Source organism: Pan paniscus, chromosome 2 (assembly GCF_029289425.2).
Source record: "Pan paniscus chromosome 2, NHGRI_mPanPan1-v2.0_pri, whole genome shotgun sequence".
Lineage (NCBI taxonomy): Eukaryota > Metazoa > Chordata > Mammalia > Primates > Hominidae > Pan > Pan paniscus.
This window is the reverse complement of record NC_085926.1, coordinates 68,666,508-68,928,000: the sequence shown is the minus strand read 5'-3', so window position 1 is coordinate 68,928,000 and position 261,493 is coordinate 68,666,508. Positions and strand designations below refer to the sequence as shown.

Sequence of the window (261,493 nt, the reverse complement as noted above, 5' to 3'; positions counted from 1 at the left end):
AAACAGTCCTGGAGTTGGGCCTTTTCTTGCCGTTAAAAAACGAATTTTTTGTTTTGTTTTTTAGTTTGTTTTCCGACAGGTCTCTCTCTGTCACCCAGTTTGGAGAGCAGCAGCGCAATCATAGGTCACCGTAGCCTCAAACTCTCGGGCTCAAGTGATCTTCCTGCATCAGCTTCCTAACTAGCTGGGACTACAGGCGTGCACCACCAGGCCCGGATAATTTTTCATATTTTGTTGAGATAGAGTCTCACTATGTTGCCCAAGCTGGTCTCAAACTCTGAGCTTAAGAGATCCTCTGGTCTCAGCCTCCCAAAATGCTTGGATTACAGGTGTGAGCCACCACTCTTGGCCCAAAATAGTTCTTTTTTGAAACCTAGTCAGTAGAGAGAAAATATGGAAAATAACTTGCTTTTTCTAAACTAGGAGCATATACACAAATCAACTCAGGTATGATTGCCCTGGGGAAAGCAATTGTTTAAAATAACCTACTCCCAAGCAAGGGCTGTTGCCAGAATACTTTAATACCTTGTTCTCTTTCAGCTTACTGGGGCATGTCAAAAGATGTTAAAACCATTCTTGTCAAAACAGAAGAAGTGGGTTAGAGCAGTTTGCTCACTGTTTGTTTCTCCCTGGCTGTGTGCCCTCGCCTTGGCTGGTAGTGCACAGGACCACAAGGTGGCAGTCAAGCCCTTCCAAATGGCCTCTTGGGTGGTCTGAAGCCCGTGTCTGAATCTCATTGTAGATTCCAGGCACCCGAGTGTTAGGAGTAAGGCCTTGCTTCTGAGTGTGATGGATTTTGTTATTCCTGATTTGAGGGAAGGTGGGAAAATGATAACGGACCGTTTTCAGGTTTAAGTGTGGAATTGCTTAGCTGCCGCCAATAGCTGGATCCTGTATAGTATCTCCTGATCATCTTGTGGGAAGAGCACTTGGTCCCCAGAAGATTATTTCTAGTGACAGAAGCTGCTTAGGGGAATGCATTCTTTTTGACTTGGTAGAGAATTTGATGAAGACTCTAGCTCTATTTAGGATCTATAGATGGCACATGAACTCTTCAGTTCTTCTTCAGAGCAAATTTCTTTATGTTGGTCTTCTAGGTTATATTTTCTTACTTGTAGATTGGTGGTAATATACATTAGGCAGCGTTCATATAAGGATAAAATAAAAGAATAATGTCACACTTATTTAGTGCCTGGCACAAAACATGTTTAGTAAATGCTATTATTGTACTATAACATATAGAGTTATCATTTAAAGGTCTAATACCTGGGGAGCATTTAAATTCTGATCTCCAGACCTCTCCTCAGACCAAGTAAATCAGAATACCTAGCGGCACAGTCTGGCTGATTATATTTTGTTAAATGTCCCCAGGTGGTTCTGATGTACAGGGGTTGGGAACTGCTGTTCTGGAGACACTGATGAAGCTGGTGGCAATAGACAGTTCATGAGGTCTAAGCCAGAATTTGCCAAAGTATCTTCCACTGAGTGTCCATAAGATGTTCCACAAAAAATGGGTTACAGCTGGGCGTGGTGGCTCATGCCTGTAATCCCAGCAGTTTGGGAGGCTGAGGCAGGCTGATCACGAGGTCAAGAGATCGAGACCATCCTGGCCAATATGGTGAAACCCCGTCTCTACTAAAAATACAAAAATTAGCTGGGCATGGTGGCATGCACCTGTAGTCCCAACCGCTTGGGAGGCTGAGGCAGGAAAATCGCTTGAACTTGGGAGGCAGAGGTTGCAGTGAGCTGAGATCCCGCCACTGCACTGCAGCCTGGCAACAGAGCGAGACTCGGTCTCTAAATAAATAAATAGTTATTTGATAAATGCTTCCTTAAGTCAATTTAAAGCAAGTTTATTGCAGGACTTCTCAGCACATTTGATGTATGTGCATTGTGAATCTCTAAACAGTAAGATGTCATATGCACTGTATGCAAGTTTATTTGACCATGGAATCTTTTCTTCAAGAGGTATGGGGATTGGTGTTGCAAGAATCCCACTGCAGGCAGGCTACCCTAAGCATTTGCCATGGCTAAAGCCGCCTTCTGGGGAAAGGGGGACCAGGCAGTGCCTTCACCATGCAGTTGTTCTGGTCAGTTGCATCTTATTTGTTGAGTTAAATCAACTGTGATACCTGGTTCTTGTTAATTGGACCAGGAATCAACAGCTGAGCTAAAGTCTATTCAATCAAGAGGCTGCGAGATAAACGGTAAATAAATGACCCATCCAGAGCCATTCTGCTGGGGACATTTGAAGGTGAGGTGCAAAGAGAATGCCAAAGTTCCTGGGACAAAGACACCAGATCTGAGCTACTGGGGCTCCTCCTCTATGGGGTACAATTATGAGTCACTTTCCAGTTATCCATGAAGCCACTAGTACATTTAGGTTATGGATTGGATTAGCTCATCCTTACAATCTGGAAGAACTTCACTGCTACAGCAATGCCAACACTGCAGGTATTATTCTCCCCATACTACACCATGGAGATGCAAGCAAACTAAGGTTGAGGGATTTGGACCTTTGTTGTCTTACTCCAAGTTGAATGCCAGCCAGTTACATCACTGTGTTGTTGCCTCTCAAGGTGAGGTCATTCAATCAGCAGGACAAGAGTAGGTAAAAAGTAATTGTAGTTTCCAGAGAAATCTGGAGAGTAAATGGCAAGGACACAATTCAGCTGAAGTGTCTCCTGTCTTGGGTGGAAATCCAAGTTGGGTACAGTGTTAAGTAAAGGTGCCAGCAAAATCAGGCCAGTTTGATATAAGGCCATTGGATGAGGAATCAGCAGGTAGGGGATGAAGTTTAAGGTGACTGTTGCAAGTCCCAGAAGAAAACCCGAAGTTAAAGTGGTATAGACATGTGACTAGTGAAGCAGGTGACTAGTGAAATGAGAGTAGTACTAGGGACACAATGAACAGACCTAAGGCAAGGCAGGGAAAGGCCAGGATTAACATTTGAAAGCCAGCTAAAATAAGGCAGGATAAGGAGGAAAATGGAAAAACTAAGGAAACAAGTAAACATCGTCCATAGCAACCCTTCAAACACTTAAGGCACGTGGAAAATGGGGAGAAAAGAAAGCAAGTACTTATTCACAGCAAGGGCAATTCTACATTGATGGGAAAATGTAAATCCTCTAGAAAAATATCTTTGTCTACATATCGTTTTTCAAATATTCAAGTGATACTCAGCAATGTGCTGGGAGAGAGTTTACACACGAGGCTTTTAGAAGTGTTTATGGTTCACCCTGCAGAAATGAGACTGAGAGGTTTTCTTCCAGTTGCTACAACTGCTTTTCTGTAAAATTAGAAGTAAGATGTGATGATGGAGCATCTCATAGTACATTATTACCGGATTCTGAGATGGAATTTTGGTTTTCCCTCTCAGGTATCTCTATGCAAATAAATCGCCTTCAGAAATCGCTTTGTTATTCTATCATATTTACTTTTTACTAGATTATATGTTACTGGAGAGTCTTGCTCTTGCTATTCAGATAGCAGTCTATTGGAAAGAAGAGTTTTATGGTGGAAGCTACGTGGTGCAAGCAATAAATCTAGAGGACAAGGGGATAAAAGTCATACCCATAGAAAGGTGCCCATTCTTTGATGGTTTTGCTTTTAAAGTAGTGAAAAGGGCCATAGCTGGGAAATATGCTCTCCTTCTCTTGGTCTTTCTTCTTCTTCTTCCTTTCTTCCTCCTCCTTCTTTTTAATTCTAATAGCATTTAAAAGTCTGTGGTGTAAAAGTCTGCTTTCCTGTTGGAACTTGATAGCACCCATCAGCCAGGAATCCTGCAGAAATGACTTGACTAGTTGCTTCTTAGGTAACAGCATCTTGTCCAAGTGAAGACCCCTGTGGTAAGACATCGTAGCAGAATTTGGATTTGCTCTGTTGGGATCTGCACCTGACCCTTGGAAGAGAACCCAAGTTAGCCTGAAGATAACACCCGCTTCACCCACTGAGACTTCTTGACATCCACCGAGAGTCTTCCATACGGTAGTGATGTTTGGCAAGTGCATGCAGATGACATCTTGACAGAAATTAGAGGGGTTTTGCAGACTCATGAGGAGTGGCAGTGTGGGAGACGGGTGAAAGTATAGGCTCTGGCCTCAAATGCACCCCGTGCTGCTACTTTTTGCATGTACACCTAAGGCAAACCTCATAAGTTCACTGAGCCTCAGCTTTCTCATCTGTAAATGGAGGGTATTAAGGGACCCAACCTCATCAGGTGGTTGTGAGGAGCTATTTGTTCATTCCAGGTATGAGGCACTCTGCTGAGAACACAATGGTAAGGAATAGGGGAGACTGATATTAGTCAGGTAATCACGCAAGTGAGAGTATGTAAGGATAAAAGGAGAGAAGTACCCTGAAGGGAAAGAACATGTTGCTAAAAGGAAAACCTTAGCCACATTAAATTTAACAGAGTTTAATTGAGCAAAGGATGTTTGGGAATCAGGCAGTCTCCGGAGCCAGAGTAGGCTCAGAGAGACTCCAGTGCAGCCACATGGGGGAAGATTTATGGACAGAAAAAGGAAAGTGATAGACAGAAAGCCAAAGTGAGGTAAAGAAACAACCAGATTAGTTACAGCCTGGTGTTTGCCTTGTTTTAACATGGTTTGAACAGTTGGCCCCCTTCGATTGCCCCTGTGATTGGCACAAGAGTAGGCTACAATTTGTTTACACCTCCATCTAGGATACAGTTTCCCATCTACGTAGAAACCTTTAGGCTGAACTTTAAATATGTGAGAAGGCAGCTTTAGACTAAACTTTTTTTTTGAGACAGGGTCTCCCTGTGTCACCCAGGCTGGAGTACAGTGGCACAATCACTGCTCACTGAAGCCTCTACCTCCTGGGCTCATGTGATCTCCCATCTCAGTCTCCCAAGTAGCTGGTACTACAGGCATGTGCCACCAAGCCCGGCTAATTTATTTTCTGTTATTGGTGGAGATGTGGTTTCACCATGTCGCCCAGGCTGGTCTTGAACTTCTGGACTCAAGCCATCTGCCTGCCTCGACCTCCCAAAGTGCTGGGATTACAGGTGTGAGCCATCATGCCCAGTCTAGGCTAAACTCAACAATGTTCCTGACCAGGAGAAACACTTTAGACTGAGGGGTAGAGTAGTCAGGGGAGCTTCTTCCCAGGGAAATGTAAGAAAGCACAATTAATGCCTGGCATCTGGCAAGGCCTCAATAAACAGTAAGGCAGCAGGGAGAGGAGGAAGAGCAGGAAGAAGATGCAGACATATAGGAAGCCAAGGCCATGTGCCCATGTACCCCAGAGAAACCTTTGTGTAGGTGCCAAACTTTAATCTGAGATGCCATGATGCCAATGGCCACTGAGGTCTACAACCCCAGAATGTTTGGCCCTGTGATGGGTTGACAGTCTGAGAGGTAGACCCTCAGTGAGAAGGGTGAGACCAGATGGCAAATGATGCCCCCCTGGGAAAACTGGCAGATGCTCCAGGGCTGCAGGACTGGAACTTTTGCCTTGTGGTAGTTTTATCAACATCATCTGAGAACTTCACTAACTAAAAAGGCTCTGGTCTGCCAACCTTCCTCCCCAGGCCTCAGCATTCTCAGCTTTTCAGTGAGGAGTTTGGACACGTTATCTGAGCTCTAACTATCTTGTCTAGACTTCTGCTCATCAAGTCTATGATGAAATGACAAATTAAATGTGGATATATACAAATATATGCACACGTGTGAACTCATGTTATATAAAATAGCCACTTCCTGGCTCTGATGGAAAAATGGTTCTTCTGTGCCTTATGCTAAAGTCTTTATATAAAATGCATGTGTTCTTAACCCCGTGTTAGTGGGGGGATTATTCATCTACTTGTATTTAGAGATGGGCTGAGACAGAAAGAAATACTCACATAATCCAGTGTTTTCAATTATAGTAGGAAAATGACTACCAAGAGAGGGGAAACGAAAACTGCCCTTTTTTTTTTTTGAAATAACAAAATTAAGAAAATTAATTGCTGTTTAGTGGAGGGGGAGGGGAACTCCTGAAGCAGGTGTTATTACTATAATACTCACTACTCAGGTGAATGTGGTAGAGAAAGCCCCTACCTGGAAACCAGAGAAGGCCCTACCTGGAAACCAGAGTTTTGTTTTTTTTTTTTTGTAATTATATTTTAAGTTCTAGGGTACATGTGGACAACGTGCAGGTTTGTTACATAGGTATACATGTGCCATGTTGGTTTGCTGCACCCATTAACTCGTCATTTACTTTAGGTATTTCTCCTAATGCTATCCCTTCCCCTGCCCCCCACCCCATGACAGGCCCCAGCGTGTGATGTTCCCCACCCTGTGTCCAAGTGTTCTCATTGTTCAATTCCCATCTATAAGTGAGAACATGCGGTGTTTGGTTTTCTGTCCTTGTGATACTTTGCTCAGAATGATGGTTTCCAGCTGTGTCCATGTCCCTGCAAAGGACATGAACTCATCCTTTTTTATGGCTGCATAGTATTCCATAGTGTATATGTGCCACATTTTCTTAATCCAGTCTATCATTGATGGACATTTGGGTTAGTTCCAAGTCTTTGCTATTGTGAATAGTGCCACAATAAACATACATGTGCCTGTGTCTTTATAGCAGCAGGATTTATAATCCTTTGGGTATATACCCAGTAATGGGATGGCTGGGTCAAATGGTATTTCTAGTTCTAGATCCCTGAGGAATCGCCACACTGACTTCCACAATGGTTGCACTAGTTTACACTCCCACCAACAGTGTAAAAGCGTTTCCATTTCTCCATATCCTCTCCAGCATCTGTTGTTTCCTGACTTTAATGATCGCCATTCTACCTGGTGTGAGATGGTATCTCATTGTGGTTTTGATTTGCATTTCTCTGATGATCAGTGATGATTAGCATTTTTTCATGTGTCTGTTGGCTGCATAAATGTCTTTTTTTGAGAAGTGTCTGTTCACATCCTTTGCCCACTTTCTGATGGGGTTGTTTGATTTTTCCTTGTACATTTGTTTAAGTTCTTTGTAGATTCTGGATATTAGCCCTTTGTCAGATGGGTAGATTGCAAAAATTTTCTCCCGTTCTGTAGGTTGCCTGTTCACTCTGATGGTAGTTTCTTTTGCTGTGCAGAAGCTTTTTAGTTTAATTAGATCCCATTTGTCTATTTTGGCTTTTGTTGCCATTGCTTCTGGTGTTTTAGTTATGAAGTCCTTGCCTATGCCTATGTCCTGAATGGTATTGCCTAGAGGAAACCAGAGTCTTAATGAAGGTCCAAGACTGCCTTTTAAATGCAGGAAAAAAAGTTATTTACACAAATGGTAAGTGCCTAATGCATTAATGCCTAGCTCTGTGGATTGTGACTTCTGTCAGTATTAAGCATTTTGTAGCTCTAGTTCTTAATGTTACTAGGGGCTCTGGACAAGTTTGCTCAGTGGGTCTTACAGCCTTCAGGAGACATTCCCTTGGCTACAATGGTTCAGATTTGGCCTACCCTGGAGATGCAGAGAAGGATGATCATGCTTTAGGAGCAGAGTATAACTTGGGTGTGTGTATATGACCCATTCTAAGGGAAATGGCCCCATGGCTTTGATATGAGTACCTTCTTTTTGTCTTTCTTATCTCTGAGCCAGGGGAGCTGAGCTTCTGAGTTGAGTGCAGTAGCAGCAAATAGCTTCCAAGCCAGAAAAAAAATCAAACCCCAAACCTTTCCCAAGTAAAAAGGCAGAATCCTTGGATGGTGTTTTGTTGCAATTATGTCGAAATGTGAATGTGGAATTGTATGTTTTCTTGTTTTTCTTTTTTAAGATGGGGTCTCATTCTGTTGCCCAGGCTGGAGTGCAGTGGCATGATCTTGGCTCACTGCAACCTCTGCCTCCTGGGCTGAAGCCATTCTTCCACCTCACCAGCTGGGAATACAACAGGCACACGCCACCATGTGCAGCTAATTTTTTGTATTTTTGGTAGAGATGGGATTTCACCACAGCCCAGGCCAGTCTTGAACTCCTGAGCTCAAGTGATCCACCTGCTTTGGCCTCCCAAAGCGCTGGGATTATAGGCATGAGCCACCAGCGCCCAGTTGGAATGATACGTTTTTAATTATGAGGTGTTATCACATGCACCACAGTCGTGTCTGACCTTAATGATACCTCTGACCTTGCCTCCATTCTTCCCTCCATCCCTAAACCACCATCCTCCTCTTCAGCAGTCCCTGAGCCTGCCCTCATCCTCCTAGCTTTACACACCATGGAAAGAACATTGATGTTATTCATCACCCCTGAAAAATGCTGCATGGAGCGCAAGAGTTACGTGCGATGGTGATGTCAATGGGAACAATTCATTATTCTATCAAGCACTTGGCATGTCAGACAATGAAAAAATATGTGCTTTAGAACTGACAGCTCCAAGTAGTCTTTTCAGCTATCAGCATGCCAAGATCTTGATGGTATAATGAATTTTTCTTTAAACCTATCATTTCATCCTATCAATTTAGTCCTATAGTCTTTTTTTGGGGGGAGGAAGAGGGGGGAAACTAAATTATAGAACTTATCTCAACTAGCAAGCAAAATAACTTTGCACCTGGGAAGAAAAGACTAGAGGTGTGAGAAGTAGAATTAGAAAGAATATTCCTCAGGGATGACATTGAGGTAAATATATATTACAATTCACAGAAGTATGGGAAAAGTCCCTGATTTTTATTTGACTCTTGGGCGTAAAACATAGTTTATTCTCATTGACCACCTGTAGAATTTTCATCCTCATTTTCCATAACAATGCACTGGAAAAATCAGAGACAATTTATTATTCTGTTTACATTGTTATGCAAGCTTGCTGAGCAATATAGTTCCTGATTATTTAGGACATGCAGGTGTTTAGAGTAGTCTTGGATTGGACTTTGAGTTTCGTTGGAAGATCAATTTTTCCCAGTTAATCTCCATATGTAGATAACTTTTCCCACACTTGATGTATGGTTTCCTTACTCTCATGTGGCTAATTACTTCTGTTCATTCTCAAATCTGACCTCTTCAAAGATCTGCACCCATCTCTTCTCCCCTGAGTGTTTTGAGACCAGAGTGAGAAATTCCACAGCTTGCTGGCTTTATGGGGAGTGTTTAGCACGTTGGCATGCATTTCGGGTGACTTCTGAACACGGCACAAAGCGTGTTTAGGTTTCAGCTGGTTGCTTTCATCCGAAAATGTCAGCTTTATTTCTAGGAACAGCAGCTGCCACATTTTTTTTTTCCAGAATATCTCTGCTGAAATGCTTGATGTAAATGGTTATTTTCATTCCTGTTAAATAATACCTTGTTGCTACAGCAATGGTCATTTTAAATACCATCACAAAATAACAGCGACACCAATTTGTTCTCAGGATTGGGTCCTAATTGTTCATCTATTGTTTGAAAATAGAGAACTGCCTCATTAATCCACTGCAGAATATTAAGCGTTTCATTAAAATATTGCCCAGAAAGGAGAGTTACTTCAAATCCCCTTCATGTGTCCTTCATAGCCAGCAATATTATCTATTCTGCATTTTTAACTATCAACCTGAAGAAAAATCTGGGCATCCAAGACCTTTTAATTTGTGCTTCAAAGAAAATATTTCTTAATGTTATATAATAAATCAATCATTACTTGCTTAATAATCTTAATGCATGTCTTTGAAGTCAGCAATCCACAAGAGAGGCTGGGATTTTTAAAAACTGACAACTCTCTGGTCATTTGATGTAAACTGTGTTTCATTGATTTGCTGTGGAACTGTACTTGATATTAGCTGCATGTAAAGGCATGAGATCATGAAGAACAATGAAAAATGAAGAGAGATACACACATACACACATATACACATTTTCATATAATTTCTGTAATGCATAGGAAATATGATGTTTTAGTACTTAAGTATTTGAAATGTGTCAGATAATACTAACTCCACTTTAAGTCCAACTTATTTTTGTAACTACTATGTATATAAAATGTATAAAATGGTTTGTATAATCTTGAAATGGCAATTTGCAACTGTATTTTCTATGATTCTATAGATGCATTATTTAAGATGCAAATTTATCCAACTTCTTTAAATCATCTTTTGTTTATTTGCCTTGATTTCTTTTATCTGAAGGCATTTTCAATTTAGACATATTTCATCCTAGGAAGAATATCCTAGTTGCTTGTTATTAATGCTCTGTTTATTAGACCAAAAAAAGAAGCCCTGGATTTTTATTTTATTTTTTAGAAGGGCTTCAGATAACACAGTTGCAGATCCACTGCTACTTTAATGACTAACTGCTGAATTATAGGTTTCCTGATTTGACATGTATTTAGAAAAAGCAACAAAATGCAATTAATCTGATAGTAATAGGAACGGAAGTTAATATTGGCCTGAAGCTAAATTGCTCATTGTAAATATCTAGCCTGAATAATTTACAATCACAAATGCTTACTTCTGGTTCCTAAAAATGTCCCTCAGTTGCTGCCTGTACAACTCAGCTTGTCCCCATTTTTCAGAGAATTCTATCCAGACATTACCAAGGTGTTGTCTTGTTCACTGTAACAGTGACAATGACTTTCTTTGCACTTTCCTGGGTCCTTCTTCTCTTTGCAAATGGAGAGCCCCGAACGGCATCTCAGGGCATGCCGTTGGTGAAGGGCATCTCAGCTCACAGATTGCCTGCTATATGACCTTGGGCAAGACATTGAACCCCCCACTCCCTGGGCCATAGTTTAGGAAGACCTACCTTAAAATAATTGCTGTTAAGGATCAGCAAATAAAACCTGGTCTGTTACAGGAACTCCAAAAAACTCTGGCACTCCGAAAAAGGGAGAGAAAAATGTGCTATAATATTTCACTGGTTTGGTTGGTGAGGGGAGCACATCTCACTTATAACTCCCAGGCTCAGCTTGGGAAATTATCACCAATTGCAGGGTGACTCTTCACTCCTCTCTGCTTCTTTCCCCATTACCTTTTCCATCATTTCTACTCAATAATTAATATGGAAAGGCTTTTCTTTATTGAAACAATGCTCCCAAAAGGTTTTTTACATCTTCTCTAGGTTGTTTCACTTGCCTTTTATCTGAACACTTGAAACACATTTAGACAGAATAGGTTTTATCTGTTATTTTTGTTCCTTTTTATTTCGTGTGTAGCTACTACGTGTAGTAGTATTCCATTATAGAAATATATAAAAATACTGCTAGAAAAAAAATCACCTAAAGGATACCATATTTCTCCATCCAGACTTAAGCTGTGCACACACACCCCTCCACAACACTCCCTTAAACACATACATTTACACAAATTTTACACACATATATGTATGTAGAGGTAACTTCTTTCATGTGAGGCTATATATATGTGGGTGTGTCTTTGTGTATATGTATAATAATATATTCATTAAATGCATATTGTGGATAACCTGTTTACTAACAGGATTTAATGAATACCTCTCCACTACCATACAATTATTTGCATCAACATTTTAAATTTCTGTGGATAATTTCATTAAGCCAATCCCATATTGTTGGACAGTTAGACTCTTTCTATTTACTATTAAAAAAACAACTGCCCTCAATATCCTTGCATAAAAACCTTTGTGCATCTGTCCAGTTACTTCCTTAGGATAAATTCCTAGATATGGCACTACTGGGTTCCAGGGCATGCACACTCTTAGGGATTTGATCACATATTGATAAATTTAAATTTCCATCAAGAAATGTGGCACTTTTTTTTTTTTTTTGAGAGATAGAGTCTCAGTCTGTCACTTAGGTTGGAGTGCAGTGGTGTGATCTCAGCTTACTGCAACCTCTACTTCCCGGGTCCAAGTAATTCTCCTGCCTCAGCCTCCTGAGTAGCTGAGACTACAGGCATGCACCACCATGCCTGGCTAATTTTGATATTTTTAGTAGAGATGGGGTTTCACCATGTCGGTCAGACTGCTCTCGACCTCCTGATGTCAGGTGTTCCTCCCGCCTTGGCCTCCCAAAATGTTGGGATTACAGGCGTGAGCCACTACACCCAGCCAATGTGGCACTTTTAATCTAACCCCTCAGCAGATATGTGAGCATCCAATTACCCCCCCTTATTCACTGGATATTCTAAGTTGATGGACGCAGAGTAGCAGAATAGCTTTTACACAAAATATTGTGTGAAATATGGAAAAGATTTCACATATGGGATCAATCTGGTTTCCTATATTGAAACAATTCTAAATACTCTGGTTAGCAAGGCAAGTTTCAACGCTGATGTACAAGACAAGGATCATGACTGAATAGAAAGTATATCTAGCTCTACAGGGCTGGACCACACACCAGGAACTATTGTTTTTGATTGAATAGATCAAATAAAAGAGCAGTGACGTACATTATTTAGACAGCTCAGTGGCTGTCACTTCTCAAACTAGGTTAAGTAAAAAGGGCTACACAGGTTAATTAAAAGATAACACCATGCAGTTGGACACAGTGCTTGGGTAATTGTTTCTTCCACTAAGATAAGTACGCAATGCATATCACAGAGGTTTAGAACAACAACAACAAAAAACTTGTGTGACAAAAATGGGACCTTTGTATTTAAAGCTGAAGTGCTCTTCTTATGTTAGATATTTATAACCTAGACACATAATGAAACATTTTCAAAATTATCTACAAACATTGAATAGCAATACTGATCAGTGGACTTAGATTGTTTGTAATTGCATAAAAAAGATGACATTAAAAACCTTTTTAGGGGCCAGGCACAGTGGATTGCTCTCGTAATCCCAACACTTTGAGAGGCCAAAGTGAGCAGATTGCTTGAGCCCGGGAGTTCGAGACCAGCCTGGGAAACGTGGCAAAACCCCATCTCTACAAAAAATATGAAAAAATTAGCCGGGCATGTTGGCATGACTATAGTCCCAGCTACTCAGGAGGCTGAGCAGGGAGGATCCATGGGCCCAAGAAGTCAAGGCTGCACTGAGCCATGATTGCACCACTGCACTCCAGCCTGGGTGATAGAATGAGATTCTGTCTCAAAACAAAACAAAACAAAAAAATCCCAAAACCTTTTTGTATGGTTAGCTTCCAAGATACGCAAAAGTAGAGTGAATAGTACAATGGGCGCCCACATACCCATCACTCACTCACAAGTCATCAATATATGGTCACTCTTCTTTTATCTATACTCCACTCCTTCCTGCACTGGATTATTTTGAAGGAAAATCTCAATGACATATCATTTTATTCATAAATATTTTAGTGTGTACGAAAAGGTGATTTTGACAGATTGATCCCAGTTTAGTTTTCTGATCCAGCTTTATCAGAATATCTTTGGAAAACATGATTAATTATAGAACCTCAGAAAAATCATTTGACTTCTCTAAGTCTCAGTTTCCTGTTCTGTAAATGAGATACTTAGACATCATAGTGGTGATACAAGGATTATAGGAGATAGTTCAAGATAACATAACATCAAAGTGATGAAAAAATTTAAATAATCTAAATAATCATCATTGCCATTATCATCATTGGAATTCAGATTTTATAGGTAAATGACACAGGAGCATTGGAAAGTGGAGTAATAAGATGTAGGGACTTAACCATAAAAATGAACAATATAATGGCATTCACAGAAACCTGGTTGGAGTTGGAGACCATTATTCTAAGTGAAGTAACTCAGAAATGGAAAACCAAACATCGTATGTTCTTGCTTATAAGTAGGAGCTAAGCTATGAGGATGCAAAGGCATAAGGATGATACAGTGGACTTTGGGGACTCAGGGGGAAGGGCAGGAGGGGGGTGAGGGATAAAAGACTACACTTTAGGTACAGTGTACACTGCTTGGGTGACAGATGCACCAACATCGCAGAAATCACCACTAAAGAACTTTTCCATGCAACCAAACATCACTTGTTCTTCAAGAACTATTGAAATTAAAAAAAAAACAAAATATCAAAAATTTCAAGCCTGAAAAAAAAAGATGTGGGGGCTTAAGAAGCTGCTGGGAGAGATGAAGATGGAAAATGTGGCAGATGTATTTGAAAAAGATGGGTGAAGTAAGATATACATGATGAAGGAGCATCAGCGCAGACAGCCAACGTTCAGGCATGGGGGAGAGTAAGGACGTGAGTGTCTGATGGTGGTGGTCACTTGTCAGTGCTCTGCTTCTAGGCAATAGGATAAGAACTTGGGGAAGTGAAACATTGGTGGAAGATTGACGAGGAAGAGACAGAACTTGAGTTTCACAAATGTTAAATTCTATTAAAGGTCAAATTCTATCATAGTAATAAATACTACTATAATGGAGAAGTTGAGCTATATATGGAAACAATTTTTAAGTCTTGCCTGATGGATCCCCTATTTCCAGAAATGATTGATATCACAAATTTATATGTGACCGATATATTTAAGTCATCTCTTGGAATTTAGTTTTGGGGGGATTTAATTGGTGCTCTATTATGCTAATCTTATCAAATGAAACTGGCTAAATTATTTTGAAATTTTGGATCCTAAATGGCTATTTACACTGGCCACTGGCCACCTCCTTCTTCTTCTTTTTTCTTTTTTACTGATATCAATAACTTTTTAATTCTTCATCAAAAAAATGGCATGCAGAATAATTTCACAATACAGAATGTTTCCAGATGCTTGTATATTTTATGTTCACCAGCAAATTATTTTTATTTGAATATATCAGAAATGGCTCCAGACACTAACTTAGACAACCCTTGCCTTTTTTGAAAACCTATCTATCCTATGACCAGTTTCAAAAGGACTGAATAGCCACAGAGGATACTTTCATGAATGGCATAAAGGAGTTAATGGCTGCTAACGGGTTAACTGGGGCCATGCCTCTCAGATACCATTTGCAACTAACAAGGACTTCAGGTGCCTTAACTAGAAGGAATGGATAATATGGACATTTTATTGGAAATGCTAGGGAGAGAAATGTGTGGGGCAGGAGGGCATTTGGTGTCTTTAAATCAAATCACACAAGAACAACACTTATAAATCACATTAAGGAGTTTAGATTTTATCCTCAACAGTATGCCTTCCAACTAAAATGGGAAGCAACATAATCATATTTGGACTTTAGAAATGTCACTCTGGACTGTAGGGGAAATAGTAAGGAGAAGAGTGACAGCGAGGACAGAATAACATGGTAGATAATAGCAGTTAGAATTGATAGGCCTTTGTTATCAGTTGGCTGCAGAGGGTGAGGGAGAAGTAGGAGATAAGGATGCTACTCAGGGTACAGATTTGGAAAACATGGTGGATGGTTGCATAGCTTGCTGAGATAGCAAAGGCAAAAGACAGGCAGGTTTGGAAGGAAAGATGGCAAGTTCCATTTGTGATGTGCTGAATTTGAGGTGCCTGTGAGGTATCCAAATGAATATTTCTGGTGAACTCAGTCTTGGAGCTCAGGAGAATGGATGTCATGGGCATAGAAATGGTAGCTGAAGCCACAGGAATGGATAAGATCAAAGACAGCAGTAAATCAACAAAGAATACAGGTGAACACACAGGTGCTGAGCACTGCTTACATCAGCCCTCTCTGGTTTGGACTTTCCCCTGGTATAAGCTTTTTTTTTTTTTTTTTGAGAAGAATCACGCCCAAGGTCAGGGAAGAAATCAGTGTCATTGGGCTATCATTCGATATTTGAGTTGGAAGAGATTCTTAAGGTCAAGTGGCAGATTAAACATAGCCATAAATTTCTTGACATTCTTTCCACCTACAGGTGGAGTGTATTTCTTGCCCTCCCACCTCTTAATTCTTGGAGGGCTCCACGGATGCTTTCGCCAATTCAGTATGGCAGAAGTGACCCCGGGCCAGTACCCAGGCTCAGGCATCAAAAGACTGGCAGCTTCCCATTCCTGTTGTTTGGAATATTTGCTGTTGGTGCCTGAACCGCCATTGAGAAATCTGACTACCCTGCTGGAGGGACTATGTGGCCCTTGGACCCATGTAGACAGAGAGAGACCCAACCGAGCCTAGCCTTCCAGCTGGCTCACCAGGGCACCAGATGTGTGAGTAAAGCTGTCATGACCCTCCAAACCAGCTACCAGCTGAACACCACAGAGCAATTCCTGTGGTCCCAGTCAACAGTCGCCATATGGAGCACAAGAATTGCTTATCGGAGCTCTGCCTAAATTCATGCCCCACTAAGTTGTGAAACACAACAAAATGTTTGTTGTTTTAAATCACTGAGTGTCGGGTTGTTTACTCAGCAATAGAGAAGAGAAACAGTTGTTTGTACCATATTCCCTCGTAATCCAATTTTGTAAAACATTATAGCATCAGTAGAGTCCTCTGTTAAGCCAAAAAGACCTATATGATGTATTCAAACCCGTGTTTCCATCTGTAAATCAAGGATAATAATACGTGTCATCCCTGCTTCTCAGAATTATTTTAGGGCTCAAGTGAGATAATATATGTGAATGCACTTCATAAATTATAAAGCACTCTACAAATATAGATGAATTTAAATAGAATTGTAAAGCACTCTACATTTTAAGTTTAAATATTTAAGTTTAATTTAAATAGAATAAATAGAATTTCATTATAAAACGAAAGTTTTAAAATGACAAAGTTTTAAAACAGTGTTAAATATACAAAATTAATTAGCGTACTTGTAATTTTAAGTTAAGATTAATCAGAATTATTTTAACTCTCCATAAGTTGATTCAGAAGCTTTTCATTAGTTTTTTCTGCTTATTTAGTATTTTGATTCTTTGCAAAAGAATGGAAGTTCATTTTCACCTCTTCTTTCACCTTGTGTTGGTCTAAAGAGCTTTATTTACTTAAGGAAATTGAACAGATTCATTTTGGTCAAGAACAAGGAGATTTGTATCCAAATACACAGCAGGTACGAACTTCCTTGGATGACTTGGTTCTAGCTACAGATGACTAGCTTTTAAACATTTGTCACATTACCTCATTAGTAAATTGAATTATAAAATTAGCATCAGTTGCTCAGCAATCTGGTGATCTGGTACTAGTTTTCTTCAGGGTAATTGAATTAATTTGTGTAGTTTAAATGAACACCAATCTTGCAATTTTTCCATCATGATGCCTTTGAAAAAGTGGGTGGATGGAGAGTTCAAATTGAATTGTGATCCTTCAGAGGAACATAGTGAGGGATGCTTTCTATTGTTTATCTTTAGTTGTTTGACACATGCCTGTAATAGCAAATTCGAAGTAACAGCAAAATAAAGTCAGGTGTGAGGTGGGGGTCAACTGTGGTAGTTCCTGAGTCTATAAGATTTTTCTATTTTGGCACTATTGACCATTTTGGGCCAGATAATTCCCTCTTGTGGAGGCTGTGCTGTGCATTGCCAGTTGTTTAGCAGCATCTCTGACCTCTAACCACTAGATGCCAGCAGTAACCCCTGACAATCAAAAATGTCTACAGACATTGCCAAATGTCTCCTAGGGCCCCAAATTGCCCTCTATTGAGAACCATTGCTGTGGACAGTCGAGTGTGTTTCTCATTCTAAAGAGCAAACAAATTTTGCCCCAAACTCCTCCTCACTTCCCATCCCTACCTCCCTAATCCACAGCTTTACACATTACGTACATTTCTGTTTGATCAGCCCATCTCTGGTGGTATTTTTGTGGGCAATGATCTCTTGTTTATCCCCTTGATATTTGACAATAGGCTGCTCTTCCTTAGCCCCACTTGGAAACTGACATCCACATTTGAAGGTGATTTTTTAAAGAAGCCATCCTTTAAAAGGTCATAAAACACTTGGCATTAGGTTCTTAGAGTGTGTGATGAATATTTCAATAGTTAAAAATGTAGCCAGGCAGCACAAAGAAATGATTTAATGTTGTAAATAAATCTCTTTGTGGGATTTAATGTGCAAAAATGGACAGCAATGGCTTTAAAAAATCATTCCCCAAATGATGAGATCTATACAATGGCACACTCTGTATGTTGGATCCATATCTGGGGAGAGTGTTCACTATATCTTTCTTAGATATTGGAGGAGGACACTAAGATCATTTTCTCTCTTAGGACCTCCATCTCTTTTTCTCAAAACTAGAAGCCCATAAGATTGACTTTCTGGGAAATAATACTGATACCAGATCTCTGGAGAGTGTAGCATTCATCATGGTCCGCTAGATAATAATAATAAATAACAACATGGAAGTGGTCCTTATGTTGCGTCAGGCACTTATCTAAGAGCCTTACATGTGTTATACTCAAACTTGCGGACTACATCAGGAGTTGACCAGCTTGATATGGCCCAATGGCCAAATGTGGCTACTACTTGTTTTTGTACAGCCTGCGAGCTAAGAATATTGTTTACATTTTTAAGTGGTTGAAAAAAAGGTCAAAACAAGGATATTTCTTTTTTTTTTTTTTCTCATTTCATTTATTTTTATTTTTTAAATTGTTACGTAATAGTTGTGCATATTTTGGGGGTTATTCTGAAATTTTGATACGTGCTTACAATGTGTAATGATCAAGTCATGGTAATTGGGATATTTGTCACTGTAAACATTTTTCTTTTTTATTTATTTATTTATTTATTTATTTATTTATTATACTTTAAGTTTTAGGGTACATGTGCACATTGTGCAGGTTAGTTACATATGTATACATGTGCCATGCTGGTGCACTGCACCCACTAACTCGTCATCTCGCATTAGGTATATCTCCCAATGCTATCCCTCCCCCCTCCCCCCTCCCCACCACAGTCCCCAGAGTATGATATTCCCCTTCCTGTGTCCATGTGATCTCATTGTTCAATTCCCACCTATGAGTGAGAATATGCGGTGTTTGGTTTTTTGTTCTTGCGATAGTTTACTGAGAATGATGGTTTCCAATTTCATCCATGTCCCTACAAAGGATATGAACTCATCATTTTTTATGGCTGCATAGTATTCCATGGTGTATATGTGCCACATTTTCTTAATCCAGTCTATCATTGTTGGACATTTGGGTTGGTTCCAAGTCTTTGCTATTGTGAATAATGCCGCAATAAACATACGTGTGCATGTGTCTTTATAGCAGCATGATTTATAGTCATATTTCTTGACAAGTGAATATGATATGAGATTCAAATGTCAGAGTCTATTCAGCAAGTTTGATTGGGACATGTCCACACCCATTGGCTTACATATTGCCTGTGGCTGCTTCATGCTACGAGATGGAGCTGAGCAGTTGCTGCTGAGCCCATGGCCTGCAAAGCCTAAGGTATTTCGTGTCTGGCGTTTTACAGAATAAGTTCATTGACCCTTGAGCTAGGTATTATTACTGTCCACATTACAGAAGTGAAAAGAAAATCACAGAAAAATAAATAGTTTGTTCCAAGTCATGTATCAGAGGTGTGGCAGGGTCAGGACTTGAACCCAAATAGCCTGGCTTCAGAGATCCTTCAGTCCACTGTGGTATCACAATACAGTGACGATAAAACTTGCCAGTACAGAACTCTTGCTAAAAAACAAAAACAACTCCCTGTAATTCAGCTCCCTTTATTATACTTTCCAGCCAGTTCATCTTTATTTTTGTACTTAGAGTCCCTGAGCAGTGATAGCTGAATGAAGTGCAGAGCCTTTTGCACTCCTTAGGCTGTATATATATTCCCTTCCAAATTTCTAAGGATGAGTGTTTATAATTTTCCTTTTATCTAGGGGGATCCTGCCGTAAAAGGAAGCACCCCTGAGGTGCAGTGAACAGAGAGCTAGGAACTAAGGCAAATAGCTGGCTTCCTGTTGCAAAGGAACAAGTGAGGAAGGAGGAAATGTCAAGGACAGAAGGACAATTTCTAGGTCTGCTGTAATGGACGTTTTAATGTCTATGTAGAACAGTTAGGAACTTAAAAAAAAAAATCTCATCCAACAGCTTGGCCCAGAATTGGCCTTGCTTCATTCAATTTATCCATTTTAGAAGATGAAAGGCTGCGTTGTCTGCCAAGATTTAGTGTCCAGTCCCAGGGAATCATTGTGTTTCTAATCTGATGTTTGGGCCATGACGCCAACCCCTTTGCCTGCTGGTCAAGATCAGTTCCTCTTTTTGTTATGTTGTTAAAAGGCCCATGACACAGATTGGTTTCAAACAGCATTTGGCTCCGTAGGGGACCAACTCACAGTCCTTCGGTTTTATTTTATTTTTTTTCTGGTATTTAGAGAGGAGTTCATTCCTACTAGCAGAGGACTGTAATAATACTCATTTTTAAAAACAGCTCCCCCAAAATTGAGTACGGAATGTTCTAGATCCTGACTGGGGTGTGGTTGCATGGGTGTATACATTTGTCAATGCTCATCTGAGCATTTTACCTCAATTATAAGGGCATGAGAGGAGAAAAAAGCATGAAAACTAGATAGAAAAAAAGAAGAAGAATGAGAATAGTTAATTACAGCACCTGTCTGAGGCTGGGTAAACCTAGAATTACTCTCTAGTAATCACTTCTAATTCTTAAGATTTCTTCAATCCCAGATCAAGGTATCCCCTTGTGGGAGGCTTACATTCATTCCCCCTAATTGTGTTCTCCATTCCTTTGAAAGCAGTCATTCTAAGGCCACATAAGGATAACCGATATTTATCCCTATAAATAGTTAGTGTCAGAAAGGTAATCTTTCTCTGCATGTCTCTTTATTATGTCACACTGGACTTAGAATTAAATAAAGGTAGAAAATCTATCTACCTGAGGTGGGGGGCAGTGAATGAATTTGGCATTTATTTCCTCAAACTTGTAAGGAAAGTGAAAGTGTAAAGATAAGAAATACGACTTTAAAATAAAAAAGTCTTTGGTTGTAATCATTCGTCATGCCTCTGATACAGATTTCCAGTCTTAGATATAAATATTTCAGGATAGAGACGCTTTCATCTTTCTCTGCCTTGCAAGAAGGGAAGATTGGAAACAATCTTCCTTAAAGTAAGCAGCTTTAATCATTGTTTCTAAATCAACTGAACTGTGTAGGGAAAAAAAGAAGATGTAAGAATCCTATAATCCCTGGTTTAGTTGTAATGAAAATGTCCAGGCTGAGAAGGGAACAGATGGATTTTGATTAATTTCTACTAAGACCAGCAAGTATCAACCTCAATATTCTTTATAAACTTGTCAGGGTAAATGTTATGTAGTCATAAGAGAATGAAGAAAAAAAGATTTATAACTGGGTTATGAAGAGTTAAAGAGGATATACTTAAAAACACGATCCTTAGCAACATGTCAAAAATGCAGATTCATTGAATCACGGCAATTTTTTTCAGAGACTGTTTCAGATTTGTTCCTTTAAAAAGAAGTTGATATTTTTAAGAAGAGGACCTGTACCCATTGCCTTGGGTATCCAGTGCAGTGGGCCACAACATACCCACTACATAGGCTTAACGCTAAGAAGAATGCAAACAAGACTCAAAGAGCTGAGAAGCTGCACCCTGGATTCGACATTTATGATTCCAGGATGATAACTGAAAACAAAGATGAACTTTACCAAGACATAATTTGGAATGAACTTAGACAATTCAGTTGCCACAGTTCATTAGTTTTATGGTTGATATTTAGGGTGCTGAGGGGCAAACTCTCAGCTTCCCTTGTCCTTTGCAGAACCTCCTCATTCCTCCAGTCAATCAGAGAACCAACTGGGAAGAAGTGCAGAAAAATTCAGGGGCTTAGAGATTTAAATTCGGCATTAACTTGCAATTAGAAATGGAGTTTCTAAAAAGGCAAAGAAACAATCTGAAGTAGCATCAGTCCCACATTTGGGTAGAGTATGAGATGTTTACCTCCAACAGAAAATCAATAACTGCTGATTTTAGATTTAAAAGTACTTCTGCTGTCTAGCTTTGTCTTCTTCCCAGTGTAATTTCACATTTTCCTTTACTTTCTGCTTGGTCTATGAGACGGCCGCAGACTGAGGGCCGGGTGAACAAATAGAATCTTAAATATAACCTTCAGTATTATCGATACTTAACAAATTGCCAATTAAAGGCAGTATTCGTCATTCAAAAACTTCTCAGATCTCGTTTAAAAACAAAACAAATTTCAACTGGGAGCAAAAATGTGATCTTTCTTAAAAAAAAAAAAAGGATCTTTCTGAGCAGAGAACATATGGAAAATGTTCTCTCCTTCCCAGGTATAGAGTGATATATTTACATAGAGGAAATGGAGAATTATTAATGAACTATGTGATCGTTGTGCCTCCCATCACTGGAATGTGGTGAGTAGTAAATGAATTAGGCATTAATTCAACAGTAGATACACCATTTTTTTCTATTATCTTGTCATCATAGTTGTGACTTGGAAATACGATCTACTTAGGGACAAGGATGCTGAGCTCACTGTAATGGAAACAGGCTGTTTGGGAAATTTGATCCAAGGATCATGATTTTAACTTGATAGTAGCCCACCTTCCAGGGAGCTCCTGTTCATTTTCTGTCAGTTAGGCCTGTGGGTTGAAGACGATGCTTCCATTAGAATGGCCTCCTGTAGAAAATAACTGGAGCCAACTTCTTCATTAGGCACAGTAGGCGCAGTGCCTAGGGCCCATGGAATATTTTAATTTCTTTTGAAACTGGAAAAAAAAAATGATTATAATCCAGTCTGGATGACATGTCTTTATATCAACAGAATCATAAAATATAATTTTCAATAGCTTTAAAAAGTTCTTTTTTTATTTTTTATTTTCAATAGCTTTTTTATAGAGGAAGGAAGTCATGTAAGTAGGAGTGCCAAGGGCCCACAACAGCCATAATGTAGGCCTGGAAACTGATGGCAAACTCTAAGATTTTAGTGGAAGAGAATGATGCAAAGGGGCTCTTTGCAAAGGCATGGCTTGAGTGAAGAAAACCAGGAAGGGGCGGTGAAGCCCTTAGGGGTTAGAAATCATGGGAAGCTATCACCACCTGTGGGCCTGAAGCCACAAAAGAAGACACCTCCTTGGCCAAACCCAATTAGAAACCAGGGGTGAGGGAATCTAGAGGTTCATTCCATCAGCTCCAGAGGACAGAGAGCCAAGCAGAAGCACAGGCAAGAGCAGAAAATAGATTAGAGTTGGGAGATGGAGTTGTCAACGAAGAATAACCAATTCAAGGACCCATATTCCAATTACTTCCTGTCTCTGGATTTTTTTTCTTTTTTTTTTCCCTTGAGACGGAGTTTTTGCTCTGTCACCCAGGCTGGAGTGTAATGGCACGATCTCAGCTCACTACAACCTCCGCCTTCTGGATTCAAGTGATTCTCCTGCCTCAGCCTCCTGAGTAGCTGGGATTACAGGTGCCTGCCACCACACCCAGCTAATTTTTGTATTTTTAGTAGAGATGAGGTTTCACCATGTTGGCCAGGCTGCTCTGGAACTCTTGACCTCAAGTGATCCACCCGCCTCGGCCTCCCAAAGGATTACAGGTGTGAGCCACCATGCCCGGCCCTGTCTCTGGAATTTTTGAGGGGGTAAAACTGCCTTTGTGAAGGATTAATAGGATTCATGCATGAATTGTAAAAGTAGAAACTTATTTTCACTTTCAAAAAGAAAAAAAAAACGGATTTGAGAGGATGGTACCTGCCCTTCAGGGTGCAAAGGGCCCAGGCGTTCTTGCTTGAATGCTTTCCTTTTAAACAATCTGTCCTTTAGGGGTTGTGTTTCCTAGCCCTTTCCAATCAAGGCTCAACCTCCCTTTCTAGCCCAGTGAGGAGATGTTTGGAGAATTGGTCAAGAAAAGCCTTCTGAATCAGACTGCCTGACCCAGCTCCATTACTGAATAGCTGTATCACCTCAGTTTCTGTATCTGTAAAAATAGAATAATAACAGTACATGCTTCATAGGATGGTGGGGAGGATTAAATGAAATAATAGTAGCAAATATTTATAGAGTGCTTATTATGAGCTAAGCACTATTCTAAGCATGTTATGTATGTTAACTCATTTTAACCACACAGAAAAACAAAGATTAAAACCTGAAGAGAGACCAGTTTGTGATGGTATTATTTAGGTAACAGGATATGGCTGTGCTTGAAACTAAACTGCCCTGGGTTTTCATATATGTGAATCAATAAATATTCTCTTATTTTTGGGAGAGTCTCTAAGCCAGTAACATTGAATTTCTGTTATTTGCAACCAAGACAATTCTAACAAAAGAGATAACATATATATATAGTTATGTATGTTGATATGGCTTGGCTCTATGTCCTCACCCAAATCTCATGTCCTGTTGTACTTCTCAGTGTTGGGGGAGGGATCAGATGGGAGGTGTCTAAATCATGAGGGCAGATTTACTCCTTGCTGTTCTCATGATAGTGAGTGAGTTCTCACTAGATCTGGTTTAAAAGTATATAACACCTCCCCCTTCACACACTCTCCCTTTCCTCCTCTGCCATGGGAAGAGGTAATTGCTTCACCTTCATCTTCCACCATGATTTTAAGTTTCCTGAGGCCTTCCAGCCATGCTTCCTGTACAGCTTGCAGAACTGTGAGTTAATTAAACCCTTTTTCTTTATGAATTACCCAGTCTCAGGTAGTTCTCTATAGCAGTGTGAGAATGGACTAATATATATATACACACACATATATGTATATATTTATGTATATTGTATATATGTACACAAATATATATTCATTAGCTAAATAAGGAAGAAAAGTGATAGAATTCATCGGTAATGTTGTTAAACTTGTGTAGACATTGCTATAGGAAGTCTCTCATTAGAAAAACTAATAAGGCCGGGCGCGATGGCTCACGTCTGTAATCCCAGCACTTTGGGAGGCTGAGGTGGGTGGATCATGAGCTCAAGAGATTGAGACCATCCTGGCCAACATGGTGAAACCCTGTCTCTACTAAAAATACAAAAATTAGCTGGGTGTGGTGGCACACACCTGCAGTCCCAACTACTCAGGAGGCTGAGGCAGGAGAATTGCTTGAGCCCGGGAGGTGGATGTTGTGGTGAGCCAAGATCGTGCCACTACACTTCAGCCTGATGACAGACTGAGACTCCATCTCACACATACACACACAAAAAAAACCCCAAAAAACTGATAAAAGTGACTTTAAATTTGTTCAGTACCTTTGGTGCCAGGTGATTGTATGTATATTTTTCATCCACCCTATGAGGGAAGTTTTAATACTATTCCCACTTTATAGAGGAAAACAGGAAGCACCAGAGAGCTGGAATAACTTTCCCAAAGCCAGTTAGCTGCTGAGTCAATTGAGCCAGGATTCAAATCCTGATGCCTAACTCCAAAACCTGTGCTATGTTGTCATAGTAGACTTCCTCCCTGTGACATACTCAGAATGTATGAGGGGATGGCCCATGGGTTTGAGCCAGTGTAGTTTTTGCCATCTTCTTTTGTTCCATCAGAGAAGGCTGGGATAACCACAAGAACTGCAAAGGAGGATGGGATCAGAGCTGCCGTGATGAACACAGCTCACCGTGAAAAATGAACTCTGCATCAGCTTTGGAAAGGTGACCCTCTCTCCTTCAGAGTAATTGAACTGACAGAGGCTTTTCTCTACCTGTTGGTCACATGCTGTGTGGGCATTAATAGTAAAGCCCCTGACACTAACTTCTGCAGCGATAGAGCAATTGTCCTGCCATATTATGTGCTTTGGCAACAATAAGAGTCTGAAGTGGTACCCACTGGCCCAAACCCAGAAGTGAACTCCTTCCTAATGACTTTTTATTTGTTACCAGTCTTCCTGCCCTTACTGAAGCAAAAGGGAGGCCCTGATCATGGGTGGAGGCCACAGAGAAGGGAAGACATTTCCCTGGACCTGAGCATGCAGCTGCAGCCTCTCAGTTCCCTGGAGAGGGGCTGGGGTCAGGGTTGGGGCTTGAAGGATGGAGGAACATCCTCAGTCCTTTTCAAGCCTATGATTCCCATCTCTTGGGGTTAATATCAAATAATTGCCTGTCAGGCTTTCTCTGACCTTCCTTCCTCAGGCCCAACTTCTTTCTCCTTCCTGTGTGCTTTCATAGAGCATTTATTATATCACACTGTAATACTTTTTCCTTTAAAAATGTATTTCCTCTTCTTTATAATACAAAAGTCATTATATTCTAGACTACTGGAAAAAAATACTCATAATTTCATCACTTAAAAAACTCATTCTTAGTATGTGTACTTCCTTTCTTTCAAAAAATATTCTAGGTTTTTTTTTTCTGAGACAGAATCTCACTCTGTTGCACAGGCTGGAGCTCACTGGTATGATCACAGCTCACTGTAGCCTAGACCTCCTGGACTCGAGTGATTCTCCCTCTATGCATAATTTTAAAATTTTTTCTAGAGGCAGGATCTCATTATGTTGCCCAGGCTGGTCTCAAACTCCTGGGTTCGACTGATCCTCCCACCTTGGCCTCCCGAAGTGCTGGGATTACAGGCATGATCCACTGTGCCCAGCCAAAAATATTTTACTTTTTAGTTAAAAGCTTATCACTCCAAAAGGGCCATGATCTCTTCATATTTTAGGTGGCTAGTGCATAGTAGATGCCTGGACAATATTTGCTGAATCTGGCTGGCACAAGCCAAATGTTGATTTTAACTTGCTTTTTAAAAAATTTCCAATTAGTCACATCAAAGTTGTCTGGAAACCTCATTAGCCAACTTAAACCAGTGATAAAAAAGCTTCTTCTAATGATGGAATCCTATGTCTATCTCAGGCTCTTGGTTCTTTTATTCTAACTTTTTAATTCTGTCTCTGCCTTTTTTTTAAAACAACTTTACTGAGATATAATTCACATACCATAAAATTCACCCCCTTTAAAGTGTACAGTTCAGTGGCTTCAATATATTGACAGAGTTGTGCAGCCATCATCTCTACTTAATTTTAGAAAATTGTCTTCACACCAAAAAGAAACCCTACGTATATTAAGAAACTGTAATAAGCAGTCACTCTTCAGTCTCCTTTCCCCATCTGCTGGCTACTAGTGTCTTTCCTCTCTCTGTAGATTTGCTTATTCTGGATATTTCGTAGAAATGAAATCACACAATATGTAGTCCTTTGTGATTGGCTTATTTCATTGAGCAAAACGTTTTCAAGACTCATCTATGTTGGAGAATGTATCTTTTTTTTTGAGACGGAGTCTCACTCTTTCGCCCAGGCTGGAGTGCAGTGGTGTGGTCTTGGCTCACTGCAGCCTCTGTCTCCCAGGTTCAAGCGATTCTCCTGCCTCAGCCTCCTGAGTAGCTGGAACCACAGGCGCCCACCCCCAAGCCCAGCTAATTTTTTGTATTTTTTCTTTTTTTCAGTAGAGCTGAGGTTTCTTCCTGTTGGCCAGCGTGGTCTAGAACTCCTGACCTCAAGTGATCTGCCCACCTCAGCCTCCCAAAGTGCTGGGATTACAGGCATGAGCTGCCATGCCTGTTCCATCTACGAGTTTTTTTAAAACAACTTTTTACTGTTGCTCTGCATGTTTTTTTCTGTCTACTTGTCCTTCACATTCTTTGAGAGCTCCCTAACTGCTTATGTGTTCAGATGGCCTCTGTTATCTGATATTTGCCTTCTTTGTCCAAGCAGTGTGACATCTCCTGTATCCCATTGCTCAAGACTCCAAAGATCAAATAACAACCCTATTGGAATTTGCCAGACTCTAAAAAACACTGTTTATTTCAGCTTTATGTAATATACACTTCTATAATTGGATGTCTAATGACTAGAAAGCAAGTCTATTTGAAAGTAACAATCTTACACACACACACACACACACACACACACACAGACACACACAGACATACAGAACCATTCCAAAGACTACATAGGCAACTGGGAAAAGAAAAATAAAATTTCCAGAAGAGTATGTTGAACAATTCATTTTTAAAAAGTATATCCCTGCAAAAGAATTTTAATTAACTGAAAGAAGGATTGGCAACAACTAGGTTCTAGGAAATAGAAAATTTATATGATGTTCTAAATTTTCCAAGTTTTATTATAACTGAGAGGAATTGGTTCAAGGTTTATCTGGAGCTTTAAAATCTAAACCTCAAATCAGTGTCAATTACCTCAGCATACACTGCCAAGAAGATCACTTATTATTAATGGGTGGTGAAATGGATCACTAGGAAGTTAAAATAATTCTTTGTCATGAGTTTTGTCTCTGAGTACAATTGAGTTGTTTTTCTAACTATATTTCAGAGGTCTAGAATATGTCTGTATCTAATCAACTCATCACATTTTCCTCTGTGTGTTATTAAGGCATTCATTAGCCTTCAATAGCACTGCAGAAGCTGGCTTTGGTTTAAAATTGTGCCCATGGTAGGAATATTTCCATAAACCACTTAAAACATTAGTAAGCTGTACTCTTCTCCCCCCTCCCCAGAATTTATTTAATCTCATTAAACTTAAAAAATAGTCGAAGCAGTGGGTAGCATTTTCTTTCTTTCTTTCTTTTTTGGTGAATCAAAACGTGAAAAAAGAATGCAAGCATTAAGAGGTAATGAACATTGGATGCACTCTATTCTAACTGTTCAGACTTAAAGCAATATAAAATACTTAGATGTCATTATCTAAAATACTTATGATGGGATTGTTTTTCCTCGATAAGAAATTAATTGGTAATAAATCTGTATTAGAGGGAGGCTGGAAGTAAAAACAGACTGTGCCAACTTAATTTGGCTTTAGGGATAAGAAAGAAGCAGATGTTGGAATTAGCACTTTAGATAGTAACCCTCCAAATCAGCATTTGGAGACAAGATTGGTTGTGGAATTTTTCCTGGGAACTGGTAGATTCACCCATCTGAGATCCATAGCTTTGATTACATTTTGGGGCCTCTGAAATTTATAGAAAATTGTACTTAGAAATAGGACTCATAATTTAAAATTTTCTTAACACCACAGTGCTCACAAATTTGCATGTCATTTGTGAGTAGGGGGCATACTATACTAATCTTCTTTCTCTGGATTATGTCAATTTTGGTGGTATACATGCTACCAAAGTAAGCACTAATAGCAAAAAGCCCAGGACTCAAGCAAGATGGGTTTTAGCGTTCTTGTAAAATAATTATGTTGCCATAGGCAAGTCGTCTAACTTCTATGACATCAGTTTTCTCATCAGTAAAATGGGAACAATTGGTAGCTGCCCTGCATGTTTGGTAAGGTGGAAAGTACTGTGGAAAGTTAAAAGCACTAGAGAAATAAAATGTGTATGTTAAGTCAGAAAACTATGACTTACACCACTGAGGTAGTAAATATTACAGATCCAAACCCCAACATTAGAAATTTTTTGTAATAAAACAATCAAAGAAATATATGAAGATATTCATCAAAACATTACCAGTGATGGTGCAATGTTGGGAGTAATCTAAATATCCAACAATAACAGATTGGCAAAATAGATTATGTTATGGCTATAGTAAGGAAGACTATACCTCTATGAAGTTTCACGACATGTAATCTGCAAAAAATTGCAGAATATGAAACAGTATTTTATTATATAACCCCAACTTTTAGTTTGTTGAAATACAATGTATAGGAAAAAATGGAAATAGATAAAACATTAATGATTAGCTCTGAGTGGATGAAGCATGGTTGACTTTTTATTTTGAGGGGAATTTTCTGTATTTTTGAAGTTTTCTGTATAAAGCACATATAACTTTTTTATTAGAAAGATATACATGTATGTGTGTAATATATATCTATGTATCACTGATTCCCAACTGGGGCTAGTTTTGAGCCCCATCCCCACCCCCAGCGAATGTTTGGCAATGTTTGGAGCTATTTTTGCTTGTCCCAACTGTGAAATGCTATTGGTGTCTAGTGGGAAGAGACCAGGGATACTGCTAAACACCCTACAGTGCACAGGGAAGCCTCCCACAGTAAAGAATTATCTGGCCAAAATGTCAATAGTGCTGAGGTTGAGAACCCTGAGCATTTCTTCCTAGGTCAGACCTCTGTTGTTGGTCTCATGAACAAGGGCTGAAGGCTAAGGGAGATTTGTCCACAGTGGTCTCCCAGGTAATGCTCACCCCTACCTGACTTTCTTCTCTTCAAACTGTCTTCTCTTGCACTCAGCCCATGGAGTCTGTACCTAGTCTAAAGCTAGAGGGAGGCTATTTTCCCCAATCTATTGTTCAGGGTATGCTGTGGCTTTTTGATATTCAAAAGCCTGGCTTCTGGGGCTCAGAAACCCTTTCAAAACTATTATCTCTGGTGTGGGTTTCAGCAGCCTATTTTGAAACTCATAAGCCATGGCTTTGTCTCTTTGTTCTCAGAGTTTTGCTTTGGTATTTTTTTCCCTAGGGCTGTAAGCATACTGTTTAGCTGCTGCAATTTGTTGAGTGCAAGAAGGAAAGAAGGGGCATGGAGTAAAAGGAAGTACAAGGGAATATTTAAAAAATCATCTCAGTGCATTTATTTATTATTTAAAATGTATGTCAGTGTGTTCTAATAACCTTAAAAAATAAAATGCTGACATAATGAATCACACATTACTTTTTTGTTTTTGTTAAGAATCTTATGAAAATGTTAGAATGTTTTGAATTTGCTAGGGGCAAAATTAACTCAATTTGGAACCTTGTTTATCAAGACTGGGTGGGAGTGTCACTTTGGGGTGTCGCCATATTCAACCTGATACCCACTTTTTTTTTTTTTTTTTTTAAAGAGATAAGGTCTCACTCTGTCATCCAGGCTAGACTACAGTTGCCCAATCATAGCTCACGGCAGCCTCAAACTCCTGGGCTAAACTTATCCTCCTGCTTTAGCCTCCTGAGTAGCTGGAACTACAGGTGCCTGCCATGACGCCTGGCTAATTTTTAAATTTCTTGTAAAGACAAGGTCTCATTATTTTTCCCAGGCTGGTCTTCTCAATTACTGGCCTCAAGTGATCCTCTTGCCTTGGCCTCCCAAAATGTTGAGAATACAGGCATGAGCTATGGTGCCCAGCTGATACCTGCTTTTTGATATTCTCCAGGTCCCGTCTTGTTCTCTTCAGCCTGGTCCTTCAGACTTGTATTAATTTGCAAGGTTTGTTTAGAGATTAAAATGGTTAAGGCAGATTGAATTTTTCAGACCAGGCATACTACGAGGGTAATGGAACATGAGCATGGCAGGAAAATGACCAAATCCTAGAACACAAACTGCTTGAGGTTCCTTCCATCTCATGACACCTAGAAGCATGGTCACTGTGAACCTCTGTAAACTCTACCTCAATCTTGCTTCTGTTGATAGAATACTATAGTAGTCAGCGTTCTTCAGAGAAACAGAACCAATAGGATATATATAGAAATAAATATGAATATAAATTGTATATATAAATTATAAGTATAGCTTATATAAATAAATATAAATTATACAAAAATAAATTTAAATACAAATTATATAAAAGTAAATATAAATATACATTATATATAAATATGCATTATTTATATATATTATATATAAATATACATTATACATATATAATATATAAATATACATTATAAATATATATTATATATAAATATACATTATTTATATATATAACAAACATGAGATTTTTTGTAAGGTAATTGGCTCATGCAATTACAGAAGCTGAGACTCCATGATCTGCCATCTGCAAGCTGGAGACTCAGGAAAGCCAGGGGCGTAGCTCAAAACCCTGAGAGCTCTACAGCTGCTGGTGTAAATTCCAATCAAAATCTAAAAACCTGAGAACCACGAGTGCTGAAGGCAGGAGAATATCAATGTCCCAGCTCAAACAGTCAGCCAGAGAGTGAATTCAAACTTTTTCTGCCTTTTTGTTCTATTCAGGGCCTCAATGAATTGGGTAATGCCCTCTCTCGTTGGGGAGGGCCGTCTGTTTTTTACTTAGTTTACCTATTCAGATATCAATCTCTTTCAGAAATACCTTCACAGACATACCCAGACATTGTGTTTAACCAGATATCTGGGCATGCTGTGGCCCAGTTAATTCAACACATACAATTAGTCATTACTAGTATATAATGTGTAGAGCCTTGCACAGAGTGAGTGCCCAATAGATGAGGCTATCACACTAATTCCCTAACTGTGTACTTTCACTTGACAGCCTCATTCCCCTCTGTGGCTGCAATGAGTACCTCTAAGCATCTAAGCAGATGATTTCCAAATCCACGTCTCCAGCCCAGATCTCTACCACTCAAGGTTCTGAGGCAACTTGGAGTAGGGGAAAATCATTCTTGACTTAGAGACTTTCTAGCTTGAAACAAGTCACACTAGGAAACATCAAATATGTTCTCTAAGCCTCAGTTTATTCATTGGTAAAAATGGAGAAAATAAATACCTCTAATGGAGTAATACCTTTTCTTACCTAGATATTCTACTCAAACACAAAATTTTCAAGCACTGAAGCTCCCAGTAAACCGAGTCAGCTACTTCCTGAATATCTCTTTTAGAGTTGCTGTGGTCTCAGATCTCCAACTCTGTAGACTGGCTTCTTCATAGCTTCAATTGCACATCGTCCATAATTGTCTGTCATGTCTTCTACTTTATTATGACATTTAGTTCAACTGCCCCAACCAAATGACTCAGTCTCTAGGGCTCCCATTTTCAAATTCCAGGAAGAAAAGTCTGTTTGGCTCATGCCACTTTTCCAGCCAGGTCACACAAATCAGAGGCACTGGATAGATGAATTGTACCTGGCTTAGGACCTCAAACATAATTTATTTAGCTGTTGCCACGTGGGTTGGGTAATACGGAACATGGTTAGTTGTTCAGTCAGGGCAGTGGGTAGGGCAGATTCCCGCAATGGACACTAGTGAGCAGTGTCCAACGTTCCTTCTTTTCTAGGAATTTATAACCATGTAATGATAGTGGGGCTGCCATTCACCACCGCCTCCCCCTTGCCCAACCTGGGCATGGACATAGACTTGTGAAACAAGCTGGGCTAGATTTTTAAAAAACTGAAGTCAGAGGAGAATTCTTGTTGCCTTTAGGGTCACATGGCTGGAAGGGAATAGCTTGGGATTATTGAATAACATTTCCTCTGCTTTTTGGATGTAGCCTCTTCTTGATAAGAGAATGAGGCCAACAATAAAAAAAGAAAAAAAAAAGCCAAGAGATGGGGAAATTATACATACACATACATTCCTTCCCTGAGTACTAATATCCAACCACACTTCTGGAACGTCTCAGTTATGTGAGCAGATAGCTGTCCCTTTTTGCCTATGCCAGTTGTGTTGGGTTTCTGTCACCTGCAATCAAGGGTTTTGGCTAGGACGCTTTCTCGGGAGATGCTTGGCAGGCAGGCAAATGTCTAGTACTGCATCCAGCTTGAAATCCATGGGATTTGAGGTCTATGGATAGATTTAGCTTCCCTGATGAGAAAGTCCCTGATTGAGAGTATTTCAAATGTCAGATGTCCAAGTGAAGCCTCTTAAGTCCTACTTTAACGTTCATGACCTTTTACAAAATAATGTTCCAAGGTAGAGGCAAAAAACTCAAGTCCAAAAATAAAAGTCAAATGGCATGTGGTTTTTGTTGCATGTGTTAGAATATGATAGATAGAAAAAAAAACTGGAATAAAACCCAACTCTTATTTTTCTGTTTTCTCCAAAACTTTGCACTAGAATTCTAGGAGATTAGATAGGACAGGTAATGACCATCAGCATGGTTTCTCTTTCCACCTTTATTTTGTCACAATATCAACTTGCAAGACACAAACTCAGCATGCTCAGAACCCAAGTTCCAAAGATATTTAACTGTCAGCCCATCTTTGCCACCATCCTCACTAGATTGAGTCGTTTCAGGGGAAGCTGAGTTGGTGAACGGGGAAGGAAGAAATTCTCAGTATACATCATCATTCAGTGTGAGGCAGAGTGGCTGCCCCTTAGGGTTGCAGAGCCAGAGAGAGAAGAGAACATTAAGGATGGAATCAGGCTAGGCCCATGGTGGAATATGAAGGCACTGCAAATCCTGTGTTTCTTTAGAATAGCATTCTCATCGGCCATTTCTGCCAATGGAGTCACTCCTATTTTCATAAATCTCAGCCCCCTTCTGATTGTGTTATGCCCCACCTTTCCAATTTTGCCATTTACTTAAATTATTATCCATATATTTTTCTTTAATTGGAATCACCTTTGAATTTAGCCTCATTCCAAATAGCAATATCCATGAAACCACAGGTTTGATATTCTCACTTAACTTTTTCCTGATGTACATTAAAACAATGAAAACTATTAAAAAATTCTTTTGCATTTCAGGTAAAGTCATTTTGCAACCCATCTGTGGAATAAAAACCATATTTTGGAGAATAATGGGTTAATATATTGTTTCTTGTGTTACCACACAGACATGCTACAAATGTGGGAGGTATAACAGTTAGAAACTTTATTTATATCTGGAAATGATTAGCAGATTTGATACGGTCACCTGTTACAGTCTATAAGGTGAAGGTACAGAGAATCAGTAAATTTTGATGGAGCAGATAGGGGTTAGAGAAAAAATAATTTCTTTCTTTCTTTCTTTCTTTTTTTTTTTCTTGAGATGGAGTCTCACTCTGTTGCCCAGGCTGGAATGCAGTGGCTCAATCTTGACTCACTGCAACCTCTGCTTCCTGGGTTCAAGGGATTCTCCTGCCTCAGCCTGCTGAGTAACTGGGACTACAGGCACGCACCACCATGCCTGGCTAATTTTTGTATTTTTAAAATAGAGATGGGGTTTCATCATGTTGGCCAGGCTAGTCTCAAACTCCTGACCTCAAGTGATCTGCCCGCCTCGGCCTCCCATATTGCTGGGATTACAGGCGTAGGCCACCACACCCTGGCCTAGGGAAACAATAATTTTTTGTTTATTATCTTTTTTCCTTGCTAGACTGGCAGTCCTGTGAGAGTGCAATCTGTATCTACCTTGTTCACTAATGTGGGCTCGTAGGTAGCAGAGAGACTGGCACATAGTTGGCACTCATTAAATATTTGTTGGAGGAGGAAGGTATGAGCTGAATAAAGAGTCTCATCCAGGTCATTGTGGTATATATTTGTAAGTTCTTTGAGGTCTAGGATTATGGATTTTTCTTTTACAACTGCATCTCAAGTACCTCATACAATATCTAGCACATGCAAATAAAATTAAAAAATTTTTTTGACCAAAATATGTTTAGTCTAAGTTTGGTAATTTGTGATACAAATTGAATCACATCTCCATTTTCAGCTTTAAAAATTTGATATTTTGGACATTTACAAGAACTTCCATTAGTTTTTAAAAGTTATTTTAAATTGTGGTGAAATGCACTTTGTAATAAAATGTACCAACTTAATGATTTTTAAGTGTACATTTCAGTGCCATTAAGTACATTCAAACTATTGGGTTACCATCACTTCATCCATCCCTGAACTCTTCATCTTGCAAAATGGAAACTATACCCATTAAACACTAACTTTCCATTCTTCCCTTCCTCTAATCCAAACTCATCCAACCCGTGGCCTGTGGGCCGCATATGGCCCAGGATGGCTTTGAATGTGGCCCAACACAAATTTGTTAACTTTCTTAAAACATTATGAGATGTTTCTGTGATTTTTAAAAAAGTCCATCAGCTATCATTAGTGTTAGTGTATTTTATGGGTGGCCCAAGACAATTCTTCTTTTTCCAATGTGGCCCAGGGAAGCCAAGATTGGACACCCCTGCTCTAGCCCCTGGCAACCACCATTATACTTTCTTTTTTCTTTTTTGAGACAAGGTCTCACTGTCACCCAGGCTGTAGTACTACAGTAGCATGATCATGGCTCACTGCAGCCTCGACCTCCTGGGCTCAAACAATACTCCCACCTCAGCCTCCCAAGTAGCTGGAACTATAGATGAGCACCGCCATGCCTGGCTAAGTTTTTAAATTGTTTTCTGTAGAGATGGGGTCCCACTATGTTACCCAGGCTAGTTTAGAACTCCAGGGCTCAAGCGATCCTCCTGCATTGGCTTCCTGAAGTGCTGGGATTATAGGCATGAGTCACATGATTCCACTTTCTGTCTTTATACATTTGACTAGTCTCAGTACCTCACATAAATGAAATCACACAGTATTTGTCTTTTTGTGAATGGCATATCTCACTTAGCATGATGTCTCCAAGGTTCATCCATTTTGCATCATGTGTCAGAATAGCCCTCCTTTTAAAGGTTGAATTACATTCCATTGCATGTATGTATATATCACATTTTATTTGTTCATCTATTGATGGACACTTGGGTTGCTTCTTTCCAAAAAGTAATGTTGCTATAATGTGGGTGTACAAATATCTCTTTAACAAACATAATGTTTAAACAAATTAGCAAAAGAATCAATGAAAATAAAGTAATGAATGACATCACCAGCCTTCTGTGTAGCTGAGTGCTATACGACCATATTGGGAGATGCTGGAGTGGAAGGGATGGACAGAAGAGAGGGTACCAAAAGGAGCATTATTTCTTTGATGATTCTATCTGTGGTTGTCCCTGCTTGGAACCTAGCTTGTATTGCTCTGTGCAACAGCTCTTGTATGATTTCTAAAAGTGACCTCCCACTGTGGTTTCATAAATCCTTCTTATGCTAATTTGCCCTGAAGTGCTGATCTTTTCCAGGGTGTAAATTATTGAAGCAGTTGTGGTCAGCAAAGGGAATGATAGTGAAACCCACCTGAGCCTTCCAAAGCAAATATCCAGACACCTTGTCTGAGTTCCAGAAGTCTAAAACAAGTCTGACCAAGCCATCCAAGGCAGGAAGTCATTTAACGGCTAAAACGGCTACCCACTTCCTGGGCAAGGTGAGGGAATCCAGGATGCAACAAGAGAAGCCTCACATCATTTCACTGTTGCAAGTTCTCTGGGCATTTTCCCCTGATCAGGACTGTGGGGAAGCCACGAGAATAGAAAGTTATTCACAAAGACTGGCCGAAGCCATTTTTAGATGTTCACTCTCAGGCAGGAGGATCTATTAGTATCTGTGTAAAGCGGGCCAGAGCTGGTATTGCAAAATTGTTTATAGCATTTGGTCTGGCAAGGGACGTGATGTTCTTTACTATTGGAATAAGGGGAGGGACCCCTTAGTGTTGGGACACTGTCAATGTATGAGATAGGATGTCTGTCAAAGTAGGCTGAGCGCTAAGAAGCTGGACTTACATTTCCTTAGAGGGTGTTGAACAACAGACAGGCTGAAAACAACAACAAAAAATTATATGTATCAGTTATTTCATTTATAAAGTCCCTGCAGTTCCTAGTTTGAAGCAAGGGAAAACAAAGCAAATATCCTGCTAGAAAAGTGTACTAGAAAGCTAGAAGGCTGGGGTAAATAAAAAAAAGTTAGAAAATGGTGCTTTGAAAATTTCAAAGACAAATGTAAAGGAATAGACAGATGCTTTAAAAACATTTAAATTTATTTTTATATATTTAGGAGGCACGAGGGCAGGTTTCTTACATGGACATGTTGCATGGTGGTGAAGTCTGGGCTTGTCGTGTACCCATCACTTGAATAGTGAACACTGTACCCAACGGGGAATTTTTTAGCCCTCACCCCGCTCCCACCCTCCCACATTTTGTAGTCTTCAATGCCTATTATTCTACATAGTATGTCCATGTGTACCCAGACAGAGGCTTTTTGCTTTTTCTCTGTTCTTTCTTCACCTGTTTCATTGTTCAACCACTCGAACACAGAGCTGACAGTAAGCGAGACTGTTTCAAGGCATAAGTCGGCCATTTAAAGGTGGTTTCAACCATGGGCATATTAGCCTTTTTGGAGTGTCAGTTTTCTCATCTGTAACATGCAGATTATAATAAGAGAATTTACCTTGTATTTACCTTTACTTATATTTACATGGATTATAAAGATGATAATCTGTGTGAAGTACTTAGTATAGTGAGCCACACACAAGCCTCCAATTAAGTTAGCTATCATTCTTATTAGTCTCCTCAGAAAAATTACTAAGTGCAAAATTCTGTTGCAAATTTTTAAAACTGAAGCTTCGCTAGAAACAAGAGGATTTTTTAAACAGGCCCAGGAGAGTCAGGACGTTCCTTTCAGGCATAGTCAGTCATCAGCACGTATTGATTAAGCACCAGGACATGCCAGTAGTGTTCTGGATGTTATACAAATGAGGAAAGTAAACACAATGTCCAAGTCACGTGGTGTCACTACCTACAAATACAGAGGCACATCCAGGGGTGTTTTGTGAATGTGTGGTGTGTGCAAAATACTGTTGGCGTGACCTTCACAGGTTCTTACATAAGAAAATAAATCATTTGACCCCATTTTTAGGAAACAGATGTTGATTGATTTTACACAACCTCAAAGGATGCAAAATGGGTCGCAAAGAGAGAGAGAAAGAATGTTACTGAATGAATGACAGGAATGTTTTCTTATAAGAGGAACTACTGTCTCTGCCTGGAACAATTTTTGCCCAGATATTCGCTTGGATGGCTTTTTGTCAGTTAGGTCTTGACTCAAATGTCACTACCTCATAGGGACCTTCTCTAGGCAGCCAATCTAAATTAAACGCATCCTCATATCCTTCTAACGCTCTAGCCTTCTTTTATTTTCTTTTAGCACTTATTCTGCTCTGAAATTACCTTATTCATATATTTGTTGAATTATTTACTGTCCAACCTTCCCCACAAGAATACACGCAACTCACATGTGCCTTGTTTGTCACCATATCCTAGAGCCTGGCTCACAGCGGGCACTTGATAAATAGCTGAATGAGGAAACAATTGGATAATTAGGGCTTAGTGGCTATTTCTTTTTTTTTTTTTTTTAATATAGCTTGCCTTTTTTGTGGTGATTTGGTTAGTAAATCTCAATTTATCAGATCATTCTGGCTTCTTGCTACTGCACAAGAGACATCAGGTCATTGGAAACTTACAGATGAGTCCCTTAACTGTACTATCTTACTTTAGAAACAAACACACTTTTATGCTTCTATGAATTTGCTAGGGCTGCCACACAAATACCACAAACTAGGTGGCTTAAACAACAGAAATTTCTTGTCTTACAGTTCTGGAGGCTAGAAGTCCAAGGTTAAGGTGTTAGCAGGGCTGGTTCCTTCTGAGGGCTGCAAAGAATTTGTTCCATGCCTCTCTTCTCCCTAGGTGGTTTGCTGGCAATCTTTGGCATTCCTTAGCTTGTGGAAGTATCACTCCATCTCTGCCCTATTTTTACATGGTGTTCTTCCTGTGTGCATGTCTGTCTCCGAATTTCCCCATTTTATAAGGACACAGTCATACTGGATTCGGGCTCATTCTAAAGAACTCATTTAATTTAATTCCATAAAGACCATATCTCCAAATAATGTCACATTCTGTGGTACTGGGGGTTATGACTTAAACATATAAATTTTAGGGAGACAAAGTTGAACCCCTAACAGTATTGAACATCCAGGATGGAAGAACATGGTATTAGGTTGAGCCAAACACAGTTGCTTACGTTTTGGTTTTCCTCACCAGGACAAGAAACCCCCAGTGCAGGAAAATTGGAGACATGAAAAACAGGGCTTCAGTAAACACGCAGATCTTTGCCAGAACCATGTTTGTCACACAGTATGGAAGCAACAAATATTTGGTGAACAAATGAATGTGGACTTGTTCTTCTAAATGACTTGCTCCCTCACTTCTTCCAAGTCTTGGTTCAGATATTACCTTCTCAGTGGGAACTAGCCTAACTACTATTCTTAAAACCACCATCTCCCCAGTACTCACCTTCTTTTCTGTTACTTTCTTTCTCTCTATAACACTGACCACTTTCTATCAAACTCTGTAATTCACTTATTTGTCATGTTAATTGCCCATCTCTCCCTACTAGAAGATAAGTTCCATGAACTCAGGAACTTTTCACTGTTGCGTTTCCTTCTCTATGTACCAGCACTTGTTACAGCGCCTGACACAGAGTAGGCCCTCAGTTTTGCTGAGTGAATGAATGAATGAATGAATGCTGTTGAGAAAGAGCTCTGGAATCTCCTGGCATGCTATTTCAGGTTTTGCTTGGATCTCCCCTTGGCCGTCACAGAACTTCAATGCTAGTCTTTAAAGGAAATCTCAAAGATCAAGCCCCTATCTCCAAAGCTTGAATTCTCTCTTAAACTGGTGACATCTTGATAACAAATTGCCTTTGAATGTAGAACCCCCATTTTAATAATAAGAGAGTAAGAGATTGAAACTGTTTAACAAGTAAAATGTGCTATGGTATGTGTGGTACGGGGAACAGAAGCAGAAGGCCTGCCATAGGTTAGTTCAAGGGGTAGAGTCAGAGAAGGGTGAACATACTTTGGAGTGCAGCAGGGCCAGGATGGCACATAACTGTATGTCAATGCACAGTAAAAGGACCAGAAGATGATAAGACAAGCCAATGACAGTGAGCAGCATAGTGGTACAGAGCAACGTTTTCTAACTTTATGCATGCACCAGCCACTTGGGCATCTTGTTAAAATGAAGATTCTAGATCTGGGGTGGGGCCTGAAAGTCTGCAGTTCTAAAGTGTTCTCAAGGGACTGCTCTACGACGCCATGCTTTGCATACTAAAGAGCATGGATTTACTAGTTACCTGTGTAATCTTCAGTAAACGATTTAACTTCTCTGTGCTTCAGTTATCTCATCTATAAAATAGAGATCAGATGAAGTAATCCCAGTAAAATGAATACCATTAAGTGACACTGATTATCAGTTACTTCACTTGCGGAAGAGTGGAGGGCATGACTAGGGATGGAGTGGGAGGAGGGAGTTCAAAGAAGTCTTAGCCGTAATTTTTTTTTTTTTTTTTTTTTTTTTTTGAGACGAAGTCTCGCTCTGTCGCCCAGGCTGGAGTGCAGTGGTGCTATCTCGGCTCACTGCAAGCTCCACCTCCCCGGTTCACGCCATTCTCCTGCCTCAGCCTCCCGAGTAGCTGGGACTACAAGCACCCGCCACCACGCCTGGCTAATTTTTGTATTTTTAGTAGAGACGGGGTTTCACCGTGTTAGCCAGGATGGTCTCGATCTCCCGACCTCATGATCCACCCGCCTCAGCCTCCCAAAGTGCTGGGATTACAGGCGTGAGCCACCGCGCCCGGCCCCAGCTGTATTTTATACATTAAAAAAGAAAAGTATTTAGGTATTGATACGTGGGCCGAGTTTTCTCCTCTCTCATACAAGCACATTACACGCGAAGCCAGATTAGTTCATGAATGTGCTACTGCAAAGGGTGGCTAAGAAATCCTGCTTGCAAACCGCTTTGGGTCCTGCGTGGAGAATGGTTTCGACTGAGAGCCGAACCCTAAATCCCTCTTCCTTTTGTGGAGCTCAACGCGACTCTCAGCTATTTAGGAAGAATACCTTTTGCTCAGCACCTGCGGAGTGGTGGCCACAGCGAGGCGCTCGGGAGAGGCGCCTGGAGGCCGGCAGTGGGGGCGCGCCGCCTGAGCAGGGGTGCGGGGCGGGGAGAAGGCCGGCCCACGTGGACCGCGGGGCCAGGCAGGGACAGGAGCAGCCGGGCGGCCCGGCCAATCAGCGCGTTCCGCGGCGGGCCCGGCCCCTCCTGGTCAGCGCGCTAGCTGGGCTCGGCCCCGCACTGCTAGCTGCGCGCCGCCCTGGACGGGGCGCACCGACTGCGCGCGCGGGGCTGCGTGCAAACATCGGGAGTCCTGCCTCAGCTGCCGCTTCTCCAGCAGCAGCTTCAGTCTTCTCCCGCAGGAGCTTCGGGCTTCTCCTGGTAGAGACGTGGGAACTTTTCTTCTCCTGGCGAGGCTGCAGAGGTGATGGGCCGCTCCCGGGGCTCCCGCGGGGAGGCGGCACGGTGAGGGTCCTCGGGCTCCGGTGCGGCGATCAGTGCCTAGTTCCGGACGCGCCGGTCCGACTTGGATGCCGGCTCTAGTCGAGTAAGAAGGGTTGGAAGGGATAAGGAGGGGCGAGAGGATGGGGTGGGGGTGGATTTGGACCCTGTATTTAGGTGCTGTCTCGTGGGCAGCCGCTGCCTCTCGGCTGGTTCCGAGTTAACTCAGCTCGGTGCAGCTCCCCTCATCCCGGCTCTCTGGGGCGCTGGGGAGAGTGCCTGTGCTGAGGTCGGCGTGCAACCCGAAGTTGGAAGGGGCACTCCGAAGTAAGGATGTGTGGCTGGAGAGAGGCAGCGGCCGCTTCCAGTTTCGGGGTTCATGTCTGACAGAATCCCCGGGGGTGCTCTGCTGATGCGGAGGAGGCCACTCGATGAATTGGTATAGGGGGTGGTGAACTCACCGTGAGCTCTTTTCTGGACAAGTCGACCTTAGCTCTTCATCCCTTTAATCTGAGCTAGGATCTTTCTAGGAGCAAGCAGGTGGGAGCCGGTCAGCGTCCCCCCGCCCCCGCCCCCACCCCCACCCTGAAGCTCTGGTTGCTAGGATCTTGCTTGAGGGGCGCAACGAGCGCTCGGGAGGCGTCTTCCAGCTGGGAGCGCAAAGCTTCCCGCCCAAGTGGAGAACTGGAGCGGGTCTGGAAGTTGCGTCTCTTTCCTCGGGAGGCATCTCAGATTTGCCCACCAAGGTGGCATCTCTACATTTCTTTCGCTCGTTTTCCCTCTTTGCCCTGTTAATCCGCTCCTAGAAGAGAGGGCATCCTTGACCCTACGCAAGGAGCTCGGGGGAGGATTGGAACTGGAATGCTTGATCTCCTGCACCTGGTGAGGCTGCCCAAGCCAGACACAGTGCCGCTGGTGCGTTTTCTTCTCGAATCAGCATCATTTAACGTTTAGGGGCTCCACGGAGCCTTAGTAAAGCTGTGAATCAGCTCCTAAGCAGTATGTACATGCACGGGTTCACGGACTCGCCGAGACCTAGCCTGGTGCCCATCCCCCGTCACCGAGATTCAGGGACCCCCCTTTGGTTTAACGTCTTTATCCCTGAACTCTTTTCCCTTTTAACTTTTCAATGGTCTTCCCTCTGAGACAAGCAAGGTTGATGTGATGTGACAGGCGATCCCCGTGTGTGGGGATGGGCGCCTTCGAAGCTTTGGTCTGTTTCTGTCTCTTAATATCCTTGGCATAAAGCTTGTCCACCATAACTCGTAGCTGCCACCTGCAGACTCGGTCACGCAAACTTGTGCACATTGATGGCCTAGCTTCCTAATCACACGCATCTTCGTTTGGCCCCCTCTAGAACACTCGCTGAGGAGGGAAGAGGTGGGGGCAGTTTGTGTCAGAGCCCAGTTCAGGAAGGCCTTGGATTTTTTTAAAGGCTAAAATAATTTAGGAACAGCCATTTTGCAATATAATTAGTGTTTCCACTCAGTCACTGAGAACAAATGTATGACTTGAAGAATTCTTCAATAGCTCGCGTGGGTTTTATAGTGAGAAGAATTTCTGCTAAGTTTATAGTCATATCAGTGTGAAAGCCCAACACTTCCTCTAGATGGGAAATACAGGCCTTAATAAGGTAGTGTGAGAGCAGTTTTCAGAATCATTATGACTAATGATGACTTGTGTCCTCCCAAAATGACCGAGTGAGTTGGCATGGCTCATTTGTGGAAGAAGCTTTCTTCATATGCACGGACATTTCTTAATCAATATTCTCATAGCAGAAAGCCGTATTTCAAGGTTCCCTTCCTAAGTTCTTCTGTCTCATTGTTCTGCTTTGCGTGACTTCGCTTTCATCCCTCAGTACCATCTTAACTGCCCTTTGACACTTTAAAATTTATTATAAGGCTTCAAGTCACAATTTGACTTGGCCACTTTTCCCTGCTAAAGATAAGTAAGTTGTCCTGTCCAGAAAAGCAGTGGCTGCCAATTTCTCTATCTTTGAATGACTTTAATTGTATTACTTGTTCCCTTAGCACATACAAAAACCCTTACAAATATCTCTGCTTGATTATTGGATATTTTTCATTGAAGGCAACCATTTTTATATTTCTAGTACTAGAATGTTCTAGGTCACTTGAATTTCAATATTCATTTTCTGATCTTTTTAGACATGTGTATTGTTTGATGACCTAGTTCCATTTAGTAATTAAAAAAGAAAAAGAAGAAACTCCTTTGCTCCCCGCTACCACCTCCTTTTCAGTGGTACATAGCCTTTTCCTAATAGCTGCTTTTTTCTGCACCACTCATTTATTGTTACACTTAATATAATACTTTGCTATGTAAATGGCATGTTGATGCATGTGATATTAAAACTGCATTCACTGGGGATTAACCATTGGATATGACATCATCAGCAGCCAATCCTTGATCTGATTTGAACATGCATTGACAAAAGTCACGTTATCATATCGAGCAAGTGATTCTATATTGCCTGTGATGAATAAGGGAAAGAAGGAAGTCTTTTTGGCACTTTCTAACTCTCCATTAGCTGCCCAGTTTGAGAGTTTGGGGTATTTCTATACTAAGAGGCTTAGCTTAATAATAAAATTCTCAGATGGCAGTTTTATAGATCTCTTTAGAATTTGCGTAAGTAGATTTTCCCCCTTATGCTTTCTTCCTCTTTGGGAGTTTTTCACCCTGTGTTCTGGCTCTGTTTCTTTACAAATATGTAAAGACATCATAGTAAATGGACTAATCTTTTGCTTTTATTTTTTGTCCTAGAGATAGCCATGTAGGTGATGGGCTAATTTGAGTACATGAGTTCATTTCTTCAGGTGTTGGCTATTAAATCACTCAGGATTAGCAAGATGACTTAAAGTCCTGAAGCCAATCAATCATAAATGATTGGGAGGCCATACAGTGTATTTATCCTAATTTGTCAAGATTCAGGATTGAGGGTGGGGGATTGAGGCAATAGGAAACAAGATTCAGGATTCAGGCAATAGGAAACAAAGATATCCACAAAGGTATTGGTGAAGTGATCTTGGCCACATTAATCACTTCATAATTATTTGTTTTGAAAATGTTATTTCTAAAAGCCATGTCAGAACCTAGACAGCCCTGACTTCGAGACTTAAGTATGGTATGGCAGCCCTGACTTAGAGACTTAAGCTGTAGTATGGCACTGCACTTTGTAATGCCTCACTCAATTTGTGATCTCCTGTAACCCACCTCTCATAAGATAAAATTGACCTTGACTTCCCATCTATTTGATATCTGCTGAAAAATAAGAGAAATTCTTCCTGTTGTACAGTTGCTATTCAATTCATTTCCCTTCAGTCAGTCAAAAGGGCTCTTTTTTTTTTTTAAATAAACTTAATTGTAAAATCTGGTTTAAGGAAACGCTCAGAGAATTTTAAATCTAGAAAGTACCTCAGATTTCACCTTTCTAGAAGATAAGGGGTAGGAGGTGTTGTCGTACCTTGGATCTAGTATGTTATTTAAAAAACCTGGGATTAGAATCCCGGAGTCCTAATTCCTAGCCCAGTGCACTTTTCAATGAAGACTGGGAGAGAATGACTCCTGTGATGTGGTGGGACCCCTTCCCTTGGCTGTCTCTGCGGAGGAGGGCCACATTGGCTTCTTGCACCATCAGTTTGCTGGACTACCATGCTAGTTGAGCCCACCTCAAGGATTGGACAGCTGTATACACCAGCTAGCTTGGGTTACTTCCTAGTAGCTGCGACAGTATCCACAGTTATAAACAAAAGGTTTAAAGGGGAGCTGGCGATGGAAGAGGATTGGGCAGGGTGACTCAATTTGAACCTAACTGAACACATGGAAAGACATGGATGTTAAAATGATGGTCAGGCAGTTTAAGATAATGATTTATGGTTTATTTGTGAAATAACTCAGAATATCAATCTATTAAGTGATAGGCTGCCCTTTCATACTTAGTGCCTTTTAGTTGCTATAAAAGCCAGTACTAGCCAATAATTTGGTACAACATTATTTTCTGGCATGGTTGTGAATAATGATAATGGGACCTCACATTTGTTGAACACTCAGTATGTGCCAGCTGTAGAGTGTTGATGTTATGGAAACATTCTGGTTACTAGATGGCTTTCTTTATATGGATGAACTACTGATTTTCAGAGTTATGAATCTAAGGCAACAGTGAATCTTTTTTAGTCATTCTTTTTAATTCAAAAGGCTGTCAGGATCTTAGAGTAGCAAATCATTAACACAAGCGTAAATAATTTTAATTCAGAAGTATGGTAGCATCAAATATTAGGGAGTTCTTGTTAATAAAATGACAAGACACCAATTAGAAAGATAATAAAGACATGGGTAATTTGTTTCCTTTTATGAGATTGTGGTATTGTTAGTCCAGAAGAGTAAAATATCCTTTTTGAAAGAATAGGAAGATATCATTGTATTTCTTTTTTCTTTTTCTTTTTTTTTTTTTTTTTTTTGAGATGGTGTCTCTGTTACCCAGGCTGGAGTGCAGTGGTGTGATCACAGCTCTCTGCAAACTTGACCTCCTGGGCTAAAGCAATCCTTCTGCCTCAGCCTCCTGAGTAGCTAGAACTACAGGTGTGCACCATCACGCCCAGCTAATTTGTTATTTTTTCTAGAGACAGAGTCTCAGCATGTTCCCCAGGCTGGTGTCGAACTCCTGGGCTAAAGCAACCCTCTTGTCTCAGCCTCTCAAAGTGGTGACACTACAGGCATGAGCTACTGTGCCTGGCTATACTTGTATTTCTTATGAAGCAAAGAGAAAACACTAAGCTTTTTTAAAAAAGATAAAAATATGGCAGTACACACAAACGACTCTGTTGGCTTTGCTAGTGCTATAAGTTCATTTTAAACTAGAAAGCAATAGAACATTCTACAGTATTTCAGTTACGTTAACAAAAGGCGGAGCTGTCAAAAGCTAGAGTTATTATTTATTCATTTTTTTAATGACCCCTGTGTCTGTTTGGATTCTTTTAGTTTTACATCTGTGCCATGTGTTCTAAAGTTTTCTCTGAAAATTAGTAGTTTTATTTCTTGATTTTCTTCATTTCCATTTCATCTTTTTCTCTAGTGTGATGAAAATATTGATAAGTCTGCGGTACACTGTAGTTACTAACCTGGGAATCATTGGGGCTAAAACCACAGACTTTAAATACAGCTTCTAAAAATTAACAAAGGTTTTCAGCAAGGAAGAAACTTACAGACCACGAAGTGGAGGGGGAACTTAAAATTGCTCCAATGGGGGGCAATTTTGCTCCCCAGAGGAGTTTTGGCAATGTCTGGAGACATTTTTTTGATTGTTAAAATTTGGGGCAGGATGGTATGGGAGAGCAGTCTCTCATGGGTAGAGGGCAGGAATACTGGCTAAATAAACATCCTGTTGTGCACAGGGCAGCTCCCACAGCAAAGAATTACTATTTTTTATTTATTTATTTTTTTGAGACAGATTCTTGCTCTGTCACCCAGGCTGGAGTGCAATGGCGGAATCTGGGCTCACTGCAACCTCCACCTTACAGGTTCAAGCGATTCTCTCACCTCAGACTCCTTAGTAGCTGGGATTACAGGCACCTGCCACCATGCCTGGCTAATCTTTGTATTTTTATAGAGACGGGTTTCATCACGTTGGCCAGGCTAGTTTCAAACTTCTGACCTCAGGTGATCTGCCCGCTTCAGCCTCCCAAAGTGCTGGGATTACAGGCCTGAGCCACCACGCCTGGCCGCAAAGAATTATTTGATTCAAAATGTCAGGAATGCTGCAGTTGAGAAACTCTGCTCTAATGGCAACTTTTAAGGTCCAGAGTAGTGAAAAGTGTCTTATCCAATGTCCGCAGCTCTTTATTTCTGTCGGGGAACCCAAGTATCTTGATGCATAGGCCACAGTTCTTTTCATCACCCTAGGCTTCTGTTTTGAAAATTTCTTTTCTTAATTTAGAAAAATAGTACATACCTGGGGTAGAAAAATTCAAACATTGCAGAAAAATATAAAAGGAAAGTTAAAAAAAAGAAACCCACCCAATTTTGCCACCCAGAGACAATTCCTTTTTAAACTTTGGTAAACCTATTTCCAATTCCCTCCTGCTGCTTTTATTCACATATATTTAGACCTGATTTTTTTTTTTTTGGAGACAGAGTCTCTGTTGCCCAGGCTGGAGTGCAGTGGCATGATCTCAGCTCACTGCAACCTCCCCCTCTTGGGTTCAAGCAATTCTGCCTCAGCCTCCTGAGTAGCTGGGAGTACAGGCGTGCGCCACCATGCCTGCCTAATTTTTGTATTTTTAGTAGAGACGGGGTTTCACCATGTTGACCAGGCTGGTCTGGAACTCCTGACCTCAAGTAATCTGGCTGCCTCCGCCTCCTGAAGTACTGGGATTACAGGCATGAGCCACTGTGCCCGGCTTAGACCTGACAATTTTGAATAACGGGGTTCATACATCATATGATCTGTGTCCTGCTTTGTTTACTCAGCAAAGGCCCATTAGAGGGCTTTTGATGAACCTGTGGCTAGGGAAGGAGGCCGACATTCCTTGCCTGTAGAGACCTCCTACGTTGTGGTGATCATTTTACATGAGACCCAGATGTGCTCTGGAGTGATTCCAGGAAAGATAACAAATCAGTGAAGAGAGCTATATGTCATTCTTTTTCATGGCTATATGTTATTCTACCTAAAAATTTATCTTAATATTAGTCATAAAACATCCAAAAGTTAAAAGGGATTTTGAGTTTCTTTGTAATGCATCCTGTTTACCAGACATCAAGTTTCATATGTCAGTAATGGAGTAAGTCCTTCAATTCTACCTTTTAAAGTGGTGTCTAGTTAAAGATTTTAAGTAGTCTGAAAGCCATAAATATTTTGTACAGTGCGATGTTTAATTAAGGCCATCCAAAGAAAAAATTACTGGGGTGAATTCTTCTCTGTATGTATAGTTGGGGGCAACAAATCACTGCAATAGTAATCTTTGTTACTATTTAAATCACTTGGCAGCTCTTCCAGTAGGAGCCAGATTGTAATGTAAACATCTGTTACCTTTTCTCTGCCTTCAGAACTGATTATGCAACTCGGCTTCACATCAGAGTCGCAGCTTTCTTCATCTATATTTTTGGATTAATTCCTTCTCAACACACACTCACACACAGAGATATCCATGGACACAAATCAAAAGAGCCATAAAATTGGTTACCATGGGCTCAGTCATCCCAGGATAAAAACCTCACATCTTCTTTGCGCTCTGTGCTGCTCTTTGCAGACTCTAGGTCTGCTTAGAAGCACAGAACTCCATTAAGCAAGCCAGAGGATGGCTGTGAGTCTGCCCCTTGGTACCAATCTCATTCTCCTTGTATGTGGAATTTCCCCCACCTCAAAGCTTAGGTGCTGATATGCAGCTGAGGAGATTTAGAAAACTCATTGGTTAACATTTAAACATCCCCATTAAGGTCAAGGAGTACCTACCAGTGGGGGTTAGAGAGGCATTGTGGGGAGTGGGTAAGGAGATGTTTAAATGGAATTAAATCTTACTTAGCAAGTGTCTCTTTCATCAGAGCTTTCTCTGGATGCTGGCCATTTTTGCGTTGGAGAATGTTTGTTAATATTTGCCTTGTTGAGCTTTAAAAAAATTATAATAGTAACAATAGTTATCATTTGTTGAGTAAGGATGTTGCTGGGTGTTATACTAAGCATTTTTGTTTCAGTTTGGGTAAAAAAGATAAAATTTATCATTTTAACCGTTTTCAAGTGTACATTTCAGTGGCGTTTTAAGTACATTCACATTGTTAAGCTACCATTGCCCATTCCATCCACAGAACCCTTTTCATGGTGCAAAACTGAACTCTGTACCCATGAAACATGAATTTCCCATTTCCCCCTTCTAGTTCCTGACAACCACCTTTCTACTTCCTGTCTGAGTTTCACTCCTCTAGGTACCTTATATAAATGGAGACATACATTATTCGTTCTTTTGTGTCTGTCTTATCTCACTTAGCATAATGTCTTCAAGGTTCATCCATGTTGTAGCATGTGTCAGAATTTCCTTTTTAAGGCTGAATAGCATTAAAAGCCATTGCATGTATAGCCCACACTTTATTTTTTATTTGTCCTTCAATGGACATTTGTTTTTTTCCACCTTTTGGCTATTGCACGTCATGCTGCTATGAACATAGGTATACAAACATCTGTTCAAGATGCTTTTAGTTCTGCCTTTAGTGCTTTTGAGTCTCTACCCAGAAGTGGAGTTGCTGGATTGGATGATAATTCTGTGTTTAATTTTTTGAGGAACCACCATGCTGTTTTTCTATGGTAGCTGTGCCATTTTATTGTACTAAGAATATTTTTGTGCTCTCTGATTTAATTCTCCTGAAGTCCTACAAGGTAGACACAATCAATCATCTCCCTTCTTTGCATTAGAAAAATGAAGCACTCAGGGTGGAAGCCACACTGGTAGTTTGTGGCAAAGGCGCAGTATGAACCCAAGCATTGTGGTCCAGAGACACAACTCTTAGTAGATTATTCATTCTTTGAACTCAAGAAAGGTCGGAGAAACTCCTCATGCATATGGCCCAGGCGTGGTTGGGAAGAAGAGGTAAATAACAAGTGTGTTTACCCTAAGGAGAAGCTCTAACAGTCCTCCTCCTGCCACACAAAGGAATTTCACCGAGATCTGGAGTTCCTGTAGGTCAGATGTTCATTGTGAAATTGGTATTTTATCAAAATAGTAACAGGCAATAAATACACACTGTGGCTATTGAGGCTGTTAATATTAGTGCTGCCTCAAATCCTTTGTCAATTAATAATCATGCAGCCCATGGTTTTTTAAATGCCATGACAATTTTTGCTTCTCGTTGGAGTTGTGGGGGAGAGGTGGGTTGAGACAATATGAGGAAATAATCAAGATTAAGATAAGCCTTAGGTAGGATCTGACTGATGATTGCATTTTTGTTTTACAGAGACAGTAGGCAGAGGACGTGGGCATCCTTCCCACCCAAAACACAGCTTGATGGAGTTATTACAAAGGAAGGCACGTTTAGTCACTTTATAGAATTAACAATTGATCAGTTTTGTGGTGCCTCGGTCCTTTCTAAGCACCCCATGTTTATTCATTATTGTGATTACACAGTGGAAGCAGCTCTGCTTGATGTGATGAGCAATAGCAAGATGTGAAGACATTTAAATATACTTGAAATTAACGTTTGCACAAATAGGTGTCTGACAGGGTGTTCTAATTTGATTCTAAAGACCCAGAAATAAGCCTGTATGGGGAAGGGGAGTGGGAGAGCTGGGCCTCATGGAATCCTGAGTCAGATGTGTGTAGTTTATTTGCCAGGTTTCTTTGCTATTTTAAAGGAAAATGGCAATGTTTAGAACCATGTTCCTCATGGGTGAGTTGGGGGAGCAGACAGTGCCAGTAAGCTCTGCCATTGATACTGGCCTAGCATGTTAGTTAATCCTTTTACAATGGAGCACCAAGCTCTGGTGTTCTTGGTAGTAGGGGAAAAGTCATGAGCCAGCTTGTCCTGATGTACACATGTACAAAATATACTAATCATCCTATGAAGTATTAATCAGGAAAGGAAAAAATTCCTCAAGACTGAAAGTTAAGGTCATCCTGAGAAAAAGGACTGGCAGGATTCCTAGAAAACTGTTTCTTTAAGACATTTTGATTCCAAGTTTACTCTTTTCACATTTACAAAAGACTCAGGATCCCAAGTGTAAACTCAGATTCTGGTTTGATGTGCAAATATTTCTGAACCACAGCATAAATAGACATGAACTTACAAGCAATTGACTATATCCATATGTAAGTTTCATGATCCTCATTTACTTAGAAGTAAGGGAGGAAGGGAGATGAATATAGGGTTTATGCTGATTGCAATTGTTTTTTGGTCCTCTGAAAATTCTGAATTTTGTTGGATTTTAAAAATTGATTTTACATGATCGATCTTGTTTGGTATACCGGTCCCCAAATTCCAGTATTCTTGACATTCCTAATATTATCCTTTAGACCAATGCTGGAGCACCTGGAAGGCTTGTTAAAACAGATTCCCTGGCGTCACCTCAAGAGTTTGTGATTCAATAAGTCCGGGATGAGGCCTGTGAATTTCTGTTTCCAGCAGGCTCCCATGAGGTGCTGATGCTTCCAAGCTTTGGACCACACTTTGTATAACACTTTCTTCCACAATACATTTTTCAGAGTTTAAAAATTTTAATACAGAGATTTTTATAAAAATAAGGTTGTTTTGATTAGGTTGAGAGTTTCTCATTTTGTCATATGTTGGTCAGCTTGTCTAAATAGTATGATTCAGAAGGTTGATTTAAATTACTGAACCAAAAGTACAAATTAAATGTTCGTTGGATCAGTGTTGTGCCTGAGAAACTGATTTTGATAATGTCTTGACGTTTCTTTTAGAGCATAAGATGTGTTTTCTGTAGTTGAGGCCTTTTAAAATAAGAATTGCATAGTTGTTTAAATGGATGTTGAGGCAGGTTTGCTGTACGTAGCATGTAACCAGCCTATTGCCAACTTCCGTCATCTGACTGATGTCTACATTGGACTAGGAAAAAACAAGGCTTCGATTTCCATATACTTTTGAGTCTGATTTAAATTGTAATCCTATCGGCAGGTGACATACAGGAATTCCGTTTTTGTTCCTGTATAGTTAAGACTCAGCAGATGTTAAAAGCTGTTGTGGATTTAAGATTTCATCCGTTCTGGGAATAATCGAAGATTTAGTCAGGACCAGAAGATGGAGTTGTAGACAGAGTTATAGGACTTGAGGGGGTATGGAAAGTTTTGCACAGATGCCTGGCTTATTGCTTTCTCCTGCCACTTGGAGGAATAAATTATCTTCTGCGTTTGTTTAAATGAAAAGCCTTCAGTGGATTTCACTTTGTCTTGCACTGTCTAAAAAAATTAAAAGTTTGCAAACTGAAGTCTCTTTTGAATAAGAAAACACATGTAAAGAGCTTGCTTTTTTTCTTCACTTGTTTAAAAAAATTGGAAGTTTGTGAAATATTTTGGAGATAATCTGAGTTATAGAAATGTGTGGGTGTCGGCAGGAAGGTTAGAATTGGCAACCAACAAGCAGAGCGGATGGACTGGGTCAGAGTCATTTAACCTCCTTCTTCTCCAGAGCTGTGTTTTAATTACATAGCTGGTTTGTGGAACTGTGATCCCCTCTTGCGGGCAGCAGGGTGTTGCGTGTGACTAGGTTTGTACTAATACTTCCTTAGGACCCATCAGTCACTGTTGTCCCCTCGGCAGGTTTTCACGTTGGTCATCTCTGCCCAACTGTCAAGATGCTACAGTTCTCCTCCCTGGCTGCCGACCCTTTCGGCCTTTGTCCCCCCAGCACTCAACCCCAGACAGTTAGAAGATGAGGTTTCCAAGTTGAGTGGCAGATGAAGCCCCTGCTGGAGATGGCTTCTATGGAAGACTAAACAGCAGAAGCATCCAAACAACAAAATTGTCCTAATTTTTTTTAAGAACAATATCTACTTTTAGAAAACCATGGTCTTTGATTTACTGTAGAACATGGCATGTGTGGGTGGTACTGTCTACTGGCTGGGAATGGCTGCTTAGTGTTATTACAGCCACTTAGGCTGCATTGTAGGGGATAGTGGTGCCACTGGTCATAATACAGGGTCACAGTGACTTTGTAGAACCCCTGCAGGGAATACACAAGTGGTAAAAAAAAAAAAAAATTAGAGAAAAAGTAAAAATCACTTCTAACTCTCTCTACAACCCATTTCTATCTCTCCCTTCTCAGATACTATGAAGAGTTTGGGCTTCTGCACATATTTAAAATATTTAGTATACATTATGTTTCAAAGAAATCCAAACATGAGCAGGAAGAATGGACTGATGAAGACCTGGTAGAGTCTCTCTTATCATTTGAAGTTGATTTGTATCAATGCCAACTAATCAACAGAAATAGGAAGCATATTTGGCATTTAACTTTATTTAAAAAGTATAATGTGAAAATATCAAAATATATTAAACTTTGCTATTTATGTTAGTTATGTATGGTTACTAAATATACAGTCTTGTGTGTGAATTTTTTCACTTAAGTAGTGTCATTTTATACATCTGATTCTATAGTTTGTATTTTTTTGCTTACTGGTGTCTTGGAGATTATCCACGTTTATACATACACAGGTCTCACTCATTCCTTTAACTACCATATAGTGTTCCACTATGAATGTACTGTATTTTATTTAGCTGTTTCCCTACAGATGGGCATTCAGATTTTTCCCAGTTTTTTCTACTACAGAGAGTATGATGATACCATTCTTGAACAAAGTCATATATGGTGTTAACTGAGATGTGGTGTTTACTGTTTAAAGCCTTCTCATAATTACAGTCTCTTGGTACCCATGTGTTTGCATTTTTCTAGGGTAGAAGTGTAATTGCCTGGTCAGAGGGTGTGTTTTAGAGCATTAAAAACACCAATGCACTAGTGGCTTGGGAATGTGTCTGGAAAACGTGGGGACTGCAGAAAGTCTCTTATCATTATGTTCTCTTGGAATTAAGATATGTTAACTCCAGAACAGGTCAAGTCCTAGACATTATCAATAAAATCTGTAAGTAGAATCTTACAAATTCCTGTATGTTTCAATAGACCTTCCCTGTGATGGTGGAAATGTTCCAAACTTCTTGCTGTTCACCGTGAGAGCCACTAAGCAACATGTCACTTTTGAGTACTTGAAATGTGGTTAATGTGACTCAAGAAGCAAATTTTGAATTTTCTTTAATTTTAATTAAATTAGGTTTAAACTTAAATAGCCATGTATGTGTAGTGGCTGCCCGATCGGACAGCGCTGGTGCAAGGTATGCATCATCATAAAAGGTAAGGCCATTGTAATTTACTACAGTCCCAAAAAGTTTTAGAGAGTGACTCATGGAGAAATGGAAGTGTAGTCTATTTTGTTCAATCAGGGGCTCAAGACTCTTGAGCTGAAAATAAGGTGATAAGTAAGTGAATGAAAACAAGACGATGTCATTAAGATTTATCAGGCATTTTCCTCCTTGTTTAGAGACTCCTGTCTGCTCTGTCCTGACGGGGGCTGCCTGCTGGAGCTGCACAGTCCTACTGGGGCAGTTCTTTGTAAAGTGAATTGATGGCTATGTAAATACAGCCATTAACCTTAAGCACCTCAGACAGCTCCTTGGGCGCTGCTGTTTTCTTGCCCTTGAAAATGCTGGTTGATGGATGCCAAGATGTTTTTTAAAAATTGTTTTTCCTAACTGGTTGAAGCAGTGGACTTGGGAAGCTGCAGGGAAGCTGACAGAATTGAAGGCCTACTAAGTGTGAATCCTATGGCAGTGGTTTGGAATTTCGTTCTTACAGAGGGATATTTTGAAGGTTTACTCTTGGTATACAGGAAATAGGATGCTGTATATGTCTGTGTATATGGTATTTTTAAGAAACACACAAAGTGAATTGCAATTTGAAAGTGCTGGTTACAGAAAGTTTATAAAAATCTGGTTTTAAAGCAAATGGAAGAGGCTGGGCATGGTGGCTCACACCTGTGATCCCAGCACTTTGGGAGGCCAAAGTGGGCAGATTTCTTGAGCCCAGGAGTTCGAGACCAATCTGGGCAACATGGTGAAACCCTGTCTGTACAAAAAAATACAAAAATTAAGCAGGCATGGTTAGATGCATGCATGTAGTGCCAGCTACTTAGGTGGCTGAAATGGGAGGATTGCTTGAACCAAGGAGGTCAAGGCTGCAGTGACCCGTGACTGCACCAGTGCATTCCCGCTTGGGTGACAGAGCAAGACCCTGTCTGGAGCAAATAAAAATCAAACGAAGTTTTATAATTTAGGAATTTTGTATATATTTTAAAATTAGACATAGCTTGCAATGAAAACAACGGCTTCTTTTTCGTTTCTTGAAAGACATTTTTAGAAGTAGATTGAGTGAGGATGACAGAGGCAGAAGATGGATAAGATTCCCATGTTGAAAATCTATCTGGAGGTAGGACAAGCAAAAGTTATATTAGAAGTAGGGTCAGAGGATGACGGTTGACAGTGCACTGATTTTTTCTCCAGTGTCATTTGCGACCTCTCCCCCTTCCTCTGAGGTAACCACACTGACCATCTCTCATTTCTTACCATACAGTGAATGTGTTCCTTCCTTGTTCGGTGGCTGTGTACCTGATTTCCTTTCCCTGGAATGTGAAATGTGTTTGTGTGTGTGTGTGTGTGTGTATGTGTGTCTGGCTTCCTCTCATTATTTAAGTCTCAAATGTTGTCTCATGAGAGAAAACCTTAAGCAATAAATCCCTAACCTACTCAAAGCTACAACGATCTGGCCTGCTATAAAGTACTGATGGGAGTTTCCAACTGATGACTATGTGAAAATGCTTCGAAAACTACAGCTCATTGTATAAACGCACATTATCATAATTCCTAAAGATCTGCCAGAAGCCACGTTGCCATCTACCAGCTTGTCCTGATCGTCCATAAGCTGGGTGTCAGAGTGAAAACTCAGAAGTGTTGAATTCAGAGCTTAGGTTTCTACCTTCCCACTTGGTTCTAGGTAAATACCATTGTTCCTGGGAACTTTCTTTTTTTTTTTTTTTTTTTGAGACAGAGTCTCGCTCTGTCGCCCAGGCTGGAGTGCAGTGGCGCGATCTCAGCTCACTGCAACCTCTGCCTCTCGAGTTCAAGTGATTCTCCTGCCTCAGCCTCCCGAGTAGCTGGGATTACAGGAATGTGCCACCACGCCCAGCTAATTTTTCGTATTTGTAGTAGAGATGGGGTTTCACCATATTGGTCAGGCTGGTCTCGAACTCCTGACCTCGTGATCTGCCTGCCTCGGCCTCCCAAAGTGCTGGGATTACAGGTGTGAGCCACCATGCCCAGTTGTTCCTGGGAACTTTCAATCTGTTCCACACTGACATACAGGGGCGGAGGTCTCTGATTCTGCTTTGGGCTTGGATGATGTAGAAACACCTGTGAGATTTTAAAGCCCTAAAAACTCAAACCATAGAACCACCACAGTCTCATAGTAAGTGCAGTTGAGGTGCTGTTTATATCTGAAATCTGTCATTATGTTACCCTGATGAGGAAATATGCAATACACCCCCATGTCCAATCTGAGAAGTACATCAGTGTTTCCTCACTAGGGGTGAAAATTGCCCTCCAAGAGATTGGGGTGGAATCTTCTGGAAGGTTCCCTTAGGTGATGAAAGGGCCCATGCTGGAGACATTTCTACATTTCTTTCAATTATTTAATTGTTGGTGGTCCATCTATACAAAATGGATATATGCAATACAGGGTGGAAGAGATGCTAGCTACGTACATCACATCTATTCTTCCCCCTTCCTTAGTAATTGGAACCCTGATTTCTAGTAAGACACAAGCTGTACAGAATCAGGACTATGTTTTACAGACTCTCTTGCACCAGGGTAGCCATAGGAGATATATGTAGAAGTTTTGGGTGGTTATTTCTAGTGAGTCTTCTAAAATCCAGGGGTAGAGCCCTTTCTGGATCTTCCTCCTTTCTAAGTCCTGGAATGTGATGTAATAGTTGGTTCTCCAACAGCTATTTTGGGCTATGAAGTGACCTTGAGGATAAGAGGCAGAAGGGAAAAAGGCAGAACAGAAAGACAGAAGCTGCCTGAGGCCCTGGTGATTCTGTGGTGCTGAAGTACCTGCCTTGACCGTTCTACCACTAGGCTTAATTTTTGCAAAAAGAACAACATTTTTGTATCAAAGCTTTTATTTTCTAGGGCATTGTTACATGTGGGGTGAAATGATACAGGCAGAATGCAGTCATAAATGAAGTTGGGACCTAGTTTTAATGAGGTAATAATCTGTAAATCCAGAATACTTCGAGTTACTTGTAGATCTAACTTGAGTTCTGTAAAATCCGAGTGATGGGAAAGGAAACCACACAACGGATTTGGAATTGGAGGGATGGATACTACGAAGATAGATACTGAGGGCCATTTCTAGGAAGGATCAAATGGAGAGATACTCAGTGGTTTGGGGGCAAGAAGAAGAAAACTGTCAAGGCTATTAAAAGCCATCAGAGAATCCTCCAAATTGCCAATATTGAAGTGAGTTACAACTTATTCTCAAATAAATTGAAGTCTTATCCGTTTGATATGTTTTGACAGGAAACGTATATTTACTGCCTGAAATGACTTCAATTGCTGAGCTCTGAACCACAGTATTTCATAAATGATTAACATTAGATGGAGTCAGTGGGAACCTCACAACTTTTCTTAAACAGCATTCCACAAGAAAGAATTTCTCACAATTGTAAGGTATTTACCCTATTTCCAAAAGTACACATTCACACTGGTAGGTTTTGAACTTGTCTGTCAAAAATAGTTATTGCCTTTGCAGATAGAAAAATAGTCACTTAAAGTCTAAGGAGATGAGCAGATAAATTCAGCATATCTTGGTCAATTCCATATTTATTGAATGGAGATAGAAATTTCTCTTATAAATTTTTCTTCACTTCATATGTATCTTAAGTGCCTGTTTTGCACAAAGTGGTGGGCTGGGTATGATTATTAATTCTAATATGGATTTCATATTCATTGAACTATCAGTTTAGTTAGGGAGATTTAGCTACAATGGAGACAGGAGGAAGGATATTCCCATCTGGAGGAAAAAATGCAGTCCCATAAAGTCACCTCCCTGTTCTAATTCTTTCTTACTAAGAGGCTATTGTCAAATACCCACCATGATTAACTTCTTGGCTCCAAATTCTGAAGCCTATTGAAAGTTCAGAGGTGGGAAAATTCATCTTCCATCACCATTTTGAGAGTTAAATTTTCTTATCACCTAATTAGCAGCCCAATTATTTTCTGTCTGTACATTTCCAACAATGACCCTAAATATTTCTACTTTAAAGATGCAGTAATGACTTGAAAACATAGAAGAGGACTCTACAGTTGGTTGGTTTTAAAGCAAGAACTAACTTGAGAGCACAGTAAAAATTCCAGAAAAAAAGGACACTTTTTCAATGTGGTACAATAGACTAACTCATAATGTTTGCTTGTGATAGTTTGTAATTGTATTGTCTTTTTTGGCAAAGATCTTGTAATAGTGTTCTAGTTGCCATTGGGCCAGAGCTTGTCCTAAGAACTCAGAGCTTGGACACTCACTGGGCTTCAGAATTTGGAGCCAAGGAGTTAATCATGGTGGGTATTTGAGAATGGCCTCTTAGTACGAAAGAATTAGAACAGGGAGGTGACTTCATGGGACCGCATCACTGACAATGATGAAAGGTATCCACTTGAGCAGCAGGGGTTGACAAACTTTTTCTATAAATGGCTATGTAGTAAATATTTATACTTTGTGGCCCTGTGAACTCTGTTATAGCTACTGTTATAGTGGCAAAAAGCCTGGGATGGTATGTAAATGAATGTTGCATGACCATGTTCTAATACATTTTATGAATACTGAAATATGAATTTTATTTAACTTTCATGTATCAATAAATACTATTCTTTTTTTCCCCCAACCATTTGGGAAGGTCAACACGATTCTCAGTTTACAGGGTGTACAAAACCATGCAGTGGGCTGGATTTGGCCCATGGACAAAGTTTGTTGATCCCTGCTGTAATAAAGGACTGTGTGCCCACTTCTCCATAGTCTAGTGAAGTCCAAACGTCACTAATTTGCACACCGCTTCCATGGTTTTTTTACTGCGTTATTTATTAAATACGCTAATTGAAGTAGACATATTTGGTCTCATCTTAATAACGAGTTTGATGTTGTGGCTTAATTGATGAAATGCATCACGAATGCATCACAATTTAAATAAACTTTAAAACTCTTAGTTACTAACTTTACACATAAGGTCACATCACATATACTGATTTAATACCTTTTGCTAATTAAAAAACTTGAGGTGCAATTTACAATAAAGTGTCCAAATCTTAATTACTAGAGCTTAGTGAATGTTCACATAGGTACATAGTCATGAAACCACAACTCACATAGCATGCAGAATTTCCAGCACCCAGATGGGTCCTTTGTAACCCTCCTAGTCATACACACCACTACCAGTAGAACTTACTTTTTTCCCTTTGACAGCTTCTTATAAATGGAAATATATAGTTTATATTGTTCCCTAAGTTTTTTGCCCAACTCTATGTCTGCTGTTACCTGTAACAGTAGTTTTTCTTCATTGTTGCATAGTATTTCATTGTAAGAATAGGCTACTTTATTCTAGTGTTGAACATCTATTTTTTTCCCCTAGGTTTTGGCTAGGGAGATAAAGCTTCTGTGAACATTCTCATACATGTTTTTGGCAGATGTAAGCACTCATTTTTGTTGCACTTCCTTGTTTTTTTCAGACTGTTGGAGTCAGGACTACTTCTTGCCAGAATTGATAATTAAAAGAAAACATAGCTACCACATATATAGCACTTATTTTATGCCAAGCACTATTTAAAATCCTTTAGATGTATTAACACACTTAATTGGAATGGGTAGGATTATTGTCTTCATTTTATAGGTGAGGAAACTGAGGTATAGAATGATGAGGTATTTTGCCAGGGTCACACCTAGTGAGTTCTAGAGCTCGAATTTCTTTCTCTTTCTGTCTCTAATTGAGACTGTCTTTCAGACATTGATCAGATTAGTAACAGATAATTTCTCCAAATGGTTCTCATTCTGTAGGACTTGCATGCTGGAGAGAGGGCAAGCAAGGAACAAACAGCACTGTAAATTGAATACCAGCAGCTCACGACTCGAACTGCCATTGGAACCCAGGTGGTCCAGCTTCAAAGGCTCTGCTTTTAACCATTCTGCTAAATAAAACACATTTTGTCTTTGGCAGCCTTTCCCTGCCCCTTCCATCACATCTTTCCCCTTCTTCTTGGGCACTTTGCTGCCCTAGCTGGCGGTACCACCTCCTCCATGCCCTCCTTTCTGTTCCCTGATGGCCAGCTTTATTTTGCAACTCCGCCCAGCCACCGGGTATACAAGGAGGTGGAACTGGGTGGCCTTTAGAAAACTGGCTCTGGAGTCACTCTCCTGGATTTAAATCTTGGCTTGAGTCCTATCTGTGCAACCCTGGGCAAAAAATGTTAGCTCTTTCAGGTATCCTCTGTAAAAGGAAGAAAATAACAGGTGAGGTTTAGATGGAAGATGCATGTACAGCACACAGCACAGTGTTTTGACACAGGAAGTTTTCATTAGGTAGAAGCAGCCATTGCATTCATTATTTATTTTGGTGGTTATTCATATAAGTAATTAGGGCAGTTTAAATGAATTAGCAGCTGAAAGTCTTTTCGTGTTAATTCCTCTAGGACAGGCATTTCCTAAATAACCCCAAAGAATTGATCTCTAATAGTATAACCCAGTTGGGGAAATATTTTGGGGCAGAATTCCTACCCCCACATCACCTTCAGTAACACTTCTTCCAGCAGCCATGCTCTATTCAGGAACCTGGGTAAATACCTTGAGCCTTAGAGTAAAATCTATATCTTACTTTTTATTAACATCCACCTAGAGGAAAATACTAGAAAACTCAGTTTTTTCCTTTTGAATTTGTTGCTCTGCAGTGGTTTTCTGAAGCCCCAGAGAGGGTATTCTTGGGGCTTTGCAATTTTCAAGCTATCACAGAAGTAAAACTGAGTTTGATCTCTTGGGGCTTAAAAGAACAGCCATGAATCTGGGAGCACTTGCATAGGAGCCAGCAGCACCTTGGTCCTCCCGATTTTCAGCTAAGCCCGTTATTAATTCTCTTTGAATGCAGCGGCACACACAGATGAGTAAGACTTGATTAACGGCATGCCGCTCGCTCGCTCATCTGGTCCCCAACACTGTGAAAACACGGCAGGATCGGGGAGCGAGCCAAAGGGGGGCTCATTTTGCAGCAAAAAATAAAAACCCAATGTAGTGCGGCTCATCCCATTTCAAATTAATGTTCCTGTTTTGCATTTAATTAGCGGCCAGTAGTGAAGTCAGGCATCTAACACTTTGGTTCTGTCCTTGAGCTGCAGCAGTCTTTTAATCATGGCTATTTCCCCCTTCTCCCCAATCTTTCTTTTGATGTACTATTCTGCAAGCAAATAAAAAGACCCAGATTAGATGAGACTGGTAAAAGTGGAAGGGGGATTTTGGTTTTCAGGTCTTCCTTGTGGTTTCATGATTAAAGGGGCCCCGGCGGGTGTAGAAAAGCAAAACTGGCTCCTATTCCCCTTTAGGAGTGGGCTCCTCTTTCGTGGGATACAGACAATGGGGAAAATAACAGAATGACTCTCCCAGTGAGTTGGGGGGTGGTGTCAGGTGAAAAACAGAACGAAAGTACAGGAAATATTCTGTGAGCTCGGACCCAAAGAATGGAGAAGGATCAGTGATTCACTGGAATGCAGAGGATGAAGCATTGATCCAAGGGGGCTTATGAGGGGAGTGATGCTTCGGAGGTGAGGTGTGGAGAATTGAAATGATTTCCCAGCGCTTGGGCTGATGATCTGGGCACTAGAGCCCTCCGTGTGGGTCGGAAACATATTACCACTAATAAGAGCTTTGAGCCCTGGCAGCCCCACTGGCTGACGCACACCCAAACATATGCACACCCTTCCTAGGAAGGTTCGTGGCATTTTATTTTTGTTTGACCGTTTCTGACTTACCGACTTAAATTAAGCCGTTTTCCCTCCTTATCCCCTCCCTGCTAACTCAAGGTTACAGGTGAACTTGTATTTTTGTGTCTCCCTTCCTGATTTGTTCTCTGATTTAGGTATAAGCCATGCAGTGGCTGGTGGTGTCCAGCCCATAGAAGACTCAAATATTTTTTGAACTAATGATTGGTTTGGGCGATTTGTGTGGCCTTGAGCAAATCATTTAACCTCTCTCACAGCTTCTGTTTCTCTATCTGAGTTGATCATACCCATCACCTGGGGTGTGTGAGGTGTAAATGAGCTAGCATGGGACCTTGTTGAGCACAGCGCTTGACACATAAGTCTTTGTTAGTGTCCTTTCCATCAAAATACACGGGGAATGTAAATCTCTTGGAAAAGAACATTTGATTCTAATTGGACAGCACCTTTCTGTGGTTGATGTTTTGTCTTTGCCTTATGAGAAGATGATAGAAACATGGGGGAAAGCTGTTAAGTCTCCAAATGCAGTCTTTTATAGGAAAAAAATGGATCATGGAGGATTCATCTTTACAGTTCATTTTATCGATTGGCTTGGCATAATTGCTCTCCTCCCAAACGTCAGCAGTGTCTTTGCTTTCAGCAGCGAGCTGTTTGAATGTGAACCGTGCCCTTAACATGTTTTGGGGCTACAGTTATTGAAATGTAAATTCAGCAGAAGAGAAAAATTCAAAGTTTGACCCTCTTTTGGAGAATGCAAAATTAAAATGAACTAATATTTCAGGCAAAATCTGTCATATCTTTTTTACATGCTTTGTAGTTTAATAGGAGGTAAGAGTTGATATTTATCAAGCACTTAATTAAGTACCAAGCATTGTGTTAACCTTTTATTGATGTTTTATTAGAACAAACCTATGAGGTTGGTACAATGGAATCTGATTGCACATGAGATTTGGTGCTGAACTATGCAAAGAAAAATCATATATAGTCAGAATAACTCCCTGCAAAATCCCATAAAATATTTTTGTGTACAACCCTGCAGAACAATTCTTAGCCCTAAAGTTTGAGAATTGCTGAGCTAGTCCACAGGAAGGAACAAAAGGAATGTCTACGTGCAGAAGTCTGGGCATTCAAATTTGTTGAATAAATGAATGTTGAATGAATTCTGCTTCTATCAAAGTTCTATAGAGTGGATGATGGCTTGAGAATTCTTAAGTATATCTCTGGCTTAAAGGGTTGGCTTGCCTCTCTTTTAATCTTAAGCCTCTTTAACCTAAATCTATCTTACTATATTTGTTGTTGTGAGGTTTCAATGCTATTGTGGAGACAGACCTGACTCTGGTTACATCCTAAAGTGAGTTTGCATATTTAGAGTGCCTATCATGATTCCACTGTACTATTAGTTGCCTCATTTTTATAGATGAGAAGCTGGAGTGTGTTAAGTGACTTGCTAAGGTCACTGTCACAGACAGATACCAGGGTGGGCCCCTATGATCCCCACATCTGAGTGTTCTCACATTTGTATAATCACCTCCCCTTGAGATGGGTGGAACCTGACTTGCTTCTAACCAATAGAATACAGCAAAGGTGACAGGATGTCACTTCTATGATTATGTTATATAAAACTCTGCCTTGCTAGCTGTTATATAAAACTCTGCCTTGCTAGCTGCCTAGCTCTAGAGACTCTATGATGGCTTGAAGAAGTGAATGTGTGTGTTGGGGATGCCCATGTGGTAAAGGACTGCAGGTGACCTTTAGGAGCAGCTTAACCTCTGGCTTAGAGCCAGCAAAAACCCCTGAAGCTCTCAGTCCTGCAGTCACAAGGATGAAGGACTGAATACTGCCAACAACCCTATGAGTATGGAAGTCTTCCTCCCCCAAGCCTCCAGGTGAGAAAGCAGGCCTTCCCAGTGCCTTGAGTGCAGCTTCTTGAGACCCTAAACAAAGCATCTAGATAAGCCACACGCAGACTTCCGACCCAAAGAAACTGTGAGATAACAAATGTGTATTACTTGAAGTCACTAAGTGCATATAATCCATTATGCAGCATTAGATAAGTAACACAGTCATGTGAATTACGTGTCAGGATTTGAACCCAGTCCCATCTGATAGTAGAGGCAAAAGGCTTTTAGCAGATCTGGAAAGCACTTAAAGGCCATTTAGTCCAGCTACCTTTTGGTGGAGCCTGGATCTTCCATAGTATCCCTAGCAAGTTGTCAGCCAGCTCCTTGGGGCTCCTCCAGATTGGGGAGGTGGGGAATTCATAGTCTTTTGAGGTGTTTATGTTCCATTTGGACAGTTTCCTATTTCATGGGTTGATTGAGCCATTCACTCATTCAGTAGATATATTTACTGAGGGACTACTTGGTGCCAGGCACTGTGTTAGGTGCTAGGTGGTGAGTATGGTGACGACAGGTCCTGCCCTCATAGAACTGATATTGTTGTAACTGTTAAGCTGTTACTTCTTCAGCGCCATGGATATTCTCTTACTGTAATTTCTCTAAGTCCTAATTCTGCCCGGTGGGTTGCAAACAATATTTCTAATTCCTCTTCCACAAGACAGAACTTCAGATACTAAATTCTGTTGTCATTTTGTCCCCAAATCCTTTTTTTTTTTTTTGGGTTTGCCATCCTTTGAGTTACTTCCACCATTTGGCATATGGCGTTGTCTAGAGCTGTGCAGCCCGACTTGGTAGCCCCAAGCTACAAGCAGATACATAAATTTAAATGAATTAGAATTAAACAAAACTAAAAATTCAGTTCCTCAGCTACAGTAGTTACATATCAGGAGCTCAGTAGCTACATGTGGGTAGTGACTACTGCATTGGAGATAGAGAATGTTTCATTGTGGTGGGAAGCGCTGTCAGATGGGGCTGGTCTGGCTTTTTGACCATCTGGGCCATGGATGCTAAATGAACCCTGGATTGTTGTCATGCTTATTAAATGGAACTGAAAAATAGGATATTGTTGATTCTGGTCTAGCTACTTCGGAGTATAACTGAACTAGCCCTTCTGTAGTTTTGAGTAGTATACTTTTGTTAATGAAACATAAGATGAATGTTTTTACCCACCATATTGTATGACTTACTCATCTTGAATTTACCATCAAGACATTTTATGTGCAGTCCTTTTCCATGCGGAGAGCAGTGTTTCTTCTCTCCACTGTTTGTCCACTTAGAGTTTTAAACTCATGCTTAATGTTTTGCACTTACCTCTGGAGAATTCCATCTTACTTTCAGTGAATTGGGCACCTTGATGGATATTTTTTTTTTTTCAGTTTTGCTTCTGATTTTTTAGAGTGGCTGTTTCCCTTCTTAGCTTCAGGTCATTCCCAAATTTAGTGGAATGATGGCAGTATCGCCATCTGAGTTATTGATAAGAATGTGAATAGGACAGGCTCTGGATAGAGCCTCGTGGCTTCCCACTAGAGATTAGGGCTGATTTAACAAAGCCCTAGAGCTGTTGTTAAGAGAAGGACTCTGGAGGCAGACCCTCACAGGTTTAAATCCCAGCTTCCCTACTTATCAGCTTTGTAACCTTTCCCAAAATATTAACCTCTCTGTCTCTTAGGGAGTCTCTAAGAGGGACATTCTAAATTGATGTAGATATGGTTAATCAGTACTTTTAGAGGGTTATTTAGTCTACCTATTTTCATTACGTCCAGCCTACATTTTAAAATATTTTTGCATTGGAGTCAGTTATATGAAAAACCTAGTCAGAATGCCTTGCTGAATTCCAGATTTTATAACCATAGTAATCTCTTGATCACCAGCTTCAGTGAGTATGAAAAAATGGAATGAGCATTGACTGGTATGAATTATTTTTAGCGAATCCATGCTGATTCCAAGTAATCGTTGCTGCATTGAGTGTTCACCCTGTCCCCCTTGTTAATAATGCATTACAGCAGTCTGTCTGGGATTGGCATGATGCTTACTGATATGTGATTGGCACAACTTGTATTTTTATTCCTTTTTATTCGCTGGTACATCTCCTATTCTCCTGGATTCTTTAGAGTTTACCATCGATGTTGTGGCTACTTCAGACTTCATGCCATGAGTAGCCTGGGCTTTAATTCATCAGGGCCAGGAGACTCAGACTTATTTAGAGAGGGCAGGCACTCTGACAATCGTGGTACCTTATTTTGGATCTCACTTCCCTGAAACAGTGTCCCCTCTCCCCTCTATGGAAAGCATCTCCTCTATCTTGAGGGAACACAGATGCAGACTGGAGGCTGAGTAATTGCACTTGCTCTCACTGTTAGTATCACAACACCCTCTCCAGGCGTCAGACCTATGTCGTCTTGTTGTTCTCCTTGCCCTGAGCATAACAAAAATAGCCCTTTTGTAGCTCTTTGCATTTTCTGCTGGGCTCAGCTCATTCTAGCCTTTTGCCTGCCTGACACTTGTATCAGCAGCTGAAGAGTTTTCATATGAGGATCCAGGCATTCTCCAAAGCAGGGGACTTTAAAGAGCTGGCTAGAAACAAAGCTATTCTACTGAGAATGACAATTGGTGCATATCTTTGCCTCCACCTTCTCTTTGGACAGCAAGCATTAATTTCTTTGGCTACTTTGGATATTAGCAGAGAATCAATTTCTCTAAATCTTCTCTCCCTTGCTTTTTTGCTTCCCCCCCTCTTGGCTAAAATCACGTTATTGAAACCTTTTCATGATGGGTGTAATGTACCATGGAAACTGGTTTTTAGACAGCAATGAGTTCTTTCTCCCCTTCCACCCCCGGCTTTTTTTTTTTTTTTTTTTGAGACGGGCTCTCACTTTTGTCACCCAGGTTGCAGTGCAGTGGTGCAATCTTGGCTCACTGCAGCCTCCACCTCCCGGGCTCAAGTGATCTTCCCTCCTCGGCCTCCCAAGTAACTGAGACCACAGGTATGCGCCACCATGCCCAGCCGATATTTTGTATTTTTGGAAGAGATAGGGTTTCTCCATGTTGCCCAGGCTGCTCTCAAACTTCCACACTCAGGTGATCCACCCGCCTCGGCCTCCCAAAGTGCTGAGATTACAGGAGTGAGCCACCATGCCCGGCCCAGATGACAGTGAGTTCTGTACAAGATAAAGGGTGCTGTCTACATACAGGCAAGTTTTAAAGGCAGCACCTTTAAAACACCAGCGCCATGGAAAGTCCACTCTCTGGTTGACACTGATTTAACAAAGTCCTAGAGCTGTTGATAAGAGAAGGACTCTGGAGCCAGACCCTCACAGGTTTAAATCCCAGCTTACCTACCTATCAGTTTTGCAACCTTTCCCAAATTATTAACCTCTCTGTCTCTTAGGGAGTCCCTGTCTCAGAAGGCTGTTGCAAGATTCAAATGAACTAATGTAAACAAGTTTTCAACATAGTATTTGGTACATCGTTAGTGCTAAATAAAAGCTGTCTCATAGTAGCTATTATTATTTGCATACTGAGTCCCTCAAGATTAAAAGACCCCGCATAATTGAAATTAAAAAGCAGTCAACTGGCAGGATCTTCAATTCTAATGCCCAGGGAGGGACATGTGTAATCAATACCTGATTTTCTGTTATGCCAATCAATGTATCATTGCCCAGGACATGAACAAGAGACAGAGAGGCAGTGCCAGCTTTGCCATTTTGAGGAACGACACTTGTTCCTTTGAAGAATGTCTACTCCACATCCTACTTCCACATCTGACCTGCTGTGTACATACAACATTATTTCACTTCATGTCTATGCATTCCCACTTGCTCCTTTTCTTCCTCAGATGGGAATTTACTTTATTGTTTACTTTTGCTTTTACCTTTCCCAAATGCCCTGGGACTCAGGCAGTTTGGGATTTTCACTTCGGTTTAGGCCCAGTTAACACAGTGAAACTTCACGTTCAGTGATCCGTGGGTGGCAGTTTAGCAAGAAACAAAGAAAGCAACAAAAGCTTTGGCTTGCTTGGAAGCCTGCTCCAGGAGAGGACCCTGTTTCTTGTACAGATCTTATCACCATCTGAAAATAAATTTCCATGGTACGTTTACCCCCTGACCAATGAGAACTCCTGATTATAACAGATGTTCCCTTCTCCCTACCTTGTGGGAGATTGCGCTGACTAGTGATCTTTACACCTCAGGGCCTTTGAACATGCTGTTCCCACTGCTTAAATGCTTTTCTTCCACATGTCCCTGGTCTGTCTCCTCCTTGTCATTCAGGCTCCAACTGAAAATGACAATCCCTGACTCCCCTTGCTAAATTATCTTCTCTGTGTGTTTCCCTTTCCTCATCACTCTTTCTTTGATCTAATTTTAAAATCAATATCTGACATATTAATTTTTTATGAATTTAAGGAGTATGAAAGCAGAGACCGGCCGGGCGCAGTGGCTCACACCTGTAATCCAAATACTTTGGGAGGCCGAGGCGGGCGGATCATGAGGTCAGGAGATCGATACCATCCTGGCCAACGTGGTGAAACCCCATCTCTACTAAAATACAAAAACTTAGCTAGGTGTAGTGGCAAGCGCCAGTAGTTCCAACTACTTGGGAAGCTGAGGCAGGAGAATTGCTTTAACCTGGGAGGCGGGAGGCAGAGGTTGCAGTGAGCCGAGATCGCACCACTTGCACTCTAGCCTGGCGACAGAGCAAGACTGTCTCACCAAAAAAAAAAAAAAAGGCAGAAATCTTGCCTGGCTTGGTCATTGTGGTGTCCCAGTGTCTGGAGGTAGTGTGTAGCACATAGTTGGGGCTCAAAAATATTTGGAGAGTGGATGGATTTTAAAATTTAATGCAGGGGGAGCTGCTATAGAGGAAAAAAAGCTTACATTCTGCATTTGGTTATGGGTAGCAGCCACCTGTGTTACCTCATGTTACATCTCCTCAGCCTCCACTGATTTTGGCCACAGCTGCAAGGCCAGTTCCCATCCCTAGCATTCACCAATTCTCTTGCCACCTTCCTCACTGGGCATTCCCCAGGGCACTGGTGGACCAGCAAAAGTAGCCCATGAGTTAACTGCCATTAACCTAGAAGTTAATGCCCCTGAGTCAGCAGAAGTGAGGAGTTGATAAATAAATGGCCTCACCTCCTGTCCTTTGGTGGATGATTCTGGGAGCATCTCTATGCTTCTTGGGAGCCCCTGGTGGCATCCAGCTTCCGTTGCTCATATCAGCAGTCTTGATCATGCATTCTTGTGTTAAGTCCTTGTCCCAGGCTCTGCTTTGGGGAAAACCTACCCTAAGACCCCATTCATATTGATAATTTCACTTCATTGTTGCCTGTCCTTTGTCATAGCCTGCGTAGACACTTGCAATATAAATTGGGAAACTTTTATGAACCTCTTTACTATTATTTGCCTGCTTACGCATTTTATCTTTCATAATGACAAAGATCTCTTTGTCTGTGGACTTCTGACACCTGTCATCCTAAATATCTTAGAAACGTCATCTCCTTTTTCTCACAGCTGTTTACTGAGCAACTCGCTAGCCTATGGCTCTCCCGGTTTCCTTCTTAAAGATGCAATCATGGAATCAAGCTTGCTGTTGCTTTCCTAGGGCATGCGTATTTATAGCACAGGCTTTTAGATTGTGGGCTAACTTTCAGAGGTGCTTGCTTTGAAATAGGCTTTCTGAAGGACCTCTGTGGGGATAATGAGGCCATTTCTACAGTAGCAAGTTGGAATACATTATAGGATAGTGGTTGCAAGAGGCACTTGAAACGATGGAGCTTTCTATACATGGCAAATTGTTTTTTTTTTTTTAACTTTCTAAAAACCATTCTGCAACAGTTTTCTGGTGCTTTTGTGACTGGTGTATGCCTTATACAGAAGTCATTGCATCATCTGTCAGTTTTCTTTCCAACTTCTGGAAGGATTAATGGGTTATAGGTTAGGCTCACATGGGATGGAAAGGAGGAAAGAGGGAGGAGGCAGCTGTGATATTGCACATCAAAGGTATAGTTTTGTCACCTCCAAGGATGGAGAGTCCTGAACCTTTTCTGTGCCATCGGTCCCTTTGGGAGTTTGATGAAGCCAGTGGATCCTGTCTCATAATAATGTTTTAAAAACACATAAAACAGGGTGATGAAATAATCTGTACACCAAACCCCTGTGACACACAATCCACTTATATAACAAACCTGTGCATACACCTCTGAACCTAAAATGAAAGTTTAAAAAACCCACATTAAACAAAATTCATTGGATTTCAAAGGAAGCCATTATATGGAAATGTAGTGATCAAAACATTAAAACATTTTATGATATAGAATATGTGTGCTTCTGTATTCATTTAACAACATGATCTTCAAGCAAGCCTGTTAACTACATATAATTATGAGGTTGTTGATGGACACACATTTTGAGGTCTTGCTGATAAACTTTAATGAGATTTGAAAGTACCTATGATTTCTATTTGCGGCCAAGTCATAGGAACTGCTAAATGGTTTGTTGCTGACATTTATAATTGAAGGAACAGATGAATTTCAAATAGAGGCTCATAAATATTAAGATGTCATTTTTTTTTCTCATCCCAGTTTATGGACCCCTGATTCTGTGCAAGGACCTCAGGTTCAGAATCCCATTCTCGAGGCTGGCAGTTGCTTTATAGCCTATGCTGAAGCTCCTGTTTTCTAGGTGGGTGGGCAAACCTTTGCTCCAGCTTCTGACTACCAAGAGATGCTATGAAGGAAGACATTGGTTGAGTAAAAGCATTGGCTAGCACTGTGCCTGCCATTGTTACAGGACAGATAAATGTTAACAAGACGAGGGAGGGTGCTGGGATGCTCTCCAGAGTCCTGTCCCTGATTTTTTTTTATTTTTTCAGTTCCTTTCATCTATTATAGAAATGGCCATTGATTGGGAGAATCAATGATGTCTGAAATTACTTATTAGATTGAAAATACTTTGGAAAGTGATTTTACTAACTTGGGTTGTCAGGTTTTCTCAAGCAGGATCTGTTTGCTGATTGCTACTTTGCATAATATTGTAGGATGAACAGGTCTGCTTCTTGTTTGGATGTCAAGTGTTTTCATGTCTGATAAGGTTCTGGTTGTTTCTCATACCCATGTACAAAAATATATACATATAAGGGAAACATGTTAAAAGAGGAAGACCAAAAGACAAGGTTGTAACTAGAGTGTGCATACAAAATATGAATGAGGCTGGACACAGTGGCTCATGTCTGTAATCCTAGCACTTTGGGAGCCTGTGGTAGGTGGATTGCTTGAGCCCAGGAATTCGAGACCAGCCTGGGAAACATGGTGAAACCATGTCTTTACAAAAAATGCAAAAGTTTTTCAGGCATGCTAGCATGTGCCTGTAGTCTCAGCTATTCTGGAGGCTGAGATGGGAGGATCACTTGGTCCTGGGAGTTCAAGGCTGCAGTGAGCCATGATCATGCCACTGCACTCCAGCCTGAACAACAGAACAAGACCCTGTCTCCAAAAAAAAAAGTGAATGATATAGGTATTATCTGAAAGAAAATGGTGGTATGGGTAAAAGAGAGGGAGGAGTGAATGCATTGATTGTGGAATACCTGCTTTGAGATCTTAGAAAGACAGAGTTGCCCGATGGTTAAGAGGGCAGACTTGGGAACCTGGGTTCATATTCTAGCTTTGCCACTTGGTAGCTGACCTTGGACAAATCACATCACCTCTCTGCCTCCACATATCCTTCTTTGTAAAATGGGGATACTGATAGCAACTGCCTCAAAATACATTAGAGGGGATTAAATGAGTTAATGCATTGAAAATTCTTACAGCAGAGTTCTTATATAGGCTCTAGAAATGATTTTAACTGCTGCTGTTATTAATGATGACAACTATTGTTAGTACAGGTGCAATTTACAGAGCCCTTCACTATACCATGCCTCATTTGAACATTGGACTGACCCAGGTAGTTATTTCCAAATCTATTTTCAGATAAAGAGCTTGAGGTTCAGAGAGGTCTAATGATTTGCCCACTGAAAGGATGTAAACCGTGAGGACAAGAACCCAAGCCTTGGGTTGGCAAGATCTGCCCTCCTTCCAGTGTGTTCTACTGTGTTTGGTATCAGCCAAAGTCAGCTTTTGCAGTTTGTTTCAGATTTTACAAATAGAGAGGGCTTATCCTTCAAGGATCTAGTGCTATTCAATATAACTTTCTGCAATAGTAGAAATAAATGTTCTAGAACGGTACTGTCCAATATGACAATATTACCATATGGAGCTGTTGAGCACTTGATATATCGTTCCTGGAACTGATGAACTTGATTTTAAATTTTACCTAGTTAAATTTAAATTTAAATGGTCATGTGTGGTTAGTAGCTACTAATTGGGTAGCGTAGACAGAGTTTCCCTTGTCACAGAAGGCTTGGATATAAAGCCCAGCTCTATAACTAATTAGCTTTGTAACTTTGGGAAGGTAATTTCTGGGGGCTCATTTCTTCCTATCTATGAAATGGGCTAATTCTATTTAGATCAATACAGAACTCCAGCGAGGCCAAGCAAAGATAAGAATTTTTTTTTTTTTAAGTGAAATAGCTGTAGGAGTTCTTGAGGAATTCAAGGGAAGGCAAAAAGGCAGGCAAAGGAAAGTCTTGGAACTAAAAATAGAATGACCTTCAGGGACCTGGATCATCCTCTTCTAGTCTTATTTCTGTTTTGTGTGCATCTGTGTCACTCTTGTCTCTGTGAAGTCTGGCTTTCTTTGTACCCCCTGCATGGATGAGGGAAAGCTGGCCACCTCATACCTCCTAAATTTATATATTTCTCCCTTGACAGCTAATTCTGGAATTATTAGCTGTTTCTCATTCTCAATTCTAAGTTGCAGGAAGAGGAAACTTCCCTTGGCTTGGCTTGAATTAGCCATGGGTGGCTGAACTACATAGCAAACCATGCTGCCCTGCCCTTTCTTAGAAGGTTTGATGGGGGCTGGGGATGTTCCTTAGTGAAAGCAGTAGTTGTGAATTGGGTCAATGTCTAGGAAAGTATCTTTGGTTAAAAATTTCACGGCAAGGTGGAAACTGTGATTGCAAAACCAAATTTATTAGGTAAAGGAAATGGGATAGCCTGATTAAGTTTAGGTGTTCAAATTCATTCATTGATTCAGCAAGTATTTGTTGAGTGCTTTGAACTTGCTCTGTGAAGGGCTAGAGATGAGAAACAATACTGAGAGAAGAGGCCTGATCTTTGCCCTCACGGAGCTCCAGTCTGATAGGGAATTCTCACGTGAGTATAAAAAGGCAGTTCTAGAGAGTACCAAGAAGAAAAGACTAAAATTTGGGATTTTAGCTAGTGAGTAGAGAGTGCTTCTCTGAGGCAGTAATATTTGCCCTGAGATATGAAGGATGAGTAGGAGTTAACTTAGTGGAGGACAGAAGAATGTGTTTGCCTCTGAACAGAAGGACTGCCATGTGCAAAGACCCTGTGGCAGGAAGGCTGGAAAAAGCTGGATACTATTGGAATTATATTGCTTCTGTTCCTTCTGGCCCCAGTTACCAAAGTTACTTTGGAATTAATGGTTTCCAGGCAGCTTTATTATTATTATTATTGTTATTATTATTATTATTAAGAGAGAGTCTCGCTCTGTCACCCAAGCTGAAGTACAGTGGTGCAATCTCGGCTTACTGCAACCTGTGCTTCCCAGGTTCAAGTGATTCTCATGTCTTAGCCTCCCCAGTACCTGGGATCACCACAGCCAGCTAATTTTTGTGTTTTTTTGTGTGTATGTGTGTAGAGACAGGGTTTTGCCATGTTGCCCAGGCTGGTCTTGAACTCCTGAGCTCAGGCAGTCCCCTGCCTCAGCCTCTAAAAGTGCTGGGATTACAGGTGTGAGCTACCATGCCAGGCCTATTATTTTAATTAAAGGTTAAATGTCTTTTAGGTGGTGAAAATAAATTTGCTTTCCAGATATTAATTTTTATGTTACACTGCATATTATGGTGATCTGAGTTTTTATATGCATTTCTTCTTTTGGGGATGAATAGTACATTTAATACCTTGAAGGCATAAACTAGGAAGAGAGGTCATTCTCCCTAGTCTCTTGTGTTTTTCTGCTTTGGAAGTCTCCTAAAGTGTGTGGTGCATCTCTTGTGTGTTGGAGTTATGGGATCATGACCTAATATTTCCTTATATAGGTATACTTGCTGCCAGGATGTTTCCCTGATGCCTGAAGAAAGCCTTGATGAGTGAATTTGTGTTTGAAACTGTGGACTCGACATAGAAATTTCTTAGGCCTCAAGTTCTGGTTGTAATGCGTTATAAATGTGAGCTGCTGCTTTTTTAGATCCTGAATAGGAGGAATGGCTTCCTAGGCCTTTATCTGAGTCAATGATGTCAAACCATGGAAGAAGTTTAAGAAGCCTTCCGTAAATGCCAAAACTTTTTTTGAAATGAAGAAAAAAAAAAAAACCAGGGTATATTATTGTCTGTGGAAAACCACTTTTGGTTATACCAGTGTGCCTGAATTTTATGTTTAATTTTCATATTATATTTTATTTAGCTGGCTATGTCTAAAATAATATTTCTACATGGAATATTAAAAATTATTAATGAGGTAGTTCTTTTTTCTACTAAGGCTTTAAGATTTGGTGTGTATTTTACACTTAGTATCTCAGTTTGGATGCTAAATTTTCATTGTAAATATTTTAAAGGTATTTCATTTATTTCATAAAGTTTACACATGAAAAAGTAGATATGTGGCTGAAATTTATGTGATGTATTTCCTACGCAACTATGGCCAGTGTTGGGAAGACTCCATCTTTAACAACTGCATCCTCAACCTGAGAAATACTCTGAGTTGGGCTTTCTGTAGTGTCCAAACTTCAGTCTTCGGAAGGTCTTGGCTGACCACTTACTACCCTACTTCAATTCCCCTTCTTGTTTTCTCAAGCTTTTTTTCTGGTCGACACTCCCTTTTCTTCCCAGGTAGTGGAATCTCCCAGCCTAGTTTGGAATCCTGAGTCTACCACTAATATTGTATACTTGGGTAAGTAAACGGGTTTACTTATTTTCTCCCCTGTTAAACAGAGATGTAAACAAAACAAAACAGACTTCCTTACAGGGTTATTCTAAGGATTCAACAAGATGAGCGATAAAGTGCTTGATTGGTCCGATATTTGACCCAGAGTACACATCTGCTAAATTATTATTTTTTATTTTTTTGAGATGGAATCTCATTCTGTCACCCAGGTTTGAGTGCAGTGGCACGATCTTGGCTCACTGCAACCTCTGCCTCCCAGGTTCAAGCCATTCTCCTGCCTTGGCTTCCCTAGTAGCTGGGAGTATAGGCGCATGCCACTATGCCTGGCTAATTTTGTATTTTTAGTAGAGATGGGTTTTCACTATGTTGGCCGGGCTGGTCTCCTGACCTCAGGTGATCCGCCCACCTTGGCCTCCCAAAGTGCTGGGATTACAGGCATGAGCCACAGGGCCTGGCCCACATATGCTAAATCATTATCATTATAACAGATTATTTGATTCTCTTCTCTTGACTTAAACACGAGGGCAAAACAATCAGATACGTCTTTCAATATTTTCTAGGGCCTGTGAAAACTTTTCCGGATTCTTGGATCATACATAACAAGTTGATTTTAATCTCAGATGAAGCGACTGGTTCTGAATCACTGCTGGTCAAGACTGACCTTTGCTCAAGCTATAAAATGTATCTCCTTGGGGTCCCTTCCCATCTCACCCCCTTTTCACCTTGTCCTTCTCCAGCTCTCCTGATTGCACTCACTTCCCTGTGCCACATGTCCTGGACCTTGTTCCTCCCATTTGTATTTACCTTAAACCAAACCTGACCAGTCCTTTGTCTCATTCCCTTACAACCTTGCTGTCTACCAGGAATTTGGTCAATGAATCCCAATGTGATCTGTTGTCTGTGACTTCCTGTGATGTACAGTCTGGGTAACATTTTTCATTTGGAAAGAATGCTTTCACCTGAGGTAACCATGTCAAGGGGGAAGTTTTGAGTTTTGTTCTGGCAAGTAGGATGGGTAAAGAAAAGGAGAGTCAATGAAGAGACTCTTAGGACAATTTGAACTTTGGACCGGTTAGTGTGTGGTGTCTTGTTGATATATTCATTTATTTGTGTATGTCTTCATCAAAACAGATTTGAGAGCGACTTTAAGAATAATCATTGAAATGAGAGATAAAGGGAAAAAAAAGTTTTTTTTTTTTTGAGATGGAGTTTCGCTTTTGTTGCCCAGAATGGAGTGCAATGGCATGATCTCAGCTCACTGCAACCTCTGCCTCCTGGGTTCAAGCAATTCTTCTGCCTCAGCCTCCCAAGTAGCTGGGATTACAGGCATGTACCACCATGCCCGGCTAATTTTTGTATTTTTAGTAGAGATGGGGTTTCACCATGTTTGTCAGACTGGTCTCAACCTCCTGATCTCAGGTGATCTGCCCTCCTTGGCCTCCCAAAGTGCTAGGATTATAGGCATGAGCCACTGTACCTGGCCAAAAATAAGCATATGCAAAATTAAGCATAAGATTAGCATATAAAAGGCATGGTGAAAGGTCCTGTTCACTTACTGAAGATGAACTATAAATTTGGCTGTCAGCTTCCTAGTAGCCAAAGTGAAGAGTAAAAAACAATAGACTAGGCCAGGTGTGGTGGTTCACACCTATAATCCCAGCACTTTGGGAGGTCGAGGTGGGCGGATCACTTGACGTCATGAGTTCGAGACCAGCCTGGCCAACATGGCAAAACCCCATCTCTACTAAAATACATAAGTTAGCCAGGCATGGTGGCGTGTGCCTGTAGTCCCAGCTACTTGGGAGGCTGAGGCAGGAGAATCACTTAAACCCGGAGGCAGAGGTTGCAGGGAGCCAAGATCGCGCCACTGTATTCCAGCCTGGGTGACAGACTGAGACTTCATCTCAATAAAAACAAAACTAAACAAAAACAACAGATTGTATGAAGTACAGTGTCCATAAGATAAAAATGAGTATTATTGAAACTTGGACCTTATAGTTAGTTCGGTAGTTTTCTCCCATATGGTAGTTTGCTTCCACATGGAGTGTCTGAGATACCCAGCAGGGATGTGAGAGGACCCCATTTAGAGGCCTGGGCTTCACAGGTACACTACTCTCCAGATAGCTGGCCAAATTCATTCTCTTGTACTTCTCGTCACAACCTTAGTCTGCGAACAAGCAGTCAATAAGGTGTTTTGCCAGTTTTTCTTCTCTTGAGGCCATCTATGTCAGTATTTGTTGTGTTTGCCCATGAGACAGACACCAGCTCTAGAGAGAGGTTAAAAAACCAATGGCATATTGCAAGACTGGTAATAACATTTTGCTCACTTACTCAAGCATTCACTCATTCACAGATTTATTGAGAACCCGTTGTGTGCTCGGTGCTACTTTTGGCCTTGGAAGATCAGTTTTTCTTGGGCTGTGTTGTCACCATCCTGCTCCAAGCCATCACCATCTCTTGCTTGGATGGCTGCAGTAGACTCCCTGTTTCTGATCCTGCCCCCACATCAGGCCATTCTCTACCCAGCAGCTGGAGAGCTCTTGTGAAAACCTAAACCATCTCCTGTTTCTCTCCTGCTTAAAACTCTTATACCACATTTGGAATAAAATTCTAACAGCACACTATGGCCTACAAGCTTCTGCCTGGTCTGTCCCTGGATACCTCTCTGCCATCACCTGCTACCTAACATTACCTCCTACCTCTCTTTGCCTTGCTTACTCCCCTCTGGCCGCCCTAGCTACCTCTCCGCTCCTGAACACACCAAGCTTATTTTAGCTTCAGGCCCTTTGTGCTGTCTATTTACCTGGAATATGCTTCCCTTGGAAGGTCACATTATGTAATTCACCATGATGTCACAGTCACCTTCTCAGTGAGGCCAGGCCATCCCTGAACACCCACTCCAAGTAGCTAACCTCTTTTCCTCCAAGCTCAGCTAGTCTCCATCACATTGTTCACTTTTGTTTTCTCTGTAATGCTTCTCTCAGTCCACAGTTAACCTTATTTATGCTTGTTTACCTGTTTGTCCCCCATGCTATAATGCAAGCTCCAGGACACTGGAGATCTTGTCTACCCTCTGTGTCCAGTACTCAGCACAGGCTCTGGCACAGAGAGTTGATTAAAAAAAAAATCCTTGTTGAATTAATCATGCAGAGGTGACCCATTGAACACAGAAATAGAGCATGGAGGCTGTGCTAGCTCTTCTGTCTAACTTCCCTGTGCATAGCTAATTCCCCCTACCCACTGTATCTCCCCTTCTCTTTTCTCTACATGAGTTCTGTGGTTTCCTTTAGTGGCTCTTCCACTTCCCCCACCTAATCAAATCAAAACAAAACAAACCCATGCACATATACACACCTTTTCTGTCCTAAAGAACAACAAACAAAACCAAAAACAGCTGGGCACGGTGGCTCACACTTGTAATCCCAGCACTTTGGGAGGCCAAGGTGGGTGGATCACCTGAGGTCAGGAGTTCATGACCAGCCTGGCCAACACGGTGAAACCTCATCTCTACTGAAAATACAAAAATTAAGGCTGGGCGCGGTGGCTGACGCCTGTAATCCCAGCACTTTTGGAGGCTGAGGCAGGCGGATCACCTGAGGTCAGAAGTTTGAGACCAGCTTGGCCAACATGGTGAAACGCCATCTCTACTAAAAATACAAAAATTAGCTGGGCATAGTGGCGGGCACCTGTAATCCCAGCTACTCAGGAGGCTGAGGCAGGAGAATTCCTTGAACCCAGGAGGCAGAGGTTGCAGTAAGCCGAGCCTGGGCAATAGAGTGAGACTCCATCTAAAAGAAAAAAAAAAATTAGCCCAGCATGGTGGTATGCACCTGTAATCCCAGCTACTTGGGAGAGGAGGCAGGAGAATTGCTTGAACCTGGGAGGTGGATGTTGCAGTGAGCGGAGACCACGCCATTGCACTCCAGGCTGGGCAACAAGAGTGAAACTCCGTTACAAAAAAAAAAAAAAAAAAACAACAACAACAAAACAAAACCAAAAACACCCTCAAACTTCTTTTACTCCTTTCCATCTTTACTTTTACTGTTCTGTGCTGTTGCCTCTTCCAGGAAGTTTTCCTGGATTACAGCAGTCCCCAGTGATCTTACCCTTTTTCACATGGTTAAAGTCTTTGTTTTCATTATGCTAAAACACACTGCCAAATATTGAATGGCCTACTCTGTTGGCTGCTCCTTGTGTGTTTTTGTCTTTTCCAGTTAGATTTGTCTTGAATTGACAAGAATCAGTCTTCTTAATTTCCCCCAGCATGTCCCAGTATAATGCCAGCGCTGAGTCTGCTTTCAGTACACACAGGCTGGATGTTTGAACATCTTTAAATAGCTTAGGACCTTTGATAGTTTGTAGCATAGACTTGTGTTATAGAAGTAACATGGCCAGGCGTGGTGGCTCACGCCAGTACTTTGGGAGCCCAAGGCAGGAGGATCGCTTGAGCCCAGGAGTTCGAGACCAGCCTGGGCAACATGGCAAAACCCTGTCTCTACTAAAAATACAAAAAATGAGCCAGGCATGGGGATGCGTGCCTATCATCCCAGCTACCCGGGAAGCTGAGGTGGGAGGATCACATGAGTCCCGGAGATGAAGGACGCAGTGACCCCTGATTGTGCCACTGCACTCCAACCTGGGTGACAGAGTGAGACTCTGTCTCCAAAAAAAAAAAAAAAAAGTAACAAGTAACAGGAAGAACCAACAAATACTGAATCCCATTAAGCCTGCATTTATTATGTGTAGTATTCCATAGAAATAATTACCATTTTATTTAGAAGCTGTTAGTATATTTTGATTTAACTTTTTCTTTTGGTAATACTATTTAGTGTGATAGTGTTAATTAAATTATATCTTTTGTTTATTTAAGGATAGTTTGCATTCTATTTATAAATATGGCTTTATTAAAAATTTAAAGGTGTAATTTTTATAATAAAAACATACATATTATAAACCAGTTAAAAATGTTAGCATAGTCAAAAGATTTCCTTGTTTTGTCCACAGGAGGGCACCATTGTCAAACAAAAGATGATTTTAAGGTTGAAATGTAATACAGGTTTAGATTAAGCTTTTAAGAAGCCTTTATCCCACTAATAGATTAGAAAGGCCAATATTGTCTGCGACGGGCTTTGTCTTGCCATGTAATCCACTCATGGCTGAATTTACTGTGTATATATGTCCATGAGCTGTTTGTTAACAGTAGCTAAATCACACTGTACTTTTCCTAAAATGCTCTGCGAGTTATTGTTACAGCTGGAAGGCACCTTGGAGGTCATCCGGTTAAACTGTATTTGTTTACAGATGAGGAATTTGGGAAGCATAGAGACTAAATGACCATTCATTTGGGAGTGAAACTGGGGGCTTACATTTATTCATTTATTAACAAAACATATTTAACTTCCACGGTATGCAAGATATTATACTAGCAGTTGGGGTAGAAGAGAAATAAGACATTATTCTCCCCTCAAGAACTTTACATTCTGGTTATAAGTAAATAGACTCCCACTTGCCCATAGTAATGATGATAGTATTAGAAGACCCATTATTTAATGTTTACAAATATTTTTTATGTAGAAGTTAGATCCTATCATGTAAAAACTTTTCAGATAAAATTCAAGTACTTGGCAACTTGTAGATAATCTCCAAAATTTATGTTGGCTATTGATTATGTTAAATAAAATCCTTAGACATTCTGTTCTGAATATTTGAAAAATGAGAAATGAGAGGAAAATTTCCAATTAAAAAGTGGTCTAATTAAAAGAAATAAACCCTCTGCAGTAAGGATAATTGGGCCTTGAGAGATTTATGGCTAAATTGTCATTACCGTTAACATTTGTTCAGCCCCAGACCTGGGCAATTTCACTTGGACAACAAGCTGTGGAGCCATGCTGGGTGCTGCTGATTTTGGTGAGCGCATTTTATTTTATGTAACTTGCCAGCTAAGTTTTCAGTTTTATGTATACTGGATCTCAGTTATCCATTATTACTTAGCAATGATTGCTTTTGTACTTTTTACTTCACGGTCACTTGAAGGCTAGAGTTTTTCTTCATTAACGAAATGCGTGGTTTGACCATATATCCATTAAGAAGGAATTTATCAGTGCACTTAAATGAAGATGCTGTGTGGTTTTAAGGAATTTCTCAGTTCTTAAAGTGACAGAGTGTAAACCATATATAAACATAGCATGTCTATTTATTTAAATCATCTCTGACTAGAAGAGCATTTTTTAAAAATGGGAGAAGAATCTTATTTCTTTCTTTGTACATATTTATGGGCATATGTACAGTTTTGTTACATGTATAGATTGTGTAGTGGTCAAGGCAGGGCTTTTAGTGTATCCATCACCTGATTAATGTACATCGTACGCATTAACTGATTTGTCATCATCCACCCCCCTCAAACCTTCTCACTCTGCTAAAACAACTCTCTACCACCTAATTTAGATGAGATGGTATTGGTAACACTTGAAATTAAAATGCCATTTATAAAATTCTTTAATATTTAATAGACAGTTATTGTCTTTAATGGCTCATTTACAACATACTTTAGCATGTTGTAAAATGGTTCAGTAGTAAATTCTTCACTGATGTTTTTAAGGAAGCAATAAAAAGCAATTTATGACAGGTATATACCACATTGGTGGAAAAACATGTCTGCTTTAACATGTAACAATGAATATTCTCTAAATTACAAAAGTAATTCCACATATGTGATAATTATAAATGATGGCTCAGCGGAGGTTCTGCCGTGTATCAGTGCTTGAAATATATTCACATAAACGTTGGTAACCTGTTAAGCACATTTACTTTCATCAGCACAATCTTTAATATAAGAAGATCATTAATACCTGCCTTATTTCAGGATATATTTGTCAAGAGAGAAGTTACATTTCATTGTGCATGCTTTGGTGGAAAAGCTGTTTGCAGATTTCTAAAGACAATTCAATGTGATTGTGTTATTTAAGCAACTGGAAATGGAAACATCTTACCTCATTTCTGTCTAGAGAAATGATGAATGGTTTTATGTAGCCAAGTTCTGCTTCAAGATTTCTATTGATTATCCCAGAATGGAAAGACATCACTTAGTGGGATAGTCTCCCCCCATCCCTACCCTTCCACTCATAAAACCCTCTAGTTACTCCCCAAACCCAGATTGCTGCTTTCTGAAACATTTCTCACTTCCATCATCTTCTGTCTGGGTGGAAATTAGTGTGGAAAAATGATTTACCACAATGTCTAAACTCTTTAGGGTGTCACCTCTTACATCATTAGCTGAAAAAATTATTCCTACTTGTGCCCTAGTACCCGAGAGGCTGAGTACAGAAGGCACCAGGCTATCCCGGTAGATCGCAGCCCGGGAGGTCAGAGATGAACTGATGGTGAGTCTGGAAATAGCTAATTATCCAAACCTCCTCACTCTGGAGGTGATGCAAGATGCACTTGGAGGTTTCCCTGGTGAGTGGGCAGGCGGGAAAGGGCAGTGTGGTTTAGTAGCACTTGGGCTATTTGTTTGTTATTAAGCAGATTCTGTTTTGCTGTGTACTGTTGCAAAAATGCTTTTGAATTCAAATGTGTTAGGAGATGAGTTTGAGTGGATGCACAGACAAAAATCCATTTTTAATGTTTTGGTGCTGAATTCCTTCATAGAAATCAACCGAAGTAATTTAGCCTTCATGTATGATGTTCTGGCTCTGGTATATCTTCACTGAAACGTTTTAGAGAGTTCTATTCAGAAGTGCAGCTGTTTTCCATCTGTTTAAAAAAATGGTGGTGAAGGCGCTCAAGCTGTATATAATTCTTGCATACTTGGTCTTAATTTGGGAAATGACATTAGTTAACCTTTAATAAATCTGTAGCAAATGAGAAGCCTGTGCCACTGTTTTTCACTAGCTTTTCAGAGATGAGGCAATATTTATTTAGGCATTAATGTAAACCATCATAGGCACAATCCGAACATCTGCTAACAAATTCAGTCCAATTGTCTACACAAATTCAGCCACAGACAGAATTTTTAATGTCAGATTGATGACCAATGTCTTCAAGTCCTGAAGAAAGACAGATTTATTTTCCTCCTGTTTACTAAAGCATGAAAAGGGACTGGTATTTTTTGGAAATACTTTTACTAGAACTGAAACTGTAGGTACCTTGGTACCAGACAGCATAAATTAGAATCTTGGCTCAGCCACTTACTAGCTAAGTGAGCTTGGACAAGCCACTTCTACCTATGCCATATCGTGATGTAAATAAATCCTTCTTTTAAAGTGAGTTTATATTTTAAAATGACTAACAAGTGCATGGTTCCTAGCAGGCGCTATGTCAGTGTTTTTAAAATAAAAACAAATAAACCTTCTCTGGAGGCTTGGATGAATGCTCAGAGAGTTGAATTAACCAGAACATTCAAACTTTCACTCCCCTTATTGCTTAGAATTGGCAATAAGCTCTCAATCATTTTAGTATATTTTATAAACTGAAGACTTTTAAGTACGTATGTAATGTCTTAATTTGGTATAATTTCCAACTTAATGAAAAGTTCATAGAAGAGTACAAAGAATTCCCATATACCTTGTGCCCTGATTCACCAATTGCTTACCTTTTGCTTATTAGTTTTTGCATTCATTAATTCCCTCTCTCTTCTTCGTTCCCTCTATCCTGCTCTTCTCTCTCTCTCTTTCCTCTTGACTTCTTCCCTCTCATGTTTTCTTAAAGTCATTTGAAAATAAATGGGAGGCATTTGCCTCTTTATTCTTAAATATTTCAGGATGTTTTAATAACAAGCGCATTTTCTTTCTTAACTACAGTATGAGGATCAAAATGAGGAAACTTAATGTTGATAGAACACTGTAATGGAATCTACAGGCTATATTCAGTTACTGTTGATTTTCTCAGTAATGTCCTTTATGGCTACGTATATGTGTCCTTGTTTTTGTGTGGGTGTACAGTTCATTCTGAGAATGACTATTTTTTCCTGGTCCAAGATCCAATGTAAGATCACAGTTGCATTTGGTTGCCATGTTTCTTGCCTTTATTTGAGACAATTCTCATGGTTATTTTAATTTTTTTTGTCTTTCATGACCTTGATATTATTTAGGAATGCAGAGAAATTATGTTGCAGGATGTTGCTCAAATTTGAGTTCATCTCATTTTCCTCATAGTTAGATCCAGGTTTAAGGTCAGTGTGTCTTTCAATTTTAAGAGGAACTGGTATTTCATCATCGTAGAGTTTTAGAGTGAAAAGATGGGGGAAATGTGATGCCCTGCAGATTCACATGTGGAGTGAGGTGGGTGTAGCAGACCGAAGAGGTATTCTGAAGGTGCTCATCTACAAGTGAATGACTGTGTTCTGAAAGAATAGTTCTCTGAGGGAATTCACCTCACCAATAATGGAGGCAAGTAGATCAACAGACGAGGAAGGCACAGCCTCTCTATTTTCCTTGATAAGAAATCAAGTGTAGGTAGAATTCTTTCTTGTGTAACATGGAAATAAATTAAACATTTGAAGAATGGGCTCTTCTGCCTGGGAACCTCAAAGTTTCTTGGTACCGGGAGACATAAATAGGCTTTCTGCTCTTTTGTAGTAAATCAGTAACTGTCTCCACATAATACCCACACATCAGGCAGAAGATGAAAAATGCAGCCCAGCATCCACCATCTTTTTAGTTCATTCCGAGAATGACCAGACATGTTCTAAAAAAATTCTCTTAGTCTAGATATGGGCAATGTCTTTCATCATTGAAAACACTGAGACTCTTTAAAAACAAATGACTTTTGAAGCAGACTGATAGAAAGGACTGTGTTATAGTTGGGAACAACAGAGGAATAAAATGATTGCAAGTAAATGCTTTCTTTTGGTGCCATGCACAAAGTTATCGATCTTGAATGTACTGAAGTTAGAAGTGACACAGTTTGGTTTAAATGTGCCTTCCAAAACTTATGTTGAAATTTAATTGTCATTGTGATGGTATTAAGAGGTAGGATTATGAAGAGGTGGATTAGGTCATAAGGCCTCCACCCTCATGAATGGATTAATGTCATTATCTCGAGGGCTGTGTTCCTTATTGTGAGAGTGGATTGTTATACAAGCAAGTTCAGCCCTTTCTCGCTCTCTTGAGCACTCTTTCCCTTCCATCTTCTGCCATGGGATAATGTAGCAAGAAGGCCCTCACCAGATGCTGGCACCTTGATATTAGACTTCCCAGTTCTGGAACTATGAGAAATAGATTTTTTTAAAGGTATTCTGTTTCAGTTTCAGGTATTCTGTTACAGCAGCAGAAAACAGACTAAGGCAAAAAATTGGTACAGAGAATGGCGTTATTGCTATAACAAATACTTGAAAATGTGGAAGCAGCTTTGGCGTTGGGTAATGGGTAGAGGCTGGAACAGTTTTGAAGTAAATGCTGAAAAACTATATTGCTGTGAATGGAGTGTTAAGGGTGGCTCTGGTGAGGGCTCAGAAGAGAATAGCTGTAGGGAAAGTCTGAGACTTCTTAGAGATCACTTAAGAGGTTGTGATCAGAATGTTGTTAGAAATGTGGACGGTAAGGGCCATTCTGATGAAGTCTCAAGCAGAAATGAGAAACATGTATTGGAAACCAGAGTAAAGGCAATCCTTGTTTTAACATGGTAAAGAATTTGGCTGAATTGCGTTCATGCACTAAGGTTTTAGAAGATGGAAGTGTTTTATAAGATTCCATTAGAAGATGGAATTTAAGAGCAATGATCTAGGATATGTGGCAGGAGAGTGTTCAAGGTGCTGCATGGCTTCTTTTGGGTGCTTACAGTAAAATGAGTGAATAGAGAAATTATTTAAAGGCAGAATTTACAATTAAAGGGGAAGCAGAACAGAAAGATTTGGAAGACTCTCTGCCTGGCCATGTGAAGAATAAAACAGCATATTTGGGAGAGAATACTAAGGGTGTGGTCAGGCAAAAGAGATTGCTAAAATGATTGATACAGCTGGAATGGAGCCAGGTGCTTGCTGTTCAAGACAATGAGAAAATTACCCTGATGATATTTCAGAGATCTTTCAGGAAAGCTAGCACCTTGAGGGCAAGATTTCAAGAGGGGTACCTGTGGGACCTCAGCATTCAATGCCCTATGCAGCCTTGGGATTCTCCCCAAATTCCAATGCAGCCCCCCTCAAGCAGGCCCAGGTACAGCTAGTGCCAGAGCTTCAGAGGGCACAAGTGGTATGCCTTGATGGTGTCCACATGGTACTGATCCTGTGGAAGTTCAGAGTTCATGAGCCTTGGGGCCATAGTCACCTCCACATAGATTCCAAAGGATGTATCAGACAGTCTGGGGTCCTGGCAGAAAGTTGTTACAAGGGAGGAGCCACCACAGAGAGCATGTACTAGGGGGCAGTCATGGGAGCGAGGCTACCTCAGAGACTCCCGAAATGTAGAGCTGCCGGTGTACAACTCCAGCCTGGGAGAGCTGCAGGCATAGGACTCCAACCCAAGAGAGCTGCTGAGTGGATTGGGTCCAGCAAAACCACAGGGGCAGGGCTGCCCGTGGCATTGGCCACCTAATTCCTGCTGTAGCATGTCCAGGATGCAGGACATACAGAGCCAAAGGACATTATTCTCCAGCTTTAAGACTTGATGTTGTTTTACCTGTTGGGTTTTGGACATACTGAGAACCAGTTACTTCTTTTCTTTTTCTATTTCTCCCTTTTGGAATGGGAATGTCTGTTTTATGCCTGTTCCATCACTGTGTTTTGGAAGTAGATAACTTGTTTTGATTTTATAGGCTCACAGCTGGAGGACATTTGAGGTGGGATGAATCTTGAGTCTCATATCTGATTTAGATGGAACTCTGGACACTGGGCTTTTGAATTGGTGCTTTTGGGCTATTGAGATGGAATGAATATATTTTGTATGTAAGAAGAACATGAGTTTTGGGAGGCCAGAGGTGGAATGTTATGGCTTGAATGTCTCCTCCAAAACTCATGTTGAAATTTAATTGCCTTTGTGCTATTGGACTTCCTAGCCCCTAGAACTGTGAGAAATAAATTTCTTGGTAAATTACTCAATTTCTGTTCTGTTACAGCAGCAGAAAACAGACTAAGACATGACAAGAAAGAGTTAATTCTTTCAAGTAAGTGCCTCAGGTACACTCTGGGAAAATATGACTGAATGAGTTACTGCTCAGCCTAAAATTAAACTCCTGGCTTCTTGTCTGGCGTATGAACTATTAGATCACATTACTTTCCACTGATGGATCTATTTCTTTAATGAATTGAAAAAAGAATACCCAGTGGTTCCTTTTGTGTGAAGAAAATAAGATAAATATTAGCCAGGAAAGGTCATTTTGGTTTCCAGTATGTGGGGAGTTCATTATGATGAGTTCTGATAAATTATATTGTGTAGTTCTTTCTGATAGCAGAAGGTCACATCATGCCGTTGGGTGGACGTAAAGACAAACACACTTAATAAAGTTGGAGGATCTGGGAGATGAACATTTTCAAGTTGTTTTTTCTGAGCAACTCATGTTTATACAGCTATTTAAAGCCATTTCTCTCTTGTTGAACTAATTACTCAAGGCCCATACTCTCTTACATGCAGCCCCAAAGTGGTGAGTCTTCAAATTTATCACCGAAAGTGTTCTCTAATCAAACTTGTGGAATTATCTTTGGGTTATCTAAGAGAAAAATCTCAGTTGTGCTTGGTGGTCAATTCTTAATTGGTTCTACAGGATTCTAAAGTAATTAGACTTCATTTCAAAAATCATTTTTATGTTATATTTGAAACTTGAATATTTATTAACACATATCATAATTTTTCTCTGATCTTTACCACTGGGAGGGATGTATTTAACTTAGCATCGTTACAAATGGTATAGTTTCATGTTCTGTTTTTTTCTTAAGATGTCTTTGCTTTAGGGTCATCTGAGTCCTTTTATAAATGTGTTCACTAAGTAGAAAAATCCTTTTAGGTTTATGCATTGAGGGAGTGTCAACTACAGTATTCACAAGTGTTCTTTATATTTTGGTATGGTGGATTATATTGGAAACACTTTTTCTCTTGGTGTCCTATTAATATTTTTTCAAAAAGCAACCTCATAGATTGTCTAGCATCATCTTCAGGCTTATGTCACACAAATCCAGGAATTCAGATCTTCGTGCTGGCTTTTCCACTGCTCCATGGGCTTGGGCAAATTGCATGTCTTGGGAATGCATTACCTCTAACTTCCATTTTTCCTGATGGTCAATGAAATGGGAGAGTGAAATTTGTGCATTTCAAATGATTTGGGACCCTCTGTTAAATTTTGAATACCCTTCCTGCTGCAGAAAGTTCTTTACAACTATGTGGTGTTAACTAATATGTGGCTAATTAATGACTGTAGAATTCTTTATCTTTTCCTCCCTAATAGTAGGACACCTTACAACTATGGATATGTTTGGCTGTCTGCCACTTGCCTGAAACTGCAGGTGTCATGGTTAAAAACCATTGTTTTGCTACTGGAAATTAGTTTCATTTTAACATTAAAATGCTAATTGATTCCTTTATTTTTTTTGGCCTTTTTAACATAGGTCTTCTGAGCTACGATAATTTTTTGGAATGGCAGAAATGATTGGTTCTAGCAACAGATGGAAATTTGGAGTCACTCTGAAATATATCCTGGAATAAGTGTGTTTGACTAGAACCACATCTTATGAGGTCCCCAAGGTAAGATTATTTTAACATTCACCTGGACATGATATCTTTACAAAGTATTGGGAATTTAGCAAAAGTGAGTATCCTGGAGTTGATGATCCATTTTAGAAGCCTGCTTTTACACTTTTTGGGAATTTGGGGAAATGTTGATTTTTTCATTTTAGCTTTCATCTGTGAAATGAAAATTATTTCAGTTTGCAAAATAGTACTTTGGTTTATTCAATAGGGGAAAAAATGAGGAAATACAAATCTATTGCTGAAGAGCTTTCTGGCCCCAACCCTACCACTCTGCCCTGGCATTTCTCTGGCGGAATGGTTGTTGAGCTATTGTTAAGTGAATACTTGTTTTAGAGACAGGGAACTTATTGCTACTAACCCAGCAACTTGTTACATAGAATTGTCCACGTAAGAAGAAGATAGATGAGGGATCATTGCCCAGGATTTGGAATGTGTGCCCTTGAGACTTTTGATTTAATGCATTTGTTGTTGGAATCCAACCAGGAAAACAGAAACCATTCTGCTGGCTTTTTCACTGCTCTGTGAGCTTGGGTAAATTGCATGTCTTGGGAATGAATTATCTCCAACTTCCATTTTTGTCCAGTGGGAAGTGAATTCAGGAGACTGGTTATACATATGATGGGAGAGTCAGAGAAACTGAGCGGAAGATACACAGGAAGCCACTGCCATCCCCTGGCTGGGAACCATGGAAGCAGTTAGACCGTGGGGAGGCAGTGCCTAGAAGAAGGAAACTAGGGTGGAAACTAGAACCACAGTGGGCCCTTCTGGCAGGAACTGGAGCCATGGTGGAGAGATGGCCACCCCACAGATCCTGCCAAAGACAGAGAAGGCAGGGAGAAATGTCCTGGCCTATCCCTTTTCCTATTCTCCAGGCTCCAGCTGTTGCCTTTCCTTGACTGAACCCAGCCAGTAACCAGCTGACCTGGGAGCCTGGGAAATGCAGCCTAGAGGGCCCTCCAGCCCTCAATATAGGGGAAGCGGGAGGAATGGATCTGAAGGCAAAACAGGCCCAGGCTGTCATATAATTCATATATTTAAAATAAACTTTTGTTTCTTTTTAATAAACTTGTTTATTTTCATTTTATAATATCACTTTCATTACTGAAGAACATCCCATCTTGTGGCTGTGTCATAATTTGTTTAACCAGTCTCATACTGTTAAACATTTGGATCATCATTTTTTTTGTCTTTCCCTCCCTGCCTCCCTGCCTTCTTTTTTTGAGACAGGGTCTCACTCTTTGCTCAGGCTAGAGTGTGGTGGTATAATCATAGCTCACTCCTGCCTTGAATTCCTGGCCTCAAGCATTCCTTCCACCTCGGTCTCCCAGTGTGCTGGGATTACAGGCATGAGCCACCATGCATGGTCAGATCATTTTCAATAGTATAAACAATAAAAAAAGTCCCATACATTGCTGGTTATTTCTTTAGGGTTAAATCCTATAAGTGATCTGCTGGATTGTAAACGTTTGACACACATGATCAAATTATCGATCAATTTATGGTTTTATCAAGTTAAACTCTTTCTCTTTGTATTAGAGATATTTCATTCAATTATTGCCAACAGTGGGGCATTATTTTAAATATTTTAATTGCTTTCCTTTGAGTGTGGGTGGCATTGTGGTTTTGATGAGTTTCACATCTTTGATTATATTACACCTGTAAGGCATAGATGAAGGGATTTCACAGGTGTTTTTAAGGTTTCACATACACTGAATTTAGTTAATCAAAAGAGAGACTATCCTGGGTGGGGCTGACCTAATCAGATAAGCCCTAAAAGGGGACTGAGCCTTTCCTGGAGGAAGAGATTCAAACCATGAAGGAGCACGTGCAGGGGCCATGTGGCAAAGACATGAACGGCTTGAGAGCAGTTCCTGGTCGATAGCAAGAATACGGGGAATACAAAGAGTCCCAAGAAAATGGCTTTTGCCAACAACCTGAGAGCACTTGGAAGTGATCCTTCCCCAGTTGAGCCTCCAGATGAGGACACACCCAGCTGACACCTTGATTTTAGCCTGTGAGTTTCTGAGCAGAAGACCCAGCCAGAACATGCCAGACTCCTGACTTACAGAAACTGTGAGATAATATATTGGTGTTGTTTCACACTGCTCCTGTCCAAGCTCTAACTAGGCCCGACCCTGCTTAGCTTCTGAGATCAGGTGGGTTGAGGGTAGTATGGCTATAGATTGTTGTTTTAAACTTCTAAGTTTGGTAATTTGCTTCAGACATTGCTAACATTCTAAACTTACACAGAAACATGGAGCCTCTCTGCTTTGAGGGGCCTTTCGTTTCTCAAAGCATGCCTTCCATCTCCACCTCAGTGTACACACATGAAGAGGACAGAAACTCTAGAAACAGCTTGAAAGGTGGCAAAGAAAATAATACATGGATCTTACCTGAGTTCTAGATGGTATTATCAATCACATAATTTGGGGGAAGTCCAGAGGCTCAAATTCCGGTATTGGATGATTTTTTTTTGTTAATGTAACACTCTGTCTCACACATAATGTTTTAAAATTCCAGTTATTACCCCAGTATCAGCTATCAATCTATTTGTTACAAAGGCTTATTCCTCTTACCCAAGGATCAGAAGTTCAAATGGCCACATGTAAATGAGTTGGGCTGGTTGGGCCCAAGGTACTGACTAGTGGGAGGGACTGTGGAGACCCTTCTAGGGGCAGTTGCGACCATGGCAGCCTGTTACTCCCATGTGGAAATGTGAGCCCAGGGATGCCAGGAATAATTTTTCAAGAGAATCTGGATTCTGATTTGCAATCTGGACATTGTATGTGTTGGCAACCAATTCAATTTATTTCTTTTTTTTTTTTTAAAGCACAGATCAAACAAAACACATTTGCAGGCTGGATCAGATACCCTGGCTTCCAGTTTGTCATAATTAGTGGCCCCAAAAGGGACAATTTCAAGGCATCACATAAATGAAAGATTAATTTTCTATTGCTGCATTGCAAATTACCCAACATAGCCGTTTAAAACCATTTTGAAACAGTTTAAAAGGGCAAAAAGAAGCCAGTGCTTTTTGTTACCTTTAACACCAAGTTCTTCAAACATGATTGGCCTGGCTACTTAAAAAGCAGACCAAATCTCAAATCAATGAGCAATACACCCTTTAACAAGATCTATTTGACAGAATTGTGAGAGGTCACGGAGAGAGAATGTTGGCAGCAGAACATGTGTGTGCCTCAGCGTATGGTGTGGGCATTCAATTCCCCTGAGGCTTTGATGTGTTTTCGTGGAGTAGGGGACTGGGACTTTGGTAGAGGCACTGCTAGGTTGCTGGGAGCTGGAGATACTTCCTTATAGGACTTCCTTAGGGGTCTTGCCTATAGTGTGACTCAGGCAAGAAGCCAAACTCAGGTACCATGTTTTTATTGTCGGCCCATAAGTGTGTATACATTTGCATATATTAAACAGGGGTTTCTTTGATCCATTGTGGTAATAATAGATGCCATGAGGCATGTGTAAGGAAGAACCTATTAGCACCGGAATTTCAGATGCCAAATGCCGTGAGTTTTGCTTCAAAAGTTAATATAAAAAAAGCAAACAAAAAAAAGTTACTCGAGTTCTATCTACTTAATTCCCTTCTGATGTTATAAAATGGCAGAAAATTAGGCAGCTGGGAATAATGTTTTTGATATCTTCCTTTTTTTACTCTTTTGTTTTAGAATAGACCATGCAACTGAATTGTCATGTGAACTGAACTGTTTTTGAGCAACTGTTTTGATACTGTCCATCATACGAAGTTAAATTTATTTTATATTCACCTGTATTTGCCCATACTCCTTCCCAAAGGAGGAGTTGAGATTGGTTTAATCAACTATGAACCTAGTCTTCCAGACCAGAAAGCCTTAGGGTACAGTCAGAGAAACCAGCAGAAAGTTCTTGGACCACATGTGCAAAATCTCCATGGATTCTTTCAGATCCAGAAACCATATATATTTTATTTGGATCTGGCTCTAAGTGTGTTGCTTTTACATCTCATGGTATAAAATAGAATAAAATCCCCATGCTCTATTAGGGTAACTCAGGCAACAACTTGCAGATTCATAAATAAGCTTCTCACTGATGCATAGTGCTAACTTGGAAAACTCTTAATTATCAAAGGTTTTTATTGAAAATTTAGTTAATGCTAAGTGCAAATAAGGTTTGATTGGTCTTCTGTTTTCTTGGGAGAAAGGAATTCCAGCTCCAGGGATCTGCCCCTGCTTTCTCCCGCCTTCCTAGAATGGTGCTTGCCAGGGAGTCTGGCCTTCCTCAGCCCTCACTGACTCCAGCCCTGCTTTTCCTCCAGGATGAGAGTCTGTGCTAAGTCAGTGTTGCTGTCGCACTGGCTCTTTCTAGCCTACGTGTTAATGGTGTGCTGTAAGCTGATGTCCGCCTCAAGCCAGCACCTCCGGGGACATGCAGGTAAGCCCTTTAAGCTCATTATGCACTGCTGAGATAATAAAACCCCTCCAAATGTCAGAGTCCACATTTTAGACACAGATAACTGATGTGAGCTTCTGATGGTGTGTACATAACTAGAGGAAGCATGAAATATGGCGGAGTAACACAGTTTAATGGTTTAGTGCTTTAAGAGTCCTTTAAAAATATTTTTCAGGCTTTTAAAAACTTTTGTTTTCTTGGGCACACTTTTATTTTTATAGCAGTTTTTCTCAAGGAATCCCAGAAAACCATCAGCAATTTGTGTGGTTGGCGTGTGTGTGTGTGCATACATGTCAGTCCATCTGCCCATCCATCCATCCACTCCTGCAGCTTCCTTAGAAGTAGAACATCTTTATGATAAACTTAAACTAACACTTACAGGGCTTTAGTGAAGGGAATAGTCAGATAATTTAAGATCTTTTTGAGAGATGTGGAGAAAATATGCTACATGATTTTTTTAAAAAAAGAAAAGAGAAAAAGCTGTGGTAACTTTCATAAGGGACTTGAAATGGGTGTTGTCTAAAGATTTAGAGGCAGTCATTCGGATAACTTCTAGTGAAACTCATATCTCTGCATTGCTGATTTTTAAAGGCAAGATCAAAACCATCAGCTACCGATCAGTTTGTGTGTTTTTTGTGTGTGTGTGTGTTTCTGTCCTTTCTTTCTTACATCAACATTTAAAGTGACACAGTGGAAACTCCCCAGTAAATTGTGTTTTCCTGAATAATTCATATGTGTCAATGGACTTGTCAATTAATTTACTCTCTCAGCTTTGGTAATCTGAGGCATGGCAGTGCCAGAAATGTTTTGACTTCTTTGGGAAAGAGTGATGCCTGAACCCTAAATCACGTATGGGTCAGAATTATAAATTCTGTCTCCAAAGGTCTTGTGTATAGAAACATCATGAGATATTGTTACCACCAAATATATAACATGTCATACTTCCCACTTCGTTATTCTGATATTTTAAGGTTAGTCATAATTTAAGGCTCAAGATAATTTTTAAAATCTCACACAACTCAATTTTCTCTCCTCAAGTGACAGTTCCAAGAAGATGAGAAAAATGATTGAAGTTTCAGCAAATCAGCATAAAATCAATACCATTTGGCTGCTGTGAAGTGCCCACAGCTAGTTGGTTATTGTGCTGTGCTTATTTTTATGAGTTTGTTCACGAGGATAGTGTTTGAGGTGCTCAATCTTATCTCTCTTCTTGAGTGGAGTTTAAGAGTCAGATTAGTTGACAGGTGAAGCATTTCAGTGGGATTACCACCCACTCCCATTCATGCTATAAATTTTCTCTAATGATCTTCAGGGAATAAAAGTCCATGATCCTTGCAATGTCCATGTGGCATTTTTTGTCCCAGTTTAGTGCTCAGCTGATAGAGAACTCAGGATCACCAGAATTAATTGGGGCAGTGCACCGAGATCCTGAGAAACTCTGATCAGATTTTCACTCTCCTGTGGGTATATTATAGGAAGTCTGACAGCGGAAGCAAGTTGCAGAGTGTTACCTGCAGACGGCTGTGTCTGAGTGTCCAGAGAGGCTCCTGGCACTGTCCCATGGGCTTCATGGTTAGTGCTGGCCAATTAAAGAAATGGTGGCACTAGGAAACCCTAGTTAGAAGTTGGATGCTTTTTATGGCTTGGATTAGAAGAGTGGATGTTGATTGCTGTGTGTAAACAAGGAGGTATTTTACAACCCTATCTCCACCTACCTGGCTAAGAGACACAGAAGAAAGGTGGGAATCTCCCCCCAGTTTTGGGAGATGGGTGTTATGGTAGGTGTGTATCAGAGATTTAATTTTAGTTTAAGCATTAAAAAAACCAAAATGAAAACCCACCTTATTTTCACAGGTTGGGTGGTGAGACTCTTTCTTGAAGACAAATGACATTAATACATTTCCACAGAATCCAGAGGTAGTATTTTTAAGCAACTAAAGAACACAAAAGACGGCTTTTGTTGTTTTTAAAGTCTATTTTCCATCATAATTGAGCAGGAGATCACGTACACATATAGGACTGTGTAGCTTCAAGCTGTAGAAAAGGTGAAGGGGCCAAATGGCAGGTTCGTTTCTTTTAAAAGGAGGCCAGGGCTAACTCTTGTTATTTCTTCAACTAGCAATTTGTCGTTTTGTTCCTTTTTTTTTTTTTTTTGGCTGTAAGCAGTGCATCATTTCCCCACAAGAGGGTAGCAAATAAGTTTTGTGCAGTGGAAAGATGCCTTCTGGAAGGAAGTTTCGGAAACTCAACTCCTGTGGAATTAAAGATTTAGGAATCTTCCTAGAAATTTCATCTGGTATAGACACGAGTAGTTGGGACACAAAGCATCTTACAACTTTAAGATTTATTCCTGTGAATACTAGGAGACTTCAAAAATTCAGATTTTTGTCCTTTAAAGATGGAGTCATAGCTAGTTTTCTGATGGAGCTGAGAAAGTTGAGAACTTGGGTGCTATTGATTTATACGTTCACTTTAATAGTTCCATTTCCCTAGAGAACTTTGAATATAACCTGGACTGCACTATTTCAATTCCACAAAATGCTGTGGTGCTTGGTGACTATTTAATAAAATCTGTTGGCATAAAGTCCCTGGAAAAACTGGGGCACACCTGGAAATGAGGCAGGAAAGGAAATCAAATGTTGGGGGGTCTAAAGTCAAACCTAATTCTGGTTCTGGTACATCCTGGCTGTGTGGCCTTATCCAGGCCACTTAACCTCTCTGAACCTGTTTTATCATCTGTAAAAATGGAATGATATCCACGCCTATTTTATTTGGAGTTATTGGGATAACTAATAAGGAAAAGTAGGTGAAGGGATTAGCACATAGTAAACATTCCATAAATGGCAGCTGTTTTCACATTTGGAGGCATCTAGAATGAGCGTGGAAAGGTTCGCATTCCAGGAACGGCTGAAGACTGTGAGCATGGGTAGGTAGATGTGGTCAGAGCCTTCAGGGTTTGAAGATTTCTCATGTATAAGAGAAAAAGGCTTGTTTTTTCATTGTTCTAGTAAGCTGACTGTGGCGAAGAAAGTTGCTCTATGAAGACTGAGGTTTCACCTCAACCTTAAGGAGAGAAAGGCTTCAACAAGCTGGGGAACAGAGTGACCCAGAAGGGTGTTGACAGCCCTTTTATTTGCTGGCCTTGACCTAAATCTGCTGTAGAGAGGATGTCTCAGTGATTGGGAAGTAGTTAGATGTCAAGAATTGTGAAGGGTCTGAGCTTTTACCCTCCTTGCAAGCTAACAGGTTAGCTGGTCATAGTTTCGTGGATGCTGGGCAGAAGGCATGAGATGCTTGGGTCAGAGACAAAAGATTTTATTTTATTTTAATTAATCAATTAATTTTTTGAGATGGAGTCTCCCTCTGTCACTTATGCTGGAGTGCAGTGGCGCAGTCTCGGCTCACTGCAACCTCTGCCTCCCAAGTTCAAGTGATTCTCCTGCCTCAGCCTCCTGAGTAGCTGGGGTTATAGGCGCCTACCACAGCGCCCAGCTAATTTTTGTATTTTTAGTAGAGGTGGGCTTTCACCATGTTATCCAGGCTGGTCTCGAACTCCTGACCTCAAGTGATCCACCCACCTCGGCCTCCCAAAGTGCTGGGATTACAGGCCTGAGACACTGCGCCCGGCCCGAGACAAAAGATTTTATTACTCATGGCAGAGGAAGCAGCATGAGCTTCAGTTTTGCTTCAGTTCTTCTTTCATTCTTGGGCAAGTTATGAAACCTCTTCGGGACTCAGCCTCTTTCTATGTAAAATGAGAATAATAAAAATAATAAAAAATAAGTCTCACGGTTATAATAAGGAATCAATTAATACCTGGGAAATGCTGAGAACTGTGTTTGCTTAGTGAGTGCTCAAATGCTAGTTATCCTTATTTAGACCTGTCTTCTTCTTTTGAATGTTATCTGTTTTGTAGAGGTTCTGTACTGTTCAAATTTATGGAAATTTAGGTTTTCTGTTTTTTTTTTCTGTTATAAATGATTATGCAAAATATGCATGTTGTGATTGTGTGTTTTGGTGGTTTATGTTATTTTTAACTTAGGGTAAATTTTTTGAAGAGCAGTTGTTGCATCCAAGTTTGATCCCATGTTTTCTGTCCCCTATGATGGCTGAAATTTATAGGAACCCTGCAAATACTCTTGACTAAATAGCATATGCTGTTTTAGTTCTAATTTTCTACAATAAACCTGGTAATTTCAAAAATACTAACTGAGTGGGGCATATAACATCTACTACAGGAGTCTCTCTGAGGCTTAAATTTGAGATAACATTTGTGAAAATGATAAAATTGTATGTACAGGCGGCTATTTGTACTTTGCTGGCAGAAATGAATTGTACTTAACACAGATGAGTTTGAAAAATGATTTGCCTGCATTGCCTAAGTTCTGACACTAGGGGGTAGGCAAGGCTTATCATAGCTAAATAGAGCCACATGTAATTTTGCATGTTATAAAGCTGCGCTGAAAAAAGTAAAAGGCAACAGAGGAAATTAATTTTACTAACACATTTTATTTAACCCAATATATTCAAAATATTATCATTTTAACATGTGACCCTAGCCATGTTTCAAGTGCTCAATAGCCGCATGTGGTTAGAGCCTACTATGATAAGTACCATGAACTAATAATGAGTTAGGTCTTAATGTTGCTTTTTTAAAGATTGGAATTATGGGTTATTTTAATTTTCATGGGTCAGTCATAGAGCACATTGTTTTATGTCTCTTTATTTCACTTAATTTCTTTTATGTTTTATTTAGTTATTTAGTTCTCTCTCTCTTTTTTTTTTTTTTAAACAAATGACTACTAAATTTAGAAAAAGTACCAGGTAAGTGGGATTCGTAACCTCAAGTAATAAAGAATGGGGAAGAGTTCTGTTTCCTGATGAATAGCTTATGCTGTTATTCTCTGCAAGAGCATATTTTTAGGGAGAGGGAAGTGGCAAAAGTAATTTGACAGTGTGTGTGTGTTTATGCATGTGATATCAACCATTAAGTCTTAAAGTTACCGACTAGCAAACTTATTTTGATCAATAATGAGCACTTACCCACTGGGGTAAGTGAAACCTGATGATACTGTTTTAATATGGTTTCTCCTGTACTTTTCTCCATCTTCCTTCTTCCTGTCCCACTTCCAGTGAATGGTTATTTCAGTAAATCTATGGATGTATTGCTATGCAGGCAACTCCACAATAGCATACGCTATTTTATGAGCAAGAAAAAGAAAAGACTGTGGAATGGTTTAAAGGGCCTATGTTTTGGTAGCAATGGAAAAAGGCATCCATAAGATAGTGGTTACTTTATTCTCTCCCTGGGGAGTTTTTGCACGAAAAACACAGAGAGGGCCCACTGTAGCGAGATTCCATCTGAACCTTACAAAGTAGAGAGCAGGCACCTGTATTATTTAACAACCGTACTATTGATTACTCAGACCTGCAGCCAAAGATGAGAACAAATGATTCAGAAGTTAAAAAAAAAAAAAAAACTGGAAGTTTGACTCTAGCTCCTATCAAGGTACAGTTTGATGTGAGTGGTGATGAGTCTCCATTTCAGTCTTGCTATGACACGGTTAGGCTGAGGAGAGTTGTCACCCTGTCAAGGTGACCTCCATTTCCACCTCTTGGGAAGGACTGTGAAAATACTTACTCATTTTGTACCAGCTCAGCTTTTTGAATGCTAAAAGCTTCCATCGTGAGGGATTCCACTAGCCTCCCTTGTACCCCATATTATATTTCTTCAGTGCCATCTTGATGGGCTCAGCTTTTAATAAGAAGGGAAAGGAACACATTATATGCAGTGTTCATATTCGGCTTCTTCTCACCTCCTCAGCTGCAAGTTCAAGTCCCAGTGCCACTGACAAGTTCAGCTTTGTGAAATGTCTGACAAATGAGCATGCTTTACATCCTTTGTGTGTGTGTGTGTGTGTGTGTGTGTGTGTGTAAAGAAAGGGTTGTATTACTGACAGGAGTAAAGAATTTCAGTTCCTCAAATGAGCTTGTGAGCCATCCTACTTGGCAGAGTAGGCTTTTTCACCCTTCCCTCTTTGAGTCTTTAGGGCAGAACAGGCAACTGTCTTTGAAGAGTTCCTCTGGTAGTTTGGGAAAAGATTCTCCTTACCCTTGAGAAGAAATTTCCCTTTTTCTTCTTTCAAGCCACGGCCTTAGACTCATCTAAACAAAGCCTACAATTTGGGGTTTAAAAAGCTACAGGTCAATACCTCATTTGTATGCCAGTGCTATACGAGGAAATTGGAATCATTTGTTCCATATAAGGAAAATAAAATCATTGGTAAAAAGAAACAGCAGGGGTAGAGATGGGGCAGGAAGAAAAATGACGTTTTGTGTTTTCCTAGGTGTTGCTTGGATGCTTGAAATATTTTGGTCCATATGGTAGTCTCAGAATAGAACACTGGAAATAATATTTTTGAAGGGACATTTAAAAACCCATTACAAAGGATTGTTTGTGAGATGACTGTGTGTGCAAGAGTTAAAAACAGTTTGACTACTAAGGCCAAGTACCATCAATGCTTATATTTTAGGGTATGTCTGAAATCAGATAAGAACTATAACTAAGTCCGACAGGGTTAGAAGGGCCTGAGGTTGTTGGGTGTCTCCACCTGGGCTCTGTTTTTTTCTTAGCTGTTGGGGATTGAGTAATGGGATCCTAGAAGCAGAGAGGGAACAATAGAGAAATTTGTTTCAGGAAAAATATAATATAGGCATGAAATGAAAGAAGTGAATAGCAACAGTGTTGTTAGCAGCAGGCAATTTTTCAGTAGCTCATCACTGACATTGCACAGCTACCTGGGAAAGGGTTGGGAATAAATACCAGCCATCCAAGGGTGTGGGAGATTTCAGCAATCCAAACTTGGTTGTGCATAAAGGAGTCAAGAGGTGTGTCTTCTTCCCCAAAGTCAAACAGTTACAGATTTTGGAAAAGTCTCCTTTGCTCTGGAAATTCTTATTTGTTGTTTAGAAAGCATTTGCAAGAAATAGTGGGAGGCTTGTCTTTCAAGTGGCACTTTCAAAGGCTGGTTGGATTTGAGCTAGAGAAATGAACAGGTGAACATGTTGCTGTTTTCTGCCCTCCCTGCAAGTGTCCTGTGGTCATTTTACAGGCTTTTCAAGTAAGTGTTGCCCCGTGGAGGACAGTGATTTCTAACTATGCATAGTCTATGTGTTTGAGCTGTTGCCGGCTAAATATATCCAATAGGAAATAATACCCACATTGAAAGGGAGAGAGCAGCTATTAATATGTATTACTTGTCTAGTTAGTTGCTTTCAGGATACCACCTAGAAATTGGAAACATTCACAGAATGGCTAGGTCAGCATTTTTCTGGCCCAGGGTGTGTGTGTGTGTGTGTGTGTGTGTGTGTGTGTGTGTGTATGTATGTATGTCTGCGTGTGTCTGTCTGTTGTGTGTGTGTCTGTGTCTGTTTCTATTTGTCTTCTCCTGGAAAACAAGTATGACATTGTTTGATCTCTCCAGGTGAGAGCTGATCTGGAATTTGTTTTCTAATGAGCCTGATTCATGCCTCATAGGTGTGTGACACATCAGAACCTGGATTGTTTCTATAAGTCACTGAGACCTGAGTTTGAACCCTACTAATTTTAGAATTTGTAATGGAATGTGTGATGAAAGATCAGCCTTGAGATGATACGGCTGATATTTACCCATGCTGTCTATGAAAAGGGATTTGCTAAGCAAATAAATGGTGTAAATATATTTACCAAGGAGCTGTTCACGTTATCTTAAAAAATCGTCAAGTGCTTTGGGAAGCATTTATTTAACATGAAGTCAAAATGCTTGTGTCTTCTCTCTGCAAAGTCCTACCTATGTGACCCTGGGCAAAGTTATTTAATCTCTCTGAGCCTCAGTTTCTTCTTCCTGGAAGTGAGTATTACAACATCCCCTACCTAAAAGTATTTTTGTGACATGAAATGAGACAATTTATCTAAAGAGCTTGGTATTATGTCTGGAATTTAATGCATTTTCTTATTTATTATTGCTACATAATAGTTGTGCATATCTTTGGGGTACATGTGATATTTTGATACATATATACAATGTGTAATGATCAAACCAGGACAGTTGCAACATCGATCACCCCAAACGTTCACCCTTTCTTTATGTTGGGAATATTGTGATTCCTCTTCTCTAGCTATTTTGAACTAAAACTAAATTATTGTTAACTATAGTTACCGTACCATACTATTGAACACTACCTCATATTTCTTCTAACTGCATTTTTTTAACTATTAACCTCTGTTCATCTCTCCCTCCTCCCAACCCTTCCTAGCCCCTGGTAACCACCAATCAACTTTCTACCAGTATGAAATCTACTTATGTAAGCTCTCACATATGAATGAGAGCATGCAGTATTTATTCTGTGCCTGGCTTATGTCAGTTAACATAATGACCTTCAGTTACATCCATATTGCTGCAAATGACAGGATTTTATTCTTTTTCATGACTGAATAATATTCCATTATATATATGTACCACATTTGCTTTATCCATTCCTCCAGTGATGGACACTTAGGTTGTTCCCGTATCTTGGCTGCTGTAAATATGGCTGCAATAAACATGGGAGTATAGTTATCTCCTTGATATTTTGGTTTCCTTTCTTTTGGATAGATATCCAGCAGTGGGATTGCTGGATCATTTGGTCCTTTTATTTTTAGTTTTTGAAGGACCACTATACTGTTTTCCATAGTGGCTGTACTAATCTACATTCCCCCAATGATGTATGAGTATTCTCCTTTCTCCACATTCTTGCCAGCATCTGTTATTTTTTGTCTTTTTGATAAAAACCATTTTGACTGGGGTGAGATGATATCTCATTGTGGTTTTGACTTGCATGTCCCTGTTGATTAGTGATGCTGAGCATTTTTTCATATACCTGTTGGTCATTTGTATGTCTTCTTTTGAGAAATGTTTATTCAACTCTTTTGCCCATTTTAAAACTGGATCGTTTTTATTTTTTGCTGTTAAGTTGTTTGAGTTCCTTATATATGCTGCTTATTAATTGATTGTTGGGTGGATAGTTTGCAAATATTTTTGGCCTTTTCATAGGTTATCTTTTCACTTTGCCGATTGCTTCCTTTGCAATGCAGAAAATTTTTGCTTTTGTGACCTGTGCTTTCGAAGTCTTACTAAAAAAATTTTTGCCCAGACCAATGTCTTGAAGCATTTCCCCAGTTTTTGCTTCTAATAGTTTCATAGTTTCAGGTGTTAGACTTAAGTCTTTACTCCATTTTGATTTGATTTTTGTATATAGTGAGAGATAGGGGTCTAGCTTTGTTCTTCTGCATATGGTTTTTCAGTTTTCCCAGCACCATTTTTTGAAGAGACTGTCCTTTCCCCAATATAGGTTCTTGGTGTCTTTGTCAAAAATGAGTTGGTATTGTAAATAGTGCTGCAATAAACATTCGTGTGCATGTGTCTTTATAGTAGAATGATTTATAATCATTTGGGTATATACTCAGTAATGGGATTGCTGGGTCAAATGGTATTTCTGGTTCTAGATCCTTGAGGAATTGCCACACTGTCTTCCACAATAGTTGAACTAATTTACACTCCCACCAACAGTGTAAAAGCATTCCTATTTCTCCACATCCTCTACCGCATCTGTTGTTTCCTGACTTTTTAATGATCGCCATTCTAACTGGCATGAGATTTTGGAACCAACCCAAATACCCATCAGTGATAGACTGGATAAAGAAAATGTGGCATGTATACACCATGGAATACTATGCAGCCATAAAAAAGAATGAGTTCATGTCCTTTGCAGGGACATGGATGAAGCTGGAAACCATCATTCTCAGCAAACTAACACAGGAACAGAAAACCAAACACCGCATGTTCTCACTCATAAGTGGGAGTTGAACAATGAGAACACATTGATACAGGAAGGGAAACATCACACATCAGGGCCTGTCGGGTGGGGAGCAAGGGGAGGGAGAGTATTAGGACAAATACCTAATGCATGCAGGGCTTAAAACCTAGATGGTTGGCTGATAGATGCAGCAAACCACCATGGCACATATATACCTATGTAACAAACCTGCACATTCTGCACATGTATCCCAGAACTTTAAAGTAAAATAAAAATAAAATGAGTTGGCTGTAAATGTGTGGATTTATTTCTGGGTTCTGTATTCTGTTCCACTGCTCTACGTGTCTGTTTTTATGCTAGTACCATGCTGTTTTAATTACTATGGCTTTGTAGTATATTTTGAAGTCAAGTAGTGTGACGCCTCCAGCTTTGTTCTTTTTGTCCAATTCGGATTGTTTTGGTTATTTTGGGTCTTTTATGGCTCCACATGAATTTTAGCATTGTTTTTTCAAGTTTTATGAAGAATGTTACTGGTTTTTGATAGAGATTGCATTGAATCTATAGACCACTTTGGGTAGTATTGACATTTTAACAATATTAATTCTTCTAACCCATGAGTATAGGCATGTTTCTTTTTTTGTCTGTCTTCTTCATTGACTTTCATCAATGTTTAATAGTTTTCTTTGTAGAGATTTTTTGCATCTCTGGTTTAATTTGTTTCTAGGTATTTTATATTCTTTGTGTCTATTGTAAATGATATTGATGCCTTGATTACTTTTTCAGATTGTTTGCATATAAATGCTATGGATTTTTGTATGTTAATTTTGTATCCTGCAACTTTACTGAATTCACTTATCAGTTCTAAGTGTTTTTTGCTAGAATCTTTAGGCTTTTCTAAATGTAATGTCATGTCATCTATGAACAAGAATGATTTGTCTTCTTCCTTTCCAATTTGGATGCCCTTTATTTCTTTCTCTTGTCTAATTGCTGTGGCTAGAACTTCAAATGTTAGGTTGAAAAAAAGTGGTAAATTTGTGCATCCTTGTCTTATTCCAGATCTTAGAGAAATATCTTTCAATTTTCCCCCAAGCAGTATGTTAGCTGTGGGTTTGTTACGTATGGCTGTTTTTGTTTTGAGGTATGTTCCTTCTGTACCCAATTTGTTGAGAGTTTTTATCATAAAAGAATGTTGAATTGTGTTGAATGCTTTTAAAACATCTGTTGAAATGATCGTATGGTTTTTGTCCTTGATTCTGTTAATCTGATGTATCATGTTTATTGATTTGCATATGTTGAACCATCTTTGCATCCCTGGGATGACATTGATTATTTGATCATGGTGAATGATCTTTTTATTGTGTCATTGAATTTGTTTTCCAGTGTTTTATTGAGGACGTTTACATCTGTGTTCATCAGGGATATTGGCTTGTAGTTTTCTTTTCATTGTGTCCTTACCTGGTTTTGGTGTAAGGGCAATACTGGCCTTGTAGAGTGAATTTGCACATATTACCTCTTCTTCATTTTTTTGAATAGTTTGAGTATAATTGGTGTTATAAGTAGTTCTTTAAATATTTGGTGGAATTCAGCAGTGAAGCCATCATGTCCTGGGCTTTTCTTTGATGGGAGATGCTTTATGACTGCCTTAATCTCATTATTTGTTATCGATCTGTTTGAGTTTTCTATTTCTTCCTGGTTTAATCTTGGCAGGTTGTATGTGTCCAGGAATTTATTCATTTCTTTTAGCTTTTCCAATTTGTTGGCGTATAGCTGTTGATGATCCATTGAATTTCTGTGGTATCAGTTGTTATGTCTTCTTTTTTTTCTTTCTGATTATATTTATTTGGGTCTTCCCTCTTTTTATTCTTAGTCTCTAGCTAAAGGTTTTTCAATTTTTTTATCTTTTCAAAAAAACAACTTTTTGTTAATCTTTTGTATTTTTAAAAGTTTCAATTTCATTATTTCTGCTCTGGTATTACTTCATTCCTTCTACTAATTTTGGATTTGGTTGGTTCTCTTCTAGTTTCCTGAGATGTATCATTGTTTATTTGAAATTGTTCTACTCTTTTGAAGTAGGCATTTATTGCTATAATCTTCACTTTTAATGCTGCTTTTTCTGTATCCCATAGATTTTGGGATGTTTGTTTACATTTTCATTCCTTTCATGAATTTTTAAATTTCCTTCTTAATTGCTTCATTTTCCCATTGATCATTTAAGAACATGTTGTTTAATTTCCATGTGCTTGTATAGTTTCCAAAGTTCTTATTACTGATTTCTACTTTTATTCCAATGTGGTCAGAAAAAAATACTTGATATCATTTTTAGTTTTTTGAATTTGTTGAGACTTGTTTTGTCACCCAACATGTGACCTGTCCTGGAGAATGTTCCATATGCTGATGAGAAGAAGGTGTATTTTGCAGCAGCTGGATGAAATGTTCTGTAAATGTCAGGTCCATTTTGTCTAGAGTGTAGTTTAACTCTGATGTTTCTTTGTTGATTTTTCTGTCTGGATGATCTGTACATTACTGAGCGGGGGTGTTGAAGTCCTCTACTATTATTAGTCTCTCTCTCTTTAGATCTGTTAATGTTTGCTTTATGTGTTTGGGTTCTATGGTGTTGCGTGCATATATATTTACAGTTGTTATATCCTCTTGCTGAATTCACCCCTTTATCGTTATATAGTGAACTTCTTTGTCTCTTTTACAGCCTTTGACTTGAAGCCTATAACTGGTATAAGGTTAGCTACTCCTGCTCTTTTCTCATTTCCATTTGCATGGAATAGCTTTCCTTCCTTTCACTTTCAGTCTATGTGTGTCTTTATAGGTGAAGTGAATTTCTTGTAGGCAGCTTATAGTTGGGTTGTGTTTTTAAAAAATCTACTCAGCCACTCTATGTCTTTTAATTGGAGAATTCAGTCAATTTACATTCAAGGTTGTTATTGGATATGTAAGTACTTACCACTGTCATATTGTTATTTTCTGGTTGTTTTGTAACTCCTCTCTTTCTTCCTTTGTTACTGTCTTCTTCCTCTGTGGCTATGTGATTTTTTTCTCTGGTAATATGTTTTAATTTGTTGCTTTTCATTGTTATTGTATCTATTATGGGTTTTTGCCTCGCAGGGGTTACCATGAGGCTTACAGAAAACTTCTTATAGATATAACAAGTTATTTTAAATAAACGATAAGCGATTACAAAGAAAAGAAACCAACAAATGAAAAACAAAAACCCTGCACTTTAACTTCATCCCTTCCACATTTTGACTGTTTGTTGTCTCAATTTTCATCTTTTAATATTGCCTATCCCTAATAAGTTGCTGTTGTCATTGTTATTTTTGATAGATTTGTCTTTTAGTTTTCATATTAGTGACATGAGTGGGTTACACACTGTAATTACAGTATTAGGATATTTTGAATTTATCTGTGTACTTACTTTAGCAGTTAGTTTGTTACCTTCAAATGCTTTCTTTTTGCACATTACTGTTATTTTCTTTCAGATTGAAGAACTCCATTTAGCATTTCTTGTAAGACAAGTCTAGTAGTGCTGAATTCCCCCAGCTCTTGTTTGTCTGGGAAAGACTTTATCTGTCCTTCATGTTTGAAAGAAAGCTTTTCTGGGTGCAGTATTCTTGGCTTATGGTTTTTTTCTTTAGTAGTTTGAATATGTTGTCCCATCTTTCCTGGCCTGTGTGGTTTCCTTTGAGAAGTCTGTTGCCAGACAATTCAGAGCTCCTCAAAATGTTATTAGCTGCTTTCCTCATGTTGCTTTTAGGATCCTCTCTTTTTCCTTGACCTTTGAGAGTTTGATTATTATATGCTTTTTTGGTAGTCTTATTCGGGTTGGTTATATTTGGTGATCTCTGACATCCTTGTACCTGGATATTTATATCTTGCTCTAGGTTTGGAAAATTTTCTGTTATTATCTCTCTGAATAAGGTTTCTACTACCCCTTGCTCTTTCTCAATTCCCTCTTAGACACCAGTGATTCTTAGATTTGTTCTTTTGAGGTAATTCCCCATATTCTGTAGGTGTCCTTTGTTCCTTTTCATTCTTTTTTTATTTTTTCTATTCTGATTGTATATTTTCAAATAGCCTGCTTTTGAGCTCACAGACTTTTTTCTGGTTTTATTCATTCTGCTATTGAGAACTTCTAATGCATTTTGCAGTCCAACACATGTATTTCTCAGTTCCAGGAGTTGTTTGTTGTTGTTGTTCATCTGATACATTTCTGAGTTTTTTTTTTGTGAGTTTGCAGAGTTTTTTTTTTTTTTTTTTTAGAACTGCTATTTTGAATCCTTGATCTGAGAGCTCACACATCACCATCTCATTAGGGTTCATCCCTGGCTGCTTGTTTTGTCTGCTTAGGGAGTTCATGGTTCCTTGTTTGCTGTTATTTCTTGTGAATATATGTCTATTGCTTTGTATGGAAGAGTTAATTATTTATTTCTGTCTTTGCTCCCTGGCTTGTTTTGGTCTTTCTGGGGTATGTTTGCTTAGAGGTTCTTTGCAGTTGCCTGTTGAGTTCCCTTAATCCTAGATTGCTGCTTCCTTTTTGGCACTAGATGGTGCCTTAAGCCCAGATTTGCCTCTACTCTCACTAAGGTTCAGAGCTCTGCCAGTCTTGAAATGGGAGTGTGGGTCCCAATGGGGATATCCTGCCATGTGAGAAGTATAGCTAGGGGTTCATGCCCAGAAGAACTGTGGAATGTGCCTTCTACAGTGTGGTGCTGCTGAACAACCACTCTAGTTTGGCATCTTTTTTGGCTAAGATAAAGGGCTGAGTTTTGTGAGCTGAGGTTGCTAGTCTTACATCCTCTATTTGTTTCTAGCACCCTCAGGGGATTTTCTCCCTACCGGCACTTGCTGTGTTTCCTGTGGGTTGAAGCAGGAATGGTTTCCCTGAACAAGAACCCAAGATGGTTTGGAAGCTGGCTGTCCACCTCAGTCTCACTTTTTTCCAGTGTAGAAATCATAAATCTAGGTGAATTTTTTTGCACATGGTGCTTGGCAGATTTGAGGGAGGTGCATTGCAGATAGAAAAGTCCATTTCTCTTACCATCTGTCTGGAGTTTTTCACCTGTCTGTGGTTTCAGGGAACATCTCAGCCTCAAATTTGAGCTCTAGCTGGTGTGGTATGTGCCTATAGTTCCAGCTACTTTGGAAGCTGAGGCAGGAGGATCACTTGAGGACCGGAGTTTGAAGCAGCAGCACACTATGATTATGTCTATGTATAGCCACTGCATTCCAGACTGAGTGTATTCATCCATTTTCATACTGCTATGAAGAAATGCCCAAGACAGGGTAATTTATAAAGAAAAAGAGGTTTAATCGACTCACAGTTCCACATGACTGGGGAGGCCTCACAATCATGGCAGAAGGCAAAGGAGGAGAAAAGGCATGTTTTACATGGTGGCAGGCAAAAGAGATGTGCCATGAAACTGCCCTTTATAAAACCATCAGATCTCGTGAGACTTACTCACTATTGTGAAAACAGTACAGGGAAAAACCTGGCCCCATGATTCAATTGCCTTCCTTCAGGTCCTCCCCATGACACATGGGGATTATGGGAGCTACAATTCAGGATGAGATTTGGGTGGGGACAAAGCCAAACCGTATCACTGGGCAACATGGAGAAAGCCAGTGTTTAAAGAAAAATTAAAAAAAAATAAGTGTGGGATATTACTGGTGATAATCTGAGTGCTGAATATTTGTTTTTGGTTTCTTGTGGAGTAGAATGAAGCCAGATTGCTTCTGCCATTGTCAATGCACATATTTCATTTTTGTTTTTTAACAGCTATATTAAGGTATAACTGACATAAAATAAACTGCACAAATTTGAAAGCGTACGATTTGTTAAATTTTAACCTATTTACACCCATGAAACCATCTTAATAATAAAAGTAATGAATAAACCCTTCACCCCAAAAGTTTCCTTATACTCTTTTGTAATCAGCTCCTCTTTCCTTCCCACCATCCCTAGGCAACCACAGATTTTTTTTTTTTTTTTTTTTTTGGTCACTGTAGATGAGTTTGCATTTTCTAGAATTTTGTTTGTGGGATCATCTTCTCTTTCATCTGGTTTCTTTCTGCATAATTGTTCTATGATTCTTCCATGTTGCTGCATATATATGGGTTCTTTTTTTAACTAAAACATTTTAAGTTGACACACAAGCTCATTTCTTTTTATTGCTGAGTAGTATTCCATTATATGCCACACATTGTTTATCCATTCACTTGTTGATAGACACTTGGAGTTTTTCAAACTTTGGCTATTACAAATAAAGCTGCTGTGAACATTTTGTACAAGTGTTACACAGACATATGGTTTCATTTTTCTTTGGTAACTACCTTGGCAGAAGAATGGCTGGTTCATATGGTAGGTGTATGTTTGACTTTTAAGAAACTGTTAAACATTTTTAAAGTGATGTACTGATGCGTGCTCACCAGCAGTGAATGACAGTTTCAGTTCCTTCATATTCTTGCCAGCACTAAGTATTGTCTGTATCTTTAATTTTAGCCATTTTTAATAGGTGTGAGGTGATATCATATTGCAGATTTAATTTGCATGAACCTAATGGCTAATAATGTTGCACATCTTTCATTTGCTTGTCACCTGTCTATCTTCTTTGGTGAAGTGTGTTCAAAATTATTTGGCCACTTTTTAAAGTCACATTGTTTGTTTTCTTAGTATTGAGTTTGAGAGATCTTTTTATATTGTTGATATAATTCCTTTATCAAATAACCAAATTGCAAATATTTTCTCCCAGTATGTGGCTTATCTTTTCACTCTCTTAACAATGTTTTTTGAGGAGCAGAAGTTTTTATTTTGATAAAGTCCAATATACTAGTTTGTTCTTTTATGTATTTTACTTTCGGTGTCTTAGAAATATTTGTCCCAATCCAAGATCACACAGGTTGTTTTCTATTTTCTTTGAGACAGTTTTTAGTTTTTGGCTTTATATTTAGGACTGTGATCCATTTTGAGTTAATTTTTGTATATAAAACATGTAATGCATTTATAGTAGGTAAAAATTGCTCATTATACATTGTTCTCTTGTTACTTAGGTGAAGTTGCTGAGAATACTTGAAAGTAATAGATTTATTTTAAAATGCCTTAGGCATTTTAATAAGTCAGATTGGTATTCCCAGACTAATTAGTTTGAATTAGTGAATTAAAATAAAGGGTGTAATAATTTCAGCCATAGAGCTTTTCAGATAAGAATATTTTAAACAGATCACATCTGTGCAGCTCTGAATAATAAGAATATCAACCCAGAAGCTGGAAGACTGGCACTTCTTCTACAATAGTTGTGTAGACTATGAAAAATTACTACAACAAATTGTTTACTCTCTTGGTCTCAGTTTTTACAGCTGTTAGATGAAGTTTTAAGTTCACAGCATGTAGACTTTGGACTATTAGGGATGGGGCAGATTCTTAAGAGTCCTCATGTCCATCTTGGGATGAATAATTGACTGGATTGGATAAAGTGTCTCTTGTCTATACATTTCTCATTTTCCAAGCATGTGTTGATGGCATTTTGATGGAAAAAATACAAATAGACTTAAAAGGACTTATGACTTCCTATCAATGCTGTATCATTTATGCATTTTTGAAATCGGTGTTTAAGAATGCAACTACTTTCTTACTGGAAATATACTGTGAGCTTTATCTTATTTTTCTATCTTTTTTTTGAGACAGGGTCTCACTCTGTCACCTAGGAGGCTGGAGTGCAGTGGTATGATCATAGCTCACTGCAACCCCCACCTTCCCGGGCTCAAGTGATCCTCCCACCTGAGCCTGTTGTGTAGCTAGCTGGGACTATGGGCACGTACCACCATGTCTGGCTAATTTTTTTTTTTTTTTTTTTTTTTGTAGAGATGGGGTTTTGCTATGTTCCCCAGTCTGGTTTTGAACTCCTGCTCTCAAGCGATTGGTCAGCCTTGGACTCCCACAGTGCTGGGATTACAGGCATGAGCCACTGCGCCTGGCTCTTGAACTTTATTCTTACTAGCAAAATGTATTCTTATTCATTTTAGCTGGGGAACCTCCAGCAAAATGATTGTGTGTGTGTGTGTGTGTGTGTGTGTGTGAAAATTCTTTTAAGCTTGGAGGCTGAATGAGACCATGATGTAACAAATTGCTCAGCAGTTGTGGCTAGTGGTGGTTTTAGTAGCACTGAGATAGATGTCAGTTTCCAAACATCTCAGACGGTACCAGCCCAAGGGGGTTTAAATGACTTGACTCTGCTCCCAGGCCCTTGACAGTGGTCCTCACCCTGCTCAATCATGCTGTTGATAGCTCAGAAGGTGGCAAGGGTGGTAGAGTGGTGCACATCACTATTGGAAATACATTTGTAGTTCAGGCCTTCCTGAAGGGGTAGAAGAGGAATCTCTGTCTATGACTATCCTATGTTATGTGCTAAACTGGAAATGCTCAGGAACATGTTAATAAGCAGGTTAATTAGGCTAAAAAGAGACATCCTCGTGAGAACCATTATGTGGTATGCTGCTAAATGCTTGTTGGCACGAACAGCAACACATCTGTCTACCCGCAATCACCCTGTAAGTGGCATTTATAAATTGCTTAGATTCCTAACTTGGAGTGTTTTAATGTAACCAATTTCCTTTTCAGTCCTATGAATTTTGTTTTAGGCACTTACAATATGTGTTTGGAGAAGAAGTTCATAGGTTTCACCATGGCATAAAAAAATGAAGAATTGCTGTGAGCGTTTGCAGGAAATCTTAGCCTACCTGCCTTTAGCAAGTCCCCTAACTTGTTAAGTGTCGGTGGTGCCCAGACATCTAGTGGCATCATCGGAAAACTATTTCCCCACAGGGAAAGCATGTGGTGGTCACTTGGGAAGCTGTCCTGTCATGACCTCAAGTTCACCAGCTTACCTGTGTGGCTGGAAAAAAAGGAGAAGAGGAAAATATGGTCAGCAGGAGGCAGATGTGGAACAAATTGCATAATATTGCAGTGTGGGGACCTGGAGCTTGCACGTGAATGATGTGGGGATATGTTATTGAAGGTTTGGTGGCAATATCCCCTCTCCCCAACACTATGTCTAGTAAATCACATGTCCATTACCCACATTCGTCTTCTCAGCGTGCATTTCCAGCCAGTGAGAATCCAATGACGGGTCACAGGAGGCTTGATTTTCCACTGCCTTCTACTGCCCTTTTCTCCCTGCTTGTGGAGTGAGAAGTAAGTGAATGTTTGAAGTCTTCAAGGCTGTGGTATTTTTCTCTGAGGGTGTTGAGCTGGGCTGGGGGGGTTGGCTTACTCTGCTCTGGGGTGCATTCAACCATGTCGTCCTTTCTCTGTGTCCTCTGGCACAGGCAGCACCGTGGGTGCTTTGACTACATGGGTCCATGCATCTTTTGTGGTCTTTATTATAATATTATGTGAAGAAAATAATTTGTGTCCGTCTCCCTTCCTGGACAAGAGTTTCTAAAGGTTAGGGGCAGGTGTCTTAGTTTTGTTTCATAAGATGCCTGGCAAAAGAAGATTAAAAAACGAAAACTAACTGAATGAGAGAATATTGAATCAAACAGGACATTTTTCTTTCCTAAAGTAATTTTTCCTGCAGCCTGTCATCTCAGCTTTTCATATACAAGTGGGAAGGTTTTTCCAAGTTAGTTTTTGGTAGTGAAGGATGTACTAAGATTCCAGTTGCTGCAGAATACTTCACAGTGAACACTCATCGCGGGTAACTTCTGGATTCCCTTAGCAGCGGACACTTAGGTTGCTTCAGCTCCCCACTGCCCCTGAGAGAAAGACAAATGGAAACAATGGCAACAACAAAAATGCTTTGGTGATCGTTCATGTAAGTGTCCCTTTAGGAAACTGTTCAGGAATTTTCCTGGGATGTACAGATGGGAAGGATTGCTGAGTCCTGGGGGCGGTGTGGGGGGTGCATATTTAACATCACGAAATGCTAACAGATGGCTGACCACAGTGACCATTCCACTTTAGAGTCCCAGAAACTGTGTGTGAGATTTCTTCTCTGAAAGGAAGAAATTTAAAGGCAAGAATTTTAGAAAATAATTTCTCTGCTTCACTTAGTTTTAGGGTCACAGCCCAATGATGATGTGATTTAGCTTATTGGGTTAGGGACATAAGTGTTAAAGAAGTAATGGGGACTTGAACTATCGTTTATTTGTATTTTAAAATCTTCATTTAATTTTATTTTTAGCTTTGAAATGCATTTGTTTTTGATTCTTGGAATTCATCTTTCATGAAATTTTTGAGTAGTGTATTTTAAATTAAGCTCAAAAACATAACTGCAACCCAGTAGCAATACATGTAAGAGGTTTTCCATTCAAATTTACAAAAGCATTATTTGTTAGTAACAAAAATATAGAAGGGATTCAGTTTTCCTTTAATCCAAAGTTTTTATTTTTAAAAGACCATTTACCAACATCCTACTGTAGATAGTTCAACAGAGAGAGAGAGGAAAAGGAGCACTACCTAACAAAGATTATTATAGCTGCATCATCCAAGTTACCCAGTAGCTTGGTGGGTGGATATTTCGGAGTCCACTGTGGTTTTAAATGTTTTCTTAGCAAATACATTCATTTGTATGCTAGATTTTTAATGTTTTATAGGTGAAAACCTAAAGAGTGACAATATTGCACTTGATATTCATAACTAATAATTAAGTGAATAAACCCTTCTGTTCATTAGGTAGGTGCCATGTGGAACAAGCTTTCGCCTCATCAGTTTACTTTGTTTTCAGAGAAATTGATACACTAATGACACAGTAATGGGAACATTTCAGCAGGTTACCAGGAACTATTTCAAGGGAAAAGGAAATCGATAAACAATTACAAATTGACTCTGTCAAATTGTAATTTGACAGTTATAATTAACAATATCTTAGGTTAAAAAGCTCCAACACTAAGTTGGGACCTTAGGTCCTAAGGCCAACTCCCCAGTCTAAGATGTTCAGGAAAGGTCCCACTTCCTAAAAGTCACAGGTACAATGGAGTACATGTTACTGAGAGTTGAACTATCTTGCAGAAAATTCTTTAAAACCACAGGATTCAAGGATCTTACCTAATTATGAGCCATACAATTTTAATTTTGTAGTATTCTAAGAGAACCTCTTGCTAGGCATGCAATTGGTGGATATTCATTATTTGTGTTTGAAACACTGGATCCTCCTTTTATTAGCATTCTGGGTGTCCATACTGGTTGGTGAGCTCTCCTTGCCAAACCCGGGCCACAGCCTTAGTGCTGCTTTCCCTGCATGGCATTCAGTTCAAGGTTGATGCATGGCTGAGAAGTTCTCAGCCTAAATTATTTCCATTATTTCCCAAGTCTCAGTCCATTAACCAACTTGGTCAAAAGGCCAGAAGAGAAATGGCATTCTCGAAATATTATTAGCATTTTGCGGTGAATGCTAACTACTGTACATTTACAGCTGATTAAGTTTTACCCTCTCTATTTTATTATGGATTATGACAGGGATTTTGAGACTGAGTTCTGTTAAACAATAAACAGAACTAGCGAGGTCATTTTCTACCTGACCAAAGGAAAACTTCGCAGCAAGAAGACATGAATTAAGAAACAGGTTAAGTGTCTCAGGGGGAGGAAGGGATTCAAGTTTTTCAGAGCTGCTCAAGCAGATATTTGCAATGAAATGTGAATATTACCAATTATTTATTGTCAGTGATACATAATTTTTCCACAGAAAATTTGTTCAAGGCCTGGGTTGAAGCAAAGCTCTCAAAGTGGTGGCTGATAGGTAATGTAGGCCCACAGATATGTTTTGTTTGGCTCAGATTATGTTTAATAACTGTTTTTTGAATTGGTTGCATTGTGTGAAAATCACAAGATTTGACATAATAATCCTAAATTGGCACAACACTGAAATAATAACAGATTATTTCTTTTTTTTTTGTAGCAGTCCACTGCAGCTGGCTTCTGGCTGCCCCCCAGCTCCCCACCCCAACTCTTGCAGATGGGACATTTTTCATTCTCTATGTCACCCTCAGGCCTGTCTCTCTCATTTACATTGACCCCTTGAAACTGCAAGTGAATTTGAGACCTTTGACTCAGATATGCCAGAATGAAGATAAAAATAATTAGATTATATTTCAAATTTCAAGTTTCTTTGTCACCTTAGAACACAGTGGTTAAGAGTTTGGGCTCTAGGGTCAAAACAGCCAGGGATCAAGTGCTGGTTCTGCACAGACTAGCTGTGTGACCTTACACAGGTTACTTAACCTCTCTGAACACTAGTTTCCTCAGTTAAAAGGGGACAACAGTGTACCTACATTTTTATGTGGTTGCTGTGAGAATTCCACTTGCATCTATGTGAATGCATATGCTTTAAACACACACACACACACACACACACACACACACACACATCACTTGGAATAGTACCTAGTACATGCTAACCTGTCAAATATTTTTATATTTGGTTGAAAAAAAATTTTCAATTGGTCAAAAAGGAAAATTGGTAAGTAAAGTGATGATTTCTCTTCCTTTTCCCATCAATTGGGAAAAGCAAGTAACATTTTGCTTTACATAGACATTCATTAAAATAGGAGGTACACTGCGTTAACGGTGTTATTAATCTGCGTTCCAGCATTAATAACTACAAAAGAGAAGTTGTGTAAGCTGATGGATACTATTCTGTTCTTGATGTTTTGCATAGCAGAGAGACTTGAGGGGATGGTGCATGTAGAAAGGATGCCATGAATTTCCACGATGCATTTTCTCATGAGTGAGCCTTCTTTATTACGAGTGAATCACATGACTTCACTTGATCTTAGCCAAAAGGTGGAGAAGCGATGAATCAGATGACTTAAGTGCTGGCTCCCTGGCTCCACCTGGAAAGATGGCGACACTGCCATACTGATTGCTGAAGTGAGTGGCATCTGACAGTCCACAGAGGGGAGGAAAAGCAGGGCCACTCTCCTTGGAGACTTGATGTTTGATAAGCAGATGGAGAACCAGAAATCAGATTTAAATTACTGAATGGTGGGATGAGATGGAGGTCAATTGGCCTGCTCTAGGCATTACAACCTCTCTTAACTAGAATCAGAGCTTAATATGTTGTATTTCTTCAGGTAATATGGCTTTCTCCCATCTCCTCTTTTCTTTGTTTTTTTTTCTTTTTGTTTTTTTGTTTTGAATGATGTTAGTTTCCAATGCTATTGAGTGCTAAAGCCATGTGCAGTGAAATCTGCTTACATTCATTGGTCAGAACAGTCTTGAACACTTTGGAACAAATTATGTTTGTGATGGCCAGTACTATGTCAGAGTGGTCTTCATCTCAGAACTTGTAACATTCAAGGAAAATTAATAACACTTTAATATATGTATATGTATTTACATTTCACAATGTATTTCTACATGTATCTTTAGATAATGATAAATTAGTAAAGTATTCATGGTTTTAAAAAGCTGATTGTAATTTCAATGATTTGTAATCATTTTGATGGCAATTAAGAGCATTTTCTGGGTGATCAAAAGTTGCCATCCGTTGGTCCTCATTACCTAACACCTAACATTATTTCCTGTTTATCTTCTTTTCAAATTATGTCCATCCTCTATGGTACAGGCATTGTTTTTCTATGTTTGCAGTGCTCCATGTGTGCTTAATGTACTTAGCAAATCAACAGGCCATGATAGTCCTTTATTAAGAGGAACTATTGTCCTTTAGACATGCTGCAGTATTTAACATTTGTGCCACCCAGATAGCTGCATGTTTTCAGAAAGCCTACATGACAACATTTGGCAGTTTGCACAAATTGGGAGAAATTGTTAAATGCTGTTTTGAAAGGGAATCTGATTGCCACATTTCGAACATATAAGGATAACAAGAATGCTCAGGAAATTTAATTCAAGAAAAGTGTTTTAAACATGACAAGTTTAATAGTAATTATTATTTTAGTATTACTAACAGGCACTGGGTCAAATCCTCTACCCTGCGTGTTGTCCCATTTGACTTTATCCTTGATACTGGAGGTCTGTTCTATTATCCTGTTATGTTTATGTTGAGGCTCAGACCCATTCTGTGTGTAACTCAAGGTCACCCAGCCAGCAGATGGTGGAGCTTGGATTCCAGGTGTACCCATTTTCTTCCAAAGCTTTATCCTTCCCCTCCATACAACAGTGCTGCTCCAGCGGTAGGTTTTGTTTCTGTGTTGTGGTTCCTACCTGCATGTCCCTGAGTAGGAGTGAGGTATAATTCTTGTTGTTATTCCTTCCATATGAATGTGGAAGCTATAACTTGGGTTGAGCAACTTTCCATGTAATCATTAGTGCTAGAAGTGAAAGTGGAACCTGTAATATCTGCTTTTTATCTCAAGGTTCCTGCCTCATTATCACTATTATGGAGCTAATTTAAAGATCACGTGAAGGTTGTTGTACATATGGAGCCTGCTGAAGTTACCCCAAGAGGCTGCCTAATGGGTTAAAAATATAGGCCAAGATGAAGACTGGAAGACTCTGGAAGTCTTTTCTAAGAGGGAATAGGTAAAATGTTTGGGAATATAATCTTTGGAGAGTAATGTTGTATAAGCAACTGTGGTGCCTATCTTACACTTTTGTGCCATTTAGACGTGGAATTTCAGAATGGCATGCCTACTTTATTAATTTAAAAATGACACAAATAATAAAGCATTCTTATTTTAAAACATTTTAGAAAGTAGATAAAGCTGCCTTAGACCTCTCAATCTTCCTCTCCCGCCATGCTCCTACCTAGTTTTCTCCTCAGGGGTAACCACTACCCTGTTTGGATTGTTAATCAATTAGGGTTGTGTTCATCTGCATGGAATCAACTGAGTAGTTTAACCAAATCAGCATGGTTTTTCCTTACACCACGGAGTCTCGGTGAGGGTAGTTGTACCAGCTCTGGATGGGTAGTCCAGAACTGGTACAAATATTAAGGATCCACACTCAATCTTCTTTTCTGCCTCACCATCTTAGTTTGGGACTTTTGTTCTCATGGTGGGAAGGCAGCTCTCTAGTTTTAAATATCGTGTCTGCATTCCAGGAAGAAAGATAGGAAAGGGCAAAGGAAAACAGGTACACGGCAGTGAGCTTGGCCCTTTCTGTCAGGAGAATGGTAGCTTTGTGGAAGTCATGCCCAGTGAAAGCTGACGGCATTCGGTGGTCAGAACAGGGTTACTTGACCACTTTGGAATGAATCATGTTTCTGCTTGCAGGGAAGATGGGGAGAAGGGATGTTGGGTTGGCATTTACCTGTGTCTGTTTATCTACTCAGTCATTTTCAGTGAATTTATATACACGTATATACACATATAGAGGTCTCTCTGTCTTTTAAGATACATGACGTCTACTCTAGATATTGTTCTACAACTTTTTTCCCCCCTACTTATCAGTTTGTCTTAGGGATCAAACGCTATGTCAGTACATGTTTATCAGTTTCATTCTTTTCAGCAGCGGCTGTTTTTCCATAGTATGTGTGTACTGTAGTGCATTTAACCCTTATTCTCTTGATGGGCATTTTGGGTTTGCTAAATTTTTACTATTATACAGAATGTTTGAAAGTACATTCTTATAACAGTTGTGGAGTTAAATGAAAAGTTGACTCCCTGACATATGTTCTATGTTAGCAATTTATCTGGCTTCATTATTGAAACCAAATTGTCTTCCCATTATGTATAAAGTACAAGAATAAATCAAGGTGTTCTTACTATATACCAAAACTTTGCTGATTTTAACCACTTTGCATAGAAGTAATCTAGATTGTATTTTTTCTTTTTTGTAAATTAGAAGATACAGAACATAATTGAACTCTTTGGTGTTGGTTTAGAAACATTTAGTTTTGAGTTGAGTTGTATAAGCCAGCATAGTTCTGTTGTGACTTACATTTTTTATTTCTTACTTAGCTTTCATACAGTCATTTGTTATTTATCATTGTCATTGTTCTGGCCCCTAAGAGTTCCACTGTCCCCTATTATGATTTTTACTCTGCTATAGGTTTGGAACCAAGGGTGTTAGAATTATATGTTAACTAAGAGTGAACTGCTGTGTATCTAGACAGGTACAAGTGAAATATAGAGGCTTTGTGTTGGGAAGTTGTGATTGATTTTTGGAGAGCTCAGTAAAATATTTCTTTTCTGTTTTTCAAGTCTGTTTTCCAGAAGCGTAAGGTTGTTGGAAAGCACACCTCTGTGAAGGTAGAATTACTGTTCAACTGTCTTTGCAAATTGGTTAGGTAAAGAAACAAACAAATTAAAAAAACTAATAAAATACACAACCAGAGAGAAGAATGTATTAGAGGGTGCTTGGTGATTAAAAAAAAAATAACAAAAACAAAACCAAGTCAAATGAGAGGCTAAGGCCACTCATCCAATTGGTAAGGCTTTAACCATATATTTGTTCTTTATTCTGTGGAACTGTATGACATTTCAAGACTCCTAAGACTTGGTGCTTGCCCAGAAAGGAGCTCAGATAACTCACAAGAGCAGCTGTGAACACACGGCCTTTTGACCATTAGTGAAAATGTATATGAATCTAGAACATTTTCCACATAGCTGATCATGTCACCTCCCCTGCTTGCAATCCTCTAGTGGCTCCCATAGTCCTTAGAATAAAGTCTGTAGTCATTTTCATGACCTCCAAGGCCCTGTGCAGCCTGAGTCCTGGCTCTATCCCTGATGTCGTCTACCATTCTCTTCTTGTTCACCTTGTTTCAGCCACACGAGCCTTCTTGCTGTCAGAGAACATTCTCGTCTCAGGCCTGTGTTCCCTCCACCTGGAGCCCTCTTTCGTGGTCATTCCTCCATTGCATCGAGAACTTGGCTTAAATGTAAATGTCATCTCTTTAGGTGTCTCCTCTTCCACCAAGTCACTCTCCCATACTCCTGCTTTATAATTCTTGATATAAATCATAATTATATGACATCCTATTATATTTTCATTTATTTTTCCAATGAAAATAATTATATTTTCATTTATTAGTTTCTCATTGAAAGAGGATTTTCCTAATTATATTCCCTGTGCTTCATACATAATAGGTGCTCAGTAAATATTTGCTAAATCACTGAATGAGTTTGAAAATATGACAGGCATCATGCCCTGTTTATTTCTGTATGCTCTGAGCCCAGGAATATGCTTAGCAATAATAATAACAGTAACAACTGAGACACAGCAGTTGAACAGCTAGCCGAAAGTCACACAGATAGTAAGTGGAGGATCCAGAATGCCTCCAACTTGGGGCCTTCTTACCTACCCTTAGCTACCTTGTTGTGCCTTTCTTTGCCTCTAGCAGACAATCAGTAAATATTTATTACATTGAAATGAATAATTAATAAAGGGGGCATATTATGGAAAACAGATGGTAAGACCCTGGAGGAAAATGTAGAAGGGTGCTAACTGTATTGTATAAATGAGAAGTAGGATAGGGATTAGCAAAGAGAGTGACCCAGGGAAGGGAGAGACCCATCCTCTCCTCCTTCCCAGACCTTCTTCAAAAGAGACATGGGACTTGCCTGGGTTTTAAGAACAAGTCTCTACCAGTAGGCAGAGAGGAGGAAAGGTAGGCATTTCAGGGAAAATTAATCAAAAATGATAAACCATGCATTTAAAATATTACTTAAAATAGATTTGAAGGTAAGGGAAGGAAGATAGATATTACGGAGTCACACTTTCCCATATTCAAAACACAACTGACTCATGTCTATTAACACTTGAAGATTTATTTTTAGAATACTAGCAGAGAAAAAAAAGTTTTTTTCCTTAACTCTATAGTAGATAATAATAGTAATTAAAGCTAATAAAGATATAAACATTGTGACACTCTAAGTTTATATCTATCTGACATCATAAAGTATAATTTACTTATTCAGGAACCATTGCTTTGTACTTTATTAGTCTGTTCTTGCAAATGATTCAAGTGAATCACAATTGAACCTTTGCATTTCTTGTTTAAGAACCCTCAGTTTTCCTGAGAAGAGAGAAGAGTTTATTAAGGAGGAATTACTTCAGAACACTATTGGGAAACATGTAGGATTTTAAATCCAAAAGGATTAACTAGTCTGATCTTGAATATGAGATGAGGTAGATGAGGTAGATTTTCATTTTCTTTTCTTTTTTCTTTTTCCAGTGCTCACAGGATCCCAGGGTTTCAGTCTCATTGGTTTGCTTTATTTATGTATTATTTTATTTTATTTTTAGTAGGTGACAATGCTAAGATAAGGGTGACATAATAATGTTTGGGAACTTTGTTAGTGAATTTCAATGACTAAGGATTTAAGGCTAGTAAATTGGAAAAGAAATTGATCATGGGTGTGTATTGACTTTTATGCTGAAGCTAAACTTGGCCAATTCAACTCAAAACTTTTAATTGGGGTTTTGAGAGGCCTGGTAAATTACACCCCCTACCCTGGGTTCTCCATCCCCTGAGTTGGTTGAGACAGTCATGGAGTAAGGCAGGTGGAGGTAAGTATATCACCTTACGCACTGTTGAAACAGGCTGCCTTTAGGTTTGCAGCCAAGGAGCCTCGCTAATGCTTCTCTCTGGAATTTGGTGGACTTTTATACCTAGTTGCTGGCAGAGCTAGGCAGCCACAGGCCTCCACACAGGAATAGGCCCCAGTTGGCTCAGAACTGACCAAATACGAGTATTTTCTGGGAATGCAAGCCCCAAAGAGGGAGAAGAAAGTCCCAGGCTCAGTTTATCCTCCAAACTCATTAATTCTGTCAGTCACTCCTCCTTTAGATGCATGGTCCCTCCTAGCATACATGGCATAAAAGAGTCCTCTCTCTCTAAACTTTGCTCCTACAGATCTCCTTCTTTCTGTATTGGCCTCCGTCAGTCTTGAGATGCAAGAGTCCGTGTGGACTCTTCATTTCTTCTCATCTTCATCACCTATCAGTTGTTAAGACTTCAGGTAGGGACTGTTAAAGTGTGGTCTTTGGCCACTTGCATCAGAATCACTGCGGAGCTGTTGAAACACATACTCCTGGGCTCCCACCCAGGCAGATAGAGTCAGAGTCTCTTGGTGGGAGTCCAGGAATCTGTACTTTTAAGGAGCCCTCCTGGTCATCTGAGGCAAGCTAACCTTTGCTCACCCTTGTCCTATAGATCTGATCTCAATATTGTCTCCACAGTTCGTTTCCCTACATTGCTGGTGCCACCATCCCAGGATACAGCCTCATTGATCTCTCTCCCATTTTGTTTCCTCCTCTGGTCTTGTCTTCCTTTGATTCTTTCCCACCTACTATAACCTTTCAATGAGTTTTGAAATTGCAGTTTCTAATCCTATTAGCTATCAGGTAATGGCAAGTTGTGCAATCTATGGCTGGGAGAGTGTGCATATTGATAGATTTGAGATGATAATATTTGCCTAGCAAGTATTTAAAAACTTCATTTTCCTTAAGGAGGTCTTTCCTGGCTAAAATATCTCTCTTTTTTCACCCAGTTTCTACGGTCACCATGCTCTGTCCTTTATAGTAGCATAATTTGAATTTATGTTTATTATTTTTATTTTAAGTTCTGGGGTACATGTGCAAGCATAGGTAATTGTGTGCCATGGTGGTTTGCTGCACCTATCAACCCATCACCTAGGTATTAAGTCCAGCATGCATTAGCTATTTTTCCTAATGTTCTCCCTCCCTACACTGCACCTCCCGACAGGTTCTAGTGTGTGTTGTTCCCCTCCCTATGTCCATGTAATTTCATTGTTTAGCTCCCACTTATAAGTGAGAACATGTGTTTGGTTTTCTGTTCCTGCATCAGTTTGCTGAGGATAATGGCTTCCAGCTCCATCCACGTCCCTGTAAAGGACATGATCTCATTCCTTTTTATAGTTGCATAGTATTTCATGGTGTATATATACCACATTTTCTTTATCCAGTCTATCATTGGTGGACATTGGGGTTGATTCCATGTTTTTGCTATTGTGAATAGTGCTGCAGTGAACATATGGGTACATATATCTTTGTAATAGAATAATTTATATTCCCTTAAGCATATACCCAGTCTACACAGGACCATTCAGTACATAGGCATGGGCAAAGATTTCATGACAAAATTACCAAAAGCAATGGCTACAAAAGCAAAAATTGACAAATGGGATCTATTTAAACTAAAAAGCTCCTGCACAGAAAAAGAAACTATCATCAGAGTGAACAGGCAACCTACAGAGTGAGAGAAAATTTTTGCAGTCTGTCCATCTGTCAAAGGTCTGATACCCAGAATCTACAAGGAACTTAAATAAATATACAAGAAAAAAAAAACCCTGTTAAAAATGGGCAAAGGACACGAACATTTCTCAAAAGAAAGCATTCATGCAGCTAACAAACATGAAAAAAAGCTTGACATCACTGATCATTAGAGAAGTGCAAATCAAAAACTGCAGTGAGATAATATCTCACATCAGTCAGAATGGCAATTATTGAAAAGTCAAGAAACGGATGCCGGTGAGGTTGCAGAGATACAGGAATGCTTTTACACTGTTGGTGGAAGTGTAAATTAGTTCAACCATTGTGGAAGACAGTATTGTGATTCCTCTAAGATCTAGAACCAGAAATACCGTAATTTGAATTTTTCATGTTTTTATTTTACTTATTGTCTGTTTTGTCCCTCACTAAGACATATACTCCATGGGGATAGGGGCTATATTTTATTTACCTGCTGTGTCCCTTGTCCTGAGAACAGTGGTGTGTACATTGTGGATGCTTGGTAGTTATTGTTGAATGAATGAAAAGAAATGAGCAACTGAAACAATGCCTGGAGTCCTCAATTCCCTACCTTAGGCAATATTACTGTTGTATGATACCTACCCCTGAGTGTTTAGTATAAATGAGTTGCATTTATTTGAAGGTTTAAGAGCGCTTTGTGCGTCAGGTAGTATTTGAGGAAGAGGAGAGGGTATAGATTCCGGTTGTTTCATGGGAAAAGAGGCAATTTTGCAACTCAATGGTAAATGGCAACTGGCAAGCCAAAAACGTTGACTGTGGTAATCATTTCTCAATATGTACCTTTATCAAATCATCATGTTGTACATCTCAAATTTATACAGTTTTACTGTCAATTATACCTCAATAAAACTGCAAGAAAAAAAATCCTTCGAAGGACTGAAGAATGGGGCTGGCATGTGATTAGAGGAACCTGTTGAGGGCTGTTGAACTTGAATGAATTTTCAGTAATGGATCCTTTGTGAGAGAAGAAACTGAGTAAGATACAATGTGAATGAAGGCTGGGGTTTTGTGAAAGGGCTGGTGTTCAGTGTTTCATTGCTATGTAAGCAACCACTCCAAAACTTCATGACTTAATGTTGTATTATATGTCATGATTATAGATTGGGAATTCTGGCAGACCTGGTTAGGTGGTGGTTCTCCACAGGGACTGGGTTGCTTGGTGATAGTCAGCTGACACCTGGGCTAGTCCGAAGGGTCCAAGATGGCTTTACTCATATTTCTGCTACCTTGTCAAGGACAGCTGGAATGCTGGGCTCAGCTGGGTGCCTCTGCTGATCTGTGTAGTCTTAGGGCCTCTCACAGAGTCTCTCCAGCAGGGTGACTGTACTTCTTGTTAGTGGCTCAAGATTCAAGAACAAGCATTCCAGAGCCAGGAATTGGAACCTGTTATCTCATGAAGCCTGGGCGATAAATGGGCACAGTGTCATGTCTGCCATATTCTATTAATCAAACCTTTCACAGAGCCCATTCAGATTCAAAGGAAGGGGGTATAGACCTCATGTCTTCATCAGAGAAGCATAGAAGAATTGGTGTCGATCTTAAATATGGCACAATGAATTACCACCTTTTACATCAATCTACTGGACAAAAAGAGTTTAAGAGATCTGAGAAGAAGGAAATATGTGTTATTAGGCAAGGATCTTACTGCCAGAAGAGACAAAGAAAAATATATCATGGAAAACTCTATATTTATCATTGTATTTTTATCAGGAAGAATTTTTTTTATTCCATTCTAGAAGGATAGCTTATGCTAGGTGTAGGAAATCTATTTATTTTAGGGAGAAATTTCGGAGGAGTGTGTTTATTTTTCTCGCTAGGTACATTTTTTTTTTAAAGTTAGCATTCTCCTTGGTGAAGCATTCCAAAGAATCAAGTTTATTTTTGTTGGGTGAGCTAATGAGGTGGAAAGGAGACAGCGGGTCACTTTGCATGCACCAGGAGCTGTGCATGTTCCCACTCCAAGATGGTCATGCTGGAGGACATGGCAGAGGGGCTAGGGACTTTATTTTGGGGTAGGAAGTGGTGCAGGACAGATTTCTATTGCTCTCTGGAGTTGGCAACAGAAATTACTGTCTGAGCCACTGGTACTGGATGTGGGAAATGTTAAAAGGGCATGGGGACTACTGGGAAGAAAGTAATGATATTAAATATGCTTGTCCATTTATACCTTTAATCCAAGTGCATGGTATCATTGCCACCAAGGTGAGTTGATCAACCATGGTCCCTGGAAAGGCTGTAAAGTAGGTTGAAAAGGCTGCTGAAAGTTTTTACTATATTGATTTAAGAATACCTCCTTCCTGGGGAAAAAGGCATATAGGTCACAGGAAACTCCAGTTATATCTTGTCTATAAAGAACTAAAAAATAAAAGCAAGACCATCATTTTTTATTCGTTGATACATAGCTATCTGAGAGCAGAGAAGACACTCTCTGATTCATTGTCTCTCAACCCATGCCTAGCCTTAGAGCCATGTATGAGGTAGGACATCAGGAAATGCTGGACAGGTTAATTTCGTGTGTGTTCTACTTAAGTATGGAGAAGATAGATTCTCACAGGTGTTGCCAGGTGGTATAGTGTGACAGTTAATGTTGCAGGCACTGGAGTCAGACTCTGTATTCCAAGCTTGGTTCTGCTATTTAATAGCTGTGGAAACTCCTCAACTATAAAATGAAGATAATAATAGCATCTACCTTTTAATACATTTATGAGGATTAAATGCATTATTGTATGTAAAGTGGATATAGTAAATGCTACAAAAGTGATAGCTGTTAGCAGCAGTAATATTTATCTTTTTGAGAGCTGTTCTTAGCATTAGGTCTTGACGCAAAGTAGAAACTTGAAAATGTTTAATGAATGAATTCTGCATGGATTTATTTCACTTAACCTTTGGAGGGCATGTTCAAAGCGGGGATTGTCCACAAGGGTGGTAAATGTTTCTAAAGCATGCTATACACCTGAGAAATTTCCATGGATTTTATGACCAAGTGGTTTCACACCTTACCGTGTTCAAATCTGCTAATTTGTAACTGGTGGCCTTTAAAAAAAGTTCCTCTTGGAGAGTGCACTCTGGCCCAAATACTGTGCTTTTCCCATGGTCTTCTCAACCTGCAGACCAGGAGATTCCCTCGGGTGCCTATGCCACCAGGGCCCTGGGTTTCAAGCACAAACTGGGCAGCCCTTTGGGTAGACACCGAGCTAACTGCAGGAGTTTTTTTTCCATACTCCAGTGGCACCTTGAACATCAGTGAGAGAGAACCATTCACTACCCTGGAAAGGGGGCTAAGTGGTCTAGTTCAGTGGATCCCACCCCGACAGAGCCCAGCAAGCTAAAATCCACTGGCTTGAAATTCTTGCTGCCAGCACAGCAGTCTGAAGTTGACCTGGGATGCTCAAGCCTGGTGGCAGGAGGGGCATCCGTCATTACTGAGGCTTGAGTAGGTGGTTTTCCCCTAACAGTGTAAACAAAGTGGCCTGGATGTTCAAACTGGGCGGAGCCCACTGCAGCTCAGAAAAGCCACTGTAAGCAGACTTCCTCTCTAGATTCCTCCTCTCTGGGCAGGGCATCTCTGAAAGAAAGGCAGCAGACCAAGTCAGGGGCTTATAGATAAAACTTCCATCTTCCTGGGACAGATCACCTGGGGGAAGGGACAGCTGTGGGCACAGCTTCAGCAGATTTAAACTTTCCTGCCTGCTGGCTCTGAAGAGAGCAGCAGATCTACCAGCACAGTGCTTGAGCTTTGCTAAGGAACAGACTGCCTCCTCAACTGGGTCCCTGACCCCCATGCCTCCTGACTGGGAGACACCTCCCAGCAGAGGTCGACAGACATCTCATGCAGGAGAGCTCCGGCTGGCATCTGGTGAGTGCCCCTCTGGGATGAAGCTTCCAGAGGAAGGAACAGGCAGCAATCTTTGCTGTTCTGCAGCCTCCACTGGTGATACCCAGGCAAACAGGGTCTGGAGTGGACCTCCAGCAAATTCCAGCAGACCTGCAGCAGAGGGTCCTGACTGTTAGAAGGAAAACTAACAAACAAAGCAATAGCATCAACATCAACAAAAAGGACATCCACACAGAAAGCCCATCCAAAGGTCATGAACATCAAAGACCAACAGTAGATAAATCCACGAAGATGAGGAAAAAAACCAGTGCAAAAAGGCTGAAAATTCCAAAAACCAGAATGCCTCTTCTCTTTCAAAGGACCACAACTCCTTGCCAGCAACGGAACAAAACTGGATGGAGAATGAGTTTGACGAATTGACAGAAGTAGGCCTGAGAAGATGGGCAATAACAGACTCCTCCGAGCTAAAGGAGCATGTTCTAACACAAGGCAAGGAAGACTAAGAACCTTGAAAAAAGGCTAGATGAATTGCTAACTAGAATAACCAGTTTGGAGAAGAACATAAATGACCTGATGGAGCTGAAAAACACAGCACAAGAACTTCCTGAAGCGTACACAAGTATCAATAGCTGAATCAATCAAGAAGAAGAAAGGATATCAGAGATTGAAGATCAACTTAATGAAATAGAGCATGAAGACAAGATTAGAGGAAAAAGAGTGAAAAGGAACGAACAAAGCCTCCAAGAAATCTGGGACTATGTGAGAAGAACAAATCTACGTTTGATTGGTGTACCTGAAAGTGACAGGGTGAATGGAACCAAGATGGAAAACACTCTTCAGAATATTATCCAGGAGAACTTCCCCAACCTAGCAAGACAGGCCACATTCAAATTCAGGAAATACAGAGAACACCACAAAGATACTCCTCAAGACGACCAACCCCAAGACATGTAATTGCCAGATTGACCAAGGTTGAAATGAAGGAAAAAATGTTAAGAGCATCCAGAGAGAAAGGTTGGGTTACCCACAAAGGGAAGACCATCAGACTAACAGCAGATCTGATTGCAGAAACCCTACAATCCAGAAGAGAGTGGGGGCCAATATTCAACATCCTTAAAAGAATTTTCAACCCAGAATTTCACATCCAGCCAAACTAAACTTCATAAGTGAAGGAGAAATGAAATCCTTTACAGACAAGCAAATGCTGAGAGATTTTATCACCACCAGGCCTGCCTTATAAGAGCTCCTGAAGGAAGCACTAAACATGGAAAGGAAAAACTGGTACCAGCCACTGCATAAACATGCCAAATTGTAAAGACCATTGACACTATGAAGAAACTGCATCAACTAATGGGCAAAATAACCAGCTAGCATCATAATGACAGGATCAAATTCACACATAACAATATTAACCTTAAATGTAAATGGGCTAAAGGCCCCAATTAAAAGACAAAGACTGGCCAATTGGATAAAGAGTCAAGACCCATTGTTGTGCTGTATTCAGGAGACCCATCTCATGTACAAAGGTTCAAAGGCTCAAAATAGGCTCAAAATAAAGGAATGGAAGAATACTTACCAAGTAAATGGAAAGCAAAAAAAAAGTAGGGGTTGCAATACTAGTCTCTGATAAAACAGACTTTAAACCAACAAAGATAAAAAAAAGACAAGGGCATTACATAATGGTAAAGGGATCAATGCAACAAGAAAAGCTAATTATCCTAAATATATATGAACCCACTGCAGGAACACCCAGATCCATAAAGCAGTTCTTAGAGACCTACAAAGAGACTTAGACTCCCACACAACAACAGCGGGAGACTTTAACACCCCACTGTCAATTTAGATTAACGAGACAAAATTAACAAGGATATTCAGAACTTGAACTCAGCTCTGGACCAAGCGGACCTAGTAGATCTCTACAGAACGCTCCTCCCCAAATCAGCAGAATACACATTCTTCTCAGCACCACATCGCACTTATTCTAAAATTGATCACACAATTGGAAGTGAAACACTCCTCAGTAAATGCAAAAGGATGGAAATCATAACAAACATTCTCTCAGACCACAGTGCAATCAAATTAGAACTCAGGATTAAGAAACTCACTCAAAACCACGCAAATGCATGGAAACTGAACAGCCTGCTCCTGAATCACTACTGGGTAAATAACAAAATTAAGGCAGAAATAAACAAGTTCTTTGAAACCGATGAGAACAAAGACACAACATTCCAGAATCTCTGGGACACAGCTAAAGCGATGTTCAGAGGGAAATTTATACCACTAAGTGCCCACAGGGGAAACTAGGAAAGATCTAAAATCAACACCTAACATCACAATTAAAAGAACTAGAGAAGCAAGAGCAAACACATTCAAAAGCTAGCAGAAGGCAAGAAATAACTAAGATCAGAGCAGAACTGAAGGAGATAGAGACATGAAAAACCCTTCAAAAAAGTAATGAATCCAGGAGCTGGTTTTTTTTTTAAAGATTAACAAAATAGATAGACTACTAGCCAGACTAATAAAGAAGAAAAGAGGGAAGAATCAAATAGACACAATAAAAAGTGATAAAGGGGATATCACCACTGATCCCACAAAACTATAAACTACCATCAGAGAATACTATAAACACCTCTATGCAAATAAACTAGAAAATCTAGAAGAAATGGATAAATTCCTGGACACATACACCCTCCCAAGACTAAAACAGGAAGAAGTCGAATCCCTGAATAGACCAATAACAAGTTCTGAAATTGAGGCAGGAATTAATAGCCTACCAACCAAAAAAAGCTCAGGACCAGATGGATTCACTGCTAAATTCTACCAGAGGTACAAAGAGGAGCTGATACCATTCCTTCTGAAACTATTCCAAAAAATAGAAAAAGAGGGACTCCTCCCTAACTCATTTCATGAGGCCAGTATCATCCTGATACCAAAACCTGGCAGAGACACAACAAAAAAAGAAAATTTCAGGCCATTATCCCTGATGGACACTGATGCGAAAATCCTCAATAAAATACTGGCAAACCAAATCCAGCAGCACATCAAAAAGCTAATTCACCACAATCAAGTTGGCTTCATCCCTGGGATGCAAGGCTGATTCAACATATGCAAATAAATAACTGTAATCCATCACTTAAACAGAACCAATGACAAAAACCACATGATTATCTCAATAGATGCAGAAAAGGCCTTTGATAAAATTCAACAGCACTTCGTGCTAAAAACTCTCAGTAAACTAGGTATTGATGGACCGTATCTCAAAATAATAAGAGCTATTTATGACAGACCCACAGCCAATATCATGCTGAATGGGCAAAATGTGGAAGCATTCCCCTTGAAAACTGGCACAAGACAAGGATGCCCTCTCTCACCACTCCTGTTCAACATAATATAGGAAGTTCTGGCTGGGGCAATCAGGCAAGAGAAAGAAATAAAGGGTATTCAAATAGGGAGAAAGGAAGTCAGATTGTCTTTGCAGATGACATGATTGTCTATTTAGAAAACCCCATTGTCTCAGCCTAAAATCTCCTTAAGCTGATAATTCAGTAAAGTCTCAGGATACAAAATCAATGTGCAAAAATCACAGGCATTACTATACACGAATAATAGACAGAGAGCCAAATCATGAGTGAACTCCCATTCACAATTGCCTCAAAGGGAATAAAATACCTAGGAATATAACTTACAAGGGATGTGAAGGACGTCTTCATGGGGAACTACAAACCACTGCTCAAGGAAATAAGTGAGGACACAAATGGGAAAACATTCCATGCTCATGGATAGGAAGAATCAATATTGTGAAAATGGCCATACTGCCCAAAGTAATTATAGATTCAACGCTATCCCCAACAAACCACCATTGACTTTCTTCACAGAATTAGAAAAAAGTACTTGAAATTTTATATGGAACTGAAAAAGAGCCCATATAGCCAAGACAATCCTAAGTGAAAAGAACGAAGCTGGAGGCATCATGCTACCTGACTTCAAACTACAATCCAAGGCTACAGTAACCAAAACAGCATGGTAATGGTACCAAAACAGATACATAGACCAATGAAACAGAACAGAGGCCTCAGAAATAATGCCAAACCATCTGATCTTTGACAAACTTGACAAAAATAAGCAGTGGGGAAAGGATTCCCTATTTAATAAATGGTGTTGGGAGAACTGGCTAGCCATATGGAGAAAACTGAAACTGGACCCCTTCCTTACACTTCGCACAAAAATTAACTCAAGATGGATGAAAGACTTAAACATAAGACCTAAACCATAAAAACCCTAGAAGAAAACCTAGGCAATACTACTCAGGACATAGGCATGGACAAAGAATTCATGGCTAAAACACCAAAGCAATGGCAACAAAAGCCAAAATTGACAAATCGGATCTAAATAAACTAAAAAGCTTCTGCACAGGAAAAGAAACTATCATCAGAGTGAACAGGCAACCTACAGAATGGGAGAAAATTTTTGCAATCTATCCATCTGACAAAGGGCTAATATCCAGAATCCACAAAGAGCTTAAACAAATTTACAAGAATAAAACAACTCTATCAAAGAGTGGGTGAAGGATATGTACAGACAGTTCTCAAAAGAAGACATTGATGTGGCCAGCAAACATATGAAAAGCTCATCATTACTGGCCATTAGAGAAATGCAAATCAAAACCGCAATGAGGTACCATCTCCTACCAGTTAGAATGGTGATCATTAAAAAGTCAGGAAACAACAGATGCTGGAGAGGATGTGGAGAAATAGGAAGGCTTTTACACTGTTGGTGGGAGTGTAAATTAGTTCAACTACTGTGGAAGACAGTGTGGCAATTCCTCAAGGATCTAGAACCAGAAATACCATTTGACCCAGCAGTCCCATTACTGTGTATATACCCAAAGGATTATAAATCATTCTACTATAAGGACACATGCACACGTATGTTTCTTGTGGCACTATTCACAATAGCAAAGACTTGGAACCAACCCAAATACTCATCAATGATAGACTGGATTAAGAAAATATGGCACATATACACCATGGAATACTATGCAGCCATAAAAATGGATGAGTTCATGTCCTTTGCAGGGATATGGATGAAGCTGGAAACCATCATTCTCAGCAAAATATCACAAGGACGAATAACCAAACACTGCATGTTCTCACTCATAAGTGGGAGTTGAACAATGAGAACACATGGACACAGGGAGGGGAACATCACACACAAGGGCCTGTCAGGGGGTTGGGGGGTAGGGGAGGGATAGTATTGGAGAAATATCTAATATAGATGATGGGTTCATGGGTGCAGCAAACCACCATGGCACGTGTAAACCTATGTAACAGATCGCACATGCATCCCAGAACTTAAAGTATAATTTAAAAAAAATCAGAAAAAAAGTTCCTCTTAAACCCCTCTAGTAAATCAACTGGAGGTGACAGTGTATGAATTGTGTAGGGTGATAGTCACGCATTGTGATTTAGTTGTGGGTCAGGTGGCCTTGTCCTGTCAGGAAAGAAGGTAAGAACAGTGCCAGCCAATTGTGAAACCACAGGGACTTAATGCAAATTAAAAGTTCTGTGGAGAATGTGTGTGGATTTTATTCTTTAATATCACCTTCTATTTAGCCTTGTAGAGGAAAGATGGAAGCCTTTTAATGATGTTAGATTTTTGCACAGATTATAGTGCTATCGTATTGGTAGCAGAGGTACAGAATGTGAGATAGGGTAAGTCCAGGGTTAGAAAGAAACTCCATTTAGTTCAGTATTACAGAAAATAATAGTAGCTGAAGCAAGAGTGGTTGGTTAGTCTAGCCATGGGCAAGCACAGTAAGCCCAGTGTGGTCTTTGGCAGACATGGTGCTACCAAGGACAAATCACTAAGGGTTCCCCATGCATGAAGAGAGTTTACTGCTAAACCAGCTGTGGAACTGTACTTTTTCTATATGGGAGGGACCAGGGCTTTATTCCTTCTCCATGGCTGTATTCTATATATGTGAATGTCATCAGCCAGCTTCTGTCTTTGGGTATTGAAGGAAACAACATAAGAGTTTTTATTTACCTTCTAAAGGCACGTGTTTGTATTTCTTAAGTATTTCTCAGGGAGACTACTTAAAAATGATTTTTCTAAAACTAGTAAGTGGGCTGGGCATTGTGGCTCACGCCTGCAGTCCCAGCAATTTGGGAGGCTGAGGTGGGTAGATTGCTTGAGCTCAGAAGTTCGAGACTAGCCTGGGCAACATGGTGAAATGTATCTCTACAAAAAGTACAAAAATTAGTTGGGCATGGTGGCACATGCGTGTGGTCCCAGTTACATGGGGGGGCTGAGGTGGGGGGATCACTTAAACCCAGGAGGTCGGGGCTGCAGTGAGCTGTGTTTGCACCACTGCACTAAAGCCTGAGCAACAATGTGAGACCTTGTCATAAATCAATCAGTCATTCAGTCATTCAACCAACCAACCAAAAGTGCCAACACCTTGATTTCTGTCCAGGGAATGCTCACTGACATAGCCCCATTTGCCATGGGGTCCTTGAGTCTCACCATCTCCATCTTTTCTGGTGACTTTAGCCTGAGGGAACAAAGGCATCTCTTTGGAGAGAAGACAGTGGCATAGACAGCTTCTCCCTGGAACCCAAGGGAGGTTAAGAGGAGGGCGTAAGACAGCCACATTTCTCTCTAAAGCTTTCTGCCTGTGTATTAAATCTGTCTGTGGCTAGTGCTTCATTTCCATGATAGACCCAGCAAGGGTCTCTCCCATTTTCCTCCTAGCCCAGTGCCTCTGTTCCTACTCCAGCAACTGCTCTGTCCTACCTCGGAAATTTCTAGCCAGTTTACCAAGTTGCTCTTGTTACGCTTTCCCCTTTAGCTGTATCCTCAGAGACCCAGCACCTCCTTTGCAACAAACTTCTGTAGTGAAGGATCAACTCATCTCAAAGTTAACTCCTCTAATGGATTAAGAAGAGGTTGGAAAGCAGAGCTCCAGGCCATATGTCAGGGAAAAGAGGAATTTGAATGATTTTTTAAGAGACAGGTTTACGTTTCTCAGTGTGAAAAGGTTGTGAATTGCATCCGGGTGTTAGTGAAGTTTGAGAAGATGCTGACTTTTCCAGTACCTGTTGGAATCTTTCTCATTTACATCATGTAGTCAGAGGGTCATACCTGCCTTGACTACAATATTTGGGGGACTGCAGGCCATTTTATTGTGAATTACTTTTGTTTGTTCATTGTTGTTGTTTTGGACATTATTTCTAATGTGCTCAAATGGTGTTAACACTATTCCCCATATAATAATGTAACTTGAGAAAGTCTTGCTGTATCTGAAACCAGAGTGCTCGTTTACTCACTTCATTCAGGTCTTTGCTTAAATGTCACCTTCTTTGGCTACCCTCTATTAAAAGTTCTCTCCTATCATTTTTTATGCCCTTACTATTTTCCTTTGTAGGACACAGTTGCTCCCCATTTTACAGCATTTATTTTCTTATTATATGTGTCCCTCTGCTAGAATATAATCTCCACATTGGCAGGGAATTTTTGTTGTTGTTGTTTTTCTTTGAGACAAGGTCTCGCTCTGTCTCCCAGGCTGGAGTGCAGTGGGATAATCATGGCTCATTGAAGCCTCCACCTCTTAGGCTCAAGTGATTCTCCCACCTCAGCCTCCTGGGTAGCTGGGACTACAGGTGCGCATCACCATACCTGGCTGATTTTTGTCTTTTTTTGTGGAGACGGGGTTTCACCATGTTGCCCAGGCTGGTCTCAAACTCCTGGGCTCAAGCGTTCTACCTGCCTTGGCCTCCCAAAGTGCTGGGATTAGAGGCATGAGCCACTGTGCCTGGCAGGCAGGGACTTTTGTCTGTTTTATTCCCTGCTGTGTCCCTGTCACCCTGAATAGGGATTGGCAAACTATGACCCATAGGCTTAATCTGGCCTATGGTTTGTCTTTTTCATAACTGAGAATGAAGAATGATTTTTACATTTTTAAAGGGTTAACAAAGGGGTAAAAAACCTGAGAGAATAATATGTGACAAAAACTATACATGGCCTGCAAACCCTAAAATATTTACTGTCTGGCCCTTCACAGAAAATGTCTGCTGACCCCTGACCTAGAACAGTGCCTGGCTGTTGAGCAGGTTCTCACGAAATACTTGTCAAATGAATGAGAATGCTGCTTGGGCCACTCAATTTTGTATTCTACAAGGGTTATTTTTCATTTCTTAGATCCTTGCTCTGTCTAGAATGATGCTTCAAAAACATTTGGTGTTCAATAATTTCTTGAATAAGGAAATGAAAACATACAAATGTATTCTTGACATTAAAAATAATAATTGTGGTAAAGTATTTTTGGTAGCTCAGTTAGCGCACTTAATTAACATCTAGCCATGGAGGCACCATGAATCATTACTGTACAAAATTTCAGTTAGACAGGAAGAATGAGTTCAATAGAGCTATTTTATTAGGTTGGTGCAAAAGTTATTGGGTTTTTTGCTGTTACTTTCTATGGTAAAAACTGCAATACTTTTGCACCAACCTAATACAACATAGTTGTGATTTTATTAACTATAGTCATACAGTGACTATAGTTATTAATAATATATTGTATACTTGAAAATTGCTGAGAGTAGATTTTAAGTGTTCTCATCACAAAATGATAAGTATGTGAGGCAATGCATATGTTAATTAGCTTGATTTAGAGATTCCACGATGTATACATTTTTCAAAACATAATGTTGTATACCATAGATATAGTTGAATTTTTCAATTAAAAAAGAATTAAATAATAAAAAACAGATCTTGAACTAAAAAAAACACAAACCAAAACAAAAAAGTCATTAATATAAACTATTGCTGACAAATCTCCCATTGGTATTTTATATATCCAAAAGAAAAACATTGATAATGATGAACATGCAGAATATTTCTTAACTTTTGTCCCAATCCTAGAGTATATATAAGTGTACTTTTTAAAAATAATATTTCTAAAGTGATATCCTAGGGTCACTTGTGTTTGAATTTCCTTTGGGTATTTGTTTTAAAAATGTGGAATCTTTGACCCCCACCTCTGATTCATTGAATCAGAATCACTGGAGGGGGGGCGGGTGCCAGGAGTTTATATTTTTAGAAAGCTCCATATGTGATTCTGATGTTTACTAAGTTGGAAAACAATCATTATTCTGAACTTAGCTATTGGCTGGAGTGGAAGGAAGGGGAGGGTTGAAATTGACCATATTGGTGTAGTAGAGCAAGATCACTTACGTCCTCATGGGCACACTTCGTGGCAGTGTTTCTTGGGCTTCCAGAGATCGTGTGTCACACCTGGGTATCTTGTTAAAATGTTGATTCTGATTCAGGTCTGGAGTGGGGCCTCAGATTCTGCAGTTCCAACAGGCCAGCTGGGTGATGCTGATGATGCCTGTTCTTGGACATCATTTAGCACAGCAAGAGATTAGAGCCAGAGTTGGTAAATTTTATTTCTTCAAGGGGTCACATAGTAAAATTGTTAGGCTTTGAGGGCCATACAGCCTCTGTTGCAATTATTCAGCTCTGCCACTGTGGTGCGAAAGCAGCCGCAGATGATACATAAATGAATGGGTGTGCTTGTGTCCCAGTCACACTTTATTTACTCAAACAAATGGCCAGTTGGATTTGGCCTGTGGGCCATAATTTGTCAATTCCTGTGTTAGAGAACCATACCGATTATTATCACTGTTCTCAGAGTTATCAATCATTTTCCACATGACAGGTAATTTTCTGGGTACTTTATTTCATTCATTCATATCCTAGGAGAATACACAAAACTAAAGATCTGGGAGCAAGCATAGTCAAGACTTGAACCCTGGTAGCATAGTCAAGACTTGAACCCTGACCCCTGGACTCCAATCTGAGTGTTTTCTCGCTATACAAAGTGGGTTCCAAATTAGTAATAAATCTTACTATTGTAAATAAATTTTCTGTTGAAAGACTATTGAAATGTAACTTCCATGAGAACAACGATTTTTATGTTTAGTTCTCTCTGGATTTCTACTACCTATAAGAGTTCCTGGAATATAGTAGGTGCTTAATAAACATATATTGAATGAATGGTTATTTTATGATTTCTGACTTCTACTAATAGCATTTTTCTACAAAAAGATTTCAGAGTAAAGTAATATAACCAATGATACAGTTTAGTGACCCTTAGAGGAAGTTCTAGAAGCCAGACTTTCCTACACACAGGCTTCTTCATACTCAGCAGTTCACTTAACTGTTTGATAAGTACCATTTGTAGGGACATAAATGTTACTTGTGGTTTCAAACAGCTATTATCGCCTGTTAATTTTGAGCCACCACTATCTTCTCAGCATTTGGAGTAAAGCTGTGGTTTGGCAAACAATCCTGGTGACTGGCGGAATTGAGGATTATTCCTGAGGCAAGAGAATCCAGCAAAAACCCCATCTCCTTGTGATGGGGAGTTCCTCCAAAACAGAACCAATATTCAATTCTTATATCACCCACCAGAAAACATAAGGGGCCCGAAGCGGGAGATTGGGTATTATACCTTCTTCTTTCTTCTCTGTAGTTTCTCATTTTAGAATACTTCATGAGATTTAAAAACTGAAATCCACAGACCTAGCTGGGGTAGGTTTCTTTGTAATAATATTGCATATAATGAGAAAATACACTGTAATTTGCGCACAGTTCTTCAACACAAAGTGAAAGGGCAATTTGGTAGGTGTGTTTGAAACATCACACGTAATTTTAAAGAGGGATATGTGAAGATGACAAGTAAAATGGCAGCCCTGAAGTGAAATTATCTAGAGGAAGGAGGCTGCAGAAAGGCTGAAGTTGGCATTTGATGCTTGGGAAGTAAGAAAGCACATCTGCTGCAGCTACACAAAGACTCATTTGAGAAGTCTTACAGATTTCTTCATCATTTCTAAGCATTCTTGCCCCCAGTGACCTAATTACGTCACCTGTAAGCTGCACAACTTTGTACTTTACTTTGTATGCATGTTGGACAGCCACATGGCATCTGGGCTTTGCAGTGAAAATTTTCACAAAAACATCTATCTCTGCTCCACTTGAGCAACTAACCCGACTAGTTTACCTTAGATGGAGAAATCATAACTTTACAATTTTGGGGTTTATTTATTCATGGCATGTATTATTTATTGTGCCTTCTAGAAGCCAGCTAACAAGGAAGAAATGCATTTGTTTTTATCATATACTTCTACCTCGTTCATTCATTCAGCAAATATTTGAATACTGACTGTGCATCAGGTACATACTGTTCTTTTTCTGCGGAAACATTTTGCCCTCAAGGAGCTCTTAGTGATAGTGAGTGGAGGCAGACAGTGAACAAAGAGAAAAAAGTAAATGTCAGATGGTGATTAGTTCTAAGGAGAAAAATAACACAGAGTCAAGGAATTGAGGGAGCAAGGTGGGTGTGGGGGAGTTTGCTATTTCAAATAAGGTCACCAGGGAAGGCCTTACTAAGCAGATGCTATTTGGATAAAGACTAAAGATAACTGGGGGCCGGGTGTTCCAGGTGGAGGACACAGCAGGTGCAGAGGCCATGAGAGAGGAGGGAAAGGAGTAGGTGATAAGGCCAGAGTGTTAAGTGGAGTGAATACTGCACTTCCCACCCCTGCATGGGTAGGCCATTGTGAAGATTTTGGCTTCTATCCTGAGTAGGATGACCATATATTAGAGGGTTCTGAGCAGAGGGAGACATAATCTAACCTACACTTTACATAGGAGGGCAAGAGCAGAAACAGAGACTCATTGGGAGGTTTTGAAAGTAATCCTGTCAGGAAGTGAGGGTGGGTTGGAAAAAGGGAATAGCAGCAGAGGCAGTAAGAATGGAGTAGACTGTGAAAATGTTGTGAAATGGAGCCAGTGCCGTTCTGCTGACAGATGGGATGGAGAGTGTAAGAGAAAGAGGGGAATCAAGGAGGATGCCCGTCTTTTTGGCTTGAGCAGCCAGAAAGAAGGGGTTGTTGTTTCTGAGATGAGGAGGTGTATGGGAGGAATAGGTGTGGGAGGTGAAAGAGGAAATCAGAAGTTTGATTTGGGATATGTTGAGTTGAAATGCCTATTAGCTATCCAAATGGAGATGTCAAAAAAGATATAAGATGGTAAAGATCAAGTAGGAGGATACAGAAGATGATGATGATGATGATGATAGTAATAGCTGTTAGTATTTTGTATCGATTGTTTGGGTTTTATGAGCACAGTAAATGACACTCTTTTCCATATCTGAGTTTACAACCAACAGATAAATTAACAAAAAAGTTATATAGATAGCTGAAATTTCAGCTGTATAATTGATAATAGGAGGAGTAGAGACCATGGCTTTGGGTATGTGGGAAAGTGGACTTGGTCGTTCTACCAGGCATGGCTAAAGCAGTTATTTTCAGGATGTCCTTAGCAGGGTAGGTTCTTTACTACATGGAACAGAACAGATCAAAATGTTAGCCTCTGCTCAAGTAGGCAGACCCTAAAAGGGATCCTACCAGGGAATGATCTTTGAATGCTAGGTTCCTTTTCTCCAAACTTGCCAATCAACCAGTTATGTAAGTCATTCCTCTTACTTTACAGAGGGGTTCCTGAGGTTTGGGGAGAGAAGTCAGGGTGGGCATCAACTCTGGCTAATGGAGCATGAAGAGTTGGGAATATGTGTCTGCCTCTCCCCTCCAACTGAGCGTTAGGGGCTTTACACTAATTGTTTCACTGAATCTTCACATTTTGGTCAACATTTTACAGTTGAGGCAACTGAAACTTAAAGCAATTTCCTAAGATCTTCTAACTTGGAGTGGTAAGAGCATAGTATGCCTTTGACAGTGGCCTCATGTTCCTCTGCTATATTTTATGAAACAATAAACTAAAAGGGGTGATCAGTTCATTTATTCATTTTTAAAACTTATCCATGAAAGTGTTTGTTGTGGATAGGGGGCTAAGAGTGGATGTCAGTTAAGAAAAATTTTATTTAAAGTTATAAAAAGAAAATGATTCTTCCAACCAAATTAACTGTTTACATGCTATTTAAGTTAAAAAAGACTATTGACTGTTCATTCTTATTGGACTTATTTTTAGAAAAACTTGTTTTTTTTACCTTTTATCCCTAAGTGCCTAAATGCTTTAGGTAGTCAAAATAATCTTTATATTGGTCCTTTTATTGGAGCTCCTCAGACATGCTACAGTAAAGTTAAGTGTTGTATTTCACATAAACTCCATTTTCATGCATGGAAGATTCTAGACTCTGGCTGTACGTTCACTGAATCTGCATTCTGTGGTGCTTTGAGGAATAGGTAACTTTCTTTAAAATAGAAATTTTTATAGTCGCTTCTGAGATGGCTGAATAGGAACAGCTCCGGTCTATAGCTTCCAGCAAGATTGACACAGAAGATGGGTGATTTCTGCATTTCCAACTGAGGTATCAGTGGGACTGGTTGGATAGTGGATGCAGCCCACAGAAGGCAAGCTTAAGCAGGGTGGGGTCTCGCCTCACCCAGGTGCAAGGGGTTGGGGGATTTCCCTTTCCTAGCCAAGGGAAGCTGTGAGTGACTATACCTGGAGGAACGGTACACTCTGCCCAAACACTATGCTTTTCCCATGGTCTTTGCAACAGGCAGACCAGGAGATTCCCTCCGGTGCCTGGCTTGGCAGGTCCCATGCCCATGGAGCCTTGCTCGCTGGTAGCACAGCAGTCTGAGATTGACCTGGGATGCTGGAGATGGGCAGGGGAAGGGGCGTCCACCCTTGCTGAGGCTTGAGTAGGCGGTTGTATGTTCACAGAGTAAACAAAGTGTCAGGGAAGCTTGAACTGGGCAGAGCCCACTGCAGCTCAGCAAGGCCTACTGCCTCTCTAGATTCCACCTCTGGGGGCAGGGCATATCTGAACAAAAGGCAGCAGACAGCTTCCGCAGACTTAAACGTCACTGCCTGACAGCTCTGAAGAGAGCAGTTCTCCCAGCATGGCATTCAAGCTCTGATAATGGACAGACTGCCTCCTCAAGTGGGTCCCTGACCCCCATGTAGCCTGACTGGGAGACACCTCCCAATAGGGGCTGACAGATCCTCATACAGGTGGGTGCCCCTCTGGGATGAAGCTTCCAGAGGAAGGATCAGGTAGCAATATTTGCTTTTTTGCAGCCTCTGCTGGTGATACCCAGGCAAACACGGTCTGGAGTGGACCTCCAGCAAACTCCAACAGATCTGCAGTTGAGGGGCTTCTCTCTTAGAAGGAAAACTAACAAACAGAAAGGAATAGCATCAACATCAACAAAAAAGGACATCCACACCAAAACCCCATCTGTAGGTCACCAATATCAAAGACCAAAGGTAGATAAAACCACAAAGATGGGGAGAAACCAGAGCAGAGAGGCTGAAAATTCCAAAAACCAGAACACCTCTTTTCCTCCAAAGGAACACAGCTCCTTACCAGCAAGGGAACAAAACTGGACAGAGAATGAGTTTGACGAGTTGACAGAAGTAGGCTGCAGAAGGTGGGTAATAACAAGCTCTCCAAGCTAAAGGAGCATGTTCTAACCCATTGCAAGGAAGCTAAAAACCTTGAAAAAAGGTTAGACAAATGGCTAACTGGAATAACCAGTATAGAGAAGAGCTTAAATGACCTGATGGAGGTGAAAACCACAGTACGAGAGCTTCGTGAAGCATACACAAGCTTCAGTAGCCAATTTGATCAAGCAGAAGAACGGCTATCAGTGATTGAAGATCAAATTAATGAAATAAAGTGAGAAGACAAGATTAAAGAAGAGTGAAAAGAAATGAACAAAGACTCCAAGAAATATGGGACTATGTGAGAAAAACAAATCTACATTTGATTGGTGTACCTGAAAGTGATGGGGAGAATGGAACCAAGCTGGAAAACACTCTTCAGGATATTATCCAGGAGAACTTCCCCAACCTAGCAAGACAGGCCACATTCAAATTCAGGAAATACAGAGAACACCACAAAGATACTCCTCAAGACGAGCAACCCCAAGACATATAATTGCCAGATTCACCAAGGTTGAAATGAAGGAAAAAATGTTAAGGCAGCCAGAGAGAAAGGTCGGGTTACCCACAAAGGGAAGCTCGTCAGACTAACAGCAGATCTGATTGCAGAAACCCTACAATCCAGAAGAGAGTGGGGGCCAATATTCAACATTCTTAAAAGAATTTCCAACCCAGAATTTCACATCCAGCCAAACTAGGCTTCATAAGTGAAGGAGAAATAAAATCCTTTACAGACAAGCAAATGCTGAGAGATTTTATCACCACCAGGCTTGCCTTACAAGAGCTCCTGAAGGAAGCACTAAACATGGAAAGGGACAACCGGTACCAGCCACTGCAAAAACATGCCAAATAGTAAAGACCATCGACACTGTGAAGAAACTGCATCAATTAATGGGTGAAATTACCAGCTAGCATCATAATGACAGGATCAAATTCACACATAACAATATTAACCTTAGATGTAATGGGCTAAAGGCCCCAATTAAAAGACACAGACTGGCAAATTGGATAAAGAGTCAAGACCCATTGGTGTGCTGTATTCAGGAGACCAATCTCATATATAAAGACACACATAGGCTCAAAATAAAGAGGTGGAGGAAGATCTACCAAGCAAATGGAAAGCAGAAAAAAACAGGGGTTGCAATACTGGTCTCTGATAAAACAGACTATAAACCAACAAAGATAAGAAGAGACAAAGAAGGCCATTACATGATGGTAAAGGGATCTATTCAACAAGAAGAGCTAACTATCCTAAATATATATGCACCCAATACAGGAACACCCAGATTCATAAAGCAAGTCCTTAGAGACCTACAAAGAGACTTAGACTCCCACACAATAATAATGGGAGACTTTAACACCTCACTGTCAATATTAGACAGATCAACGAGACAGAAAATTAACAAGGATATTCAAGACATGAACTCAGCTCTGGACGAAGTGGACCTAGTAGACCTCTACAGAACTCTCCACCCCAAATCAATGGAATATACATTCTTCTCAGCACTACATCTCACTTATTCTAAAAGTGACCACATAATTGGAAGCAAAACACTCTTCAGCAAATGTAAAAGAACAGAAATCACAACAAACTGTCTCTCAGACCACAGTGCAATCAAATTAGAACTCAGGATTAAAAAACTCACTCAAAACTGCACAACTACATGGAAAGTGAACAATCTGCTCCTGAATGACTACTGGGTAAATAATGAAATGAAGGCAGAAATAAAGGTGTTCTTTGAAACCAATAAGAACAAAGACACAATGTACCAGAATCTCTGGGATACATTTACAGCAGTATGTTGAGGGAAATTTATAGCACTAAATGCCCACAAGAGAAAGCAGGAAAGATCTAAAATTGACACCCAAACATCACAATTAAAAGAACTAGAGAAGCAAGAGCAAACAAATTCAAAAGCTAGCAGAAGACAAGAAATAACTAAGATCAGAGCAGAACTGAAGGAGATAGAGACACAAAAAAACCTTCAAATAATCAATGAATCCAGGAGCTGTTTTTTTGAAAAGATCTACAAAATTGATAGACCGTTAGCAAGACTAATAAAGAAGAAAAGAGAGAAGAATCAAGTAGATGCAATAAAACATGAAAAAAGGGATATCACCACTGATACCACAGAAACACAAACTACCATCAGAGAATACTATAAACACCTCTATGCAAATAAACTAGAAAATCTAGAAGAAATGGATAAATTCCTCGACACATACACCCTCCCAAGACTAAACCAGGAAGAAGTTGAATCTCTGAATAGACCAACAACAGGCTCTGAAATTGAGGCAATAATTAATACCTTACCAACCAAAAAAAGTCCAGGACCAGACAGATTCAAGCTGAATTCTACCAGAGGTACAAAGATGACCAGGTACCATTCCTTCTGAAACTATTTCAATCAATAGAAAAAGAGGGAATCCTCCCTAACTGATTTTTTGAGGCCAGCATCATCCTGATACCAAAGCCTGGCAGAGACCCAACAGAAAAAGAGAATTTTAGAACAATATCCCTGATGAACATCGATGCAAAAATCCTCAATAAAATACTGGCAAACCGAATCCAGCAGCATGTCAAGAAACTTATCCACCAGATCAAGTTGGCTTCATCCCTGGGATGCAAGGCTGCTTCAACATATGCAAATCAATAAACGTAATCCATCACATAAACAGAACCGATGACAAAAACCACATGATTATTTCAATAGATGCAGAAAAGGCCTTTGACAAAATTCAACAGCCTTTCATGCTAAAAACTCTCAATAAACCAGGTATTGATGGAACATATCTCAAAATGATAAGAGCTCTTTTCACACCACCATTTATTAAATAGGGAATCCTTTCCCCATTTCTTGTTTTTTGTCAGGTTTGTCAAAGATCAGATGGTTGTGGATGTGTGGTGTTATTTCTGAGGCCTCTGTCCTAGTACCATGCTGTTTTGGTTACTGTAGCCTTGTAGTATAGTTTGAAGTCAGGTAGCATGATGCCTCCAGCTTTGTTCTTTTTGCTTAGAATTGTCTTGGCTATACAGGCTCTTTTTTGGTTCCATATGAACTTTAAAGTAGTTTTTTCCAATTCTGTGAAGCCAATCACAATATCATACTGCCAATATCATACTGAATGGGCAAAAATGGATTGCATTCCCTTTGAAAACCAGCACAGGACATGGATGCCCTCTCTCACCACTCCTAGTCAACATAGTATTGGAGGTTCTGGCCAGGGTAATCAGGCCAGAGAAAGAAATAAAGCATATTCAATTAGGAAAAGAGGAAGTCAAATTGTCTCTGTTTGCACATGACACGATTGTATATTTAGAAAACCCCATCGTCTCAGCCCAAAATCTCCTTAAGCTGATAAGCAACTTCAGCAGAGTCTCAGGATACAAAATCAATGTGCAAAAATCACAAGCATTCCTGCACACCAATAATAGACAAACAGAGAGCCAAATCATGAGTGAACTCCCATTCACAATTGCCTCAAAGAGAATAAAATACCTAGGAATCCAAATTACAGGGGATGTGAAGGACCTCTTCAAAGATAACTACAAACCATTGCTCAATGAAATAAAAGAGGACCCAAACAAATGGAAGAACATTCCATGCTCATGGATAGGAAGAATCCTTATCGTGGAAATGGCCATACTGCCCAAGGTAATTTATAGATTCAGTGCTATTCCCATCAAGCTACCACTGACTTACTTCACAGAATTGGAAAAAACTACTTTAAAGTTCATATGGAACCAAAAAAGACCCTGTATAGGCAAGACAATTCTTAGCCAAAAGAACAAAGCTGGAGGCATTATGCTACCTGACTTCAAACTATACTACAAGGCTACAGTAACCAAAACAGCATGGTACTGGTACCAAAACAGAGATATAGACCAATGGAACAGAATAGAGGCCTCAGAAGTAACACCACGCATCCACAACCATCTGATCTTTGACAAACCTGACAAAAAACAAGAAATCGGGAAAGGATTCCCTATTTAATAAATGCTGGTGTGAAAACTAGCCATATGTAGAAAGCTGAAACTATCCCTTTCTTACATCTTACACAAAAATTAACTCAAGATGGATTAAAGACTTAAATGGAAGACCTAAAACCACAAAAACCCTAGAAGAAAACCTAGGAAATACCATTCAGGACATAGGCATGGGCAAGGACTTCATGACTAAAACACCAAAAGCAATGGCAACAAAAGCCAAACTTGACAAATGGGACCTAATTAAACCAAAGAGCTTCTGCACAGGAAAAGAAACTATCATCAGAGTGAACAGGCAACCTACAGAATGGAAGAACATTTTTGCAATCTACTCATCTGACAAGGGCTAATATCCAGAATCTACAAAGAACTTAAACAAATTTAAAAGAAAAAAAAACCCCGTTAAAAAGTGGGCAAAGGATATGAACAGACACTTCTCAAAAAAAGACATTTATGTAGCCAACAAACATATGAAAAAAGGCTCATCATCACTGGCCATTAGAGAAATGCAAATCAAAACCACAATGAGATACCATCTCTTGCCAGTTAGAATGGTGATCATTAAAAAGTCAGGAAACAACAGATGCTGGAGAGGATGTGGAGAAATAGGAAGGCTTTTACACTGTTGGCAGGAGTGTAAATTAGTTCAACCATTGTGGAAAACAGTGTGGCAATTCCTCAAGGATCTAGAACCAGAAATACCATTTGACCCAGCAGTCCCATTACTGTGTATATATCCAAAGGATTATAAATAATTCTACTATAAAGACACATGCACACATATGTTTCTTGTGGCACTATTCATAATAGCAAAGACTTGGAACCAACCCAAATGTCCATCAATAATAGACTGGATAAAGAAAATGTGGCACATACACACCATGAAATACTATGCAGCTATAAGAAAGGATGAGTTCATGTTTTTTGCAGGGACATGGATGAAGCTGGAAACCATAATTCTCAGCAAAATATCACAAGGACAGAAAACCAAACACCACATATTCTCAGTTATAAGTGGGAGTTGAATAATGAGAACACATGGGCACAGAGAGAGGAACATTACACACAGGGGCCTGTTGGGGGGTGGGGGGCTGGGGGAGGGATAGCGTTAGGAGAAATACCTAATGTAAATCAGGAGTTGGTGGGTGCAGCAAACCAACACGGCACATGTATACCTATGTAAAAAACCTGCATGTTGTGCACATGTACCCTAGAACTTAAAGTATAATAATAAAAATACAGAAATTTTTTGAAATTATACAAGACCTGTTATTTCTTCTCATATCTGATTGTTATAATATTCCTGAGTAAGAAAGAGGTTGGAGTAGAAGGGTATTAAAGTTTCAGAAGGAATGTGGGTTCTCCTCATTCTTGAGCCTCCTTCCATTGTTTGTAATACTATTTTGTGCCTCCTCTTTCCCTTCCTTGCCAGGTAATCTTTTCTGCCTACTATTCTACCCTCAAATTCAGAGGAACATTTATGCATGCTCACTTACATTATTTTACTTATTTTGCATAATATCTTTCTGAGTTAACCTTTTTTTTTTTTTTTTTTTTTTTTTGAGGCAGAGTCTCGCTCTGTTGCCCAGGCTGGAGTGCAGTGGCGCGATCTCGGCTCACTGCAAGCTCTGCCTCCCGGGTTCACGCCATTCTCCTGCCTCAGCCTCCCAAGCAGCTGGGACTACAGGCTCCCGCCACCATGCCCGGCCAATTTTTTTGTATTTTTAGTAGAGACAGATTTCACCGTGTTAGCCAGCATGGTCTCGATCGGCTGACCTTATGATCTGCCTGCCTCGGCCTCCCAAAGTGTTGGGATTACAGGCGTGAGCCACCATGGCCGGCCCTGAGTAAACCTTCTTATTATCCCTTTTTATGCATGAGAAATCTTGGTGTAATCAAATAGCTATGGTTACATAGGTAGTGGCAGAGGTGGCTTCTCAAATCTGGGCCTTCCGACTGCAGGTCCAGTGTTCTTAGGGCATCTTCTCCCTTCGGAGCAAATAAAACTTTCCTGCCCTATGCCATGATTTCCAGCCTCTGTGCTTTTTAATTTTTATTTAATGCTTAACAGCCCTCCCTCACCTTGCAAAACTCACTTCATTCTCTAGAGCTCTGCAGCATCCTTGCTTGTTGTGAGGGTCCTCCTAGTTTGGCTTCTTTTATTATGAAAAACCTCATTGTGATGTTGACCTTTGGCCTGGGTAACTGACAGTGTTGCTCTCTGCCTGAATCATGTTTGAACTGGTGAAGTTTTACTTATTCCCTCTTCACATCCCTTAGGTTATAAACTGTTTGAGAGGAGGGATAGACACCTTTTTGTGTCTTCAATAGAATCCAAGATGGAGCCTTGCATAGAAGGGCAGAATGGTCACAGATTTGACCTGAGATATGCTTTGGAAGGCCTCACAGATAGGGAAAAGCTGTCCTTTCAAAGGTTTCATTTTCATTCTTATGAGTTATGCTGGAGACTAGGTTTATTAAAGAGTAAAGAAACTGCTCAGTGAGCCTCTCCTTTTTATTCTCCCTATCCTGAAATGTGTTCATTAAGGTAAGGTTAATACTGGATAAATAAAAATAAAATTCAGTGACTGCACACACTCTAGTGAAGGCCCCAGAAAGCCATTAAAGAAACTGTTACTTTGCTTTTGTAATAGTGCTGTAATGAACATACACGAGCATGTATCTTTATAATAGAATAATTTATATTCCTTTGGGTGTATACCCAGTAATGAGATTGGAGTCAACCCAAATGCCCATCAATGATAGACTGGATAAAGAAAATGTAGTACATATACATTATGGAATACTTTGCAGCATAAAAAGGACTGAGATCGTGTCCTTTGCAGGGATGTGGATGGAGCTGGAGGTCATTATCCTCAGCAAACTAACACAGGAACAGAAAAACCAAACACTGCATGTTCTCACTTATAAGTGGGAGATGAACAATGAGAAGAGATGGACACAGGGAGGGGAACATCACATGCTGGGGCCTGTCAGGCAGCACGGAGAGGGAAACCCTCAAGAAAAATAGCAAATGCATGCTGGGCTTAATACTTAGGTGATGGGATGGTCTATGCAGCAAACCACCATGGCACATGTTTACCTATGTAACAAACCTGCATGTCCTGTACCTGTACCCCAGAACTTAATAAAAATTAAAAAAGCATTAAACTTTGCACCCAAGAGGTAAGTGAGAGTTGACCAAGCAAGCATCGGACAGCGAGTTGAGAAATTAATGGGTAAGAAAATCCCGTACGCGTAAAATGCCCGATTCATAGTAGGTACTTAAAAGTAGCTGCCGTTAGAGTCAGGTAGCTAAAATGACTGAATCCTAGTTCTGCCCCTTGCTGCCTGCATGACCTTGAATTCTGAAGTCAGAGCTTCAAAATTGTCATCTGTGAGCCTGAAGATATTTCCAAAAACATTGCATTCTGTGTCTCATAAAGCTGAATTTCTGGTATTTAGTGTGTGGTAGGCAGAATAATGGTCCCTTAAGGAGATGCACATTCAAATCCTTGGAACCTATGAGCATGTTTACCTTACATGGTGAAAAAGGCTTCGCAGATGTAATGAAGGATCTTGAGATGGGGAAATGATCCTAGATTCTGTAAATGGACACACTGTCATCACCAAGTTCCTTTTACATGAAAGGAGGAGGCAGGAGAGGTGGAATCAGAGAGGAGATATGATGATGGAAACGGAGGTCGGAGTGATGTACTTTTACGATGGAACGGGGCCACAGCCAAGCAACATGGGCAGCCTGTTTCAGAAGCTGGGAAAGGCGAAGAAATAATTTTCCCTTAGGGCCTCCAGAAGGCAGGCAGCCCTGTGGACACCTTGAGGTTAGCCCAGTTAAACCCATTTTGGACTTGTGACATGTAGAATCATCATAAATTTACATCATTTTTAAGCCACTAAATTTGTGGTAACTTGTTATAGCAGTAATAGAAAAAATTATAGGAAGTATTCACAAATGATCTATGTTGTCATTACGATTTTTTAAAAAATAACTTAGGGCAGTTATTTAGCCTCTCCAGCTTTCAGCTTCCTTCCTGGTATTTGGGCATGATCACTGTAGCATACCACTGGGGTTCTTTCTCTGAGTCATGGATCCCTTTGGCAGGATGGTGAAGCTGATGGACCCTTCTCATAATTATGTTTATAAAATAAAATCAGAAATAGGACAGAAGAGACCAATTATATTGAAATAAAATGATCAGATATTAAATACAAGTGTGATAGAGTAATATTTGTACTTTATTAACACATTTAAAAAGATCTTGTATATGTACCACATTTTCCTTATACGGTCTATCATTGTTGGGCATACTATGCAGCCATAAAAAGGAATAAGATAATGTCCTTTGTAGGGACGTGAATGAAGCTGGAAGCCATTATCCTCAGCAAACTAACACAGGAACAGAAAACCAAACACTGCATGTCCTCACTTATAAGTGGGAGCTGAACAATGAGAACACATGGACACAGGGAGGGGAACAACATACACTGGGGCCTGTTGGAGGGTGGGGTTTGGGGAGTGATAGCATTAGGAAAATTAGCTAATGTATACTGGGCTTAATACCTAGGTGATGGGTTGATAGGTGTAGTGAACCACCAGGGCACATGTTTACCTATGTAACAAACCTGTATGTCCTGCACATGTACCCCAGAACTAAAAATAAAAATTAAAAAAATCTTGTAGCAGGCCTCAAAACTACCATAATTTGAAGTAGTGATGAGCATTCAATGACACTTCAACATATCTGCAATAACTGAGATGTGAGATGAAGAATGTATTCGATTTCTTTTGATGACAAGTTTGTGGGTACTGCTAATACTACTGCATTTTAGTGCTTGTATTCATCGTTGAAAGAAATGTTAGATTTTGTTGGAGGTTAATGGAATAAAGATGTAATTTTTTATCTCATCCAAGTTCAGCACCCCATTTCCCCAAATTCTGTCGACCCCTTCAAGCCTGAAGACCTCAGGTTTGAATCCTGGGCAGGGGCATTGTGAAAAGACCACCAGAAATCATGGTGAAACCTGAAGATTTTGATACTTATATTAAGAGTCAAGGTTGGTATTCTATAAATCATTAGGGGTTGAAAGGGCAATAGGACTGTTAGGAAGAGGAAATGACTGCTCCTATTCATTTGGGAAATGCCAAAGCCATTCTTGTAAACCCAACTGAGTTTATTTGGGCTTCATAGTTTGGAATGTTATTTGTAAAGCAGACTTACCAGGATAGACGAGTTAGCAAATAAACAATTTTAGAGTAGAATTGAGAGTGGTGAAGGTAAAATTAATTCCATCTTAGAAAGCATTAACACAATGAAAGAAATGGTATGATAAGAATTTTAGCAGCCAGGTGCAGTGGCTCATGCCTACAATCCTGGTACTTTGGGAGGCTGAGGCAGGTGGATGGCTTGAGTTCAGGAGTTGGAAACCAGCCTCCCTGAAACATGGTTAAACTCCATCTCTACAAAAGACAAAAATTAACTGGGCATGGTGGCACTCATCGGTGGTCCAGGCTACTCGGGAGGCTGAGGTGGAAGGATCGCTTAAGCCCAGGGAGGTCAAGGCTGCAATGAGCTATGATTGCACCCCTGCACTTTAGCCTGGGTGACAAAGTGTGACTTTATCTCAGAGAGAGAGAGAAAAAAAAGAATTTTAGCAATGTTGCCTCTTGGAGGTAATTTTGGATAAAAAACAGTGGATAAGTCAAATTTCTTGTCCAGGAGTGAATAAGAAAAAAGGCCAAGTAGATTGTGCTGGCCATTGTCACTCAGCAGGACACACAACTGAGCTTCAGTCAGAGTTCATAATAGAGTAGCTTATTGGAGAGCATATCAAATAGCTCATTTGGTGAAAGTTTTAGGCTTATATCTGGCTTATGGCATTGCACATAGTAGGCATCCAAATGCTCGTTAAATTGTTTTGACTCAATAACATTTTATATCCCATTCACTGTTTGGGTTACATTTTTTAAAAAAAAGTCAATATTTGTTTTCACTGGATAATTTAGAAAGACAGCTGTGGCAGCCACAAGTAAACAAGTAGCTCTTCACAGCTGTCCACACCTGCCATATAAAAAGAGCAAGCATAATACATTTTTATTTTGTTAACATGAGGCTCAATAGGATTGCAAAATTAATACCGGTAGAGATTTTCTACAGGCGGTTTCCATTGCAGAATTACCGGAGAAGCATTTGCAAATACCTTTTTAAGTGATGGATTTGGCAGCACAGTCTTTAAATAGAAGACAGAGAGCTGCTAGGTACTTATCATGGTTTAAATACGTCAATATTTTCTCATTTTTCTTTGAATAAAAAGTAACATAAGGGTAAAACACCTGAAAGAAGTATAGTAATTGGGAATGCGCCCTTCAGGCTTCACTCTTTATGGCAAGGATGAAAATCCAGGGTAGCAGTGGTGTTTATTGCCAAGGTAGTGCCTTGAAGAACTCATATAATTCACAAAGCGTATCATTCAGGACTTGTTTTCTCTTAAAAAAAAAAAAAAGCAGGGAGGTTGTCTACATAGTGTATAAATCTACAGCCATCATATCTTATTGTTGTTTTGATGCTGTGTTTAGATCTTAGGATTATCTCTAATAGCTGTGAGTCCGCACTGAAATTAACAGCATGGTATATTTTGGCAGTGGTTCAAAAGTTACTGATTTTTGGTTATGTTTTTCAGCATCACTGAATGTATGGATGACATTATTATAGAATTTGTAAAAGATTTTAACCTGGGAGTATTGGCTGTTAAAACACACAGCACAATAGTGACTAAAATGATTTACAGAATGCATTTCCATACTACTAAGTCCGTGGGTATTTGTACACTACATCATTTGGTACCACCTTGTGGTACAGCATAAACACAGTTTGTAATTCCTTTGGTTTACCAATTTCAAAATAAAATTCTTTGCATTTTTAAAAATTATGGTGTATTTACATTTTTAAAATTTTGTGCATAACATGAGACTTTAATAATTTTTTTAATTGACAAGTAAAAGTCATAGGTATTTATGGTGTACAAATGATGTTTTGATATAGCTATACATTGTGGAGTGGCTAAATCAAGCTATGTAACATAGGTATTCCCTCACATACTTACTGTTTTTTTGTGATGAGAACACTTAACATCATTTCTCTTAGCAATTTTCTTTTTCTTTTTTGAAACAGGGTCTTGTTCTGTTGCCCAGCTTGGAGTACAGTGGTGCTATCATGGCTCACTGCAGCCTTGACCTCCTAGGTTCAAGTAATCCTTCCAAGTAGATGGAATTATAGGCACATGCCATCATGCCCAGCTAATTTTTTATTTTTTTTTGGTAGGATGAGGTTTCACTCTGTTGTTCAGGCTGCTCTCAAACTCCTGGTCTCAAATTCCCCTGCCTCAACCTCCCAAAGTGCTGAGATTGCAGGCGTCAGCTACCGTGCCCAGCCTAGCAATTTTTAAGTCTGTAATATATCGTTATTAACTGTAGCCACCATGATGTGCAGTAGATCACTTGAACTTATTCTCCCTGAAATTTTATGTCATTTGACAAATATCTTATCTCTCAACCTCTGGCAAGCTCCATTTTACTCCCTGTTTCTATGAGTTCAACATTTTTAGATTCCACAAGTAAGTGAGGTCATACAATATTTGTCTTTTTGTGCCTGACTTATTTCACTTAACATAATGTCCTCCAGGTTCATCTGTGTTATTCCAAATGACATGATTGTCTTCTTTTGTAAGGCTGAATAGTATTGCACTGTGTATATATGCCACATTTTCTTTATTCCTTCATTCATTTATGTACACTTAGGTTGATTTCATATCTTGGTTATTGTGAATAGTGCTGCAATGAATGTGGGAGTACAGGTATCTCTCTGACATACTGGTTTCATATTCTTTGGATGCATATCTGGTAGTGGGATGGCTAAATCATGGTAGTTCTATTTTTAATTTTGTCAAAGGAATGTCGTACTGTTTTCCATAATGGCTTTATTAATTTACATCCCCACCAACAGTGTGCAAGCGTTCCTTTTCTCTGCATCCTCACCAACACTTAGCCTTTGTCTTTTTGATAATAGCCGTCCTAACTGGTGTGAAGGGATATCTCACTGTGGCTTTAATTTACATTTCTGTGATGATTAATGATGGTGAGAATGACTTGTCAGCCATTTATATGAGAAATATCTATTCAGGTCCTTTGCCTGTTTAAAAAAATCAGGCTTATAGATTTTCTTACTATTGAGTTGTTTGAGTTCTTATATATTTTGGTTATTAGCTCCCTGTCTGGTTCTTGGTCTGCAAATACAATCCATTAGTTGTCTCTTCCCTCAGAACAATAGAGGCCATAGATGACAAATACCCAAACTCAATGGTGAAAGGTTGAAAGCTTTTCCTCTAAGATTAGAAACAAGATAAGGAGGCCCATACTTACCGCTTTCACTCAACATAATACTGGAGTTGTAGACAGAGCAGTTAGACAAGACAAAGAAACACAGGCATCCTTGTTTTATTGCACTTTGCTTTGTTGTGCTTTGCAGATGCTTTTTTTTTTTTTTTTTAAATTAAAGACAGGGTCTCACTCTGTCACCCAGGCAGGTGTGCAGTAGTGCAGTTTCAGCTCACTGCAACCTCTGCCTCCAGGCTCAAGTGGTTCTCCCACCTCAGCCTTCAGATAGCTGGGACTGCAGGTTTGTGTCACCATGCCAGCTGATTTTTGCAGTTTTTGTAGAGATGGACTTTCACCATGTTGCCCAGGCTGGTCTTGAGCTCCTGACTTTGAGTGATCCACCTGCCTTGGCCTCCCAAAATGCTGGGATTGTAGGAATATGAGCCACCACACCCAGCCTAGATATTGCAATTTTTACAAATTAAAGTTTTGTGGCAACCCTATGTCCAGCAAGTCTATCAGTGCCATTTTTCCAGCAGCATGTGCTTATTTCATGTATCTATGTCCCATTTGGGTAATTCTCATAATATTTCAAACTTTTCATTATTATGATTATCTGTTATGGTGATCTGTGATCAGTGATCTTTGACATTACTATTGTAATTGTTTTGGGGTACACCATGCACTGTGCCCAGGTAAGATGGTGAACTTATTTGATAAGTATTGTGTGTATTCTGATTACTCCACTGACCAGCCATTCTCCCATCTCTCTCACCCTCCTTAGGCCTTCCTATTCCCTGAGACATAATAATATTACAATTAGGCCACTTGATAACCCTACATTGGCTCCTAAGTCTTCAAGTGAAAGGAAGAGTCACATGTGTCTCCTTTTGAATCAAAAGTTACAGGTGATAAAGCTTAGTGAGAAAGGCATTTTGAAATATGCTGGGATATGCTGAAAGCTAGGCCTCTTGCACCAAACAGTGAAGTTGTGGATGCAGGGGAAAAATTCTTGAAGGAAATTAACAGTGCCATACCAGTGAACACATGAATGATTTCTTTTTGAAGCAAAACAGCCTTATTGAAGATATGGAGAAAGTTTAATCTGGATAGATCAAACCAGCCTCAACACTCTAGTAATATGCTTAATCCAAAGCAAACCCCTAACTCTCTTAAGTTCTTTGAAGGCTGAAGGTAGGTGAGGAAGCTCCAGAAGAGAAGTTGGAAGGTAGCAGAGGTTTGAGGATTAAAGAAAGAAGCCATTTCCATAACATGAAAACTGCAGGATGAAGTAGCAAGTGCTGATATAGAAGCTGCAGGAAGTTATCCAGAAGATCTAGCTAAGATCATTGATGAAAGTGGCTACACTAAACAACAGATTTTCAAGGGAGACAAAACAGATTTCTATTGGAAGAAAATGCCATCTAGGACTTTCCTAGCTAGAAAGTAGTCACTGCTAGGCTCCAAAGCTTCAAAGAACAGGCTGACTCTCTTGTTAGAGGCAAATGCAGGTGACTTTAAGTTGAACCCAGTGCTCATTTACAACCCTGAAAATCCTAGGGCCCTCAGAGTTATGCTAAGTCTACTCTGCCTATGAGTAGAGCCAGGATGACAGCACATATCTTTATAGTATGGTTTTCTGAGTATTTTAAGCCCATTGTTGAGAACTACTGCCCAGAAAAAAAAGAGATTCCTTTTCAAATATTACTGCTCATTGACAATGCACCTGGTCACCCAACAGGCCTGATGGAGATGTACAAGGAGATTAATGTTGTTTTCATGCCTGCTAATACAACAACCATTCTGCAGTCCATGGACCAAGGAATAATTTCAACTTACAAGTCTTATTACTTAAGAAATACATTTCCTAGCATTATAGCTGCTTTATATAGTTATTTTCTCTGATGGATCTAGCCAAAGGAAATTGAAAACCTTCTGGAAATGATTCACCATTCTAGATACCACTAAGAACATTCATGATTTATGGGAGGAGGTCGAAAGATCAACATTAACAGGAGTTGGCAGGAAGTTGATTCCAGCTCTCATGGATGACTATGAGGAATTTGAGACTTCTGTGGAGGAAGTAACTGCAGATGTAGTAGAAATAGCAAGAGAATTAGAAGTAGAGTCTGAAGATGTTACTGAATTTCTGTAATCTTATGATAAAATTAGCGGATGAGGGGTTACTTCTTATGGATGAACAAAGAAAGTAGTTTCCTGAGATGGAATTTTGTGAAGATTCTGTGAACATTGTTGAAATGACAATAAAGGATTTAGCATATTACATAAATTTATTTGATAAAACGCAGGGTTTGAGAGAATTGACTTCAGTTTTGAAAGTTCTGTGGATAAGATGTTTCCAAACAGCATCACATGCTACAGAGAAATCTTTCATGAAAGAGTTAATTGATGCATCAAACCTCATTACTGTCTTACTTTAAGAAATTGACACAGCCACCCCGGCCTTTGGCAACCACAGCTTTGATCAGTCAGCAGCCACCAATATCAAGGCAAGACCTTCCACCAGCATAAAGATTATGACATATTGAAGGCTCAAATGATTGTTAGCATTTTTTAGCAATAATGTATTTTTCAATTAAGTGTTTTAGACATAAAGTTATTGAATAGACTACAGTAGAATATAAACATAACTTTTATATGCACTGGGAAATAAAAACTGTGTGACTTGCTTTCTTGCAACATTTGCTCTATTCTGGTGGTCTGAAACTGAACTTGCAATATCTCAGAGATATGCCTGTAAAAGGTACGCACGTCAGAAAGGAAGAAGTTAAATGGTCTCTGTTGGCAGATCACATGATATTATATATGAAAAACCCTGAGGATTCCATAAAAACTATTAGAACTAATAAATGAATTCAGTAAAGTTGCATAATCAAAATCAACATACAAAAATCAGCATTTCTGTACAGTAGCAACACATCTGAAAAGAAATCAAGAAAACAATCCCATTTATAGTAGCTTCAAAAAATATATAAGAATAAATTTACTCAAGTACATAAAAGATTTTTCAACTGGAAACTACAAAACACTGATGAAAGAATTTGAAGAAGTGGCAAATAAATGGAAAGATATCCCATGCTCATGGATTGGAAGAATTACTATTTTTTTTATTATACATTAAGTTTTAGGGTACATGTGCACAACGTGCAGGTTTCTTACATATGTATACATGTGCCATGTTGGTGTGCTGCACCCATTAACTCGTCACTTAACATTAGGTATATCTCCTAATGTTATTCCTCCTCCCTCCCCCCACTCCACAACAGGCCCTGGTGTGTGATGTTCCCCTTCCTGTGTCCATGTGTTCTCGTTGTTCAATTCCCACCTATGAGTTAGAACATGCGGTGTTTGGTTTTTTGTCCTTGTGATAGTTTGCTGAGAATGATGGTTTCCAGCTACATCTATGTCCCTACAAAGGACATGAACGCATCCTTTTTTATGGCTGCATAGTATTCCATGGTGTATATGTGCCACATTTTCTTAATCCAGTCTATCATTGTTGGACATTTGGCTTGGTTCCAAGTCTTTGCTATTGTGAATAGTGCCACAATAAACATATGTTTGCATGTGTCTTTATAGCAGCGTGATTTATAATCCTTTGGGTATATACCCAGTAATGGGATGGCTGGGTCAAATGGTATTTCTAGTTCTAGATTCCTGAGGAATCGCCACACTGAGTTCCACAATGGTTGAACTAGTTTGCAGTCCCACCAACAGTGTAAAAGTGTTCCTATTTCTCCACATCCTCTCCAGCACCTGTTGTTGCCTGACTTTTTAATGATTGCCATTCTAACTGGTGTGAGATAGCATCCCGTTGTGGTTTTGATTTGCATTTCTCTGATGGCCAGTGATAATGAACATTTTTTCATGTGTCTTTTGGCTGCATAAATGTCTTCTTTTGAGAAGTGTCTGTTCATATCCTTTGCCCACTTTTTGATGGGGTTGTTTGTTTTTTTTCTTGTAAATTTGTTTGAGTTCATTGTAGATTCTGGATATTAGCCCTTTGTCAGATGAGTAGATTGCAAAAATTTTCTCCCATTCTGTAGGTTGCCTGTTCACTCTGATGGTAGTTTCTTTTGCTGTGCAGAAGCTCTTTAGTTTAATTAGATCCCATTTGTCAATTTTGGCTTTTGTTGCCATTGCTTTTGGTGTTTTAGTCATGAAGTCCTTGCCCATGCCTATGTCCTGAATGGTATTGCCTAGGTTTTCTTCCAGGGTTTTTATGGTTTTAGATCTAACATTTAAGTCTTTAATCCATCCTGAATTAATTTTTGTATAAGGTGTAAGGAAGGGATCCAGTTTCAGCTTTGTACATATGGCTAGCCAGGTTTCCCAGCACCATTTATTAAATAGGGAATCCTTTCCCCATTTCTTGTTTTTGTCAGGTTTGTCAAAGATCAGATAGTTATAGATATGTGGCATTATTTCTGAGGCCTCTGTTCTGTTCCATTGGTCTATATCTCTGTTTTGGTACCAGCACCATGCTGTTTTGGTTACTGTAGCCTTGTAGTATAGTTTGAAGTCGGGTAGTGTGATGCCTCCAGCTTTGTTCTTTTGGCTTAGGATTGACTTGGCAGTGCGGGCTCTTTTTTGGTTCCATATGAACTTTAAAGTAGTTTTTTCCAATTCTGTGAAGAAAGGCATTGCTAGCTTGATGGGGATGGTGTTGAATCTATAAATTACCTTGGGCAGTATGGCCATTTTCACGATACTGATTCTTCCTACCCATGAGCATGGAATGTTCTTCCATTTGTTTGTATCCTCTTTTATTTCATTGAGCAGTGGTTTGTAGTTCTCCTTGAAGAGGTCCTTCACATTCCTTGTAAGTTGGATTCCTAGATATTTTATTCTCTTTGAGGCAATTGTGAATGGGAGTTCACTCATGATTTGGCTCTCTGTTTGTCTGTTATTGGTGTATAAGGATGCTTGTGATTTTTGCACATTGATTTTGTATCCTGAGACTTTGCTGAAGTTGCTTATCAGCTTAAGGAGATTTTGGGCTGAGACGATGGCGTTTTCTAGGTATACAATCATGTCATCTGCAAACAGGGACAATTTGACTTCCTGTTTTCCTAATTGAATACCCTTTATTTCCTTCTCCTGCCTGATTGCCCTGGCCAGAACTTCCAACACTATGTTGACCAGGAGTGGTGAGAGAGGGCATCCCTGTCTTGTACCAGTTTTCAAAGGGAATGCTTCCCATTTTTGCCCATTCAGTATGATATTGGCTGTGGGTTTGTCATAGATAGCTGTTATTATTTTGAGATATGTCCCATCAATACCTAATTTATTGAGAGTTTTTAGCGTGAAGGGTTGTTGAATTTTGTCAAAGGCCTTTTCTGCATCTATTGAGATAATCGTGTGGTTTTTGTCTTTGGTTCTGTTTATATGCTGGATTACATTTATTGATTTGCGTATGTTGAACCAGCCTTGCATCCCAGGGATGAAGCCAACTTGATCATGGTGGATGAGGTTTTTGATGTGCTGCTGGATTTGGTTTGCCAGTATTTTATTGAGGATTTTTGCATCGATGTTCATCAGGGATATTGGTCTAAAATTCTCTTTTTTTTGTTGTGTCTCTGCCAGGCTTTGGTATCAGGATGATGCTGGCCTCATAAAATGAGTTAGGGAGGATTCCCTCTTTTTCTGTTGATTGGAATAGTTTCAGAAGGAATGGTACCAGTTCCTCCTTGTACCTCTGGTAGAATTCGGCTGTGAATCCATCTGGTCCTGGACCTTTTTTGGTTGGTAAGCTATTAATTATTGCCTCAATTTCAGAGCCTGTTGTTGGTCTATTCAGACATTCAACTTCTTCCTGGTTTAGTCTTGGGAGGGTGTACGTGTTGAGGAATTTATCCATTTCTTCTAGATTTTCTAGTTTATTTGCGTAGAGGTGTTTATAGTACTCTCTGATGGTAGTTTGTATTTCTGTGGGATCGGTGGTGGTATCCTGTTATCATTTTTTATTGTGTCTATTTGATTCTGCTCTCTTTTCTTCTTTATTAGTCTTGCTAGTGGTCTATCAATTTTGTGGATCTTTTCAAAAAACCAGCTCCTGGATTCATTGAGTTTTTGAAGGGTTCTCTGTGTCTCTATCTCCTTCAGTTCTGCTCTCATCTTAGTTATTTCTTGCCTTCTGCTAGCTTTTGAATGTGTTTGCCCTTGCTTCTCTAGTTCTTTTAATTGTGATGTTAGGGTGTCAATTTTAGATCTTTCCTGCTTTCTCTTGTGGGCATTTAGTGCTATAAATTTCCCTCTACACACTGCTTTGAATGTGTCCCAGAGATTCTGGTATGTTGTGTCTTTGTTCTCGTTGGTTTCAAAGAACACCTTTATTTCTGCCTTCATTTCGTTATGTACCCAGTAGTCACTCAGGAGCAGGTTGTTCAGTTTCCATGTAGTTGAGCAGTTTTGAGTGAGTTTCTTAATCCTGAGTTCTAGTTTGATTGCACTGTGGTCTGACAGACAGTTTGTTATAATTTCTGTTCTTTTACATTTGCTGAGGAGTACTTTACTTCCAACTATATGGTCACTTTTGGAATAGGTGTGGTGTGGTGCTGAAAAGAATGTATATTCTGTTGATTTGGGGTGGAGAGTTCTGTAGATGTCTATTAGGTCTGCTTGGTGCAGAGCTGAGTTCAATTCCTGGATATCCTTGTTAACTTTCGGTCTTGTTGATCTGTCTAATGTTGACAGCCGGGTGTTAAAGTCTCCCATTATTATTGTGTGGCAGTCTAAATCTCTTTCTAGGTCTCTAAGGACTTGCTTTATGAACCTGGGTGCTCCTGTATTGGGTGCATGTATATTTAGGAAAGTTAGCTCTTCTTGTTAAATTGATCCCTTTACCATTATGTAATGGCCTTCTTTGTCTCTTCTTATTTTTGTTGGTTTAAAGTCTGTTTTATCAGAGACTAGGATTGCAACCCCTGCCTTTTTTTGTTTTCCATTTGCTTGGTAGATCTTCCTCCATCCTTTTATTTTGAGCCTATATGTGTCTCTGCGTGTGAGATGGGTTTCCCGAATACAGCAGACTGATGGGTCTTGACTCTTGATCCAATTTGCCAGTCTGTGTCTTTTAATTGGCGCATTTAGCCCATTTACATTTAAGGTTAATATTGTTATGTGTGAATTTGATCCTGTCATTATGATGTTAGCTGGTTATTTCACTCATTAGTTGATGCAGTTTCTTCCTTGCCTCAATGGTCTTTACAAGTTGGCATGTTTTTGCAGTGGCTGGTAGCGATTGTTCCTTTCCATGTTTAGTGCTTCTTTCAGGAGCTCTTTTAGCACAGGCCTGGTGGTGACAGAATCTCTCAGCATTTGCTTGTCTGTAAAGGATTTTATTTCTCCTTCACTTATGAAGCTTAGTTTGGCTGGATATGAAATTCTGGGTTGAAAATTCTTTTCTTTAAGAATGTTGAATATTGGCCCCCACTCTCTTCTGGCTTGTAGAGTTTCTGCTGAGAAATCAGCTGTTAGTCTGATGGGCTTCCCTTTGCAGGTAACCCGACCTTTCTCTCTGGCTGCCCTTAACATTTTTTCTTCATTTCAACTTTGGTGAATCTGACAATTATGTGTCTTGGAGTTGCTCTTCTCGAGGAGTATCTTTGTGGTGGTCTCTGTATTTCCTGAATTTGAATGTTGGCCTGCCTTGGTAGATTGGGGAAGTTCTCCTGGATAATATCCTGCAGAGTGTTTTCCAACTTGGTTCCATTCTCCCCGTCACTTTCAGATACACCAATCAGACATAGATTTGGTCTTTTCACATAGTCCCATATTTCTTGGAGGCTGTGTTCATTTCTTTTTATTCTTTTTTCTCTAAACTTCTCTTCTCGCTTCATTTCATTCTTTTGATCTTCCATCACTGATACCCTTTCTTCCAGTTGATTGAATTGGCTACTGAGGCTTCTGCATTCATCATGTAGTTCTCGTGCCATGGTTTTCAGCTCCATCAGGTCCTTTAAGGACTTCTCTGCAGTGGTTATTCTAGTTATCCATTCATCTAATTTTGTTTTCAAGGTTTTTAACTTCTTTGCCATGGGTTCGAACTTACTCCTTTAGCTCGGAGTAGTTTGATCATCTGAAGCCTTCTTCTCTCAACTTGTCAAAGTCATTCTCTGTCCAGCTTTGTTCCATTGCTGGTGAGGAGCTGTGTTCCTTTTGGGGAGGAGAGGCACTCTGATTTTTAGAGTTTCCAGTTTTTCTGCTCTGTTTTTTCCTCATCTTTGTGGTATTATCTACCCTTTGGTCTTTGATGATGGTGACGTACAGATGGGGTTTTGGTGTGGATGTCCTTTCTGTTTGTTCGTTTTCCTTCTAACAGTCAGGACCCTCAGCTGCAGGTCTGTTGGAGTTTGCTGGAGGTCCACTCCAGACCTTGTTTGCCTGGGTATCAGCAGCGGAGGCTGCAGAACAGTGGATATTGGTGAACAGCAAATGTTGCAGCCTGATCGTTCCTCTGAAAGGTTTGTCTCAGAGGAGTACCCGGCCGTGTGAGGTGTCATTCTGCCCCTCCTGGGGGTTGCCTCCCAGTTAGGCTACTCGGGGATCAGGGACCCACTTGAGGTGGCAGTCTGTCTGTTCTCAGGTCTCCAGCTGTGTGCTGGGAGAACCACTACGCTCTTCAAAGCTGTGAGACAGGGACATTTAAGTCTGCAGAGTTTTCTGCTGCCTTTTGTTCGGCTATGCCCTGCCCCCAGAGGTGGAGTCTACAGAGGCAGACAGTCCTCCTTGAGCTGTGGTGGGCTCCACCCAGTTCGAGCTTCCTGGCTGCTTTGTTTACCTACTCAAGCCTTGGCAATGGTGGGCGCCCCTCCCCCAGCCTCACTGCCACCTTGCAGTTTGATCTCAGACTGCTGTGCTAGCAATGAGCGAGGCTCTGTGGGCATAGGACCCTCAGAGCCAGGCACAGGATATAATCTCCTGGTCTGCTGTTTGCTAAGACCGTTGGAAAAGTACAGTATTAGGGTGGGAGTGACCCGATTTTCGAGATGCCGTCTGTCACCCCTTTCTTTGACTAGGAAAGGGAATTCCCTGATGCCTTGTGCTTCCCAGGTGAGGTGATGTCTTGCCCTGCTTTGGCTCATGCTCGGTGTGCTGCATCCACTGTCTTGCACCCACTGTCCAACACTCCCCAGTGGGATGAACCCATTACCTCAGTTGGAAATGCAGAAATCACCTGTCTTCTGCGTCTCTCATGCTGGGAGCTGTAGACTGGAGCCAAGATGGCCGAATAGGAACAGCTCCAGAGTTACTATTGTTTAAATGTCCACATTACCCAAAGCAGTGTACAGATTCCATGCATTCCTTATCAAAATTCCAATCACATTTTTTATAGAGGTAGGAAAAAAGAATTTTAAAATTCATGTGGAACCACAAAAGACCCTGAATAGTCAAAGCAATCTTGAACAAAAAGAACAAAGCCAGAGGCATCATGATTAGAAAATCTGTTACCCGATTTGAAAATCTGCTACAAGCAAGTAATTAAACAACCTGGTACTGGCATAAAAACAGATACATAGACCAAGGGGACAGAATAAAGTGCCCAGAAATAAATCCACACATTTACGGACCATTGATTTTTGACAAAGGTGCCAAAACACAATGCCAGCACACAGTGGGGAAAGGGCAATCTCTCAATAAATGGTGCTGGGAGAACTGGATATCCACATGCAGAAGGATGAAATTAGATTCTCATCTCACACCATGTACAAAAATCAACTCAAAATGCAGTTAAAGATAAGACTATGAAACCATAAAACTGCTAGAAGAAAAAACAGGGAAAAGCTTTATGACATTGATCTGGGCAATAATTTTTTTTGGCTGTGATCCCAGAGCACTGGCAACAAAAGCAAAAATAGAAAAAGGAGATTACATCAAACTAGAGAACTTCTTCACAGCAAAAAAAAAAAATCAACATAGTGGAGACATTAATAATATTTTAGATTTCACTATTTAAAATTTGCATATTTCAAAACTAAAAAAAATCACAAAAAAATCATATTGGCAACAAATTATATTTCTAGACAAGTAACTATTCCCATACTGTTATAGTGAACTTTAATGTTCAAGTTATTTTGTTATACTGGAATTTCATTGCATTGGTAAACCAAATTTAAAAACTGGGGGCTTCAATGAAACATTTATTTTGATTCATTCTGTGCTTTCAGTGTTTTGATCTGTACTTTAAAATGTGTAAGCTCACTTCTATCATCATATTTGAGTAGAATACCTGTAAATGGATTGTTGCTAACCATGAAACTTGCACTGTGTTCTGGGGTATAAGGGCATTCCTTGGAAGCAGTTGTTAACTATGAAGTTGATTTGATTATTACAGATTTTAATTTTATCTGAAAATATTTGTTGCTCCTCCCTTCTCTGCCTTATTGACATGTTTGATCATGTGAGTTGCTTTAACCAATGAAATCTGAGTGGAAGTGACATGTGTACCTCCTGGACAAAAGTGTAAAGTTAGTGGGGGTTTCTATGTTCTTTTCCTACTATCATGATAAGCAGCAATGTTCCAGGTAAAGCCTACTCCCTTGATTTGTGTACTAGAATGAGGATGACATGGAGCCAGAAACATGGCTCATTTTCAGTAGACATTTGACATTAAGTCAGAAGTAAACCCTTGTTGTGAGCCACTGATATTTTGGGCTTTTTTGTTATTGCAGTGTAACTTAACCTATTCTGACTGCTGTGCCACACTTAATTGTTATCTTTAGGTTTTTAGAGGAAGAAATGCTCACTAAGGGTGTGTGTATGTGGAAATTGAACTGAACCATAAAGGAAAGTCTAGAGTTTAGAGTATTAGAGATAAGAATGGAATTTGTCATGGGGAAATCAGAGAAGTCAAAGGTATGAAGATAGAATTTGGGACTGCTCATAACATATTAGGAAAAAAGTAGGCTATGGTGGCTCATTCAGAGGGTTTAAGAAGGCAGTAGATTATTTTTTAAAGGTAGGTTGGGTCTAGATAATCAACACTTGAAGATAATTTGGAAATTTGGAAAGCTTTTGCATAAGATGAAGACATTAGTACTGCTTCATTCTAGGACAACTGTTATGACAGAAGGATGGATTAGAGAGGTGATGAGACAGGAGACAAAGGATGCTTTCCAATGGCTGGACTCAGGTGGGAGGGTTGAGGGCCCAGGACCAGCTGGAAACTGCCAATGGAAGGGTCATTTTTAGGGGCTTGCTCACGTATGTGAACAATTCTGTCTTGTGAGACTCTGCTTTCCTGTGTGTTCCTTCCTCTCTACTCTGACTAGTAACCCCTTTCTTTTCTTTTCTATCTCAGTGATTTTCACCTTCATCAAACCCCACCCCATTTTTTTCTAATAAACATTTTGTAGCACTTCCTTTACTGTTCTGTGCTAAATTTTACACATAATATAATCTATATGCATATGTTAAACACCCTTCCAATATAATGCTCTATTGTATTATAAGGGAGACACAAAAGAAGACACATACAATAATCTGTTGCTCAATATGTAGATGCTCCGGCATGACAACACCAGAGGACATATTGTTGTTACCAGATACTTGCAATTATATGTCAAATCTTTGTGAATGACACAGCTTCAAATGCAGCTCAGCAAAGGTGTGTTAGGTTGGTGAACTTAATACAAAGCAATCTTATGTAGGTGATGCAGCTACATGAAATGGTGAGTGTCTCTTGATAAAGCTCTGAACGAAACAACTCTCTCTGGATTGAAATAATGGCACTCCTAACTTTAATAGACAGTGATTTCTAACACTATATAAACATACTTTGTATTCAGGTGCAAAGTCAAGTCAGGCTCTAAGCTCTTATAATTACAAGTGTGTTTTTGCCTATATGAATGCCCTGCAGGTCATTAAGAGTAGTGAAGATTTTGGGATGATTCTTCATTTTGCAGGACTCCAGGAGCATTGTAAGATATCAAATGTCATTGTCTACCCAATTCTTGTGACAAGCTACAATGCCCCATGTTTCAAAAATGTCTACTTGTGGCCAGTCTGGCTTGGATTTGGGAATTATTGTTCTTCATCATTGCTTCCACTGCGTGGTAATATCAGCTTGCATATGCCTTAACAAGGCCTCACTGTCCTCCCTAGAGATAGACAGACATGAACTATCAGCTTCAGCTTCTACTGCTAATTGCCTTTGTCTTTTGGTAATCTTTGTTCAAATTCTAAGCACTGGAAGAGGATAAACCCAACATGGTGAGGTTTTGTTTTGATTTTGTTTTTGAAATTTCAGGCACATGATTCAAGTCACTAGCCAGCCTGTGGATTAGCTGCCCTAGACCGATCAGCTGAGGCAAACAAGGGGCAGGATTGCAGAGAAAAGGAGTTAGCATGCTTCATGCTGGACATGTCTGATATGCTTAGTTATTCATGTTCATCAGCAAAGTAGAAGTGCATTGGCAGGACTTCATTTGGTTCATTCTCCTATTTCCAGCTCCTAGACTAGTTTCTGGTACATGTTAGCACTCAGTAAATGCCTTAGTCCTTTCAGGCTGCTGTAACAGAATACCATATACTGAGTGGCTTGACAGAAATTCATTTCTCACAGTTCTGGAGGCTGGAAGCCAAGATTAGGTTTCTAGCATGGTCAGATTTTAGGTGGCAGACTGCAGACTTCTTGTTTTTTTCTCATGGTAGAGAGTAGAGAAGGGAAAGCAAGTTCAATCATGATTCCTATAAGGGCACTGATTGCATTCATGAGGACTCTATCCTCATGACCTCATCTAATTCTAATTACCTCCCAGAAGTCCTACCTTCTACCACCATCATATTGCAGGGGCTAGGGTTTCAACATATGAATTGTGGGGGATGTAAAGATTTAGTCCATAACAGTAAACAACTATTGAATGAATGTTGGTGACATTTGTGTATCATTGCTATCTTATATACTCTTGGGCAACTCTTGTATGTAAAAGAGTTAGGGTAAAAACTTTTATTACAAAAGGCTTAACAATAGAGTATATAATATATGACATAAATATGTAACATAGAATGATAAACTAAATGGCTTGGGCTTACTTGTACTTCCTCAGAAATGTCATTTGAATTAAAACATTTTTCTTGTTTGTTGCTTTTGACAGTTTTTAAAGCAGGCAATTAGAATGTGTGGAAACTGCTAAAAGACTGTCTTCTTCTACCTACTAGTAAATTTGAGGAAAACTATTTTTTCTCCTTACTTAACAAGAAAATGCCATGTCACAGACTTCGGGGAAAGTATTATTATTTTTTTTCTGTTTCCTGACTACTGAGGCATAAACTATAAAATGAAATACTGCCCAAGTCCTTGGCATATTGCTTTTTACAGTGTTCACAATGTTGTCAGGTACTTAAAGTCACACAAATTCAAGACCCACCTTTTGTACTCAAATTGTTGTTTTTGAGTTATTTTCTGATAATTTATTTTTATTTTTATTTTTTTCTTCTCTGGTTTTGTACTTTTTAAAAAAATTTTGTTATTATTATACTTTAAGTTTTAGGGTATATGTGCACAATGTGCAGGTTTGTTACATATGTATACATGTGCCATGTTGGTATGCTGCACCCATTAACTCGTCATTTAGCATTAGGTATATCTCCTAATGCTATCCCCCTCTCCTCCCCCGACCCCACAACAGTCCCCAGAGTGTGATGTTCACCTTCCTGTGTCCATGTGTTCTCATTGTTCAATTCCCACCTATGAGTGAGAACATGCAGTGTTTGGTTTTTTGTCCTTGTGATAGTTTGCTGAGAATGATGGTTTCCAGTTTCATCCATGTCCCTACAAAGGACATGAACTCACCATTTTTTATGGCTGCATAGTATTCCATGGTGTATATGTGCCACGTTTTCTTAATCCAGTCTATCGTTGTTGGACATTTGGGTTGGTTCCAAGTCTTTGCTATTGTGAATAGTGCTGCAATAAACATATGTGTGCATGTGTCTTTATAGCAGCATGATTTTATAGTTCTTTGGGTATATACCCAGTAATGGGATGGCTGGGTCAAATGGTATTTCTAGTTCTAGATCCTTGAGGAATCGCCACACTGACTTCCACAATGGTTGAACTAGTTTACAGTCCCACCAACAGTGTAAAAGTGTTCCTATTTCTCCACATCCTCTCCAGCACCTGTTGTTGCCTGACTTTTTAATGATCGCCATTCTAACTGGTGTGAGATGGTATCTCATTGTGGTTTTGATTTGCATTTCTCTGATGGCCAGTGATGATGAGCATTTTTTCATGTGTGTTTTGGCTGCGTAAATGTCTTCTTTTGAGAAGTGTCTGTTCATATCCTTTGCCCACTTTTTGATGGGGTCGTTTGTTTTTTTCTTGTAAATTTGTTTGGGTTCATTGTAGATTCTGGATATTAGCCCTTTGTCAGATGAGTAGGTTGTGAAAATTTTCTCCCATTTTGTAGGTTGCCTGTTCACCCTGATGGTAGTTTCTTTTGCTGTGCAGAAGCTCTTTAGTTTCATTAGATCCCATTTGTCAATTTTGGCTTTTGTTGCCATTGCTTTTGGTGTTTTAGACATGAAGTCCTTGCCCATGCCTATGTCCTGAATGGTATTGCCTAGGTTTTCTTCCAGGGTTTTTATGGTTTTAGGTCTAACATGTAAGTCTTTAATCCATCTTGAATTAATTTTTGTATAAGGTGTAAGGAAGGGATCCAGTTTCAGCTTTCTACACATGGCTAGCCACATTTCCCAGCACCATTTATTAAATAGGGAATCCTTTCCCCATTGCTTGTTTTTCTCAGGTTTGTCAAAGATCAGATAGTTGTAGATATGAGGCATTATTTCTGAGGCCTCTGTTCTCTTCCATTGATCTATATCTCTGTTTTGGTACCAGTACCATGCTGTTTTGGTTACTGTAGCCTTGTAGTATAGTTTGAAGTCAGGTAGCGTGATGCCTCCAGCTTTGTTCTTTTGGTTTAGGATTGACTTGGCAATGCGGGCTCTTTTTTGGTTCCATATGAACTTTAAAGTAGTTTTTTCCAATTCTGTGAAGAAAGTCATTGGTAGCTTGATGGGGATGGCATTGAATCTATAAATTACCTTGGGCAGTATGACCATTTTCACGATATTGATTTTTCCTACCCATGAGCATGGAATGTTCTTCCATTTGTTTGTATCCTCTTTTATTTCATTGAACAGTGGTTTATGCTGTTTTATGTGTAACTGATACCTTTTATATAATGATGTATTCAGAGATGCTTTAAAAGTGTGGATTGGTGATTTACTTTTATGTTTTCTTTAAGGGGTTGAATTGAATTCATGATGTTTCCTGGAGCAGTGGGCTACACCTTGTTTCTTACTATGGTTTAATTATATAAAGTTTGAAAAATAGACTGGGCATGATGGCTCACACCTATAATCCTAGCACTTTGGGAGGCTGAGGCAGGTGGATCACCTGAGGTCAGGAGTTCGAGACCAGCCTAGCCAACATGGAGAAACCCCATCTGTACTAAAAATTCAAAAATTAGCCAGGTGTGGTGGCACATGCCTGTAATCCCAGGCAAGAGAATCACTTGAACCTGGGAGGTGGAGGTTGCCGTGAGCCGAGATCACACCACTGCCCTCCAGCCTAGGTGACAGAGCACGACTCTGTCTCACAAAAAAAAAAAGAAAAAATGAATCAGAGATGTAGAGACCCTTAAAGGCCCTGAGCCTCTTGAGGGCAGGAATCTTATTTGGTAGGGCTTTAGGAAGACAATGAGTCACATCCCTGTTTTTTTTTTCCCCACTTACTGAAGCTATTGAAAAACAAACACAGGGTCAGAGAGAAATCAAAACTTCAGTTTCACCACTGGTAAAACTGGGTTAGAGAACGAGAATCAACCCTTGAGCCTAGATGGACTTCTTAGTACTTCCCTCCCTGCCTTGAGTTTTCTCCTTGGGACTTACACATGGCAAAACAGGCCCATATGAACGATCATGTCTGATCATGGCTTTCATCATGTCCCTTGAACAAAGCAAGACCACATAAACACAGCAACTGGGAATAAATCAGCCTTGCCCAGGACAGAATTAAGGACCAGTGGATGTCGGACTCTTGTCATTTCACCAATCAAATCAAATCTCCCTCTTCCCATTTGAAGGAGCAAGTGGAACCAGGCAGCAGTTTCAAACCCATTCTGTAGAAACACACAGAAAGAGGAATTGTTCTCTTTAAATTATTCATCTATTTAGTTCTCATTATCTAGCACAGAACATAATAAGCATTAACAAATAGATAGATGGCTCTCACATGTATTTATTTACTGAAGCCTGGTAACTGCAAAATATTATAACTGGCTGCAGTGGATAGAAAATGAGCTACGTTTGTAATTTGGCAACGAAGGACATTTTCAGTAGAGATCATTTTGGATGGCATTTCAGGTACTGAATTAGGAAGAAGGGAACAAGGGAAAAAAAGCTAGAACAAATCGTCTTCTTAGAGTTCTCTCTTGCATTGTACAGCTCAGCATCCCTGTAAGCTTGGATTTTGACAGCAAATTGCCAAAGAAGAAAGCACTCAAAGCTCCACTTCAAGTTCTATATTGTGAAAATGTGGTAATTTAATTGAAAGGCCAACTTCCTAACCACATAACCTTTAAAAAACGGGGTTGCTATATGCATTAATTCTACATGGAGAAGCTAAGGTGATTTCTCGGATGTTCTATGCTTAGAAATGTTACTGTGCGGTGGAAAGATTCTCATTTCTCTATATGTGTCAGACAGTTCTCTGTGTGCTCTGTGTTGTTCAGCACTATTGTGTTTTGGCTGCTCTTCAAAGCAGAGTACTTCTAGGGCTTACATATTTATGATAACTTCAGGCCATCTGCCGCTCAACTACTATCAGAGAATGAAGAACAATTTTCAACTTCAACAAAGCCATACTCACCATACCAAAGCACTTCTCATAGTATTTATCTTCTAGTGCACTAAATTTTGGTGTTCTAAACTCATGTTGAAACTTGGTACTTTTTTTTTTTTTTTTTTAACAATTATCCTTCCTGCCAACCCCCCGCCCCCTAAAGAAATCAACGCGCTACCTTTTATTTCTGGGCCAATGATCAAGGTTCTAAAGATGACAGATTGATTTTGACCTTCTGATTTAGCATGTAAATTAGGATACTTGAATTAGAATGCTCCATATTTTCTTCCAGTTTGTGTGTAATGCCAACAGATTGGTATGAATCAAAATGGAACACTTAGAAAAAGATACCATTTATAAAATGTCAATTAGAGATGGCAAAACTGCATATGAAAGTTAGCTAACTGGTGATATCAATTAGAATAGTTTTTCCTATTGCTTAATACCACCATTATTATTTTGTAACAGAGTAAAAATTTAATGTAACCTCCATTTTGTTATTTTGAAAAACTTTGTGAACATAGATGTGTATTAATATTGCTTTGCTGCATTTACTTGGAAGAAAAATCTGAAGATACGAGTGGCTGGCTTGCATCTTCTACCACACTGTAGATTGCTGGATTCTGGAAAAAAAATACATTGAATTTTGTGTAAATTATTTGAATGATTAGGGGACAAGTTCAAAATTCAAGTTAATGGATTTTTTTCCACCTATAAATAGGCTTTCTTAATTATCTTGATCAGAGGTTGGTAAACTTTGGTCAAATCTGGCCCACTGTATCTTTTTGTAGGGCATATGAGCTGAGAATAATCTTGACATTTTTAAGTGGTCATTTTTAAAATGATTGTACCAATATAACAGCCTTGATTTTGCAGTTTGGCCTCTAAAGCCTAAAATATTTACTGTTCGGTCTTTTAAGAAAAGGTTCACTAACCCTTGAGCCAGATTATGGTGATAAGACCTAAATGAATTGCCATGATAGATGTGTAGTAGGTAAAAATGCCTTTCTGGGTCACATTCATGTTGTGTCAACAGATATTTGTAGTAAGAAAAGCACCACTGCAATTTGTGCTGTGTGTGGAAATGCTTTAAGAACTGAGAAGCTGCGTAATCCCAGCTTTTTATGTAAGCCACTGAAGAGCCATCCGGTGGAAAAGAGATTTGGGTGGTTCTTAACCTGGACCTATATATTTCCCCCAAAGGCCGTAGCAAAATTCACAGGGATTCTAGAGCTAGTTCAAAGCTATGATGGCCAGTTAGACAAAGACAGAATAAAACAGGAATGCATCAGCAAAACAATAACCCCTTCCGATATTTTGGCCCAGGGGCACATGGATGAGAGTTTCACTTGGAAACCTACATGTCTATGACCATCAGAAAAGCAATATTTATTAAATCTTTTATCTCTATAAAAATAAAACAAATAGCCCTGGCATGGTGGGTAAACTTTCTTGGGATTTAAATCCAGAAGAAGTCTGGCTGTGAAATTCTGGAGTCTGGAGGGAGTTATGCAAGTTAATGATGGGCTTTTTCATCCAGGCATCTGTTGGCCATGCAACACTTGAAAGCCTAATTAGCTTTGCAGCAGTCAAAGGGGTGGCATCTTCTCTCTTCTCAAATTCCTGCCTCTTGCCCACAGCTTTGGTGACAAAGCTGATGTCCCATCATTTTGATCTCATAGCTTTGCCTTTTCCTTAGCCTCATTTTCAGTTCCCTGTCTTGTTAATAAAGATTCCAGCTCAGTTCTTCAAGTGCTTCGGTTCTTATTAAATTTGTGGAATATGCACCCGTAGAAGAACTTGACTTTCTTTTCTCCTAAGTTTTGACAAGCTTTCAAACGTGCCTTAATGAAATTCTTCAAGAGTGGTCTCCCCATTCTGGTGCCAGTCCCTGGCAAGCTGAGAAGCAAGTGTGGAGCAGACCAGTTGGGGAGGTGAGTGTGGACAGGAAGGCAGAGAACTCACAGTCTCTAAGTTGGGGCAGTTGCTTGGCCACTCTGTGGCTCAGTTTTCTTCATAAGCAAAATTGAGGGGCTGGGTAAGGTCCACTCCATGTTTCTATCTGTTTCGACAAGTTTGATTCTGTAAGTGACTGGGATAGAATCCCTGTAAGAAAATGTGTTTTATACTCAGATTGTTGTTGTGCTCACTGGGGTTCAGGGTCGGCACTGTTATTCTGTATTAATTTCCTACTGCTGTTGTAACAGATGATCACAAACTGAGTTGCTCAAAACAACACAAATTTATCATCTCATAGTGCTGGAGTATTGGCAGGGCTGGTTCCTTCTGGATGCTCTAGGGCAGTGGTTCCCAACATTTTTGGCACCAGAAACTAGTTTTGTGAAAGACATTTTTTTCATGGACTGGGGAATGGAAGGATGGTTTTGGGATAATTCAAGTGCATTACATTTATTGTGCACTTTATTTCTGTTATTATGTTGTAATATATAATGAAATAATTATACAACTCACCATAATGCAGAATCAGTAAGAGTCTTGAGCTTATCTTCCTGCAATTAGTCCCATTTGGGGGCAATGGGAGACAGTAACAAATCATTAGGCATTAGATTCTCATAAGGAGCGGCAACCTAGATCCCCCACATGTGCGGTTCACAATAGGATTCACACTTCCATGAGAATCTAATGCTGCTGCTCATCTGACAGGAGGCGGAGCTCAGGCTGTAATGTGAGTGATGGGGAGTGGCTGTAAATACAGATGAAGCTTTGCTCACTCACTGGGCACTTACCTCCTGCTGTGCAGCCTGGTTCCTAACCAGCCACAGACAGGCACCGGTCCATGGCCCAGGGGTTGGAGACACCTGCTCTAGGGGAGACACGATCTCTTTGCCCCTTTCAGCTTCTAGAGGCTATCTTCATTCCTTAGCACGTGGCCTCTCATCACTTTGCCTTTTCTCCTTCTGCTTCCTTTGTCACATTGCCTTCTTCCTGACTGATCCTCCTGCCTCTTCCTATAAGAAGCTATGGGATTAAATTGGGACCACGTGGCTAACCAGGGATAGCTCCTGCCTTTTTGGCTCCTTGATTTAATCACAACTGCAAAGCCTCTTGTACCAGGTGCTCTGGTCTGAATGTTTGTGGACCCCTCAAAATTCATGTGTTGAAATCCTAACCCCCAAGGTGGTGGTATTAAGAGGTGGGGTCTTTGGGAGGTGATTCGGTCATGAGGGCAGGGGCCTCATCAGTGGGATGAGTACCCTTATGAAAGAGGCTGCAGAGCTAGTCTCTTCCACCACATGAGGACAGAGAGAGGGCTTTGTTCCAGGACCAGGAATCAGGGCCTCTGCAGACACGTTGATCTTGGACTTCCCAGCCTCCAGAACTGTAAGAAATAAATGTTTGTTGTTTATAAGCCACTCAAATTGTGATATATTGTTACAGCAGCCTGAATGGACTAAGATACCAGGTAAGACAACACATTCATAAGATTCTGGGAATTAGGATGTGAACATCTTGAGGGAGGGGGGACATTATTCTGTCTCCCAAAAACTCCTGATACTTTGCTGCTCAAAAACTCTTCAGTGGCTCCCTGTCGCCTAGAAAGTAAAGCATTTTTCAAGGTATTTCTGTCTTTTAACATAAAACAAACCAGGACTACAATAAAACAGATTGCAGCCTCCTTTTCATCTTAATTTACCAGTGACATATTTAAACTTAATTGCAATGACCACGCTGAAATTTAAATTTGCATATTTTATTTTTTCTTGTTCCTTTTAAATTTTGTATGACTCAATTTTACTAGTTCTGCTTCTCTTAAAAAAGTTAGTTGATGGTTTTATCTTGTATGTAGTTTTATTTTAGTAAAAAACAGTTTTACAAGTTTTAACAAGAATTCAAACATAGCTCAACTCCGAATATATCATAAACCACTGAATTGTACACTTTGACTTAATTGTATGGTATATGAATTATATCCCAAGCTGTTATTCACACATTTATATGAATCTAAACAACAAATGATTTTATATTTTTGTGCTCTTGATGGTGTGCAAACCCCAAATGAGCAATGTCCCTTGAATGCAACTAAATGTTCAACAGCTGCCATGCATGAAGCTGGAACATATCCCTCTTGTAAAAATTAAGTCCAGATTCCAGATACATTTCTAATAGGTTCTACTTATTACTTCTGGTTATTTTAATTTTGTTTGCACTTATATTGTCAAAACATCATACTTTTGAAAAAATTGATGGCTCATAATTTTGTTGAAGAGAGGAAGCCATTTTCTTTGCTCCATAATTACAAGACACTTATATTTTTAGATTTATAAACACCAATTAACATGATAAATTGGGTGAATATTTTTCATTTCTGCATTATCTCTTACCCTCCATTCACCTTTGTACACACCACCTGACTTCAGCATATCTCCATTTACCAATTGCATCAAGTAAATTTTGGTACCTAGGTATCATAAAAGAGGAAAGAATATTGCCATGCCACCTTTTAATAAAAACAGGATCGTCTGGGTTTTTCTTTTGAGATACTGTGTGATGAAATCTTTGATGGTGAATGACAGCTGGATGAAGATATACCTATATTATATCCTTTTTGAGAAATATGTTGTTCATTCATCACCTATTTCATTAAACATTTAAAAAATTGTAGTGAAATGCACAAAGCATAGAATTTACCATTTTACCAATTTTTAAGTGTATAGTTCGGTGGCATTATGTATACTCACATCGCTGTGCTACGGATCCATCCATGGAGTGCTCTTCATTTTACAAAGCTGAAACTCTGTACCCATTAAACAATAACTGAGGGTGATGGTATTCATCACCCTCAGCCTCTGACAACCACCATTCTACTTTCTGTCTTTATGAATTTGACTACTCTAGGTACCTCATATGGTATTTTTCTTTTTGTGACCAGCTTATTTCACTTAGATAATATCCTTATGTTCTTCCATGTTGTAGCATGTGTCAGAACTGCCTGCCTTTTTTTTTTTTTTTTTTTTTTTGAGTTGGAGTCTCACTCTGTTACCCAGGCTGGAGTGTAGTGGCATGATCTCAGCTCACTGCAACCTCTGTCTACCAGGTTCAAGTGATTCTCCTGCCTCAGCCTCCCAAGTAGCTGGGACTACAGGTGTGTGCCACCAAGCCCGGCTAATTTTTTGTATTTTTAGTTGAGACAGGGTTTCACCGCGTTAGCCAGGTTGGTCTCGATCTCCTGACCTTGTGATCCACCCGCCTCGGCCTCCCAAAGTGCTGGGATTACAGGTGTGAGCCACCATGCCTGGCCCTGTCTTCCTTTTTAAGCCTGAATGACATTCCAGCGTATGTACATACCACATTTTGTTTATTCATTCATTGGTTGATGGACATTTGGGTTGCTTCTGTCTTTTGGCTATTGCAATAATATCACTATGAATACAGCTGTACAAATATCTGTTCAGGTCCTTGACTTCAATTCTTTTGGATATATATCCAGAAGTGGGATTACCAGATCACGTGGTAATTCTGTTTTTACTTTTTAAAGGAAATGCCGTATTGTTTTCTACAGTAGTTGTACCATTTTACATTTCTGCCAGCAGTGCACAAAGGTTCTGTTTTCTCCACATCCTCAACAACACTTGTTATTTTCTATTTTATTTATTTACTTTTTTTTTGATAGTAGTCATTGTAATGAAAGGGAGCAGGTTTTTGTTTGTGGTATTGACTTGCATTTCCCTTGTGATTAGTGATGTTGAGCATCTTTTCATGTGCTTGTTGGCCACTTGTATATATTTGGAGAAATGTCTATTCTAGTCCTTTGGCCATTTTTAAATTGGGGTGTTTGATTCCTTGTCTTTGAGTTATAGGGATTCTTTATATATTCTGGATATTAACCTCTTATCAGAGACATGATTTGCAAATACTTCCTCTCAAACTGTGGGTTGCTTTTTCAAGCTGTTAGTTATGTCTTTTGATGCATGGAAATTTTAAACTTTGATGTAGTTCAATTTATTTTTTCTTTTGTTGCTTATGCTTTTGGTCATATCTAAGAAATCACTGCCAAATCTAATGTCATGAAGCTTTTCCCTGTTTCTTCTAAGAGTTTATAGTTTTAGGTCTTACATTTAGGTTTTTGATCCATTTAGAGTTACATATATAGATTTTAAAAATAGTGAGTAGCAACCCTGCCGCATTCTTTTGGAATGTATAATTCCAGTATATTTATAGTTGCACCGTGTCTTTTTGGTTCCTAAGGCCAAAGGATTTCTTTTGTCCTTTAAAAGTGGAGAGATATTGTCTATATTAGAATTATATATACTGTAGTAGTGTATAATTTCTTTAAATCTGAACCTTATAATCAGGTGTTTGTTATTCTACAGTTTATCACTAATTTTTCATTTATTGCTTTATTTCCTAATCATTGTTATATATGCCCACTGCAACCAGCAAGTGGTTTATTTAGGGTCTATAGAACTTGCCCTGAGTTTTTAGCAACCCAGTGCAGTCCAGTGGTGATGGCCACAGGGGTGCTTGTGTCACCCCACCCCTAGCTCCAAGCAGCTCAGCACAGAGAGAGACTCCGTTTATTTGGGAGAAAGTAAGGGAAGAGAACAATAGTCTCTGCTTGGTAATCCAGAGAATTCTTCCAGCTCTTCTCCAAGACCACCAATGTGGTACTTTACAAGTGTGCAAGAATCACGGTGTTACTGGGCTTGGGGTGCCCCATAATGCAGATATGGCTTAGATCACAACACCCACATCTGTTTGAATACCTGGTATGTCTTCCCAAAAGAGGACAGGTACAAACAAACTCAGACAGCAAAGACTACATTAAATAACTAACCCTTCAATGCTCAGACACCAACGAACATCCGCAAGCACCAACACCATCCAGGACAACATGGCCTCACCAAATGGGCTTGAGCTTCAAACAGTAGCTCGAGGATTCAGTTTTTCTTTATCTTTTGCCTCTACTTTCCTCTGGATTTTGTATTTATTTTTGGGTTCCATGTGGTGGCAAGATGATGACAGTAGCTCAAGCATTACATCCTTGTAAATTTTGGTTTAGCAGGATAGAGCAATGAACTCTAGTCAATATGGCAGAACACCCTGAGTTAGCCCTAACTGGGGTCTTGCTTGGGTAAGCTTGAGTCAATAACTCGTGACTAAATCAGTGGTTGTGGCTAGGGGTAAATGCAAGGCGTTGGCCATCTTAGGTTGGGGTCATATGATCTGTAGCTGAAGCTGGAAGGTAGGGCCTCATGTAAACCAGAAGATTGAGAATGGGGGAAGGGTGTTTTATTAAAGGGAAATTGGATGTGTTACTAGCATTGAGGGTAATGGATACTGAATGGCCCCAAACTAACAATTGTCAAAGCTGTCTCCATCTAGAATGTGTTGTACCCTCTCTGTTATCAGTATCTGAATCTCTTTAAGACCTAGCTAAGATCTTCACCTCTTTGAGTCTTTCCTGCTGAACTCCCAGCACAAAATAATCTCTAATTTATCTGAATAACTATGGAATCTGTCCTTTATTTTACAAGCATATAAAGTATTATTTATCTCTCAGACCCTGTGCGCTGAGGACAAAAAGACTGTGTGTGTGTGTGTGTGTGTGTTTGTGTGTGTGTTTATTGAGACACAAATCTGATTCAAAAACAGGCTTAGTTTAGGCTTTCTAACACTTGGTAGGGTATGTTTTTTCATCTATATCTACTCTTGGTTCTGCAACAGCTGTATTTTTTTTTTCTGTTTGTCTTTTTGATGGGAGCAATTCCTATGACTTATCTCTCTGCAGTAGTGGTATTAATAGGATGGCTATTAAAAATAATAAAGGGAATCAGAATTGTTGGATCATATTAAATAATGGTGCTGCATCATGCTTTCTGAGGTATGGAGTGTATATATTTTACCCCACCAAAATGATCGACAGAGATGTCTTCTTGGCTTATTAGGCTGCAGGCAGGGATGCCAACTGTGGCATCTGCAGGTAGGCATAGCCGTTCACTAGTGAGATCACTACACAGTGTGGAATTCTGAAAGCAATATGATGAAAAGAGGGAGTCACAGAAAATAGAAACGATATGAAAGTGCTAAGGAGAGGAGAGAGCTGAGCTGCTGTGAATGGTGCGGGGGAGGAGAGAAAGTCATCTGAAGGCTAGAGCTGTCCCTGTTGTTTATATTTATTTGAAAGTAAGGGACTTTAAAGCCGGGCGTTAGATTACTTTGTAATAATGCAGCATGTATTTAACATGAGTGAAATACAATGATCTTTATTTACCCTGTGGCTTTTTAAATTATGACAGGATAAATGAAAACAGCCAGAGTAGAAAACAAACCTCCCCATGTTAATGATTAGTTCTTCAGGAAGGATAAGTAGAGGGGAAAAAAGTGACACAAATTAATTGGAGTAATCTTTCCTTAGCTTGGGTTCATGGACAGTGACTCCTTAAAACATGAATTCCATGTTCTCATCAATGGCAAAATAAATTCTCATGTATCTACCAAAGCTTGGCAAAAAGATATTAGAATTTTCAAGAATATCCTTTTATTCTAAAGAGAGGAGTTTGAAAAAAATCAGGGTTTATACAGGTTAGGATCCTCAAAGCTCCTCAGGGAATAGAAGATGTTTATGTCCCATTGATTCTGACAACCTGTCCACTTTTAAATGAGTCATCAGGGATGTGTTGTACGTGGAACAGCTTCAAAATTCCAGTGTCTTGACACATTTTTTGATTACACCATTAAACACAGTAAGGTTACATCTTGAGTTATTATATAGACCGGCAGGTAAAGGGATGGCATTTTCTGAATTTCGCTTTATCTCTATGTAATTCCTCTTTCTGCACCTACATTTGATTCATTGTTACAGGGTGAATTAAACTTGCATGCATGAAGCAGTTTTTAAAGTACGTAACTCAAGCACAGCAATAAAAATGGCAGCTCCTTTTTAAAAAAACCAGCTCAAAGTTTCACTCATTCCTTTCACAAAAGATCATAATTTTTACTCTTCATGAAGTTCAGTTAGCTGTTACAGGAGAGAGCATTGATTCATACTAAGTGTTTTTAATGTTCTGTTGCTCAAATATAAGCTCAAAGTTAAAATGCCATTTTTGCAATTTAGCTTTCTAATTATTGCATAAGCGGCAATTGGATTTCCAAATTGGGCTGCCTAGCTATGAACCACCAAATAGGATTGCTTATCTGAAGCAGTTTGCTGCAAAACCAAACCCTGAAATGAATTACAAGCAAACAATTAAAATGGAGGGTGTTTTCAATAGAGCAATAGCCGTCTGAGTGCAGTTATTGTCCATATATTCTTTTAATTTTTCAGTCTGCTTGGTGGAATTTAAAAACAATATTCCATTCTCCTTTTCTATTTAGTAAATGTTGGGCTCATGCCAGTGAACCATCTTCTTTTTTTCTGAATGGAATTAGACAATCTCACTCAAAGATCCATCTCCCAGGGTATATTTGGATAAATCAGTTTCTATGTCCCTGAAATCAGAGAGTGATTAACTGCCTATATTTGCCTGCCAAAATTGAGATGCTTTGCGAACTCAAGAATAATAAAAGCAGAAATATAGGAAAAATGTAATCCCGCCATTAAGAGACAACATAACTCCTTGATCTCATGGAAGCAGTAGCACAGCTGTATAAGGATCATGAAGAGAATAAGAAGGCTTTTTACCTTTGTGTAGATGGCCATCAATTTAATAGAAATATGAAAGTATCAAACTCATTTTAGTGCTTGAGATTTTGCTTGAATTTAAGATGAAAGGTCTGAGTTTCATTAGGAATGGAAGCAAAGTTGTTTCTATCTTCAGAATGTATTTTGTTCATAAGTGGCATTCTTTTAATCTAGTTAATTTGAAAAGATCTTAGATGAAAATTATTGCTGCATGAACAATAATTACAAAATTACATGTGCAACTGCAGACCAATTTGGGAACACAGAAGATTTTTGTCAATGAACAGCAGGGCAAGAGATAGAATAAATCAATCTGTTCTGAAACTTCGAGAGCTTTGGGGGGTTTATCTTTGGAGTATGTGTGTGTCATATTTTGTATCTGAAATAGAGAAAGAATACTATCCTAATGTTAGAAAAATTTCTTCTTTTTTTGTCTACTGTGGAGGTTTGCAAACTGTGCAGCATGCTAAGATACTGGGGAAGCTTTTAAAAATCGGAACACCTAGGTCATATCCCAGACTATGAAATCATAGTATGTCCCTCCGAGTTTGAGACATCACCTCTCTCTCTTCCAAAAATTTTCATTGACTCATTGAGGGAGAACATGATTGTCAATGGGTGAGTCTATATGTATAATCATAGCTAATTTTCTCAACCAAAAAATAGAAATAAGATTAATAATTGATGATTTCCCTCCACTAATGATGAAAGGACTTTTTAGTCTGCTAACCTCTTATTCTTGATAAGTACTATTTAATAATATGGTATTAGTTCAGCCTTTCATTTTGCGAATGAGTGAAATGAGCTTGCAAAGATGGGTGTTGATGGCATGTTTCTAAGAACAATTAGATTGTTTAATAATTTGAGAAAAACTAGAAAACGAATGAAATCCATTAGTAGCCCATTACATGTTGAAAGTCCTCTGAATTTTCTGACAGTCTCAGAGTTTTTTTTTAGAATCTAAATCTCTGCCTTAGGGTACAGGAGTATGCCTGAGAGCAGGGATTATAAACTGGTGGCCTGTGGGCCAGGTTTGGCCCACTGTGCTGTGTTTTAGATTCTGGAAATACCACATCAAGGTTCTAATTTCTAGTTTCTAACAAAAGTTTCGCATATCTAGAGCTGAAAAGCTGCTGCTCCTCTGGGACAGGGCTCCCTTTTGCTTCTGTGTCCTACTAGGTTACATAGCTGCCTTTCTTATTTACCTTGTAGTCTTTGAAGTTTGAGATCTCTGCTTCATGACAAGAGAGTGAGGCACAGTATGGTTTATTTCTTGGGCTTCCTGACAGAAACAAAGTCATTTATTTTCTTATTTTCTTTGTCTTTAAGTGATGATACGTTATAAAGAGAAATATAGTCCTCTGCTGCATTAGCTTCCTAAGGATGCCATAACAAAGTGCTACAGCTGGGTGGCTTAAGACAATAAACATTTATTCTCTCACAGTTCTGGAGACTAGAAGTCTAAAATCAGGGTGTTGGCAGGGCTACGCTCCCTCAGAATCCTTTAGAGGAGGATCCTTTTTGTGTCTTCCAGCATTTGGTAGCCCCAGGCATTCCTTGGCTTGAGTTGGAGCACTTCAATCTCGGCCTCCATTGTCATACTCTCTCTGCCTCTGTCTTCACATGACATTTTCCTCTTCTTACAAGGACACCGGCATGTTAGATTAGACTTCATCTTAACTTGATTACACATGGAAAGATCTTATTTCCAAACAAGGTCACATTTACAGGGATTAGGACTTAAACATATCTTCTGATGGGACACAATTCAACTTCTAATACTTGTGTTGTGCAGAGAGCATGGACAGTGTGACTAGTGCCCCAGGGCCATGTGTGGTCAGATACTTAAGTTGGTTCCCTTTTGTGGACCAGGTGGCTTGAGATCAGTCCACAGGAGAAAGATGACTCTATCTTCCATGACTTTGTTTTAGTTCTTTACCATGTTTCTTCCTTTTGGTCACATGTGCTTATAAGAGTCTGCATCCATCCATGTTTGCCTTATCCTTCCACTGACCTACTACACACATTGGGGGTTGCCGTAAATACTTTGAAAGGAAATAAGTATGTCGAGGAAGTGGGCCAGAGAGCAAAAATGGCCAAAGTAGGGTTCCTGAGACTTGCTTCCTTCCTTCATTAGTGCTAAGGGTGGTACAAAAGGTAGGAGAGGTCCTTTCACTCCTCACTGCTCCTGTGTTCTCCCCAATTGGCACATTTTCCTTTGTTACTATGCCGTTGTACCACTTTGTTCCCTGGTTGGGATGCCTCTGCACAAATGTCTGATTTGAGGTCATTTGCAGTAGTCATTTAGGGGATTCTCATATCCATATGAATATGATGCTGACCTTCTACCTGAGAATTTACTGTATAACATGACTCATTTGAGTATACTCAGCATGGTCCTTTTTCCCCATTTATTTTGTTAAATTATGAGTATTCTCACTTTATCTAATCTGATAATCTCTCTTTTAATTTGTATGCATAGATCATTTACATTTAATGTAATTATTGAAATATTTTGACTTAGGTTTACCATTTTATTGTTTTCTGTTTGTCACCTTTGCCTTTTGCTTCTTTGTTCCCATTTCCTGCTTTCTTTTATTTGAATAATTTTTAGTATTTCATTTCAATTTATTTATTGACTTTTTTATGCTTCTTTTTCTTTTTTAGTGCTTGCTCTAGGGCTTAAAATGTACATATCTGATCTTTCAAAGTCTACATTAGAGTTAATATTTTGACACTTAGCAAAACGTAGAAGCCTCACAAGCATATACATCTCTTTATCCTCCTCCCTTTATATGATAATTATATATATTACATCTACATACATTGAAAACTCTATTCAAAAATGTTACAATTTTTGCTTTCAACAGTTATACATGTTTTTAAGAACTTGAGGCGAAAAATAGACTATATTTACCCAGATATTAACAATTTTTGTTGTTCTTCCTTCATTGATTTTCTTCCTTCAAGTTTCCCTCTGATGTGGTTTCCCTTCAGCCTGAAGAATATCCTTTAGCATTTCTTGTAGGGCAAGTCTATTGCCAGTGAATTATATCCTCATTTTAGAGGTGAGAGGTTACCACGGTTTTATTGATGTGTGTGGGTATGTGTTAAATTGTGCATTTCTTTTGTTTTCTGATGAGAAACAAAGTTAATTCATCCGATGGATATTTTTACAGTGGCTACTGTGCGTCAGGCACTAGTTGAAACTAATTACATGGCAGTGAACGAATCAGAAAATTTTTTTTGCCCTCTTGAGCATCATGTGTAGGGGGATAGACAGTAAATAAGCAAATAAAGCATAATATGTCATGAATTCTATGGGGAAAAATAAAGCTGGGGTCAGAGATGCACTCCCCCGGCTTTATTAAGGCACAATTGACCAATAAAAATTACATATATTTAAGGTGTCTAATGTGATATTTTGATATACATATACATTGTGAAATGATTACCGCAGTTGAGCTAATTAACATATCTATCACTTCACATTGTTACCTGTGTGTGTATGTGTGTGGTAAGAATATTTAAGATCTACTCTCTTAGCAAACTTTGTCATTAAAACAGTATGATACAGGCATAAAAAGAAGTGCATAGGGCAGCAGACTAGAAAGCCCAGAAATAAACCCTGGAATATATGGTCAACTAGTGCTTGACAAAAATCAACTCAACTCCAAATGGATTAAAGATTTTTTTTTTTTTTTTTTTTTGAGATGGAGTCTCACTCTGTCGCCCAGGCTGGAGTGCAGTGGCGCGATCCCAGCTCACTGTAAGCTCTGCCTCCCAGGTTCACACCATTCTCCTGCCTCAGCCCCCCTAGTAGCTGGGACTACAGGCACCTGCCACCACGCCTGGCTAGTTTTTTGTATTTTTAGTAGAGATGGGGTTTCACCATGTTAGCCAGGATGGCCTTGGTCTCCTGACCTCGTGATCCACCCACCTCAGCCTCCCAAAGTGCTGGGATTACAGGTGTGAGCCACCACACCAGGCCCAAATGGATTAAAGATTTAAACATGGCTGGGTGTGATGGCTCCCACCTATATATAATCCCAGAGCCTTGGAAGGCCAGGGTAGGAGGATAGCTTGAGCCCAGGAGTTCAAGACCAGCTGAGTGACATAGTGAGATCCTGTCTCTACAAAAATAAAATAAAATAAAATAAAAATTTAGCCAGGTATGGTGGCATGTGCCTATAGTCCCAGCTACTTGGGAAGCTGAACTAGGAGCATGGCTTGAGCCCAGGATTTGGAGGCTGCAGTGATCTATGATGATGCCACTGCACTCCAGCTTGGGTGATGAAGTGAGACCCTGTCTCTTAAAAAAAAATATGTAAACACAACGCCTAAAACTATAAAACTCCTAGAGGAAAACATAGGTGAAAAGCTCAATGATGTTGGTCTTGTCAATGATTTTTTGGCTATGACACCAAAACACTGGCAACAAAAGCAAAAAGTAAATGAGTGGAAACTGCATCAAACTAAAAGTTTCTGCACAGCAAAGACTTGTGCTTTTAAATAGCATAGTCAGAGATGACCTCTCCGAAAAAGGAAATGTTGGAGTAAAGATTCAAAGAAGGTGAAGGAGCCAGCCCGATGATATCTGGGGTAAGAATGTTCCAAGTGAGGGGACAGTGAGGGCAGCTGTCCTGAGGCAGAGGTGATTGGCATGTTTGAGGAGCAGCAGTAGTGTGGCCAGGGTAGTGAGGGAGAAGGTGGTAAGGAATACAGTCAGATGATTGAGGCTGGAGCTATAGAGATACTGCCATGAAAATGAGGTGAGAAAGTGCAGCCACGTGTTACACACCACTGTGCAAGATTTATGTAGAGAAAGCTCTATTTTATTTTTAAATGTGTACTCTTCTGGGGCTATAATGGATCAAAACCCTCAAATACCTAAAGGAACTAGTCTTACCTCTTACAGAAATATGCAAATGCACAGCTAGCATTGCAATCTTCCAATTTTGCCGGACACACTGGAGAGAGATGATTGAGTTACATCTCTTGATTTTTAAGTACTAACAACTAAAACATTTTCAGAGCCTTGAGCCAAATGAAACACCTGTGGGTTGGAATCGGGTTACAAGTTGCTAGTTTTGAGTGCTCGTCTAGAAGCTTTATTACACAACATGCAGCTCCAATCCATCATTCTTTAAGGAAAATAATGGTTTGTGCATAGATTGCTTTAAATTTGATTTGTATTCTTTATGCCTTCTTTTGTTTAATTTGATGCAGTCAGGGAGTGTACCATAGTGAATGACTAGGAGAAAATAATTTTATTTGCAAGTGTTGCTGCTTGTGGTGTAGATCAGATGTGACCTGGTGAGATGAGCCAAGGGGCTCCGATTTGTAAGTGGCTCAAGGACGAGTCCCATGATGCCGATGGACATTTGCCCTCCTCCCTTCTTTCTTCTTTACAATGGCAGACTTTGGACATTCATCTGACTTTATTGCCTGAGAGGCTTATTATATTTAGCACAGCTTTCTCCACAGCCTGGTGATATAATTATGATTGTTATCTTCTCCTTATCTCCCCTCTCTTTCCCCTTTATGAGATGAAAACCTCTGGTATAAATATGTGACAGCGAGGGCATGTGCTTTTTCTTCTTCTCAGCCTAATGGATGAACAGCTGGGAGTTAACGAGCTTTTAATAGTGAGTGTAGGGGGTTAGTTTGTTGCAATTTCAGTCTCTGCTGATTACTCTTAGGTCTGGTTGTTTTTCTGTTTCCCCTTAACATTAGCTTTATTGATACCTGCAAACACCTGTTTAAAATTCACTCAGCATGGAGGGGACATATTTCTCTTTGGATCACCTTGGCCTCAATTGACTCTTCTTTAATTATGAGGTTCCTGTGGAACTTCATGTAAGGTTTTATATCTTCATTTTTAAGGACCTAAAAATGTTATATAGGATTACATTTTTATTTAGCACAGAAATAACTTTCTGCATGAGCTTTGTATATTTTTTCCTGACTCTTTTTATTTTTTCTCCTCTGTCCTTAAAGGCAAAACAAGACGAAAACCTTCTTCCACAAATACATTTTGTAGCAATGTTCTTAGGCTTTATTTCACATTTATCCTTCCCCAGTAAATTAAAATTTTCTCAGACCTACCCATTGTAAATCCTGAGTCATAAAATGATTTCCTGTAGCTGAAAAAAATAATCATGATTAGCAATAATACCTAACTTATATGCAGTTTGTGGATCACCCATATAAAGCTTACAAATCACTTTCGTGCATCTGTATTTTCTCATTTGGTATTCACAATTACCTTCTGAGATGAGCTAGATAATTATTACCATTTTACAAAGTAGAAAACCAAGATACAGTACATTATTAAGAATAAGTGATTATAAAAGCTAATACTTATATGTGGTAAGATTTCAAACAGTAGAAAGTGTATATAAACATTTAGCTATTAGAGGTAACCATAGCTAACTCTTTCCTTCTTTGAAGAGATGGAGTCTTACTATGTTGCCCAGTCTGGAATGCAGTGGCTATTCTGCAGTGTTTACTCATAGGTGTGATTGTAGCACACTGCAGCCTCAAACTCTTGGGCTCACCTGATCCTCCCATCTCAGCCTCCTGGGTAGCTGGTACTGTAAGCACATGCCACCTCACCTGGCCTCATAGTTAACTATTTTCTTGTGTTTCCTCCAGTAATTTTCTTTTTTTAAAATTTAATTTTAAGTTCCAGGATACATGTGCAGGATGTGCAGGTTTGTTACATGGATAAACGTGTGCCCTGGTGTCCTCCAGTACTTATCTAAACTTATATCTACTTTTTTAAAAAAACGCAAAGTAGAGAATGCTCTCCATGTCATCCAGCAATTTGCTTTATTAATTTAATTCTAGATATCAAGCCATATAGATCACCTTCCTGCATTGTGGGGACTTAACGTAGTTTATTTAACCAGTCCCCTATTGATGGACATATGGGTTGTTGCCAGTTGTTGGTATTTTGAAAGAGTACTGAACAGCCTTGTACATGATCATTGTGTATGTTTGCAAATACATCTGTAGAATAAATGTCTAGAAGTAGAATTGCTAAGTTAAAGAGCGTGTGCATTTAACATTTAGATGCCTCTTAAGAAAAGTGCCCTAGTGAGAGGTGACAGCGTGCTGGCAGTCCTCACAGCCCTCGCTCACTCTCGGTGCCTCCTCTGCCTGGGCTCCCACTTTGGTGGCACTTGAGGAGCCCTTCAGCCTGCCGCTGCACTGTGGGAGCCCCTTTCTGGACTGGCCAAGGCCGGAGCCATCTCCCTCAGCTTGCAGGGAGGTATGGAGGGAGAGGCGCGGACGGGAACCAGGGCTGCATGCGGTGCTTGTGGGCTAGCGCGAGTTCCAGGTGGGCGTGGGCTTGGTGGGCCCCGCATTTGGAGCGGCCGGCCGGCCCTGGGCAGTGAGGGGCTTAGCACCTGGGCCAGCAGCTGCTGTGCTCCATTTCTCGCCGAGCCTTAGCTGCCTTCCCGCGGGGCAGGGCTTGGGACCCGCAGCCCGCCATGCCTGAGCCTTCCCCCGCTCCTCCGTGGGCTCCTGTGCAGCCCGAGCCTCCCCGACGAGAGTGCAGCCCCCTGCTCCAGGCGCCCAGTCCCATCGACCACCCAAGGGCTGAGGAGTGTGGGCGCATGGCGCGGGACTGACAGGCAGCTCCACCTGCAGCCCCAGTGCAAGATCCACTGGCTGAAGCCAGCTGGGCTCCTGTCTGATGGGGACTTGGAGAACCTTTATGTCTAGCTAGGGGATTGTAAATACATCAATCGGCACTCTGTATCTAGCTCAATGTTTGTAAACACATCAATCAGCACCCTGTGTCTAGCTCAGGGTTTGTGAATGCACCAATCGACACTTTGTAGCTATTCTGGTGGGGACTTGGAGAACCTTTATGTCTAGGTCAGGGACTGTAAATACACCAATCGGCACTCTGTATCTAGCTCAAGGTTTGTAAACACACCAATCAGCACCCTGTGTCTAGCTCAGGGTTTGTGAATGCACCAATCGACACTCTGTATCTAGCTACTCTGGTGGGGACTTGGAGAACCTTTGGGACCACACTCTGTATCTAGCTAATCTGGTGGGGACGTGGAGAACCTTTGTGTCTAGCTCAGGGGTTGTAAACGCACCAATCAGCGCCCTGTCAAAACAGAACCACTGGGCTCTACCAATCAGCAGGATGTGGGTGGGGCCAGATAAGAGAATAAAAACAGGTTGCCTGAGCCAGTAGTGGCAACCCACTCGGGTCCCCTTCCACCCTGTGGAAACTTTGTTCTTTTGCTCTTTGCAATAAATCTTGCTGCTGCTCACTCTTTGGGTCCACACTGCCTTTATGAGCTGTAACACTCACCGCAAAGGTCTGCAGCTTCACTCCTGAAGCCAGCGAGACCACGAACCCACCCGGAGGAACGAACAACTCCAGAGGCGCCGCCTTAAGAGCTGTAACACTCACCTCAAAGGCCCGCAGCTTCACTCCTGAGACAGCTTTACCCCTGAGCCAGCGAGACCGTGAACCCCCCAGAAGGAAGAAACTCCAAACACATCCGAACATCAGAAGGAACAAACTCCAGACGTGCCACCTTAAGAGCTGTAACACTCACCGTGAGGGTCCGCAGCTTCGTTCTTGAAGTCAGTGAGACCAAGAACCCACCAATTCCGGACACACTAGTATTTTATTGCAATATTTTCACAATATAGCCATTTACATGAAAAGTTGTGCCTTCCCCTCATAATCTCTCTTAATACTTTGAATCATAAAGCTTTTCAAAATTGCCAGTCAGAATTATTTTAATTTTTGCTTCTTTAATTATTAGTGAGGTTGAGCATCTTTTCATATGATGACAAGCAATCTGTGTTTCTGTTAACGTGTGACCCTTTGGATTCTTAACCTTTTCTTAATTGATTTTTAAAACTCTTTATGTATTGAAGAACATAGCTGCATCTGTCTTGTTGCACATCTTTTCCCTAATTTGTCATTTGTGTTTTGACCTTTTTTTTCCATTTAAGACAAATGTTTATTGCAAGAGTAAACAGGGTCATTATAAAAATAAACTTGGGAAAACCTGAAAAGCAAAAAGAAGAAAACTGAAGTCTCAACAATCTTTTTATTTAGTGACAATCACACCTGTTATTTTGGTATCTGTTCAGTCCATCTCTTTCTCTTTCTTTCTTTCTTTCTTTCTTTCTTTCTTTCTTTCTTTCTTTCTTTCTTTCTTTCTTTCTCTCTCTCTCTCTCTCTGTGTGTGTCTGTGATTTTTCTTTGAAGTTTATCTTGCAAACTCTGGAGCCATCTGGAGAGTCAAAAAAACTAGGTGGGAAACTCTGAAACAGATAGAGCCATCATTTTTTGGATCACTGTCCCCTTTCCATTTTCTTTGAGAAAAGTCCTCAGTGTTTACAAATATCTTTTTCTTGTTTTCCTAAATTTATTCTTGGAAGGCCTCTCCTCATCTCAGTTTGGTCTTTGGTCACAGTGCTGAGGCCCCCAGGCTGGATGAAGCTCCTCTGTGCTTGTCTATCTGGTTCTGAGACTGTCTGCCTTTGTTTTGCATTTTCTACATGAATGACCATGTAATCTGCAAATGGAAATAGGTTTATTTGCTTTTTATTTCTTTTTCTTGCCTAATTTTCACTGGCTAGGACCTCTAGTTCAATGTTGAACGGAAGTGGTGAGAGCACATATTCCTGCTTTGTTCCCAGTCTTAGGGGGAATGCATTTGATCTTCAAAGTTGTGTATATTTGCTATAGGTTTTCTGTATGTGCCTTTTATTAGGCTGAAGAGATTTCCTTCTATTTCTAGTTTTCTGAGAATTTTATTTCTTATGAATGGATGTTGAATTTTGTCAAGTATTTTTTCTGCATCTACTGACATGGTCATATTGGTGAGTTACATTGATCTATTATTAACATTAAATCAACTGCATTCCTTGGATAAACCTTACTTGGTCATTACATATTATTATTTTTATATACTGCTGGAATTGATTTGCTTTTTTATTGTTGTAAAATACACATTTTTAAAACAACTTTAAGGTGTTCAATTCAGTGGTACATAGTACACTCACAATGTTGTACAACCATCATGACTGTCTAGTTCCAGACTGTCTTGATGACCCCAAAGGGAAATCTCATATGCTTTAAACTGCTACTCCCCATTCCCCCTCCCTCTCCTTAGCCCTGGCAATCACTAGTTTGCTTTCTGCTCTAGGGATTTGCCTGTCTTGGTCATTTCTATAAATGGAATTGTACAGCATGTGGCCTTTTTGTCTATCTTTTTTCTTTTTTCACTTAGCATCATGTTTTTAAGGTTCATTCATGTTGTAGCATGTATCAGTACTCAATTTTTTTTCAATCACTGGATAATTTATTGTATGAATATATCACATTTTATTTATTCATTCATCCATTGATAGACATTTGGGTTGTATTCACCTTTTGGCTATTTTGAGTAATTCCTCCATAAACATTTGTGTATAAGTTTTTGTTTGAACATCTGTTTTGCACCATTTTACATCCCCATCAGAAATGTATGAAGTTTCCAATTTCTCCATATCTTTGCCAACACTTATGTTTTCCTGCTTACAGCCATCCTCTTGGGTGTGAAGTGGTATCTCATTGTGGTTTTGATTTGCATTTTCCTAAAGACTGATGATGTTGAGCATCTTTTCATATGCTTCTCGACCATTTGGTATCTTCTTTGGAGAAATATCTATTCAAGCCCTTTATAAGTTGGGTTGTTTGTCCTTTTTTCTTTTGTTGAGTTGTAAGAGTTTTTGATGTATTCTGGATACTAGACCCTTATCAGATATAGATTTTCCAGATATTTTCTCCCATTTTCACTGTTGTTTTTCTACTCTTGAAAGTATTCTTTGATACTTAAAGTTTTAAATTTTGATGAAGTTCAGTTTACTTATTTGTTTTGTTTCTTTGCTTGTGTTTTGGTGTAACATCTAAGAATTCATTGCTAAATCGAAAGTCATGAAGATTGACCCCCATACTTTTTTCTAAGACTTTTGTGGTTTTAGTTCTTACTGATTTGCTAGTGTTTAAAAGGATTTTTGCATCTATTTTATGTGAGATATTTGTCTGTAATTTTCTTTATTTTTAATGTCTTTGGTTTTCATATCAGAGTAATGCTGGCCACATAAAATGAGGTAGTAAATGTTCCCTCCTATTCTTTCTTCTGGAAGAGTTTGTGTAGAATTTATATTAATTCTTCTTTAAATGTTAGGAAAAATTCAGCAATGAAGTCTTTAGACATGTGGTTTTCATTGTGGGAAGGTTTTAAAGTATAATTTTAATTTATTTGATATAGAGATACTCATATTTAATAGTCAGTATCTTTTGGAATGAGCTTTCGTAGTTTGTTTTTCAGGAATTTTTCAAATAAGTTATCAAACTTATTGGCATGAAGTTGCTCATAATATATTATTTTTCCTTTTATTATCAATATAATCTGTAGTGATGTTTCCCTTTTTGTTATTAATATTGGTAATACATATTTTTTCTCTTTTGTTCTTGATTAATTTGGGGAGATTTATCAATTTAACTGGCCTTTTGAAGAGCAGACTTGTTTCATTAGTTGTTTTTAATTATTTTTCTCTTTTCTCTTTCATTGCTTCATGCTGATGTTATTTTTTTCCATTTTTTGCTTTGGATTTAATTTGTTCTTCTTTATATAGTTTTAAGTTATATGGAATCTTAAGTTTTTGACTTAGGACCTTTCTTGTTTTTGAATATAAGGATCTATTTGTTGTAAATTTCCCTTGGTCACTGCTTTAGATATGTCTCACACATTTTGATATGTTCTATGTTTATTTTCATTGTATTAAAACATATTCTAAAATACTTTTATGATTTCTCCTTTGAGCCATGAATTATTTAGGAATGTATTGTTTACTTTTCAATAGTTTGAATTTTTCCAAATACTATTCTTTTATTTACTTTTAGTGTAAATCCTTTGTAGATAAAGAACCTGCCAGGTATGCCTTTTAGGTTTTTAAGGTTTTTTTTTATGTCCTAGAATATGATCTGACTTGATGAATATTCCATATTGTACTAAAAATATGTATTCTGATGCTTTTGGGCATACTTTTTCCATAAATACCAGCCAGTTGCTGATTATTTGTTTACTTGTTTTATCAATTACTGAGAGTCAAGTTTTAAGGTCTCTGTATTAGTCTGTTTTCATGCTGCTGATAAAGACATACCTGAGAATGGGCAATTTACAAAAAAAGGGTATGAATTAGATTTACAGTTCCATGTGGCTGAGGAAGCCTCACAATCATGGTGGAAGGCAAGGATGAGTAAGTCCCATTTTACATTGATGGCAGCAGGCAAAGAGAGAATGAGAGAGCTTGTGCAGGGAATGCCTCTTTTTAAAACCATCAGATCTCATGAGACTTATTCACTATCACAAGAACAGCATAGGAAAGACCTGCCCTCATGATTCAATTACCTCCCACAGGGTCCCTCCCACACTATATGGGAATTCAAGATGAGATATGGGTAAGAAACAACCAAACTATATCATTCCACCTCTGGCCCCCCCGCAATTCTCATGTCCTCACATTTCAAAACCAATCATGCCTTCCCAATAGTCTCCTAAAGTCTTAACTCATTTCAGCATTAACTCAAAAGTTCACAGTCCATTGTCTCATCTGAGACAAGGCAAGTCCTTTCTGCCTGTGAGCCTGTAAAATCAAAAGCAAGTTAGTTACTTCCTATATACAATGGGGGTACATGCATTGGGTAAATATAGTCATTCCAAATGGGAGAAATTGGCCAAAACAAAGTGGCTACAGGCCCCATGCAAGTCCTAAATTCAGTGGGGCAGTCAAATCTGAAAGCTCCAAAATGATATCCTTTGACTCCATGTCTCACATCAAGGTCATGCTGATGCAAGAGGTGGGCTCCCACAGCCTTGGGCATCTCCTCCTCTGTGGCTTTTTAGGGTGTAGCCCTCCTCTCAGCTGCTTTCATGGGCTGGCATTGAGTGTCTGCAGCTTTTCCAGGAGCACGGTGCAAGCTTTTGGTGGATCTACCATTCTGAGGTCCTCTTCTCATAGCTCCAATAGGTGGCTCTGTGTGGGGGCTCCAACCCCACATTTCCCTTCTTCACTGTCCTAGCAGAGATTCTCCATGAGGGCCCTGCCCCTGCAGCAAACTTCTGCCTGGGCATCCAGGCGTTTCTATACCTCCTCTGAAATCTAGGCAGAAATTCTCAAACCTCAATTCTTGACTTGTGTACACCTGCAGGCTCAACATCATGTGGAAGCTGCCAAGGCATGGGGCTTCAACCCTCTGAAGCAACAGCCCAGCTGTACCTTGGCCCCTTTTAGTCATGGCTGGAGCAGTTGGGATGCAGGGCACTAAGTCCCTAGATGCACACAGCAGAGGGACCCTGGGCCCAGCTCATGAAACCATTTTTTCCTCCTAAACCTCCAGGCCTGTGATGGGAGGGGCTGCCACAAAGGTCTCTGACATGCCCTGGAGACATTTTCCCATTGTCTTGGTGATTAACATTCGGTTCCTCATTACTTATGCAAATTTCTATAACTGGCTTGAATTTTTCCTCAGAAAATGGGATTTTCTTTTCTATCTCATTTTCAGGCTACAAATTTTCCAAACGTTTATGCTGTTTCTCTTTTAAACCTGAATGCCTTTAAGAACACCCAAGTCACCTCCTTAATGCTTTGCTTCTTAGAAATTTCTTCCAGTAGATACACTAAATCATCTCTCTCAAGTTCGAAGTTCCACAAATTTCTAGGGCGGGGCAAAATGCTGCCACTCTCTTTGCTAAAACATAACAAGAGTAACTTTTCCTCTAGTTCCTGACAAGTTCTTCATCTCCATCTGAGACCACCTCAACCTGGACTCTATTGTCCATATCGCTATCAGCATTTTGGGCAAAGCCATTCAACAAGTCTTTAGGAAATTCCAAACTTTCCCACATTTTCCTATCTTCTTCTGAGCCCTCCAAACTGTTCCAACCTCTGCCTGTTACCTAGTTCCAACATCACTTCCACATTTTTGGGTATCTTTTCAGCAACACCCACTCTACTGGTACCAATTTATTGTATTAGCCTGTTTTCATGCTGCTGCTAAATATATACCTGAGACTGGGCAATTTATAAAAGAAAGATGTTCAATTGGATTTACAGTTCCACGTGGCTGGGGAAGCCTCACAATCATGGCAGAAGGCAAGGAGGAGCAAGTCCCGTCTTACTTGGATGGCAGCAGGCAAAGAGAGAATGAGAGAGAGCTTGTGCAGGGGAACACCTCTTTTTAAAACCATCAGATCTTGTAAAACGTATTCACTGTCATGAGAACAGCATGGGAAAGACATACCCCCATGATTCAATTACCTCCCACTGGGTCCCTCCCATAATACATTGGAATTCAAGATGAGATTTGGGTGAGGGCACAGCCAAACCATATCAGTCTCCAACTATAATTGCGTGCTTGTCTATTTCTTTTAGTTCCATGAGTTTTTGCTCTGTGTATTTTGAAACTCTGGTATTAGATACATTCCCATTTAGGATTATGTTGTTATCTTGATATATATTGACCTCTTTATGATTATGAAGTTCCTGTTTTTACTTCTAGTAATAATCCTCTTTTCTGACGTTCACTTTGTAATTTAATATTAATGTAGCCATTCAAAGTTACCTGTATGAGTGATTGCATGGTATATATTTTTCATTCTTTTGCTTTTGATTAATGTATATCTTTATAGTTAAAGTGGGTTTCTTATAGACAGCAAATAGTTGGGTTTTGTTGCTTATTCATTCCAAAATCTCTGCCTTTCTAATTAGTGTGTGTAAATGATTTACATTTAACATAATTTTTGATATGGGTAAATTGAAATCTACAGTCATGTGTTGCTTAACAATGGAGATGCTTTCTAAGAAAGATATTGTTAGGTAATTTTGTCATTGTGCACATATCATATAGTTACACAAACCTAGATGTTATTGACTACTACACACCTAGGTTATATGGTATGGGCTATTGCTTCTAAGTTACAAACCTGGACAGCATGTTATGGTACTGATTACTGTAGGCAGTTGTACACAATGGTAAGTATTTGTATGTCTAAACATAGAAAAGATACAGTATTATAACCTCATACTTCCACCACTGTCTATGTGGTCTGTCATCGACAGATACATTATTATGTAGCACATGACTGTTGCATATTACTATTTGTTTCCTACTTTTATATATTCTTAATTTGTTTTACTGCCTTTTTTTGAATTGAGTAGTTTTTTCCCACCATTATTACTAATTATCTATACCTCCTAATTGTACTTTCTTTAAAAATGGTTATTCTTGGGCTTTACTATCCAATAAGGCAGGCACTATCCCTATGTAGCTGCTTAAATTTAAATTTTTAATTAATTTACAGTTAAATGCTTGAAATTTCATATCCTTAGGTAATCTAATGACATTTCAAGTGTGCAGTATCCACATTTGGCTAGTGGCTACCATATTGGACAGTATAAATATGGCACATTTTTATCTACACAGAATGTTTTCTTGGACAGTGCTACCCTGAAGCTTAAAATATGTCACTTTGTCTCACAGTCTACCTTCAAATAGTATACTGCCTTATGTATATCATAAATATGTTCCCGCAGTGTGCTTTTGTTTCATGCCTCTATCTACTGCTTTAAATTCCATAGTGTATTATTATTTTGCTTTAGACAGTGAGTTATAGTATGAAGAGATTAAAAATAAGAAAAATATCTTTCATATTTTTATAATTTCCAGCACTCATTATTTCCTTATATATATATTGAAATGTCCATGCAGTGTCATATTCCTTCTGCTCTGCCTGAAGATATGTCTATTATTTCTTATTGTGCTGAGTTGCTGACAATAATTTATTTAGCTTTTGTTGGTCCAAGAAGGTTTTCATTTTGTCTTTTAAAAAATTATCATACACACCAAAATATATTATAATTTGTTTTGCTATTTCTTCTTTGACTTGATGATTATTTAGTAATTTGTTGCTTAATTTCCAAATGGTTTTTCTGATTTTCTTATTATTGGTTTCTAATTTAATTAAATTGTGTTTAGATATCATGTTTTTTGTGATTTTAATAGTTTTAAATTTACTGAGACTTACGGTATGGTCCACAATATGGTCTATTCTGATAAACTTACCATGTGCTGAAAATAATGTGTATTCTGATGTTGTCGGTTGTAGTGTTCCATAAATAGTAATTAAGTCCAGCTGGTTGACATTTCTGCTGTGATTGATGGTGGTGGTGTTAATATTGTCTAGTTATTTCTATTAGTTGCAGAGAGAAGGGGGAATCTCAAACTATGGATGTAGAATGGTCTCTTTGTTCCTTTAGTTCCAACACTTTTGTTTCACATATTTTAAAGCTTTACAGCATACACTTTCAGGCCTTCAATATCTTTCTGTTAAACTGACCCTTTTGTTATAATGAAATGTTCCTCTTTATCCATGATAATGCCTTTTGTTTGGAACTGTGTTTTATCTACTACTAATATAGTGATTCCGGTCATTTTATGCTTACTTTCTGTATGGTGTATCTTTCTTTCATCCATTTACTTTTAATTTTCCTGTTTCTCACAGTGAACCTCTTATAGATAGCATATATTTGGGTCTTGTTTTTGTCTATTCTGACGGTCTCTACCTTTTAATTGAATTATTTAGTTTGTTACCATGGATTATAATTATTATTATGTTTAGGTTTGAGTCTACTGGCTTATTTTTTTGTTTTCTGCTTGCTGCCTCTCTTTTTATGTCCCTCCATTCCTCTGTTACTCTGCCATTTTTGAATACTTTTTGAAATTCTACTTTAATTTTTGTACTATATTTTGCCTTCATTTTTAAACATAAAATTTTGGGTTGACAGTTTTTTGCTTTTTCCCTCTTAGTACTTCAAAGATATTGCTCCATTGTCTTCTGGGTCATTTTTTCTTGCTTTCTTGTGTGAATCTCATTTTTTATTGACTGCTGGACAGTATGTGTGGAACAGGATACTGAAGTAAATATTATTTATGATTTATGACAGGAAACAGGCCTATCTCTTCTGCTATCAGGCCAGGAGTTGGGTCAATCTAGCCAGCAGTTAAGCTGGATTTGTTTTTGGTTGTTGCTATCATTGCCCGGGTCCCCACAGCCTTCCCTTGCCTTCAGCTCTGGAGTGTTGCTACTTGTGGTCAATATGGAACCTGTATTACCAGAGTACATTTTTAAGATTTCCTGCTTCACCCTCAGCTTTGAGCAAACCCCGAACACCCTGCAACATGGAAGAAGTCTCTCTCTTTGCTCTTGTCCCCTCCCCAAAGGTAGGCTGGAGTTGCTTGTGAATAAGTTCAATACTTGAGTTGGGAACAGGGATACTGTTTCTTGGCTCTTCTGCTTCCAAGGGTGGGGCTTTCTCAGTGCTCCTTGTACTCTCTCCATGGCAGCTGAATTTTCCCTTGTATGTGTAGCGGTAAGGTGGTTTGGGGAGGGAACAGGTTTCCTGCCACATTACTCTCCCCAGCATTGTGTTTTGTGCCTATTTCACAGTGACAGCTTATCCCCAGTCTAAACCTACACTGCCTAGTGAGTCTCTCTCTGTCTTCTCTTGCACCGTCCCCAAGCTTTCTCATGAGCACCCAGTGGAGGAAATTGGAAAAGAGTGAGTACAAATTCCCCTAAATCCTATTGTGTCAGAGGCTCCCAGCTCACATAAGGCCTTTAACAAATAGCTAAAATCTGAGTTGTTTTCTGATTGTCTGCCTGTATAGCAGCTACCGTTTCTTCCCCTGGTCTGACAAATGTCAGTTAACATCCTCACATCCTTTGGAATTTACTTCACTCATTCTTTGTTACTTTCTGAGGGTCTAAAGACAGTTAAGATTTTGTACATTATCTAGCGTTTGTTGTTATGATGGGAATAGCTTTCTTTTTTGCAGCTTTTTAATATCCCGAGAACAAGTATAGAGCCTCCTCCTATGTTTTGACTTTATTTTTATTTTTATAAATTTTAGCTACACAATTTCCTTCTCACAGAGTCACTTATAGTTTTCTTCCCCTATGCCTCTGGTTTCATGTTTTGATTAGAAAGGGCTTTCTTACTACTAAATGAAAGAATGAAAAGAGGATCTCTCATGTTTTCTCATAGTGCATTTACAGACATTAAAATTCTTGATTCACCTGGAGTGTATTTTGATATATAGCATTTTATATAAATTCAAATTTATTTCTTTCCAAGTGGCTACTAGTTGACCCAATACCATTTGTTGATTAATTCATCTTTCCTCTACTGCTTCTCTCATATGTGCTATTAAAAAGTAAAAGGCAAGATTCAGGTGGAATGCTCAACGTTTACTGGATATTCCATTTAATTGTATTTCTTGGTTTTCTTTCTGATGTTGCTTGAGACTAGAGAGTGTGGAGAGAATTTTCCTTTCCACAAGCAGTGCCTCTGTATTCATGGTCTTATCTTTCTTTCCCTCCGGTTCAAGAGCCATTTCAAAGGAGATAATGTGTATTAAATAGTCAATAAAATGTAGTCTCTTACAGAAGTATGGGGTAATTTCCATCTATCTAACGCTTGCAACAGAATGAAATAATTCAGTAGTATTAACGTTATACTATAAACATTTGGCCTTGTTTATAAATTCCAGGGTTTTGTTGCTATTGATCTTAGCAGGTATTTCCAGGAGTAAACTACTTCCAGAGGCTACCTTTCCAAGTATTGCCACTTCTCCTAGGATTGGAGCTTGGGAGAAGATCTCTATTTTTATTGTTAGCCTCTCTAATGTCTACCCCCAGGCCTAGCTTGACTGCTGTAGTTTATCTCCTGGATGAAGAAGGAAGGTCCATTTCTGTTTGGTCTCTCGCTCCAGAGGCTTTGTTTCTGAATGAAAACTATTCTTTGGACAAACATGTTGACAATACGGTTCTGATCTTAGGCTGTTGGTTACTGCTTGAGTAAGTCTCACGCTTGCTATAAGTTTTTTTTATTGCTGTTTTCATCGCACATTATTCCTTGTTTCCCTGTCCTTCTCATGTCTTCTTAAGCGCCTCTGCTCTTAATCTTCATCTGTCAAACCAAAATTTTATTAGAAATTTAACTAAATTGTCACCATTCCACCATTTTAATTTACCTGATGTGGCATAATAAATAATGTGTCTGGTTCCTGGGACAGAGTTTTGAAAACCCTTACAATTTGCTGAGTGATAGGAGTGTCTTTGATATGCCACTGAGGTGACTCAGTGAGTCATATCCTTACATAGCTTCAGGTGGGGGCAGGTCATCAGAAAGACCAAGCACAGGATTAGAGGGATGGAACTTCCAGTGTCTGCATGGATAGAGGAGGGGAGCTGGAGATTGGGTTTAGTCACATGGCCAGTGATATAATCAATCATGCCTAAGTACTGAAATCCTGATAAAAACTTTGGACACCAAAGCTTGGTGGAACTTCCTGATTGGTGAACACATTGATGTTTCAGGAGGGTGTTGTACCCTGAATGCAAGGGGAGAGGGCATGGACACTCCACATCTAGGACCCTTCCAGACCTTGCCTGATGTGTATCTTTTATAATAAAATTGAAACTATACATATAGAGCTTCGCTGAGTTCGATGAGTCATTCTAGTGAATTATCAAAGCTGAGGGACTTGTGGGAACCCCTGAATTTGTAGTCAAGTTGGTCAGAAGTGCAGATGGCCTGACATCTAAAGTGGGGTCAGTCTTGAATATTTACACAATATTCAATTAGGTTGCATAATTCCGGCTGCTTATAATATTCCCTATTATAGGGGACCTTTTTGAGAATGACTGAGCTGGAGTTAATCATGACTTTTAATTTTAATAGATGCTCTCTCATATAGATGATTGAGATCATTAGTTGTCTGATTAACAGAAAAAGTCATTTGGAGAAGGAATTATTGTTTTAAAAAGATGAAACATGCAGTGTTATTCAGAGTTCTCCAGAGAGACAGAACCAATAGGATGAGTGAATGGATGGATGGATGGATTGACAGATGGATGCATGGATGAGAGGGGATTATTAGGGGAACTGGCTCATGTGATGATGGAGGCTAAGAAATGACAGGCAGTCTGCAAGCTGGAAACCCTGGGATGCTGGTAGCATGCCTCAGTCCAAGTCCAGCTCCCCTCCCTCTACCCATCCAGACACTGGAAGTTCCAACCCTCTAATCCTGTGCTTGGTCTTTCTGATGGCCTGCCCCAATGTGAAGCTATGCCTTGGAACCAGGGAAGCCAATGGTGTAACTCTCAGTCCAAGGCTGAAGGCTGCTAGTGTTAAGTCCCCAGAGTCCAAAGACCAGACAGCCTGGAGTTTTGATGTCTATAGGCAGGAGAAGATGAGTGTCCCAGATCCAGGGAGTGAGGGAGAGAATTCACCTTTCTTTTGCCTTTTTGTTCTATCTGGGCCTCCAGCTAATTGGATGGCACTCACCCACCTTAATGATGGCTCTTCCCTACTCAGTCCACTGACTCACATGCCAGGTCCCTCTGGAAATGTCCTCACAGAAACACCCAGAAGTAATAATTTACCAACTTTTTAAGTATTCCTTAATATCCAGTTGACACCTGAAATTAACCATCACACATGCCTTAATATTTTATTTGAACTTAATACCCATAAATGAACTCATTTACCAATCATTTGATGTATGATCAAGGCTCTTCGTTGAACGTGGATTGAAAATCTGAATTCCATATGGTCTTGCTTCCATAAAGCTCATCTATTTTATGTCATCCCTGAATTTCAAGTTTTCTGGTTAAAATGAGGTGTAGGCCTTAGACACTTGTGAAGCCTTACAGAATTTAAAAAAAAAATCTTTATCCCTCCTTTTTATACTTATTTTGCCCATTCCTCATTTGGTTGCATTTTTTTTTTTACAATTTGCTTTTGAGTCTTACCAAGCATTTGGATTTCTTTTTTGAAGAAGCAATTCTCTTGGTTACACAATATTCAATTAGGTTGCATAATTCCAGCTACTACAAATGATGTAAGCAGGTTTGGTAACACAATTTTGGTGAATATGAAGCTCACCTCTTGCTCTTCCTATGTGAGAGCATTCATTATGCTGTGGCATTCTGTTAGAATATTCTAGAAAGGCGTTGTGTGGTTAGTGGTCTTCACACCTCTGAATCCGTTTGCACATTTTAAGTTGACATCTAAACTTCTTCTGCATTAGTAAAATTTTGCTGGAATTTCATCTTTTAATGAAATAAATTTGGAGAGGTGGTACTTTTGATAATACGAATTTTTAAACTGTTTTTGTTGGGTTTTAATCTGGAAATGTTTACTCCTAGTTCCATAGTAATGAGATGGGAGTGTTCCGTTATCCCCCTCGCAGGAAGTGCGACAGGGTGTGGCTCATATTTTCAGTGCCCCGCTGCTCAAACCCCAAAGGGGAGCATGCAGATGGGCAGATACAGACGCCATGGGGAGCACTTTTTGGGCTCCAGTCCCATGGCAGCGTCTAGGGGTGTCATGTCTGCGATTCCCAAAGCCCCAGTGGATGTGTGTTACAGTATGTTCTTTCAACTTTTCTGTCTGCAGGCAGCTTGTGTTAACCAGCTCAATTACACATTCTGCCTTATCACAAGGACAGAAGGCTTTCTGTATCCCAGGGTTCTTGACCTAGTGTACCAGAAAAATCAGGTCACACGTGGGCTTGGAGGATGAGTGCAAGGTTTTATTGAGTGGTGGAGGTAGCTCTCAGTGAGATGGATGGGGAGTCAGAAGGGGGATGGAGTGAGAAGGTGATTTTTCCCTGGACACAGGCCACCCAGGGGCTGGACTCTTCTTCAACCAAACTCCCCTTGGCGTCCGAGTCGTTCTGCTGTTGTTGGTCTGCCGGTGTCTGCTGGTGTGTCCTGCTCCTCTTGATGTCCAGCCGCTTGTGTGTGTGCCCTCTAGAGCTCAGGCTTTTACGGGAACAGGATGGGAGTATGGCAGGCCAAAAGGCAACTTTTTGGGCACAAAAACAGAAATGCCTGTCTTCATTTAGGTCCGTGAGCACAGGCCCGAGGGTGGAGCCCTCGCCGGGACCCCACCCTTCTCTACCGGGCACTTCCCTGCCCTCTTCCTGTATCAGTAAGAGATGGGTTGCACAAAAAAATATTTTCTTTATAAAGTGGGAGAAGGTGAGATGGGTCTTGAGAGCCGGCATGTGCCTCCATCATCATCCCAATTTTTAAAAATGTATGAAGGATAATCTGGAGATTGATTCCTTAAAAACTGTCTGTGGATCTATCCCTTGGAAATTCCTTGTATATTTCTAGGGGTTCACATACCCTAGTTTGAAAACTGGTGTTTTAGAGCACAGGTTAAGAGAGCTTCTGCTTTATTTCCATTTTTATAATTGCTTTTATTTTTATAAAACCAGCCTTTGCTTATTTCAGAAATTTTCTCCTCAGTCTCATTCCTCACAGATAATCACTGTTATCAGCAATGGTATTTCCTGCTAGACTCTTTCTGGGCATTTCAAAACATGCTATCATCAACCTGTCCTGAGCTGTCACAAACTTTTCTACCCTTATAACAGCATGTAAGATGCATAACCCCTACAACTGACCCAATTTTGGCACCATTCCTAAAGCAGTCATGTTTTTAGGAGGGAGATATTTTTGACTAAGTGTTTTTCCCAAGAATTGTATTAAAAACAAACAGAAAACAAAAATGAACCCACAACCCAAAATCTGGGATGTAACAAATTTAGCTTTTGGATGGGATTATATTTAGGTTTTTATTTTTTCATGGATCTGATTTCCTGACTGGCTTGGAGGTTGGGCATAGTCCTATGCAGGGATATTTTTCCTGGAGTTTCATGATAGTAAGGTACCTCTGGCAGTTCTGTGGCCATTGATAGAGCTTTTACATGGCAGTTGTTTTCTGTGTTAGTGTAAGCCATGTATGAAAAAGAGGATTAAAAAGATTAATTCCTGAATTCGAAAAGAATTTACTGATTGTTTACTACAGGGATCCATCTACAAATAAAGGAGCTGTGTTCCCTGCCCTTATAGAGCTTACAGCCTAAGAGATGGTGTGCAAGAAAAGATTGTTAACTAATTAAATATTATGAGGATGCTACTCGGTGGGATTTCTGCATTTGTTTTTGGGAATTTTTTGGTTTTTACTAACACACAATAATTGTACATATTTATGGGGTATAGTGTGATGTTTCGATACATGTATACATTGTGTAAAAATCAAATCTGGGTATGGTAGCGTATCCACCACCTCATGCATTTATTATTTCCTTGTAGTAAAAATGCTCAAAATCTTTTCTTCCAGCTATTTTGAAATATACACTACTGTTAATCATAGTCACCCTACTGTGCAGTAGAACAGTGGTCCCCAAGCTTTTTGGCACCAGGGACTGGTTTAATCAAACTTGATTTTTCCATGCACTGGGATGGGAGGATGGTTTGGGGATGCCTGAAGCACATTACATTTATTGTGCACTTTATTCTATTATTATTACATTGTATTATATAATGAAATAATTATATAACTCACCGTAAGGTAGAGTCAGTGAGAGTCTTGAGCTTGTTTTCCAGCAACTAGCTGGTCCCATCTGGGAGTGATTGGAGACAGTGACAGATCATCAGGCATTAGATTCTCATGAGGAGCGTGGAACCTAGATCCCTCCCATGTGCAGTTTACAGGAGGCAGAGCTCAGGCAGTAATGCAAGCAATAGGGAGCAGCTGTAAATACAGATGAAGCACTTGTCTGCCACTTACCTTCTGCTGTGCAGCCCAGTTCCTAACAGGCCACAAGCTGGTACCTGTTTATGGCTCGGAGGAGGTTGGGGACCCCTGCAATGGAACACCAGAATTTATTCCTCGTCTCTAACTGTAACTTTGTAGCCATTGACGAATCTCTTCCCCATCTCCTTCTCCCCTCTCCTATTCTTAGCTCTGGTTCCCACTGTTCTACTGTTATGGGTTCAGCATGGTTAGATTGCACATATGAGTCAGATCATGCAAGATTTGTCTTTCTGTGCCTGGTTTATTTCATTTAACATAATGTCTTCCAGATTCGTCCATGTTGTCACCAATGACAGGATTTTACTTTTTTAAATGACCCAATAGTATGCCATTGTGTATATATACGATATTTTATTTACCCATTCATCCACTGATGGACACTTAGGTTGATTTCATATCTTGATTCTTCATGCTATTGCAGTAAACACTGCAGCTATTTTTTTTGGCATATGATTTTATTTCTTTTGGATACATACCAGGTAGTGAGATTGCTAGAACATGAGATAGTCTTCTATTTTTAATTTTTTGAGGAACCTCCATACTGGTTTCCATAATGGCTGTACTAGTTTGCATTCCCACTGACAGTGTATAACCACTCCATTTTCTCCACATCCATGCATATGTTATTTTTTGTCTTTTTGATAATAGGCATTCTAACTGGAGTGAGGTGATGTCTCATTGTGGCTTTCATTTCCCTGATGATTAGTGATGTTGAGCATTTTTTCATATACCTGTTGGCCATTTGTATGTCATCTTTTGAGAAATGTCTATTTAGGTCTTTTGCCCATTTTTCAATGGATTATTTGCCTTTTTTACTATTGAGTTGAGTTTCTTATATATTCTGGATCTTACCCCTTATCAGATGTATGGTTTGCAAATATTTTCTCCCATTCTGCGGTCATCTCTTCACTCTGATTGTTTCCTTTGTTACATAGAAGCCCTTTAGTTAGATGTAATCCTATTTATCTAGTTTTGCTTTTCTTGCCTGTGCTTTGGGGATCTTATATTTTGGAGGTTTTAACAATTGTTAGTCAGTATTCTTATAACAAGTTGTGTGTGCATGTGGGTGTTTGGCTGCTTAAGCAAATCTGAAAAATGTAGCAAATAAAGATTTGATTTTTTTTTAACCTGAAAATAACCTTAGCAGTATAGGAAAAAAAGTACTAAGGATAGAAAATTTATAGATTTTTAGAAATATTTATCAAATGCAAAGGAATCAATTCTTGTACGTGTATGCATATATGTGTGTGCACATATGTATGTGTGATATGTGGAAATATATATATATATATATTTGTATGTATACATATAAGGACTTACCTATGAATGTAAGATACTATGGCTTGAAAATCATCTGTCTGGTTAGATTTTGAAATATATAATCAGATTTATCAAAATTATGCTGGTATATATTTGAAAAATTAACTCCCTCATCTTTCTGTGTCCCAAATTCCACTGTTCAGTTGCAATTACTGCTCTCTTTTTATATATTATATATTAACACCATATTTCTAATCAATATGTATACATTGCAATTTATTGATACATCAACTTTAGATTTTACTTATAACCTCTTGTTAATATATAGTGTTTCCTTTCTTGGATAGTTTTTCTGTTTCTAACTGCTTTATTTGCATGTGTAAATGTTTGTAGCTTATGCATTTTATGAAATTTCCTATTGTTCCCGAGATCATTTCCATTCTGGCTTTCTTTTCTATTCCGGCTTTCTCTTCTATACTGGCTAGTTGAAAAACTGAGTCTGGGGCTTCCTTTCGCCACTCTTTTGAATTGGATTCCTTGATTCCTGGGCCCCATATCTCCCTCTAACTCTACCCTTTTATTTTGCTATAGCATATCCTCTGGTAAATTATTAAATAATTGTGTTAATGAAAATAAAAGTTTTGAGTACAGTACTTGGGTGACAGGTGCACTAAAATCTTAGACTTCACCACTATACAATTCATCCATGTAACCAAAAACCATTTGTACTCCAAAAGCTATTGAAATAAATAAAATATTAAAACAAAAAAATAAAAGTTTTTAGGCAGGATCTGATATATTTGCTAAGTCTCATGCTTTATTGATAGTTTTGTTGGGTGTGGAAATCTTTTTCAGACTTTTAAAAGCATGAGTCCATTGGTTTTTAGCATACAGTGTTAATTTTGATAAATATAATAAAATTGTTTTATTTCTTTTTCCACATGTTAATATTTGTTTCCCTTGGCTTTTCAAAGCTCTCACAATTTTCTTTTTGTTATCCCAAAAAATTTGAATTCCATGAGGAAACACCTTGGTGTAGGTCTGCTCTTCATCCCGTGTTTCTGGGCACTAACTGAATTCAAGTCTTTCTGATCTTGGATATGTATTCTTTCTTTGGTGGTATCTTTACTCTGCTTTTTATAGTTGTTCTTTATCTCTGAAATAGGATTCGGGGACATCTGGATTGTTTCTCTAAGTATTTTCTGTTTGCTTTCATAATTTTCATCTCTTTATCTTTGCTTTTGGAATTTTCTGAGTTTTTTTTTAGGAAAAATTGATTTTACCTATTAAAAAATTAAAGAATGCTTTTGTATTATTGTCTGATTGATTTTTTTATCATAGCATTTGTATTATCTGTACATATGTCTCTCTGAGAAGTATCATAGCAGAAAGGTTAACAGCATTGTTTGAGAATCCTTATTACCTGGATTTGATGTGTGGTATTTTTTTTAAGAGTATTTGACGATGACCTTGTGAAACTTTTGTCTTGTTCCCTTACTATCCCTATTATCAAAGACTTAATGAGATTATATATGTGTGTGTATGTGTGCAGGTGAGTGTATTCATTCTCTATTTGATTTCACATATATAAAACTCATGAGGAAGTACATATAAACTTTAGGTACCTGGCATATTGTAAGTGCTAATCATTATCTCTTTCTCCTTCTCTTTCTCTCCTTTTTGAGTACTACTACTATTATTGGTATGTTTAGGTGCTTTTCTGTTCCTTGTCATTGATTCTCCATTCTCTAGTTCTATCTTTTCTGTTTATTTATTTTGGTCTCTTTCATATTGGGGACTTTCTCCCAGCATTGTACCTTTTTTATGGAAGCATGGACTCTCTGAATATGGATGGGAATGGTGACTAATGGACTTATTTTTGAGTACACTGATGGTCAGCTTAGCCTCTTGCTGTCAGCCCCATGCATTGAAGCACCTATTGAGGTCCTTTAAAGTGAGTCAGTCTCTTCCCCTCAGTATCCACTTCTGCCGGTCTCACTCAGTCAGTCACTCCTAATCCACCTGCTTTCCATCCTCCAAAAGGCTATTAAATGTCTGTCAACAGCTGATGTGTCCACTTCTGTACTTTGCTCTTCTGAGTTCAGATCTTATGTTTTCCTTTTCTTTGGTTTTAGTGGGGTCTTAGGAAAGAGAGAAGATACACACAGGCGGTTACTCTGCCATCTTTAATTAGAATTAGAAATTTAAAAATCAATTGAAATCTGGTACTGCTAAGTGCTATTAAGGAGAGATTCATGGTGCCACATGAGAGTAGCAATCTCATATTTTAATTCTGGACTTAGATACTTAATGATATGTATAGTGTGTAAACAAAAATAGCATTTGTAAGAGAGTTTAACACCTAAAATATTGTTTAGGTTATGATAAAAAAATGCAGCTTATTGCTGGAGCCTATTTTACTTAGGGCTAAAATAGAACAAAATTTCCTAAGGGAAGATGTTAACAATACAAATATACTTTTTATATTTAAAATGTACAAGTAGAAACTTATCACCAATTTCTACATTATACATACAGAGATTTATTTATTTTTGTTCACGAGATGGTCTTGCATACAAATTTAGTAGAAGAACAAATAAGAAATCTATCCAACTGTGGATGAAATGTTGCTGAAATCACAAATGCACATATTGAAAAGGACTTATAAGGACTAAAACAAGTCCTTTTGTTTATTTTTATCTTCTAACTCTCCATTTGGCTTTATTCTAAATATGATATATATAGTTTTTTTTAACAGTTCTTTGAAACTGAACACAAGCAATTTCACTGCTCCTTCTGGCTTCTTTGTCTTTTGGTTAACCACACACTTGGCTGTCACTCTGCTTTTTCAGGGATGCTGGGAAAGGGGGATGATTAGGGTAGAGGGAGGATGCCAGTGAAGGGCAGTGTCAGTGCCCTGCTTGTCAACTGCCTCCAAATGGAGAGTTTTTTGCATTCTTTTCTGTGTCTTTGCAACTATGCTGTCTCAGAAGCAAGGTACTCATTGTGATGGACTGAGCATGGGGAGCCACTTCATTTGATTTCCTCTCCACTAGTGGCCCTGCTGAGTTTGAAACCTTTACAAGCACTAGGCAATAGTAAAACCAGAGCCAGACAAGCAGGAACTGGAGTGCCCAGTACAGTCCATTGCAAGAGGGATGAGAGTCATGATATTTCCCAGTGATCTACAATGAATTGGGCTAAAAAGCCAATTTACTACATATATAAGCACACAGAGAGAGACTTTTCAGAAACACGAGTGATTTGTTTTGCTCAATTATTTTTCTACTGTGATACTCCCTAATATGAAGCATTTCATCTTTTTTCAGCCTATGAAGTTATAATTACTAAGTGACAGTGTATTAGTCAGTGGGGGCTTCTACAAATACCACAGTCTGGACAGCTTAAACAAAATAAATTTATTTTATTATAGTTCTAGAGGCTAGAAGTCTGACAACTTCAAGAAGTTGTTGATCTTGGACCTCTGGCAATTCAGTCTCTGGTGGGGGCTGTCTTCCTAGCTTGCAGACGGTTGTCTTTTTGCTATGTTTTCACATAGCCTCTTTCTCTGTGTGGGTATGGGGAAGAATGAGCTCTCTGATGTCTCTTCTCCTGAGGACACTTGTGCTATCAGATTAGGACCCCACCTTTGTGACCTATTTAACCTTAATTACCCCACTAAAGCTCTTTCTCCAAATACAATCCTACTGAGGGCTAGGGTTTCAACATATGAATTTGTAGGGGACAAATTCAGTACCGTTCATAACACAGTTTGATGGAATATTTACAAAATATAAGTGGATTAGGTTCACTAAGAAGTAAGTTATATCTCAGTATAACATTTGAAAATATATGTTATTTATTTAAATCAACTAACTCTTATAAAGAGGGAGCTATTTGTAGTTCATGTGCATGCATACTTGTGTGTGTGTGTGTGTGTGTGTGTAGTCTGTCATACGTACTAAAGACCGAGGTTTACCTAATGATGAGATCCCCTCAGAGCATTTATTCCATGGTGTTTATCATCTTGAGATATTATGAACCTTCAAATCTATGATATTATTAGAAAAAAAGTGGTAAACAGATAGTAGACTTCTGATTAAGAAAACTGACAAAAGGAAAGTCCTTAGAAAAGGTAGTGTTTTGAGTAGTAAGGGAAGACAGATTTTAAGACTTATTAGAAGTGATGAGCTTGGGAGGTTTTTAGATATCTTAAAAAGTAAGGTAAGCGACTGAGGAATGTTGGTTAGAATATAGTATTTTTTTGTGTTGATTTTTGACCCATTGAATAACTTTTCTTGTAATATCTATTAGAATCGAACAATAATAGTTAATCTCACAAAGACAGAGTGTTCCAAGCAGATGAGAAATTTTCCTTGAAATATATTAAAGTTAGGAAATACATTATATCTTTTGGGTGTAGGAAGAAGGCTCTGAGTGGAAAAGGGAAAGAGAGCTGGGATATAATTCTTAGACTGGATTTTGCTACATGGCTTTTCAGGGGAAATAATGTAATATACTCTAATATATCATCCTCCATTTTACAATTGCCTTTTGCCACATGATCATGGATGTTCACAAAAGCATTCAAGAGCTTCACCAATTTTCCTAAAGGTCTCTCTTTAGGCCTTTGCTACTTAAATCACTCTCTTTTGAATATTTCAGTTGACTTTCTCATCTTCAATTGTTGACCTAAATCTGCCAAATTCTCAGTTAATAGCTATGAATGGTGTTCAAGCAGCTCTCAAACATCACTGTGTCTCAAAAAGAAAAAGGAAAAAAGGAGTCTCGCTCTGTTGCCCAGGCAGGAGTGCAGTGGCATGATCTCGGCTCCCTGCAACCTCCACCTCCTGGGTTGAAGTGATTCTCATGCCTTAGCCACCTGAGTAGCTGGGATTTCAGGCATGTGCCACCACACCCGGCTAATTTTCATAATTTTAGCAGGGACGGGTTTTGCCATGTTGGCTAGGCTTGTCTTGAATCCCTGGCCTCAAGTGATCTGCCTGCCTCAGTCTCCCACAGTGCTGAGATTACAGGCGTGACCCACTGTGCCCGGCCCCAACATCACTTTTATTGACTTCATGAGATTCTTCATCTTTTGTAATATTTGCATCATAGGATATTTTAGACAGTCACTGAGAGATAGACAGACTTAACAGGACAGCACCTGGTGTTGAGTGGGGACTAGTTTTATGGGGGCAAGGCATACTTTATTCTGATGAATTTAAGAAGTGCATAGCAAAAACCATACCCTGCAAATAGACCATCGGCTGTATCAAAAACTGGGGAGAGGAAGACTGTAAATGAGCCATCTATGCTCCTATAAAGCCTTTCCTTTGATGCTCTACCCATTTCCTTCTACCTATTCAGACATCTCTATGAGATTTTGCCCGATAGCATACACATATGTTGCAATTTCCCACATCTTAAAAATCCCGGCTAACATCTGTATATCCTATTGGTGGCATTCTCATTTCTCTCCTTCCCTTGATAACACCATTTCTCAAATAGTCATTATAGTTATTGTCTACAATTTCTCAGTTCTGCTCTCTCTCCAACCCATTCCAATCAAGATTTACCTCCATTCTTCTGCTACATTTTTTTTTTTTTTAAATTAAGGCCACCAATGGCTTTCCCAGCTGTTAACATAGAGGTAATCTTTTTCTTTATCCTGTAGCTACAGTTTTTCCCTCTGGGATTTTATCTAGTCTCATGGCTTTAATACTAGATACATATGCCAATAATGAGCAAATGTCTTTCCTAAAGCCAGATTTCTCTCTTGAACTCCAGAGTTAAATATCTGGACTTCTCTCAGTTACCTGTCTATTTAAGATATGAAATTTAACAACCAAGCTCCTTGTTTTCTCTGGTTTATTTAAGGGACGACTCCATTCTTCTTGTTCAAACCCGAAACTTTGGAGTTAGCCTCTTAACATCCAGAATCTCCACATCTAGAAGCCTCTACTTCCAGAATCCAACCTCTTCTTCCTACCTCCACTGCTACCACATTGGTCCAAGCCACCACCAGCTTTCCAGGGATTACTGTGGCAGGAGCTTGTGTCTCTGCTTCTTCCATCCTTGCCCCTCTTTAATCTGCTCTGATCACAGTAGATTCTTTTAAAATATATGTCACATTAAGTCATTATAAGCTCAAAATATCCAGTGGCTTCTCAGCCCACTTTGAGTAAAAGCCCAAGCCTCTATAATGATCCATGGGGCCCATGTAATCACCCACACACCTTTCATTATCTTTCTGGCATCATCTCCTTATTGTTTCTGCTCTGACACAGCTCTAGTCACAAGGGCATTTCCCCTCAGATTTTGCAAGGCTTTTATCTTTTCAACAGCTTTAATGTCTCACTCAGTACTCAAATGTTAGTTTCTTAGGCTCTTCCTATTTTAAATTGCACCTTTCTTGCTTTGTGTTTTTCCTGTCACTAAAATATGAAAGATCTTCAAGGAAGATGATTTTTTTTTGCTCATTTTGTTCAGTGTTATATTAGCATGTGCTTGTCAAAGAGTAAACATTTAGCAAATAATTATTGAATAAATATGTAATAAAAGCCAAAAGGCATTTGTTCAGTATCTGCAGTGTTTCAAGTAGTTCACTGTGTTCTTTAAGCACTTTATTTAAACTTCATAATTGTCATGTACTACTTACACATGCGAAATACAAGATTGAGAGGCTTAATCAAATTACCTAAGTCTGGAAGCTAGTATTCCAGCTCAGTTCTTTTGACTCTTAAGTTCAGTACCCTGTCTTTTGTTACCAGCAGGTAACGATAAATCCACTTCCATCTTAGGAGAACAGTCAGATAATTCCATTTGGCATCTCTACTTTTTGAGACCACAGGTGTCTCTCTCTTCTACTGTCCTATCCTCAACACCTGGCAGAGGCCCTGGCACATAGTAAGGCCTCAGTGGATATTTGTCTTCACAACTAAACTACCAAGTTTGTCCATCAAATGGCTACTATCGTCTTCTACACTGTGATGTCTTCCTTGATTGAAAGCCAAGTTGGGATAGGGATAGGAGAAGAAAGTTGAGAATTACTAGAGAACTGCAACTAGGAATACTGGGCATGTTCGCCAAGGGAAGCCACTATCCGTGGCCTCATTTTCTGCTTTCATTTCATGAAATCTTGTATTTAGCCTTCTCTTTCCTCTGTTCTGCTCCCGTGGAGAGATAGGCTGAAAATGCCATACAGAAAACCACACTCAAATCAAACAGATGCCTTCTAAGAAGATCAGTGGAGTGTGAGACTTCTCTTTGAGGGTGTATTTTCTAGTGCTGGGCAGGAGGAGGAAGGGGAAAAAGGATTTCAACAAAAGGAGAAGGATGCAAGGGAAATAATAGCATAAAGGAAGTCTCCCTAATCTGATGCTTTCTGTGTCTCTATTAGCTTTCAAGTAGTTTCAGCTGAAGAACTTCTATTGCAGATGTGGTTTTGTATTTTATCCCTTTCACAATAGAAAAGCCCTGTCTGCACTGGGACAAATGGGTATTTTTTCTATTGTTTGAAACTTTTCTTAAAAGTATATTTAATAAGAAAAAATGATATGTATTTAAGCTATTTATTCTTCAGATAAAGTTAATCCATCCTCTATAGCAGTCCTGAAGCAATCAATTTTTGTTGTAAGGATTATCATAACACTTTTAATGGTGTCTACATCAACTATTCTGGTGAATGAGGAAACAGGCATCTCACATGTTACAGCCCTGCCAGTATTTTAAGTCTTCTTTTTTGAACAGAAAATATGCAACCCGATTGCAATTTCAGAAGTGTGGAAAGGAATCGAGTAACAGTTTCAAGTTTCCCCACTTAAAAAATATGTCTCAAAGAGCACCAAGAACAGTCTCTGGCACATAGTATGCTGTACGTAAGAGTTGGTAAAATAAATAGAAATAAGTACCTACCCATCTACCCCCCATCTGCCCACCCAGACAAAGCCAGAAGGGAAGTAGCTTAGCCACTGAAAGGATTAACAGCATGAAGGGGACAGTGTTTTGTTTTTTGCTTTGTCCAGTTTCCCTCCTAGGAGCAGCCCCATTTCTGGATAACGCAGTCTTGCCTGCTCCAATTCACACTTCAAAACTTAAAGTAAACTCCATATGAGAAGTTTCATCTGCAACTTCTCACTTATTGCAGGGGCCTCATGTTATGTTCTCAATATTTAGCTTCAGTTTTCAAGATGGATCGCCACACCATTATGTTCCCCTGCTGTTTTAGAGGAAAAATTCATCTTTGTTTTAAGTGAATTTACTTGAAGTGGCCACTCTCTGGTACCAGGCTTATTGAACAAGGCATCCCCCCTGTACCTTTTTAGAGAATTAAGTTTATAACAAGAGCTGCTAGTTTCTTGTGTTTCAGCTTTCATTTTTCTCCCATCCTACAATACTGTATGTCATACATGGTTGTAAGACATCTGTGATGGTTACTTTTCTGTGTTATCTTGACTGGGCCATGAGGTACCCAGATACTTGGTAAAAATTATTCCCAGTGTATCTGGGAGGATGTTTCTGGATGAGATTAACATTTGAATCAATGGATTGAGTAAAACAGATGGCCCTTTCAAATGTAGGTGGGCCTCATCCAATCTGCTGAGGACCTGAATAGAATAAAAAGGCTGCTCTACCCCTGAGTAAGAGAGAATTCTTCCTGCCTGACTGCCTTTGAGCTGGGATATAAGTCTTTTCCTGCCTTCAGACTTGAACTGAAACACTGGCTTTTGCTGGGTCTTAAGACTGCTGACCTTCAGATGGGAATGACACCATTGGCTCTCCTGGTTCTCAGGCCTTTGGACTTGGACTGAAACTAGACAAATGGCTCTCCTGAGTCCCCATCTTGCAGACTGCATATCTTAGGACTTGCCTACTACCATAATTGCATGGGACAATTCCTTAAAATACTTCTCTTTTTCTCCATGTGTACATCCAATTGGTCCTATTTCTCTGGAGAACCTTAACTAATACAATGTTATAACATGAGCTGCTCAAACAATTATAAGCAGCAATTTCTATGTGCCATTCACACTGGATCCTTATTTTCTGCCATCAGGCTTTGAGCAACTTTAAGTACCTGTTGCCGAGTACCTACCTCCTGTGCCAGGAAATTACAAAGAAATAAAAATATATCCTTATTCAAAGATCATAGTTGTATTAGTTCATTCTTATGCTGCTAATAAAGACATAGTAATTTATAAAGGAAACTAGGTAATTTATAAAGGAAAAGAGGTTTAATGGACTCACAGTTCCACAAGGCTGGGGAGGCCTCACAATCATGGCAGAAGGCGAAGGAGGAGCAAAGTCACGTCTTAACGTGGCAGCAGGCAATAGTGTGTGCAGGGGAACTCCCTTTTATAAAACCATCAGATCTCATGAGACTTATTCACTATCACAAGAACAGCACGGGAAAGACATATGCCCATGAGTCAATTACCTCCCGTCAGGTCCCTCCCATGACATGTGGGAATCGTGGGAGCTTCGATTCAAGATGAGATTTGGGTGGGGACACAGTCAAACCACATCAGTTGTCCACTGTCACCAAAACACAAATTTCTAAAAAGACTGTATGGAATCACACAAACACTGTCATCAAATAGAAAAAGATGTGGTCAGTGGGAAACTGAGCTATGTCCCATGAGTTGCTGAGGTGGAGATGCCATTTTTGGCTCTACTTGGTAAAATACAAGCTATAAAGCAAGAGGGGAACCTTTCCTTCATCTTTTGGTTTGAATCTCACCTCTTCTCAATCTCTAGTTATGAGGCCCTGGGTGAATTAGTTAATTTCTGTACATTTTCTTAAAGATAAAATCGGAGTAAAAAACAGTACCTACCCCATAGCATTTTTATAAGATTGCACAGGATATTTGTAACAACAAAAAAAATTCAAACAGTACCTAAAACCTGTATTTTATCAAATCTAAGATGCCATCAGTTGTGAGATATAACACTATAATGTGTATTCCTAAGAAGGAAAAGCAGTGTCAATTATAATTGTAAGGTGCTATTAGTTATGTCACCTCCTGATGTGTTAGAAGGTGAAAAAATATGTATCTTAAAATCAGTGAAATACAAGAGTTGGTGCTGTATAAATAAAATTCTGGATCAGGCAAGCTGATAATTCAGGGCACTGTGGCCCAGTTCCAAGTTTGAATAGAAAATAATCCATTTGTACTTGTGGATGGTTATATAGCAACAGAGTTCTAAGTAAATCATAGCATTACTGAACATCCAGATCATTTCTTGACTGCTCCAAGAAGTTGCTGACACATATATTTTTCATTTTCTTCGTGGGGTTTAAAGCTGCTTTCATTACAGACTCTCAAGGGTCATTTAGTAATCTAACCAAGGCATGATGGTTTGTTATGGACTGAATGTATCCTCTCAAAATTCATATGCTGAAGTCCTAACCCCAAATGTGATTATATTTGGAGAGAGGGCCTGTGAGGTGGTGATAAAGAGTAAATGAGGTCATTTAAGGGCATGGCCTTAATCTGACAGGACTGGTGTCCTTATAAAAAGAGGAAGAGACACCAGAGCTTGTTCTGTCCTCCATGTGAGGACACAGCAAGAAGGTGACTGCAAGCCAGGAGGAGAGCGCTCACCAAGAATTGAACAGGCTGACATCTTAAGTTTGGACTCTGTCTCCAGAGCTGTGAGAAAATACCTTTCTGTTGTTTAAGCCACCCAGTCTATGGTATTTTGTTATGGCAGCCCAAGCAGACTGAGACAATGACCAATGGGAGGACATTTCCTGAGAGGTAACTGTGAAAGAATCATCCTGGCCCCTGCTCATGGCTAGTCATTAGCTGTCAGGGAATGTTTGACTGAAAGTTGCTGATTTGCATTTGGAAACCAAAGACAGGATCTCCCCTCCAACCTTTCCCAGCCCTTACTTTTCTGCTCACTCAGTGCTAAAGTTTCATACTACTTTACTGACATTATAATTACTATTTATTTAATTTTACAATTGTATACAACTACCTATGGGAAATCAATGCTCTTGTTATGAACATTTAATTAGGTTTATCATTTAAATCACTTCTCCATATTCATGCTTTCTTAAGTAGTAGATTGAAAACTTTCTCTCTTGCTGGTAGTTTGATTCTCTGGGTACTGGTTCTGTCTGTGCATTTTACAAATGAAACTTCGCCTTAGCATTCGTTCTCACCAGTAATTGAATTTTCCTGCCATCGACGTTGAAGATGGCATGTCAGGGATGGTCCAGAAAACATTCAGAATAATATCGAGGTTATTGTTTGGAAAGCCTGTCTTTATGGATAAAAAGTCTGAATCATGGAATATTTTTAAATTGGTTTTATTTTGAAACACATGCACCAGCAGAAACCAAGCAAAGCATTAACCAGTGGGAATCCTCAGGGAAACCTCTTTTAATGAGTAGATGAAATTGCTTACAATTCACACAACAATTTATATGTAAATAGATGTATCTGAAAATCATGAACACACTTGAGGGTACTTGAAAAAGTTGTCTTTCCTTAATAATTTCTGAACAGAACCTTTACAGTCTCGTTTATGTTATTTTTATCAGAGCAAAGGTAAGTCTCCCCAGCTGGGTATAGCCAGAGTTGGTGTATTAGTTATCCACTGCTGTGTAACAAATTACCCCAAATCTTGGAAACCTAAAACAATCAACAGACATTATTATCTCACACACAGCTTCTGCACACCAGGAATCTGGGAGTGGCTTAGCTGGGTGGTTCTGGCTCAGGATTTCCCATGAGAGTGTAGTTATGCTGTTGGCTGGGGCTGTAGGATCCACTTCCACACTTATCCATGTGACCAATGGCAGTAGACTGTAGTTCCTGGCTATGTAGGCCTCTGCATAGGGCTGCTCACAACATGGTTTCCCCAGGACAGATGATGAACATGTGAGTGAGCGTGCCATTGTCTTATCACCTAATCGTGTACATGGCAAACCATCACTTCTGCTGTGGTATGCTGTTGTCACACAGACCAACTCTGGTTTAATGTGGGAGGGGCCTGCACAAGGAGTCTGTTTGCAAGTTTACTGACTCGGCTATTGTCAGGACACTTCAGTTTCTTACTACCTGGGCCTGTCTGTAGGGCTGCTCATGCCAGGGTTTCCCCTGAGTGAGTGATCTGAGGGCCTGGAGATGACAGCCACCTAATTTTGGACTTGACAAACCAGCACATCTGCTGCATGCTTTTGGTCATATAGACCAACCCTGGTGCCATGTGGGAAGGGGCTGCACAAACGTGTGAATACTTGGTGGTGAGGATGACAGGGGAGCATCTTAGAGGGTGGCAGCCACAGTTGACATGTGACCTAAGCCATGCCAGTCAGATGCACCCTTTCCTAGAACTGACACATGGAGCAGAATGGCAGGTTCAGAGTGGAATTACTCACTCAGGTCGAGCCATGAGAGTAGTTCCACTTATGGTTAGCTACATTCACTCTTTGTTCTACAAACTCCTGATCTTCCAGTAAAGTTTCTTTGCATTAAGTTAGCTCAAATCAGTTTCTGTTGTTCTAACAAAAGACTCCTGATAAATGGATTCCAATGTAAATTACCCTTAAGTACATGTGCAATACAGAAACTACTTTATCACAGGATGATGGAATTCAGGTGGTTGGTGATGGGAGATATAAATACAGAGTTGTTGGGAGAGTAGCAAGAAACTGTGGTGCTAGATTGGAATCGGAGATGTCGATGTGCCTGCACACATACTTCCTTGACCTATTTGCTGAAAGGGCCTGAATCACTCCCTAGTTGTGATGAGTAAACCTACACATTGAGATTCGGGTTTCTAAGTCGGATGCCCCACAAAAAGTCATCAAGGATTCTTGAAGAAATTATGGGGGGCAGGGAAAATACCAGGTAAGTCTGGAACATCTTGAGGGTCAGAAGGTTAGTAAATTCTCAAAGAATGATGAGAATATGACACAGCTCCTCCTGCCTAGATCTGGGACAATTTGAAGGGTCTCCTCCTCCCCAGATATGGGACGATTTGAACATTAACATAGAATCAGTTTTACAACTATCATATTGATAATTGATTCAGGTGGAAATCATCAATGGGTACTAAAACTAGTAGGTGACAGTTTGATAAAGAATGGGATATATTCATAGTCTCACTAATATATCTCCCTCAAAATGCTTACTAATATAAAGGGAAAAATAATACCTTTACAATGGAGAAGCCTGACAGATACCATCCTAACCATTTAATTAAAGGTAGTAGCACTGATAATGGGATGAAAGGACATTGGGTGTTTCCTGATATGATGCACTGAGAATATAGAATCACTTCTGGGACAATCTGCTAAAAATGCATTGCTTGAATCTAATCAAGAGGAAGCGTCACACAAATCCAAGCTGAGGGACATTCTGCAAAATAATTGGCATGTAACTCTTGAAAAATGTCAAGGTCAAGAAAGAAAGACTGAGGAGGAGTTTCTGAATAAAGGAGGCTAATGAAATGTGACAACTGAATGCAATGCATGCACCTTGGTTGGATTCTGAGCAGGGGGAAAATAGCTATAAAAGGCATTATTGGGACATTGGCAAAATTTGAATATAGATTGTACATTACATAGTAGCATTGTATCATCAGATTTTCTATCTTTAATCATTATGTAACCTTATGTCTTTGTTTTTAGAAAATACACAGTGAAGTATTTAGGGGTAAAGGGGCATCATGTCTGAAATTTACTCTCAAATGGCTTAGAAAAACATGAGAGAGTGAATGATAGAGCAAATGGGGCCACATATTAACTGGTGAACCTGGGTGAAGTCTGTTACAACAGCAATTGCCAACTAATAACAAAGTACCACACATTTAGCCCAATGTTTCTGCAGGTCAGAAGTCTAGCACTGCCTGGCTGGATTCTCTGCTCAGCGTCTCACCATTGGGTTAAATTCAAGGTAGCAGCAGGCTGCATTCCTTTATGGGGAGGCTCTGGGGAAGAATCAGCATCCAGGCTCACTCTGGTTATTGGCAGTTCTTGAGGTTGTAGGACTGAGATCTCCATTTCCTTGACATGTGGCCCCTCCATCTTCAAGCCAGCAATGGCACCTGGACCTCTTCATCTGTCTGCTTTTCAGGGCTCATTTGAGCCCTGAATGGCCTGACCTGGATAATCCAGGCTACGCTCCCTCTCTTAAAATCAACCAGTTGGCCAGTCACGGTGGCTCACACCTATAATCCCAGCACTTTGGGAGGCTGAGGCAGGCAGATCACTTGAGGTCAGGAGTTCGAGACCAGTTTGGCCAACATTGTGAAACTCTGTCTCTACTAAAAATATAAAAATTACCTGGGCATGGTGGCACATACCTGTAATCCCAGTTACTCGGGAGGCTGAGGCAGGAAAATCGCTTGAATCCAGGAGGTAGAGGTTGCAATGAGCTGAGATCGTGCCACTGCACTCCAATCTCAGTGACAGAGTGAGATTCTCTCTCAAAAAAAAAAAAAAAAAAAACTCTATCAATCTCAGTCACATCTGCAAAATCTCTTTTATCATGTAATTAATATGTCATAACCATGAGTGTGACCCCAGGGGTTGAGGATCCTGGAGGCCTCATTTCTGCCTACCACAGGTTCACAGAAGCTTTTTGCACTCTTCTCACCACCTTTATATAAATTTGAAATAATATGTTATCAAAATAAAATGTTACAAAGACTCATAAGCATAGCACAGGAAGTTGGAAAATGTCATCATAGCATCATTTTGGTTTTGGTGGTGTCATTTCCTTCTAACAGCACTGGGTTTGTTTTTCTCCCCCATTACCAACTAGGTCACCACCAAATCAAGCAAGGGACCTGTGAGGTGGTCGCCGTGCACAGGTGCTGCAATAAGAACCGCATAGAAGAGCGGTCACAAACGGTCAAGTGCTCTTGCTTCCCGGGACAGGTGGCGGGCACAACTCGGGCTCAACCTTCTTGTGTTGAAGGTAAGACCTCTCTGGTCAGCATCTCTGGTATTTCAAAAAGGCCAAAACCCACCAGGAATTTCCCTACTTTACTGTCTTTGCAACCCAAAGAAACCTAGGGTTGCTTTGAGATCAGTGTCAATCCAAAAATGTACATAAATACAACTCCAAAAATGTCTTGATGGTAAGATATGCCTTCAATAATGTCCCACAAGGGGTACCAATGGGGAGTTATATTGTAGGGCAGTTGGGAAGATGTGCTTCAATTCCTTTTACCCACCTGTCTCCAAATCTCACTCACCAAAGCAATTGTTTCCTCTGATGCCCTGTTCTCCTTCCTCTTATACTCTCTACTCAAAATTAGCAGCATGACTTTCTCACTTCATGCTTGGTGTTATATGTTAGTATCCTGTCTTTTATTTCTAGTTTATCATTTTAACAGACATTTATAGGACAGTCTCTTTGGAACAACTTCCCTGGGAATAGTTTGGAATCATGTATCATTCATTTGTAATCTCCAAATCCCCTAGCAGAGTGCTGTGCCAATAGTTAAAAAATATATATGAATGTTGATGGTTGTAGGTGGAGGCCTGGGATTGATTTCTTTTGATACCCCTGGCTTCTTCCAGCAGACGCCGTGTTAGAAGCAAGTGTCAGTCCCCAGGGGAACAAATACATGGGGTTAGTCCTGTAGCAGTTGCTCTGCAGTGTCACGAAACCTCCCTGAAAATGAACATTTCCAGTCTCATTTGATGCATGTCTAAAAGTCAGCAGTTAAAACACACACACATTCTTAACTCCAGATCATATTGCACAGTGAACAAGAACGGCTGATTTACCTGCATCCCATTCCCCCTACCAAACACACATATAGACATATACAACTATATGGGCTCTGTGGTTACAGTGGTATATCTCCAGCTGGGGAAGTCTAATGTATTTATCATCTCTATTAATTGAATCCAAATCACATCACAACCATTCTTTCTGCTGGCTATCTCTCAAATCAGCCCACTTTTCTCCATCCCCACTGCTACGTCCACAGTCTAGGGGCCACCCTTAGATCTTGCTGAGTGTGCCACACCTCTCCTTCCACTTTCAGTCCTGTACCCAGAATGATCTACACAAACAGAATGGATTATGTCACTCCCATACTGAAAACCACACTTTAGTGGCTTCCCACTCTCTTTAAGATAAACTCCAGGAGTTCTTTACCATGGCTTGCCGAGCCCTGCAAGATCTGTGTCTCAGTTCTCTTTCAAGTACTCTACCCTAGGCAATCCAGAGTTCTTCCCATTTCTTTTCATTTCTGCACATTACTAATTTATATCCCTTGCCTGAATCATTGCCCTCCTCCCCATGAGACACACCTGGTCTGCTTAATTCTTCTTATTCTCCTTTCAAATCTCTTGTAAGTTCTTGCATCACCCTGGACTTCCAGTTCATGACATTCATCCTATGTTATTGTAAAAACGTATGCCTTCCAGTTAGTACGTAAACAGCTTGTGGATGGGGATGTGGTCTCTTACTTTCATCTTTCCCCATTGGCTGGCCCACGAACAACTTTTAGTACAGTGGAGAATGGACTTTGCTAATCACAGATTGCTCTCTACAGACAATATGTTTGCTTGCCTCTGTAGGCCTTAAATGTCTTCTAACAAACTCTTTTTATATTGTCTAACCCAGAATAATGTTTTACAATATTCAAAGCACTTTTATTGGTACCTAAAAAGTACTGATAGGGCAGTGATGACTATTAGTATCTTTATCTTAGTAAAGAAAATGTGAATACCTTACCGCAAACTATCTTGTTTTAAATTGTATGTATGGGCAAATCCCCTTTGGCCACCACCCTAGAAGTAACTGCATTTATCTGTTTGGTCAATATATTTTTCTGTATATCTGTGTATTTGGAGATAGGTTTGTAGAAAACAGTGGTAGATTTCAATATGAGTGTGTGTTTTACACAAATGCTATCACATTGGATATTTCACGCATCCTGCTTTATTCCTATCAGTATTAGGTTGCAGAAATCTTTGTGTGCTGGTACATATTGATCTAACTGGGTGTTTTCAATTGCTCCATAGCATTCCATGTATGGATAGGCCATAATTATTTAGCCATTCGTCTTCCCTTTTAAAAATAATGATAGGGTCTTGCTCTGTCATCTAGGTTGGAGTGCAGTGGCATGATCATAACTCACTGCTGCCTTGAACTGCTGGGCTCAAGCAATCCTCCTACCTCTCCCTCCCAAAGTGTGGGGATTACAGGTGTGAGCCATTACACCTAGCCACCATTCCTTTATTGATGGACATTTTGATTGTGTTTATGGCAAAACAAACAGACTCTCAGGTTAACTAAATGGTTTCCCTAGTGTCACAGGATCAGTGATACGGACCAGTCCTGGAGCATCTGAGCAGAGTCTATGCAGTGCTGTCTACTAAAATGTTCTGTGATGATGCACATGTTCCCTCTCTATATATTTATGGACATAACCTGTGTAGATAGATATCTATATGTGATGATATATATGTCTAGTGTGGCTAGTAGCCATTAGCCACCTGTGGCTATGGAGCATTTGAAATGTGGCTAGTGTAAATTTAGATTTAATAGGGACTTGTGGCTTAAAGCTTCACATTGGAAAGTGCAGGATATGCTTGATGTAAACATGTAACTTGAGTGTAACATTTGTGGTCAGAGAGTGCCAGTACCCTGAAAGGTGAGATTGTGTCTTTCAACTTGTGTCTCCTATACCTAACATTGTCTGGCAAACAGTCGGTGTTCAATAAATGTTTATTGGATCAAAGTCACTGAGAAGTGTAGGAAGTTTAAGCTTTGGTTGGGATGTATGTCTGATTTCATCTCTCTTTGATCTCTTCCTTATCTGAATATGTTTCCATTAGGGCTTTTTAGCTTTACCTGCTTAATCTTTATCTCATAATAATTATGCAGTATCATGCCCTAATTGGAATGTGAGAAGACCTATTCTCTGCTGATATGTTCCTCTTATCTTATTTGTCAATAAGAATAGAAAGGATCTAAAATATAAAATTTACCTGAATTTACATTTAAATTAAAACAAAGGCAAGAAGATGTTGGCATGGGGCATTAATTAATGCCGACATAGAAACTGGAATATCCTTTTGCATTTCTGTTAATCCACACCACAGATAATTATCTAGTGTTTTCATTGCTTTTCTATAAAACCATAGATTATATTATATAAACAGGGAAAATAATTAGCTGTTCCCCTTCTGCCAAACTTTTTTATTATAATTAACTTATGAAACCTCCCCTGAGTTATTGAAGTGGGTCTTTAATATACATTGGCGATTTGGGAGACGGGACAGGGAATTATTTGATTGTGAGACTGTGGTTACTTGGGTCCTGAAACAGACAGCTATTCAGCTGGTAAGCATTCTTCTTTGTGAATTTTTGGGTGGCATATACAGGTCTGTTTTATGGTGGAAACTATATTCTACACATTTATCAAAATACTGCTCTATAGAGATAATGCTGAATGGTTTTATGATAAAATGAGACAAATGTGTAGTACAAGGAAGTTTATTTTGTCAAAATGGTTTCTAAATATTGGGTTTAAAAGATTAATAAAAGCTCAGAAATGGAAAGTTGTTACTTTTCAAAGCTATTTAAAAAATTTTTTGATGCCCCAATTTCTATCACTTTTTTTTTTTCTTTTTGAGACGGAGTCTCGCTTTTTTGCCCAGGCTGGAGTGCAGTGGCGTGCTCTCTGCTCACGGCAACCTCTGCCTCCCGGGTTCAAGTGATTCTCCTGTCTCAGTCGCCCGAGTACCTGGGACTACAGGTGCGTGCCACCATGCCTGGCTAATTTTTTTGTATTTTTAGTAGAGACGGGGTCTCCCCATGTTAGCCAGGATGGTCTCGATCTCCTGACTTCGTGATCCACCCGCCTTGGCCTCCCAAAGTGCTGGAATTACAGGCATGAGCCACTGCACCCGGCCCACTTTTTCAAGATGTCAATTCATTTAGTTAAGAAGGAGAGTTACTGTGTGGACTGCAGACAAGTTTCATGGCTTTATGGGCTGTGTGATGAGACATAGGGTCTGTCTTTACAATGTGTTTTCACTGGGCTTGTTCTCCTTCCACTTAAAACGTATTTTTCTCAGTGCAGACACATGAATGACAGAGAGGATTTTGCCAAAACACTTTGGGAGTTGGGAGGATATGTATATTGCATATGTTGGTTCATTCATCATTTTAATTTGGCACCTTTGTGCCTGACCTTCCCTAGATGCCAGATGGAAGCATGATAAGGAGACTCAGGTCCTGGTTTCAAGGAACTCAGAGTTTACTAGTTCAGAGAAACAAACTTTTATTAATGAAGGACTCAAAGGGAGAACAGGGAGGTGGTCAGGGATGCTGCCCCTTGAGAAGCAGTGAGTCTGAATTTAGTAGGTAGAAGGATATGATGGTGGAGGGAGTCAGGGAACAAGGCAGCACAAAGCATATGAGAGTGAGTGGGGCTAACTCGGGAACTAGAAGTAGCTTGGTCTGGCTTGGAAAGGTAAAAGGACCCTTGATGTGAGAGGCCTTAGAATAAGTCAAATTTTAGGATTTAATTCCTGCCTTCTGGGAATTTGTGTTTTAAGAGAGTGTGCCAATAAGAAAGAGTATGAAGTATTATGAACAAAATTTATGTAAAGCACTGTAAGATTCCAGAGAAGGAAAAATGTGATGCCTAAATTTGACAGGTCACCTCGTCAGCATAGGTTTCATGGTGAGGTGACAATCAGTCAGGATTTGTGTGTGCGAGTATGCATGTGTGTGTATTAGTCTCACGCTGCTAATAAAGACATACCCGAGAATGGGTAATTTATAAAGCAAAGGAGGTTTAATGGACTCACAGTTTCACGTGGCTGGGGAGGCCTCACAATCGTGGTGTAAGGTGAAGGAGGAACAAAGGCATGTCTTACATGGCAGCAGGCAGGAGAGTGTGTGCAAGGGAACTGCCCTTTATAAAACCATCAGATCTTCTGAGATTTATTCATTATCACAAGAACAGCATGGGAAAAAAAACCCACCCCCATGATTCAAATACCTTGCACCAGGTCCTCCCATGAAACATGGGGCTTGTATGAGCTACAATTCAAGATGAGATTTGGGTGGGGGCAGAGCCAAACCATATCAGTGTGTGTGTTTGAGAGAGAGAGAGAGAGAAAAAAAACTCACAAGTGGGTGTGCAAAAACTTTAAATTCATGGAATTGCCCATGGTAGGGGCAGGAAGGAAGACATAAAATAGAGGTGGCCTGGTGTTTATCATGGATTAGAATTATTTTCCTAAGTAAGAGCTTTGAGCAGGTCTGATGAACTAGCACAACCTCTCGTTTTGAGTTAGTATGCCTTCAAACTGTAGATCAGTTTCTCAACCAGGGGCGATTTTGCCCCCTTGGGGATATTTGACATTGTCTCAAGACAGCTGGGAGAGGGTGCTACTGGTGTGTAGCATGTAGAGGCGGGAAGTGCTGCCTTACATCTTAGAATGCACAGGATTGACCGCCACGATAAAGAATTAACAAGGTCCAAATGTCAATGACATTGAGGTTGAGAAACCCTGACTTAGAGGTTTCCAATGTATGTGGATATGCTTGTGTGGGTCTGCTTTTAGTAGAGAGGACAAACATAGATTCTAAAAGATCAGTGTATGTGTACTCATGCACTGACTCGGTACTCTGTGTACTTTGTGGAACTAACAATATTGTGTTACTTGCAGAATGTGTGAACAAGTAAGATTCCTTGTAAAAAATGGTTAATGCTCTAACTACTGCTCTTATGCCTGTTAGCTGGGTCAAGTTGGTATGGCTTCTTTTCTTAACAAGAAATATAAAAGTTAATGGCTTAATTTTTAAAGAACACAGAGTCTTGAAATAATAATATGATTGAAATAACTGAAGACACAAAGTGTTAAAATCTTGGAGCATAGTCTATAAAGCATATATTCTAGGAAGATGTTTTCTTAATTTTTCTGTTCATAGTTGCAGTAGAAACATACATTTTTCTTTAGAATATCTTTCACCATGTGTATTAGGGTTCTCTAGAGGGACAGGACTAATAGGATAGATGTATATGTGAAGGGGAGTTTATTAGGAGTATTAACTCACACAGTAACAAGGTGAATTCCCACAAGTGGCTGTCTGAAAGCTGAGGAGCCGGGAAGCCAGTCCTAGACCCAAAACCTCAAAAGTACGGAAGCCAACAGTGCAGCCTTCAGCCCATGGCTGAAGGCCTGAGAGCCCAGAGCCCCTGGGAAACCACTGGTGTAACTAACTCCAAGAGTCCAAAAGCTGAAGAACTTGGAGTCTAATGTTTGAGGGCAGGAAGCATCCAGCACGGGAGAAAGATCTGCTCCTCTGCCTGCTTTTATCCTAGCTGTGCTGGCAGGTGATTAGATAGTGCCCACCCAGATTAAGGGTGGGTCTGCCTTTCCTTGTCTACTAACTCAAATGTTAATCTCCTTTGGCAACACCCTCACAGGCATACCCAGGAACAATACTTTGCATCCTTTAATCCAATGAAGTTGACACTTAATATTAACCATCACACCATGTAAATACAGCTAAACTAGATCAGCAAGTAAGAATCCAACTCATGAAAAGTAAGCATGTTCTTGGTTATTATAATTTGAAGTCTGGCTTATCTAAGTAACTGTATGAATACATAATTGTGTTCTGTTTAACTGAGTGATGTTTATTTGGGAAAAGAATACAAAATAAAACTCATTTTATACAACAGAGAGTAAGGAAAATGTACCGAGAGTAAGGAAAATGTACCAGAAGCAAAACAGCTAATTATCACATGAAATTTTCACCTCGACAACAGCATTATAGAATATAGCAGTTGCTACCACAAAACCAGGGAGGGCTTCACTGTCTTTATTTTTTTCTTTCTTTCTGCATAAAACTGGAAATTCATTACAGGTTGGCAGCTTGAAGATAGGGGTATTATGTGTTTTCATAAGTCAGGAAGCATGGGGCTTTTAAACGAATTTTATTTTAAAAATAGAAGTGACAAGACACTTTCTCATTTAAAGTGTATTATGATATTTTGTAACAGGAAAAAAATATCTATGCCTCCTACAAACTTATTTTCCTGTGGAGACAAGGCTCAGTAAAGTGGGCAGATGTTCTCACCAGTAACTTTAATAAAATCCTACTTCTGAGTCCTTTGTCCCTGCTAGTGAGGCTGAAGGTGCACTGGAAGCTTAAATTTCCTGGCTATTTAATCACCTTATTCTCTGTCAGGTCGAGCCCTCAGTGGGTTCTTACCTTTGCTGTCAGTTTTTAGTCAATCCTTAACTCATAACGGAATTTGCAATGTGTCTTTTGATTATTGTGGTGTTTCCTTCTACGTCTGTCATTCCTGAGAGCACTTGCCATAAAGCCTTTCACAAAGAAACTCCATCATGGGTAACACATTGACCAATGGGGCACCTCACAATGTATTCTTCTGTGAGATAGGAAAATATGTATTTGCAAATAGGACTCCTTTACATTTCAGGGCAGCTTGCTATTTTAAGGAATCTGAAGCAAATCTGTTTTTAGAAGAAAGCATCACTCCATATTTTCCAATTAAATGAAAAACCTGGTAGATAATCTCATAAGAGTTCTGGCTTGGTCTTTCAGGTTTCCTTTTTAAATTTTTTTATTTAAATCCCTAAACACTAGGTAAATGCTGATTTTTTTTCCTGTAGTTAAGAAGTGGCATAGTGTTCTGTGATATACATCCGGATCTGTCATTTTTATTTTCCCCTCCAGCTCCTTTTCTAGGTTTTGGCATCAGAAGTACCTTGTGTCCCCATGGGTTCAGTAAGTAAGTGCTGGCTGGCATTTATCTGCTGAAAGGTTGAGATTATCTGATTCATTCTTTTTCTCTGCAGGGAATTTATTCCGCAATTTCTCACTTCACTCCCACCTCAGTTGCTCTTCTGTTTTAGAGTTCGTTCTTCTCAAACTCTTCTGGCACCCAGTTTTGTCTACCTTATTGCACTTATTGGCTCAGACTCCTTCCCTGGCTGTCTGCTGCTGAGAGACCCAAGTCTAATCTTGAATTTTCCTCGAGAGCCCCTAATGGTTCCTTCCCAGACACCCTCCTAATCTGGGTGTCCAGGGCTTCCCTGACCATCTCTCACTTCAGCCACATGCGTCTGCTGGCTTCCAGGTGGAACCGTCACTGTCACTCCTGTCTTCAATTGTGGACCTCTGGCCACCTGTCAAGACTGCTTTTGAATCTTTCATGAAACTCTGATACCTTCCCAAAGTACACGGGTTCTCACTCCTGAATGGAAGAAAGTTAGTCTGAGGAAGAGTTTTGAAGACAAAGTATTTTAAATTCAGCTCTAATTCTATGTAAATACAACTAAGCTCTGTCAACATTTGTGTAACTTTTCTAGTCCTGCAGATGGTATTTTAAATTGAGGTCTGGGGACCATCTCTTATTTATTTTTATATCCACTTGGAACCAATCTGTGGTATTCAGACAAGAATGAGTGGTCAACACTATGAGTATAGTAAAACTCTATGTAGTACTTCCTAATCTAAAATATTATTGTAAATTGTGATACAGTAGAAAGACTACTGGATAGAGAAGAAGAGAATCTAGATTCTAGTACCACCCTCCACCCCTTTACTAACTCTGAGGGAAGCTCTGGTTTTTATTTGTGGTACCATCTGGCTCCCCTTTCTGGCTTCTGAAGGTTGTTGGGACAATCAAAAGAGAAACAGTAAGGAGAAGTGCTTTGAAAGTGACACAGCTCCATGAAGTTGCAAGGGGAAATTGTTATGATATTTGAGGCTGCAAAGAATATAACTTTTTTTTTTTCTTTTTTTTTTTTGAGACAGAGTCTTGCTCTGTCACCCAGGCTGGAGTGCAGTGGCACGATCTCGGCTCACTGCAACCTCTGCCTCCCGGGCTCAAGTGATTCTTCTGCCTCAGCCTCCTGAGTAGCTGGAACTACAGGTGCACACCACCATGCCCGGTGAATTTTTGCATTTTTAGTAGAGGCGGGGTTTCATCACGTTGGCCAGGCTGGTCTTGAACTCTTGACCTCAAGTGATCTGCCCACCTAGGCCTTCCAAAGTGCTGGGATTACAGGTGTGAGGCACCATGGCTGGCCAAGAATATAACTTTATTAGGCTTTACCTGCTATGTACATCCATCCCAGTTTAGTGGCAGTCTCTGGCACAATAAATAACCAATTTGGCTAGATTCCTTTCTTGGTGTTGGCAATGCCTGATTTAAATAACAAGTGGTTACCCTAGATCACAAATCCACCTGACTTAGGTACTATTTGTTTTGATGGATATCACTAGATAGTAGCTCAGTATATTCGGCCAGAATCAGGGACAATGTGGCCACTTGTGGAGAAGATTCTACAATGTCTGGCCCCTTCAGTGGATAATGAAATTGTCCTGTGCTCTCATCATGCCACATAGTGTTTGTCTGGGGAACTGTTTGAATGCACTGGCTTCCTCCTTCCATACAAGGATTTGTTTCTAGTAGATGCATAAGGGAGGGAGGTATGAATATAAGCTTTAGCACTTGGGCTCTAGCATTAGACTGCCTCTCTTCAAGAGCTTGTTTGACTGTTTTCAGACTCTGTGACCTTGCCCTAGTCACTTAAGGCCCCTGGACCTCAGTTTTTTCATTTCGATGAAGTACAGGATAATGTTTTTAAAAATATTTTTTATTTCAAAAGGTTTTGGGGAACAAGTGGTTTTCTATTACATGGGTAAGTTCTTTAGTGGTAATTTGAGATATTGGTGCACCCCTCACCTGAGCAGTATACACTGTACCTCATGTGTAGTCTTTTATCCCTCACCTCCCTGCCCTGAAAAATAATTTTTAACCTCAGGTTTGTAGTGAGGTTTAAATTAGAAAATGCAGGAAGGAAATTAGCAGGGTGCCTGGCCCTCAATAAAAAGTAGCTGTTAGGATTTGTAAAGCTTTGTTTGAACTAGAGTTTCTGACTTCACAGGCAGCATAGTTTGAGTCAAACCTATCAGGAAAGTCTTCAGGGCTTCCTATGTATAAGACTACGTTGCCTGCAAAGAAAATTTAACTTCTTCCTTTCTAATTTAAGTACCTTTTTAATTTTTTTCTTGCCTGCTTGCTCTAAGACTTTTGGTACTCTATTGAATAGAAATGGTGAGCGTAGATATCCATGTCTTGTCGTATATGACCTTTATTATGTTGAAGTACATTCCTTCTGTATAAAATTATCTTTGTTGAGAGTTTTTATCATAAAGGGATGTTGAATTTGGTCAAATGATTTTTCTGCAGGAGATGACCATATGATTTTTATCCTTCATTCTGTTAATGTGCTGTATCACATTTATTGATTAAGCATTCTTGCAGCCCAAGGATAAATCCCATTTAATCATAGTGGAGTATCCTCTTAATGTGCCGTTCAATGCAGTTTGCTAGTGTTTTGTTGAGGATTTTTGATCTATGTTTATCAAGGATATTGGCCTATAATTTTCTTTTTTGTAGTGTCCTAATCTGGCTTGGGCATGAAGGTTATGCTGGCGTTATTAAATGAGTTTGGAAGTGTATTCTCTTCTTCGATTCTTTGGAAGAGAAAGTGGAGAGTTTTTTTTTGAGACGGAGTCTTGCTCTGTCACCCAGGCTGGAATGCACTGGCGTGATCTCAGCTCACTGCAAGCTCCACCTCCCGGGTTCACACCATTCTCCTGCCTCAGCCTCCTAAGTAGCTTGGGACTACAGGCACCCACCACCACGCCTGGCTTTTTAAAATTTTTAGTACAGATGGGGTTTCACGTTGTTATCCAGGATGATCTCGATCTCCTGACCTCATGATCTGCCTGCCTGGACCTCCCAAAGTGCTGGGATTACAGGCATGAGTCATGGCACCCAGCCAAGTTCTTCTTTAAATACCAGGTGCTAATAAATTCAGTAAAGCTGCAGAATACAAAATCTACATCCAAAACTCAGTTGCATTTCTCTAGCAATGAACAATCCAAGAAATTAAGGAAACAATCCTATTTTTATAATAGCATCAAAAAATATAAAACACTTAAGAATCAATTTAACCAAGGAGGTAAAAAAATCAGTACACTAAAAACTGTAAGACATTAATGAAAGAAACAGAACAATATCCTGTGTTCGTGGATTGAAAAAATATTGTTAAAATGTCCATACTCTCCAAAGCAATCTACAGATACAATCCCTAACAAAATTCCAGTGGCATTTTCCACAAAGATAGAAAAACAGTCCTAAAATTCATATAGAACCACAAAAGACCCCAAATAGCTAAAGCAATTTTGAAAAAGAAGAACAGAGTTGGAGGCACACAGCCCGATTCAAATTATATTACAAAGCTATAGTTATCAGAACAGTATGGCACTGGCATAAAAATAGACATGTAGACCCATGGAACAGAATAGACAACTCAGAAATAAATCCATGCATTTCTAGTTGACTAGTCTTTGACAGGGTGACAAGACTACACAATGGGGAAAGGATAGTCTCTTCAATAAAGGGTGCTGGGAAAATTAGATATTCCCATGCAAAAGAATGAAGTTAGACCTGTGACTTAAACCACATGGAAAAGTTAACTTGAAAAGGATGTAAATGTAATCTGTGAAATGAAACTATGAAACTCCTAGAAGAAAACATAGGGAAAAAGGTCCTTGATATTGATCTTAGATGTTTTGGTTATGACACCAAAAGTACAGGCAACAAAAGCAAAAATAAACAATTGGGACTACATCAAATGAAAAAGCAGCCTAGAGAATGGTAGAAAATATTTGCAAGCCATATATCTGATAAGGAGTTAAGATCCAAAATATAAAAGAAACCTACCTGCTCAATTGCCAAAATTTAATACCCTAATTAAAAAGTAGGAAAAGGAGCTGAATTGATATTTTTCCAAGGAAGACATACAAATGACTAACAGGCATATGAAAAGGTGAAGGAATGCCAGGCCCTCCCACGTTCCTGTGGCTTCTTGTAATTGACTTTAAGTGGTTGCTGTCCGCTCACTAGAATGGCATGGAGAGATGAATACCATGTATGATGGAAATGTTTAGTGCTTTTAGTTTTTGCTATTGACAGCATCAAACTTAAGAACCAGTTGCAATACCATTGTAACCTGCAATCAAAGATGATGACCATATTAACAGCTGACATTTTCTGAGACTATTGTGACTGGCTCAAAGTCAGCAAAGACTTTCACACGTGGATTAACTTTATCCTCTTAACATCCTGGGGTGAGGATCTACTTTTCAAATGAAGAAACTGACACTAAGAGAAGTCCGAGAACTAGTGTAATCTAGACAATGACACAGTCAGATTCAAACCCAGGCAAGCCCACCACAAAGCCTGAGATCTCACCAGCTGTATTTTACAATTGGGCAGTCCACTGCAAAAGCGATCTGTTTTATATTTGTATAAATTTAAGGGTACACAGAAAAGCGATCTGTTTTATATTTGTATAAATTTAAGGGTACACAGTGGTGAAGTCTGGGCTTTTAGTGTAGCCATCACCCAAATAGTGTACTTTGTACCCCTTAAGTAACTTCTCGTCCTTCCCACCTTTCCAAGTCTCCAATTTCTGTTGTTCCATGACTCTATGTCTCTGTGTACACATTATTCAGCTCTCATTTATAAGTGAGAAAATGACTGACTTTTGACTTTGTTTCTGGGTTATTTCACTTAAAATAATGACCTCCAGTTCCATCCATGCTGCTGTAAAAGACAGGATTTCATTCTCTTCTGTGGCTCAGTAGTATTTGATAGCATATCTATACCACATTTTCTTTATCCAGTCCTCCATTGATGGACACATGTTGATTCCATGACTTTGCTATTTATTACCAGTGCTGCGATAAACATATGAGTGTAGGTGTCTTTTTGATGTAACAGTCTCTTTTCCTTTGGGTAGATAGCCAGGGGTGGGATTGCTGGATTGAGTGGTTGATTTTTAGTTCTTTGAGAAATCTCCATACTGTTTTCCATAGAGGTTGTACTAATTTACCTTCACACCAACAGTGTGTAAGCATTCCCTTTTCTTTGCGTTGTCACCAACATCTGTTGCTTTTACAATTTTTAATAAAAAAATGAAATGTTTTGTAGAGTATATGCCTGATTGGATTCCTTAAATTTACCAACAGTAAATTTAATAGCAATCTTTGAACTCAGTGTACTACTCTGTATTGAGTTTTATTTTGTCCATCTTTGGAGGAAGAAACAGTGTCACAAATATTATTTGGCCTTTGTTTTCCAGCTTCCATTGTGATTCAGAAATGGTGGTGTCACATGAATCCGTGTTTGGAAGGAGAGGATTGTAAAGTGCTGCCAGATTACTCAGGTTGGTCCTGTAGCAGTGGCAATAAAGTCAAAACTACGAAGGCAAGTATAGACAAAATGCAACTACAACTTACAAGTTATCAACTGTGGGGCTTTCTCCCCTTGATTTTATTCTGCCATCAAGAACCCATTATTATGTGTTGGTAAATCTGCTTGGGCAGTGCTACCTTATGGCTTTGGCCTTTTTGAAAAGTGCATATCCCAGCATCATTCTGTGTGTCAGATTTTATAGAACAGTGATTTGGTGGGAGAATTCATTATTTTAGGCAGGGCTACTAAATTCATTTCAGCTTCTTCACAAGCCCGATTTAAAGTAAAAGTTTCAGAGTCGACAGGCCAATGTATCAAAACACCATGACAAGAATCCACATCCAGATGATTTACTCAAGTAGAAATACCTATTGCTTTAAAGGAGATTTAATGGTTGGAGATTCTTATTCAAGACTTAGAAGCCAACACTTTTCTCCCCAAATGGTCCTCTTTTCAATTCTCACTGTTGCTGAAGAACACCATTGTCTACCCAGTCCTCCAGCCAGAAACCTACCTTCTTCCTATGTTCAGTTGGTTACATTGTCCTTAGGATTTTTACTACCCAACTTTTCCATGATTCTTCAACACTGTGCTTACTCCTCTTGTCCAATCTGCCATCTCATATGGAGATGAATCTAGACTGCTAGACTGCTGCCTTCCAGTCTGGTCCCTACACAGTGACTACAATAATTTTGTAAAATGCACATCCTCTAAGCTAGTCCACCTCAAAATATTCCACTGGCACCCTCTGGTGATTGGTCCACTAGCCTCTGCCTGGTCCTTAATGAGTAACATGGCCAAACCACCTCCGCTTCCTTCTTGCTGCTCTAAACATCCTGGCCTTTTGTCAGTCCCTCTTACCCTGGTCCTTTTGCATGGGCTGTTCCCTCTTCATAGAATATCATAGAATATGTTTCCCTCCTTTCTTTTCTGGCTAATCATCATTTTTTCAGGGACATCTTTCCTGATTGAATTCATGCTCCCTGTATCTCTGAGCATTTATTATGGTTACATTTTACATAGATTGCTATCCGTATTTTGCTTAATACCTAGAGCTTTCTGTCTGGTGGGAGAGCTTTGATGTTGGGCCCTGGCTTTGTTTTTGCTTTCCCTGCTAGTCCCAGAGCCAGCTACATGCCTTGGTAACTATTTCTTGAATGAAAAATGACATGACCAAGGTCATTCTAAGATCATTAGAGCTGGACATACTGGAATGGAGTGACTCTTTGGTTCTCATTGCTATTGAGCTTTGATCCCGTAGGAAGTACATACAGTGAATGGCTTCTTGCCTTTCTTATGTCGTCCCCTTTATGAATACTTTGAATGAGAACTCTTAAGTGTTTGTTTAGTAATTCATCTTCAGCCATGGAGGTCAAAAACAGGCCAGTTCTCCTTCTAAGTGTGAACTTGAACTTTTACATTAAGATTTTGTAAAATATATTAAAATATAAAGATATTAAGTCTAAAACAAAATATTAGAAAATATGATTCTACAATACATTTTAAATGGGAACTTTAGCTGATATTATACCCCAGATTATCAATGGAATAGTTGTCGGTTGATTCTCTAGGTAAAACCAGACCATTTTCAACATTAATTGCGGTTGTCAACTAACTTATCCTTGTTAGTGATACTGAGATGACTGGGATAATGATCTAATATCTGCTTTTATATCCAGAGCAGCATAAGTCCATGGAGTCATTTATTGGTGGTGCAAGGAGGTCAACACTCGTATCATTCTAAGCCATTCCCAATAAATTTCCACGCTATATAGACTCAGCGTGCTTGCTAAGCAAACCCTGCCTTAAGATAATTTCCCTATCTTTCCCTTGTCCCATTTCAGCTATTTTTTCCTAATTCCTTCCTAAGCGAAAATCTTGGAGTAACCCATGAATTAGGGTATTACATCCATCAATGATAAAAATTTTCTTTCATCATATTTCTTGTAGGCTAAGGAATAATATTTTGGAAGATTATACTTGTATTGATTTTTATATATAAATATAAAACAAGATCATGAGCAAAAGCCAACTGTAGTTCTCTTGGTAGAACGGCTCTCTATTTATGTGTAGTTAGAAAAGGCATTTGCAGGAAGCAAACCTTTAGGGGCATTTTGGCTCTGTGCTGGGAATGTAAGTTTGCTGTAGCTAAATCCTCAATGGTAGTGACATTTCATTTAGCACTTTGAAAAGTTGTAGAAAGATAATACAGTTCCCCAAGCCATCATGATACTTGGGCTGCTTTTTTAGTGATATGTCACTTGAGAATAATCTTGAAGTCATAAAACTTTGTTTCCTTTATTAATCCAAGTCAATGTGACTTGAACTGCATAAAACATTTTATGTCTTTTATGGATCTTATGCACATAGAGTAAATTTATTTGTGGATCTGTGACTAGCTTCCAGTAGTATCTTTTTCTTAAAATTGTTACTGACCTTACACCACAGGTAAGACAGAGGTCCTAGAAAAGCAGAACAATTGTCTGCCTAGAGGACATATTAACTAAACTGTATAACAAAATAGTTTCCAACAAAATAGTTTCCATTTTCTTTAAATAGTTCATGCACAGCAGCATCAAAACACAGAAAAGCTAAAATAAGATGGTCTCCAGTAAGCCAGCTATGTCAGAATTTTATTTTCCATTTAAATGCAAATATGAAAATAGTTGGCAGTTAACTTGAATATTAATAGCTTTAGATGAAGATATGAAAAGAGAGAGGATAATTCCCTAACTAGTCATCTTTTCCAGGTATAAAATATTGGCACTGAATTTACTCTGCCAACATAGTTTTCAGTGTCTCTAGAGGGGATGCAGCTATTGCTTCTTTTGGGAAAATATAACTCTCTCTGTGGACCTGCCTTAATTTTTTTTTTTCTTAATTGAAATCTGGGTTTTGCTGCATTCGGTGAGCTAAAGAGTTTTTTTACTATCTGGGGTTGCCATTTTAAGCCTTCTAACAAGGGTATGATATCTTCTTAGCAACGAAGCCAAGCATTTGCCGTATCTTGTTTGCGAGCAGAAGCAAATCACTTTGAATCTTAAGACATTTTAGACTTTTTAATGTTCTTATTTTTGAATCCTCTACTAAGGGTGAAAAGCTATGTCTTTAGAGTAGCAGTTCTCAACCAGAGGCAATTTTGCCCATGAGTAGACATTTGGCAATGTCTCGGATATTTCTGGTCATCACACATTGTGAGGATGCTACTGGCATCTTGTGGGTAGAGGCCAGGGATGCTACTAAACATCCTACAAAGCACAGACAGCTTCTACAACAATTTTTTGACCCCAAATGTCAATAGTATGAAGGTTGAAAAGCTGCTTTAGAGAATAGTATATTTTTTTCAGTAGCTCTTTGCAAACTTCCTACTTGATTCTTTTACTTCATTTTGTTTTTCAAAGTTTCTATTGTCTAAATATTTCCAATATTTCATATTGAAAAATTTGTACAGAATGGAAGCAACAGTTTTGTCTTCAGTATCTTCCTCAAATGGCTCTCTAATCTGCCTGTCTCTTGGGCCATCACCATGGGTCATTGTCAATATAATAATAATTTAATGCTATCATGGGAACGTGTAAAAAACACAGTTTTGAACTCTACCTCTAGGATATTCTGGTGTAGTAAGTCTGGGATAGGGCTTAGAAAACTACGCTTTTAAAAAAGTTGTTCTTAGGGTGATTGTGATCAACAGGCAGTATGAGGGAACCATTAGTCTAACTGAGCTCTCTACCTGTTCTCACGTTTAATTGGCTTATACCTTGCTTTCTCTGCATCAAAGGTAAACTCCCTGCCCAGGTTCCCTCCCTGTTGAGAGAACATCAATGGATCCCCATTGGAAACTGATGCAAAATACAGATTATAAGCATCTTAAATGGGCCTTCACTGCCAATCATTGTACAGGCCATGTATTTCCCCATACCATTGCTGCCTCCTTTTTCCACTTCCCCTTCTAAAATTCCACTTGTCTTTTAATGTCCAGCTCAGATGACTCCTTTACCCTCAAGTTTTGTCTTCCCTGATCTCTATAGTCAGACTTGAAATGCTCAGGGTACCCTAATGAATGGGAGTAGAGCTAATACTGGCATCTTAGTAGCCTTGTATCCATCAAAATTCAGTAGTAGCAATGAATCTTCCACATGTAATCAGTACAATAATAATTTTAAAGGATTTTAAAGGAAAATAAGTCTGAGAGCATTTTATCATCCAACTTCAGTGAAGTTGTCCAAAATGAGCTGGGCATAGGGAATAAGTTGCCTCAAAGAAGATGCTTTTGACAATTACATCCCGGATGTAGATTGATAGATCCAGAAAGAGCTAACATCACAATAGCCACCATTTCCTGAGTACAAACCATGTGTCAACCACTGGGCTGTGTCATTCAAGTCACATATTTTATTTACTCTTTGCTACAACTGACAGGGGCAGGTACTATTATCTCTATTTTGCAGATGAAGAAACTAAGGCAAAGAGAGACAGTCTACCCCATCACAGAACATGGCCAACTCCATCATTCAGTTGCTCAAGCCAAAGATCTTGGAATTCTCCTCGATTCCTCTTTCTCTTACATCTTTGTTCTATTTGTCACAACTCTATGACAGTTCAGGCTTGCCATGCATTCCTCATCTCTTCCTTGAACCTCAGAAAAAGGCCAAAGTCCTTGCATTTAACTCTCCCTCTCCTCCTTCAACCTTCCTTGACATCCTGTATAGAAGAGCGGCCCTCTACCCTCCCTGCTTCAACCTTTCTTTCCTCTATTATACTACCTTACTTTTCTCCGTTTCCCATATTATTAATTTTACCTGTTTGTCCAACCTCTTCCTCTGGAATAGGGATCAGCAAACTGTGGTTACAGGCCAAATCCAGCCATTGGCCTGCTTTTGTATGGGCCATAAGCTAAGACTGGGTTTTACATTTTTAAGTAGTTGGAAAAAATCAAAAACAGAATATTTCAGAATGCAAGAAGATTATATGAAATTCAGATTTTACCATCTATACATAAAGTCTGGAACAAAGCAATGCCCATTCATTTATTTATTGTCTGTGGCTACTTTTGTGAATGAAACAAAGGCAGAGTTAAGTAGTTGCTATAGTGACTGTATGGCCTGCAGAGCTGAAAATATTTACCATATTGAGTCCTTTCCAGTAAAAGTTTTCCAGTCCCTGCACTAGAAGGTAAGCTCCATGGGGGCAGGGTTTTTGTTTAGTTTGCTGTAGTTACCCAGCACAAACAAAAGGGGAGTAATATTGTTGAATACATAAAGGCCAGATGTCAGTTAATAGCAGCGCTGAGGTTTGCATACATAGCTGATTGGGTCTAAAGCCTGGGTATGGTGACTATACTATCAAATAATTTGCTTTGAAAAAATATTTTTGTGGTATAGGCACGTTAAAGTCTTACACTTTTTTTTTCCATCTGAGCTGGTATATTGACTAACACGTAAAATTTCTTACATGACCAATCAACTATAGAAACTGCTGTTCTATTTTCTTAGATCATAAGCAATCAGCCTGGATGTCTGAAAAATACAACCACTACCTTTTTAATGGATAATACAGCAGTTTTATAAAATAATCTATTTTCAAAAGTGAAAGTTAACTGCATAAAAAATAACATAAAAAAGGCAACATTTTTATCTTGACATGCACTGATTTTAATCAACCATTTATTTGAAAAAATTTTAGTGCCATTAACAAAGCATGCTCAGCATGCATGAACTGATGATGGGCGATGAGTGTACCTAATCAGATGGGATTTTTATAACCTCACAAATACAAAGCCAGACTGCGTAATACCCTCTTATGGAAGTCTTTGTGCATGTATTCTTTATATTTCTTGCTTTTAGGCTGCAAAGCAGAATTTGAACTGTTGATTTGGTGAGGTCGGTTATAGGTAAATGTACAAACTGATAAAGTATTCACAGTCAGGACTGTGGTCTCGGGGGCAGGAATGGTTATTTTGGTGGGTATGGAGTGTTGAATGTTCCCTTATTTTGATTTGTTTTAGGTAACGCGGTAGCGAAGAGAGAGGTGTGCTTCAATCCTGGAGGGGCAGCAGGAGGCGGAGCTCTTTTGCTTGGATTCCCATCCTGGCCCCTTTGCAGAAAATTGACTAGGATTTCAGCAACTTCATATTTGTGTATGTGAGCTGTGAGAGGTGGCATTCACTTAACTGGCCCAGCCCTCTCTGCTTCGTGATTTTATTTCATTGAATTATAACCACAAGCCACCACACATTTGACATCCTATCGGATTCCCAAGGAGCATACCTCCGAAATCCGAGAAGAGCAAATCAGAGTCTTCAAAATGGATCACCACTAAGGGCATGTTCATTCTTCACTTTCTTTCTGCTTTTACAAAAGAAAGAACTTGGATGTATGTTCCAAAGGGTCCTCATTCTGTTCCTCTTTTGAACTTTTCCTTTTTTTGAACTTTTCCTTTTTTTGAACTTTTCCTTTTGTCCTTGTATTAAAGTGGTTTTAAAGGGGTCTAAAAAGATTTTGGCAAAACATATTTGCAGATGTAGATTAGCTGGTGAAGAAAATTACTGCTAGAGATCAACTGATTAACTGGTAAAGAACGTTTATTTTATAACCCTTGAAGAATAGAAGGACATAGTTGGATTATTGTGTGTGCATTGTATTTAAAGAACATTTATTTTATAACCCTTGAAGAATAGAAGGACATAGTTGGATTATTTTGTGTGCATTGTATTTTTACCTTTAATTTTTTTTTGCTTTCCATTGTCCAGTTAGCAGAGATAAAATGAGAGCATTTTAACTTCAATGTACCATTTTACTGAGTGCTAAGGAAGCATATCAATTCCAATATTTTATAACCAAAGCTCTATCAGAACATATTTATAAAACTTGTTGGAATTTTTACGGCTTTTGTGTAGTCATGTAGGTAAATCATTTAAAATATAAAACAATCTCAATTTAGATCAAGGGTTATTTCTTAGATCAAATTTATGCCAATTATATGAAAAGATTTTAACTCTGAGACAGGAGTCTTTCAGTGCTGAATTTTTAGACTGTAAATGAGTTCTTCTTAACTTAGCTGTTTCCCTACTTCTGTGACTTCTGTGTTAGCCATCTTAGTCCTGATTGGCTTAATGATTTTGCAGCAGACATGTCTCCACATATTCTCAAATGCTGTCATGTGGAAACATATGAAACAGATGAAGAATGACTGACCCAGATTTTACATGTATAGTTATTAAAGTACATACTACTGTAAAAATATGGGATGAATTTTATATATTAAGAAATGCCAAAAACATAGTTTCTGCACCAAGTTAATTATCCCTGTCCTTTCACATTTATGGGGGGAAAATAAATACTTTAATGTTGTTTATAGCCTAACAGTTATTTGATTTTATTCTTGCAGAAAGATTTGTTGGCTAAATTTTTGAATTTGACTAGATGCTTACTAAATTTGTTATGAATAAGTAAAAAAATTCATCCTGCTGATGGCATACATGTTTTTGTGATTATTATATGCCTTAAGACTTACTTTGTGTTAACATCCTACCTAGGCTTGCACATTTTAAACATGAAAAAACTCCTTTTAAAAATAACACTTAACTAACTTTGGGGATGTTGAACTATATGGCAAAGTTGGCACATACATTTGGGTAGCTTAGTTTCTTCTCCCAAACCTATGTAGCATTAAACTTAGGCACACTCATGATGTTTTATGCATACTTTGCTCCCTTTAGTATTGAGTTAAATATATATATATATTTAACTATGTATTTAAATACACACACACACATATAAATACATATATATGGAAATTTTATGGTACATGAAACAGTGACTTGACAGTACTTCACCTTAAGGTACATCTCTGGTGAGTAAACCACTTCCAGGGAATCAGTGGTCCATTTGGGAAAATGGCAGGCCTCAAAGCTGCCATTTCATCCATTGTTGTTTCAAAGTGTACTTTTTTACTTCAAAAGTAAGGCCTGAAATGGGGCTTGCTTTGAGAAGTATTTTAATGTTATCATTCCCATTCCTTTCCTGTAGGGAAATAGGTATGAGAATTTTTGGTATTTTTGTAGAATTTAAAACAAACAAACATACCAGGACAGTTTTGAGGCTGTTGGTCACAACATGTTAGGACTCTGACTGGCACATGTAGTCTCAACTCCTGAGAAACCTTTGCCGCTTGTATCTGTGTGGACACAGCAAAAGTCTCCGTAAAGGAACAGTACCTAGATTTTTCTCTCTCTCCCTCATGTCCGGATGTGCTGCTCCAAACCATGTACCCCTTTGCCTTCATTTCCACATTGGAAAGGTGGAACTCTGTTAATAAATTACATTTAAGGAGGCTCTACAAGACTGTTCAGAGTTATTGGCAAAATTCTCTATCCCTCTACAAACCTATTTTTCTACTCAATTTGGGAGATCTTTATGAGTATTTCCATTTCATAGAGGAGAATTTAAGACCTACAAGATATTAGACCGACCCAAACTCACACAGGGAGTTATTACTGGAAATTATACAATGAGGGTCATGGTAAGATTCAGAAAATTCTAGATTTATTTTTCTCTGAGAGTACTTTTAAAATACTATTCTGTATTCTAGGTGTCCAGGTGATGGGCTAGCCTTAAATCTGTAGCCAGATTCTGTTTGTTTGCATCCAGCACCTGTGCTCTTTGCCACTATCCCAGTGTCAACAAACTGATGAAGAATATCATGTTGCTACCCATTTTTAAAAAAGTGGATGCCTTCCTTACACCTTATAGAAAAATTAATTCAAGATGGATTAAAGACTTACATGTTAGACCTAAAACCATAAAAACCCTAGAAGAAAACCTAGGCAATACCATTCAGGTCATAGGCATGGGCAAGGACTTCATGTCTAAAACACCAAAGCAATGGCAACAAAAGCCAAAATTGACAAATGGGATCTCATTAAACTAAAGAGCTTCTGCACAGCAAAAGAAACTACCATCAGAGTGAACAGGCAACTTACAGAATGGGAGAAAATTTTTGTAATCTACTCATCTGACAAAGGGCTAATATCCAGAATCTACAAAGAACTCAAGCAAATTCACAAGAAACAAACAACCCACCCCATCAACAAGTGGGCAAAGGATATGAACAGACACTTCTCAAAAGAAGACATTTATGCAGCCAAAACACACATGAAAAAATGCTCATCATCACTGGCCATCAGAGAAATGCAAATCAAAACCATAATGAGATACCATCTCACACCAGTTAGAATGGCAATCATTAAAAAGTCAGGAAACAACAGGTGCTGGAGAGGATATGGAGAAATAGGAACACTTTTACACTGTTGGTGGGACTGTAAACTAGTTCAACCATTGTGGAAGTCAGTGTGGCGATTCCTCAGGGATCTAGATCTGGAAATACCATTTGACCCAGCCATCCCATTACTGGGTATATACCCAAAGGAGTATAAATCATGCTGCTATAAAGACACATGCACACGTATGTTTATTGTGTCACTATTCACAACAGCAAAGACTTGGAACCAACCCAAATGTCCAACAATGATAGACTGGATTAAGAAAATGTGTCACATATACACCATGGAATACTATGCAGCCATAAAAAAGGATGAGTTCGTGTCCTTTGTAGGGACATGGATGAAGCTGGAAACCATCATTCTCAGCAAACTATCACAAGGACAGAAAACCAAACACCGCATGTTCTCACTCATAGGTGGGAATTGAACAATGAGAACACTTGGTTACAGGAAGGGGAACATCACACCCTGGGGCCTGTTGTGGGGTGGGGAGAGGGGGGAGGGAAAGCAGTCAGAGATATTCCTAATGTAAATGATGAGCTAATGGGTGCAGCACACCAACATGGCACATGTATACATATGTAACAAACCTGCATATTGTGCACATGTACCCTAAAACAAAGCATAATAAAAAAAATTTAAAATGTAAACAATGGGTAAAATAATCATAACAGAATTTCTGCTTGAGTTTAAAAGAATATTTGTATTTTATAAGATTTATTTAAAGGAAACCTGGCCAGGAACAACATTAAAAATATTAAACTGCTCTGTAGTTGGTCTTGGACTATAAGCTGCCTGTAAGTTACATATACCACTGTGCTCACTGGCAGATCACCAGCCCCTCCTCATGCCAGAGGCTACCTGAGAGTGTAACTGAGCAGTCTAGCTTGAAAATGCACTTTTAAACTTCTTTCCCCTCCTTTCTTTCCGGTCTCAAGATGTAACCCCAAAACAAACTGTAGGAACTTTTCCTTAGTCTTAAAATATAGCCTCAAAACATACTTTGAAACTCCATTCCTTTCCCTTTCCCACTATGCACTCCTTCTTTCCCCCATGCATATTTATCTAACTGTATGCTTTTATCTAATTATGTGCTTACTTAGAAGTTCCAGGGGCTAATGTTGAGACAGACCAAGCATGGAGACCCAGCTGCAAAATTCCAGACATTACCTCAAGGGTGGTTAGTCCACACCCCAGCCATTTTAAGATGACAGCCACCCATGCTCCTGGTAGACAATAGTTCTAGATAGCCACCAGAAGAAGACACGTGGACATTGTATTCAGCACCATTCCCCCATGCCTCCCATTCCAAGTTCCCTCTTTAAGCCCTTCTCCCCAGCCGAAAGTTTGAAGTGGTTCTGGAAAGGGTGAGCTGGCTGTTTTCCCCACGGCTAGCTCTGGAAATAGAATCACTTTCCTTTCACTACACTTCATCCTTGTTATTGGTTTTATAAGTGGTGAACAGCTAAGCCTGCACTTGATTACAAGAGCAGATACAATCTAGCATATGTTATGTGGATTTCCAAGGTTGCTTAAACAAGCAGATGTGGCAATATTGAACACCCTATGTTATCTCACGTCGACACTATTGGATGCAGAGGAGAAGCTGCTCCTTTTATGGGTCTATATATACTCCCTCGTCCACTACCATCACTACTTGGCCAGCTTCTTTCATTTGAATTTTTCCAAGAACTTCTTGTTGTGTATGCAAGGTTGAGCATTGACTCCTGCAAGTGGCAATGGCAACACCATACCAAAAATGCCTGTTTCACAGATAAACTGGAAAATGCTTCTGTACAAAATTCTTTGTGCATTATTAGGGACACACTGACCAAGGATAAATCCAATGCTAGTCTGTTGACTAACTTCACCATTTAGTGAAGCAGTCTAGCCTGAACAAACTGGCATAGTATCTGCATATAACCTACGCACATCCTCCCATAAACTTTAAGTCATCCCTAGGTTACTTATACTACCGAATACAATGCACATCCTATATAAATTGTCATCATACTGTATTTAGGGAATAATGGCAGGAAAAAAGGTTTGGACATGTTCAGTATAGACACAACCATCTTATTTTCCCCCCAAGTATTTTTGATCCACAGTTCGTTGAATTTACAAATGCCCATGGACTGTAATCAGCTCTTAATAAAGTTGCATATCATTTATGAATAACTTGTAGTCCAATTAGTCATTTCATGCCAAAAGAAAAACCAAAAAGCCTTGCCTGAAAACTGGGTCTTGAGGTTTAAGTGCGTGCAGCTGATAGAAAATTGTGAACAGGTAAGACTAGATCGTTTCATGTTTTTTCCTTGTTTCCAAGTCAGAAATTTGAGCAAGTAAAGAAGGGACAAACTCAAACACTCGAGAAGCATTGCTTCCTGTTGCCCTTAGCTGTCAATTTGGCAGAATGTTGAAAAACTCTTGTGCTTTCTTCATGGACAAGTAAATGCCTTGGCCTTTAATACCTATCTGGTGGACATCAGAGCACCACTGGAAAGAAAGATGCAGAACACCGGTGATCCCAATTTGATCTGAAACATGAGATGACAGATGACAGACACACACACACACACACACACACACACACACACACACACAGACACACACACACATTCCTTCAGGTTCATCTTGTAAAAAACTCAAGCCCCATTCAGCAGCCATATGAGGGGAAACAATCATTTCAAGTTACAAAGTAATCTTGTATACAGAAACTTAGAACAAAAGAGCCCAGTAAATAATTGATGAACAGTTACTGAAGCATGTTGGGCATCTTTGTAGTATTGATTTTTGGCTATGAAGAAAGCAGGGGTCTGCAATCTCATACTTTCGTCTCTCCTATTCAGTACTATCAATATTCATAGCCAACTTACATTTTAGGAATGTAAAAGTATGCATGTTTTATGTTGTTCATTTGGGCCCTTGCTCTCTGTGGATGAGGTCTCTGACTCATTCCTTAATTATCAGCTTTGATTTTCTTAATGAGAAGTTATCAAAATAGTTCAGGACACTGAATTATTAATTGAATAACTATAATTAATGATCAAGAAATGGACACAAGCAAATAAACTTTGGTTTTTTACTTCCAAGTCTGAAATACTATTCTCAGAAGTTCAGTTGGGTCTCTGAACTTCTCTGCCTTCTCTTTGAATTGCATCTTCACCATTGCTTTGTTACATGTATTAAGTTCAGTGCTCAGTGTTTTATAGGCCATTCACAGACAGCATAGAAAATAAAATCATGACCTTGCTATTTTAGCATTGCAATAACTGAAAAGAAAACATAAAAAATAATCCATAGTTTCTCACACACAAGTCAATAGAGTGGAATGCTTAGGTCAGCTCAGTGGGGGCATGGGTTGAAGTAGGAATCAGGACAAGACTTTGGAATATTTAAATATTTATGAGTGCTATGTATCTGACAGAGGACCGAAACTGATTCTGAGTGTCACAGCAAAGAAACTAAGGTAAAACCACTAAGTTTCAGCTTGAGAAAAAGCTAGCGACAACTCTTGAAACTGTCAAACTCAGAAAAACTGGTATTTGATGCTGCCATATGCTATTTCAATCACTGTCTTTCCTGATTCACTACTAGAGCACAGACAAGGAGTAGGAACTGAGCAGGCAATCTGTGAAAGATGCTGTGTCTGATGTTCCCAAGGAAAATGGATTTTGCCTGTGGAAAGTCAATGCAGATGGCTCTGATTTGGCCATGTATGCATTTGGCTTAGGTGAGAGTGAGCGAAGTAGTGAGGGATTTGCATGGGTTTTTGGAGGGCTCTTATTTTACAAAAAAGATTAGGAAAAAGTAATCTTGAAGACCTTTCTCATGTGTTACTCCATTCCTCTTCTTTAAAAAGAGCTATGTTGGTTTTTCTCTTCCCTTTTGACATCTCAAACACAAAAAGGGGACAGAAGAGAGTAGGGAACGATTCAGGTTCAGAACAGGGCTTGGAAGGAAGATCTGCCCAATAGCTAATGTGTAAAAATTGATAGATTTGACTACATAAAAAACAAAACTTTGTACATGACACAATCACATAAATCAAACTAAACTCCAAATGGGAATAGTATTAATAGCCTATATGGCAGACAAAATACTGATATTCATATATGGAAAGCTTTTACACATCAGTAAGGAAAAGATGAACATCTCAATAGAAAAGTGAACAGGAGAGAGGCCGAGATGGCTGATTAGAAGCCGCTGCAATCTACGGCGCTCACAAAACAGTGAGTGAATTCTGCACCTGAGGTATCTAGGTTCTCACATTGGGACTGACTAGGAGGATGGCTCAACCCATGGAGAGTGAGGAAAAGCAGGGTAGGGTGATGGTCCACCCATAAGTGGCAAAGAGCCAGGGGAACCCCCACCCCCAGCCAAAGGAGGTGGTTAGTAACTGCGTGACCCTTCCTGGGAAACCATGCTTTTCCTATGGATCTTTGCAACCAGTGGATCAGGAGATCCTTTCATGAGCCTACATCACCAGGGCCTTGGTTCCAAAGCACAGAGCTATGCAGAGTCTTGATGGAGTGGCTGCCTACCTGCTCACTGGGGCATTTAGGGAAACCCGGGAGTTTTGCATACTCCAGCCCCAGGAATTCCAGCAAGGCAGGAGATCCTGTGCATTTGCCTAGGCAAGGGGCTGAATCCAGGGAGCCAAGCAGCCTCATTCTGTGGGCCCCCACCCATGGCACCTCATAAGACTCACTGGCTTGGAATTCCAGCTGGCCAGCAGTGGCAGGCTGGAAATGGCCTGAGATGGATGGAGTTCCCAGGGGGAGAGGCAGCTGCCATATCTGCTGTTCCAGTTGGCTGCTGTAGCCTGCCAGTACTAGTGACCAGGAGGAATTCCCCACAACACAGCACAGCTACTGTGTCTGATCATGGCCAGTCTGCTTCTTTAAGTGGGACACCAATCCATCTCTCCTCACTGGGAGGGGTGTCCTGGTGGGAATTTCAACAACTGCAGCCAGGGTTCTAGGGACAGAACTCTCATCATTCCCTGGTGCTGCTGCTCCCAGGGGAGAGGGGCATCCACTATGTCTGTGGTTAGCAGACTTAATCTTTCTAGGCTCCTATCTCTGAGGAGGCCGGGTGGTCAGTGTAAGGCACCTGCTCTGCCAAGGAGCAGCCAGACTGCTTCTTTAAGTGAGTCTCTGATCCCATTTCTCCTATCTGGGTGAGACATCCTAACGGGGTCGCCACACACCTCCTACAGGAATGTTCTGGCTGGCATCAGGTCGGTGCCCCCCCGGGATGGTGCTCCCAGAGGAAGGAACAGTCTACCATCTTTGCTGTTTTGCAGCCTTCACTGGTGATACCCCCAGGTATGGGAGGGACCAAGGCAACTATGGTCTGGAGTGAACCCCCAGCAAACTGCAGCAGCCCTAGAGAAGAGTGACTTGACTGTTAAACAAACAACAACATTAACAAAAAAGACCCCACAAAACCCCATTTGAAGTTCGGCAGCCTCAAAGATCAGAGGTAGATAAGCCCACAAAGATGAGAAAGAATGCAAAAATGCTGAAAACTCAAAAAGCCAGACTGCCTCTTCTCCAAATGACTGCAACACCTCTCCAGCAAGGGCACTGAACTGGGCTGAGGCTGCTGAAATGGATGATTGACAAGTAGGCTTAACGAGGTAGGTAATAATAAACTTCACTGAGCTAAAGGAGCATGTTGTAGCCCAGTGCAAAGAAGCTAAGAATCATGGTAAAACATTACAGGAGCCAATAACCAGAATAGCCAGTTTAGGGAGAAGCATAAATGACCCGATGGAGCTGAAAAACACAGTATGAGAACTTCACAATGCAACCACAACTATTAACAGCTGAATAGACCAAGTGGAGGAAAGAATCTCAGAGCTTGAAGACTATCTTTCTGGAATAAGACAGGCAGAGAAGAATAGAGAAAAAAGAATGAAAAGGAATTACAAAACCTCAAATAAATATGGGATTATGTAAAAAGACTGAACCTATGACTGACTGGGCTACCTGAAAGAGATGGGGAGAATGGGGCCAAGTTGGAAAACATACTTCAGTATATCATCGAAGAGAACTTCCCCAACCTAGCAAGACAGACCAACATTGAAATTCAGGAAATCCAGAGAACTCCAGTAAGATACTCAGTGAGAAGATCAATCCTAAGGCACATAATCTTCAGATTCTCCAAGGTCAAAATGAAGGAAAAAATGTTAAGGGCAGCCAGAGAGAAAGGTCAGGTCAACTACAAAGGGAAACCCATTGGACTAACAGTGGACCTCCCAGCAGAAACCCTACAAGTCAGATGAGATTGGGGGTCAATATTCAACATTCTTAAAGAAAAGGATTTCCAACCCAGAATTTAATATCCAGCCAAACTAACCTTCATAAGCAAAGGAGAAGATCCTTTTCTGACAAGCAAATCCTAAGGGAATATATTACCATCAGGCCTGCCTTACAAGAGCTCCCAAAGGAAGCACTAAATATGGAAAGAAAAAACCATTACCAGCCACTAAGAAAGCAGACTGAAGTACACAGACCAGTAACACTATGAAGCAACCACATAAACAAGCATGCAAAATAACCAGCTAGCATCATGATGGCAGGATCAAATTCACACATAACATTATGAACCTTAAATATAAATTGACTAAATGCCTCAATTAAAAGACACAGAATGGCAAGCTGGATAGTGTGAAGCCCCATTGGTATGCTGTCTTCAAGAGACTCATCTCACGTGCAGACACACATAGGCCCAAAATAAAGGGATGGAGGAAAATTCACCAAACAAATGGAAAACAGAAAAAAGCAGGAGTTACAATTCTAGTTTCTAATAAAACAGACTTTAAACCAACAAAAATCAAAAAAGACAAGAAAGGGCATTATTATAATGGTACAGCGTTTAATTCAACAAGAGCAGCTAACTATGCTAAATACGTATGCACCCAATACAGGAGCAACCAAATTCATAAAACAAGTTCTCAGAGACCTTTAAAGAGACTTAGACTCCCACACAATAGTAGTGGCAGACTTTGACACCTCACTGAAAATGTTAGATTGAGAAAAGAAAATGAACAGATATTCACAGGACCTGAACTCAGCTCTGGATCAAGCAGACCTGATAGATATCTACAGAACTCTCCACCCCCAGACAACAGAATATACATTCTTCTCATCACCACACAGCACTTACTCTAAAATAGATCACATAATCGTAAGTAAAACACTCCTCAACAAATGCAAAAGAACTGAAATCATAACAAACAGTCTCTCAGACCACAAAGCACAATCAACTTAAAACCCAAGATTAAGAAACTCACTCAAAACCACACGATTACATGGAACTTGAACAACCTGCTCCTGAATAACTCCTGGGTAAATAATAAAATTAAAGCAGAAATCCAGAAGTTATTTGAAGCCAATGAGAACAAAGAGACAATGTACCAGTCTTTTTGGGATGCAGCTAAAGCAGTGTTAAGAGTGAAATTTATAGCACTAAATGCAGACATCAAAAAGCTAGAACGATCTCAAACTGACACCCTAACATCACAACTAAAAGAACGGGAGAACCAAGAGGAAGCCAACTCCAAAGCTAGCAGAAGACAAGAAATAACCAAGATCAGAGTGGAAATTAAGGAGACAGGGACATGAAAAACCCTTCAAAAAACCAATGAATCCAGGAGCTGGTTTTTTGAAAAAATAAAATAGACTTCTAGCTAGATTAATAAAAAAGAAAAGAGGGAAGAATCAAAGTGACTCAATCAGAAATGATAAGAAGGATATCACTATTGACCCCACAGAAATACAAACAACCATCAGAGAATACTATAAACATGTCTATGCACATAAACTAAAAAATCTAGAAGACACGGATAAATTCCTGGACACCTACACCCTCTCAAGACTGAACCAGAAAGGAATAGAATCCCTAAATAGACCAGTAAAAAGTTCTGAAATTGAGGCAGTAATAAATAGCCTACCAACCAAAAAACAGCCCAGGACCAGACAGATTTACAGCTGAATTCTACCAGAGGTACAAAGAAGAGCTAGTACCATTCCTCCTGAAACTATTCTACAAAACTGAAAAGGAGGGACCCCTCCCTAACTCATTTTATGAGGCCAGCATTATCCTGAGACCAAAACCTGGCAGAGATACAACAACAAAAAAATACTTCAGGCCAGTATCCCTGATAAACATCAATGCAAAAATCCTCAATAAAAATTTGCAAACCAAATCTAGCAGTCCACCAAAAAGCTTATCCACTACAATCAAGTTGGCTTCATCCCTGGGATGCAAGGTTGGTTCAACATACGCAAATCAATAAATGTGATTCATCATACAAACAGAACTAAGGGCAAAAATGGCATAATTATCTCAATAGATGCAGAAAAGGCCTTTGACAAAATTCAACATCCCTTTATGTTAAAAACTCTCAATAAACTAGGTACTGAGGGAACATACCTCAAAATAGTAAACCCATATATGACAAACCCATGGCTGATATCATACTGAATGAACAAACCTGGAAGCATTTCCCTTGAGAACCAGCACAAGACAAGGATGCCCTCTCTCACCACTCCTATTCAACATAGTATTGGAAGTTCTGGCCAGGGCAATCAGGAAAGACAAAGAAATAATGGGTATTCGAATAGGAAGAGAGGAAGTCAAAATGTCTCTGTTTGCAGATGACATGATCCTCTATCTAGAAAACCCCATCATCTCAACCCAAAAGATTCTTAAGCTGATAAGCAACTTCAACAAAGTCTTGGTATACAAAATCAATGTGCAAAAAATTGCTAGCCTTCCTATATACCAACAACAGGCAAGCAGAGTGCCAAATCATGAAGGAACTCCCATTCACAATTGCCACAAAAAGAATAAAATACCTAGGAATACAACTAAAAAGGGAAGTGAAGGACCTCTTCAAGGAGAACTACAAACCACTCTCAAAGAAATCAAAGAGAACACAAACAAAAGGAAAAACATTCCATGCTCATGGATAGGAAGAATCAATATTGTGAATATGGTCATATTGCCCAAAGTAATTTATAGATTCAATGCTATTCCCATTAAACTACCATTGACATTTTTCACAGAATTAGAAGAAACTGTTTTAAAATCCTAAGGAAAAAAAAAAGCTGGAGGCATCCTGCTACCCAAACTATACTACAAGGCTACAGTAACCAAAACAGCATGGTGCTGGTACAAAAATAGACACATAGACCAATGGAACAGAATAGAGAACTCAGAAATAAGACTGCACACCTACAACCATCTCATCTTTGACAAACCAGAGAAAAACATGCAATGGGGAAAGAATTCCCTATTTAATAAATGGTGCTGGGAGAACTGACTAGCCATATGCAGAAAATTGAAAGTGGACCCCTTCCTTACACCTTATGCAAAAGTTAATTCAAGATGGCTTAAAGACTTAAATGTAAAACCCAAAACTATAAAAACCCTAGAAGAAAATCTAGGCAATAACATTCAGGACATAGGCACAGGCAAAGATTTCATGATGAAAACATGAAATGCAATCGCAACAAAAGAAAAAATTGACAAATGGGATCTAATTAAACTAAAGAGTTTTGCACAGCAAAAGAAACTATCAGAGTTAACAGATGACCTACAGAATGGGAAAAAATTTTGCAACCTATTCATTTGAAAAATGTCTAATATCCCAAGTCTACAAGAAACTTAAAAGAAAAAATCAACCTCATTAAACAGTGGGCAAAGGACATGAACAGACACTTCTCAAAAGAAGACTTCATGCAGGCAACAAACATATGAAAAAAAGCTCAATATCACTGATCATTAGAGAAATGGAAATCAAAACCACATTGAGATACCATCTCACACCATTCAGCATGGCAATTATTAAAAAGTCAAGAAACAACAGATCTGGTGAGGTTGTAGAGAAAAAGGAACACTTTTACACTGTTGGTGGGAGTGTAAATTAGTTCAATCATTGTGAAAGACAGTGTGGCAATTCCTCAAAGACTTAGAGGCAGAAATACCATTTGACCCAGCAATCCTATTACTGGTTACATAACCAAAGGAATATAAATCATTCTATTATAAAGATACACACATGCATATGTTCATTGCAGCACTCTTCACAATAGCAAAGACATGAAATCAACCCAAATGCTTATCAATGATAGACTGAATAAAGAAAAGCGGTACATATACACCATGGAATACTATACAGCCATAAAAAGGAATGAGATCATGTCCTTTGCAGGGACATGGATGGAGCTGGAAGGTCTTATCCTCAGGAAACAAACACAGAAACAGAAAATCAAATACTGCATGTTCTCATGTATAAGTGGTAGCTGAACAATGAGAACACATGGACACATGGAAGGGGGAATGACACACACTGGGGCCTGTTGGGGGTGGGGCAGTGGGAAAGAGTCCATTAGGAAGAATAGTTAATGGAAGCTGGGCTTAATACCTAGGTGATGGGTTGATCTGTACAGCAAACCACGATGGCACATGTTTACTTATGTAACAAACCTGCACATCCTGCCTATGTATTCCAGAACTTAAAAGTTGAAGAAGGAAGAGTGAACAAATGGTATTAATAATACACAGAAGAAACAGAAAAAGGCTAGAGGCTTGCAGTTCTTGATGAGTAATCCAGACTGAACAGTCTTTCATGTATGAGCTTGGCCAGTATTAAACAAAAAGATAATATCTAGCAAGAATTACAGGGGTACAGTGTTACATCACACGTATTACGTATCAAGAGCTATAACAGTGCATTACCTCTTGACTTCAAGATTTCTACCTGCAGGAATTTATCTCAAGGAGTTAAGAGGCCAAGTGGTATGTGCAAGAATATGAATCAGTATTGTTCATAAGACCAAAGAATCAGAAATCCTTAATAGCCATCCCAAAGGAACTGGTTGTACTTCCAGTTCTAGGCAAAGTGAATTCTATTTTACTCCTTCTGCTAATCACAACCAAGGTCCCTGGATGAAATACATAAGTTATCCAGCAGAGTACTCTAAAAGGTGGAGGAAAAGCAGACTGCCTTGGGTTGTTGGAACTGAATGAGGCCCTGGGTTCTGTTTTCTTTTCTCTTTTTTTCTTATCTCCTATATATCTCAGCTTGGGCACTAGAGAAACCTGAAACTCAGCAGTATCAGTAGATGCAGACAAAAAAGTACCCCCAAGAAAACCCTGTTTTCTCTTGCCCAAAGAACTGAGAAAAGTGCAACATAATAGTCCAGAAGCCTTTAATGAACATCTATCTGTTCTTGAGGTAAACACCATGAAAAAAACTACACCCTACCCTCCACCACAACAGGTGTTGCAGCAGTAGCATTTGTGGGTGGAACCCTTTCTTTCTTCCATGTCTTTGCTCTGCATATGAGGCTGTATCCTTCCTACGTAGAGCCTGTAGGTCAACTCTGACTTCCACCTTCCTGTTACTCACCTCCCATGACACCACAGATATGAGGAAGCACCCTTGCTCTCTGGAGCTGGTGGGCAGAATTGTAAATCCATCTCCTCTGCAGGAACAAGATGACTCCCCTCCCCAGCTGTGTCAGTGCATAAAACCCTGTCTTCTATCCCCTGCAGTAATGAGTGCCCCTGCCTTCCCCACTTTAGCCATTGCTAAAGAGACGATAGGGTATACTCCTGTCATCTAGGTTGGTACACAAGTGTCACTAACCTCAACAGCAGAACTGCAGACTTAACTAGATTGACATTTGAATCATGAGCCACAAAAGTGAGCTGGACGTGCATTTTGAACTTACGTGGTTGACTAGCTGCCAAAATAGCTTTACATAGGAATCAGTCTGACAACATAATATTCAAAATATCTAGAATACAGCCCAAAATTACTCATTATATTAAGAAATAGGACAATCCAAAATCATATAAAAATGTGATTGACAGATGCCAAACTGAGATGACACAGATGTTGGGGTGTTTAGATAAAAATTTTAAAATAGCTATCATAAAAATGCTCCAGGAAGCAATTACAAATGTTCTTGAAACAAATGTAAAAATAGACTGTGCAATAAAATAAAAATACAAAGAACCAAATGAAATTTTTGAAATGAAAAATACAATAAATAAAAACAAAATTAAAAACCTCACTGGATGGGTTTAATAGCAGAAACGAGATGAAATAGGAAGGAATCCGTGAATTTAAAGATAGACCAATAGAAAACATCCAGTCTGAACAATTGAGGAAAAAAAATAGATGGAAATAATATGAACTGAGCCTCTGGGACTTGTGAGACAGTAACAAAAGATCTAACATTCATGTCCTTTGAGTCCCACAAGAAGAAATAGAATATGAACTTGGAAAAAAAATGGCCTCAAACTTCCCAAATTTAGCAACAAGCAGAAAACTACCATTTGAAGAGCGCATGTAAGTAAGTTTTCATGTCTCTGGGGGTAAATACCCCAAAGTGCAATCATTGGCTTGTATGGTAAATGTATCTTTAACGTGATAAAATGAGTTGCCAAACTTTTTCAGAGTTGTTATACCATTCTACATTCCCACCTGCAATGTGTGAGAGATCCAGTTACTCTGCATCCTGACCAGAATTGTACAATCAATTCTTGTTATGTTTTATAATGTTGCCACAAACACTATATTAATGAATACTGAATCAAACCTCCTAGGGGAAATACAGGGTAAGTTTCCTACCAGGCTCTGGTCAGAATATTTTCAACCAATCAATACATAACCTTGTTTTATGTGTGTTTTTGTTTAAAGGCACCTTATTTCATACATTATTGTTGACTCATTAGCATTGTACTCATGGCCAATAGCACTGTAACTCACGTCTGAACAAAGCTTGTCTAACATAGACTGTTTTTTTTTTTTTTTTCCTCTAAGCCTGTTTGTTATTCAAACTAGCCAATACTAAACTATTTACCCTGGCTTGCCTTGCTGTTGAAGAAATCCCAATGAAAGCTCTGGTCTTGTTTTTTTTCTCATTCCTGCTTCTGTCTCCTGACCAAAGCTTGATGCTCCCACTGTGGCCTTGCATGGCATGGTATGCTCTCTTCTCTTGGGAAATGTAAGTAATCAATTCTTCAATGGCATTAACGTCCTCATGTCAGGCATCTCTGTAAATTACAGTCTCTCTGGTACAAACAAAACAGGTTTAATTTCCTTGTTTAAACTGTCTCTCTTTGAAACAGGTTCACCAGTATATTTAATCTCCAACTGAACTCCCTTGAGATACTCCCTTGGCTTACCTGGTCATCGTAGCTTGGACTGAAGTATTTCTCTTGAGGAGGAAGAACAACCCAGAGAGCTAGAAATGCCATTCTGTTTGACTGTCAAAACTCTCTGAGATTATAACTCACTCTTTCCACTTGATCTCTCATATGTAAGTCTTGCCAACCCAGAGATTCCATGTATCAGAATGTGTGGAAAGAGATTTGTGTATTCATCAGAATTTATCTATTACCTTTTCCTCTGTTCTCCCACATTCCAGGTTTCAGTGTAAGCCTGAGACATCTTTGACTTCACTGTGCAGAAATTATGACAGAGAGAAAACCAGTGTTTACTGAGCACCCACTATAAACAAGGCACAACACAATATTTCACCAGTATTTCCCAGATGAAAATCTGAGTCTTAGAAAAATTCAAAAGCCATGCTGAAGACACAGATAGTAAGTGTTAGTTAGAGTTGGAATTCATACCTCTTGTCATGTTTCTACTTTGTCTCTCTCAGAGATTTGCAATTTGAGAGTAAATGTTAGTAAATAGTAATGTCAGCAACCACAATTCATTTTCAAGGCCTTACAGAGTGAACAAAAAACCCCAGAGAAGGCATTGTAAAAATAAAGCCTTATCAGGCTAGTGATAGCAGAAGTCAAAAGGAGATTTAGACTCTAATGCTATAATAAAATTTGTAATTACACAAGACTGTCCAGAACTGGGAATATGAGTTCTTAGAAAGTAAACAGATTTAAATGAGAATTACTTAACTAAAAATTTGATAAGACACTAATTGATTTCAGCAGTGAGACATTATATAAAGTACAGTCAGCAAGACTGCTAAAATGAGGAAGTATGTGTCCTGGAGTTTAATGGAACATTATCCCAATTGCCAAGACATCCTCTCAGCAGAAAATAGGAGGCAACAGGATGCTATTAGATAGAAGAAGGTTTTTTTTATGGCTAAAAGGAGGGGCAAGCAGCCCCTGGTGGAATACTTCTTCTGGTTTTGGCTATGCATGTGATAACTATTTTCTGATCTGACTTCCAAACACAGGATTTTGTTGGTTGGTCCAAAGTTTCCCTGGGTTACAGACTCATGTCTCTTAATACTGGACCACTACTCCATGCAATGGTCCAGAGATGCAATGACAAAATCAAAGGCTGAGAGGAAAAAAAGGAGTATCTGCCATCTGATCTCCTAAGGAGGCTTGAAACCGTATGGATTTTTCAATAAATGTCTTCATTCTGCTTTCTTACAATCTTTCTCTGACAAAGGAGAACTCCCTTTAAGTTTCCATCTGAAAAGGTCTGTTTGTCAGAAATATAGTAAGAATTTGCTATCATGAGCATTATCAGATCAGTTCTAATGACTGTATTTTGAATAAAATATAGATATTAAAAGGACAAATTATAAAACCAAGCTCATTTTATGGCATCCCTTTGGGAGAACCCCAGGGGACATTGATTTACTGAATCAAAGTAAAGCCTTTGTTGTTAAAAGTGCCTAATGATATAATTAGACATTTGATCATTTGCAATATTAGAGCTGTTTTAGTCTTGCAATGAACAAGTGGAAGCAATATCAACTCTTCAGTTCACATTAAAAAATAGAAGGGCCAGGAAACAAGAAAGTTTCTCTTTGTTTCCTTTTGTTTTCTTCTGCTCTTTGGGATATCTGTGATTTGGTGCAGATCAATTGCTAGAGATGCCTTTATAAATCAGATGTATTCCACAGGTAAATTGATCCAGTCATTCAGAATATATCTGTGCTCATCTAATGGGAGGTTAAGATACTACAGGGCATCAGGTTCCATTTTCCTGTTTTCATCCTCCAACTGTATCTGAACTATCATTGCCTAGATAGCCCCAAGACACTGAAAGAAACATACATTTTGTCTATTAGAATCTGAGGTATTTTGAAGGGTAGGCAGATTATCCTCAGGAAAGTTGACTCTTTAAATAATAGACTTGTTAATAAAATAGCATATTTAAAATATATTCCCAACAGGATGAATGGTTTTCCCTTGGATTTAACTTTTTATTTTGAAATAATTATGGGAAGTTACAAAGATAGTACAGAGAGATAGATCTCTGTACCTTTCACTCAGCTAACTGGTTACATCCAACATAACAGTAGCATAATATCAAAACCAGGAATTTGGCCTTGATACAATGTGAGTATATAGTTTTACATACAGAACTGTTCCATTACTACAAAATTCTCCCTTATGTTAAGCCCTTTACAGTCACACCGCCATCCCTGCCACCCACCATTGCTAACCAACCCTTAACAACCACTACTGTCTTTTCCATCTCCCTAAAAACTCAGCAAAATGCCCTGATATCCGTCTAAGTGGCACATGTCAATAGTTCATTCCTCTTGATTGCTAAGTAGCATTCCATGGTATGTATGTGCCACAGAGTTTTTGCTTAGCCATTTACCTACTGAGGCACATTTTCATTGCTTCCAGTTTTGGCTATTATAAGTAAGGTTGCTGTGAACAATCATGTCCAGGTTTTGTGCAAACATGGTTTTCATTTCTCTGGGATAAATGCCCAGAAGTACAACTGCTGTGACATCTAAGTGTATTTTCAGTTTGTTTGTTTGTGGTTTTAGTGGCCAAGCTTTTTGAGAGTGGCTGGGCCATTTTTCATTCCACTAGCAAAGTATATGTGATCTGCTTTCTCCACATCCTTACAAGTCCTTTATCAGTGTATATTTTTGATTTTGAGTTCTGAGAGCTCTTTATATATTCTAGTTATGAATCATTTGTAAGCTATGTGGTTTGCATTTTTTTCCCCAGACGCGTCTTATCTTTACTGATCTTTCACAGAGCAAAAGTTTTAAATTTTGATGAGGTCTAATTTATCTATGTTTTTCTTTGATAGATTATGCTTTTTGTGTCATGTCTAACAACTTTTCATCAAGCCCCTGGTCCTGAAGACATTCTCCCGTTTTATTCCTGTACATTTTATAGTTTTACATTTAAATCTATTTGTATAATATGTCAGGTTTAAGTTGAAGTTCATTTTTTGCCTATGGATGTCCAATTGCTCCAATACCATCTGTTGAAAACACTACCCTTCCTTCGTTGAATTGCTTTTATTCCATGGTCAAAAATCAGTTTGCCATGCTTGTTTGTGGCTCTGAGTTCTCTATTCTGTTCCATTTATCTATGTGTCTACCCCTCTATCAAACATGCAGACATGATTACTATATAATAAATATTGAAATTGATAGTGATTCCTTCATTTTTTAAGAATTATTTTTGTGATTCTATTTTGCCTTTCCAAATAAGTTTTAAAATAGCTTTGCCTATGTCTACGAAAATTATTGCTAGGATTTTGATATAAATTGTTAAACCTTATTTAGGTTGAGTAATCCTAGAATAATTTTAAGATAATTAATGTTTACTAAATTGTATTTTCTAATCCATGATCATGGAGTATTTCTCCATTTATTTAGATATTTGATTGCTTTCACCCAGCATTGTGTAGTTTTCAGCATACATAGGTTGGATAGATTTATACCTGAGTATTTAATATTTTTGGAGTAATTTTGAATGGTATCTTGTTTTTAATTTTTATGTGCTCACTGCTAGTGTATAGACATACAATTGATTTTGTATGTTTAGCATGTACCTTGAGACTTTATTGAACTCATTTGTAAGTTCTAGGAGGTTGCTTTTTATAGGTTCCTTGGGATTTTCTATATATGAAGTAGGAAAAAAGCAGTTTTTATTTCTTCCTTTCTGATATGTGTGCCTTTTTTCTTTTCTTTCCTTGTTGCACTGGCTAAAACTTTTAGTTCTATTTTAAATAAGGCTGGTGAGAGCAGTCATTCTTGCCTTGTTTCTGATTTAGGGAGAAAGCACTTAATCTTTTACAATTACGTTTAATGTGAGCTGTAGGGTTTTTTTATAGGTGCTTTTTATCACATTGAAAAAGTCCACCTCTATTTCTATTCTTCTGAGTATTTTTAGTTAGAATAGGTGTTGAATATTGTCAAGTGCTTTTTCCTGCAATAATTAAATGATCTTGTCATGTTTCTTCTTTAACCTGTTAATGGAATGACTCATATTATTGATATTTGAATATTCTAAGAACCTTGCATCCCTGGCATAAAGTCATTTTGTCATGATGTATATTTCTTTTTATATTTTACTGATTTTTTTTTTTTTGAGACACAGTCTCCCTCTGTCACCCAGTCTGGGGTGCAGTGGCACGATCTCAGCTCACTGCAACCTCCACCTCCTGGGTTCAGGTGATTCTCCTGCCTCAGCCTCCCAGGTATCTGGGATTACAGGTGTGTACCACCACGCCCAGCTATTTTTTTTTTTTTTAAGTAGAGATGGGGTTTCACCATGTTGGCCAGGCTGGTCTCGAACTCCTGACCTCAAATGATTCATCCACCTCAGCCTCCCAAAGTGCTGGGATTACAGGCGTGATCTGTAATATAGGTACACTTGGCCTATATTACTGAATTCTGTTTGTAAATATTTTGTTAAGGACTTTGTGTGTATACTGGTGTGTAGTTTCCCTTTTTTGTATTGTCTTAGTCTGGTTTGTTATTAAAGAATGCTAGCTTTATAGAATGAATTGAAAAGTGTTCCCTTCTATGCTGCTTTCTGGAGAGATTGTTTAGAGTTGGTGTTAATTTTTCTTTAAACAATTCTTTTGGTAGTCTTCTCTAGTGAAAGCATGTGGGCCTAGAGATTTCTCTGTTTATGACCATTGGTGTTCCTAGGTTGCCAGTTTCTTCAGCACCCAGAAAGCAGCACCCAGAAAGCACCCCTGGGTTTGCTGAGGCAGAAAGCAAACCCAGGGAATTCATTATCAAGTTGTTCCCTGGATCCTGAACTTCCTTGTTAGTCTGCCTTCTTCTACCTCTCAGACTTTTATCATATTTGTTTAGAGTTTTTATTTGTACTTATTGGGAGAAATAAGGAAAAGTACATATGTTCCATCTTCCCAGGAGTGGAAGTTTTCCACAGGATTTTAATATGTTGCCTAGTGAGTAGCCAAGAAGAAAAATGTTTAGGAGAAAGGGGAAAGGACATCAAATTCTTGAAATGGAATTCTTGGAAAAATGAACAGTGAGGGTTTTGGTTCTGATAAACAACCTACTTTTGTTTTATTTTCCTTTCTACTGTGATGTAATTCCAATACCGTAAAATTTATTCTTTTAAAATACACCATTCAGTGTGTTTTTTAAAAATATATTCAGAAATTTCTGTAACCACCACCACTATCTAATTACGGAACATTTTGGTCATTCTAGGATGAAACCCCATGCCCACTTAGAGTCATGCCACATACCCCACTAATATACTTTCTCACTAATATACTTTC

General features: G+C 39.5%; 1 protein-coding gene across 6 annotated transcripts; it reads left to right on the top strand.

The window, feature by feature from the left end:
* The first annotated feature begins 39,936 nt into the window (after positions 1-39,936).
* Positions 39,937-241,151, top strand: TAFA4 (TAFA chemokine like family member 4). Of its 6 annotated transcripts, none has more exons than XM_055110130.2 (6): positions 41,124-41,529; positions 88,520-88,655; positions 92,968-93,083; positions 220,145-220,300; positions 233,563-233,646; positions 239,680-240,110. In XM_055110130.2, the coding sequence occupies exons 2-6, from the start codon at positions 88,642-88,644 to the stop codon at positions 239,817-239,819; spliced, it is 510 nt and encodes a 169-aa protein (XP_054966105.1). In that variant the 5' UTR covers positions 41,124-41,529; positions 88,520-88,641; the 3' UTR covers positions 239,820-240,110. The 6 variants fall into 6 exon arrangements, with proteins under 6 accessions (XP_063458881.1, XP_063458882.1, XP_054966105.1 ...); XM_055110131.2 differs by having other exon boundaries at positions 41,125-41,488; XM_008963965.4 differs by having other exon boundaries at positions 41,127-41,611.
* Positions 241,152-261,493: the final 20,342 nt, after the last annotated feature.

Bases quoted from the DNA above. Each gene is read 5' to 3' on its own strand.
- TAFA4 (XM_063602811.1), top strand. From the start codon at position 40,918: ATGAATGTGCTACTGCAAAGGGTGGCTAAGAAATCCTGCTTGCAAACC.